Below are 288,358 nucleotides of genomic sequence, written 5' to 3' on the forward strand. Positions count from 1 at the left end.
GCACGCGGGGGGCAAGGATCTGGGGGTCCGTTCCATGCGCCTGCTCATACGAGATATCAAGTTTGATTTTCTCCGGCTGCGCACCTCCTTTCCCGACATGATTATCGTTTGGTCGGACATTGTGGGTCGGACCTCGTGGCGTTTTGCCAGGTCTGCTGCGAGTCTGAACAAGGCGCGTATTAAGGTGAACAAGGCTGTTGGCCGCTTTGTTTGCCACAATGGGGGTGTGGTGGTCAGGCATGGGGAGTTGGAGGTGGACACATGGCGTTACTTGCGGGGTGACGGTGTGCATCTGAATGTTGTGGGTACCGACTTGTGGACTCTTGGGATTCAGGATGGAGTTCAACGGGCTCTGCGAGTGTGGAGGGGCTCACAGGTGTAAGGTGTCACACCTGTGTGCTGTGGCGGTTGGGGGTCTTTGGAGGCGGTAACAGGTTTTTTGGTCAGTGCATAGGGTGACCCATCTACGGTATGGAGCCCTCTAGTGGATCCCGGTTAATAGGGGATTAACCGTGAAGTGTTAACAAAGGGTATCAGTGGTAAAGTGTGGTTGTTCCCGAGCTGGTGTTTAGCGGCTGGGGACCATTGGGTTTTTGGATACTGATACCATTTTGAATTGGATTTTTTGGTGCCTCCCAAGACCAAGAACCCCTTATTCTCTTAAGTGTACTGGAGTATTTATGGTTTACTGTTTACAATGTTTAAATTGGTTGTTAATAAAATGGCCTAACAGGCCACAATTTTCTCCAAAGTCGTTGTCAGTATCATTTGTTTAGAATGATTAGAATGAGGGTGGTTTAATTCTAAGATCAGGAGTGGGCATCGGTCATACCCTAATCAAGTATTTACCATATTTACTAGACTGAGCCAGGGCGGTACTGCCAAGCAGTTCTAGCAGAAGGACACATTAGTTCTAACAGTTGCCACAGGACATTGCAGCATTGAATAGTGCGTGGTGGATCAGAAGGCCTGGCCCCTCCTTTTCAGTTCTAGATTGGCTACCAGCTGTGGAGTGCAGGAACCTGTCTTCTCCCTTTCTGTTTGGACTACAGTTAATTACTCACCTTTACCGTGGACTACAAATACTTTCCCTGGATTGGTTAAGGATACCTTTGCTGGCAAAGACTAGCAAGGCCTTGCTCATTCAGGAGACTCTTGCAATCTAATATAAAGGGAGCCCCCTATAGGATACAGAGTGCACTCTGATAGATAGCCTAGTTTCAGGATATTAGAGTCACTGAGACAAGTTAGTAATAGTTGGAGTTATACTTTATTACTGTGGGGCATTCATTGGTGGTCACTCTCGCATTACATTTAAGGAGTAGTGTATTTGCAGATTATCCATGTATTAATCCTCCCTTATATATCAATATATATATATGTGTTGGGATTGTCCTTTTGATCCTGAGTGCTGAATCTTATTCAGTTCTAGGTTGAGGATTCAGGATCTTTTCTTTTATCATTGATATTCTTGTATTGAATGTTTTATTGAAACTGTTTGTGCATTTTACTAAACGCAAGTTAAAGATAAGTAAATCTGATTCTTTATTGCAAATTTGACAGTGTCTTATCATTTACTATGAGGGAGCCTATAGTGTCAAGTGGGTTGGACAACACCCAGGGCAACAGAAGTGAGGAGTAGGGATGATCGAACGGTTCGGGTCGACCATCGGTTCGACCCGAACATTGGGTTACGAAATTCGGCCGAATTCCAAACTTTTTGCGGTAAAAGTTTGGAATTCGGTCACCCAAACCAGCCAAAATGCAATGGGACAGGAAGTGGGCTTTAAAAGCCCGTTATTGGCCCAGAAACGTCAGTAAAAGTCAATGAGGGGGCAGGAGTCTGCTAGGAACGTGATTGGAGTGACTACAGAGGCCAATCAGGAGTGAATACGCCCCCCAGTATATAACATAGCCCCGCCTAACCTCTAGCACTGTAATACAGAGGCTGAGGAAGAAAGTGGAAGCATTTGAGTTTCTCCTGCTGTGTTAAACAACGTTTGCTGCATAGCCGATTGCTTGTAAAGCTCCATTTCAGCAGAAGAGCAGTCAGCTTACAGAAAGATTGTCAGTGTAGTTAGAAATACAGCGATTGTCCTGTTTGATTTAGAAAAAAATAAATAAATAATTTAAAGGGACAGTGTCAGTTAGAAATTATCTTCTGATGTATGGAGCTGTTCTTTTAGTGTGAGGAAAGGGATATGCAGTGTAGTTAGGGTACTATATACCACTATAGTTAGATTCAATAATCTAGTTTTTGTAGGGATAGTTTTAAGTGTCAGGGTCCCGTCTAGTGAGCATGTTGCACTGCTGATATATCTACAGCAGGTATACGTGTTTGCTAGTCAGCTATTGTGCAAAATAGATTTCAGCGATACACACATCTGCTGTATTTAGCGACAACTTTGGGTCGCATAGCGGTGTGCGTCTTGCAGGTGATTTTCACCGCGCAGAGTTGCCAAAGCCTCAGTGACAACTATACATAAATTAAAATTCATCACAAAAAAAACTGATTATTTTTCTTAGAATTTCAGTAGCGCAGGGATGGTGTCGCCCTCCTTTCATAAAGTGCAAATAAATAAATTGCATAAATAATCCACAACATCCAACTAAGCAAGAACAGAGTCCTTCAAAAGTCTTTGTTTATGTAGTGCCAGAGCAATACACAGTGCCTTTAATGCAGGGTCATTGGTGTCAGTTATAGGAACCACCGTACAATGTCACCACCACCAGCTCTGGCACTACATAAACAAAGACTTTTGATGGACTCTGTTCTTGCTTAGTTGGATGTTTTGGATTATTTATGTAATTTATGCACTTTATTTATTTGCACTTTATGAAAGGAGGGTAACACCATCCCTGCGCTACTGAAATTCTAAGAAAAATAATCATTTTTTTTTGTGATTAATTTTAATTTATGTATAGTTGTCACTGAGGCTTTATCAACTGTGCGATGTGAAAATCACCTGCAAAACGCACACTGCTATGCCACCCAAAGTTGTCGATAAATAAAGCAGATGTGTGTGACGCAGAGTAGCAAAGCCTTTTGCAGTGGACTTAAAGCCTCAGTGACAACTTAACGGCTGTTCTTGTTCTAAGCGTTAAGTCCACTGCAAAAGGCGTCAAACACATCTGCTTTATTAGGAGCAAAAGAAAGGCACGGTTAAGCAAAAAAGTCATTTTTGAAGGTTTGGAATGCTATAATTCTGGTTTCAGACATGCTACAGAGCTGAAACTTCACATGTACAGTTTTTAGACCGCCCCCCCCCCCCCCCCCGACACTAAATCCAAAGAAATCTCTTTTTTTTTTTTTTTTTTTTCAATAATTGGCTCTCTATCAAAAACGACAATTTTTAAGAGCTTTTTTTTGCCTGATTCATAGTCCCTGGGGCATGACCCAGAACCCTAGGCACTTTTTAGGGGCATTTATTTGGTTTTAGGGCTTCAAAATGGTGTTTTTTGATTCCTGAAGTTCGGGTCCCATTGATTTCAATGGGGTTCGGCAATCTGAACCGAACTTTCGGGAAATTCTGGTGTTCTGGTCGAACCAAACTTTTCAAAAGTTCGATCATCCCTAGTATGTATACTTAGCCACTCCCCAGGGGGCAGGGCTACATATGCTTTATAGCAGAAAGTAAAAAATATTGTTTTTTTTTCAAAATGTTGTAGTCTTTTTTTATTTATATAATAATAAGCAATGAAAACGCAGTGTTGTGCAACAACCATTAAAAAAATATATATTTGTGTGGAAAAAAATGTATATAAATTGAATTTGTGTACAGCATTGCATGGCCGCGCATTTATCAGTAAGGCTCCATGTACACGGGACGTTGGAAATGGCCGTTTAGGAGCAGTTGGGCGTTTTTTTCAGAAGCCCCTGAATGCAGCTCCATGTTATCTTATCTGTCCATGTACACAGGGTCGTTTACAGTCATTTGCAGGCAGTTGCGTTCAGGAATGTTTTTTAGAACGCAATTATTTGCGTTCGAACGTGTGTTTCCCGGTGTTTCAAACGCAAAAACGCGACCGAACTCGGCCGAACGCGACCAAACGTGATGACCCGCGTTTAGCGTTCGCATTTTTCCATTTTAAAGGGGAATAATCTTTTTGACCTCTAGGAATGGTTCTAAACGCAAACGCCCGCAAACGCCCGCTAAATGCCCGCTAAACGCGGGTACAAACGCGAACTAACGGACATTTCAAAAGTCCTAAAAATTCCAGCATTCAAAGGGACTTTTAACAACATCCCGTGTACATGGAGCCTTATAGTAGAGCAGTTCTAAAATGGACTGGTCATGAAGGGGGTAAAATCTTCCAGAGCTCAAGTAGTTATTCAACCCCCCCAAACAGTTAACCACTCCAGCCAGTTTACATGGGGATCACAGACACTGCCCTCAATGCTGGGGGTTATTACATAAGATAGCACTATTGCTGGGGATTATTGTTGCAGAAACTGACACGAATGCTGTGGGTTATTATTGCATAAATTGACTGCTGTTTCCTAAACTGGCACCAATGCCGGGGATCGAATAATAGAAACTGGCACTGATGCTGGGGGTTATTATTGCTGCTGCTGACACTAATGCTGTGGATAGTTATTTTGTAAATTGGCATTGATGGGTTATTATTATGGAGACTGCCATTTCTGCTGAGATTAGTTATTTTCTAAACTTTCATCGATGCTGGGGGATATAATTACAGAAACTGGGACTGATGCTGGTGGTCATTATTATCCGCTTGCTGACCATATCACATGTACGGCGGCTCTGCTGCACTGGATCCCGTACTAGGTACGTAATCCAGCACTCCCAGCCATGGATGACCCGGCTGATCAGTGTGTGCCGGCCAATGGATGACAACCAGCACCCACCGATCATTGGGAAGACACACAGGACAGTCCTCTGTCTAGGTAAACAAGGCAGAGCTCTGTCCTGCCAGTGGGGAAGCAAAGCTGCATTTTTATTTCAAAGTACTTCAAGTACCTCTAATAAAATACATATAGTTAAAATGTGTGAGCGAACTCTGTTTCTATTACCCTAATTTATTTGAATTGTTTTAAGTATTTTCTTGTTTTGAAATGACACTGACTCCTTCATACCCAGGGGGTGGGGGGTGCAGTTTGTCATCTTCGCCCTGGGCACAAGATGACCTTGTCCCGGCACTGTCAGTTCTTACAAATTGCTATCCAGATCATATAAGAGTATTGAAACCAAAATCTTTTTTAGTGTACCTACTTGATACTACCACTAGATGGAGCCATAGAAATACCTTTCAAATGAATGTCTATGAAACTGATTTCTCTCAATATCAGAGGCCTAAATAGCCATTTTAAGCAAAGGATACTGTGGAAATCAGCCTTAGACTAGAAATGTGATGCATTATGCATACAAGAGATGCACTTTTCCAGCCTAAAACCCCTGAAGTGCTCACATCATAAATTCTCACATATTTTCACAGCAAACGACTCCACTAAACGTAATGTTGTTGTGATAGCTAAGGACTCTATTACTTTTATACTTCTTCTATACTGATGGACATTGTTGGTTTTAAATATTGGCAGCTGAATTCAATAACATCCTTTATACTTTGGTGAATTTATATACTCTCAAAAGGAAGCCCTTAAACTTCATCCGCAAAACTTTGAAAACTGAAAAACAAATGCAGTAGTGTAATTTAATTGTCATGGTTCACACTATAGCGATTACAGACATTGCATGTGATTCGGAGCGCACTGCTCTGCAAATCACATGCAATGTCTGTGCGATGCAAATTCAGCCATACAGATTGTATGGATAGTGTAGGACCCACTGACAATGGGGTACTTTGACGTAGTGGTGGGCTTGAGCACGATATGGCCATATGGTGGGACCAAATCCCCATTTTTATTTGTTGATTGCCTTTATATTTGATAGTCATTTTTTTTGCATGTGTGCGCTATTCTCTGTAAATATGCATGTTGCTTGGTTTTATAGCTGCACCAGCTTTAGAAATACATGTTCAGGGTGTCCCCCCCCCCCTCCCAGCTCTTTGTTTGTTTGTAATGTATTTGGTCCTGACCAGACTTCTGGGGTTGAGCACCCAACCCCCCCCCCCACACACACACACACACCTGTACTCTATCAGTGTCCACTAGTAAGCAGATATAGGCAGAGATGTATAGTAACTAAGTAGAACTACTTCACTACTGTACTTAAGTACGGAAAGGCGGTATCTGTACTTTCCTAGAGTAGAATTTTTTTCTCCTACTTCCACTTTTACTTCACTACATTTTTTCGATGATTTCAATACTTCTACTCCAATATTTTTTTTTTGAGCTGCATAGTTACTCGTTACTATTATAAAAATTACCACTGCCAGAACAGTAGATGGCAGGTTTCATGAAGCTCAAAACATGTGTATTATCAGCGCATACGAAAATAAATGTTACTGTATGTATAAATAAAAGCTGCATTTGAAATAATAAAAAACAATATGATGTTCAAACTTTTGACTTCTTTCTTTAATAACTACATAGCACAGTACTTGTACTTTTACTTTCAGTACTTGAGTAGCAAAATGTTTAAAAAAACTACTTGCAATACTTAAGTACAAAAAATGTTGAATACTTTAGTACTTCTACTTAAGTCACTTTTTAATCGAGCACTTCCACTTCTACTCAAGTCCCTTATAGTGCAGTTGCACATCTCTCCCAGTAAGGAGTAAGTATCTCCAATGGTCTAGAGAGGCTGGATCCACAGATTTCCTTGCAAAACAATGTACTGCTTTTGGCACAGAAATCCGGACATAATCAGACCGCCAGGGAGGTTAAAGTCTATGAGACTTGAAAAATCAAAAAGTACCCATTTTGAAGGCTTATATGTAAGTTATTGGCCATAAAAAGTGTATGGGAGCCGAGTATTGCCCTGTGGAACACGTAAGAATGCACTTTTTTTTTCTTTAATTATCGTTTTCAACTACATAACGACTGCCTGCCGCAGTTTTACTGCAGCAGGCAGCCGCTCCTGGGCAAAGAGACGTAATACTATGTCACTCGCTCAGGAGGCTGTAGGGGGAGAGTGCTCCCACCCCCGCTCGTTAGCTGAGCCAGTAGGTGTGACCGGCAGCTCCAATGGCTGCCAGCCACCCGCGATCTCCTGCAGCTGAGGGAGAAAGACAGACTGCAGATGTAAACACAGCCGCCTGTCATTCTCCCTGAAGTAATCACAGAGGCTATGTAATCCTGCTATGTAGGATCGCATGTCTCTGTGATTACTTCCCAAGCCACGCCCCCTGACAGTTAGAATCACGCCCCTAGAGACACACTTAACCCCTTGATCACCAGTAACGTTAACCCCTTCCTTGCCAGTGTAATTTTTACAGTAACAGTGAATATGTATAGCACTGATTACTGTAGTAATGTCACTGGTACCCCCAAAAGTGTCAAAAATGTCAGCATGGGTGTGATCCGATTTCTGTCTGAATTCACAGTTCACATTATAATCTGCAAACTGATCTGGGGGTGTCATTGACTTTGTATTGACACCCGCAGCGGTTCGCAGAGGGCAGTGTGAACTGCTGGCGATTCAGGTGCGATGCGGGAACTTGAATCGCATGGTTTCCAGCAACACACCAGTGTGAACCAGCCCTAATATAGGGCGATTGGCTCTAGAGCCAGTGCCAGATGGGAACATTTATTCGTGTTCAGGTAAATAAAGATGAGTGAATGTACAAATAAGCAAACAAGTGCATGTTGCCAGAAGCCTGCTTACTGGTCATGGGTAAAATATGCAAAGTGTACAGACCTTTGCGCACAGATGTTTCAATGTTCCTGAAGCCATCTTTCCTATAAGCTCAGCTCACCTCAGCTCTTACTGTCACTAGTCTCCTAATAGTTGATAAGCAGCTCATTCAGTTTCCTCTATCCCCTATCCAAAATCAGATCCTACTCACTCTCTGCTCTCTTATGTCCAAAATCCAGGGTTAGGGCTCAGATCTACTTCTTCTACCAATGTTCCATAGTCAGTTGCCACTCCCCTATATGCCTCCTCTATGCCCCCTTTTTTCCTGCTGTTTTACCTTCTATATTTCCCCCAAACCATTTACCAACGTCACGATTCCTTTGCTCCCCCCCCCCCATGCTCATTTTCTGTTCTGCCCTTTGGCTAGCTACTGATCCCCTTCCTGGGCTCCCTCCTCTACTCTCCCTATTCCCAGTGTGAAACAATCAGCTCTCACTGTCTTTATACCCAGTATCCAATCAGCTGAAATGCTACAATTGATCAGATTATTCACGTGTAGTAAAGTCTCTTTTTACCCCATTTAGTGGTAAGTGCATGCTCCTTTAATTCCTTTTCCCTCGTTCCTGAAATCCCGAAATCCCTTGGGTTCCCATAAGCCCCTCGGCTTCTGGACATGCCCAGGGAATATAAGCTTCCCTGATTTCTGCCCTAGTCAGTCCCAAGAGGTCCAGCATTATGAGACAGAGGTGACTGGGCATAAGATCTGTTGCCAGGAGTTTTGTCCATTTATTCTGGCATGCAGGCAGCCAGTTGGGGACACAATAGCACACAGATTCAGGAGAAGACCTGGCCATTGCTGAAGGCACTGCTTCATCTGTCCCCAGGATGTTGAGCTTCCAGTTTGGCCGTCCTTTGCCTACAGCCACTCACTCAGTTGTCCAGACCAGAGAATTGTCATGCTGTTTGCCTGTGGAACAGGTCTGGGAACCCTCCAGTCAGTTGTCTGAACTATCTGAGACAGTATATCTCCCTATGGGAAAAGGGAGTCCCAAGGAAAATACATGTAGCGATTTGAACTTTACTGTTACTATGTAGTTTCAGCCTAAAGGCCCGTGCACATGATCAGAAAATTATACAAAAATACTGCTTTCAAAGCAATTGTACAATAATCTGATCGTTAGTACACAGCTTTCGAGAACCTATTAAAACAGGTCATGCAAAATTATCCGATGGGACAAGCACCAGAATTTTTCTTGTATGATACCAGATGTATGTTTTTTTTTATTTTTAATCAGTAGAGTTGTTGTCCAAAAATACAATACAAATACAATACATCACTTCCAAATTTGTATTCTGAATTTTACGAGAATTTTCGTAACTTTAGTAACCTCTTCATTTTCAATATGAGATTAGCATGCAAAAAAAATGGATGATCATCTGCCCGATAATCTCATTGTGTGTACCAGGCTTTAGGCAGGCCATAGATAATGTGATTTTCTTTCCTACAACTCCAGGTTGCAGGAAAGAAAATGCCTGATTCCCTCATCAACACTGACTGTGTTGACTGACTAGAGCAGGAATCAGGGAAGCTTACATTCCTTGGGTGAGTCCAGAAGCCTAGGGACTTGCTGTATAGTAAGAGGGTCATTGGAATCTGGTGAGTGCAAATAATGTCCCATGAGCACGAAGTAGAATAGCATTAGGAGGGTGGTTTCAGCACAAGTACTTTTCTTCATATTATTTCTAAAGACTTTGTTTTTTCTTCACAATTTCAAAGACTTTTTTTTACTTTATTTTTATTTTTTTGTTATATGTGGATTTTGTTTATTGCACAAGTGATTAAAGCGGAGTTCCGATCCCCAAATTCAATTTTTTTTAAGACTCCACTCTAACTTGGTCTACTTTATATGCAATCTTTAGATCAGGGTTTCTCAACCAGGGTTCCATAAAAATTAAATAAAAATAAATTCAGTGAAAAAAAAATTAAATAAAAATAGTCACCAATTAAAAGGAAATGGAGGATAGGGATTGTATTAGGAGCAATTGGGAAAAAAAATGAGTGGAACTCCGCTTTAATATTTGGGATTATATCATGTCCAATTTTTATATGATATTTTATAAGGCACTCAAGCACATGTATGATACTGTTTGATATGTGTGGAGGATTATAGCAAGCGCTGTTTTATTATTTTATCGTTCTTATGACCTTTGTGCCGAGGGTATAGACAACAGCTGCAAGTTTGTTAATTTCATCTAATTTTAGTTCCCACGAGACCTAGGGGAGTGCGTGTTTATTTTGTATATATAGCAGCTATAACTGCTGACAATAATCACATGCTTAAAAAAATGTCATGCTTAAAAAAAAATGTGCTGGCTGTACCCAAGTCGATTGATGAATCAACTTGGGTACAATCAGCCTGCCCATAGATGGATCAAATCTCATACGCTCCCTGCTGAACCAGTTGAGATTGGAACCATTTATGGCCAGCTTTACTGTATTTGGAAACTGCTCCTAACCAGCTCCTGTTATTGCAATAGTCGAATAGCCTGTTAATTCTTTGTTCGGCGCTTATTGCATACCCCTTGACCTTCCGGTTTGCATAGTTAATTGATCCTGCATTCATGCAGTAAACTTCAAGTGGCAATTTGCTATTTGTCTAATCATTTGGTGCATACTTCTTCATTACAGAGGTTGAGCTGAAATATTGCAGTTTTTGGCAGTAATCCATAGCCACTGAGAAGCCAACAAAAAACATTCAGCCTAAACGGACCTGTTTATGAAAGCGCACACATGTGATAAGTATTATTTATGTTATCTGCTGACAGGGCTGCTGTTGGAAATCACTGGGCCCAGTACAGCCTACTTGGCAGGTGATTCCCCGTGCTGTTGGGGCCCCCCTGTGTGCCTGGGCCCCCTACAGGAGGACTGGTGGTCTCCCCCTCCCCCTATAAGCAGTCCTGTCTGCTGACAACATTGTGCACAGTTTTTCGTACCTCACAGGTTCTGTGATCTCCCCTCTGATCTCCTCACCTTTTGATCTGCAGTCCTAGGTCCTCTACCATATCATATTCTGTAGAGTTTGCTTCATTGTCATCTCTTGCAGGTCCTGCTTTGTTGTTCCTTGTCTCCTCTGGATTCATTTTGCTGTTACTGTGGACCCTTCAGAGAAGATTTCAGAGAATTCAGCTGTTGTTGGTGAATTTTCAGCAGACGATCTCGCTGTGTTTCTCTTTGTATAAATTCTTCGCCCTCTTTCAGTTTCCTAGCAGCCTTCTCTGTTCTTTTTCTGTTTCTCGCCATCTGCCATACCCATCTGAAATACTTTCACTTTCACCCTGAAAGAAAGAGCAGTTTCAAAACCAAAAACCTTGCTCTATGTAAAATAACACAAGTTTAAGGCTGGGTTCACGCTGAATTCAGAGTAGCTTGAAGCAGGGGGTCCGGTGCTTCCTCGTGCACCATTTCAGGTTCGAATTTTTGATGGAATTCGGACATGAAACGGACCAGAGGATGCACAGGACTTTTCTACAAGCCACTCTGCAGCCAAAATGGAGCTGTGTGAACCAGCTTTATTGAGAGCTGGTCAGTCTCCTGTCATGCGAAATGGATGCAGGGAAACCCACATCCAATTCACAATAGTGTGAACCCAGCCTTAACCATTAAATGTTGCTTTGTTACGTGAGGATTTAGGATGGCCTCACATTATACAATTGTCTTGTACAATTTTAATTTGTATGTAATCAGGCAGGCCCTTGTACTACAAAGCTGAAGGTAAATCTCAAGGAAATTGAATAAGAAAATTGTTTAATGTATGGCCAACTTTACTGCATGATCACCTTCAAGCTATTTGGGAGAGAAATGATGAACCGCCTTTAGCCCAAAATAGTTAGAAAACACTAGGGCATGCAAGTCACTAGGCATGCTCGAGTCTGTTGGGTTGGACTACATAACTTTAAACCCCAACCCCAAGCTCACCCTCACTCCCCCCCCCCCCCCGAGTCTCTTCACAGTATATCATGATTTTTATTTTTTAACAGAAAGTTTCTTTTATTAACCGCTTTTCGACCACCCCACCTGCATGTACTGCAGGGCGGCAGTTCCTACAGGCAGAATCACGTACCTGAATGTCATTCTGCATTTCTGGGTCTGGGGCATGTGCGTGCCGCCTGTGACCCGCTCCCACTGGGATTGGACACAGCAGGAGACAAACCGTGGGTCTGGCAGACTCGATGTCCACCAGCACCCCGCAATCATTTGTGACACAGGCATATCGGCGATCTGCCTATGTAAACAAGGCAGATTTCCGTTCTGTCAGTAGGAAAGGCAGTGATCTTGTGTTTCTGCAAAGCACCTCCCACACAGTTAGAAAGCACTCTCAGGGCACATGTTTAACCCTTTGATCCCCCCTGATGTTAACCCCTTCCCTGCCAGTGTCATTAGTACAGTTATAGTGATTTTTTTAGCACTGATCACTGTATTGGTGTCCCTGGTCCCCCAAAAAGTGTTACTTAGGGCCTAATTCACTATATCGCCATTGCGGGCCTATACATGATCGACAATGATTTAACGCGATGGTGAACGTAAGAAGGTGAGATTGAAATTCACTATAACACCAGAGGAAACGTTATTGCAATTCCGAATTCACTAAGGTCAAATAAGTTCAATGCAAAAGTGAAAAAACAGTTGAGCTAAAAGCATTGACTGTTTTGTTCTAAATCACATTTTGAGCATTAAAAAAAAAAAGCACACATGGTTCTGAAAGTTGTGGGGTATCATTTAGAGAAGAACTGCTTTTAAACTCTGGTAAAAAAGTGAAATATAAAAAGAGATTTCTTAAAAAGTGTGACAGCTAAAAATATTTCCCGCAGTCTACGGCTGGGAGGCAGCACATGTGCGCATGCTCAACGCCAGAATAGACCTGAAAAGCTGGCCATATAGTGAATTTGGTTGCTGGCGATCGCTAAATTAGTGCACTCGGACATTCAAAACAGGCGATAAGAGGCGAGCAGTACAGAAATGAATGTTTTAAATGCAGACATTTCATATTCCTATCATTTGCTGAATTCTTAAACACCATTATTCTTCCTATATTTTAGGGGTTCCCTGCTCAAGCATTTTTACTGCAAACAATGTTAGAAATTGCTGAAAAGTTTTACAAATGTATTATTTTGGAGGTTAACAAATATTGTTCTTACTTGCTATATAGCAAGCAAGAATAATAGCCCCCCCCCCCCCCAAAAAAAAAAAAAAAAAAAAAGATTTTTTTTTTCTTTGCTTTTGTTTGGGAAAAAAAATATATATATATAATTTTTTTTTTTTTTTATAATTTTTTCTTAAAGAGTTCTTGGGTTCAATTGAGCATGCTGAAGCACGTTGCCATTTCTCACAGTTTTCAGTTCAAAATGTACTACGTCTACCACAACGTCTACCAACATCAGTAATCCAATTGAAAATGTCATGACCAACAAGTGATTAAGTGGTTAGAACTTCTGCCCTGCAGCAATGGCGTTGTGGGTTTGAAACCCTTACCTACAACTTTCTCTGTGGTTCTACTTGCACAAATACTGATATTGCTGATGTCTGTTTTCCTTTTTTTACAAACACTTTCATTCATTAGTCAACTGAAGCGAGCACTTTAGTCATGAACACACAATTAATTACACTGCCGGGCATTTCCATTACTGGGTGGGTGTAGGATAATCTATCTATATTAATAAAACCCAAGTGACCCTGTGTCCGTGGGGAGCTGTCACGGGCGAACCAAAGGTGCTGGAGACCCCCAAATTGTAGGTAGCTATGACGCTCCCCTACAGCTGATAAAAATTTGGGGTCTCGTGGATGAAAGAGCGCGGAGCAGTGACCCCGAGAACCGGGCCCTGACCTAACCGCGAGGTGATCAGGTTTAACATTGGAGTCTAAGGCGGGGGGTGGCCCTGTTATCGGGGTCACTGCTCCGCACCCTTTCATCTCCGAAACCCCAAATTTGTATCAGCTGTAGGGGAGCGTCTTGGCCACTTGCGGTACATTTTGGGGGTCTCCAGCTCCTTTGGTTCGCCCGTGACAGCAATTTTCCCAGGAGGTGAGGTGGTGGTGGATTTGGGGGGTCTTTTTCCTATTGGATGATCCACTGTTCCACTGTTCTGTGTGTGTGAGGAGCTCCCCTCCCCCTCCTCTCTGATTTCCCGCCCTCACATCTCCCCCACACCAATCTCCAACCATTTATCGTTCAATCCCCCCCATACACTACAATCCCCTCCCCCCATACACTATAATTCCCTCCCTCCCCCATACACTACAATCCCTTCCCTCCCTCATACACTAAAATCCCCTCCCCCCATACACTACAATCCCTTCCCTCCCCCTTACACTACAATCCCCTCTCCCCCCCCACACTACAAGCCCCTCCCTCCCCCATACACTACAATCCCCTCCCTCCCCCATACACTATAATCCCCCTCCCCCATACACTATAACCCCCCATACACTATAATCCCCCCCATACACTACAATATCCTCCCCCCATACACTACAATCCCCTCCCCCCACACTACAATCCCCTCCCTCCCCCCACACTACAATCCCCTACCTTCCCCATACACTACAATCCCCTCCACATACACTACAATCCCCTCCCTTCCCCAACACACTACAATCCCCTCCCCCCAACACACTATAATCCCCTCCCTCCCACCACTACAATCCCCTCCCCCCCATGCTACAATCCCCTCCCTCCCCCCATGTTCCAATCCCCTCCCTCCCTCATACACGGTTGAACTTCTCCCCCATACACTATAATCCCCCCCCCATACACTACAATCCCCTCCGTCCCCCCATACACTACAATCCCCTCCCTCCCCCATACACTACAATCCCCTCCCTCCCCCCATACACTACAATCCCCTCCCCCCCACACTACAATCCCCTCCCCCCACTACAATCCCCTCCCTCCCCCATACACTACAATCCCCTCACTTACCCATGCACTACAATCCCCTCCCCCCAACACACTACAATCCCCTCCCCCCAACACACTACAATCCCCTCCTTCCCCCCATGCTACAATCCCCTCTCCCTCCCCCCCACGCTTCAATCCCCTCCTTCCCCCATACACTGTACAACCCCTCCCCCATACACTACAATCCCCTCCCTCATACACTACAATCCCCTCCCTCCCCCTTACACTACAATCCCCTCCCCCCAATACACTACAATCCCCCCCATACACTACATTCCCCCTATACACTACAATCCCCCCCATACACTACAATCCCCTCCCTCCCCCCACACAACAATCCTCTCCCTCCCCCACACTACAATCCCCTCCCTTCCCCATACACTACAATCCCCTCCCTTCCCCATACACTACAATCTCCTCCCCATACACTACAATCCCCTTCCTTCCCCAACACACTACAATCCCCTCCCTCCCACTCACTACAATCCCCTCCCTCCCACCCACTAGAATCCCCCCTCTCCCCCCCACGCTTAAATCCCCTCCCTCCCCCATACACTGTAGAACCCCTCCCCCATACACTACAATCCCCTCCGTCCCCCATACACTACAATCCCCTACCTTCCCCATACACTACAATCCCCTCCCCATACACTACAATCCCCTCCCTTCCCCAACACACTACAATCCCCTCCCCCCAACACACTACAATCCCCTCCCTCCCCCCACTACAATCCCCTCCCCTCCACGTTACAATCCCCTCCCCCCCCCACGTTTCAATCCCCTCCCTCCCTCATACATGGTTGAACCCCTCCCCCATACACTATAATCTCCCCCCATACACTACAATCCCCTCCGTCCTCCCATGCACTACAATCCCCTCCCTCTCCCATACACTACAATCCCCTCCCCCCACACTACAATCCCCTCCCCCCACTACAATCCCATCCCTCCCCCATACACTAAATTCCCCTCCCTTCCCCATGCACTACAATCCCCTCCCTTCCCCAACACACTACAATCCCCTCCCCCCAACACACTACAATCCCATCCCTCCCCCCCCCACTACAATCCCCTCCCTCCCCCCCCACGCCTCAATCCCCTCCCTCCCCTTATACACTGTACAACCCTCCCTCCCTCATACACTACAATCCCCTCCCTCCCCCTTACACTACAATCCCCTCCCCAATACACTACAATCCCCCCATACACTACAATCCCCCCATACACTACAATCCCCTCCCTCCCCCCACACAACAATCCCCTCCCTCCCCCACACTACAATCCCCTCCCTTCCCCATACACTACAATCCCCTCCCTTCCCCATACACTACAATCCCCTCCCCATACACTACAATCCCCTTCCTTCCCCAACACACTACAATCCCCTCCCACCCACTAGAATCCCCCCTCTCCCCCCCACGCTTCAATCCCCTCCCTCCCCCATACACTGTAGAACCCCTCCCCCATACACTACAATCCCCTCCGTCCCCCATACACTATAATCCCCTACCTTCCCCATACACTACAATCCCCTCCCCATACACTACAATCCCCTCCCTTCCCAAACACACTACAATCCCCTCCCCCAACACACTACAATCCCCTCCCTCCCCCCACTACAATCCCCTCCCCTCCACATTACAATCCCCTCCCTCCCCCCCCCACGTTTCAATCCCCTCCCTCCCTCATACATTGTTGAACCCCTCCCCCATACACTATAATCTCCCCCCATACACTACAATCCCCTCCGTCCCCCCATGCACTACAATCCCCTCCCTCTCCCATACACTACAATCCCCTCCCCCCATACACTACAATCCCCTCCCTCCCCCCATACACTACAAACCCCTCCCCCCACACTACAATCCCCTCCCTCCCCCCCATACACTACAATCCCCTCCCTCCCCCATACACTACAATCCCCTCCCTTCCCCATACACTACAATCCCCTCCCTTCCCTGTACACTACAATCCCCTCCCCATACACTACAACCCCCTCCCTCCCCCCCAATACAATCCCCTCCCTCCCCCATACACTACAATCCCCTCCCTTCCCCATACACTACAATCCCCTCCCTTCCTCATACACTACAATCCCCTCCCCATACACTACAATCCCCTCCCTTCCCCAACACACTACAATCCCCTCCGTCCCCCCATACACTAGAATCCCCTCCCCCCCATACACTACAATCCCCTCCCTCCCCCCCACACTACAATCCCCTCCCTCCCCCCCACACTACAATCCCCTCCCTTCCCCATACACTACAATCCTCTCCCCATACACTACAATCCTCTCCCTTCCCCCAACACACTACAATCCCCTCCCCCAATACACTACAATCCCATCCCTCCCCCCACTACAATCCCCTCCCCCCCACGCTACAATCTCCTCCCTCCCACCCACGCTACAATCCCCTCCCTCCCCCCACGCTTCAATCCCCTCCCTCCCCCATACACTGTAGAACCCCTCCCCCATACACTATAATCTCCCCCAATACACTACAATCCCCTATGTCCCCTCATACACTACAATCCCCTCTGTCCCCTCATACACTACAATCCCCTCCCCCATACACTACAATCCCCTCCCTCCCCCTCCACACTACAATCCCCTCCCTCCCCCATACACTGCAATCCCCTCCCTTCCCCATACACTACAATCCCCTCCCCCCACACTACAATCCCCTCCCCCTCCACACTACAATCCCCTCCCTCCCCCATACACTGCAATCCCCTCCCTTCCCCATACACTACAATCCCCTCCCCATACACTACAATCCCCTCCCTTCCCCAACACACTACAATCCCCTCCCTTCCCCAACACACTACAATCCCCTCCATCCCCCCATACACTAGAATCCCCTCTCCCCCATACACTACAATCCCCTCCCTCCCCCCCATACACTACAATCCCCTCCCTCCCCCATACACTACAATCCCCTCCCTTCCCCATACACTACAATCCCCTCCCTTCCCTGTACACTACAATCCCCTCCCCATACACTACAACCCCCTCCCTCCCCCCCAATACAATCCCCTCCCTCCCCCATACACTACAATCCCCTCCCTTCCCCATACACTACAATCCCCTCCCTTCCTCATACACTACAATCCCCTCCCCATACACTACAATCCCCTCCCTTCCCCAACACACTACAATCCCCTCCGTCCCCCCATACACTAGAATCCCCTCCCCCCCATACACTACAATCCCCTCCCTCCCCCCCACACTACAATCCCCTCCCTTCCCCATACACTACAATCCTCTCCCCATACACTACAATCCTCTCCCTTCCCCCAACACACTACAATCCCCTCCCCCAACACACTACAATCCCATCCCTCCCCCCACTACAATCCCCTCCCCCCCCACGCTACAATCTCCTCCCTCCCACCCACGCTACAATCCCCTCCCTCCCCCCACGCTTCAATCCCCTCCCTCCCCCATACACTGTAGAACCCCTCCCCCATACACTATAATCTCCCCCAATACACTACAATCCCCTATGTCCCCTCATACACTACAATTCCCTCTGTCCCCTCATACACTACAATCCCCTCCCCCATACACTACAATCCCCTCCCTCCCCCTCCACACTACAATCCCCTCCCTCCCCCATACACTGCAATCCCCTCCCTTCCCCATACACTACAATCCCCTCCCCCCACACTACAATCCCCTCCCCCTCCACACTACAATCCCCTCCCTCCCCCATACACTGCAATCCCCTCCCTTCCCCATACACTACAATCCCCTCCCCATACACTACAATCCCCTCCCTTCCCCAACACACTACAATCCCCTCCCCCCAACACACTACAATCCCCTCCCTCCCCCCACTACAATCCCCTTCCTCCCCCCCACGCTACAACCCCCTCCCTCCTCCCACGCTTCAATCCCCTCCCTCCCCCATACACTGTAGAAGCCCTCCCCATACACTGTAGAACCCTTCCCTCATACACTATAATCTCCCTCCCCCATACACTACAATACCCTCCCTCCCTCATACACTACAATCCCCTCCCTCCCCCTTACACTACAATCCCCTCTTTCCCCCCACACTACAATACCCTCCCTCCCCCATACACTATAATCCCCCCTCCCCCATACACTATAATCCCCTCCCCCATACACTATAATCCCCTCCCCCCATACACTACAATCCCCCCCATTCACTACAATCCCCTCCCCCATACACTACAATCCCCCCATACACTACAATCCCCTCCCTTCCCCATACACTACAATCTCCTCCCTTCCCCATACACTACAATCCCCTCCCTTCCCCAACACACTACAATCCCCTCCGTCCCCCCATACACTGGAATCCCCTCTCCCCCATACACTACAATCCCCTCCCTTACCCATACACTACAATCCCCTCCCTTCCCCATACACTACAATCCCCTCCCCATACACTACAATCCCCTCCCTTCCCCAACACACTACAATCCCCTCCCCCAACACACTACAATCCCCTCCCCCCACGCTACAATCCCCCCCTCCCCCCCCCCACGTTTCAATCCCCTCCCTCCCCCATACACTGTAGAACCCCTCCCCCATACACTGTAGAACCCCTCCCCCATACACTATAATCTCCCCCCATACACTACAATCCCCTCCGTCCCCCCATACACTACAATCCCCTCCCTCCCCCATACACTACAATCCCCTCCCTCCCCCATACACTACAATTCCCTCCCTCTCCCCCTCTTATACAAAATATAACAAAATACTAAAGATACATATAAAAAACCAAATATGAAATATTAGTATTAAAATATATATATATATCATTTTTTTTTATTTATTTTTTTATATATATAAATGGAAGAATTAAAAAAAAAAAATATATATATATATATATATATATACTGTGTATATATATAGCTCCTTCTGTTTTAAGTATACTAAATAATCTATACATATAAAGTTCAAGTGTCTCTGCGTCCAGTAGCGCAATCCCACGGACAGCCGTTGGGACTTGGAGCGCAGAGACTTTGGGCGGCCGGGCAAAACTGTTGAAGTGACGGGACTTACTGCTAAGTCTGTTGTTACTACAATCCCCTCTCTCTCCCCCCCCCCCCACACTACAATACCCTCCCTCCCCCATACACTATAATCCCCCCTCCCCCATACACTATAATCCCCTCCCCCCATACACTATAATCCCCTCCCCCATACACTATAATCCCCTCCCCCCATACACTACAATCCCCTCCCCCCCATTCACTACAATCCCCTCCCAACCATACACTACAATCCCCCCCATACACTACAATCCCCTCCCTCCCCTCCATACACTACAATCCCCTCCCTCCCCTCCATACACTACAATCCCCTCCCTTCCCCACACACTACAATCCCCTCCCTTCCCCATACACTACAATCCCCTCCCTTCCCCAACACACTAAAATCCCCTCCGTCCCCCCATACACTGGAATGCCCTCTCCCCCATACACTACAATCCCCTCCCTCCCCCATACACTACAATCCCCTCCCTCCCCCCACACTACAATCCCCTCCCTCCCCCCATACACTACAATCCCCTCCCTCCCCCCACACTACAATCCCCTGCCTCCCCCATACACTACAATCCCCTCCCTTACCCATACACTACAATTCCCTCCCTTCCCCGTACACTACAATCCCCTCCCCATACACTACAATCCCCTCCCTTCCCCAACACACTACAATCCCCTCCCCCCACTACAATCCCCTCCCTCACCCCCACGCTACAATCCCCTCCCTCCCCCATACACTGTAGAACCCCTCCCCCATACACTATAATCCCCCCATACACTACAATCCCCTCCGTCCCCCCATACACTACAATCCCCTCCCTCCCCCATACACTACAATCCCCTCCCTCCCCCATACACTACAATTCCCTCCCTCTCCCCCTCTTATACAAAATATAACAAAATACTAAAGATACATATTAAAAACCAAATATGAAATATTAGTATTAAAAATATATATATATATATATATATATTTTTTTATATATATATATATATATATATATATATATATATATATATATATATATATATATATATATATATATATAAATGGAAGAATTAAAAAATATATATATATATATATATACTGTATATATATAGCTCCTTCTGTTCTAAGTATACTAAATAATCTATACATATAAAGTACAAGTGTCTCTGCGTCCAGTAGCGCAATCCCACGGACAGCCGTTGGGACTTGGAGCGCAGAGACATCGGGCGGCCGGGCAAAACTGTTGAAGTGGCGGGACTTACTGCTAAGTCTGTTTTTACAAATGTTTGACCACATATGTTCTAGCGCCCATTAATTTAACGGGCTTAATGTCTACTGTTATATAAAGGCATGGTCTAGAGTGGATTTTTTTTTCTGTGAAAAGGTCACCTTGTCTCTCTGAATTGTCTTTTTATTTTTTTGGGTGGTGTTTGACTTTTTTTATTTTGTTTTGTTTCTTGTGACGAGAGTCACTTTGGGCATGGGGGTTGTGGACCCCAAATTCCTTTAGGGACGTCGGGGGGCACCATGCCCAGCCTTATGGGGCTCTCTTATGTTTAAGTCACCCTGCATCTGTTATGGATGCAGGGTGACCAGGAGGGTGGTGAACACTGAAAATATGGTTTGGACTACTACAAATGGGACAGTCATATTCAGGAATAATGTCTCCCTTGTAAAATGACGATTTTATTCCCTGTACAGTATAACGTCTCTGACCAGGAAGTACAACTCCTAATATGGTCATTCCAGGAAGTTCAATGACTGTCTAACAATGTTGCTTTTGTCTGAGGTGGCTTTCCATTCACCTATTATCAAATGTGCTAATGAACTCACCTGCTGTCTGCTAAGGGATGTATTGACACTCAAGCCCCGTACACACGTACCGATGGTCGGCTTACAAATGTTCCTCTTTTCTCCCCGGGATGTCGGTGTCTGCTGAAAAGTGCAAAGACAGCACAAGGACAGCACAAGAATTTTGTCCGCCGACTGCAGAAGTGATGTCATGTAATGGTTAACTTTCCCTGTGTTTTCTATTTTCTGAGCATGCCCAGTCTTGCAAATCTGCGGTCTGTCGGCCGAATTGTGTACTGACAGGCGAACAATCGTCCGTTCTGGTGTCGGCATACAAATATTTTCATGTTTGCACGAAAGACTTTTGTCCGCGGATTGTGCGCAGACATCTGTCGGAGGCACCATACTAACACGCGTACAATCGGCAGATCCTTCGTCCACCGACGTTTGTATGCCGACGATCGGTACGTGTGTACGGGCCTTCAGAGTAATGTGTATTGAGGGCTCGTTAGGGAACCATTGTTCTGTGTCTGGCTATTGTGTACATTGATTGCCCCCTGGGGGCTTCTGTCTCCTTGCACATGGCAGTCCTTCTGGTCAAGATATCTGACCAATCACTGCTGACTCATTTTCAATTCCTCATTTGCATGGCTAAGGAGGACCAGAAGGGAAACTGCAGGTACTTTACAATTGACCAATAGGAAAGCGGTTGTTGGGGGCAGGATGTTCCAAATTCTGTATAAAAGTGTGCTGTGTTCTTCCAATAAATTGTCTTCCTGTTTGAACTTACATACAGCTTGCTTGGTGTTTGTTCTAATGGATTCCGGACAGCACATGGCTGTAGTTCGGATCTCGGATCCTTGGTTGACCGAACCATCAGGCGTTGCGATCTGCAAGCTGACTCACTAGAAACAGAGGAGTGTCGGGAGAGCGGAAGCGAGCGAGCAAGGGTCTCGTCACATTTTTTTTTTTTGGTGGGGGTGTTTGCTGGCATGCCTAAGGACCTATACCCCAGTAAGGCTGTTTTTGGATGAATACTTTTGCCTTTCCAAAGGTTTTGTATTGTTTTTGCAAAGTGAGTGTTTTTCTCAAATCTGAGCATGTGTTTTTTAGTTTCATGCCTCTGTGTAGCTGTATCTTCTAGTGATTTGATAGTGGTTTAAATGGAAAGGCAGGTTCATATAAACACTAACCATAAATGTATGTTAGGTATGTATTATGTTTAATGCTAAGGCGTGTACAACTTCTTGGGCCAAACCCTTGTAGTTTGTAAGCTCTATATATATGTACCCAATATCCATGTAGCAAACGTTTATCTTTGCACTGTAATTTGAATAAAGAATCCTTGATGGGGGGGGGGGGGGGTAATTTCACATAACTGCTGCAGTGATTCATGATGTCTATACATGTTCAATAAATCTTATTTGTTTCTACACAGCTCATGTTTTTGTTATTTGGCTATGAGAGAGCGAGAGAGAGAGAGAGAGAGCGCTATCCTGAGGTGGTCACCTCATCCTTTAAAAACATAGCAATTACACCGGCTCGGAGGCAAATGTATTGCAGATCCGGCATCGAGGGAGTATCATTAACAAAGGAATTTGCCACAGAACCCGTGTCATTAAAATGTGGATGTTTTTAAACCATACCATACCATAGCAAACCCCTTAAAGTGACATTGGTAGCCTATGTGTCTGGGTGTTCGCCTTAGTCTGCTTAGAAAATGCTACTATATCTTTATCATGCGTCACCCAAAATCGCAAAGGTAAAGATTCATCAAATTTGAAAGAGTGGCTTTTCCATGACAGTAGAAAAAAACAAAAACATTTCTCAAACCCCCTACCACCACCAATGAAGATGGTGGCCTTTGGTGCTTGTATAGCTTTTAAGGGAAACCCCATGCCAAAAGGTAGCATAAAACAATGTCATGCCCCCCCCCCCAAATCCAGAGCAGACTTGCCATCACTGCCCCAAAGCACCTTGTCCATAGGTTGATGGGGACATGGGCCTCTTCCCTAGAACCAAGGCCAGGGGTTATGTCAGCTCTGCACCCAGAAGAGTTTGGAATGTCTGAATGGCTCATTTTACAAGTGTGCTCCCAGATCATAGCCCCTCCCTCGTGTGAATGAGTATGGATTGTGTTAAGCAACAGCTAACTAAAAGAGTTATTACACATAGGGTTTGGGTGGGTGGGTAGGTGGGGGGCAGGATATGGGTGACACCTTGAAAAGGGGGGTTGACGATCCATGAAAACCCACAGCCCCCCCCCCCCCCCCCAAACACTGCCCAGGGTGATGTGGAAAAGCCTCCACATAGGGACAAGATACTTTGAGGTGGGTGTTTAGGGCTCCCTTTCCCCAATGCAGCCCCCATGTTGAAGTCATCACCACTGTGTGGTAACATAGGGCATGGAGATAGATGTGTAAATAGATGTATGTGTATCACCAGAAACGGTAATTATTGGTCACAAATCTCTAAGGCTCCGTTCACATCTAGGCGTTTTGGGGCGTTTTTGGGGCGTTTTTCTGCTCTAGGATCAGCTCTCAAAACGCCCAACAAGACAAATCCTATTCATTTCAATGGCCCCTGTTCACATCTGAGCGTTTTGACGCTGTATACAAAACGCCCAACGCTCAAAAAAGTACATGAGCTTCTTTTTGGGCAGATTACAGGCGTTTTCCATAGATCTCTATTCAATCTAAAAACGCCTGCACAAAAATCGCGGTAAAAATCGCGGTAAAATCGCGGTAAAAAACGCCGCAAAAATCGCGGTAAAATCGCGGTAAAAAACGCGCGAAAAACGCTACGCTCAGGTGTGAATGTAGCCTAAACGTTTCTTATGTATGTTTTGAGCTTTGTTAACATGAGGAGCTGTACAACTTCCGGAAACGTGTGCACATTCTAATAATGTCAAATCCGGTAGCCTTTGGCGATCATGAGTTCGCAAATAAGCCGCGAAATGGCTAAAACTCAAAATACACAATACATGTGCAAGAAAGACAATTACATTACACCAAACACTACAACAAACACATCCAACAGACACAATTATAGAGCACATTCCAAAAAAAGAAACATGAGTTGTGTAGAAATAAATAAGCTTTATTGAACACATAATGAATCACTTTAGCAGGCATGTGAAAAATGCCCCCCCCCCATCAAGGTTTATTAAAATTACAGTGCAAAGATAAAACAATTTACATATATTTAGTACTTACAAGCTACAAGTCTCAAGCCAAAATTGTTTTACACACCTTAGCATTAAGCACAAAACATACGTAACATACATTTATGGTTAGTGTTTGCATGAACCTGCCTCTACAAAACCCACTATCAAATCACTATAACATACAGCTACAGAGAGGCAGGAAAAATAATATACATGTACAGACTTGCCGAACAAACACACTTTGCAAAAACATTAACATACCTTTAGAGAGTGTCAGGTATTCATCCCCAAAAAAGCTGGACTGGGACTGGGGTATGGGTCATTAGACATGCCAGCAACCCCCCCCCCCAAAAAAAAAAGGAAAACAGATGTAGCGCTGATATTCTCCTATGTTGATGTGTGTCTGTATACTTTAACCACTTGCCACCCGACCGCCGTCATATTACGGCGGAGCTGTGCGACTATTGTTCTGGGCCGCCGTCATATGACGGCGGCACATTCAGGCAGGGCAGGCGCGTGATTGTGTGGGCGCCGCCCTGCACTGCCGGTGTCGCCGTGTCCCCGGGACACAGCCCGTCACCGGTAGGGGGGAAACAGCCAATGGGCATGGCTGTTTCCCACGTGATTGGCTGTGTTCCAATGACACAGCTGATCACAATAGAGGAGCCCAGAAGATGACCGCGCATGCGCGATCGGGAGCGCGCAGCGCGGTCATGTCGGTGGCACTGTGTTCCCTAGGAACACAGCTAGTCACCGGCAGTAGTAAACAGTCACTGACAGTGACTGTTTACTATGTGATCGGCTGTGAATCCACTCACAGCCGATCACAAAATGTAAACAAAGAGCAGTAACTCACTGTTACTAGCTCTTCTCCCCTCATACAGTTTCCAGTGTGAGGAGAGCAGAGCCAGAAACAGTGAGTTACTGCTCTGTACACCTTGTCAATGTAAAAGCACACAAATAAACTTGTCCCCACACAGTCCTCAGCCCCCCCAATTGCACCTGTCACCCAACAGTCACCTCATCAGTGCCCAGAAATAGACACCCATAAGGCTACGTTCACATGTGAACATAGCGATGGCGGGCAGAATCACCGCGATTCTGCCCGCGATCCGGAAATCATTGCAAATCGCGGGACGCCTGTGCGTTGCCCCTGATTTGCAATAGCACCCCAAACGCTGTGCGATGTTGCCGCGATTTCCGCCTGCCGAATCGCGGTAACATCGCGCAAACAACGCAAGACGCCCAAAAAAGGTACAAGAGTTTCTTTGGGGCGTCTTGCGTTGTTTGCGCGATGTTACCCCGATTCAGCAGGCAGAAATTGTGGCAACATCGCCCAGCGTTTGGGGTGCTATTGCAAATCACGGGCAACGCACAGGCGTCCCGCGATTTGCAATGATTTCCGGATCGCGGGCAGAATCGCAGTGATTCTGCCCTGATCCGCTACGCCCACATGTGAACGTAGCCTTAAGTTCACCTGTCACCAGAGACTGCCATCAGTACCGCCGTGCACCATCGCCCGTCACCTGTCACCCATCAGTGACCATCGCCCGTCACCTGTCACCCCATCAATCACCGTCACCTGTCACCCCATCAGTCATCGTCACCTGTCACCCCATCAATCATCGTCACTTGTAACCCCATCAGTGATCATCATCTGTCACCCCATCAATCATCGTCACTTGTCACCCCATCAGTGATCGTCATCTCTCACCCCATCAATCATCGTCACCTGTCACCCCATCAGTGATCGTCATCTGTCAACCCATCAATCATCGTTGCCTGTCACCCCATCAGTCATCGTCACCTGTCACTCCATCAGTCATCGTCACCTGTCACCCTATCAGTCATTGTCACCTGTCACCCCATCAGTCATCGTCACCTGTCACCCCATCAGTCATTGTCACCTGTTTGCCATATACATGCAATCACTTACTGACCGCCTAATGGCTATATACGTCTGCCATTAAAAGCTAAATACTGGGGTTATGGCAGCAGATAGCCCCATAACCCCAGTATTTTTTGAAACGGCGGGCGGTCGGCTCTCAGATAAGGGTGGTCCCAGTGGCGGATTCGCCGCAGAATAAGCCTTACGGTGCAGGGGAAGAGGTGCCCCCCCGCCGCGTCCCAGACGTTTTCCCAGCTTACTGGACCCGCCGGCAGCGGGGAAAACTTTCCGGTTCCGGATCCTCAGAGACAGGAAGTATGGTCTTGGAGGGCCAGAGCTACGTCAAAAGTTGTTGCCTAGCAACCGGTTTAAAGGGCTGCTTTTTTTTTTTTTTTCTTTTTCAACTATTTTTTTTTTTTCTTTTTTAGTGTAGTTGTGAGGTGTGAGGTCTTTTTGACCCCAGATCTCACAATAAAGAGGATCTGTCATGCCTATTTCTATTACAAGGGATGTTTACATTCCTTGTAATAGGAATAAAAATGATCAAAACATTTTTTTTTTTAAAACTGTGTAAAATAAAAAAATAATAAATAAAATAAATAGGAAAAAAAAAAAGCGCCCTGTCCCCGTTAGCTCGCGCGCAGAAGCGAATGCATACGCAAGTCCCGCCCACATATGTAAACGGTGTTCAAACCACACATGTGAGGTATCGCCACAATCGTTAGAGTGAGAGCAATAATTTGAGCCCTAGACCTCCTCTGTTACTCTAAGCTAGTAACCTGTAGACATTTTTAAAATGTTGCTTATGGGGATTTTTAAGTACCAATGTTTGGCGCCATTCCGTGAGCGTGCGCAATTTTGAAGCATGACATGTTGGGTATCTAATTACTCGGCGTAACATTATCTTTCACAATATGGAAAAAAGTGGGCTAAATTTACTGTTTTCTTATATTTTAATTAAAAAAAGTGAATATTTTTCAAAAAAATTGCATTTGGAAGACTGCTGCGCAAATATGGTGTGATAAAAAATATTGCAACGATCTCCATTTTATTCTCTAGGGTCTCTGCTAAAAAAATATATAATGTTTGGGGGTTCCAAGTAGTTTTCTAGCAAAAAAAAAATGATTTTAGCTTGTAAACACCAAGTGTCAAAAATAGGCCCAGTCTTAAAAGTGGATAAATGGACAACTTTGTGTAAAGTGCTACTTGGATGTTAGGCCTCTATATGTGGTTAGGCTGTGTAAAAGTGTTACACATGTGGTATCGCCATACTCAGGAGGAATAGCAGAATGTATTTTGGGGTGCAATTTTTGATATGTACATGCGATGTGTTGGAAATATTTCATAAATGGACAACTTTGTGTAAAAAAAAATGCATTTTCATTTTCTTTCCACAGTTTCCAAAAACTTGTGGAAAAAAATGACACGTTCAATAGACTCATTATGCCTCAAAAATTATACGTTGGGGTGTTTGCTTTCCAAAATGGGGTCATTTTATGGGGGTTTCCATTGTCCTGGTGCTCCAGGGCCTTCAAAAGTGCGATAGGTTGTCAGGAAATTTTATGTGTAATTTATGCTCCTAGAATGCCGGACGGTGCTACTTGGATGTTAGGCCTCTGTATGTGGATAGGCTGTGAAAAAATCTCACGCATGTGGTATCGCCATACTCAGGAGGAGTAGTAGAATGTGTTTTGGGGTGTAGTTGCAAGTATACATATGCTGTGTGAGAGAAATAACCTGTTAATATGTCAATTTGTAAAGAAAAAAAAATCTTAATTTTGCAAAGAATTGTGGGAAAAAATTACAACTTCAAAAAACTCATCATGCCCCTTATTAAATACCTTGGAATGTCTACTTTCCAAAAAGGGGTCATTTGGGGGGTACTTGTACTTTCCTGACTTTTTAGTGTCTCAAGAAATGAGATAGGCCTTCAGTACATCAGGTGTGATCAAGTGTGATCAATTTTCAATGAATAGCACCATAGCTTGTGGACTCTATAACTTTCACAAAGACCAAATAATATACACTTAGTTGGGTTATTTTTACCAAAGATAAGTAGCAGTATAAATTTTGGCCAAAATTTGTGAGGAAAAATTACTAATTTGCAAAATTTTATGACAGAAACAAAGAAAAATGTGTTTTTTTCACAATATTTTCAGTCTTTTTTTATTTATAGCACAAAAAATAAAAAACCCAGTAGTGATTAAATACCATCAAAAGAAAGCTCTATTTGTGTGAAGAAAAGGACACAAATTTTTTATGAGTACAGTGTTGCATGACTGAGTAATTGTCATTCAAAGTGTGAGAGCGCTGAAAGCTGAAAATCGGTCTGGGCAGGGAGGGGGTGAAAGTGCACTGTAGGCAAGTGGTTAATGAAACGTCCATGGACATTGCTATGTTTGAGTAGTTGGAGCCATCTAGTGACCAAATACTGGTAATGCAGCTATGTTTTTTTTTTTCTCTGAAAGATACAGGAAGTGATTGTTGGTTTTGGGAGGTTTGGTGACCTACCCATGAACACCTTCTTGTGCAGGACATGCTGGGTAGGGGATAAAAGGGGCCGGAGCAGCCATTTTAGGTCTCTTGGAATCGTGTGGCCTGCCTGAGAGGACCTGTGGGGAGACGGTGGCCAGATTGCAGAGACCCAGAGACACTCATCCAAGCATCGGAGGACAGGATCCACCCAGTGGGGCTGAACGGAGCGATTGGCACAGCTGATGGAGAAGCAAGTTTCAGTCACCGGACAAAAGTCACCACACAGAGCCTCTATCCAGTGGGTGAGCGGGTCACAGCCCACAGTTTGTTAAATCTCACATGCAGTTAGACTCATATACAGGCCTCACTGGAAATTATAGTTCCACGAAGGAGCAGAGCAACTGATACTGAGAAGGTTTGAGGCCTATCTACCTTGATGTCTAAATAAATGTTTAAATAGTTGTTACAGCCACACCAGAAGCATTTTCACTTCAATTTAATTCACCAAAACTGTGGATTACAAATCACAAGGAGCCACTTTAGCTATCGAAGAAAAGAAGATCCAGGACTAAGTACTCCAAAAAGTGAGATCTCACACATAGCTTATAAAGTAGGGGGAGCTCCCAGGTATAGACATATATATATATATATATATATATATGTATACTGTTTCTTTCTAATTGTTTATATTGAAATCCATTGTGCTGTTGTATTATCCTGGAGTGACAATACAGGTGTTTTGTACTATCTTACATTGTATTGTATTGCATTGCATCACAGCTGTGCCAAGGGGATTGAGCCTAGTTAGTGGGGTTTATTGGTAGAGTGCACGCCCAAAATCAAACCAGCAGCCCTTTCGGGGGTCAGTGCTACACAGACAACAACAATATCTGTCTTTGTGCAAGTAGAAACATCAAGAAAGATTTCAGTGGCTAGGTAGGGGATTCGAACACCCAAAGCCAGGGCTGGAAGGCAAGATTTCTAACCACTTAGCCACTTGTAGCTCCGGATATTCCTGATTGTATTAGTTATGTGGGTCGACTTTTTGGATTAGATTGGGATGTGAAGACAGGGATCAATTGCAATGGTTTGTAGCATGTGTGGTTGAGCTTCAAAATGTTGAAAATGGCAAAGTGAAGGAGCATGCGCTGTTGAGATGAAATTGGCAGAGAATTGGCAAACTGTTTAGCCATATGCAGCTGAATCCCAGAACTCTAAATTTGAAATAAAACAATATATATATATATATATATATATATATATATATATATATATATATATATATATATATATATATATATATATATATATTATATATATATATATTTTTTTTTTTTGGTGGAGTTTAGGTTTACTAAAGAGTTCTGGGGTTCAACTGCATATGGCCAAACCTGTGCACTTGTTCTGATTTAGCAGTGCAGCTGAACCCCTGAACTTTATTGTTTTTCCCAAAAATTAGCATATATGTGTGTGTGTGTGTGTGTGTGTATATGTGTGTATGTATAGATATAGAGAGAAAAAAAAAAAAAAAAATATATATATATATATATATATATATATATATATATATATATACATATACATATAATGTATATCTATATCTTTTTTCTGTTTGGGGTTTAAATGAAGAGTTTTGGCATTTAACTGCATATGGGCAAACACAAAATCATACACATCAATAGTTCAGCAAGCCCAGGTATGATCGCAGCTGCTGGACGTTGGTCGGGGCTGGAGCTTTTACTAAAGCATCAACTTTGGCTTCCGTGGTGTGTATACCCTCTGCATCCACAAGGTGGCCACAAAACTCCAATTTAGGTACCATGAATTGGCATTTCGCTAAGTTCACTTTTAGACCCTGCTCTTGGAGTCTGGCCAACACAAGCTCCACGTTACGCTTGTGTTCCTGGTCCGTCAGGCCCGTGATGAGCATGTCATCTAACAGGCACTGTGTGAAAGGAATGTCCGCCAAAATCTCATCCATTTTGCGTTGCCAAATGGCTGGGGCGGAGGCTACCCCAAACACCATCCGATTGTATTCATACAGTCCCTTGTGAGTGTTGATTGTTAGAAACTTGCGGGACGAAGGGTGGACCTCAAACTGTAAATAAGCTTGCCTGAGATCAAGCTTGGTGAACTTTTGACCTCCTGCAAGAGAGGCAAAAATGTCATCTACTCTGGGTAGGGGATACTGGTCTATCTCCAGTTGAGAATTTAGTGCCATGCGGAAATCGCCACAAATGCGTAAGTCCCCATTCGCTTTCTTTACTGGTACAACTGGTGATGCCCACTCGCTGTGCTCTACCTTTGAGATGACACCTTGTTCCTCCAGCCGGCTTAGTTCAGCTTCCACACCTGCTCGGAGTGCGAAAGGTACCGTCCGAGCTTTGAAGAACCTAGGCTGGGCATTGGGTTTCAGCCTGAGTCTCACACAGTCATGCTTTATTTTTCCCAAATGGTTATCAAAGACTTGCGGGAATCGCTGTTTCAGGGACTTCACCCATCCCTCTTCATCCCCTGATGGGATGGTCACGGTGTTGCAGGGGTTAATGGCGATGTCTGGCATGCCAAAGTGAGCAATCCAGTCTCTCCCAAAAAGAGGGGGTCCCCCATGTTCTAGGATATATAATGGCATTCTCTTTGTCTGACCCTTGTAGGATACCTGTACTTTCACGTACCCCAGTGGGTGGAGTATCTGCTTTGAATATGTCTGCAGTTTGATTGGTGTTGGACGGACAGTTGTTCGGATCAGAAGTTTTCTCCATTGTTTCTGGGTGATAACTGAAACTGCTGCTCCTGTGTCTACATCCATCTTGAGTTTCTTTCCTTCCACGGTTACCTCTACAGTCATTGCTGAGGGTGCTGAATGCATATGATGTATGTCCAATCTGTGGAGCACTTCCTCATCCTCTGATTCAGATGACGATGTATATCTTCCCACCATATATGCCTTTGTCCTGGGGTTCAGAGGTTGTTTATTTCGCACCTTCTTACTACGGCAGACTCGTTTCAGATGGCCTGCCTTTCCACAATTATGACAGAGCTGATCCTTAAACCGGCAGACTTTGTGATCATGGTCTGTATTCCCACAACGGTAGCAAGCTGACGTCCTGGTTGGTGAGGTTCTATATTTACAGTTAGCTGCAGTTTGCTTGACTGCTGTTCTGAAAACTTCCTCTTTAACCTCTCCCCTTCTGCTCTGGGGGTTCAAAGCTTCTGTATCTTTCACAGCCATTTCCATCACTGAAGCTATCTCAATTGCCTTTGTAAGGGTAAGGTCTTTCTCTGTTAACAGTCTCTTTTGGCTAGACTCACTATTCAGTCCCATGACAAACTTATCCCTCAGTGCAGTTGGTAAATACTCCCCAAAAGAACAAGTTGAGGCTAGTCTGCGAAGGGCGAGCACATAAGCCTTAATATCTTCACCTGGCTGCTGCTGCCGCTGATAGAACCTGAATCTTTCTGCAATCTCTAGTGGTTTAGGCTGGAAGTGATTTCCTAACAGTGTCAGGAGCTCTGCCAAAGTCTTAGTTGCTGGTTTTTCAGGGAAAAGGAGATCCCTAAGAGTGTCATATGTCCTAGCACCAACCACTGTCAGAAACACTGCTACTTGCCTGTCGCCTGGGATGGCATTTGCACAGAAATATTGTTCTAATCTTTCAATCCAAGAAATCCACGTTGTCTGTTCGCCATCAAATTCACTTAATGTCCCGATCAATGACATTTTCCTGCTGGGCTCTGTGGGTGTTTGTATTCCTGACAATCCAGAGTTTTTTTTTTTCTTCCTTTCCTTTCTCACACGGATAGTAACCTTGTAAATCCCATCCTCGTCGCCACTGTTATATTCTCCGTGTTGTGAGAGACACAGGACTCTGGTCTGGAACAACGGTTGTTTATTCAGGACTCACTGTACAGCATTACAGGACAGCTCTGCATATCAATACATCTCTACATGTGTCTCCAAGATGGCCACTCTGCCCCTTGACCCTTGTCATCACTCCTGGGTGGAGCCAGCCTTAAAGTGACAGTACATGTGAAACCCTTCAGGTATAACAAATACAGTCAAAAATGTCCTGAGTAGCAAACAGCTAAGTTGTTAGAGATTCTGCCTTACAGCACTGTCGTTGTGTGTTTGCATCCCTGACCGACCTACAACTCTCTCTGTGGGCAACAACCACATCTCTTTTCCCCCTTCCAAAAATCACTAAAGTTTGAGCACACAGTTTTTTTTTTTTTTTTGGGGGGGGGGGGGGGGGGAGATCTAATTGTTGCCCACAGAGAGAGTTGTGGGTAGGTCAGGGATTGGAACACCCAGAACAAGCCAAAACTTCAAACCACTTAGCGATTTGTTGCTCATGACATTTCAGATTGTATTAGTGATGTGTATGAGTTTGTTTCTGCCCATATGCAGTTGCATCGTAGAACTCTTTATTTAAACCCCCCAAAGAATCAAATAGATATAGAGTAGATATATACAGTAAAACCTTGGTTTGAGAGTAACTTGGTTTGAGAGCGCTTTGCAAGAAAAGCACATTTTTAAAATAAATTTTGACTTGATATACAAGCGATGTCTTGATATACAAGTAGCGTCATGTATAGAAAAGAAGAGAGGAGCCTCTAAAGTGTAGCAATATGGTTACATTTAATGAAGGTTCAATATTTAGCAACTCGCATGGTTGATGATTAAAACAGGCACATCTAAGTTTGCAGGTATCCAGGGTAACTGTCTACATAGACCGTCCTCTGCACCGCCATCTTCATCATCCCTTCCCTGCTGCACTCCACGAGTGATTTAAAGCCTCACTTTCAGATTACTCTACTGCAGGCTATTCTTCCCGGTCACGATTGCAGACTGACAGTGGTGAGAGCCGGTGGTTCAGAAGATGGTCTATGTGGACAGCTTTACCCCGGATGCCTCCATACTTAGATGTGCCTATTTTTATCATCAACCATGTGAGTTGCTAAATGTTAAACCTTCATTAAATGTAACCATATTGCTACATTTAGAGGCTCCTCTCATCTCTCTTATATTTTGTAGCTCTGCTAGATTTTGCTTCTAATCCCCTTGGGAAGGCTGTATATTGTGGATGGACATTTTATGGTTACACAACCAATCACATTGCTATAATCTTTGTATATAGACTATAAACTGAAGGACTTGTGGAACAAATCATCTGAGTTTCCATTAATTCTTATGGGGAAATTTGCTTTGATATACGAGTGCTTTGGATTACAAGCATGTTTCCAGAACGAATTATGCTCGCAATCCAAGGTTTTACTGTATATCAATATTTATATATATATATATATATATATATATATATATATATATATATATATATATATATATATATATATATATTTGTAAAAAATGTTCCAACCAACAAAATTCCTGGGTTCAGCTGCCCTGCAAAATGTGAGAAAGTGCAAAGGGTTGGGCATATGCAGTTGAACCCCAGAATTCTGTAGTTAAAAATGTAAAAAAAAAAAAAAAAAATATATATATATATATATATATATATATATATATATATATATATATATATATATACAGTCGTGTTCAAAATTATTCAACCACCAATGCTGTAAAGGGTTTTAGGGAATTTAGTATACATTTGTAATTGTATTCAGAATGAAATCCTACAAGGACTTATTAAAGAACCATATGCAACTAAAATGACATCAATTGGTTTTGTAATACAGTAGTAAATGTTTCTTTTGTGAATTCTTCATTGACACAATTATTCAACCCCTTAAAGACTACCACTCTGAAGAACAGAGGTTCATTGAAGTGTTTTCAATCAGGTATTGAAAACACCTGTGGATGTCAGGGAGCAGCAATAAAGCCTAATAAGCACCAATTAGGCAGCTTTAAAATGACTGTGATACTCAGCTCCTTCTAGACATTTACTGGGGTGGTTACAAACATGGTGAAGTCAAGAGAATTGTCCAGGAAGACAAGAGAAGAGGTGATTACTCTTCACAGGAAGGGCAATGGCTATAAGAAGATTGCAAAGATGTTAAACATACCAAGAGACACCATAGGAAGCATCATTCCCAAATTCAAGGCAAAGGGCACTGTTGAAACGCTACCTGGTCGTGGCAGAAAGAAGATGCTGACTTCGACTGCTGTGCGCTACCTGAAGCGTAGAGTGGAAAAAAGTCCCCGTGTGACTGCTGAGGAACTGAGAAAAGATTTGTCAGATGTGGGTACTGAAGTTTCTGCTCAGACAATACGGCGCACATTGCGTAATGAAGGCCTCCATGCCAGAACTCCCAGGGGCACCCCCTTGCTGTCTCCAAAGAATAAGAAGAGTCGACTGCAGTATGCCAAAAGTCATGTGGACAAACCACAGAAGTTTTGGGATAGTGTTCTATGGACTGATGAAACAAAATTAGAACTGTTTGGGCCCATGGATCAACGCTATGTTTGGAGGAGGATGAAGAACAAGGCCTATGAAGAAAAGAACACCTTGCCTACTGTGAAGCATGGCGGGGGTCAATCATGCTTTGGGGCTGTTTTGCTTCTGCAGGTACAGGGAAGCTTCAGCGTGTGCAAGGTACCATGAATTCTCTTCAGTACCAGGAGATATTGGATGACAATGTGATGCAGTCCGTCACAAACCTGAGGCTTGGGAGACGTTGGACCTTTCAACAGGACAATGATCCCAAGCAAACCTCCAAGTCCACTAGAGCATGGTTACAGATTAAAGGCTGGAACATTTTGGAGTGGCCATCACAGTCATCAGACTTAAATCCGATTGAGAACCTCTGGTGGGACTTAAAGAAAGCAGTTGCAGTGCACAAGCCTAAGAATGTGACTGAACTGGAGGCTTTTGCCCATGACGAATGGGTGAAGATACCCGTAGATCGCTGCAAGACACATCAAGCTATGCTTCACGTTTAAAAGCTGTTATAACTGTAAAGGGATGTTGTACTAAGTACTAAGATTGAATGTCACTTGGGGGTTGAATAAAACTGATAATGATGTGAGCACAGAAAAGACATTTGTGGTTATTTCATTATAAATGTTATATTTGTCTGACCTACACCGGCCTCTTTGATTTAATTGTAAGCAGGATGACTGAATGATCAAAATCAATGTCAAACTGGCCAAAACAATCAATTTCAGTGGGGGTTGAATAATTTTGAACACAACTGTATATATGTATAGATATAGATATAGATAGAGGGATACATATAGATTTATATAGATAGATATATGTATGCTTTTGTTTCAAAGCTATTGATCTCCAAATGATATACCACATCTTTCCAAACCATTTGTCCTTTTTTTTTCAGGCTGAAAACATGATTTTAGCTGGACTGTTTTTAACTCTTACTCTGACGTTATTTGATCTTAGTGAATTCCAATTTGCAATATTGTTTCCTCTGGCATGATAGTGAATTCCGATTTTACCTTCTCACGTTCGCCAAGGGGCTAAACTGTGGTCAAATGCGCAACGGCGGTAAAGTGAATTAGGCCAATAGTTTCCGATGCAACACACAGAACCCTAATAATTTGTACAGTCCTTAGTATGGATAAAATTCTTTGATGTTTTGACACATGAGTAGGTTTTTCTTCCCATTTCTTCTTTTTCTTTTTTTCTCCTTTTCTGAGGAACCCTTATGAAAGGAAGCCTTTAGGAATAAGGAGATAATTAAATTTAATCAAATTCACATTTAACCAGTTACCGACCACCTACTGCAGATTTACTGCAGCAGGCAGCCGCTCCTGGGCAAAGCGGCGTAGGTCTACGTTGCTCGCTCTCAGGAGGCTAGGGGGCGAGTGTGCGCCACTATATAGGATCACATGTCTCTATGGTAATCTCAGATGCCACGCCCCCCACAGTTAGAATCACTCCTCTAGGCTTGCATTTAACCCCTTGTTCACCTACAGGGTTAACCCCTTCCCTGCCAGTGTCATTATTACAGTAACAGTACATATTTTTAGCACTGATTACTGTAGTAATGTCACTGGTCCCCCCAAAAGTGTCAAAAATGTCAGGAGTCCGATTTGTCCGCCGCAATGTTGCAGTCCCGCAAAAAACGCAGATCGCCACCATTACTAGTAAAAAAAAAAACAATAAAAATGACAAACCTTTCCGGTAGTTAGTAGACGCGATAACTTTTGCGCAAAACAATCACAATACGCTTATTGCTATTTTTTTTAACCAAAAAATATGAAGCAGAAATTGGCCTAAAATGTTAAAAATTTTAATTTTTAATTATTTTTTTTTTTTTTGGGAATGTCATATAGAAGAATGTGAAAAATATTGTTTTGTTTCAAAATCGTCGCTCTTTTTTTGTTTATAGCACAAAAAATAAAAATTGCACAGGGGATCAAATACCACCAAAAGAAATCTCTAATTGTGGGGAAAAAAAGTCGTAAATTTTGTTTGGGTACAGTGTCGTACGACCGTGCAATTGTCCGTTAAATTAACGCAGTGCCGAATCGCAAAATAGGGCCAGGTCAGGAGGGGGGCAAATCCTTCCGGTCTTAGGCTCGGTTCACTTATATGCGATGCGGGAAGGCTGCGAATTCGCAGCCTGTTCCCGCATCGCACACGCACCCCCGGCAGTTCACACTGCCATATGCGATACGCTGGGGGTGTCAATGTAATGTTAACGACACCCCCAGTTTGATCGCATATCGCAGTGCGATCGTGCAGTTCGCACAGGATCGGATCGCACAAGTGTGAACCGCTGTGCGATCCGATCCTGATGCGGCAGCAAAAATGCCTCCTGTGCGTGTTTGCTGCAGGTGCGATGCGAATTTAGCCATACAAACTGTATGGCTAAACTCGCACCGCACAGCTGATCGCATGTCATGTCGGAGCAGTGCGCTCCGACATTACATGCGAACCCCGCACACGCACAAGTGTGAACCGGGGCTTAAAGTGGTTAAAACATGATCCATTCACTTTCATATTGGTTCTTATATTTTTGTTCATATTTATGTTTTGTTTTTATATATATATATATATATATATATATATATATATAACATTTTAATTTTCATTAATTATTAGGATAGATTATTTTTATCACTTTTTAGGTCCTATGTATTGGGAACATATGTTATGATAATATATTTTTGAACTCTAAATATTGTTATGTATTTTGCACACACATAGACGGATGTGTCTACATTATCATATTTGTCATAATAATTTTTCTTTATTATTAATTAATAATGTTTAGAAGTGCTATTTATCACTAGAGATGGCCTTGCGGTTCGCCCGGCGGTCGGTTCGCGGCAAATTTTGCTTGTTCGCTACCCGCCAAATTTTCAGGCACATGGCGTCGTTCGCAGCGGCCATATTTGTTTACACTGGGGAGAACTTTAAACCGTGACACAGCCGTCAGGTAGAACGGGACAGCCAATTGAAACATTCCAGCACATGGACAGTCCCCCTACCCTATAAATAGACCTGACCTGGCAGCCATTTCACATTCCGCTTTCTGCCAGTGTAGGGAGAGGTCTGCTGTGCTCATTAGGGAGAGTTTGCTAGACACATATAGCGCTGTGAAGATCCACAAAAGCCCTTTTCAGGGCTGGTATAGGCCTTCTACAGTCTCTTTTCAGGTTAGGGAGAGTTATCCAGTGGTTGCTTTAGGGGCAGTTAGAGATCGGCTGCAGTCACAAATCGCTCTGTCAATGTCCACAAAAGTCCTTTTGAGGGCTGGTATTTCGGTATAGGTTTAGTATCTTTTGAGCTTAGGGAGAGGTATCCTGTGGTTGCTTTAAGGGCAGTTAGAGATCGGCTGCAGTCACACAGAAATTGCTCTGTCAATGTCCACAAAAGTAATTTAAAGGGCTGCAAATTTTTTGGTATTGCTGTGCAGTGCACTAAAAAGAGGGGGGGGGGAGGGGGTAATCCACAGTATAATATACTTTGTAGACAGCATATTATAGTGGATTAGTACTATTATTGTGCACTGTGCAGCATTGTGACAGGTGTGGTGGTGAGACTGAGCATTTCTGCAGCAACACTACACACAGTGACAAAAGCACTTAAAATGTATTATAACTGGTGTGATAGACCAATGCCCCTCCACCCCCCAATGCCACATATTGAAGTGGGGTGTTCTCTGAGTAAGCTTTTTCAAGTGTATTTGTGTCATGCAACAATATTGCCTAGTGTTATTTAACAGTATCATTTTCTAAGAGTGTATTTTAGTCCTGCAAAAATTTGGCCTCTCGCTGTGTAAATAGTAGGGATGATCGAACGGTTCGGTTCGGGTCGACCATCGGTTCCACCCGAACATTGGCTGTTCGAGGTTCGGCCGAATTCCAAACTTTTTGCTGAAAAAGTTCGGAATTCGGCAACCAGAACCGACCAAAATGCAATGGTACAGGAAATGGGCTTTAAAAGCCCGTGATTGGACCAGAACCATCAGTAAAAGCCAATTGAGGCATATTCCTAGCATTGTAATACAGGGACATGGAAGAGGGTGGAAGCAGTTCTGTGACTTCTGCTACAAAGTGTCATTTAGCAATTTTTAGTGTGAGGAAAGGGATATCTAGTGTAGTTAGGGTGCTATTTTCCACTAGTTAGTTTTAATAATCTAGTTTCTGTAGGGAAAGTGTTAAGTGTAAGGGGACCTTAGTGTAGTGTAGGGTTAACTGACTCTGACTGCTATGGCAGGGTGACAAAACCCTTCCATGTCAGGGTGACCGCTATAGAGAAAAGATCGCTTTTTGCTGCAGGCGTTTATAGGGCTTTTTTAAAGGGCATGTTTGGAGTCAGGCATGACATCTGAAATTCTGTGTAGGGGTATATATACACACACCCGTGTCTGTATATATACACATACACATATATAGGTGTGAAAGTAGCAGAACACTATGCTTGCGCTAATGAAATAATTAACAGGCATATGTCTCCGCTCCTATCACACCTATATGTGTATAAATACATATAAGTGTGTGTGTATATATACCCCTATACAGAAGTTCAGATGTTTTGCCTGCCTCCACAGACCCCAAAAAAATGCCCAAAAAATAACGCCAGCTGCAAAAACACACCTGGCCGTTTTTGTAGCTGGCGTTTTTTTGGGCATCTTTGGAGGCAGGCATAACATTTGAACTTCTGTGTAAGGGTATATATAAATACACCCATGTATGTATATATACACATACACATATATAGGTGTGAAAGTAGCAGAAGCCTATGCTTGCGCTAATGAAATAATTAACAGGCATAGGTCTCCGCTCCTATCACATCTATATATTTGTATGTGTATAAATACATATACATAACAAAAACAAACCTGGGCGTTTTTGTAGCAGGCGTTTTTTTTGGGCATTTTTTGGGCGTCTTTGGAGGCAGGCATAACATCTGAACTTCTATGTAGGGGTATATATACATACACACTTATATGTATTTATACACATACAGTATATAGGTGTATGATAAACCCCCACTTCAATATGTGGTATTATGGGGGGCCCAGGTGTGTTGTTGCAGGTGTTTTTTTTTTGCGCATTTTTTGTGGGTCTTTGGAGGCAGGCAAAACATCTGAACTTCTGTATAGGGGTATATATACACACACACGTATATGTATTTATACACATACACACATATAGGTGTGATAGGAGCGAAGACCTATTGGTGTTAATTATTTCATTAGCGCAAGCATAGGTTTCTGCTATTTTCACACCTATATATGTGTATGTGTATATATACATACATGGGTGTATGTATATATACCCCTACACAGAAGTTCTGATGTTATGCCTGCCTCCAAAGTACCCCAAAAAATGCCCAAAAAAACGCTTGCTACAAAACCGGCAAGGTGTGAAAATAGCGGAGCCATATCCCTGTTCTATATTAATTCTAATACAAACAAACTTTTTTTTCTGGTTCTGGACATTCTACAGAGCTGAAACTTCACAGGTACACTTTTTAGACCCCCCAGACACTAAATCCAAAGAAATCTAATTTTTTTTTTCAATATTTTTTCAATAATTGGCTCTCTATCAAAAATTACAATTTTTAAGAACTTTTGTTTGTGTGATTAATAGTCTTTGGGACATGACCCAGAACCCTAGGCAATTTTTAGGGGCATTTATTGGGTTTTAGGGCTTCAAAATGGTGTTTTTTATTACCGAAGTTCGGGTCCCATTGATTTCAATGGGGTTCTGAAATCCGGGCAGTTCGGGTGTTCTGGTCGAACCGAACTTTTGAAAAGTTTGATCATCCCTAGTAAAACAGTGCTACACACAGTGCCAACAGTTACTGGCCAATTATTTGTAGAACTGGTGTAATAAACCTGTTGGCACCCCAATACCACATATTGAAGTGGGGTGTTATTTAACAGTATCATTTTCTAAGAGTGTATTTTAGTCCTGCAAAAATTTGGCCTCTTGCTGTGTAAACAGTGCTACACACAGTGACAACAGTTACTGGCCAATTATTTGTAGAACTGGTGTAGTAAACCTGTCCTCCCCCCCCCAATGCCACATATTGAATTGAGGTGTTATGTAACAGTATACTTTTCTAAGATTGTATTTTAGTCCTGCAAACATTTGGCCTCTTTTGCTGTGTTAACTCTGCTACACACAGTGACAACAGTTACTGGCCAATTATTTGTAGAACTGGCGGACTGACGGACTGGAAGATAGGGAGGAGAGGCAGGCAGAACTTGCATTGCAGAAGAGGTAGAAAGCAGACTGCAAATGTATCAGGAGCGAGCCATCAACCATGTACAGTCACATCTGGCGCTCCCAGGACGCCGGCACATGGCTCCGCAGTGTGGGCTTTTATTAATGTGTCTGTTGCTGACACCATTGTTGCCATCTGCAGCCTTTGCAGTCAACGCATAAGTCGCGGTAAGTCCAACACTCACCAAGGGACAACCGCCTTAAGAAGGCATCTGAAATCCCATCACCAAGCCCAGTGGGAACAAAACTGTCAGAACCCACAAAGCCACATTCCATGCTCTCACCGTCCAGCCTCTTCTCCTTCTCCTCCCCCTTCTCCTGTCTCCTCACAGTTGTCCAACACTCCACCTTCCATGATGCCTTCGTCACGTTGTTCTAGACAAGGCAGGCTTCTGTGGCTCAAATGTTGGAGCGTAAAAAAAGGTGTCAGTTCAACCCTTGTGAGCTCAGGTTTGCGGCACCAACTTGTGTATACTATGAACGCCTACTGTACCTCTAGCCATCATATACTACGTTCTTTGCTGTCAGTTCAACCCATGTGAGCTCATGTTTGCGACCTAAAAAGCCCGCCACCAACTTGTGTATACTGTGAACGCCTACTGTACCACTAGCAATCATATACTGCATTCTTTGCTGTCAGTTCAAACCATGTGAGCTAATTTTTGGAGCCTATCTGAGTACACTTTTACAAGTGTATTTGTGTCCTGCAACAATATTGCCTCTTCTGCTGAGTTAAGTCTGGTACACACAGTGCCAAACTCACTGGCCAATTTTTTGAACAACTGGTGTGATAAACCAGTGGCCCCTCAATACCACATATTGACGTGGGGTGTTATCTGAGTATACTTTCATAAGTGTATTTGTGTCCTGCAACAATATTGCCTCCTCTGCTGAGTTAAGTCTGGTACACACAGTGCCAAACTCTCTGACCAATTTTTTGAACAACTGGTGTGATAAACCATTGGCCCCCCAATACCACATATTGAAGTGGGGGTTTATCTGAGTATACTTTCATAAGTGTATTTGTGTCCTGCAACAATATTGCCTCTTTTGCTGTGTTAACCCTGATACAAACAGTGCCAAACTCACTGGCCAATTTTTTGAACAACTGGTGTGATAGACCAGTGGCCCCCCCAATAGCACATATTGAAGCGGGGTGTTATTTAACAGTATACTTTTATAAGATTGTATTTTGGTCCTGCAAAAATTTGGCCTCCTTTTGCTGTGTTAACTGTGCTACACACATTGACAACAGATACTGGCCAATTATTTGTAGAACTGGTGTGATAAACCTGTGGACCCCCAATACCACAGATTGAAGTGGGGTGTTATCTACACAGACACATGGTCTAGCAAACAGGGAAGGTATATCACTTTTACTGCCCACTGGGTGAACCTTCTGACGGCCGTTAAGCATGCAACCCGTGGCACCCATGTAGATTTAGTTGTACCACCATGGATTGCAAGCAGGCCTGCCTTTTCTTCTCCTCCTCCTCCATCCTCCCTCTCCTACTCGGCTGACACCTCCTCTTCCGCTGCTACCGTCTCTTCTCCTGCGCCGCCCAAGATCCCCAGAACCTATTCCACATGCCAGGTGAGACGTTGCCATGCTGTGCTGTGTCTGTTGTGCCTGGAAGCCAAGAGCCACACTGGTCCTGCACTCCTTTCAGCTTTGCGTTCACAGGCAGATCAGTGGCTGACACCACTGAATTTGTCAGTTGGTAAAGTGGTGTGCGACAATGGTGCCAATCTGCTGAGCACGCTGAAACAGGGCAAAATAACACACGTTCCATGCATGGCACACGTCCTGAACTTGGTGGTGCAGCGATTCGTTGGCAAATACCCTGGGGTCCAGGACATCTTGCGGCAGGCCAGGAAAATCTCAGGCCATTTCCGAAGATCTTACACAGCCATGGCTCGCCTTGCTGAGATTCAGCGGCGACACAACCTGTCTCTCAGGCGTCTTATTTGTGACTGCCCGACGTGATAGAACTCAACGTTGCATATGCTTGATAGGCTGCTCCAGCAGAAACGTGCAGTTAATGACTACTTATTCGAACTCTGTGGCAGGACAGGTTCTGGGGAGCTTGGGTTTTTTTCACCTCGCCAGAGGCTGCTCATGCGGGACTGCGGCCATTCGATGAGATCACCAAACTGGTCAGTCACGGCCAGGGCGCCATAAGTGACATCATACCTTACGCCTTCTTTCTGGAGCGTGCATTGCGTTGTGTCATTGATCAAGCCGTCGAGGAGCAGGAGCAGGAAGATCAGGAAGTCGCAATGTTGAATGAATTCCCAGGGGGTGCTACTCCATCTGAGACAAGTCAACAGCAGGAATCTGAAGAGGAGTCAGAGGAGGAGGATGGTGCTGGGGGGATGAGGAGGAGCAAAAAGAGCATGCTTTAAACCTTTCTGGGATCCCTGGTGTTATCCGTGGATGGGGGAGGAGAACAAGGACGACATTATCCTGGATGATGAGCTGGAAGCAGGCCACTATACCGCTTCCAGTTTAGTGGGAATGGGGGCCTATATGCTGCAGTGTTTTAAGGGGGACCCCCGTATAAAACGCATAAAGGCCAAGGACCAGTACTGGGTGGCAACGTACTTAGACCCCCGGTACAAACACTAAATGGCGGAAATGTTACCACAATCACAGAGGGCGGTCAGAATGCAGTACTTCCAGGCCTTGCTGCGGGAAATGCTGCATTCTGCTTTTCCGTGTGCTGGCAGAGGAATTTCCAGTCACAGAGAGACAGTTGCGGGTAGCAATCCAACAGCGCCTGCAGGAAGAGGGTGATTGGAAGATGTCTTGGTCACTTCAGATATGAGATCCTTCTTTCAGCAGAGCCATCGACAGCTGTACCCCCGATCCAGCATGAGGGAACACCTAGACCGACAGGTGTCCGACTACATCGGGTTAACGGCTGATGTGGACGCTCTGAGGGGTGATGAACCCCTGGACTACTGGGTGGGCAGGCTTGAGCTCTGGCCAGAGCTTGCACAATTTGCTCATGACAGTGTAGACTACCTCACATTTATAAAAATGAATTAGGCATGGATCTCTGAGGAATTAAACACATGTGACCAGTAGACCAGGTTTCATGGAAATTCCTCCACCCACAACAATTCCTGGCCCTTGGCTTCGCTACATACATCGGCATAAAAGGCATTTCCTGTCCATTGAATGGCAAATTTTTGGGGCCTTTCAGGGCCGACAATTATTTTTTCTGTGAATGCCTAATGTACCTCCAGCCACCAAAAACTAAGTTCTTTGCTGTCAGTTCAAACCATGTGAGCTAATTTTTGGAGCCTTTACATGCCGACACTTACTGTTCTGTGTACTGTGAACGCCTACCATACCTCTAGCCATCAAAAACTAATTTTTTTGCTGTCAGTTCAAACCATGTGAGCTAATTTTTGCAGCCTATACAGACTGGCACTTACTTCTGTATACTGTGTGAAGGCCTAATACCTTCAGCCACAGAATACTACGTTCTTAGCTGTCAGGTAAACGCATGTGGGCTAATGTTTGGGGCCTGGAATGGCCGACACTTACTTCTTTATCCTGTGAATGCCTATTTTTTTCAGACTGGAAATGAAAAACAATGGGTGTGTAAAGGTTCTGTCAAATTGTGGAATGGATGCGGACCCATTTTACAGATGTGTGAATGGACCCTATATGTATTAGACAATGTATTTACCGGCTGCTGTCAGTTCTGGCTGATTTATGAAAAAAATATATATATATTTTTTGTTGTAAAAAAAAAAAAAAATTTAGGGAAACTTTTTAATTGCAATACTTCTGTTATGACATTGTCCATGTGCTGGGACTATTTGTGCGCAGCTAGTACGTCTTTTGTGGCTGCAAATATGACCTAAATGTTTTTAACCACTTGCCGACCGCCGCACGACTATCTACGTCGGCGGTCAGCCCCTCACAGGCAAACTGATGTAGGTCTACGTCGCTTGCTTGTGAGGGTCTAGGGAGCTAGCGCGTGCCCCCAGAGGCGCGCTCCCGCGTGGTCACGGACCCCCCCCCACGCGTGTGACCGGCGGACCCGATGTCCGCCGGTCACTCTGCGATCGGCGGGGGAGAGGGAGAAAGTCAGGCGGCTTGTGTAAACAAGCTGCCTGTCATTCTTACCTGTGTATGAGAGATGATCATACGGTTCTACTATGTAGAACCGTTGATCACCGTTCATACAGCTGAAGCCACAGCCAATCACAGTAGAAAGCACGCCCCTAGGGACACACACAGCCCCTCCCTCTCAAATAAAGTTAACCCCTTCACTACCAGTGTATTTTTACAGTAACAGTGCATATATATAGCACTGATTACTGTAGTAATGTCACTGGTAACCCCAAAAGTGTCAAAAATGTCAGTCAAGGGTCTGATCTGTCCGCCGCAATGTCGCAGTACCGCAAAAAAAATTGCAGATCGCCGCCATTACGCGTTAAAAAATAAACAACAAAAATGACAAAAATCTTTCCCTTTGTTAGTAAACGCGATAACTTTTGCGCAAACCAATCAAAATACGCTTTTTGCGATTTTTTTTTTTTACCAAACATTGGTAGCATAAAACAAATTGGCCGAAAATGTTAAAAAATTTTGATTTTTACATTTTTTTTGGGGGGAATTTCATATAAAAAAATGTGAAAAATATTGCTATTTTAGCAAAATTTACGCTATTTTCTTGTTTATAGCGCATGATCAAAAAATCGCACAGGTGATCAAATACCACCAAAAGAAAGCTCTGTTTGTGGGAAAAAAAGGACGCCAAATTCGTTTAGGTACAGCGTTGCATGACCGCGCAATTGTCCGTTAAAGTCACGCAGTGCCGAATAGCAAAATACCCCCTGGTCGTTTAGCAGCCAAATCCTCCGGGGCTTAAGTGGTTAAAATTCACCTCCATTTAAAGTCAATGGGGCCCGCCGCGAACTCGTGGTCTGGGACTTTTGAGAAAATTTGCGTCTGGCGTTCGTGAACTGCCCCGGCCGATGTTCATCCATCACTATTTATCACATACACTTATTCTTTGAAGTATTATTCACCTCTGTGAGGTCCCATCACAGTAAAGGTTTTTATTCTAAATGACACAAAGTATTACGTGCTAGTACGTAGATGTCAGGCACTAGTGATTCCTGGCTATGATCCACATCTCGTATTGCAATCATGAAAAGCGGAAACAGTGTTTTTTGCGCCCAGGGGGTCCTTTGTATCTTAGCCTGAAACTCTCCTCCCATAGCATATAAGTGTAATTAGTGATGGCGCCTGCTACACTCTATTCCCAGTTGATGCCTGCCAGAGGGTGAAACGTGTCGGACAGAGTAGCCAGTGTCTGTCACTGCGGACCGTGTTACCTTTATATTCACTGCATTTTTATCTTTGATCTGATGTAAGTGTACTTCGTTTTTAATAAACTTCTGTATGAAATGGTAATGCACTTTGAGTCTCTCTCCTTCCCCTGCATGCCAATTGTCCATTTGAGACAGTCAGCTGATTTGCCGATTATCCCAGCTGCAAGCAGTGTGTGAAGGAAGATTGAGACTGAACTCAGAGAAGCCGATCAGTCTGTGTTTGTGTCAGCTGTTTCAACTAACAAGTCAGCGGCCAGAGAACATTAAGGAAGAGGGATCGCATTTCATCTACTGAGAGGTCTGGTGATTTAATGCTCCTTCCCCTTAGCCAGCTGGTACGCGGCTATTACCTTAGTCATTCATTACAATGGAATTTCACCTGATATTTCTCTGCTCACCATTGGGAGTTGTTTAGGACAAGTTATACATCTGTTTTTTCATATTCAGAAGAACTGATTTGGGTCACAGAAAATAGAGTGTATATGACTTGAACTCTCCAAGGACAGTTCCCCTATTGGTGGGACTTTCAAGGCACTTCAAAGAAAAATGTATATAACATCAAAAAATAGTATAAAAGATAATTTTATTGAATATACATATATAATATTAAAATAAGGCAAGTCATAAACAATGCATAACAAAAAATAAGCAGAGAGGAACCACAGAGAGGAACCCAATCCTTACAAAAAAGCAGACTATGTAAGAGCATTTGTGCTTTAACATCTATATGTATATTCTTAGTACTGATGTATTGTAATGAATTTACAAATTGTTGATACCTATACTTGATTACCAACAGACAACCACCCAAGGCTACCCCTGAAGAAGAAGTTACAATTGACTTTGAAACGCGTTGGGTATTTACCCTTGTGTTCTGTGGTTCCTCTCTGCTTATTTTTTGTTATGCATTGTTTATGACTTGCCCTATTTTAATATTATATATGTATATTCAATAAAATTATCTTTTATACTATTTTTTGATGTTATATAAATTTTGTCTTGAAAGTCCCACCAATAGGGGAACTGTCCTTGATTTGTTCCAATTACCCAGGGATGTGGCACTCATTAAGGAAGCATGTCAAGAGCACAACCTTTGTATGACTTGAACTCTCTGTATAAACTGTCTTCCACGGTCATTGGCATTGGATGTTTACCTGATATTTCTGTGCTCACCATTGGGAGTTGTTTAGGATGGTATATTCATTTGATATTTAGAAGGACTTCTTTGGGTCACAGCAAACAGAGTGTATATGATTTGAACTCTTTGTACAAGCTTTCTTTCAGACATTATATATATTTTTTGTCTAAGATTGCAAATTATGCATGGTGGATCATATTCACAGCACCATTGGGTCATCATGAATTTTTTACATATTTAGGGATTTTTGATCACATATCCATATAAGATAGCTCACTTTATTTTTGCCATAATTGTTTTACATTTTGGCCCTTAAAAGTGGATTTTTGTGTGTCTTCATCCAGTGTGACCATGCATTTCGTGTTTGTGAGCATAAGCTGACCCTTCTGATTTGATTGTTACTTACAAATCTCATGTGTTAGACAACTCCTGTTGTTGATCCTAAGATGTTTTTATAAAAATGAAGCTTCCTGCTAACCCTAACCAGAAATGTATGTGTGTATGAATTTGGAGGGGTGTAGTTATTGTGCTGCCTTTTTATTTTGTCAAATTTTATATCTTGTCTGTTTTTGTTTAATCTTGCACTTAAACTTTTGATGGGGGTGGGGTGGGGAGCTTTGTTATACCCTGCAATGTTTGACATGGTTAGTAGGGATGATCGAACGGTTCGGGTCGACCATCGGTTCGACCCGAACATTGGATGTTCGATATTCGGCCGAATACCGAACTTTTTGCGGCAAAAGTTCGGTATTCGGCCACCAGAACCGCCCAAAATGCACTGGGACAGGAACTGGGCTTTAAAAGCCCGTGATTGGCCCAGAAACGTCTGCAAAAGCCAATGAGGGGGCAGGAGTCTCCTAGGAACGTGATTGGAGTGACTACGGGGACCAGAGGCCAATCAGGAGTGAATACGCCCCACACTATATAAGATGGCCCCGCCTAACCCCTAGCACAGTTATCCAGAGCCTGTTGAAGAGAGTTGAAGCAGTTCTGTCTGACTCCTGCTTGCTACACTACATTTCCTATATATCGAGTGGTTCTAAAGCTCCATATAGCAGAATTGTATTTAGCTTACAGCCAGTGTAGTTAGATACAGCGATTGTGCTGGTTCTTAGAGTTAAAAAAAAAAAAAAAAAAAACTTAAGGGACAGTGTCAGTCTTCTGCTGTATGGAGCTTTCTATTTAGTGGAAAGGGATATCTAGTGTAGTTAGGGAACTTTGTACTACATTAGTTAGATTTGAAAATTTAGTTTCTGTAGGGAAAGTGTGAGGGTTCTGTTTAGTGAGCACGTGGCACAGTGCTGCTCTATCACAGCAGGTATACGTGCTTGCTAGGCAGCAAAATACAGTGACAACTTAACGCCTGTTGTTCAAAGCGTTAGGTGCACTGTACAAAAGCCTTTGCAACTGTGCGTGACACGCAACTGCTGTGCTGTATCCAGCGACAACTGTGGGTCGCATAGCAGTGTGCGTTTTTCACCGCACACAGTTGCCAACGCATCAGTGACAACCTAACGCCTGTTGTTCAAAGCGTTAGGTCCACTGTGCAAAAGGCTTTGCTACTGTGCGTGAACCGCAACTGCTGTGCTGTATCCAGCGACAACTGTGGGTCGCATAGCAGTGTGCGTTTTTCACCGCACACAGTTGCCAACGCATCATTGAGAAATATGCCTGGTAGACCAAGAAAAGGCATACGTGGCCCTGCTGCGGAAAGGGGCACAGCTTCTAGGGTGTCTAGAGGCAGGGGTGGACATGGTGGTCAGTCCTCAGCCAGGCCACCATTTGGATTGTTCTCCGGCAGTGGCCAAGCTATACGTCCACAGTATGTACAGGAGGTGGTGGACTATATGAACAAACCCTCATCATCGGCATCATCTGCAACTACAGTGACCCAGGCAGAGAAAAGTGGTCAGTCTTCTGCAGTTGTCAGAACAAATACAGATGAGTCCATGTCCACCTCATGTCCTCCCTTAGACCCAATTTCAGACATGGCAGAGGAGTCAGCTGAGCTGTTTGACCACAGTGTCGGCCATCTACTCCAGCCTGATGCTCAGTCCTTTATGGAGTCTGATGTTGGGTCTGAGTTTGAGGAGGAGGCAGAGCAAACAAGAGGGGAGAGCAGACGGCCCGCTCCATCTAAGGCCGCACCTGTTGTCTCCCAGGCCAGGCCTGATGCTCAGTCTTTGATAGAATCAGATGTTGGGTCTGAGGTTGAGGAGGAGGCAGAGCAAACAAGAGGGGAGAGCAGACGGCCCGCTCCATCTAAGGCCGCACCTGTTGTCTCCCAGGCCAGGCCTGATGCTCAGTCTTTGATGGAGTCAGATGTTGGGTCTGAGGTTGAGGAGGAGGCAGAGCAAGCAAGAGGGGAGAGCAGACGGCCTACTCCATCTAAGGCCGCACCTGTTGTCTCCCGGGCCACTATACACACCTCATCTTGCTGGGCCTTTTTTGAGACATCCCATGCAGATAAAACAGTTGCGATCTGCAAGATTTGTAAGAAGGGTATAAAACGTGGCAAAAATGTCAACCACCTGGGTACAAGCTGCCTAAACAGGCATTTGACAACCCACCACTCGGCCCGTTGGCAGGAGCATTTAAAGAACCCACAAAAGGGCCAAAGATTGGTCAGTCGGCCTCCTAGTTCTCCTCGCGCTCCTCCTCATGCTCCATCTGCTCCACCTGCTCCACCTGCACATCAGTCTGTTCCTGGCCCTGCTATAGTCACTCGTCACCTGTTGGCAGCCTCCACTGGCAGGGATGATGATATAGCAGGCAGTGTCGCATCTACCTCCAGCACACCACCAGCTGTATCATCTAGACGCCAAATTTCGATTCCACACATGCTGGAACGAAAAAAAATGTATACTCCCCGCCACCCACATGCCCAGCGTCTAAACAGTAGTTTGGCTAAACTACTGGCTCTGCAACTATTACCATTTAACCTGGTAGAGTCTGCTCCCTTCCGTGACTTCGCAAAATGTGCAGTTCCACAGTGGCAGGTGCCAAGTCGGCATTACTTTTCCCGTAAGGCCCTGCCATCCCTATACCAACATGTGGAAGGCAATGTAGTGTCATCCCTGGCCAAGTCAGTCAGCCGTAAGATACACTTGACGGCTGACACTTGGTCAAGCAAACATGGGCAGGGACGGTACATTTCTGTCACTGCTCACTGGGTGACACTGCTTGCCAGTGGAAGGGATTGTAGCCAGGGCTCGGTGCTGCAGCCAGTGTTGCCCCCACGTCTGCAAACAGCTGGTGGTGTCGCTGATCCGGGTAGATCGATCACTTCTACCCCCTCCTGCTCCTCCTCCTCTACCTCCTCCATGCCCTCCTCTGCAGAATGGTCCTTTGAATATGATGAGATACCACGTAAACGTTCAAAGGGCTATTCTATGTCTCAGGCCAAAAGGTGTCACGCAGTGCTGCAGCTTGTGTGTCTAGGGGACAGGCAGCACACTGCCCCTCAGATTCTTGGGGCTCTGCAGGCACAGGCCCAGAGGTGGTTGACACCACGCCAGCTGCAGCCAGGGATGGTGGTTACTGATTATGGGTCAAACCTCCTGGCCGCCCTTCGTCAGGGAAAGTTAACCCATGTGCCATGCCTGGCGCATGTCCTGAATCTCGTGGTACAGCGGTTTTTGAACTCTTACCCGGGAATGCAGGATGTGCTAAGGATGGCAAGAAGGGTGTGCAGTCACTTCAGGCGGTCGTACAGTGCCACTGCACGTTTGGCCGAAGTGCAGCGCGAGTTTCACCTGCCGGTACACCGCCTCATCTGTGACATGCCCACCCGCTGGAACTCCACCTTGGCTATGCTGCAGCGCCTGTACACGCAGCAGAGGGCCCTCAATGAATACCTATGCGAGTACGGCACCAGCACTGGCTCTGCGCGCCTGGGCTTCTTTTCACCACGGCAGTGGCTTTTGATTAAGGATGCATGCGCTGTCCTCTCGCCATTTGAGGAGGCCACAAGGATGGTCAGCCGGGACAGCGCATGCATCAGTGACACCCTACCGGTACTGTTTTTGTTGGAGCACACTCTGCGTGGCATTATGGACAGGGCACTGGAGGCAGAGCAGCAGGAGGAAGAGGAGGACTTCCTTGCCTCTCAAGGCCCCCTTTATCCTGAGAATCCTGACCCCATTATGCCTAGCTCCCAGAGGCCCGAGCAGGATCCAGGGGTGGAAGAGGAGGAGGAGGACGATTCTGCGGGAACTTTTGCAGGGTTTGAGGAGGAGGAGGAGGAAGACATGCGGCAATCTGCAAGGCCTAGTTTGACTCCCTCGGGACACTTTGGAGTAGTACGTGGCTGGGAGGAGGAGGAGCCCGTTGAAGATAATGTCGTTATGAGTGACCCCGAGGAGTCAGCTTCTCAGGCCTTCGCTAATTTGCGACGCATGGGAAACATCATGCTCCAGAGCCTGCGAAAGGACTCCAGAATCAAGGCCATTAAAGAGACTAACCACTATTGGTTGGCCACCCTACTTGACCCCCGGTACAAGTGTAAAGTCTCGGAGCTTTTCCCATCCACCCATAGAGTCCACAGGATCAAATCCCTTGAGGACAGTCTCAAGAGGAATCTGGTGAACATGTTCCCCGACTCCCGTAGGGTGCAGGGGCGGGGACAACCTACCATGGATTCTACTGGTGGTCACGAGAGGAGCGTTGGAGAAGGCGTGCGGTTGACGGATGCCTTTCGGTCTTTTTTTAGTCCTCACCGCCCAGGCCTCTCAGCTGCCACATCGCATCGACACCGTCTGCATCACATGGTGGACGATTACGTGAGGGCACAAAGTGACACAGAGGGCTTTTCATGTGACGAATCCGATCCACTGGCATACTGGGTCTTAAGATTAGACCACTGGCCAGAACTGGCCCAGTATGCCATGGAGTTGTTGGCCTGCCCTGCTTCCAGTGTCCTATCGGAACGGGCATTCAGCGCAGCAGGAGGATTCGTCACAGACCATCGAACTAGACTCTCCACCGACTCAGTCGACCGTTTGACATTCATTAAGATGAATCAGTCGTGGATATCAAGCTTTGATGCACCTGATACAGACCTTGTAGACTAGGCTATCGTTGTGATGTGGCAGTTGAGCCTCAGTTTAAGCCTGGACCATGGTGCCACCCTCAAACCCTCCTCTCATTCTCTTTACGTTCACAGAACCTCATTTTGGTTATGACAAAAACGACAATGTTTGCGCACCTGTTCCACAGGTGCACACCTTTACAATTTTTGGGCCTCCTTCAACACCAGCTCTTTGGGGTTAAGGTGGGGAGGCTATACTAAAACAAAAACGACAATGTTTGCGCACCTGTTCCACAGGTGCACACCTTTACAATTTTTGGGCCTCCTTCAACACCAGCTCTTTGGGGTTAAGGTGGGGAGGCTATGCTAAAACAAAAACGACAATGTTTGCGCACCTGTTCCACAGGTGCACACCTTTACAATTTTTGGGCCTCCTTCAACACCAGCTCTTTGGGGTTAAGGTGGGGAGGCTATGCTAAAACAAAAACGACAATGTTTGCGCACCTGTTCCACAGGTGCACACCTTTACAATTTTTGGGCCTCCTTCAACACCAGCTCTTTGGGGTTAAGGTGGGGAGGCTATGCTAAAACAAAAACGACAATGTTTGCGCACCTGTTCCACAGGTGCACACCTTTACAATTTTTGGGCCTCCTTCAACACCAGCTCTTTGGGGTTAAGGTGGGGAGGCTATGCTAAAACAAAAACGACAATGTTTGCGCACCTGTTCCACAGGTGCACACCTTTACAATTTTTGGGCCTCCTTCAACACCAGCTCTTTGGGGTTAAGGTGGGGAGGCTATGCTAAAACAAAAACGACAATGTTTGCGCACCTGTTCCACAGGTGCACACCTTTACAATTTTTGGGCCTCCTTCAACACCAGCTCTTTGGGGTTAAGGTGGGGAGGCTATGCTAAAACAAAAACTACAATGTTTGCGCACCTGTTCCACAGGTGCACACCTTTACAATTTTTGGGCCTCCTTCAACGCCAGCTCTTTGGGGTTAAGGTGGGGAGGCTATGCTAAAACAAAAACGACAATGTTTGCGCACCTGTTCCACAGGTGCACACCTTTACAATTTTTGGGCCTCCTTCAACACCAGCTCTTTGGGGTTAAGGTGGGGAGGCTATGCTAAACAAAAACTACCATGTTTGCGAACCTGTTCCACAGGTGCACACCTTTACAATTTTTGGGCCTCCTTCAACACCAGCTCTTTGGGGTTAAGGTGGGGAGGCTATGCTAAAACAAAAACGACAATGTTTGCGCACCTGTTCCACAGGTGCACACCTTTACAATTTTTGGGCCTCCTTCAACACCAGCTCTTTGGGGTTAAGGTGGGGAGGCTATGCTAAAACAAAAACGACAATGTTTGCGCACCTGTTCCACAGGTGCACACCTTTACAATTTTTGGGCCTCCTTCAACACCAGCTCTTTGGGGTTAAGGTGGGGAGGCTATGCTAAAACAAAAACGACAATGTTTGCGCACCTGTTCCACAGGTGCACACCTTTACAATTTTTGGGCCTCCTTCAACACCAGCTCTTTGGGGTTAAGGTGGGGAGGCTATGCTAAAACAAAAACTACAATGTTTGCGCACCTGTTCCACAGGTGCACACCTTTACAATTTTTGGGCCTCCTTCAACGCCAGCTCTTTGGGGTTAAGGTGGGGAGGCTATGCTAAAACAAAAACGACAATGTTTGCGCACCTGTTCCACAGGTGCACACCTTTACAATTTTTGGGCCTCCTTCAACACCAGCTCTTTGGGGTTAAGGTGGGGAGGCTATGCTAAACAAAAACTACCATGTTTGCGAACCTGTTCCACAGGTGCACACCTTTACAATTTTTGGGCCTCCTTCAAAGCCAGCTCTTTGGGGTTATGGTGGGGAGGCTATGCTAAACAAAAACTACCATGTTTGCGAACCTGTTCCACAGGTGCACACCTTTACAATTTTTGGGTCTCCTTCAACACCAGCTCTTTGGGGTTAAGGTGGGGAGGCTATGCTAAACAAAAACGACAATGTTTGCGCACCTGTTCCACAGGTGCACACCTTTACAATTTTTGGGCCTCCTTCAACACCAGCTCTTTGGGGTTAAGGTGGGGAGGCTATGCTAAACAAAAACTACCATGTTTGCGAACCTGTTCCACAGGTGCACACCTTTACAATTTTTGGGCCTCCTTCAACACCAGCTCTTTGGGGTTAAGGTGGGGAGGCTATGCTAAAACAAAAACTACCATGTTTGCGAACCTGTTCCACAGGTGCACACCTTTACAATTTTTGGGCCTCCTTCAACACCAGCTCTTTGGGGTTAAGGTGGGGAGGCTATGCTAAACAAAAACTACCATGTTTGCGAACCTGTTCCACAGGTGCACACCTTTACAATTTTTGGGCCTCCTTCAACACCAGCTCTTTGGGGTTAAGGTGGGGAGGCTATGCTAAACAAAAACTACCATGTTTGCGAACCTGTTCCACAGGTGCACACCTTTACAATTTTTGGGCCTCCTTCAACACCAGCTCTTTGGGGTTAAGGTGGGGAGGCTATGCTAAACAAAAACTACCATGTTTGCGAACCTGTTCCACAGGTGCACACCTTTACAATTTTTGGGCCTCCTTCAACACCAGCTCTTTGGGGTTAAGGTGGGGAGGCTATGCTAAACAAAAACTACCATGTTTGCGAACCTGTTCCACAGGTGCACACCTTTACAATTTTTGGGCCTCCTTCAAAGCCAGCTCTTTGGGGTTATGGTGGGGAGGCTCCGCCAACACCAAAACTACCATGTTTGCGCACCTGTTCCACAGGTGCACACCTTCATAATTTTTACGCCTTCTTCAACACCAGCTCTTTGGGGTTAAGGTGGGGAGGCTATGCTAAACAAAAACTACCATGTTTGCGAACCTGTTCCACAGGTGCACACCTTTACAATTTTTGGGCCTCCTTCAACACCAGCTCTTTGGGGTTAAGGTGGGGAGGCTATGCTAAACAAAAACTACCATGTTTGCGAACCTGTTCCACAGGTGCACACCTTTACAATTTTTGGGCCTCCTTCAACACCAGCTCTTTGGGGTTAAGGTGGGGAGGCTATGCTAAACAAAAACTACCATGTTTGCGAACCTGTTCCACAGGTGCACACCTTTACAATTTTTGGGCCTCCTTCAACACCAGCTCTTTGGGGTTAAGGTGGGGAGGCTATGCTAAACAAAAACTACCATGTTTGCGAACCTGTTCCACAGGTGCACACCTTTACAATTTTTGGGCCTCCTTCAAAGCCAGCTCTTTGGGGTTATGGTGGGGAGGCTCCGCCAACACCAAAACTACCATGTTTGCGCACCTGTTCCACAGGTGCACACCTTCATAATTTTTACGCCTTCTTCAACACCAGCTCTTTGGGCTTACAGTGGTATGGCTCCGCCAACACCCAAACAACAATTTTTGCGCACCTGTCACACAGATGCATATCATTGTAATTTTTTTCCTTACAAAGGCAATTATTGCTTTCATTACCAGCACTTTCATAGGGATATGGTGTTAAGGCATCGTCCGCACCACCAAATGCCCAATTTTTAAGCATCCTTTACTTCTATTCAAAGTCAAGAGACAACAGTATTCATCCAAAACATCTCTAATCTTGTTCACTCTGCACTACATTGTGGCCCCTACCCCTAACCCTCAATGTATCCGTGCATATATGTCTGTTTCTTGTGAGATTTCAAGTTAAAGTGCACCAAACACCATTTTACATGAAATAAAGTGCAATTACATACATCTTTGGACTTCTTGAAACATTTGGTAATAAAAGCCCCATTGTGGAAATACACCCGTTAATTATATGCACATTTAAAGAGACAGCACCTTTTTCCAAAAAAACCTCTAATCTTGTTCCCAGTGCACTGCATTATGTCCCCATCATACACATTGGCTGAGCCGTTGATTAGGAGCAAAAGAAAGGTGCGGTTAAGCAAAAAAGTCATTTTTGAAGGTTTGGTATGCTGTAATTCTGGTTCTGGACATGCTACAGAGCTGAAACTTCACAGGTACAACTTTTAGACCCCCCAGACACTAAATCCAAAGAAATCTCTTTTTTTTTTTTTTTTTTTAATTTTTTCAATAATTGGCTATCTATCAAAAACGACAATTTTTAAGAACTTTTTTTTTGTGTGATTAATAGTCCCTGGGGCATGACCCAGAACCCTAGGCACTTTTTAGGGGCATTTATTGGGTTTTAGGGCTTAAAAATGGTGTTTTTTGATTACAGAAGTTCGGGTCCCATTGATTTCAATGGGGTTCTGAAATCCGAACCGAACTTTCGTGAAGTTCGGGTGTTCTGGTCGAACCGAACTTTTCAAAAGTTCGATCATCCCTAATGGTTAGTGCTCACCTTATTTTTTTTTCCCTGCAGTTCACTATGAAATTTAAGTTGTGTCCAATTTAAGTTTTCTTTTAGATTGTAAGCTCTTTAGCACAGGGCCCTGCTAACCATATTGTCAAGTGCTGTGAAAAATGTTGCAACATTAAATGCCAGTTAATTTTTTGGTCAAAGTAACTGAATGAACGAGTGTTCTATTGTCCAAATAAAATGTAGAATCTGTTTTAAATGTATTTATTTATTTTTTGTTTTAGGTTTAATAAAATATGTTGGAAGTGGGATGTCTTGTTAACACACCTTCCAATCTCTATTAAATTTACTTTGCTACAAAATAATTTTATTCTGCACACATGCAAGTCATTAAATGGAGAAAAAAGTGTAAATCCAAACCTAAAAGAGCAAGCTTTTAACAGTTCCAATGTTGATTTTCAGGTTCCAATGATTTTTGCTATGGCCTAGGTAAACTATTGAACATGTCACATTGAGTCTTCATTTTCTCTAATCACCTGTTGCCCTCCCCATACACACCATTTTTTAAAATAATTATTTAGCAAAATAAGCATATTGAACACATGTGAACAAGATGTTAGCAAACATGAATTCATTGCGAACTTGCATATCTTTTCGCAATGGCACACAACTGGTTGCCCAGCCCGGCTCCTGGCCTGGAAATGCATCCTCAGATGTGTGGAAGGACGTTCAGATGCCCTTGGAAGTGTTGGTGTTGCTCAGAGTTGTCAACACGGTAAGGTCCCTTTTTTATCAAGAGGAGGTGTTGCTGATTTGCAGGGTAAGTGTGGGAGATGTCTTGGTGTTCTCTGGGATTAAGGGGATGTAGTGTTGGAATTTTGTGTTTAGTGATCCTCAGTACACACATCACTTCATGATTCTGTGCACCGTATACTTCCAGAATTTGTACATGTTCCTGTAAATGCTGTGTGGAATAAGTGTAACTGTGTATGCATTTTAGCAAGTGCTCCACAAACTGTTGGCTAAAATCAAATCCTGTATAGTCATATTGAACTCTACACACATGTAACATGTAGCAATTTTCACCTCCTAATACATACATGTTTTGTTTTTGGTTGCTTCATCCTGGAGATGTTCAAATGTCACCCAGTCAAAAGTTCACCATTCCCAGAAAATGATACAGATGAGTCATCTCTGGTCACCTCTGGTCATATTTTACCAGTTTTCCCTGACAGCTGAGTGCGTCTGCATATGTTAAGTTAGGGCTAAGTTCACTTTTCATTTTGCTAAATTCCAGCTCTTCTATGTAACAATATATCATTAGTGTACCTCTGTTGCAAAACAATACACCCTTTCTTTAATTGAGAGAAGGCCTTACCAACACTTTTGATATATTTCCCTAGAACGTTTTATCTCTTGCTGGTATGTAGATATTAGACATAGAAGCCAGTAACGCTGGCCATACACTATACGAAAAATCATTCAAACTCATTTTCGAAAAATGAACACTCGGCCGTTAGAGCAGATGATTGTGCCATCATGTCATGACCGATAAATCGTTCAATAGACATAAATGAATTTTTTTTTTGGGTTATTTTCTCATATACACCTAGTGCAAACAGTTTGGACGAGAAGCACATTCTGGGTTCAACTTTAATGTCATTTCAATTGTTGTTTTCATTTTTGTTTTTTTGTTTTTTAATTTACAGCTTTAATAAAATGATCTACATTGATCCTGCCACAAAGGTCCTTATTCCTGTTAAAGGGTGACAACTTTTCCTAGTTTTGTTCCAGCTTTGTCACCCTGTGACCCATACCCCTGGTGGTGACTTCAAGCGGCCATGCAAGGAGCAATGATGTGCAGCCGACAGGGAGAGAGTCAATGTAGACAGAAAGTGGCTGAAAAAGGACAGAGGAGATCATCATCAGTACAGAGGTAAGAAGGAAGGGTTAAAACAGGATTGTATAGAAAAAAGGCAATTGTTTATATTATAACACAGCAAAAAGCAAAATAAATGCCATCCAGTCCAGGCTTACATCTAGTTTTAAAGCGTGTGTACTGAAACTCAGTCAGAATTTTAATATTTTTTTCATCTCTATGGGCAAAAAAATAAGTTTACAGATAAGCTTACATTTCATTTAAAATTGAACATTTGCCTGTAAATTGCAAAATGATTTGTAGGCCTTTGGGCATTATCAAGATCTCTCTTTATAGCCTCCTCCTCTCTGACTCTCTCTACCTCTCTCTGTATTATAAATGTATGAAGAATTTTCTTTCTTGCAATTTTCTCCTCTCTGGGGTCTCTCCTCTCTTCCATGCGGAACTCCACATCCTTGACAATCTCACATAAACATTTCAATATTGTTTCGTGTTTCTTGCGGGTCTTTAGTGTATCCTGTTCAGTGTAATTCTCTACCGCAAAAATGTTGTATGTTTCCATCCTTCTAAACTTCTCCTGAATCTCTGGGAGAAGTTCACTGGTCTCATGAGTGAGGACCACTGTGGGGGTGATGCCTGAGATAAAGAAGAGACAAGACACTTGTGATAATGTTGTAATGATGGACAATAGGCCTAGAAATACCATGATTGCCTCTAGAACAGTGGTCTCCAAACTGCGACTCAGGGGCTAGACTTTGCCCTTTGCTTGCCTTTACCTGGCCCTTGGGGCACTGTTCCACCAACTAACACCAATGATGGGGCACCATTCCCCCTACAGACACCATCAATGGGGCGCTATTCTTCTCTTGATACCAATAATGCACTATTCCTCCCATTAAAACCAATGATGGGTCACTGATTTTAGGGCATTTTCTATGTCCATTGGCCACACTCTGGTCCCCCTAAAGCCTGAAGGACAGTAAACAGGTCCTTTGCTTAGAAAGATTGGAGACCCCTGCTCTATATCATCAGCAATGTATTATAACAAAAACAACATGTGGCTTTGTATTCATTTGTTTCATTCAGATGACATAATGCGATAGTTTGAAGTTTGAAGCATCCAAAATAACGTAGTAACATAACGAATGCTCCAAATAGATTCAGATCTATTTTATTTTATTCTAGTGAACGTTTGTGATTCTTTTTGTATTGGGGTTGAACTTGAGAGACCATTCGTTTAATTTGTATGTGCACCACCAAACAAGCAACTTCAGTTGGGAATAAGGAAATGAATTCAACTTAATAAGATACTGTGTGAATATTTATGTTTCGGATGAGAGCGGAGTGGTTGTCTTTGACTCTTGGATAATCAGCTGATTCTTTTTGCATTAACATTTTTCATTATTATAAGAAAAATGCACTACATATTTAAATAAATAAATTAAGGTATAAAATTGAAACAAGATGATTCCTACTTATTTGGGTTGAATGGAGTTAGATCCAGCAGAACCTCCGAATCATAACATAACAAATCAATTCGAAATACATTTTTTTCCATTTACTTCCCAGATTTGTGACTCCAGTCAATATCGTTTGTGGGTTGGACTAGCAGGGATGACTCAGAGTACATAAGTAATCTCCCGAAAAAATGAATTAACACATTAACAGGGAGGATTACATGTACATTTAATGCATTGTATACATGTTACTTACCTGTAAAAAGTCTCCCTTGTGTAGGCATCCAAAAGCCCCAAGAATGCTGCTCAGTGCCGCCATCTTGGATATGATGTCAGCAGCCCCAGAAAACTAATGCTGGCCATACATTAGCCAAAACATCGGGCAAACTCATTTTAGAAAATCGAAAAATCGGCCATGAGAGCAGACTATCATGCCATCATGTAATGACCACATTTCGAATGATAAATCGTTCAATGGACATAAATGAATACGTTTTTCGTTCAGTTTTGTCACATATGTCTAGGGCAAACCGGTCGGCCGAGAAACATATTAACCTTTCATTTTATCGTTCGTTTATTGTTCAGCCGGCAGATTTTAAAACAGTATCTTCGATTTTTTGGCTCTGAAAAGTTAAAAATGATTTTCTATTTGGGCCCATTAACTGGACAAAAAACAAACGATCTGACCAAATGACAGATTTTCGAACGATCTTTCGACTAGTGTATGGCCAGCATAAGAGCTGTCACTGAAGAAGAGACACCCTATAGCAACCCTCAAAAATTCTACTCGCCTGCTCGCATTTGGCAAGTGGAAAAAGCTTGAGGGCGAGTGTGGGGGCTGCCTCAGGAGGAGGGGAAGGGGACGAGCACCGCCGGCAGACGGGGTTGAATGGGAGCCGTTCTCCCAGCGATCATCCAAGGTAAGAGAGGAGAGCCGGCCAGATCATCACACAGAGCAGGGATTGCCCACTGTCACAGCTTTGATTTGAATTGCTGGGCCCTTGCAGTCACACACAGTCCTGCCTCCTGGACCAGCTCCTTTGATAGACAGAATACTAGTTTAATGCCGGGACGTTTGATGTCTATCATAGAAGCCGATCCAGGAGAGGGGACTGTAAGACTGCTAGCGCCCAGCAATTCAAATCAAAGCTGTCACAGCAGGTGATCCCCGCTCTGTGTGATGATCCGGCCAGCTCTCTTCTTCCTCTCCTCTCTCTGTTCTCCTGCACTGGTCAGGCTGCGCTGATGGGCACTAGTGAGGCTGCATTGATGGGCAGACGTGAGTCTGCATTGATGGTCACTGGTGAGGCTGCTTTGATGGGTACTGGAGAGGCTGCATTGTTGGGCACTGATGAGGTTGCATTGATGGGCACAAGTGAGGCTGTATCAATGAGCATGAATGATGCTGCAATAATAGGCACAGGTGAGGCTGCATTGATGGGCGCAGGTGAGGCTGCATTAAAGGGCATTGATGAGGCTTCATTGATGGGCATTGATGGGCACAGGTGAGGCTGCATTGATGGGCACAGGTGAGGCTGCATTGATGGGCACTGGTGAGGCTGTGCTGATGGGCACTTGTGAGGCTGTGCTGATGGGCACTGGTGAGGCTGTGCTGATGGGCACAGGTGGGGCTGCGCTGATGGACACTGGTGAGGCTGCATTGGTGGGCACTGGTAAGGCTGCGTTTATGGGCACTGGTGAGACAACACTGATGGGCACTGATGAGGCTGCACTGATGGGCACTGATAAGCTGCACTGATTATGCTGCACTGATGGGCACTTACTGTATAAGCTGCTCTAATGGGCACTGATGAGGATGCACCGATGGGCACTGATAGTTGTTAATATTTACTTTTGTAACTTAATTCTGTATAAAACATTTAACAGTATAATTTCATGAGATAATTTATGAGGGCGTGTTTAGGGGCGGAATTAGGGGCAGGGTAGGAGTTGGGGCAACAGGTGGCGAGTAACCCTTAAGGCCTGACTAGTAGCTCATGACTTGAAATTTTGAGCACTGCCCTATAGTATTCCCCTTACCCACATTATTAAAAAAAAAAAAAAAGAGATTGTTTATAGAATGGAAAAGTGCTGCACAAACTTGATTTCTTTCTGTGATTTTACTTGCAATTTTTTTTAATTTTGAAAGAGCCTTTTTCAAGAAAGAGACTAAAAGACAGAAGGACCCCCCATAAAGAGGACCCAAATCATGGAAGCTGTACCCAGAAAAGGCAAGCAGTATGGAGTGTAGACCCATGGTTTTCACTGCTCAGCCAAGTAGTTTATGAACTGAGGAAACTGCTTTTGGTGTAGTAAAATGTATTTACCAAGTCCAGAATGAGACCAATTACCAATTGCTGTACCATGACCTGGATAAACAGGAACTTTAAAATAATCTCTTCACTCTTTCTATGGGACATTTATCAGTCTTGACTGAATGGGGCTTTCCAGTGGCATATCATGAAATGAGTGGGCCTGTTTGCAAGATAAAAAGTGGGCCACAGCCACTGATAAAAAAAAAAAAAAAGTGACGCGCCCAGTGCCCCGGTGGATTGTGGGTGTGGCTTAAATTGTGCTAAATATTGGGCGTGGCTTAAAGAGTGTGTGGTTTAAGAGTCTGAGATGACTTACATAATGCAGTAATGTTAAATAGGGAATGTACAGTGCTGAGTGTATGGCGGAGGGTAGTATGTGCAGGAGAAGAGTGAGGAGTGTATGGCGGAGGGTAGTATGAGAGGAGTGAGGAGTGTATGGTGGTGGATTGTATGTACAGTGGGAGGGGTGCGGAGTGTATGGTGGGGGATTGTATGCACAGTGGGAGGGGTGCGGAGTGTATGGCGGTGGGTAGTATGTACAGGAGAGGAGTATCGAGCGTATGGCGATAGGTGGTATGTGCAGGGAGAGGGGAGTGAAGTGTATGGCCGTGTGTAGTATGTGTATGGTGGTGAATTGTATGTGCAGTGGGAGGGGTGCAGAGTGTATGAAGGAGGGTAGTATGTGCAGGAGAGGAGTATGGAGTGTATGGCAATGGGTAGTATGTGCAGGAGAGGAGTATGGAGTGTATGGAGCAGGGTAGTATGTGCAGGAAAGAAGTGTGCGGAGTGTACAGTACAGTGATGGGTAGTATGTGCAAGATGGTTTCAGTAGGGCAGTGGAAGATGTCAGTAGTTCTTTATTTTTATTTATTTTTTATTCTTTTATTACAATTACATTTTTAACTTTAAATAGTTTTTATTGAATTTTCAGAAAACAAGAAATACAAAAACAAAAAGGCAGCAAAAATATTGCAAATGTACAGTCTGATATAACAGGAACAGTAAATCACCAAACCATATAAACTGTTGTGGGAAACACAGGTGAAAAACAACAAAATCCGACCTTGAGAATCCCAACAAACGATGAAGTAGGAGCAAAAGGGAGGACTGATTCTAGAAGCAATAACACGCTGCAAACCAGGCACATTCAGTCCAAGTGGAGGGGAAGGGGGTGATGACCCTACTGGACAAGGCCCCCCCCAGCCAGCCTCCCGAACCAGAGGACGTGCCCCTAAAAGATGGCGACACATCCGCCCCCTGAGCGGGAGGACAGAGGCGGAGATCCTGCCCAGAGTACCGGGTGGATACCATAACACATCAGAAAGAAGGAGAGAAGGAAGGGCCAGAAGAAAGGAAGGATCAAAAGGGAAAGGAGAGGATCCTAGGTCAAACCTGAAGGAGTTAACATCACAGATCAACATGAATATATGTAGCCCACGGCTCCCAAGTCGCCTCAAACTGGGCCACCCGGTCAGAGAGAACACCTGAGAGCTTCTCCTGGGTCATGAACCAGGAGATCTTCATTTTTGCTACCCTAACCGAAACTCGTGGTTTCTTCCATGCCCTGGCTATGGTAAGTTTGGCCCCCAACAGGATAAAGTGTAGCAGTTTCTGGGAAAATTTAGGCAGGCCCGAGATTCTACCGTTAAGTAGGGCTATTAGGGGAGACTGGGCTATTGGACGATTCAACACCTTCCGGGCCATACAAAAGATGGATGACCAAAAGGCCCGGAGCCTCGGACAGGACCACCAGGTATGAAGGAAATCCCCTGACATATCACATCCTCGAAAACATAGAGCAGAGGAATTAGGGTACATGCAAGCTAAACGTGAAGGAACCAAATACCAGCGAGTAAGCAATTTCACATTGGCCTCAATCAAGGAAACATTAACAATACCTTTAAAGGCGCGTCTGAATCGTGTACTCCAGTCATCCAGCTCCCACTCCACTCCAAGGTCCCTTTCCCAATCCAACATGTATTTCGGGTTTTCAGTAGTGTCAGAGAGTGCACTGTAAATCATTGATATACCCCCTTTAGGGTCTCCGTCCCCCGAGCACCACCGCTCGTAGGGAGTAACCTGTGGAGGGTCAGGCTTAGTACGCCAAATTGAATGTAAAAAATGGGAAATCTGTGTGTGGCGGAACCTTTCAGTCAGAGGCATTTTGAGTGAACTGACACAATGTGGGAAAGATAGCGGGCCCATAGAATTAAAGAAATGACCTATCCGAAAGAGTCCCTTATTGAGCCACCAGCCAAAAGTTCTGATATTTAGACCAGGGGGAAAATCGGGATTATGAAAAATATGCGTAAGTGGTTTCATGGGAGAAATCAGGTTGGGGTGCTTAGACAGGGCATCATGAATGGAGAAGGAGTGCGACAGTGTAGGGGACAGAATTGGGGGCCTAGATTTAGGGGGTCTCCAGGCTAGAAAGTCCAACGTGTAAGTCGGGGTTGCTTGTCTTTCAATATGTACCCAGTCCGGTTTGGCAGAGAGCCTATAAATAGCCGAGAATTGGGCAAGCTGGGCCGCTTGGTAGTACCAACGTAGATTAGGAAGGGCAAGCCCTCCTTTGTCCCTTGAACGATAAAGTACTGATTTGGCGAACCTATGACCTCTAGAGCCCCAAACAAATTTGATAACTGCCTTTTGAAGCTCCGCTAGGTGTCCGGAATTAACCGGGATTGGAAGTGCACGGAAAAGATACAAGACCCTGGGGAGCAAAGTCATTTTCACTGCATGAATCCTCCCCAACCAAGACAGTGAGTGCGTGGACCAGGTAGTGAGATCAGCATGAAGCTTTTTGAACAAAGGGGGATAATTGACCGAATATAGTGAGGTAATGGAGGGGGTCAGTTGAGTACCCAGGTACGGGATAGAGTCCATTTTCCAGGAGAAAAGAAAGGCGGCTTTCGCAGGCCAACTGCGATGGGTCTAACGAGACATTCATTGCCCAGGATTTTGACAGGTTGACTTGCAGACCCGACGCAGCACCGAATACTTTAAGTCGTTCAAGAATTACAGGAACGGAGACCACGGGATTAGTGACAAAGAGAAGCATGTCGTCCGCAAACAACGCGCATTTATGTTCCCTGTCCCCACAACGAACCCCCGAGACGTCGCTATCGTGCCGAAGGGCAATAGCCAATGATTCGATCGCAATCGCGAACAACAACGGTGAAAGGGGACAGCCCTGGTGGGTTCCTCTGGTTATAGGGAAAGGGTCAGAGTAGCATCCATGAAGACGCACTCTGGCCGATGGCGAGGAGTACAGGGACCGTAGGATGTTCGTGAAACGGGGTCCAAAACCCCATCTCCCGAGCACCCCAAAGATGTAAGGCCACGTTACCGTATCGAAGGCTTTCAAGGGAAAGGAGAAATCCCTTCTGCGGAGTCCCACCATCCCAAGCGGAGCCCAGTACCGTGATCAAGTCCACTGCTCGTCGAATTTGATCTGTACCCTGTCTACCTGGGATAAACCCAGCCTGATCCTTATGCACATATTGGGAAATAAAGGCATTCAGTCTGTTCGTGAGTAGCTTAGTGAGGATTTTGACATCATTATTGATGAGGGAAATAGGTCTATAGTTAGAAACATCACTAGGATCCTTAGAGGGTTTGGGGATAACCGAAATAAGAGCAGCATTGAGATCTGGGGACAGCTGGGCACCGGTGGACAATGAGTTGAAAAATTTCGTTAGGTGTGGGGCCAGAGTGTCTACGAACGTTTTGTAATATATCGGCGAAAAAACGTCAGGGCCAGGGGCTGAAGAGGTTTTCAAATTCTTGATGACATCTTGGACCTCGGCTTCAGAAATTGGGTCTTCTAGGCTCTTCCTATAAGAAGAGGAGAGCGTAGGGAGGGGGATCGAGTCCAGGAAACGTTCAGACGCCCCTGGGGCATGTGATCCGTTGTCGTACAGTTCGGAAAAGAATTTCTGGAAAGCCGCCATAATTGGGGCTGGATTTTGGGATAAAGCGCCAGTAGGCAGTCTGATCTTAGGGAAGGCCCGGACTCGGGCCCTAGGGGTCAGCCTAGAGGCCAAGCGGGAGCCTATCTTGTCACGTTCCGAGTAGAAGCGTGCACCAGTCCAACGAAGATGCTTTTCCGCAGCCGTGGTAAGCGCCATGTTCAGGGCCACCTTGGCTTCGTCAAGGAGACGCAAAGAGTCCGCCGTGGGATGCCGCTTGTGACTTTTACGTAAAGAGTGGAAGGAGTGTTCGAGGTTAATTAGATCAAGTCGCCGCTCACACTTGAGCTTGGAGGCCAGTTGAATGATATGCCCCCGGGTGACGGCTTTATGGTCCGCCCAAAGGGAAACCGGGGAGATATCATTCACGTCATTCAGTCGAAAATATTCCTTTATCCCATTCTCGATCATAGTGCAGTGGGCCGGGTTGGTTAGAATCGATTCATTAAGTCGACAGTACGACGGAGTCGCAGAGTGAGTCGGTATGGAAAAGGAGATGGAGACTATAGAGTGGTCAGATAGAGGTGTATCGCGAATGTCAGATTTAAAAACATTGGGGACTAAGGGAGCGGGGACGAAAACATGATCAATCCGAGCATAAGTGCGATGGGGGGCCGAGTAATGGGTGTAGTCCTTAGAGGTAGGATGTTGCTCCCTCCATATGTCGTCTAGACCCATGGAGGAGATCGTCTTGGCTACCCTGAGGCTCTGTCGAGGGGGTTGTTTGTATGGAGAAGACAACGGCCTGGATTTGTCCAGGCTGCGGTCAAATGCTAAATTAGAGTCACCCCCGAGGATCAAGGAACCAACCGCATGTTTAGAGATTAGGTCGGCCAGAGTAGAAAAAAATTTAGTCTGACCCTTGTTAGGAGTATAATACGACACAAATGTGAAAGTCTGCCCTGCTATGTCACCTACCAGGAGAAGAAAACGCCCAGCGGGGTCCCGGACTGTCTTGGTGGGGGAGAACTTCACCCTGCCCGAAAAGAAGATGGCCACCCCCCTAGTCTTAGAGTCAGAGTTCTCCAAATAGAACAGCGGGTACTTAGCATGGACAAAGGAGGGATTGTATGAGGGGGGAAAATGAATCTCTTGTAGAAATAAAATGTCGTAATGTGTGGTGTGGTAATATTGAAAAAACTTACGCCTCTTGAGGGGGGAGTTGAGACCCTGGACATTATGGGAGGCCAATCTCAGTGGTGGAGCTCGCAAGTCAGAGGAGGCCATAGCACCAATGAATGAGCAGCGCAGACTTGGAGCTTGCGGACGGAGTGGCCCGATGAGGGCCCGTGGAGTGGAGCCAGAGCTGGAAGACCACAGCAGCACGTAGACCCAGGACAAGAGTAGAGAAAGAGATAAAAGGGAGGGGGAAAAAGGGAGGGAAGAAAATGAGAGGGGGGAGGAAGCAGAGAAGCACATGGATAGAAATAGTCATTAGTGAAGACCATAAACAAAACCATACAAATGCATTAACAGTAGCAGCATTATACAACGGTGACAAAAAGTCACATCCAGGGTGGCGCCCGGTCAAACAACGCCCGGACGCGAACCCGGATAAGTCCACCGGGAACCTGGGAACAGGACCCGGGGTAGCCCCAGGGGGGCACAAGAAAGTCATCTCGTGCAACCGCCGGGGCAGGTGGAGTGGCATGACAGCCGCTACGGCAAAGGCTCAAAAATGGGGAAAGAGAGCCAAAAGGGACTCCCCCCCCCCCCCCCCCCCGGAGGAAGCATCGTGGGGAGAAAAGCTCCCCACAATGCTCCTTCTGCAAAGTAACAGCACCATATCTAAACGAAGCTCAAGTAAAGGCACCAGGAGAGTAACTATAAGACTCATAATACATTCTCATATACAGAAGATGGTAGAAAAAGAAAAATGTAGGGTACGATACCCATTAATGTCCCCGACAAGGACCAAAAACAGCAAAAATAAAAATGTCAGTCAGTCGTACCAGCCAGCCGAGAACCGGGTCGGCGTGGCAAAAAGAAAAAATGGTAGACCTTCCCAGTGTGGGAAGCAGATCAGTAAAAAGGTAAAAAGGATACCCAAATGAAGGAGCAATTTCTCTCCGTCGGCCATAGAAGAGAAGCCATGGGTTTTCTGACGGAAAGAGAAACTGAGGCGAAAGGGGAAAGACCACCAATACTTAACGTTCTTCTGGGTAAGGACCGTGAGCAAGGGTTTGAGGGAACGTCTCCTTTGGATGGTGAACGGTGAAATGTCCGCAAATATTTGGATAGGATGACCCATGGCGGTCAGTTGGGGAGAGGACCTGGACAGCTTCATAATTTCCTCTTTCACTGAATAGAAATGGGGCTTCACGATAATGTCCCTGGGGAGGCCATCCTTACGGGGGGGGGCTGCAGGGACCTGTGAGCATGGTCCAATTCAAGGCGGCTTGCAGAGATGCCAGGTATCAGATCAGTGATAAAGGATTGCACCGCAGCCGTGACATCCGATATGGATTCCGGGATCCCCCGGATCCTAAAATTGTAACGACGGGATCTATTCTCCAAATCGTCTAATCGGGTGAGCAGTACTGTCCCTGGGTGACAATTAAATTTTTAGTATTTTTTTTAATGCTATTTGGGGGCCAGTGGATGATGACAGTAGGGCAGTAGAGCAATGGACAGTGTCAGCCTTTTTTCTATTTATTTTTTTTTTTTACAATTTATTTTTTAAATTTTTTACAATTTTATTTTTGTATTTGTTTTTTTTTTTTCACAATGATTGGAGTGTGGGGGGGGGGGGTTTAGAGGGGGCATTGGACAGTGTCAGTAGGGTGTCATTAGTTTTTTGCTTTTATTATTTTATTTATTATTTTTTTTACAGTGCTTCTGGGGATGTGTGTGTGTGTGTGTGGGGGGGGGGGGGGTGAAGAGGATATGGGGCAGTGGATGGTGTCAGATGTTTATTTTATTTTTTTATGTATTCATCTTTTTACAATTTATTGGTTTTTAATGTTTTTCACAATACTTTTTGGGGTGTGAGGGGGTTGTGGCAGTGGACAGTGTTGGTAGGGCAAAGGGGAGTGGTGTCAGTAGTTTTTATTTTATTTTTACAATTTCATTTTTTATAACAAAATGTATAATTCAATTTTTTTATTTATATTGCAATTTTTAATCAGCCTCAGCCCTGTTGGTGGGCTTTGGTGAGATATCAGGGGTCTTAACAGACCCCTGACATCTCCCCTTTGAGACAGAGAAAAGGACTGAGGACACAGATTCCCCAGTCACTTTCTCTGCAGCTTCAGCACTGAAAATGAATGAACGGGTGACAGTCTGTCTTCCGTTCATTCATTAACTGAAGCAGAGTTTACTCTGCTCTTTTATCAGAGGACACAGGACATATTTGCCAGTATCTTACTCTGCTCTCCATCCTGACATCCCCCCCCCCAGCAGCTGGCCAGAGAGGAGAGGGGAGAAGCTGGCTTCGGGGGACAAGAGGGGGGGGCGGAGTAGGAGGACAGGGGCCAGAGGAGGAAACGGAGGGGATGAAGGAGCGCCTGGAGGAAGAAAAGGAGGGAGCGGAGGAGGAGGACAGGGGGCCAGAGGAGCACACAAGGGGCGGAGGAGTAAGACACAGGAAATAGCCTGGGATAGGTGCGGTGGGAGCACCGATCTCCCTGCATGGCTTTTCAGCTGACAGCTGTGGGAGGGAGAGGAGTAGAAACGGTTTCCGGGAGCCATGCCAGAAGATCGTGTTCACAGCTTGCACCCGCTGTGAACCAGGGAACCCTCCATGTGTGCAGGGTGGGTCACAGTGGACCCCCCTCCTCCTGTACACATGGATGATACGCCATTGGGGCTGTCCATGTGTAAGGGGGACTAGGATTGGGCAGGTGTTTGGCACATTTCTGGACCGGACAGTCGCCCATCTTTTGGAAGATCCCTCCACCATATTGTGTCATAAACCTAGCTTGAGACCCGCTCACGACATCCCTGCCTTTTTTTTTTATGCAGTAAGGTAAAAAAAATATCTGCATGCTGTTTCCTCCGGAGCCCCCCCCCCCCCCAAATGCTTACCTGAGCCTGATCTCAATCCAGTGGTGTGCTCGAGTGCCTTATCTCTCTTTACTTTTTTGCTCCTCATTGGCTCAGATACAGCAGCAGAAGCCATTGGCTCCCATTGCTCTCAATTAGCACCAGTGAGGAGGGAGCCAAGCCACACTCTGTGTGCCTTATGGACAGATATGGGCGGCTCAGGAGTGCATGGATGAGTGCCCCATAGTAAGCAGTATGCTATGGTGGGCACTTGGTGGGGGGGAGCCAGGAGTGCCAGTGGGGACCCGAGACAAGAAGGATCAGGGCTGCTCTGTGTAAAACAACTGCACAGAGCAGGTGTGTATGACATGTTTAGTATTTTAACAACAACAAAAAAGAAAAGCTTTACAATCACTTCAACATGTATTTTGAGCATTATTAAAACGTATTAAACCAGATTTTAAATTAATTCTATACCTGTTATATTTTTGGCCTTCAAAAAGATCTCCTTCAGCTCAGAGAAGTCTTTGGGAGACATCCGGGTTTCAGAGCTAAACAGAATGCATATTGTATGAATCAGAAATGTACATTGCAACGTAAAGCTACATTCTTATTATACAGGATTTACTGTATATAGCGCTAATAGTTTGTGTAGTGCTTTACAATATAAAAGAGGACAGTACAGTTACAATACAATTCAATACAATACAAGAGGATTAAGCTTTGTACACATGATGAGAATATCAGATGAATGATTGTCTGTTTTTTTTTTTTTTTTTTTTTTTTGCATACTGGTCTCTCATATTCAAAATGAAGAAGGTTTAAAAGGTTACTAAAGTTATGAAAATTCTCACATGACAGCATACAACTTTGGAAGCAATGTAATGTATTGTAATGTACTCTTTTGTTTCCAAACGTGCGTGATCTTGGTCTTCTGATTTTTTCAGAGGAATACTTTACCGATTAAACAAAAATGGTTTGTTTTGGTATCGTACCAGAAACATTTTCATGTTTGTCCCTTCGGATAATTTCGGATGAACTGTCATGATCAGCTTTTGAAAGCTATGTACAAACAATCAGATTACCATAAGATCGCTTTGAAAGCAGTACTTACAAGTTAAAATCAGTATTTTTTGCTAGAAAATTACTTAGAACCTCCAAACATTATATACTGTATATGGATTTTCCTACAGCTTACCTGTAAAATCCATTTCTTGGAGTACATCATGGGAAACAGAGCAGCCATATTCATTACTGAGTAAGAAAACCCCCCGGCTAAAAGGGATAATATAGCGCTTGCTGGTAAATGCAAATAAGAATAAAATACCAATCTAAAAGCATAAAAGCTAAAATATATGCCCTTAATCACATAGCACACTATTGCACTAATTAGTTTATTAATTTATTTTTGTATGATTATTGAAATATTAGCACTTTATATTCACTAATGAAGTAAGATTAGTGCTCACAACCTTTCCTCCAATGGTTAACATATCTCCATGGAATCCTGTATATAGTGGTGTTTCCCCGACTTAACTTGTCCATAGAAGGGATATCAGTATTGACTGCAGCATTACAATGTTTATAGGTACTTACTATATTGTAATCCCTTAAACTATTGGATTGTACCTTGCTGAATATACTTTCTATGTATGGATTGTATGCAATTATTGTTATGTATGTATTATTTAGAAGCCGGTATACAGAGAGCCGCTTCCTTCCACTTCCGCCACGGAGGTTCAGATGTGTCTTCACGGCCCCATGTTGCTGGGCGATGGGGGACGCTATAGTTGCGAGCTTCCGTGTAGTGATAGGAAGAGGGCGGTGTCTGACCGCATAAAAGTCCTCACACGAGCGTACGTCTCCACCTCTGAAGACGTCATACGCTCTGACGAAACGCACGTCAGGTGGAAAGCACGCCGTCAACCCGGAAGTCGAGCCTGGAACGCAAACCACTTTCCACGCTACAGGCAGATACCGGTGGACAGCTAGCAGCTTTTTATGCAATTTTTATCCATGTTTTGCTACTTACCTTAATAAATAATACTTTTTAACGGTACTGCACCATCCGGAGCCTCTTTTTTCTTCTCCCATATCCAAATTGGAGGACCTCGGGAACTCGATCCATATACTCTGGAGAATCCCGGTCTAGGGGGACCTGAGCCCAGCAGTCACCTTTTCCCTGACCTGGATGGTCATAAAGCACTACTGGTCTCTTTGTCATATGACATTTGAGACCCACCACATCTGGTGAGTTTACATCCTATTTCTCCTTTGAAAGTCACCTTTGTGATTGGATCTCCTGGATCATTGGAGGATTCAGCACCAAGCACTGGCACTTTTTCCTGGCACTTTCTTTGGACTTTTTTTTATCACACAGTCACTTTTGAACTACTTTGGACTTCATCTGGCACTATTAATACACTTTTTTTTTTTTTTTTCCTTCCAAAATATTTTTATTGAATATCAAAGAAATAACATACAGCTTTTACAATGCTGAATTCAAACATTTGGTAACATTCAGTAACTGAAACATGGAAAATATAGCACATGCGTTTTAACTGATACAGAAAATAACTGTCAATCGTGTTACAACAAGAGAGAGCGTTAATGTTATCAACTCAGTAGTGGTATTGTAATACCGTATGCGATTAATTCCTTTCTGCTTGTGTTGTCTTCGTTATTAATTGGATGGTATGATAATTGAGGCCACAAGATTTTGCGTATGGTAAAATAGGAGAGGAACAATCCGTATAATTAACGAAAAAAGAAAAACTGTATGTAGAGAAATACAAATCATTAAGGCGGAGTTGTGCTCCCTTGTCTCCACCCCTTGTGTGGGGAGGGTCAGCCCATTCAGCGATTGTGACAGAAGATAAGAGTGCAATCATGTCGTTATTGTGTGATATTGTAGATGATTAGGAAACGTTGCTTCGCTGTATGGTAGGAGTAAGTTGGAGGAAGACCTGCCTCTTCCACCTCATGGGTAGAAGGTTCAGGTTTCTGTGAGTGGATTATAGTGGGCAGAGTATGAGAGCGAGATAGAAAAGAAAATGTGAAAGTATGAAAGGAGGAGGAGGGGAGGGGATAGGACAAAGTGGAGGGGGGAGACCAGGTGATGGAGGGGGGGGTGGGCTACTGACCCAGTCTCTGTCCCCGCGAGGGCATAAAGAAATTTTTTTTTTTTGTTTTTTGTTTTTTTTTTATATAAGGTGGTTTTCTGGACATGTCGATCAACTTTTCATGAGCCTGCATGTTATCAGTGCAAGAGAAGGGGGCTATAATCTTCCCACTTTCATCCCTTGGTTAGGAGTGGGAGAGATTTTATTTGCTGCTCTGAGTAAAAATTGGGGTCAGTAGACCCTAAGCCTTCTCTTTCAGAAGTGAATGGTTGCATATTGTCATCACTGTAGGGTAACGGTTTATTTCGAGTTATAAATAGAATGTATGGAATGGTTAGTTATTAAGTCTCAGAAAGGTGTCTGAATTACAGAAAGCTGTCCATGGTTCCCATGTATGAGCGTATTTATCGGTGGTATCTTTTGAAATTGATATCAGTTCTTCCATTTTTGGAATTTTGTTGACTTTACGTAGCCAGTCTGATATTGTCGGAGGAGTTTGTGATTTCCATCGGACGGGGATGCAGGATTTAGCTGCATTAATCAAGTGGGGGACTAGGGACTTTCTATACCTATGGGGTGGCACGTCTGTGAGGTGAAGTAGGTATGCAACTGGAGAGTATTCTATATGTGTATTGGAAATTTTCTGGGTAATATCATGGACTTGTTGCCAGAATGGTTGGATTTTGGGGCAAGACCATAGTATATGAAGGAGGGTGCCTGGATTATTGTTGCATCTCCAACAGACTGGCGGGATGTCAGGATAGATTTTGTGTAGGAGGGTTGGTGTTTTATACCATCTGGTCAGCACTTTGTAACAATTTTCCTGTATGGAGACATTGAGTGAGCTTTTGTGGGCGATGGTACAGATGTTCTCCCATTGTGTATCTGAAACGGATAAATTAAGGTCTGATTCACATGTAGAAGTAATTTTGTTAGTCAGTACTGACAAGTTAGAGAAGATCATATTATATATGGTAGATATCAAGTGTCTCTGCGGAGACGTTTCTATGCATAGCTTCTCGAAGGGTGTGGGCAATCTCGCGAGGGCTCCTTTTTTGTTTAGTGAAAGCAAAAAGTGGCGTACTTGGAAATATTGCCACAAAGGGATAGGAGATCCATCAAGGTTTGATTTGATAGATAGTCTGTCAGGTAGGGTTTCATTTGCATAGAAGAGAAGGGCTTTCACCTGGGTATTGGGCCAGATATTTGTAAGAAAATCAGAGGACATACCTAGGGAGAATTCGGGATTGAGCACAATCGGAGTTAGGGGGCCTGGATTTAAGGATATGTCAGATTGTCGACACATGTCTCTAAAGCATAGTAGGGTAGTGCCAATTAATGGGTGATTTTTCAGGGTTTGTGGTATGTATGACCTGGTTATCCAAGGCGTGTTTTGGATGGGTGTAGCAGAGAATGAGTTTTCAATTGTTATCCAGTCCTTGGTGGATTTGTGTAATGACCAGTCCACAATTCTGGTTTTGGGTCTAGTTAGGAGGTCATAGGGTAGTCTAGGGCATTTCTTTTCCCAAAGAAATTGTATGCAAAGGGTTTTGAACGTTTGGAAGAATGTACGTGGAAGCTTGATGGGAACGTTTTGGAGCAAATATAAACGTGGGAGTACGTTCATTTTAATTATGGCCGCACGGCCGAATCATGAAAAATGTGGTTTGCACCATCTTTTAACATCATCTTTAATACGTTTAAGGGCAGGAAGTAAATTCATGTTGTAAAGGTCTGATAGTTTGACTGGTAAAAAGATGCCAAGGTATTTAATGGCATCAGGTTTCCATTGGAATGGGACATTTTTTTTGCATTGAGTGACTGTGTCGGGGTCCAAGGATATATTTAGGGCATTGGATTTTGAGAAGTTAATTTTAAAGTTAGATAAAGTTTGGAAAAGTTGGAATTCACGAAGCAGTGTCGGGAGGGATCTTAGAAATGGTTCCAGGGTAAGAATAAAAAGTATAGGGGAGAGCGGACATCCCTGTCTTGTACCATTGCCAATGGAGAAGGCGTTTGACAGGTGGCCATTGACACGGACACTGGCCGAAGGAGAGGAATACAATGACATTATGTAATTATACATCTTATTCTGAACTCCTATGTGTCGTAAAACTTGGGACATATACAGCCAGTCCAGCCTGTCAAACGCCTTCTCTGCATCTAAAGACAACATAAATCCTTTGGCTTTGGAGGAGGTCAGCCAATGATGGATGTTGAGTGCTTTTGTGGTGTTGTCCCGGGCTTCCCTTCCCGGGACAAACCCCACTTGGTCTTTTTGGATTATGTGTGGAAGTAGGGGGAGAAGCCTATTTGCTAGGGTTTTTTGCAAATAGTTTTATGTCCACATTGAGCAGGGATATTGGCCTATAGTTCGTGACGGATGTGGGGTCTTTATCTTCTTTGGGTATCGCTGTAATTTGCGCTTCAAGAAGTCTATTTGGAGGGATGGATGGTAGGGATCTGGAATTAAACATTTTCAACAAAGGTGTGGAGAGAGAATCTACGAAGGATTTGTAATATGGGGATGTAAAACCGTCTGGACCGGGGCTTTTGCCAGGTTTAAGTTGTTTAACAGCTAACTTAAGCTCTTCTTGTGTTATGGGGTTTTCCAAAGAGTGGGATGTTGATGCAGTTAGAGGAGTTGGGCAGTGTTTTTGTAGGAAGTTGTTTATAAGATCTAATTTATTAAGACTCGTGTTTGAAGCAGGTAAGTTATATAAGGAAGAGTAGTAATGTTCGAATTGTGAGGCAATCACAGGCGTTGAGGTGTGAGATTTACCCTGTTGATCATTAATTGTGTGAACAGCTAAATTTTGCTCTTTTAGCTTGAATGGCTCTTGCAAGGTAACTACTGCTCTTATTATGAAGAATGAATTTGCGTCTTGTTTTGATGTTGAGTTCTTCAAGTAAAAGTTTTCTAGTGAGTATGAGATCTTGTAGGGTCTGCTCTGCTTGTGATCGTTTGTGAGCCGCCTCGAGTGATTTTATTTTGTCGACAAGCTCCTTAACTTTGTTTTGTTGGGCTTTCTTTTTGTTCGCTTTGAGGGAGATCAATTTCCCTCTCAGAACACATTTATGTGCTTCCCAAAGTGTAGTGGGAGAGATGTCTGGGGTATCATTATCGAGGAAGAAGTCATTGATTTCCTTGTTTATGAGTAGGATGTCCGGTTCTGCAGCTAAAATGGAAGAGTCTAGTCTCCAAGATTTTGAATGTGTGTTAGCGGTTGGTAAGGATAATGTTAGTGAGATTGGGTGATGGTCTGAGAGCAGCATGGGTTCTATCGTGGCTGCCTTTAGTAGAGGAAGGTCTTTTTGGGATAGAAACAGGTAATCGATCCTCGAATATCTATTATGGGGGGAGGAAAAGAATGTGTAATCTTTAGTGGAGGGGTATAATGTGCGCCACGCGTCGTGTAAGAGTAGATCTTTAATCTCGAGATTGATATGTTTCAGTGCTTTAAATGGGAGTGATGTGGAACCAGTAGAAGTATCGAGAATTGGGTAAAGAGCTACGTTAAAGTCTCCTCCTAGGATAGTAATGCCTCCTTGAAATTGTGTCAGTGTATGGGTTATTTTTCTAAAAAAGGGGACTTGGGCGGAATTGGGGCTGTATATATTTGCTAACGTGACTGGTTTGTTCGACACCAATCCTTTTAGAAAAATGAATCTCTCTTCCGGGTTGATGATAGAATCTTGTAATGTCCAATTGACTCGTTTTGATATGAGGATGGAGGTTCCTTTCGTTTTTGCTAGTGGATTGGTAGCATGGTATGCTGAGGTGTAAAAACGATTTGAGAATTTAGGTATTTTTTGTGTTTGAAAATGTGTCTCCTGCAGGAAAATTATATTGGCTCTAAGTTTGTGCATTAAGTCTAATACTTGGCTGCGTTTCTCCGGGACATTCAGTCCTTTAACATTTAATGAGACTAACTTAAGGGAGGTGGAATCGTTTTGGAGGGTAGACCGTGGCATTTTGAGTTTGGATCTGATGTAGAGATTCTGATGAGTCCGGGTTGATCTAAATAGTCAGTTAGATTATTCTTGGGCGTGGCCTGATATATGGGGGGGACAGAGACTGGGATGTACGGGAGAGTAAGAGTATGGGGAGGGGAGAAAAAGAGAGGAGTTCCTCAAGGGAGGAGAGAAGGGGAGTTTAAGCGGAGTGGGGGGGAGGGGAGGGGGGGGAAGGAATAGGCGGGTAAGTGGGATATGGAAAGTGGTTTAAACCAAGACTAGGGAAGAGAAAGGTGTCTTCCCTAGGAGAATGTACAAGGTAAGGTAAAGATCGACAATGGAACAACTAAAGGTGTTCCTGTCTTGTGGAGGATAGGGTGGTGACTGGATGAGACAGCAAAAAGAGAGAGAGAGAAAAAAAATAGTCAGTCACGGAGTGGAGGAACAATATAATAATTGGCGGAAATCGATAGCCACTTAATGTGGTTAGGTTGGGTACAGTTTTTGTATATAAATATGAATAGCAATACCAGATGGGTTAGAGCAATGTGCATGAGTTCAGGTATCCTCGAGGTGTCTCTTGTTATAATTTAGGGAGGGTGATATCGTAGTTGGGAGTATGTAAGTTATTTTTTGAGTCAGGAAAAGGGAAGCTCTGTTCTTTTCATTTTATGAATATTGAGCTGATGTAGAGCTTATGTCAAGGTGTTATGGGGATGTGGAATAGGGCCAGATTTGTCTAGGTGTTGTGTTTGGGTATAATACTATAGACGGTGGTAATTGGATTGTATGGTGTAAAGCCTAATCCGAAGGGAGGGATATATGCATGTGATAATTAAGTTTAACACGGGCATCCAGTTAGTACTTTTGGTGGGTACACAAAATTAATTTAGACAAGAAGAGAGAAAATACAGTTCCCCCCCTTCCCTCCTCCACCTCCCCCCCCCCCTGGGGGAGAGCCGGCCCCACAAGACCCCTCAGTTCCCTCTTAACATTCATGAGGGAATGAGGGCAGTCTTCATAATGTTGAGTTTTATTTCCTTCGCTTTCGGGGTCGGTAAGAGCCGAGGGTATTTCATATGAACATATATAGATATTTATGTTGGAATCTGTAAGTTGTAGGTTGTATGCAGAATAATGCATAAAGGAAAAAGGGAGAAGGTGCGAAAATAGAGGCCTATGTGTGTAAGTGGGGTCTCGGGAGGCCGGTGTCTCTTTATCGCTATAAATGAACCAATCATAAACATATCCCGAAAGTGCGTGGAAGTCTCAATAATGAATGTAGACTGAGTTGTTTATATGGGTGAGAGCTGGTTGCTGACTGTGAAGATAAACTGAGTGCACCTCGTAGAAATGGGGAGTTATGTTATATTTGTCAGAGGGAGAGGTGACTGTAGATTATCTCAGGAGCATAGGCTGAAAAGATATTCTTCTTCAGGACCGCAGTGGTCCAGGTCATCCTGGTGTTTGCATGGCAACCGATAAGACATAGGTGGTAGACATAGGTGTTAACAGAAGGTGAAAAAACCTTAGTTTTAGTTGTGAAAGAAAACCTGGGGTAGTAATGGGGATTGCATAATAGGCATTTACAATGCCGACCAGGCAAGCCATAGTGTGTGGTGAAAGAAGAAACAAAAATGTGTATACGTTACCACCCGCAGGGTCAGAAAAAAAAAAGAAGGGTTTGGAGCAAGATAACGTCATTGAGTTCGATGAATGGATCAATACACTTATCCATATACTTTGTTATTTATTTATTTATACATATTGTCTTACTGTGCATTTTAAGGGCATATATTTTAGCTTTTATGCTTTTAGATTGGTATTTTATTCTTATTTGCATTTACCAGCAAGCGCTATATTATCCCTTTTAGCCGGGGGGTTTTCTTACTCAATCAACTATATCTATAGCAGCTAGTCCGTTGTATAAATTATTTAACATATACCTTGATAATAAATAGTACACATCATATTAGGCACTCCTAGGCGCGAGGCATATTCTCTGAATATACATCTATCATATTCATTACTATCTGGGTTATACGCCACCTATAGTTAAATGGACACTGGCAACCAATCAAGACAGGAAGTCCCCCTATATACTCCTCCTATACAGGAAGTACCTCCTTTTTGTTGCAAGCAATAAACATCCCAGACAAGGGGGACTGGACTTCTGTGTCTTGTGAGATACTCCAAGAATTGGATTTTACAGGTAAGCTGTTGGAAAAATCCATATTTTTTTATTGTACATCACGGGACACAGAGCAGCCATATTAATTTCTATCTTGGACGTCCCAAAGCGATGCACTTGAGGGGAGGGGGACGCCATAAAATACCACCATCAGACTGAAAAGATCTACATAGCTGCTAGCAGAACACTGTGGCCAAATGCAGATTCCTCCTGGGTCCTAACATACACTTGATAGAATCTAGTGAACGTATGCACCAAAGACCGGCTTTGCAAATCTGAGCCATAAATGCTTGATGGTGAACTGCCCAAGAGGCACCTACTCTTCTGGCAGAGTTTGCCTTTAACTGAAAAGGTGAAACTTTCCCTTTTAAACCATATGCCTGGATAATAAGATGGTGAATCCATTGAGAAATTGTAGATTTAGATGCTGCCTGCCCTTTCCTGGGCCCTTCTGGCAGCATGAACAAAAGGTCGGTTACAAATCTGTGCTGACCTTTTCAAATAAATCTTGAATGAACGTACTACATAAAGAGAATGTAATAACTTTTCCTCTGCTGTTTGAGGATTCAGAAAGAAGGAAGGCAGTATAATTTCCTGATTCAAATGAAAACAGACACCAAAGAATGGCTCTTTACAAGAAAGAGCTGCTAATTCTGATACTCTTCGGGCTAAAGTTACTGCAACCAAAAAGAACAATTTTCTGGTCAAAAGAACCAAAGGAATATGCCACATGGGCTCAAAAGGCTGTTTCTGTAAAACTGCCAGCACCAAATTTAGATCCCAAGGACACAATGGTGGCTATACTGGAAGCATATGTAGCACCCCTTGAACAAAAGTTTGAGTTAAGGAATGCGAAGCAATCGGTCTCTTGGAAAAAAAATAAGGCTTAAATTTGACCCTTAATAGTGCCTAAGGCTAATTTCATATCTACCCCTTCTTTCAAGAAGGCTAGAATTCTCACGATAATATACTTGCAGGGATGCCATTTCCTGGCCTCACACCAGGAAATGTAAGATTTCCAGACTCTGTAATAAATGCCTCTAGAGACTGGTTTCTAGCGTTTATCAGGGTAGAGACTGTAGGGCTAGATATACCTTGCTCCTTCAAGATCCAGGCTTCAATAGCCAAGCCGTCAAATTTAGAGACTGTAAAGCAGGGTGGAATATTGGACCTTGAGAGAACAGGTCTGAAAGCAGTGGAAGAACGCAAGGCCTCCCCGCTGCCAATTTTAGAATTTTTGCATATCAAAACCTCCTGGGCCATGCTGGAGTCACCAGAATTACTGATTTCCCCTCTGACTGGATTCTGCATAGAGGACGCGGCAGCAGCTGAACAACAGGAAAGGGGTAGATAATGGAAAACTCCTCCCAAGGAGTCATCAAGGCATCCACTTTGACTGCAAGTGGATCCCTGGTCCTGGACAGTCACAAATCTCTTCAACTTGTTGTTGAACCTGGATGCCAACAGATCTACATCTAGGACCCCCCTAGCATTGGCAGATCAATGCAAAAATCTCGGGGTGTAAGGACCATTCCCCTGGAAACATCTGTTGATCTGTTGATGATGTCTGCCTGCCAGTTTTCTATTCCCGGAATGAAAACTGCCGACAGGCATGAACAAATATTTCCGCCCAGGATAGGATGAGATCCACCTCCTTCTGGGCTGACTGTGGCATTGTCGGATTGTACCTGACAGGGTAACCTCGAAGTCTGGGTATCCAGTAGTTTAATGCCCGACAAACTGCTTGGATTTCCAGCATATTGATAGGAAGGCTCCTTTCTACCCACAACCACTTTCCTTGGATAGTGGTTTCCTCCAGAACCGCTCCCCAGCCAGAAAGACTGGCATCTGTTGTCATTACTTTCCAGACTACTGGAAGAAGGTATTTCCCATTTTTCCAAATTCCTGGTTACCAACCACCAACATAGACTCTGATGTACCCTGGGAACCAGAGACATGCACCAGTCTAAGGCCTCTATCTTTCTGCTCCAGGGTGACAGAATGTTGTTCTGTAAAGGTCTGGCATGGAATTGAGTATAGGGAACTGCTCCAAATGAGGACACCATCTTCCCTAATAACCTCATGCAAAGACATACAGAAGCATACCTTTCCCTTCTTACAGACTGAACCAGATCCTTCAGATCTGTGACCTTTCTTGACAGCAAGAATACCTTTGCCTGTATTGTGTCCACAAGGAAATCCAGATACTCTACAGACTGGACCGCCTGTAATGCTGACTTTGCCAAGTTCTAAATCCAACCCAGACATACTAAGAACTGAACTGTCTTACACATTCCAGCTTAAAGCCAAAGCTGATCGGTCTATTAGTAATAGATCATCTAGATATCCTACCACTGATATCCCTTGAGACCTTAGAGCAGCCAATACTGGAGCTAGGATCTTTGTGAACACTCTTGGAGTCGTGGCCAACCCAAAGGGCAGAGCCACAAACTGAAAATGACGGTTTTCTACTGCAAAGCATAAAAACCTTTGATGGGCCTGAAAGATAGGCACATGAAGGTATGCATCCTTGAAGTCTACGGATGCTTGAAATTCCTCTCCCTGCAGGGAGGCCATGACTGAGCGAATTGACTCCATTCGGAAAGTGCGAATGTTTAGAAACGGGTTCAGAGCTTTAAGTTCCAAAATAGGTCTCACGTCTCCGTTTGGCTTGGGGACTACAAAAAGAGACCTTGAATGGCCCAGAGCTAGAGAGAGAGATCTTCTCTTTAGAGGATCTGCAGGTATGTTTGACTTTACAAACTGAGGAGGATGTGGGAACACCTGAAATTCGAGTTTGTACCCCTGCGAGATAGTGGAAATAACCCAGTTGTCCTGAATTATTTCTACCCAGACCTCCGAGAACCGAAGTAGCCTTCACCCCCACCCGATTGAGTGTGGGCGCCCCTTCACAAGGCAGATTTAGAGCTAGACTTGGTAGATCTCTGGGTCCAGGGTTCCTTATGTCCATGACCTGAAGGCATGGTTCTAGATCCAGACGGCTAGGGCTTTCACTACTGCCTGGGATTAGAAGTACTCTCTGAGTGTTGTAAACCTTAAAAGAAGGACGTTTGCTTTTCCTTTTAACTGGTAGCCATGCACCCCCCCCCCACACCCTGAAATATTTTGTATATATTTATCCAGATAATCTCCAAATAGGCGGAAAGCCTGCCAGCAACCTTTTACACTGTAATTCTGCAGACCAGCTTTTTTAGCCACAGGATCCTGCGCATATGAACTGATAAAGGAGCAAGTCATGACATTTACTGTATTTAGTCCTTAAGAGCATCTACTGTAAAACATAAAGTTGGAGGTAGATCTGCCAAGTCTTCCACAGACTCTCCCTGAGAAGGAACCATCCTTGAAACTCGGTTAATACGGTCTTTTGAAGACTGACAAACTGCTATAGCTGCCACTGCTGGTTGTATTGCAGACCCTGGAACAGCAAAGGAGGCTTTTAGCAAAGGTTCCAACTTCTTATCAGTTGGATCTTTAAAAACCTTGGCATTATTCACAGGACAAGTTAAACTTTTATTAACAGAAGAAATGGCAGCACCCACAGAAGGTATACTACATTTTCTTGTGAACTTTTCCTCCATAGGATACAATAAAGAAAACCTTTTGGGAGGAACAAAAATTCTATCAGGATGATTCCAATCAGAATACATTACCTGCTCCAACAGTGGATGTAAGAAAAAAGCCTGAGGACTTTGAGGAGGGCGCATTGAGCCTAGAGAGGAAAAAGAGACTTCAGACCTCTCTAAGGGAGGTAACTTATGTCCAGCCCGGACTATTTCAGTGGGAAACTGAATTAACAATCACTGGGATTGAGAGGCCAATAATGACTCCTCAAATCCTGACTGCCCAGAAGTGGAAACCTCAGCTTGACCTTCTACAGGGTCATTTACATGGCAGCAATCTTACCCTCAAGGCTGGCTTACGCCGATGCCAAATAGTCCTTAGTGAGCTTGAGCGCTGAGAACACCTCTTTGAACAGTCCGGCCGTTTGCGCTTGTTATTGTGCATGTGTGGCATGTTGCATGCACAACTGCATCCATGTGCACACCAATCGTGTTATGACACGCCCCCTCTCTGCTCTACATGCACACTTGTGCCTGTAAATGCTGAATATTCTCCACAGAGACGCTACAGAGGCTGCTCACTGATCTGGAGCCTACAGAGGGGATGAATGCGTGAGTGCTTTTGCGCCAAGGCAAAAACCTTCACGCCAAACAACATGGGAATGAGAGCAGATTAAGCAAACAAGGTGTGCTTTATCACAGCTGATACACCTACTGTCTCAGGTAGAGACCACATATGGCACTCAATGTCTGTTATATTAAAAGGAACAATGCATACAACTTTTTTTTTACAAATATTTTTAATGGGGACTTACCAGTCCCGCTGCAGGATTCTGTCTTGTAACAAGAACCCTATCTTCCCCGATCATGGTGGGTTTGTCACTTGCCAACCTTCAAGGACTGTGTCCCATTGTTTTTGAGGGGCCACTCCCTTGGACCTGTAAAGCACCCTGCTGGAGCGCCTTTGGGGTTGGTTTTACCAAGGGTCTGGATCCCAGGGTCCAGTGCCTAAAAAGGACAACATTACAGGCAAAATCTTGTATCTCCTTCCCCGTGGCTCAGATACCATCCCTTTAGTCTGACTTTTTTGGTTGGATCTGATTGTTAATCCCCTTAGATTCAGATATCTTGATTGGGGTTTGTAGCATAATCTTCTTTCTTTTTCTTTGAAAAAAAACATGGAGAGCTTCTCCAATCCCTGAACATCACCTTTAACATACTGGTGAAAAAACTGAGGTACTTCCTGTATGGAAGGGGTTATATAAGGGGACTTCCTGTCTTGATTGGTTGCCAGTGTCCATTCACCTAAAGGTGGCATGTAACACAGATAGTAATGAATATGGCTGCTCTGTGTCCCGTGATGTACGATAAAGAAATAAATTTTTTAGCAGAGACCCTAGAGAATAAAATGGCAATCATTGCAATAGTTTATGTCACATGGAATTTATCTCAGGGTAAACTCTTATGACGCATCTGGCCATAGTGGCAGGAAGATTGCGCCACACCTGGGTGGAAATCGAAGAAGGATTCAGTATATAATATATCTTTTGGACTGTGTTTATTGGACTGTTATCTTCATTCCTGAGTGCACTGGTTCTACTTTCTAATAATAAAAAAAAAAAAAAAAAAAAAAAAAAAAATGTTTTTAAATGTATTAAAATATCGGCCGATACCGATATGCATTGGCAAAAATATCGGTATCGGCAACGAAAAAACGATATCAGTCGATCACTACTTTCTATTATGCTTTATCCGCATGATCAGAAATACTGCTGCTATTTTCCTTTGCAGATATAGCCAAATTTACTGGAATAGTAGCATAATCACTATCAAATATGGTTTTTATGAACTATAATATATAGGATTCACTCTTACAGATTATGACTGGAGTGCTTGTGTATGTACTGGCATGGCTGCGTTCATGAGAATCCATGCTAGTTCCATTGTCACAGAACAGCTGGAGACTCCTGCACACAGCTTAGGTGGTTCATTTACATGCACTCCCATTTCTATTGTACATTTGAGACTTCCTGTCTCTGTTCTTTTGATGCCCTATAAATAAACAAAGCCCATTGTTCATCACAGGACAACTTGGGAACATCCAAACTGAAACATCCTGTGTATCTGTCTCTCTGGGGATGGTGAGTGTGCTGGGGGTCCATTGTAATTTTCCAGTACAAGAGATTAATGGTGCTTGGCGTGTATTAATATCCACAAGTGCGCTTTCAGCGCAGCAAAGTTTTTAGTGCACCGAGCAAATTTTTATGCTCCAAACCCCATTCATTTCCACCACATTAATGGCCAGTCAGGAAGTTCTAATAGAAGGTTTCTAACGTCACAGAGGAAAAAAAGAGGGGAGTGAGTCTAGTCTAGTGCAACAAAGGCCGGCCGTTTGTGGTAAGACACATTTCATTTCAGTTTTTGAACATTTGTTGCTTTAGACGAAAGCTTACTGCACTGTGGAAGTTAGAAACACAGCTTCGCAAAACGACCTTGTATTTTGCAGCTTTTGCTCTTTTGTATAAGAAAGGGGTATTTTTTATTAATATTTGTGACTGGGGATAAGTATTAATTGGGGGAGAAACCTATAATGCAGTCTTCTACAAGGTTCCCAATTAATACAACCTAAAGGGGTTTTATATGGGGTTGTGATATATGTGTTAACTTTTCCTTTTCAGCATCTCTGTTGCAATATCAGCTTTGTTCGATAGGATAACAATAGACTATCAGTCAGTGTTGGTTTTAGTATACCAACCGGTTTGTGTATGTGCTGGAATAGTTTTTTGGCGGCAACTCGTTTATTAGTGAAACTGGTGGTTGTTTTAGATGCTGAAGTTTGAGTTAAAGCATAAACATCCCAGTTTTATACGGAATTTTTAGTGGCAGATTGTGTCGCGCAGCTGAAAACTAGCATTCCGTGAGGATAGTTATTGTCTGAATTTCCAATACAGTTGATCATAAATCCTGTTTTTCCTGTTTTTAGTTTCATCTTTTTTTTTTTTTTTTATACCAAGAAACCCGCTTTTGCTCTACCTTTTTGATTTTACCTATTTCTATTGTGGCTGGTGGTTGTCAGTGCCACCATTTTGTGTCAACCACGTGTTTGGCCGCCATCTTGTTTTAGCATTGAGACCCATGTGGTTGTAACACAATTTCCTTTGTGTGGCAGCCATTTTGGGTTCTACATCCCCATTTTGGTTGATGGTGTAGAAACCCACATGGCTGAGCCGCCATTTTGAGTTTTACCAAACCATTCTGTTTCCTTTTTTTTTTGCATTTCTAAAAATTTTTTCCATTTTGTTTAAAGGGGCAAATTTGTTATAGAGCTATTACATGATTTTTGTACTGTATTTCAGTTTTAAGTGTGGTTTCTTCATTTTCTTTGAATTTTAGCATTTAGGGAGGTTTTTACAAGATCATTGAAGTTGTTTTCTTGCTAACCTTGTTTGTCTTTTTGTTCAAATTTAGCATATATATATATAGCCAACCCTTCTGTTTTTTTTTTTTTTTTGTGTTTTATTTCTGTTTTCATGGGTAACTATTTTTGTTTTATAACTGTTCTCAGTCTTTCTGTAAGCATTTGGGTTTAAACTGTTTTTGTACTGTATTTTGTCCCATTTTTGTTGTGTAACTGTAAATTTTTCAATGATAGACTACAGTGCGGAGTGTGACTGATCCATTCTTATATTGGATTCAGTTTTTGGTTATTATCGGGTTTGTTTTGTGCTGAGTTATTTCTCACAGAGGTAGTGTTTTCAGAACTGCAGGTTGGGTTTTAGGTAGACAGGTTATACCTTCCAGTGTGCAATCAGTAACCGCCATCTTAATTTAATTATTTAATGTAACATCAAGGAATAGACTGAAGCCAAGGTTTGTATAGTGAGGACTTTCATTTTGCTTTCGGGGTTTTACGGCTGCATGGATTAGATCGAAACGAATGTGTGTACTTTGGGCCGTTTACGTGAAATGGGTGATAGTGACATGCTTGTTTCAGCCTTCAATGTGTGAGGAGTAGATACTGAAACCCACCTCACTCTTGGCCGTGTAAAATAATCGGAGTTTGGAAGCAAGCAAACACTGTCAAAGCAGGCACCTGGCAGTGTTGCTTCTAAACCAGGCGCGAAGGAGCAATTTGAATTGTCATGGGCAATGGGCCGTCCATGCAAGGGGGGGGGGGGAAACAAAGGCCCCCCAGGAAGCCAAACAGCTTTGTGGCACAAGAGGTCTGGTTTGGGGCTCGAGCCATGAGTGGCATAAGTTGTCCAGGGGAACAAGTTGGAAGTTGGAAGGTACCCTTGATGTCTGGAGATGGAGAAGTACATTATTGAATTTAGGACTAGACTCCAGGCAACAAAGATGCTAGGCGTAGCACAATTGTGGCTTTAGAGATCTATTATGGTCAATCAGCAAGGCGTATATGAGGCAGTTTCAGTCCGGAAGAACTGCATTATGTGCATTTGGCCTGATGAGATAGCCGAGTCCAGCGATCCAGTGAGGGAAGTGGAGGAAGATCTTCCTGGGCTAACTTTATTGAGATGAGCCAGATCCACTGACACTGAACCTGTCACTGTCTCTCCTGATTCACGACCTGTTGTTGACTCTACTGTCTCTGCACTTTCATCATGTTTTCTTCAGCTCACATCGTTACTGTTAACACCCCCTGTAAGAGAATGTTTGCTGTGCAAAGACATGTTCCCGTCAGAAACCTGACAATCGCCAATGCGCATGCGCGAACTCGCACAACCGCGCACGCACGTTCGCGAATACACAACGTGCGTTAGACATTGGCGCCAAAGGGACTATTTAAACCCAGCCCTTACACTGCTCCAGTGATGCTTTGTCTTCAGCCTTGGATACCTGTTACCTGTTTACCTGCATCTGTTCCTAGTTCCAGACCCGGCTTGTCCTGACGATTCTCTGCTCTCCACCTGCACCGACCTTGGCTTGTCCTGTGACCTCTCTTCCTGCCTGCTCCTACTGGCTTCTCCGTTACCGATTGGCTCCTGACCCGGCTTGTCTTACCACGCTTCTGTCATTCCCAGATCCGTCCATCCTGCCCAGGAGGCTCTTCAGGCTCCTCCTGTTACCCAGGAACTCCTGCCTCCAGCACCTGCTGCCTGCTCATCACCCTGCTCACCGGACTTCCCTGGAGGCCTTCACCAGTAGCCATCGTCCGCTTCAAGCAAACCTCCAGGCGCTCGTGCTACTCTATACTCCGGTGCCCCCTGTCTGCACTATCAGGGGTCCCGAGTCGGAGACGCAAGAGAGGCCTTCCTCACAGTGCCAGGCTCATCTCCAGGTACGTGATAGTACAAAGCAGACAGATGTCTGAGCCTGACCAAGGAGCCTCTCCTATGGATGAGTTATGTTATCACCTGGCGACACTGACTCTGTCTGCCAAAGACTTACAAGAAGACTATAACCGTCTTGAAGAACGAGTCCAGTCACTAACCCCGTCAGCCTCCTCTTCAAACGCCCATGGGGGATCTCCTGCTGTGCCTGCAGTAATGTTTCTGCCTCCAGAACCTCGTGTACCTACCCCAGAAAAGTTCTCTGGCGATCGCAGCAAGTTCAGGTCCTTCCATAATGCCTGTGAACTTTATTTTGCGCTACAACCCCGGACTTTTTCACTCGAAGCTACTAAAGTGGGCTTCGTCATTTCCCTTCTACAAGGCGAACCCCAGTCCTGGGCCCACGGTTTGCTTGAACAGAAGGACCCCTGCTTATCCAGTCTAACCTTGTTCTTTGGAGCTCTGGCCCAGTTGTATGAGGACCCCCAGAAAACCACTACTGCTGAGGCAGCCCTCTACACCCTTCAGCAAGGCCGCAGAGCGGCAGAGGACTATGTAGCAGACTTTAGAAGGTGGAGTGCAGACACTAACTGGAATGATGCTGCCCTCCACTACCAATTTCGGATGGGACTATCTGATTCTCTGAAGGATGAGTTAGCCCATGTAGGGGTGCCAGATACCCTGGAAGCCTAAATACACCTGGCGATCCAGATCGATACTCCTAAGAGAACGTCGTTCAGAGAGATCATCCGGTCAGTCCCAACCCATATGGATGATGCCGCGAGTCTTCAGACCTCCTGGTCCGCCACCCTCAGCCTCTGTTCCTTTCGCTACTGATTCTTCTGAACCAATGCAGCTTGGCATACTCTGTCTTTCTCTCACCCAAGAAGAACGTCAACGCCGGCGACTGAATAACCTGCGCCTGTACTGTTGAGAATATGGACACTATGTGAGGTCTTGTCCAGCTAAAAGCTGTAAGTGCCTAACCCTTTCCTCTACCAACCAAGGGTTGTGCCCCCACAATTCATCTCACCTGACTGTTCTTATCTCATTACAGCTTCCAGAAGGGGCTATCCAGGCACCCGCCATTGATTCAGGAGCCTGTAGTTGTTTTATTGACCTGAAATTTGCAACCCAGCTTAAAGTTCCTCTAAGGCCCAGATCACAGGGACTGACTATCCATTTGGCTGATGGGTCTCGTATCAGATCTGGACCTGTCACACAAGAGACTCTTCCCTTGCATGCTACCATAGCTGGTAACCACAAGGAGCTACTACGCCTAGATGTCATCACCTCACCTCTATTTCCCATCATTCTGGGCATTCCATGGCTGCAGGCACACAATCCCTGCCTTAATTGGAAAATGGGAGAGATTGAGTTCCGGTCATCTTACTGTCAACAACTCTGCTTCTTCCAACCACAAAACCCCCTGTCTTCATTACTGTGTATAGACTCTGATACCAAATCGTGCTCTTCTGTGCCTGCAACCTATCACGATTTCTTAGATGTCTTCAGCAAGAAGGGAGCAGAGACTCTTCCCCCTCACAGACCATACGACTGCCCTATTAAGCTTCTTTCCGGAGCCGAAATACCCTTCGGACGGATTTTTCCTCTCACCGAACTTGAACTTGCAGCACTAAAGGAATACCTTGATGATAGCCTGAAAAAGGGGTTTATCCGCCCGTCCACATCCCCGGCAGGAGCTGGGATTTTCTTTGTAGAAAAAAAAGGATCACCCGCTCCGCCCCTGTGTGGACTATCGTGACCTAAATAAAATTACGATCAAGAATCGTTACCCTTTACCATTAGTGCCAGAACTGTTTCAGAGACTCCGCTGTGCCACCATTTTTACTAAGTTGGATTTACGGGAGCATATAATCTAGTGCGAATCCGGGAAGGTGACGAGTGGAAAACAGCATTTCGCACCCGTTTCAGGCACTATGAGTACCTGGTGATGCTCTTTGGGCTTTGCAACGCCCCGGCCACCTTCCAGCACTTTAATGACATTTTCCGAGATTTTCTGGACTTGTTTGTTATTGTCTGTCTTGATGATATTTTGATATTTTCCTCCACCATAGAAAACCATCATGAACACGTAAGAAGTGTCCTGGCTCGTCTCAGACAGCATGGCTTATACGCAAAACCTGAGAAGTGTGAGTTCAATCGTCAGAGCATCCAATTCCTGGGTCCAATCCTCTCCACAGAAGGTATTAAAATGGATCCTCAAAAAGTTTCTGCCATTCTACACTGGCCGGTCCCCTCTGATAAGAAAGGGGTGCAAAGGTTTGTAGGATTCTCAAATTTTTATCGGAAAGTTATCAAAAATTTCTCTGCAATTATCTCCCCCATCACTCAGTTAACCAGACAAGGTAGCTGGTTCCAGTGGACTCCTGAGGCGCAGACTGCATTTGAAACTCTAAAAGCTTTCTTCACCTCTGCACCGGTCCTTCGACACCCAGATCCCAGCCTGCCTTACGTCCTGGAAGTGGACGCATCTGAGTCGGCTGTAGGAGCAGTATTGTCGCAGCGGCAAGGAGCCAAAGCTCTGTTACACCCCGTTGCCTTCTTTTCACGCAAGTTATCTCCGGCAGAGAGGAATTATGACGTCGGTGATCGAGAGCTTTTGTCAATTAAGGCAGCCCTAGAAGAATGGAGATACCTCTTAGAAGGGGCAGCCCATCCAATCCTAGTGTACACAGATCACAAGAATCTGGAATACTTGCGAGCTGCTAAACACTTAAAACCCTGCCAGGCCAGGTGGGCTCTCTTTTTCTCCAGATTTTCCTTTCTTGTCACTTACAGGCCGGGATCAAAGAACACAAAACCTGATGCATTGTCCCGTATGTTTTATGATGCTGAGAGATCTGCAGTCCCAGATACAATTCTGTCGTCGGGAAACTTCCTGTTACTGCAAGAAGACTTGCTGATACAGCTCAAACTGGCTTCTGAGGGTATTTCCCCACTTCCCGGAGTGTCCTTACAAGTTAAGGACGGACTTTTGTGGCATAATGACAAAATATTCATACCTGAAAGATTGCGGGTCCCTGTCCTGGGTCTCTGCCATGACCATTTCCTTGCAGGTCATTCTGGAATCCATAAGACCTCTGAGTTGCTTCAACGTACCTTTTGGTGGCCTGATATGCAGAAGGACTGTAACTGTAAAAAAATATATTGAAATTTGTGTTACGTGTATCCGGAACAAGACCCCCAGGTCCAAGTTGTGGGGCTTGCTCAAACCTTTACCAGTCCCTGACAGAGAATGGAAAATGATTTTGATGGACTTCATCGTTGAACTCCCGCCATCTGAAGGCTACACTACCATCTTCGTGGTGGTAGACCGGCTATCCAAGATGGCGCATTTTTTACCCATGAAAGGCACTCCCTCGACCATGGATACAGCTAAGTTATTCATCAAAGAGATTGTAAGACTGCATGGGGTTCCTGCCAATATAGTATCCGACCGTGGAGTTCAGTTCAACTCCAGATTTTGGAAATCCCTTTGTGAGAAGTTGGAAATTTAATTGTCCTTTTTCCTCAGCGTACCACCCACAGACCAATGGCCAATCAGACACTGGAACAGCATCTACGCTGTTTTTCGTCCTTTTCCCAGGATGATTAGGTAACGCTATTGACACTAGCCCAGTTCGCATATAACAACTCTGAACATTCTGCTACCAAGCAGACTCCATTTTTTGCCAATTATGGTTACCACCCTTCCTTCCTGATCACCACAGTACCTGAATGCCCTGTCCCTGCTGTCCAGGATACAGTAAACCTTTTTGCATCCAATAATGAGTTACTTCAAGAAACTATGGCTAAAGCTCAGGAAAATAATAAAAGATTCTTTGACAGGAAAAGGAGGGGAGAGCTAATATTGGAGCCCAGCGATCAGGTATGGTTGGACACAACCAATTTGAAGCTTGCCTGTCCCTCAAGAAAACTTGGACCTAAATTTGTGGGTCCCTTTTCCATTAAAAGGAGAATCAATGACGTCTCCTATGAACTTGTATTACCCGATTCTTTCAAAATCCACACTGTTTTTCACGTGTCTCTATTAAGACCTGCATTGCCAAATCCCTTTCCTGAAAGGGACAATGGTCCCCCTGAACCTATGGTAATCGACGGTGAAGAGGAGTTTGAGGTTGAAACCATTGTTGATTGCAGAAGAAGGGGTGATCAAATTCAATATTTGATTAAATGGAATGGTTATGGACCTGAGGAGAACTCTTGGGAGCCAGTGGACAATATCCATGCAAAAGACTTAATCCAAGCTTTCAAGCACAATCACCCAGAGAGGTTGGCCCAGTTGAGCATCCGGAGGCTGCCCATTGGGAGGGGGCAATGTAAGAGAACGTTTTCTGTGCAAAGACGCGTTCCCGCCAGAAAACTGACAATCGCCAATGCGCATGCGTGAACTCGCGCAACCGCGCACGCACGTTCGCGAATACGCAACGTGCGTTAGACATTGGCACCAAAGGGACTATTTAAACCCAGCCCTTACACTGCTCCAGTGCTGCTTTGTCTTCAGCCTTGGATACCGGTTACCTGTTTACCTGCATCTGTTCCTAGTTCCAGACCTGGCTTGTCCTGACGATTCTCTGCTCTCCACCTGCACTGACCTTGGCTTGTCCTGTGACCTCTCTTCCTGTCTGCTCCTACTGGCTTCTCCGTTACCGATTGGCTTCTGACCCGGCTTGTCTTACCACGCTTCTGTCATTCCCAGATCCGTCCATCCTGCCCAGGAGGCTCATTGGGCTCCTCCTGTTACCCAGGAACTCCTGCTTCCAGTACCTGCTGCCTGTTCATCACCCTGCTCACCGGACTTCCCTGGCGGCCTTCACCAGTAGCCATCGTCCGCTTCAAGCAAACCTCCAGGCGCTCCTGCTACTCTATACTCCGGTGCCCCCTGTCTGCACTATCAGGGGTCCCGAGTCGGAGACGCAAGAGAGGCCTTCCTCAGTGTCAGGCTCATCTCCAGGTACGTGATACCCCCGAACCTCACACTGTCTCTATCTCTCAACAGCCTGTCATAACACCTGAACCCTCTCCTAACTCTGTGGCAAACTATGAGTTATTTTAACAGGTCTGCTATGGATGTGGAAAGTCAGGGCACATCAGGCATAATTGTCCGACCAACCCGGCTGGTCCAAGGGGTAAGTGGCAATTAATTCTGGAGGATCCTGGAAACTTCAAAGATATATATGGTTATAAACCACTATGACTCATCATAGGGCGTTAGTAAACTGGTTTCAGCCCACAACAATCTATTAGTCGAGGAATTAAAATATCCCCTCCCTTGCCTCATTGATACCAATGCAGCCAAAACTGTTCTAAGATCTCAAGACCATAGAAGCAAGGTTCTTCTTCCAGTGGAGACAACTCCCACCATAGGTCTCACGGGCCAGACAGTGTATTTGCGAATGACTGAACCTCCCCATTGCTGGCTAGGCCAGTTCTGCAAGGAGAACGTTTTTTTTTTTTGGTCATTGCATTTCTCAGGGTACCCGACATCTAACCACTCAGAGAATACAGACACTAAAAGACCTCCAGAGACCTCGTAACACCTGACAACTGAGAGCCATTCTCGGACCGGTCAATTACTGCAGAGATTGGATCCACAACATCTCATCCAAACTGGGTCCTCTTTATGAGTTACCTCACAAACACAATTGACTGACGACTGGGCAATCCTATAGGATCTGACCCAGGAACTCTCCAAAGCACCTGCTTTAGGTCTGCCCAACTATGACCTCCCCTTTTTCCTTTTTTTTGTCATAAAAGCAAGGGCCATGCAATCGGAGTATTGACCCAACTACACAGCCCCAGACTTTATCTCAGAGCTTGTGAAAAATGCACACAAATACTCAGACTAAATATTAATTAAAGTTAACATCCAGAATAGCAGACTTTAAACATGATTGCGTTTAAAGATGAAGTAGCCACTTCCGGTTCCGGCGCCCATGTAGAAGGCAGCGCGGGACATCGGCTCCAGGGCATATCGGCTTAATAATTGGCAAACTTGCCCCTCTGAGCCCGCATACGCTGCCTTACTCCAGCCTGTGACCCGTGGACCCGGCGGCGATGGACCGCTATTTGCAGCACGGCGGCGCTCCGCCAGCAGCACAACTCAAGACCGCGGCTTCTACTGCGGCCTACGCCGAGGCAGACATGGCGGACGCCGCCCCTCCTCCAGCAACAACAGCGCCACAAGGTCAGACGATTACATCCATTCCTGAGGCCCAGATATCCTCCTTGGCTCAGGCTGTGGCCACCCTGCTGTCACCCACGATCAAGGATGCAGTGGACAAAGCAATTTCTGAGGGGATCGCTCAGATCCGGAAGGACATAGGAGATCATGCTCAATGGCTGACTGAGATAGAGCACAGAATGTCCGACCTGGAGGATGAGCTACAGGGATCCTTTGCGATGGACCAGCAGGCCAGGCAGACTCAGAGGTATCTCTTAGACAAAGTGGACGATCTGGAGAACAGATCTAGGAGGAATAACCTCCAGATCATTGGGCTGCCGGAATCCTATGGAGTGGACTCTCCTATGGAGTGTGAAATCGCCTCGGCGCGCCTTCCTGCGGCTCTGGGGATCCAGTCGCCATGCTCTGTGGAACGCGCCCATCGCCTGGGAGCCCCCTCCAATGACAGACGCACCCCGCGACCGATCATAGTGCGATACCTTAATTATATGGACCGGCAAAATATACTAAAGTCATTCCGCAACTCTAAAGCCCTACAAGTCGACGGCCATAAGCTGCTGATATTCGCAGATTACTCCCAGGAGGTTTCCCGATGCAGGAAGGCCTTCCAACCGATTTGCCAGGCCCTAGTCCACAAATCCATAAAGTTCACATTGGCATACCCAGCCATATTGCGCCTAGCGGATCTATCCGGAGAACAGAAATCCTTCTCTGTACCCGAAGAGGCCTATCATTTTCTGCAGCGCCACTTCAACCTCACTCTGGACCCCCCATCTACGCCTTCTCCCCAGCGCCCCCAGGGGGCAACAGAGTCCCAGGAAAGATCCTGCAAAGAAACAGCGGGTGAATGGCCCCTCTTACCGCCACAGACCACGCTGATATTCTACCTGCCGCCAGTTTGTCGGTCACACTTTCTACCCTAACGGACCCGTTCTGTGCATATCCTGTGTTTCCCAGCGGTCATACCTCTGCCTGGTACATGGTAACTAATTGTATGCAAATATGTTTCTCACTGATTTCGGTTTTATTGCCATGCACCGTATCACATGTTATGCACTCTGACTGTTGTGGGTATATAGCCCCTTAAGGGCTTCTTTGTTAATTGCATTTAATGTTGCTATTGTATTATTTGCCCGGGTCCGGTCTGCTTGTATGGTGCGCTCCATGCACGCCGGTCGCCGTACCTACACAGCCTTGCCTCTCCAGTGGTATGCGACCTCATGACACTGACGGGGACCCCCACTTTAGTCTCACGCAGCATCGCTCGGATGTTACACACTAAGCACCAGCTGCGAGGGCATACTTTACTGGACCTGGTAACGCTGTCCAATGCGTGACCGAACTCACATGAGGAAAAAAGTGAAGTTCCACACCTCCATTTCATGTTCTTCCCCAGGTACCTCCCCGGCCTCAGTTGGGCCTATCTCTCTATCCTTCCCTGCACCCTCGGCACCTACTTCCTGCTATTTACAGCTGGACATAACAGAATGCCCTACACGTACGCTATCACGGGGCACGGCCTCAAGGGCGCCCCCACTTACAGTCCCTAATCCTCACATGTCATCATTCCCGTGGGACCCTACATGAGTATCATATTGTGGAATGTTAAGGGCCTTAGATCACCTAACAAGCGGATGGCAGTTCTCAGGCACCTGAAACGTCTGAAAGCTGACATTGCGATTTTACAGGAAACACACCTGCACAAAATTGTGGGTGGGACAGGTTTATGGTTCTCCAGCAGTGAAGGGCAAGGCGGGCGTTCTCATACTTATACACAAAAATCTACAGGTTACCCTAAAACAGTCAGTGACAGACGTGGCGGGTCGCATCGCGGTGCTTCATATAGACACGGCGCAGCGAGAATGGGTATTAGCGGGTATCTACGCTCCAAACACACCCTTGACGCCATTATTTCAATCGCTGGCCCAGACATTGGCACCATATCTCCATCTCCCGCTCCTAGTAGCGGGAGATTTCAACCAACTTATGCACCCGGCTGAGGACAGATCCTTGGCTTCAAGGGCGCTCCAGAACCCAACTTCACGCCATTCCTCACTTTTGTGGGACTTTGTGGACAGCATACAACTTTCTGATGTGTGGCGTCTGCACAACCCTGATGGCAAGGAATACTCCTTTTATTCTCACCCTCACCAAACGCTCACCAGAATAGACTACATCTTTGCGAATCCTAGCCTACTCTCCTATGTGGTATCTCCCCTCATACACGACATTGCAATATCTGACCACGCTCCGGTATCAGTTACCATTACTCTTTACAACTCCACTCCTGCTGCGAAATGCTGGCGCTTTCCCTCATACCTCACCAGGGACCCAGGGGTCTCCTCTCTCATCAAGAAAACCTGGTCAGAGTTTGTCTCACAAAACAAGTCACCCTCGGTATCTCCCACCCTCCTTTGGGAGACTGGGAAAGCCGTGCTGAGAGGTCGCCTCATTTCTTATGCCGCGGCGTATAAGAAGACACTCTCTAAGACATTTGAGATGGCCAGCTCCTCCTTAAGAGCGACGCAAGCTGCGCTACATAGTCATAACTCCCCTGAGAATAGGGACCGTTGGCGGTCTGCAAAGGCTACCTTTGATGAGTGGGCTGAGAAAAGGGAATAGCTATATAGATCTCACCAGGAATGGAAGTTCCATTGTTATGGAAACAAACCGGGAAAGCTACTGGCCTCTTTGTGCCGAGGACCCTTCACCCCAACACAGGTGTCCGCTCTCAGGGACGCCGACGGCCAACTAGTGAACGATCCAAAAGACATTAATAGGGTATTTGCGCAGTTCTACCAAAACGTATACAGTCATGACCCAATGGATGAGAGGATGGCTTCGGAGTGGCTCACCAAGGTCTGCCTAACTACGCTTACCTCGGACCAGCTATCGCAGCTAAATGCCCCACTGACACTGGATGAATTAACCACGGCCATCAAATCGCTGACACCGGGGAAGTCTCCTGGTCCCAACGGGTATACACCGGAATTTTAGAAACTAGCGGTAGACTCGGTGGCACCGACACTACTGTCTGTCTTTAATCACATATTAGATGGCCATCCCTATCTCCCTACGGGTTACCAAGCACACATCAAATTGATTTATAAAAAAGGGAAGGACCCAATAGACCCAGGTTCCTATAGGCCAATCTCGCTGCTTAATGTGGATTCCAAGTTGCTATCCAAGTTAATGGCAGACAGATTGGCATCCATCATGCCCTCACTTATTCATCCCACACAAGTGGGGTTCACGAAGGGAAGATCGGCGACCTCCAACATTAGGAAGGTATTAGAAATGTCCAAATCAGACCCAAGCACAGACGCAGCGATCATAACCCTCGACGCCGAAAAAGCTTTCGATAACGTGAATATCCAATGGTTGGATCGCGTTCTTACCCAGGTAGGCTTTTCCGGTAAATTTCTGCATTTGATCCGCATGATGTACGCTTCCCCGGAGGCGCAAGTGATGATGGCGGGACATACGTCTTCATCTTTTCGCCTTTTTCAAAGGGACAAGACAGGGATGCCCGCTTTCCACCCTGCTGTTTAATTTGGCTCTGGAACCGCTGTCCAGGGCCCTATTGACGCACCCAGATCTGCAGGGCATTAGGGTGGGCACCGAAGAACTTCGCACCGCCATGTTCGCGGATGACGTCCTTATATTCACATCGAACCCGGGCCGGGATATACCCCTGATACAATCTATTTTTGCGGACTACCGCCTGTGCTCGGGTCTGCGCATCAACTTTAACAAAAGTGAAATCTTGCCCCTTAACACCACTTGCACCCCCTTCGTGGGCGGCCTCCTTGACTCTACGCGTAGCTACATCATACATTACATACCTTGGGGTCAAAATAGGCCTATCCCCTTCCTCAATTTATCATCTTAACTACACGCCGGTCCTCGACAAAATGATAGCCAAAATGAAATCATGGGCCAAGCCGCTGTCCTTTTGCGGATGGTGTCACCTTTACAAAATGACTACTTTCCCGAAATTGCTATACCCGTTACAAACCATTCCCTTGCTTTTGAAACACACCGACGTCACCAGGCTACATAAGGCGTTCTCCTGCTTCCTTTGGAAGGAGAAGAGGCCACGCATCTCACTCAGCAAACTACATTTGCCCAAAAAGGAGGGGGGAGTGGATCTTCCAAACACTAGAATGTACAATGTTGTTTGTCTTCTGAGGGGTTGTCTAGACTGGCTCAGCCAGGAATCACAATATACCAATTGGTCGATAGAATCACAGATGGCTGCCCCTTATGATCTGATTGCGTTGCTGCACTGTGGGATAGGGGATCTCCCTGGCTCTCTTCGCAACAACATCTTGATTAGGGATACGGTGGCGGCATGGCGAGAAGTGCGGAAGAAGCTAGCGTCCCCTCAGCGGCTGTCTAGGTATCTACCCATTCATCGCCACAACGGGTTCCCACAGGCGCAGCAGCACTCGGTTTATGAGATGTGGTCATCAAAGGGAATCCAGCGGATATCTCAACTGTTTGACATGAGCACGGCCAGACCGCTGGCTTTCTCGTGCTTTGCAGAAACCTACGGTCTCCCCCGCGGTCATTACCTTTACTTTAGGCAATGTGTAAGCTATGTATCAGAACTGTCATACCCCCTCTCAACGTTTCTACCCAACCCTATTGGACTCATGGATACAGCAGGGTAAACACAGGATATCACAGCTGTACAAGCCTCTCAATCAGGAACTCCCCGGGATATATACCCCCTACTCTTCACCTGCCTAGACAAAGATTCTACTTCACTGTCACAGTCCTCTTGGAAGCTTATGTCCCTTCATAAACCATGGATAGTGACCTGTCTTATGTCGGCCCGCAGGCTGATACTAAGCCATTGGCTCTCAGACACTGCCCCCACAGTCTCTGAACTGTCTACTGCTCTTCTGGCATTGAGAGCCACAGAATCAGTGGGCCTCTCCGTAGAGCCACGCCAATCCCACACAAAAGTTGACCGCAAATGGAACTGTCTATCCCCCGTACACCCTCCGGAAGCTGACGGCCAACCAGCTTCCGCCTATTAAAAACAAACAGGTGTAGCGCTAGCACTGAGTAAAATAGGAGAACTGCAAAGTCCTTAAAAACAGACAGTCCAAATCTGTATAATAGAAATTCCAGGTAGGAAAAGACAGGGTGCTCCTAAGGACACTCCAAACTCCGATCACCATGTGTAGGGAGAACCGCCACCAAGATATATGTTGGCCTCTTACCACAATGATTTGACCCCCGTGACAGAGATCAAATTCAGCCTGTATAGTATCCACTGGTTAACCGGTGTCCACACATTCACTGACCGCTTCACTCCTCTCCCTTCATCTATCCTGTGTCTTCTAACGACCGCCCTCTGCCTCTTGTCCTCCTAGGAGACCGCGTGGCTGCGTTGTCGGCATCGCCAGGCGGTCTCCGCAATATAGATTATATAATTTATTATTGTCCATGCACAAGAAATTGCCCCATTAGTAACATTAGCCAGTGACACCGCCGTACGAGTGCCTGGTTCGGAGGTTCCGGTGTCCTGCATAGAGCTATGAGCAAGGGGAGTGACAGAGACCCGCTGGCCAATCCACCGTAGAGTCTATCTACTTATAGCAAGGCTTGACACGCACAAGCCACCCCTACCGAGGAAGTCAGAGGAGCATCACGCTCGACGTTACGCGTATAGGGGGGGCGGAGCGTGCATGGCCGACGCAGACCTTCTCTCCGGTGCACTGTCTACGAACTTGCCAGCATAGCAGGCACGGCTGAGTGCCCTGCAAATGTGAGTGGAATATATTTTCTCTAATAAAGCCTATTGTAATTACCAAGCAGAGAGCACTATATTTTGCCATATTTTTATCCCCATTCATGTCCCGGAATCCCCAGAGGTGAACAGCAGGGAGGCCCTTTCCTGGAGTCTTATATCCTTGATATATGCGATTGCTGGCCCGTTTGGGTCTGGCAGGAAGGTGAGAGGCTAATCCATCTGGTGGAGGGATTCACGTATTGGTGTTCACAATTTAGGTTATCAGTCATCACTGGATTACATCTTTAGTTGAACACTGGGACACTTTCAATATTATCATTTGATCTGAGCACGAGCACTATTGTGTGCCTTATGAACTGGATGTGTTTATAATTATTTATTAATTTTATCACTCTTATTAATTGTGTATTTCTGGCGCATCACGTTTTTGTATGATGATTAAGTGTATAAGAACCCCAAAAAGAGGGGCAGGGGCGGGGGCGGAGACTGTCGGAGGACTCAGAAAGGGATTTTACAAAAATTCAGTTTTCTCTTACGTCCTCCGACAGTCGCCGCCCACTCATACAGTCTTCACCAATGGGGATGTCCCAAAGCAGTGTAGACATGAGGGGTGGGAAACGCAACCGCCAGAAAAGGCAACGCAGCACCCACATCAGAGAAAGGAACGCTACGGGAATTGCAAGGGAACCTCCTGGGCAACAGAAAAGCTCAACAGGAGCAACAACCCAGGAAAGCAAATAACCAAGGGTGAAACAACCCCAGCAGTCAGGGACCCACACAAAACCTGGGTCCCCTACGGTACTGCTGCACAAAGAACTTTGCGGCCAAAGGAGGCATCAGCTGATGCCAGAATATCAATTTTGTAGAATTTGGAAAAAGTGTGCACTGACGACCAAGTCGCAGCCTTGCACACCTGGGCCACCGTGGCCTGATGCCGGAGGGCCCAGGACATACTCACCGACCTGGTAGAGTGCGCCTTGACAGGGAAGGGTGGTACCCGTTCCTTCAACGAATAGGCCTGAACAATTGTCTGTCTGATCCATTTTGCAATGGTCACCGCAGACGCAGCCATACCCTTCTGAGGTCCCTCAAGAAGGACAAAGAGAGAATCCGATTTTCGAAAGGATTCAGTCGATGACAGGTAAACCCTGATCGCCCTGACAACATCCAAAGAATGCAAGGCTATCTCCTTAGGATGCTTAGGATTCGCACAGAGCGAAGGTAAAACAATGTCCTCATTGAGGTGAAAATCCGAAACCACCTTTGGAAGAAAGGACGGGTTAGGTCGTAAGACCACCTTATCCCTATGAACCACCAGGTAAGAGCGGCAAGACAACGCCGCCAACTTCGACACTCTGCGAGCAGAAGTGATTGCTACCAAAAAAGCAACCTTTTTAGACAGCAGAGGTAACGAGATTTCCCTGATGTTTTCAAACGGGGAACGTTGTAACACGGACAGAACCAAGTTCAAGTCCCATGGAGGTAGAGGCTCCCTTCTAGGAGGGGCCAAGTGACGCACACCTTGAATAAAGGTGCGAATCAAAGAATTAGACACAGGGCACTGGAAAAGAACAGCCAGTGCAGATACCTGGCCCTTAATCATGGCCAACGCTAGGCGCTGGTCCACACCAGACTGGAGGAAAGCCAACACTCTCGCCACCGAGTAAGAACGAGGAGAGAAACCCCTGGACTCACACCAGGCAAAATAAGCTTTCCATATACGGTAATAAATCTTACCAGACGAGGCTTTTCTAGCCTTGAGTAAAGTAGGAATAACCTCTGAGGAGAGACCCCTGTCTCTTAGGACCTGGCTTTCAACAGCCATGCCGTTAAAGCCAGCGACTGTAAAGCAGGATGGAAGATCGGTATTTGAGACAGCAGATCTTCCCGCATTGGCAGCCGCCATGCAGGCTCGACAGCCAGGTGAACAATGTCCGCGTACCAGGACCAGCATGGCCAGTCCGGCGTCACCAGAATCACCAGTGTTTGTTCCGAGGTCAACCTGTGAAGGAACCTGGACAACAACTGAATCGGAGGAAAGGCATATATCAGACGATACTGACGCCAAGGCACCACCAGCGCATCCGAGGCGTCTGCCAGAGGATCGCGCGTTCTTGCCACGAACCTTTCCACCTTGTGGTTTAGCCGAGATGCGAACATATCCCCATCCGGGGATCCCCACTTTGCACACAACATTTGAAACACCTCCGGGTGCAGGGACCATTCCCCCTGGTCCAGGGTCTGGCAGCTCAGATAATCGGCCTGCCAATTCTCCACACCCAGAATGTGAACTGCCGATATCACCGGGACATGAGTCTCGGCCCAAGACAGAATACTGGTCACTTCCTGGGCCGCCCAGGCACTCCTGGTGCCCCCTTGGTGGTTGATGTACGCCACCACAGTGGCATTGTCTGTCTGCACCCGTACAGGATAGCCCTGAAGCCGAGCCGACCAGTGGAGCAGGCACAGCCTGATCACTCTCAATTCCAATATGTTTATCGGAAGGGAGGATTCCTCCTTCGACCAGGTGCCCTGGGCAGATAGGTTGCTCAGGACGCCACCCCAGCCTGACAGGCTGGAATCCGTGGAAATCACCGTCCATAGTAACGGCCGGAAGGATTTTCCTTCCGAAACAGCCGGGGACTGAAGCCACCACAAGAGATCGATTCTGGTTTGGTGACTCAGAGACACTCTCAGGTCTAAGGACTGAGGTAGTCTGTCCCACCTGGCCAGGATCTCCGCTTGGAGAGACCGCGTGTGAAACTGTGCAAATGGTATTGCCTCAAATGCCGATACCATCAACCCCAGGGACCGCATACAGGTCCTGAGTGATGAGGATTCGTTGTCCCTGAGGGACCTGACCTCGGCCTGCAGGGTCCGGAGCTTGTCCTCTGGTAAGAACACCTTTGCTTGAGCAGAGTCCAGAACCATTCCCAAATACGGGAGACGAACCGAAGGAGACAAGGTCGACTTCTGAACGTTGATGGTCCAACCGAACTCCTGAAGCGTCTGAACCATAGTGGACAGATCGCGCAGCAGGTTCTGACTCGAACTTAACAGGAGATCGTCCAGATATCCCAAGACCGCAATGCCCTGTGCCCGCAACAGGCCCAGAACAGGTGCCAACACTTTGGTAAAGACCCTTGGTGCCGAAGCGAGACTAAAGGGTAATGCCACAAACTGATAATGATCCTCCGCGATAGCAAACCAGAGGTACCTCTGATGACCCTCGAAAATGGGGATGTGTAGATACGCATCCTTCAGGTCGATAGAGGCCAGGAATTCTCCCGGACTCAGGGAGGCCACCACCGAGCGGAGCGATTCCATGCGGAACTTTCGAACGCGCACAAAGCGGTTCACAGCTTTCAAGTCCAGAATCGGACGCACTTTGCCCTCCTTTCTGGGCACAGTGAACAGATTCGAGTAAAACCCCCCAAAACCTGTCCCGAAGAGGCACCGGGACGATTACCCCCTGAGCAAGGAGCTCCTGTACCGCTTGATGCAGGTCCTGTAACCGCCCTGGGGTCAAATGAAGATTTGAGGGAAAGAATCTGTCTTCCAGCCGTGAAAGAAATTCGATCTTGTACCCTGATCAAATGATTTCCTGAACCCACCTGTCCGGAACTCGGAGCAGCCAGGGTTGGAGGAAACCGAGCAAACGTCCCCCCACCCCTTAAATGGGTGAGGGCGCCCCCTTCAGGCAGAGGCAGACTGAGCCGCCGCACCTGCCTGGCCGGATTTAGGTTTGCCGGCCCAGGGTTTTCTCTGGCCACCCTGGCCCTTGAAGGGTTTCCCCTTGTACTGTGCCTTGAAGGCACGAAAGGACCCCTGATTAGGTTTAAAGGTGGGACCCCGCTTGCCGTGGAAAAACTTGCCCTTAGGATTCTCTTAGTGCTCTTGCCCCCAGTGACTCCCTTAACCAATTCATCCAGGGATTCACCAAAAAGACGAGACCCCGCATAGGGAATATCAGCCACCGCCTTTCTGGATTTCTGGTCAGCCGACCAGCTCTTCAACCATATCAGTCGACGGCTAAGCACCGTGACACTGGACAGGCACGCAGCCAATGGGGCCTCATTTAAGGCCGCATCGCACAAATACATGACCCCCTGATAAATCTGGTCCACCATCTCCACGGTAGTGGGGGGGGGCAGAATCAGCCACGAGAGTGCGTCTGAGCACCAAGGTCCAATCCGCCACAGCCTGAGCCATCATGACAGAGGCGAAAATAGGCTTTAGCATGGAACCCGCCACCACATAGGTGTGGCGGGCAAGAGACTTCCGCCTCCTATCTGTAGGATCCCTAAATACCGGAGAATCTTCGGTGGGAACCAGAGTAGCCTTGTTCAATCTGGCCAGTGTGATCCACTTGAGGAGCCACACACCAGCGTGCAACCATAGTAGATGCAAAAGGGTACAGAATTTGAAACCTTTTAGGCACCGTGAAGGTGTGTTTCAAATTGCGCCATTGCTCATTCACAGTGTGATGAAACTCAGCAGGGCAAGGAAAAACCTGCGCCGTCTTGCGGGTCCTGTGTGTACCAAAAGATGACACAATGCCCGGAGGATTGGGCTCATCCTCTAAATGTAGTGTTTATTTGATGGCAGAAATCAGCGCATCCATAGCTGCGCGTTCCTCTGGCGTCCCAATGGGGGATTTGTCCACCCCTGTAACCTCCGCCTCCCCCTCAGATTCTTGCGGGTCCTGAGAGGAGCGAGACCCTGAAGAGGGCACGCTACCTGCAGCAACCATGTCACATTCTGAATCAGAAGAAAAAGAAATCCTAGGCCTTTTTCTAGCAGCATGTTCAGTCATCAGCACATCCATTTTGGACACCAAAGTCGCCACTACAGCAGCCAAATTAGTCAGGGTAGAGGATTCAGAGGAACTTGAATCCCCTACCAAAGCTGGAGGGAATTTGCTGTCCTGGGATTCCATTACCAAAAAAGTTATTTATTTATTTTATTTTTTTAAGGTACTGGCCCTTAAGCGCGCCGCGGACCCCGCTACAAAGACTGTGGAACACAGACCCCCCGCAGGGACAAACTGAAGCCAGGAAGATTGCACAAGGGAGGAAAAGAAAGGACAGAAAAACAGAGCCCCACAAGTGTTACCACCGCAGTCGGTCGCTCCTGTGTGAAGGAAGGAAGTGATGTCACTGCCAGAGACTGAACTGAGGCTGCAGGCTAAGGAAACATGGATGCCTATGTAAAGTAATGGGAGGCTTCGGCAAAATGGCCGCCGACATTTGCTCGGAACGATCGTTTGCCACACACAGAATGGCACCGCAAGGCGCCAAAATACACTACATACAATGCTGTGTAAGCGCCCACAGTGAAGCCAGACATGCTGTCCACACCTAAAATGGCGGACCAGTGGTTTTTAACCCCGCAGCGGTCGCCACACGTGTCTGTACCTCCAAGCACCCTAAAGTGACACAGGAGAGGGATCCCCCAAAACCCCACACAGAGCTGGCTGTGAGAGAAAAAACCCCCGCAGGGACCGGGATTAGGGAGCCCAAAACGCACAGACATAGGGGACACCACAGACACACAGGACTGCCGACCCCAGACAGAGGCCCCACACAGAGTGTACTTACCTGTACCCGATGGCGTGGGGTGCCTCATATCAAACGGAAAACCGCCCACCCTCAGATGGCAGGGGAGTGCCGCCAGCCAAAAACGCAGGACACCAGTAATTAACGGACGAACTGGGGATGTGTACGGTGAGGTAGCCACCTCACAGGCTGCATCCCTGAGGACAGGGATGGGTCTTTTGCAAGGCCAGGGCAAACACATAGCCTGCTAAATGCTCAATGGTGGGCTGGGATTCCATCTGACCCTCTGTCCTGGAGAACCAGGACGGCCAGTCCGATTCCCAGCTTCGCAAACGCCGTCTTCATCCGAAGATCCGACTAACTAACGCTGACAAAATAAACAGCTAGTAAAGCAAAGAAAAATTTGCAGAAAATAAATTCATAAAATAGAAGAAGGCTGAGACTGTAGCCCCAGCACAGGGAAGCCTATCTACTCCTGAACTAGGAAGAAGACAATCTGAGTTGGGATGGCTATTGCAGGGGGTAAAATAGAGAAAAACAGCTGCGCTAGTCCAAAAAATTAATAAGCAGCAACTTCAAGTGTGACCAACACCCCAAAGACAGATAATAATAACAAGTCGCACTAAAAAATGATCAAACAATAATAAAATTGTGGCAAATAATAAGATAGTCCATATAGTCCATAGAGGCCAAATATTGTAAAGATAACTGTAGAGTGTCCGTGTAGGTGGAAGGCTTACCAGAAATCGATAAAATTCATGCCAATGAAAACACCAATTCCAAAGATTCAGCAAGGACTATACACGATCGAACTCACAGTCCAGAATGAACCCCCTCGATGGTATGGTTATATGTGAAATAAAAAAAAAAAACGCCATAGCGTAAAACCCAAAAAACAAGTATGGAACTAAATATAAGAAAAATAGCACTTTATGGAGATGTGAATCGCCAAAGAATCCAATGAAAGCAAAAGTGCTCATGAAAATAAATAATGTGAAAAGAGTGAGAATCCACCACCAACAAAACCGATGAGGTACTGCTTACCAGAAACAGAAAAAAACAGGCTGAATAATAATGTGAAATGGTGTGAACAGATACTTCCACCGATAGGGCTGCAGCTTACCAGAAAGCTCTATCAAAAACGCTCATAAAGAAATCCAAGGATCCCAAGCATGCTAGAGCTGTAACAACATAAATCCTAAATGACCTTATCAGATGATGGTAAAAAGTAGGCAAATATTGATGGCTGGCGTGTACAGAGATGGAAAACCAGATCCCATGTCGCGGCAACTGGAGGCTCAGGATGCAGTGAGACACTTTCCTCGTTGCAGGAGAACACTACCGATCACAGGGGGAGGGGAGGGGGGTATTGGACCAGTGGGACAGCCCCCATGGGTGTGTCTATGTAAATGCTTTTGTTTTAACAAGTCTTTTGCCTAGCTACTCCTAAGGAGAGGAAGTCAATACCCCATTGGTGAAGACTGTATGATTGGGCGACGACTGTCGGAGGACGTAAGAGAAATTACAATTTTCAAAATTTTACTAATCTCTCTCTCTCTCTCTCTCTCTCTCTCTCTTTGTCTCTGATCAATTTCCAACTTTAGTAGGACATGAGGAACAACACGATTGCCTTTCTTTGATGGAGTAGGAATCAGAGGCTGTCAGTCAGTGAAGGAGACCCTTTCCAGATGCTAAGATCCATTTTGTCGATGGTTCCAGGTACTACATCCCAGATGGTAAGCCACACATAGGTTAAGCGGTGACTACAACCGGTGAAATTGTGGAAGAGGGTTCTTTAGGATCCCATATGTCCACACAGGAAGCTGATTTGTGGGCACTCACTAGCAAGAGCCTGTGAGATTGAGAAAGATCAGAGGATCAATATCTATGCAGAATTTGAGATATTCTTTTGGGTGGCACATGATTTTGGTCCTATCTGGAAGGCGAGAGGGTCCTTGACTAGTTCGGGGAAGCCGGTGAAACATTCAAAGTTAATAGACAGACTGTTCATTGCCTTCTGCTTGCCACACGAGAGAGCCATTCTGAAGGTAAAGGCTCATACTACTGAGACGACTATGGAAGTCAATAAAAATGCATTGGCAGATGGAGCTGCTAAGGAAGGTGCTCTGAGCCCTGTGGCAGAGACCCTGATGCTAGCCACCCCCTCTGATGTGTCGCTAGAGGAATTTAAAAAACTGCAGTCCAAAGCGTAAATGCAGGAAAAGAGAAGATGGATAGCTTTGGGGGCTATCTAGGGTCCAGACAACATCTGGGGTCTTGATGGTAAATGAGGTTTACCCAGGTCACTCTTTCCAATGATGACTCTACTCATTACCCTGGGCATCAGTTAAAGATGGGTATGTGTGGGGGGGGCGTGGCTACTGGCGAGGAAAATGGCTGCTCTTTAGGCTAGCTCCGCGCGGCCACACTGGCTTTCACCGTACTTTTGGACCCCCGCTCTGCTTTGCGGACTCACCGAGAAGCCGCCGACATGACCCGCAAGAAAAAAGACGTCGGCCAATCGGGCAAACTGACAGGCTTCTTCATTTTGCAGACTCCCGGGCTCCGCCAACATGGCGGCGGAGACCAGAGCAGCGGACAGCGCGGGAAGCAGGGATCCGCTCCGCTACCTAAACTAACTTACCTGCCATCCACTCCACCACCACACCGCATCATAGGTAATCTGGATAGCGGGCAGTCCTCCGGATCACCGTCTCCTCCATCGCCATCATCCCACAGTCCTGCCAAGAACAGACATCGGAGGAACTCTCCCCCTCCCGCACGAGGTGATCCAGGTATGGCTGTTACGTACCCGCAGCCTGCTACTGGAGGGAACCCCATATCGGAATCTTCCATGAAGGACATGCTGTTCTCCCTGAGAGCGTCCATGCAAGCCGATATGCAGCTCCACACAAAGCAGATTACTGCAGAAATCTCCTCCCTGGGCTCCAGAATCGATCAGGTTGAACAGTCTGTGACCTCTCATGCGGGCTCAATTAACCAAATAATTGATATAATTAATTCCCAAATGGAGGAAATATCTCGGCTGCAAAACAAAGTGGCGGATCTGAAGGATTGCTTCAGACGTAATAACATTAAACTGAGGGGCATTCCAGAATCGGTGACCCCTGCACAGCTGCAGCAGCATGTCCTCTCCCTGTTTCAACTACTGGTTCCCTCTGTGCCTGCTTCGGAACTTCTTCTTGATCGGATCCATAGACTGCCCAAACCCATGTTCCTAGCGGGCAATGTACCTAGGGACGTTTTATTGAGAGTGCATTTCTTTCATATTAAGGATCATATCATGATTGCTTCCAGACAAGCCAATACTCTCCCAGAACCGTACAGCACTGTACAATTGCTACCGGACCTGTCTAAACACACGCTGCAGGCCAGACGTAACCTGTCTTCTATCACCAAAGCCCTGCGCAATCATCGGGTGCAGATATCCTGCGACTCTATTAATTACTCATGAAGGATCCACGGTGGCGGTCAAATCACTGGAGGATGGCCTCTCGGCACTCCGCAGGCGGCACATCATTCCAGCGGACCAAGCTCCCCTACGTTCAATGGATTCTATAAGTTTAAGGTGTGTAAGACATAAATTAATTATAGGTATGTTTAGAATATCCGGTACCAACATTCCTGTACTTAGATATAAGTAACACTCTGAAGTTACAGAGCTCTCGTGTATACGAGGAAAAGGAGGGCTTGGCTATACCAATTTGTTTGGGACTTTTAAACGGTACCAATAAGAGAAATTTGATAAAGACAACAAAAATATAAAAAATTATAAATTTTATTCACAACTTTAAAAAATTCATCTTGTTTAAAGATTTTTTAGGATGAATGTTGGCAAACAAAGAGACATACAAAAGACATAAAAAAGAGACCACATATATCTATGAACAATGAAATATATCACATGAGTGAATATTGTTACATATATAAGATCAGATGGCTGATAATTGCTCAGAGTGAATAAGCAGAAGGTTCATCCACTATGGCAAAATTCAGCGCCCGCCCGACATGTTTCACCACAAGGGCTTCTTCAGGGGCATAGCATACAATGTATTGAAGGTTATATTGCTATATGGAACATGGAACAAAAACAAAAAGAGAATATGTTAGCAACTAGAGATGTATAGAACTGTTCGCCGGCGAACAGTTCCCGGTGAACTTAGCATGTTCGCGTTCGCCGCTGCCGGCGAACATATGCGATGTTCGGTCCGCCCCCCATAAGACATCATTGAGGCAAACTTTGACCCTGAACTTTACAGTCAGCAGACACATTTCCAGCCAATCAGCATACCTCCCTCCCACACCCTCCCACCTCCTATAAATAAGCAAGGGCAGCATCCATCTTAGATCATTCTGAAGCAGTGTGTGTAGTGAGAGTAGGGAGAGAGCTGCTGCTGCTGCTGCTGCTGCTGTTAAGCTAGGGACAGTTAGTCAGTGTTCCTGGTCTTGCAGTGTTCTTGGTCCACTACTGCTGTAATATCAGCACCCCAGGTATTTGTGTTTTTTTTTTTTTTTATATATATATGTATATATATATATATATATATATACCTAGCGTCCCCAAAAGCCCTTTTAAGGGCTGGTAATTGAGGATTTTTTTTATTTATATATATACATATATATATATATATATATATATATATATATAGTGTCCCCAAAAGCCCTTTTAAGGGCTGGTAAGGTAATAGAGTTTTTTCTTTATATATATATATCTATATATATCTATTGTACACTGCAGTTGCCTGCCCGCTGTGTGTGAGAGGCCACAGACCTACCACAGACTGTACTGTGTGCACACCACACTCATTTCGGGTGGCACAGGCACAGTATCTTGCATTTTAAAAAATATTTTTTTTTCCTCTGTCATAATTGCAGTGAGTGCTGTGTCAGGTCCACAGAGTGCACTGTACCCACTGCAGTGCACTGCCCACCACTGATATATATACGGTGGCACAGCATCTTGTTGCAATAAATTGAAAAAAAAAAATATTTTTTATTATTGCAGTTGCCTGGGCTGCCAGTTACTGTCAGGTCCACAGAGTGTACTGTGCCCACTGCAGTGCCACTGTGTGCCCACCCACCACTGATATATAAGGTGGCACAGCAGCTTGCAAAGTAAAAAAAAATATATATATTTTTTAATTGCAGTTGCCTGGGTGCCAGTGACTGCTGTCAGGTCCACAGAGAGTGTACTGTGCCACTGCCCACCCACCACTGATATATAAGGTGGCACAGCAGCTTGCAAAGTAAAATAAAATATATATTTTTTAAAATTGCAGTTGCCTGGGTGCCAGTGACTGCTGTCAGGTCCACAGAGAGTGTACTGTGCCACTGCCCACCCACCACTGATATATATGCCTGCAAGAGAAAAAGCCAGCCGCAGAGAAGCCGTATTCCTGAAAATATAAGAAAAATGCTGTTTTTTAGGGGTTCTGGACATGCTACAGAGCTGAAACTAGACAGGTACACTTTTTAGACCCCCCAGACACTGAATACAAAAAATGACATGCCTGCCTAAAAAAATGCCCGCTAAATGCCTGCAAGAAAAAAAGCCAGCCGCAGAGAAGCCGTATTCCTGAAAATATAAGAAAAATGCTGTTTTTTAGGGGTTCTGGACATGCTACAGAGCTGAAACTTGACAGGTACACTTTTTAGACCCCCCAGACACTGAATACAAAAAATGACATGCCTGCCTAAAAAAATGCCCGATAAATGCCTGCAAGAGAAAAAGCCAGCCGCAGAGAAGCCGTATTACTGAAAATATAATAAAAATGTTGTTTTTTAGGGGTTCTGGACATGCTACAGAGCTGAAACTTGACAGGTACACTTTTTAGACCCCCCAGACACTAAATACAAAAAATGACATGCCTGCCTAAAAAAATGCCCGCTAAATGCCTGCAAGAGAAAAAGCCAGCCGCAGAGAAGCCGTATTCCTGAAAATATAAGAAAAATGCTGTTTTTTAGGGGTTCTGGACATGCTACAGAGCTGAAACTTGACAGGTACACTTTTTAGACCCCCCAGACACTAAATACAAAAAATGACATGCCTGCCTAAAAAAATGCCCGATAAATGCCTGCAAGAGAAAAAGCCAGCCGCAGAGAAGCCGTATTACTGAAAATATAATAAAAATGCTGTTTTTTAGGGGTTCTGGACATGCTACAGAGCTGAAACTTGACAGGTACACTTTTTAGACCCCCCAGACACTGAATACAAAAAATGACATGCCTGCCTAAAAAAATGCCCGCTAAATGCCTGCAAGAAAAAAAGCCAGCCGCAGAGAAGCCATATTCCTGAAAATATAAGAAAAATGCTGTTTTTTAGGGGTTCTGGACATGCTACAGAGCTGAAACTTGACAGGTACACTTTTTAGACCCCCCAGACACTAAATACAAAAAATGACATGCCTGCCTAAAAAAATGCCAGCTAAATGCCTGCAAGAGAAAAAGCCAGCCGCAGAGAAGCCATATTCCTGAAAATATAAGACAAATGCTGTTTTTTAGGGGTTCTGGACATGCTACAGAGCTGAAACTTCACAGGTACTTTTTTTAGACCCCCCAGATGCTAAATCCAAAGAAATTTTTTATTTTTATTTTTTTTTAATTTTTCCAATAATTGGCTCTCTATCAAAAAATTATAATTTTTAAGAACTTTTTTTTGCGTGATCCCTCTTTGGCATGCCACAGTCCAGGTGTTAGTCCCCTTGAAACAACTTTTTCATCACTATTGTGGCCAGAAAGAGTCCCTGTGTGTTTTAAAATTCGCCTGCCTATTGAAGTCTATGGCGGTTCGCCCGGTTCGCCGGTTCGCGAACATTTGCCGATGTTCGCGTTCGCCGTTCGCGAACGGCGAATTTTAGGTTCGCGACATCACTATTAGCAACAAACCAACATATGTTCATAGATATATGTGGTCTCTTTTTTATGTCTTTTGTATGTCTCTTTGTTTGCCAACATTCATCCTAAAAAATCTTTAAACAAGATGAATTTTTTAAAGTTGTGAATAAAATTTATAATTTTTTATATTTTTGTTGTCTTTATCAAATTTCTCTTATTGGTACCGTTTAAAAGTCCCAAACAAATTGGTATAGCCAAGCCCTCCTTTTCCTCGTATACACGAGAGCTCTGTAACTTCAGAGTGTTACTTATATCTAAGTACAGGGATGTTGGTACCGGATATTCTAAACATACCTATAATTAATTTATGTCTGACACACCTTAAACTTATAGAATTGATTTAGGGTGGATAACACACCCGAGGGTGACTCCAACATTTCCCCTGTTTTCTTATATCAGGGGGGTGTGTCTTTTCTCTCTATAGCCCCTTAGAGGCATCCAACTCAGTTGTACCAAACAATTGCTATATTAAGGGGTCTATATATCTGGACCCAATATTCAACATAAAATTATCTTATAGTTACTTTTCCCTTCTTTCCCTCCCTCCATATGTGGATATGCCCTATGGACACATAGTATTGGTATGATTCCCCCTCCTTTTGTGTGTCTTTCTCCCATCTAGGCCAATCCTAGGCTCAGTGGTCCTTTTTCATCCTTTTTTCCCCCTTTCCGGTTTTGTCTTTTTTGTCCTTCCCTTTCCCCAACTTTTTCTCCCCCCCCCCCCCCCTCTTTTTGTCTCCTTCCTTTCTGTGGTTTGTTTTCTTTTTCTGTTTGTTTGCGTTTATCGTTTCCTATTCTTGGCACTCAGGGCCTGCTAGCATTTATCTAATCCCTGTCACAGTTGGATGGTAGTTTCCACTCACCTCTACCAACATTTATAGCTATATTGATTGTCATTTTGTGGTACGGCTCTTTATTGTCTTTATCAAATTTCTCTTATTGGTACCGTTTAAAAGTCCCAAACAAATTGGTATAGCCAAGCCCTCCTTTTCCTCGTATACACGAGAGCTCTGTAACTTCAGAGTGTTACTTATACGTTCAATGGATACCGAATGGCAGGTGGTATCCCGCAAACGGCCCTAAAGGCCGAACTCCAGTCCAATCTAGCCCTAACCTCTTCTGGCTCTACAAAATACTTGTCCTAGGCCTTAGATAGAGGATCCGCTGGTTTCTTTTGCGATTTGTTTCGCTCTCGGACTTTTTACATTTTTTCTCCTTTATTTCCCTAAATTTTTTTGCTATTTCTCAACACTGATGGCTACCAAGCATGACACCTGCTTTATGACATCAACCCTAAAAGCCTTCCGGCGCATACCAAGTTCTGCATCGCTCTCACTTTCAACGCTAACGGTTTGAATCACCCTGCGAAACGCCGCTCCTTATGGAATGAAGCTGTAGTGCATAAAGCAGACATACTAGCCGTCCAGGAGACCCACTTCCAGGACGGCCACAAACCCCACTGTACCCATGGGAACTTTCCCCAGACTATATTTGCATCTTGCAACGAGAAGAAAAGGGGTGTCATGCTGGCATTCAGAGACACACTGGCAGTTACCATTCACAAGCAGATCCTAGACCCTGATGGACGGTTCATAATTGCTCTTTGTGATATCAATGGACTACCGCTTACATTGGGCATTGTCTATGCCCCAAACTTACACCAACTTCGCTTTCTGACGTGACTCATCAAGCAAGTATACAGAGTTAGATATGGTCACCTGTTGTTGTGTGGGAATTTCAACCCTGTTGACAATCCCGGATTGGACTCTTCGGCGTCCCCCCGGGGCCGAAAACAGTCACTGGGGAATGTTTTGCACTCTGAATGCTTGCATGATGTATGGAGGTGTCAGCACACTACGGAGCGGGATTATTCCTTTTTCTCCTCTAGACATCACTTTATGTATCTGTTAACCACTTGCCGACCGCCGCACGACTATCTACGTCGGCGGTCAGCCCCTCACAGGCAAACTAACGTAGGGCTACGTTGCTTGCTTGTGAGGGTCTAGGGAGCGCTCCCGCGCGGTCACGGACCCCCCCGCGCGTGTGACCAGCGGACCCGATGTCCGCCGGCCACTCGGCGATCGGCGGGGGAGAGGGAGAATGTCAGGCAGCTTGTGTAAACAAGCTGCCTGTCATTCTCCTCGCTGTAAAGACACTGATCAAACGGATCTAGTATGTAGATCCGTTGATCAGTGTCCTTACAGCTCAAGCCACAGCCAATCACAGTAGAAAGCACGCCCCTAGGGACACACACAGCCCCTCCCTCCCAAATAAAGTTAACCCCTTCACTACCAGTGTATTTTTACAGTAACAGTGCATATATATAGCACTGATTACTGTAGAAATGTCACTGGTAACCCCAAAAGTGTCAAAAATGTCAGTCAAGGGTCCGATCTGTCCGCCGCAATGTTGCAGTACCGCAAAAAAAAAATCGCAGATCGCCGCCATTACGCGTTAAAAAAAAAACAACAAAAATGACAAAAATCTTTCCCTTTGTTAGTAAACGCGATAACTTTTGCGCAAACCAATCAAAATACGCTTTTTGCGATTTTTTTTTTTACCAAACATAGGTAGCATAAAACAAGTTGGCCGAAAATTTTAAAAAATTTTGATTTTTACATTTTTTTTGGGGGGAATTTCATATAAAAAAATGTGAAAAATATTGCTATTTTTGCAAAATTGACGCTCTTTTTTTGTTTATAGCGCGTTATTAAAAAAATCGCACAGGTGATCAAATACCGCCAAAAGAAAGCTCTGTTTGTGGGAAAAAAAGGACGCCAAATTCGTTTAGGTACAGCGTCGCACGACCACGCAATTGTCTGTTAAAGTCACGCAGTGCCAAATCGCAAAATACCCCCTGGTCGGAATGGGGGTAAAATCTTCCGGGGCTTAAGTGGTTAAATAGAGCGTCTTCCTCTGCGATCAAGGACATCACTTTGTCCGACCATGCTGCGGTGGAATTGGTCATAGAGGAAGGTGCTCGGTGCAATATGGCCTATATTTGGCGCTGTGACTTACTCATGCTACAGGATAGGGATTTCCAATCTCGCATTAACAAGGAAATTCAGGACTTTCTCCAGGTTAACGCACCGTCGACCTCCGACCCGTGGGTGCTGTGGGGTGCACTTAAGGCCTTCGTGAGAGGGGTGTGCATCCAACAGCAGGCACGGCTTCGGAGGTGGAGGTCTGATAGGATAGTCTCATTGACGAATGACATACACAAGCTGGAAACTACTAACAAGCTGACTCCCAATGACTCTGACTCGCTTGCCCTAATCAAATTGAGACAGGAACTTCGTCTCTTACTCTTAGAAAAATCTGACAAGCACCTCCAATATCTTAAACAGCACTACTTCCAAGCCAATAAGGCAGGTAAATTCCTAGCGAACCAGGTGAAACGCAAACAGGCTAAATCCAGAATTTCCCACCTAATCCATTCCTCCACTAAGGCTAAAATCACACACCCACAGGAAATAGCAGATGAGTTTGCTAACTTCTATAGCGCCTTGTATAATCTTCAGCACAACCCGGCTGAGTGTCAACCCACGATGGCCGATATTGACAGCTTTCTTGGTGCAATCTCCCTCCCATCTCTGACAGAAGCGCAATTGCAAACCTTAAACTCCCCAATCACAACGGCGGAGGTCCAAACCAGTATCTCTTCGCTACCCAAGGGCAAATCGCCAGGACCAGATGGCTTTTCTAACTAATTTTACCAATTCTCCTACCTGATCAAAAGCCCAATCCTAACTGACGTCTATAACAAAGCCATGGAGGTTTCCTCGTTGCCCCCGGACATTTTGGGGGCTCACATTGTCACGCTGCCCAAACCCGGCAAAGAAACCAACACACCAGCGAATTTTCGGCCCATCTCACTCCTAAATTCGGATGCTAAAATATACGCCCGTATTTTAGCCAAATGTATCCAAACAATATTACCTCTACTCATACACAGGGACCAAATAGGGTTCACAGGGACCAAATGGGGTTCACCTCAGGCAGGCAGACTTCAGACGCCACTAGAAGGCTGTTGGGTATTATGAATTTGGCTCAAACCTCCAAGACCCCTTCTGTGTTGCTCACCCTGGATGCCAAAAAGGTATTTGATAGGGTCCACTGGGGATACATGCGAGCTACCCTACAAAAATGTGGGTTTCAGGGTCCTATTCTTTCCGCAATCACGGCACTCTATTCCTCCCCATCAGCGCAAGTATACACCTCGGGCACTCTATCCAAAAGCTTCCACATAACTAATGGTACTCGGCAGGGGTGCCCTCTATCACCGACAATCTTCAACCTGGCTATAGAACCCCTGGCGGAGACTATCCGGTCTAATCAATATGTCATGGGATTTTCTCTTCCATCCTATCACCACAAAATGAATTTGTTCGCCGATGATATCATATTGATGCTTACACATCCCACCACTTCCCTTTCCGCGGTGTATTCGATTCTCCAAACCTTTAGTAAGGTGTCCTATTACAAACTGAACGCGTCTAAGTCCACAGTTCTCAACATGGGAGTATCTTTCCAAGAGGTTTGAAATGTAAGACCGCACTCTGGTTAGTATTTTGTTGAAATCAAAATGTTTCCTTTATTCCTCAAAGTAAAGGCAGACAGACACACACCTGAGCGGCTTCACCTCTCTGTTTCTCAGTATCTTTCCAAGCCCAAGCATCCCTCCAGACATCAGTCCCAATCCCCTGGTCTATGGAGAGTATCCATTATCTGGGTATTGACCTCCCTGCCAATCCAGCCCGACTGCTATCGACTAACTTAAACAGAATCCTCACGAAAATGGCAGCTGACATCTCACAAATGCGTAACAAGTGGTTCTCGTGGAGTGGTAGGGTGGCAGCATATAAGATTTTCATCCTTCCTCAGTTGCTATATTTATTCAGGGCACTCCCTATACACTTCCCAACGACACATCTCAGTAAACTATCTAAATTAATGACGTTGTACATTTGGGAAGGCAAGCGCCCCCGTTGTGCCTTCCAGACTCTGGTTCGGAAGAAACAATATGGTGGTGCCTCTATTCCCGATATTCCACCGTATTATAGGGCCACTATCTTAGCACAGGTACGCTATTGGATCAATGCATCTGAAATTCTGATTTGGGTGGACCTGAAGAGGGACGTTGCACCCACTAGGAATCTTAGGGTCTTGCTTCTGAGCGACAAAAGGAAGGCCTGGAACCTTACCGCATTACCCCCCACTATGCAGGCGTCCCTACAGATGTGGCGTCGCTCCCCGGCTCCTCCTTCTTCCGAGAAGGATATCTTGCCTGAGACGACCTTACCAACCTCTCTCCTACAACATTACTTACCAGACATTTCCTTACAACTCCTGCACAGCTGGGGTCTCACGTCCCTTAACTCATTTTACAGTGATGGCACGCTTATTCCAATTTCCGACCTCATTTGTAAATATGACCTCCCGTCTCAGTCTTTTTATCATCTCCTCAGAATCAGTCACTTCTTCTTGTCTAACCCCTTAAGGCACATTTTGGTTGATGGTAAAATATGGGACTTAATTACATCAGTCCTACTGAAACCCCCCAAATTATCACAATACTACAACACGGAATTTTATAAATCTACTTCTATGTTTAAATGGGAAAGAGACCTGAAGTCTACTTTCTCCATCTCTACCTGGAGGAGTGCTCTCAGAACGATACATAAACATGCCCATTGTGCAAATCACTGGGAAATGACTCTTAAGATTACGAACAGGTGGTACTATACGCCGTTCCGCCTGGCTGGTTTTTCCCAGAGTTACTCCCAGCTGTGTTAGAGGAACTGCTCCCAAGTGAGCACGATACTCCATATGCTGTGGGATTGTCCATCCCTGCGCAGTTTTTGGAACCAAGTGTTCTCATATATTGCAAACCATACTGGATGTATTATAGCTCCCTCCCCGGCCTTGGCCCTACTCCATTTGGGAATTGACTACGTACCCAACATTTTTAGACCTTGGATCACACATGTCTTGCTTGCGGCTAGAACAGTTATCCTATGTAGGTGGAAGAACCCTGTTGCCCCGAATCTCTCAGATGTTGTATCTTTATTGAAATTGAATTGTCAATTTGAGAAAGCTATTGCTATAAACCGTATGCAATTGAAAAACTTTGATGCTCACTGGAACTTTTGGGTCCCATAGTTTCTACTGTTGATTGACTGTTTGTTGTAGTTTGTTAATCACTCAACTGCTTTGCTCCTTTGGGAATGTATCATGCCCTTATACCATGCCCTTATGTCTTTACACCTTAGGGCTCGTGACTATGATTATGCCTTATGCCTTTACATGTATGCCTTCTATCTGTACGCCTTATAACCATTTCTAGAAGGGTTCTCTTCAGGTGGTTGGGAACAATAACAAGTTATCTTTATAGAATTAATTTACTTATACCTAACAAGGCCTTGATAGACAGGGATGGTCTGCCTCTAATTCAATCAGAGCAACAGATACCAATTGTCGTTGTAATTATCATCTACGTTGTCTTATGCCCTTGCCCGCGTATGTGCATGGATGCGCACATGTGGATATATGTGCACGTGGATGCACATGTAGACACACATAGCGAGAGGCGGACACATACATATACGGCTATATAGCGGCTAATGTTAGTGGGTGAAGTTGATAGTACTAATTAATTCAATATGGTATTCATTGTCGTTGTATAATGAATGTAAAGATATTATCTGCTTGCATTTAGGTTTGAGATATACATGGATCCCTGTGTTGCTCTTATTCTTAATTAATGGTCAACACAGAGACAGTAATTGACTAATTATTAACACATTCTGATATAGGTGATCCCCCACATTATGATGCATGTCGGGATTGCTTTTTTGCCTTTTTCTTTTTCTTCTCCTTTAATTGTAAACTTAAGATTCTTGGGACATTGTTGGAATACTCCCCTGAATTAGGTGGACAAAGAAGACATCCTTAAATTTTCCTATGGCCCCCTGAACGCTAGATAATCCCCTGAGTTTCTCCTGTTCCATTCTTTTCTTTATTCTTTGTTTCATTCAAATTTCTATATTCTCTTTCCTTACTACGGCTGACATTGGCTGGGTCGGTGGGTTTACCCCGGTGCAGGTAGGGGGCACTCCTTTCTAGGACGTCCCCTGTTTCTGGGCGACTCATCCCCTCGGAAATCTTTCTGAGAGCGATGACGTACTTCCCATCCTGCGTCGGTTGCCGTGGTAGCGCGGCATCTTCCTCCCCTTCCGGTTGGGGGCCGGTGCCACGCTCTGACGGAAGATGCTCCAATTAGCCCATCCCCAGGAGAGGTCGGAGGGCGCTGCTCTACTGCGCAGCCGCCAGCGTCCTTATGGACGATTTATAGCGGGCTGCTCTGCAGTTACCTTTGCAGAGGATGTCTGACTTCATATGAACAGGACGGAGGTAAGTACATCTGTTGTGGAAATTTTGATAGACATATTCTTTAGTTTAAATAGTCATAATGTCTCCCAGTGTCGGTTTTACCGATAATCGATATTCACAGTGATTGTTGCTTTAACTGTCATTGAAAGAATTGTTAGTGATAATATGGCAGCCATTTCTGCTCATCTCTGCACATGGCTGTGTTTGTACATAAGCCCTGCCCATTGTACTTTGTGATTGGTGGTTGTGAAGCCACTCCCTGTAACTTCCTCTTGTTCACTTGATGTAAATAAACCTGCTCTGCCCTGCCCTCACACAGAACACATCAGAACACAGAGGACACACACACACACACACACACACATAGACACACACACACACACACACACACACACACACACACATAGACACACAGACACACAGACACAAGCTCACATAACAGCAGCTAACACATCATTCATCCATGAAGAGACACATAAACTCTCACACACAAACACTAGCTCTTATACACATGCACACACATACATATCCAATGGAGAGATACCTGGCAGATCTCATCGAAATGACCCAGCGCGTTTGTTCCTTTCTTTATCGCCGAGTGCTTGGTAAATCGTTATGCAAAAGAGCGGGCCATTTGTACTTTTCAGTACAAGCCTATTTATTTTCCACGACATTAATGGCGAGCTTGGTAGCCCTAACAGTTCCTAGCGTTCTCAGCGGACAAACAGGAGGGAAGTGAGTCCAGTTTGTTACAACAAAAAAGCCGGCTTTTGTGGTAAGACATTTCATTTCAGTTTTTGAAAATTTGTTGTTTTAAACCAAGGCTTACTTTCTTTGTCCGCTGTGGAAGCTAGAAACAAAAGCTTAGCAAAATAACCTTTTCATTTGCAGCGTTCGCTCTTTTATATAACGGTGGGGTTATTTCTATTAATATTTGTGGCTAGGGATCAGGTCTGTTACGTTCTCAGTTAATACATCCTGGGGTTGTGAGATATATGTGTTAAATATTGCCTTGTAACATCTGTTGTAATATCAGCTTTGTTCGATGAGATAACAATATATTCCGCAGATTGGTGTGTGTGCTGGTTTATTAGTGAAACTGAGTTTTTGCTTTGGACTCTGATGTTTGAATTGAGCATATAGCAGACAGTTTTGGACTGAGTTTCTGTTTTTAAGTAGCAGATTGTATTGTGCAGCCCCAAAACCAGCATTTCCACCAGGATAGCTATTGTCTCTGAATACAGCTGACCCTGTAAAACCTGTTTTTCCTGTCTTTTGTTGTTGTGTACAAAGAAGCACATGGTTGCTCAAACTCTTTGTTTTGTGCAACTCTTGTGTGGGCCATGTGCTCAGATGGCAGCCATTTTGTCCATGTGGTTATGATGTAATTTCCTTTGTGTGGACCATGTGCTCGGATGGCAGCCATTTTGTGATGTCATTTCCTTTGTGTGGGCCATGTGCTCGGATGGCAGCCATTTTGTGATGTCATTTCTTTTGTGTGGGCCATGTGCTCGGATGGCAGCCATTTTGTGATGTCATTTCCTTTGTGTGGGCCATGTGCTCGGATGGCAGCCATTTTGTGATGTCATTTCCTTTGTGTGGACCATGTGCTCGGATGGCAGCCATTTTGTGATGTCATTTCCTTTGTGTAGACCATGTGCTCGGATGGCAGCCATTTTGTGATGTCATTTCCTTTGTGTGGGCCATGTGCTCGGATGGCAGCCATTTTGTGATGTCATTTCCTTTGTGTGGACCATGTGCTTGGCAGCTATTTTGTTAAATGGAGTTGAGACTCATGTGGCTGAAATGCTATTTTGAGCTTTAAAACATTTTTTCTCTTTTTTGGTAGTTTTAAATGGCAACTTTGTGATGTTATTTTTGCGCTGTATTTCAGTTTAAAGGTAATGTTTTTTTCATTTTGATTGAAATCTGGCATCTAGGCAGTTGTTTTTCTAGCTAGCTTTGTTCATCTTTTTGTTCATATTTAGCACAGATATATACATATCCAACCCATCAGTTTTTGTTTTTTGTTTTTGTCTGTTTTTCAGGGGTAACTATTTATTTTTTTTGTTTTGTAAGTTTTTGGTTAAGCTGTTTTTGTGGTGTATTTTGTCTCATTTTTGTTGTAACTAAGTTTTTTTCCAATGATAAGAGTACATTGTGGAGTGACTGATATTGGATTCAGTTTTCAGGGTTGTTTTGTACTGAGCGGTGGTTTCTCAAAGAGGTAGTTTTCGGTACTGCAGGTTGGATTTTAGGTAGAGAAGTTATACTTTCCAGTGTGCAATCAGTAACCGGCATCTTAATTTAAATTTTTAATGCAACATCAAGGAATAGACTGAAGCCAAGGTTTGTATAGGGAGGACTTTCATTGTACTTTCGGGGTTGTTTGGCTGCACGGGTTAGGTCGAAACGAACGTGTGTACTTTGAGCCGTCTACGTGAAACGGGTGATTGCGACACGATTGTTTCAGCCTTCAACGTGTGAGGAGTAGATACCGAAACCCGCCCCACATTTGGCCGTGTATAATAATCGGAGCTGGGGAGCGAGTGGGGGTTGATGAGCTGTATAGCCGTACAAAGCCACCGGGTTGAGGTCTTCTAGCTGACCGGCGTAGGGCCGTGTAAATTAACCGGAGTCCGGAAGCAGGCCAACACTGTCAAAGTTGGCACCTAGCAGTGTTGCTCCTAAACCAGGTGCAAGGAAGCGATTCGAATCGGCATGGTTAATGGTTTATCCATGCAATGGGGGGTAACGCAGGTCCCCCAGGCTAGCCAAACAACTTTCGCGGTACATGAAGTCTGAGTTTGGGGCTCAGGCCATGAGACCCCTCAGGAAGGGGAATAACCAAGGGAAACAGTTGGTACATCCCTTTGGAAGGTGTTTTTGATGTCTGGAGATGCGAGGAGTTCATTATTGAATTCAGAACTAGGCTCCAGGCAACAGAGATGCTAAGTGTAGCGCAATTGTGGCTTCAGAGATCTATTATGGTCAATCAGCAAGGCGTACATGAGGCGGGTTCAGTCCGGAAGAACCGCATTATGTACACTTGGCCTGCTGAGATAGCTGAGTCCAGCGATCTGGTGAGAGAAGTGGAGGAAGCTCTTCCTGGGCTAACTTTACAGAGACGAGCCAGATCTGCTGACACTGAACCTGTCTCTGCACTTTAATCCCCGTTTTCTTCAGTTCACGGTGCAGACTTTGGTACTGGTAATGCCCTCCCACCTCACAGTGTCTCTATCTCTCAACAGCCTGTCGTAACAGCTGAACCCTCTCCTTCTAACACTGTGGCAAACTAGAAGTTCTTTTAACAGGTCTGCTATGGATGTGGAAAGTCAGGGTACATCAGGCATAATTGTCCTACCAACGCGGCTGGTCCGTGGGGTAAGTGGCAATTTATTCCGGAGGATCCGGAAAATTCAAAGGTAGGTATGGTCAGAAACGACTATGACTTATCATAGGGCATTGGTAAACCGGTGTCAGCTCACATCCTAGAGGAACTAAAATAGCCCCTCCCTTGCCTCGCTGACACCGATGCAGCCCAAACGGTTTTAAGATCTCAAAAACCTAGAGGCAAGGTTCCCCTTCCAGGGAAGACAACTCCCACTGTAGGTCTGACGGGCCAGACAGTGTCAGTGACTGAACCTCTCTATTGCAGGCTAGGCCAGCTTTGCAAGGAGAAGCTTGTTTTTTTTTAGGTCATTGCATTTCTCTAGGTACCCAACATCTAACCACTCAGAGAATACAGACATTGAAGGACCCCCAAAGTCCTCGTAACCTTAAACGATGCACTATTTTGGAACCCTGCGTCTCTTCTTCCTGTTAAGGATGAAGAGAAGGGGGGAGAAGGCTGTTCAGAAAATGGTAATTTTCAAAACTTTATCTCGCTCTCTTTCTCTCTCTCTGTCTCTCTCTTCTCTCTCTCTTTCTCTCTCTCTCTCTCATCAATTTCCAACTTTAGTAGAGACAACATGATTGTCTTTCTTTGATGCAGTGGCAATCAGCGGCTGTCAGTCCAGTGAATGAGACCCCCATTCCAGTTGCTAACCTTTTTGTCGATGGTTCCAGGTACTACACCCCAGATGGTAAGACATAGAGATCAGGGGATCAATTTCTATACAGATTCGAGATACGCTTTTTGGACTAGCACATGATTGTGGTCCTGTCTGGAAGGCAAGAGGGTTCTTGACTAGTTTGGGGAGGTCGGTGAAACGTGCGGGGTTAATAGAGCTGTTCATTGCCTTTTGCTTGCCACACGTGATAACCATTCTGAAGGGAAAGGCTCATACTACTGAGACCTTGGGCACCAGTCAAAGATGGTTATGTGTGCATAGGTGGAGGAGCATTGGATTGGCCCTGGCTTTACTACCGCAGCCGAGAAGGCACCCACCCAAACCGGAATATTCCTTTTAGCGCATTCAGATAGACTATATCACTTTGCCGGGGAACGAGCGTGTCTTGGTCTGTCCGGATATGTTTTCTGGGTGTCCAGAGGCTTGGTCCGTGCACAATGCCATTGCCACTGCCACCACGAAAAAGATCCTGTCTGAGATAGTTTGTCGCAAGGGGGCTGCCTGGAACGATCGAGTCAGATCGCGGATCACACTTCACTGGTCAGATGTTTTTAGAGGTATGTATGGCGCTTCAGGGATTAGCGGTAAGGTTGAACGGCTGAATAGAAAGAGCCACGGCTCGAATGTTTTCTCATTGCTCTTTACCCCAACAGGAATGCCCCATGGGTTATCACCCTACAAAGTTTTGTTTGGGAGTCAACCAGAGCCTGGATTGTGCTTTCCTCAGCAGCTGTCATTTTTACATTCTCAGCTGACGGGGTGGGTGCAGTCCTGGCAAAGGGAGCTCCAAAAGGTCCATCATAGGGGTCGGGAGTCTCTCCCAGACCCTGACACGATAACCGGTGTACATTCTGTCCAAGCAGGTGACTGAGTAAACGTCAAGGGACGGGATTGGAGCGGAGGAATTACCAGGTTCAGCTGACAACGCCGACTTCCTTGAGGTTCTGGATCCATGCCAACCACTGCAAAAAGCTGCTCAACTCCATCCAAGAATGATAATGAGGAGTATCATTTTTATTTACATATTTAGCAAGTGTGTTTTAGCAAGGGTAATGCATTTTCAGCTGGCCAAGACGGCAAACAGGTCTAATGGCTGGGTGTGCTCCAAACCCCCACCTAGCTATTACACCCAAGCAATGGCAGACGTTCGTATCATCATGAAGACAAGAGACACGTGTGCACAGAATTTAATGACACATTCCTAGAGGGTAACATCAGTTATAGTTTTAATGTTAGCTCTGGCTCCTGTTCTTTTCTGGTCAATACAATTTGGGTATCGGGACAATCAGGTAGTCCACGGCTGGGCTTTAATTTTAGTTTTGGCACTGGAACTAGATTTGTAGGATCTACAACCTGTGGGACAAGTATAGCAGTCATCTCACCAATGAAACTCTGGGTGTTTTTAGTGTAGGAGAAAATGGTACTAGATTTTCTGTTAGCTTCCAAGGGGGGTTTCTGTAGGGGAAGACTGCTGTTCCGGTATAGCAAACACCAGTGATAAGGTCCAAGCCCATATGGATAAGGTAACTTCATTGCAAGGCAGAGCCAGAGCTATAGCTAGCGAGGGTTGGAATCCTTTTAATGCTTTGGGAGGTTCTGGGGATTTTTTTTGGTTGAAGGAAATAGAAGTATATATACTTATGTTGTTCTTATTTCTATTCCTCCTATATGGTCCTGTTTTCTGGTCAACCGAGTCACCAAAGATCGAGCAGATGACCTCGTCCTGATTGCTGAGACGAGACGCCCCAAGATTCCGCCCCTGCATCCGACGCCAAGGACTCCAGCCTGACCGCTGGTCAACGCATCCCATCATCTCATGCCCTCCCTCTGAAGTAATCTCCTGAAGAACGGAACCCAAGTGTCGTTTCCTTTCGATGGATTGTTTTTACCCGTTATCTTTTTCTTTTTATAAACTTTTTGAAATGGATTGTTTTTATCGTGAGAAGAACTGTCCTGTTTTTTTGGAAGAAGAAGAAGATTCATCAAGGGACACATGGGAGCATATGACAAAGAGGAGGAGCTGTTGTGGAAATTTTGATAGACATATTCTTTAGTTTAAATAGTCATAATGTCTCCCAGTGTCGGTTTTACCGATAATCGATATTCACAGTGATTGTTGCTTTAACTGTCATTGAAAGAATTGTTAGTGATAATATGGCAGCCATTTCTGCTCATCTCTGCACATGGCTGTGTTTGTACATAAGCCCTGCCCATTGTACTTTGTGATTGGTGGTTGTGAAGCCACTCCCTGTAACTTCCTCTTGTTCACTTGATGTAAATAAACCTGCTCTGCCCTGCCCTCACACAGAACACATCAGAACACAGAGGAAACTCACACACACACACACACACACATAGACACACACACACACACACACACACACACACACATAGACACACACACACAGACACAAGCTCACATAACAGCAGCTAACACATCATTCATCCATGAAGAGACACATAAACTCTCACACACAAACACTAGCTCTTATACACATGCACACACATACATATCCAATGGAGAGATACCTGGCAGATCTCATCGAAATGACCCAGCGCGTTTGTTCCTTTCTTTATCGCCGAGTGCTTGGTAAATCGTTATGCAAAAGAGCGGGCCATTTGTACTTTTCAGTACAAGCCTATTTATTTTCCACGACACATCGCTGTAGCTTTCCCTTGCAACACTTGTATTTCACTGTGGGCACTACTATGTCACACCGGAGAAGCATGCTGCACACCATTCACAGCATTAATTCTTGGATTCTATTCTAATAGGCACTATTGTATCTGCATGTTTCAGCAGTTTGTGCCGTCCTATACTCTAGCACTACACTATTCCTATGGCTATTTGACTTTGTTCATCCAGACAGGGCTTGATTTCCAGTGAGGGTACCCCAATAATCATTTTTGATATGTAGTTCTCTGAATATTTTTGTTGTATATAAACTACTATCCACATTATTTGTGGGTCACATTTGTGGACCGTTAAGCCTTAACAAGCTGATAATATTGCTTGCTAATTAATTGCACACAACAAGATGAAATTAGTAATTGGAGAGTTTCCCATATTATGCTTTTATATGTGGGACATTCTGGAGACAATACTCAAGCCCCATCTAGCATGACTTCACGTAAACAAATCATGATCTTCCTCTTTCATGCCCTTTGGGATCCTAAGTGATTTTATCAACTCTTTTTTTTTTTTACTTGCATGACACAATTTCCCTTTTCTCATTATAATACTTTCACATACTTTTGTTACCAACCCAAGAGGTTCATGAGATCTAACCAAATTCCTTTTGTCTCCATCTTTGGAAATTTTTCTCCGTCCCGGTTCCTCCCACTTTTCCATATACAACTATTTTTCCCTAGGATATTATCCACGACCTGAAACCGCTATACTTATGTACTCCGTTTACCTCTAGCCACGAACAATATACATTCACAAGAGGTATGATAAGGATATTTTTGTCCTCCTTTTTTTCATCTGCACTCTTCTTATTATTCACTTAAGATGGTTATGACATATACTTATATATACATATATCTCCTTATTTTACCATTGTTTCAGTGACTACTGAGATATTACAGTGGCCTAAACCATTCATGGGGACTATTTAGGACCAATAATGGATCATTGTGGTGCCCACGATGCGGTCAACTTTCAGCTATCTCTATAAATCATCTCTTTTACCTCTCAATGAATCATGTTCTTTATGACACCAGACATCTTCCTTTCGGTTGACACCGATTTTAATTGACAGCCCAGTTGCCCCTACAAAGAAAACTGCTTTGGGTAGGTATCTACATTTGAAGACTATGACAATTGATATATCCCATATTACATGGATTGTTTTTGTATCTTGAATACTGTTTCATTCTCGGAATGTTGAAATACACTTTATACCCATATATAGGTAAACATTGTGTACCGAACTTTGGTTGACACCTGAAGAAGGGTTTCAAAACCCGAAACGCGTAGGGTCCTGTCCGGTTCTTTCTACCAATGATACACAAAAGTCTTCTGTATGGATAATGGTCTGTCTTTACTTGCAAGTTTTTAAAGTTCTTTATGTCTAGCTTGTTCTAGCCATACATGTTTGTGTAACTAATATTTAATTTTTTGTTATGTAATAAATTTGATTTTACACGTATAATTTTGCATCTTTGCTCAGTGTTTGAGTGGCATGTAAAATCCCATACCATTGGGGGTACTTTCTTTGTATCTAATTACCGGGATGATGGCCACCCACACTGGGTACTAAGTGATAGGTCCTACCAGTAAAATATACCTGTATTTTGTCATTGCTATTACTGCTAATGTTGACATGTACAAATGTTGAGATTTACCTTTCTCTCTTGATACTCTTTTCTGTTTGTTTTACCTTTGTATTGTTTAAAACCCAATAAAAATAATTTACACAAAAAGATGGGTATGTGTGTACAGGTTGGGGAGCATTTGATTGCCCCTGGCTTCACTACCACAGCTGATAACTTTACCGCTAACTGTTTAGTTTGCGCACGGTACAATGTAGGTAAAATGGTAACGGTACTAAGAAGGCACACACCCAAACCGGAAAATCCCTTTCAAGGCATTCAGATAGACTATATCTATTTATTTGATTCATTGAGGGACACACGGGAGCATATAACAAAGAGGAGGGGCTGTTGTGGAAATTTTATTAATATTTGTGTGCACAATTTTTAGGAAGTGTTTTATTTAAATTGCCATTATGTCTCCCAGTGTCAGTTTGCCGGTATTTGCTATGCACAGCGAATATGGCTTTAACTGGCATTGAGGAAAGACTGTTAGTTGTGGAAACCTTCCAATAAATTTAAACTGCATACCACTCACCTGATCTCCAGAACGGTGGGCGCTCTGAGCGGCTACTGCTAGAGCGAACGCCGGTCTGGATCTATGGCAGTGCGATGCGGACTCTGCCGCGCAAATGCATATCAGCCAGCCGGGGCCCCGGTATTCACTGGTGGAGATATGTTTGTGATGTGGAATTATTATAGTTTTGATAAATATCTGCCCTTTTGCTAGAATAATGGCTGGTAGCTTTCTATCATGCTTGATCCACATGATCAGAAATACTGCTGCTATTTTCCTTTGCAGATATAGTCTCGTAGCGTAATCACTATCAAATATGGTTTTTATGAACTACTGTATATTATATAGGATTAGCACAGATTAAGACGGGAGTGCTTGCATATGTACTGGCATGGCCACGTTCATGAGAATCCATGCTAGTTCCATTGTCACAGAACAGCTGGAGACTCTTCCACACAGCTTAATTGGTTAATTTACATACACTCCCATTTCTATTGTACATTTGAATGTATACAATTGTGTCATTGAAAGATGTGGTGAAGCCATCACTTCCTGTCTCTGTTCTTTTGATGCCTTATGTTTATCACAGGACAACTTGGGAGCATCCAAACTGAAAAAGCCTGTGTGCCTGTATCTCTGGGGATGGTGAGCGCTAGAGATGGCCTTGTGGTTCGCCCAACGGTCGGTTCGCGGCAAACTTTGCTCGTTCGCAGATTTTGCGAACATTGGCATTGTTCGCGGTGGCCATATTAGTTTACATCGGGGAGAACTTTGACCCATGACACAGCCATGGTGGAACGGGACAGCCAATTGAAACATTGCAGCACATGGACAGTCCCCCTACCTTATAAATATACCTGAGCTGGCAGCCATTACACATTCTGCTTTTTGTCAGTGTAGGGAAAGGTTGCTTAAGGGAGCAGGAACAGACTGCCAGTGACACAAATCGCTCTGTTAAGGTCCACAAAAATCATTTTAATGACTGGTATTTGGTATAGGTGTGCAGTGCACTATATATGGGTGTAATCCACTTATAATATACTTTCTAACATATAAAGCATATTATAGTGGATTTGTGTTGTGCAGTGTGCAGCAATGTGACTTGTGTGTTGAGCGTTTCTGCAGCAATACTACAAACAGTGACAAAAGCACTTTTAAAGTATTATAACTGGTGTCATAGACCAGTGGCCCCCCAATACCACTTATTGAAGTGGGGTGTTCTTTAACAGTATACTTTTATAAGAGTGTATTTTGGTCCTGCAAAAATTTGGCCTCTTTTGCTGCGTTAACTGTGCTACACACAGTGACAACAGTTACTGGCCAATTATTTGTAGAACTGGTGTGATAAACCTGTGGCCCCCCAATACCATAGATTGAAGTGGGGTGTTATCTGAGTATACTTTTATAAGTTTATTTGTGTCCTGTAACAATATTGCCTCTTGTGTTGCATTTACTCTGCTACACACAGGCCAAAACTCACTGGCCAATTTTTTGTACAACTGGTGTGATAGACCAGTGCCCCCCCCAATACCACATATTGAAGTGGGGTGTTATCGGAGTATACTTTTGGCCTCTTTTTCTGTGTTAACTGTGCTACACACAGTGACAACTGTTACTGGCCAATTATTTGTAAAACTGGTGTGATAAACCTGTGGCCCACCCCAATACCACAGATTGCAGCAGGGTGTTATATACCGTCTTCCACATATACTGCGCTTCTCTAGAGACTTTTGTCACAGAGTAATTTTAAAAATGACAGGCAGAGGAAAAGGCAGGCCCTTCCGCAGGGGTGGTAGGGGTAGGGCAGGAGTAGTAGGCCGGAGCCAAAGTGTGAAGTTTCAGAAGGTGGGTTCAATTATGTCAAAGGACGCAACAGACTTGGTTGAGTGGCTCACTCAGCCTTCCTCTTCTGCACCCTCCTCATCTTCTCTATCTGCACCCTCTTCACTCTCTGCTGTGTGCACCCCATAGACACCACCACCATATACCCTCCGCTTGAGTCACTGGAATTATTTTCCGATCCTTCAGATGACATTTGCGATGTGCAGCCATTGTTGGCATCGGATCAGGAAGAGGAGGTAGCAACAGCCGCCACTCAGCAGTCTGAGAACAGTACCCAGATCAGCCCAAGGAGGTTGGTCCCCTCTGTTGCTGCCTACTCTGAGATCTCGAATGTTAGTGGTGGGGAAGGTGACGTGGATGATGATGTGTCTATGGATGTCACATGGGTGGCAACAAGAGAGGAAGAGGAGGGGAGTTCAGAGGGAGAGACGGACCAGCAGATAGGGAGGAGAAGCAGGCGGAACTTGCATTGTACAAGAGGGTCAAAGCAGACTGCAAATGTATCAGGAGTGAGCCATCAACCATGTACAGTCACATCTGGCACTCCCAGGCTGCCAGCACATGGCTCCGCAGTGTGGGCTTTATTTAATGTGTCCTCTGCTGACAACAGTGTTGCATTCTGCAGCCTCTGCAGTCAACGCATAAGTTGCGGTAAGCCCAACAATCACCTAGGGATGACCGCCTTAAGAAGGCACCTGAACTCCCATCACCGAGTCCAGTGAGAGCAACGCCGTCAGGACCCACAAAGACACACTCCAGGCTCTCACCGTCCAGCCTCTTCTCCTTCTCCTCTCTCCTCACAATTGTCCTCCACTCCACCTTCCATCATGCCATCCTCACGTTGTTCTGGAAAAAGGCAGGCTACCGTTGCCCAAATGTTGGAGCGTAAAAAAAAAGGTTGACGCCGGATAACCCTCTTGCCCAACGTTTGACTGCTGGCTTGTTGGAACTGATAGCCCGCCAACTATTGCCATATCAACTGGTGAACTCGGAGGCCTTTTGGAAATTTGTGGACATTGGAACACCACAATGGACGGTCCCAGGCAGGTAATATTCCTCGCAGAAGGGCATTCCAGAGCTGTATGGCCATGTTCAGCGGCAAGTGAATATATCTCTGGCACACAGCATCGGTGCCAAGATACATCTGACCAGACACATGATCTCGCAAACATGGGCAGGGAAGGTATATCACTTTTACTGCCCACTGGGTAAACCTTCTGATGGCCGTCAAGCATGTAACCCGTGGCACCCGTATAGATTTGGTTGTACCACCACGGATTGCATGCAGGCCTGCCTCTTCTTCTCCTCCTCCATCCACCCTCTCCTCCTCGGCTGACTCCTCCTTTTCCGCTGCTACCGTCTCTTCCACTGCGCCGCCCAAGATCCCCAGAACCTATTCCACATGCCAGGTGAGACGTTGCCATGCTATGCTGCGTCTGTTGTGCCTGGAAGCCAAGAGCCACACTGACCCTGCACTTCTTTCAGCTTTGCGTTCACAGGCAGATCAGTGGTTGACACCGCTCAATTTAACAGTTGGTAAAGTGGTGTGCGACAACGGTGCCAATCTGCTGAGCACGCTGAAACAGGACAAAATAACACATGTGCCATGCATGGCACACGACCTGAACTTGGTCATGCAGCGATTCGCTGCCAAATACCCTGGGGTCCAGGACGTCTTGCGGCAGGCCAGGAAAATGTCGGGCCATTTCAGAAGATCTTAAACAGCCATGGCTCGCCTTGCTGACATTCAGCGGCGACACAACCTGCCCGTCAGGCGTCTTATTTGTGACTACCCGACGCGATGGAACTCAACGTTGCATATGCATGATAGGCTGCTTCAGCAGAAACGTGCAGTTAATGACTACCTGTACGAAATCTGAGGCAGGACAGGTTCTGGGGAGCTTGGGTTTTTTTCAGCTCGCCAGTGGCTGCTCATGCATGACACATGCAGACTTCTGCGGCCATTAAATGAGATCACTAAACTGGTCAGTCACGGCCAGGGCGCCATCAGTGACATCGTACCTTACACCTTCTTTCTGAAGTGTGCATTGTGTCGTGTCATTGATCAAGCCATCGAGGAGCAGGAGCAGAAAGATGAGGAAGTCGCAATGTTAGATGAATTCCCAGGGGGTGCTACTCCACCTGAGACAAGTCAACAACAGGAGTCTGAATAGAAGTCAGAGGAGGATGGTGCCGGGGCGGATGAGGAAGAGCAAGAAGAGCATGCTTTAAACCTGTCTGGGATTCCTGATGTTGTCCGTGGATGGGGGGAGGAGAACAAGGACGACATTATCCTGGATGATGAGCAGGAGCCAGACCACTACATCGCTTCCGATTTAGTGCAAATGGGGGCCTTCATTCTCCAGTGTTTTAAGGGGGACCCCCGTATAAAAATCATAAAGGCCAAGGACCAGTACTGGGTGGCAACTTAGATCTCCGGTAACAAACAAAAAATGGTGGAAATGTTACCACCATCACAGAGGGCGGTCAGAATGCAGCACTTCCAGGCCTTGCTGCGAGAAATGCTGCATTCTGCTTTTGCGTGCGTTGGCAGAGGAATTTCCAGTCACAGAGGGCGGTTTAAAGATGTGTTGGTCACTTCAGATATGAGATCCTTCTTTCAGCCGACCCATTGACAGCTGTACTCCAGATCCAGCATCAGGGAACGCCTAGATCGGCAGGTGTCCAACTACATCGGGTTAACGGCCGATGTGGACGCTCTGAGGAGTGATGAACCCCTGGACTACTGGGTAGTGATGGAAGAACATCGGCCGGTGTGGTTCGTGAACGCCAGCCGCAAATTTTCTTAAAAGTCCGCGAACTGCAAGTTCGCGGCGGGCCCCATTGACTTTAATGGGAAGCGAACTTTAAAAACATTTAGGTCATATTTGCAGCCTCAAAATACTTACTAGCTGTGCACAAATAGTCCCAGCCCATGGACAATGTCTTAACAGAAGTATTGCAATTTTTTTTTTTTTTTTACAGCAAAAAAGCAAAAAAATAATTTTTTTTTTTTTTCAAAAATCAGCCAGAACTGACAGCAGCCGGTAAATACATGTCAAATACATTTAAGGTCCATTCACAAATCTGTAAAATGTCCATTCCACAATTTGGGGGAACATTTAGAGACCCATTGATTTTTAATTCCAGTCTGAAAAATGAGGCATTCACTGGATACAGAAGCAAGTGTCGGCCATAAAAGGCCCCAAAAATAAGCCCACGGGTTTACCTGACAGCTAAGCATGTAATATTCTGAGGCTGAAGGTTCATTAGGCATTCACTGGATACACAAGTAAGTGTCATCCATAAAAGGCCCCAAAAATTTGCCCACATGGGTTTACCTGACAGCTAAGAACGTAGTATTCTGTGGCTGAAGATTCATTAGGCATTCAAAGGATACATAAGTAAGTGTCGGCCATAAAAGGCCCCAAAAATTAGCTTACATGAGTTTACCTGACAGCTAGGAACGTTGTATTCTGTGGCTGAAGGTACATTAGGCATTCACAGGATAAAGTAGTAAGTGTCGGCCATAAAAGGCCCCAATAATGTGCCCACATGGGTTTACCTGACAGCTAAGAACTTAGTATTAAGTGGTTGGAGGTACATTAGGCATTCACAGGATACAGAAGTAAGTGTCGGCCAGTATAGGCCCCAAAAATTAGCCCACATGGGTTTACCTGACAGCTAAGAACGTAGTATTTAATGGCTGGAGGTACATTAGGCATTCACTGGATACAGAAGTAATTGTCGGCCACTATAGGCCCCAAAATTTAGCCCACATGGGTTTACCTGACAGCTAAGAACTTAGTATTCGGTGGCTGAAGGTTCATTAGGCATTCACAGAAAAAATAATTGTCGGCCATGAAAGGCCCCCAAAATTTGGCATTCCATGGACAAGAAATGCCTTTTATGCCGCTGTATTTAGCGAAGACAAGGACCAGGAATTGTTGTGGGTGGATGGCGGGCTGGCGGATATTTGTGCCCTGTCATGAGGAATTTCAGTGAAACATGGTCTACTGGTCACATGTGTTGAATTCCTCAGAGATCCATGCCTCATTCATTTTTATAAATGTGAGGTAGTCTACACTATCATGAGCTAGGCGAGTGCGCTTATCGGTCACGATCCCCCCTGCTGCGCTGAACGTCCTTTCTTACAGGATACTGGACGGGGGATGCACCAACAGTTCCATTGCAAATCGTGCAAGCTCTGGCCAGAGGTCAAGCCTGTCTACCCAGTAGTCCAGGAGTTCATCGCTCTTTAGAGCATCCACATCGGCCGTTAACCCGATGTAGTCGGATACCTGTCGGTCTAGGCGTTCCCTGATGCTGGATCCGGAGTACAGCTGTCGATGGTTTGGCTGAAAGAAGGATCTCATATCTGAACTGACCAAGACATCTTCAAACCGCCCTCTTCTTGCAGGCGCTGTTGGATTGCTACCTGCAACTGTCTCTCTGTGACAGGAAATTCCTCTGCCAGCGCACGCAAAAGCAGAATGCAGCATTTCTCGCAGCAAGGCCTCTGTGATGGTGGTAACAATTCTGCCATTTTTTGTTTGTACCAGGGGTCTAAGTACGTTGCCACCCAGTACTGGTCCTTGGCCTTTATGCTTTTTATATACGGGGCTCCCCCTTAAAACACTGGAGCATGAATGTCCCCATTCTCACTAAACTGGACGCGGTGTAGTGGCCTGCTTCCAGCTCATCATCCAGGATAATGTTGTCCTCTTTCTCCTCTCCCCATCCACGGATAACACCAGGGATCCCAGAAAGGTTTAAAGCATGCTCTTCTTGCTCCTCCTCATCCCCCCCGGCACCATCCTCCTCTGACTCCTCTTCAGACTACTGATATTGACTTGTCTTAGATAGAGTAGCACCTACTGGGAATTCATCCAACATTGCAACTTCCTCATCTTCCTGCTCCTGCTCCTCGACGGCTTGATCAATGACATGATGCAATGAAAGCTCCAGAAAGAAGGCGTAAGGTACGATGTCACTGATGGCACCCTGGCCATGACTGACCAGTTTGGTGATCTAATCGAATGGCCGCAGAAGTCTGCATGCGTCCCGCATGAGCAGCCACTGGCGAGTTGAAAAAAACCCAAGCTCCCCAGAACCTGTCCAGCTGCACAGTTTGTACAGGTAGTCATTAACTGCATGTTTCTGCTGGAGCAGCCTATCAAGCATATGCATCATTGAGTTCCATCGCGTCGGGCAGTCACAAATAAGACGCCTGACGGGCATGTTGTGTTGCCGCTGAATGTCAGCAAGGCGAGCCATGGCTGTGTAAGATCTTCTGAAATGGCCTGAGATTTTCCTGGCCTGCCGCAAGACTTCCTGGACCCCAGGGTATTTGCCAATGAATCGCTGCATGACCAAGTTCAGGACGTGTGCCATGCATGGCACGTGTGTTATTTTGCCCTGTTTCAGCGCGCTCAGCAGATTGGCACCGTTGTCGCACACCACTTTACCAACTGTCAAATTGAGCGGTGTCAGCCACTGATCTGCCTGTGAACGCAAAGCTGAAAGGGGTGCAGGACCAGTGTGGCTCTTGGCTTCCAGGCACAACAGACGCAGCACAGAATAGCAACGTCTCACCTGGCATGTGGAATAGGTTCTAGGGATCTTGGGCTGCGCAGTGGAAGAGACGGTAGCAGCAGAAAAGGAGGAGTCAGCCGAGTAGGAGAGGATGGAGGAGGAGAAGAAGAGGCAGGCCTACATGCAATCCGTGGCGGTACAACCAAATCTACACGGGTGCCACGGGTTACATGATTGACGGCCATCATAAGGTTCACCCAGTGGGCAGTAAAAGTGATATACCTTCCCTGCCCATGTTTGCTAGACCATGTGTCTGTGGTCAGATGTATCTTGGCACCAACACTGTGTGCCAGAGATATATTCACTTGCCGCTGAACATGGCCATACAGCTCTGAAATGCCCTTCTGCGAGAAATATTTCCTGCCTGGGACCTTCCATTGTAGTGTTCCAATGGCCACAAATTTACGAAAGGCCTCCGAGTCCACCAGTTGACATGGCAGTAGTTGGCGGGCTATCAGCTCCGACAAGCCAGCAGTCAAACGTTGGGCAAGAGGGTTATCCGGCCTCATCATTTTTTCCGCTCCAACATTTGGGAAACAGAAGCCTGCCTTTCTCCAGAACAAGCTGACGACGGCATCATGGAAGGTGGAGTGGAGGACAATTTGGAGGAGAGAGGAGAAGGAAAAGAGGCTGGACGGTGAGAGCCTGGAGTGTGGCTTTGTGGGTTCTGACCGTGTTGCTCTCACTGGGCTCGGTGATGGGAGTTCAGGTGCCTTCTTAAAGCGGTCGTCCCTAAGTGAGTGTTGGGCTTACCGCGACTTGTGCGTTGACTGCAAAGGCTGCAGATGGCAACACTGTTGTCAGCAACGGACACATTGAAAAAAGCCCACACTGCGGAGCCATGTGCCGGAGTCTTGGGAGTGCCAGATGTGACAGTACATGGTTGATGGCTCACTCTTGATACATCTGCAGTCTGCTTTGTACCTCTTGTGCAATGCAAGTTCTGCCTGCCTCTCCTCCCTATCTGCTGGTCCGTCTCTCCCTCTGAACTCCCCTCCTCTTCCTCTCTTGTTGGCACCTACGTGACGTCCATAGACACGTCATCATCCACGTCACCTTCCCCGCCACCTACATTCGAGATCTCGGAGTAGGCAGCAACAGCGAGGGCCAACCTCCTAGGGCTGATCTGGGTACTGTCTTCAGACTGCTGAGTGGCGGCTGTTGCTACCTCCTCTTCCTGATCCAATGCCAACAATGGCTGCGCATCACAAATGTCTTGTGATGGATCGGAAAATAATTCCAGTGACTCAAGCAGAGGGTGTGTGGTGGTGGCAGTGGTGGTTGTGGTGTTTGTGGTAGTGTCTTTGGGGGTGCACACAGCAGAGAGTGAAGAGGGTGCAGATAGAGAGGATCAGGAGGGTGCAGAAGAGGAAGGCTGAGTGAGCCACTCAACCAAGTCTGGTGCGTCTTTTGACGTAATCGCACACGCCTTCTGAAGCTTCACACTTTGGCTCCGACCTACTGCTCCTGCCCTACCCCTACCACCCCTGCGTAAGTGTCTGCCTCTTCCTCTGCCTGTCATGTTTTTAAATTACCCTGTGACAAAAGTCTCTAGAGAATCGCAGTATATCTGAAAAAAAGGTATATAACACTCCGCCTTAATCTGTGGTATTGGGGGGGCCACAGGTTTATTACAACAGTTCTACAAATAATTGGCCAGTAACTGTTGTCACTGTGTGTAGCACAGTTAAGACAGCAAGAGAGGCCAAATTTTTGCAGGACTAAAATACAATCTTAGAAAAGTATACTGTTAAATAACACCCCACTTCAATATGTGGTATTTGGGGGCCACTGGTCTATCACACCAGTTATAATACATTAAAAGTTCTTTTGTCATTGTTTGTAGTATTGCTGCAGCAACACTCAGTCACCACACCTGTCACAATGCTGCACAGTGCACAATAATACTACTAATCCATACTACTAATATACCGTGGATTACCCCCCTCCCCCCATCCCTTATATAATGCACTGCACACTGATATCAAAAAAATTGCAGCCCTTTAAATGACTTTTGTGGACGTTGACAGAGTGATTTGTATGACTGCTGCCAATCTCTAACTGCCCCTAAAGCATAGACTGGATACCTGTCCCTAACCTAAAAAGAGACTGGACCTATACCGAAATACCAGCCCTGAAAAGGACTTTTGTGGATATTAATTGAGCGATTTGTGTGACTGCTGCCGATCTCTAACTGCCCCTAAAGCACCAACTGGATACCTGCCCCTAACCTGAAAAGATACTAGTAGACCTATACCGAAATACCAGCCCTGAAAAGGACTTTTGTGGATCTTAACAGAGCTATTTGTGTCTGGCAATCTCTCCCTGATGCATACAGCAGACCTATTCCTAAGCTGGAAAAAAGCAGAATGTGAAATGGCTGCCTGCTCTGGTCTATTTACAGGGTAGGGGGCATGTCCATGTGCTGAAATGTTTTAATTGGCTGTCCCGTTCCACCTGACGGCTGTGTCATGGGTCAAAGTTCTTCTGAATGAAAAAGAAAATGGTGGCGCGGACATCTTTGCGAACATCGGCAAAAGTCCGACTTTTTGCGAATTTGCGAACAAGCAAAGTTTGCCGCAAACTGACCGCCAGGCGAACCGCAAGGCCATCTCTACTACTGGGTGGGCAGGCTTGACCTCTGGCCAGAGCTTTCACAATTTGCAATAGAACTCTTGGCTTGCCCTCCGTCCAGTGTCCTGTCCGAAAGGACGTTCAGCGCAGCAGGGGGGATCGTGACCGATAAGCGCACTCGCCTAGGTCATGACAGTGTAGACTACCTCACATTTATAAAAATGAATGAGGCATGGATCTCTGAGGAATTAAACACATGTGACCAGTAGACCATGTTTCATTTAAATTCCTCATGATAGGCCACAAATATCCGCCAGACCGCCATCCACCCACAACAGTTCATGGTCCTTGTCTTCGCCAAATACAGCAGCATAAAAGGCATTTCATGTCCATTGAATGCCTAATTTTGGGGGCCTTTCATGGTCGACAATTATTTTTTCTGTCAATGCCTAATGTACCTCCAGCCACAGAATACTACATTCTTAGCTGTCAGGTAAACCCATGTGGGCTAATTTTTGAGGCCTTTTATGGCCGACACTTACTTATGTATCCTGTGAATGCCTAATGAACCTTCAGCCACAGAATACTAAGTTCCTAGCTGTCAGGTAAACCCATGTGGGCAAATTTTTGGGGCCTTTTATGGCCGACACTTCTGTATCCTGTGAATGCCTAATGTACCTTCAGCCACAGAATACTAAGTTCCTAGCTGTCAGGTAAACCCATGTGGGCTAATTTTTGGGGCCTTTTATGGCCGACACTTACTTGTGTATCCTGTGAATGCCTAATGAACCTTCAGCCGCAGAATACTAAGTTCCTAGCTGTCAGGTAAACCCATGTGGGCTAATTTTTGGGGCCTTTTATGGCCGACACTTACTTGTGTATCCTGTGATTGCCTAATGAACCTTCAGCCACAGAATACTACATTCTTAGTGGTCAGGTAAACCCATGTGGGCTAATTTTTGGGGTCTTTTATGGCCGATACTGACTTCTTTATCCTGTGAATGCCTAATTTTTCAGACTGGAATTGAAAATCAATGGGTCTGTAAACGTTCCGCCAAATTGTAGAATGGATGCGGACTCATTTTACAGGTGTGTGAATGGACCCTATATGTATTTGACATGTATTTACTGGCTGCTGTCAGTTCTGCTGATTTATGAAAAAAAAAAAAAAAAAATTGTGCTGAAAAAAAAAATAATAATTTAGGTTAACTTTTCCAATTGCAATACTTCTGTTATGACATTGTCCATGTGGTGGGACTATTTGTGCACAGCTAGTGAGTGTTTTGTGGCTGCAAATATGACCTAAAGGTTTTTAAAGTTCACCTCCCATTAAAGTCAATGGGGCCTGCCGCAAACTTGTGGTTCGCGGACATTTGAGAAAATTTGCGGCTGACGTTCGCGAACCGCCCCTGCTGATGTTCGTCCAACTCTAATTATTACCGCACATCCAGCGGCTTGAGAGATTAGAAATTTTCATTTTGGGCCAGATTGGCCAAACTAACTATGTAAAGTAGTCCTCACATTTTATACTCCGCGTATAAGATGACCCCCAGATTTCTGGGGGATGTTTTAAGGTTAAAAAGTCGTCTTGTACACTGGCATATACAGTAATTGTTTTTGTACAAATATTGACCCGAATGGGGGTTTGTAACTAATAAAGAGCATCCAAACTTTTGTACGCTGGGAGGAGCCGTCTGCTGTTTTTGTCTCCTTTACTTGGAATCGCATTGGCAGCTTCTCATAATTGGAAAGAAATTGACCGGACGGATTCGTTGGAAGCCTGCATCTTGGTCACAGAGACCACCAAAGCTTTGTTTGACCCCCCTTGCCATATGGTAAGAGGGATCAACAACGTTTGGTTAGTGGGAATTTTCTCTATATCCTTTACGGAGGGTGTCATCACTACTACTCTCAGGATACACTCTTATGGCGCATCTGGCCACAGTGGCAGGAAGATTGCACCACTCCTGGGTGGAAATCCAAGAAGGATTCAGTACATACAGTGTTTGTTTAACTGATTAGCTGCATTCATACAGTATTTGTTTAACTGATTAGCTGCATAAATATGTATAAATGCTTATAGATATGTCCTGCTTTGTTTGGGATTTATTGGTATAATTTCTTTGATCTAATTTCCAATAGAAATCATATTTTAGCGCTGCATTTCTTATATCATAATTAAAAATGTCAGACTGCTACCAGATCATTTAAAACACAATGAAAAGTCACTAACTGAAAGGATGCTTTTATTGCAACTCAAATACAGATATGTCCAGAAGCCTGGCCATTGGCAATACTGGATTTGTAGCGTATTGCACCCTAGTACCTTGAGGATTCCCCTAGTAGCAATACCAGTAAATATCACATCCTTCTTGATTGGTACCCCATATGTCAGACAGTGCTGTGAACCCAAGCCTATTTATGAGCTAATTGAACAACACAGGTATTTGGTCTTCAAGTCAGGTTAGAAGTATTGCCAGGACTTTTTTTTTTCTCAGAGTATAGGTGGCGGTACACCCACCTTCCAAATCAATCCTTTTTCCACCCCCTGCCAACCTTCTATCACTGTCCCTTGGTTTCACCCCCTACCCACCTCCCAGTACCGCCCTTTTAGAGAATACATAACCAAGTATTATTCTGTGGTGCTAACTAATATCTATAGAATTTGTTAATGATAACGAGAAAAGCAGTAAAATAGATTTCCAGCAACAAATAGATTCCCCCAGCAAAAGATCTCTACAGTAACAATAGAAACCCTGCCAGCCACAATAGATCTCCCAGCAGTCAGCATAAATGGACTCCTCCCTCAATACCTCCCTCAATAGTAGATCTTTCCCAGGAATGTATGACCCCCCCAACAACATAAGATCCCCCTAGCAACAATAGACCGCCCCAACAAAAATGAGACCCCCCCACACAACAATAGATCCCCAAGCATCAATAGACCCTACAGCACTCCTTGCCTTTAAAGACCTTTGGCCCTGGAGGTGCTGGAACTGCTTTAACTTTGAAAAAAGCCCTTAGTATGGCTAATGAAGGGTGGAGTCCTTTTAAAGTTGTAGGAGGATTTGGAGATTTCTTTGGTAGTATATTTTCATGGCTTAAACAAGTAGGGATGCTGATTTTGGAGGACTCTTTTGCTTATAGATTTTATTTACCTTGCAGTGAAATCCCTTATGTGTCTGAGCTTAAGACCTTGTAAAGCTACAGTTCCTGCCTAAATGAGCCAATTTTGCAGATGAAACATCCTCCCATGGAATATAGACTGTTTTAATAGTGTTTCCTAAAGTTTCAAGAAAATTGAGCTTCTGCCTCAAGATCTGGGGCTCCTTGGACAAGTGGGTGCTTCATGAATAGTCTGTTCACCAGAAAGTACCTTGGTGAACTGATGATGGACTAGTTGTTGTACAGGAATGGAAAAAAAGGGGGGTCATCAAGCAAGTGGGCCTCACTTTAGAGACTCAATTTCTGTATTTGTTATACACGTAGATTTCTTCCTTAAAGTTGCCTTGCTTTTCATGGGTAGCTTCCAGCTTTCCAGGCATACAGCTAGTTATCACCTTGTTAGGCATAACAATTTATTCTGTCTCAGCCAGTTGAAATCTGATCTAACCAGATCTCTTAACAGTATGAAATCTTTTGTCAAGCTATGCAGTAAATGAGAACAGTTTCTGCAACCAACTGGTGTGCACGTGTACTCCTGTGTATACCCATTAAAAATACATGCTCAGGTTTGGATGTGCATTAAAGGGCACTTTTTTATACAACAGACAGACTTTAACAGTTATACACCAAAAGTATAGTCCCTTCAAAATGTTTAAAACATTGAGTGAAGAGAGTGAAATCTCCCCAGGTATGGAGGACCTAGAAGAAAAGTAGACACGTGGAAGAAGAAAGTAGTGATGGATGAACATCGGCCGGGGCGGTTCGCGAACGCCAGCCGCAAATTTTCTCAAAAGTCTGCGAACCGCGAGTTCGCGGCGGGCCCCATTGACTTTAATGGGAGGCGAACTTGAAAAACCTTTATGTCAGATTTGCAGCCACAAAAGACGTACTAGCTGTGCACAAATAGTCCCAGCACATGGGCAATGTCATAACAGAAGTATTGCAATTGAAAAAGTTACCCTAAATTTTTTTTTTACAGTAAAAAATATATATATTTTTTTCATAAATCAGCCAGAACTGACAGCAGACGGTAAATACATGTCTAATACATATAGGGTCCATTCACACATCTGTAAAATGGGTCCGCATCCATTCCACAATTTGGCGGAACCTTTACAGACCCATTGTTTTTCATTTCCAGTCTGAAAAATTAGGCATTCACAGGATAAAGAAGTAAGTGTCAGCCATTCCAGGCCCCAAAAAATAGCCCACATGCGTTTACCTGACAGCTAGGAACGTAGTTTTCTGTAGCTGAAGGTACATTAGGCATTCACATGATACACAAGTAAGTGTCAGCCATAAAAGGCCCCAAAAAATTAGCCCACATGGGTTTAACTGACAGCAAAGAACTTTGTTTTTGATGGCTAGAGGTACGGTAGGCATTCACAGTAAACAGAACTGTAAGTGTCGGCCTGTATAGGCTCCAAAAATTAGCTCACATGGTTTGAACTGACAGCAAAGAACGTAGTATTTGGTGGCTGGAGGTACATTAGGCATTCACAGAAAAAATAATTGTCGGCCCTGAAAGGCCGAAAAATTTGCCATTCAATGGACATGAAATGCCTTTTATGCCGCTGTATGTAGCGAAGCCAAGGACCAGGAATTGTTGTGGGTTGAGGAATTTCGATGAAACCTGGTCTACTGGTCACATGTGTTGAATTCCTCAGAGATCCATGCCTCATTCATTTTTATAAATGTGAGGTAGTCTACACTGTCATGAGCTAGGCGAGTGCGCTTATCGGTCACGATCCGTGCGCTTATCGGTCACGATCCCCCCTGCTGTGCTGAACGTCCTTTCGGACAGGACACTGGATGGGGGGCAAGCCAACATTTCCATTGCAAATTGTGCAAGCTCTGGCCAGAGGTCAAGCCTGCCCACCCAGTAGTCCAGGGGTTCATCACTCCTCAGAGCGTCCACATCGGCCGTTAACCCGATGTAGTCGGACACCTGTCGGTCTAGGCGTTCCCTCATGCTGGATCCAGAGTAAAGCTGTCGATGGTTCGGCTGAAAGAAGGATCTCATATCTGAAGTGCCCAAGACATCTTCCAACCGCCCTCTTCTTGCAGGTGCTGTTGGATTGCTACCCGCAACTATCTCTCTGTGACTGGAAATTCCTCTGCCAGCACACGGAAAAGCAGAATGCAGCATTTCACGCAGCAAGGCCTGGAAGTGCTGCATTCTGACCGCCCTCTGTGATTGTGGTAACATTTCCGCCATTTTGTGTTTGTACCGGGGGTCTAAGTACGTTGCCACCCAGTACTGGTCCTTGGCCTTTATGCGTTTTATATGGGGGTTCCCCTTAAAACACTGCAGCATGTAGGCCCCCATTCCCACTAAACTGGAAGCTGTATAGTGGCCTGCTTCCAGCTCATCATCCAGGATAATGTCGTCCTCGTTCTCCTCCCCCCATCTACGGATAACACCAGGGATCCCAGAAAGGTTTGAAGCATGCTCTTCTTGCTCCTCCTCATTCCCCCCAACACCATCCTCCTCCTTTGACTCTTCTTCAGACTCCTGCTGTTGATTTGTCTCAGATGGAGTAGCACTCCCTGGGAATTCATCCAACATTGCGACTTCCTGATCTTCCTGCTCCTGCTCCTCGACGGCTTGATCAATGACACGACGCAATGCACGCTCCAGAAAGAAGGCGTAAGGAGTGATGTCACTTATGGCGCCCTGGCCGTGACTGACCAGTTTGGTGATCTCATTGAATGATAGGAACACTGGCAGGTCACCCAGGCAGATGACGCAGGCTCACCTGAGGTGCGGAGTACTAACTGGTCTTCACTAGAGTTGAGCGGACACCTGGATGTCTGTGTTCGGCTGGTTCGGCCGAACTTGAAAAAAAAGTGCGGGTCCGTGTCCCGGACTTTTTCCGAACTTTACCCGGACACCGAACCCCATTGAAGTCAATGGGGACCCGAACTTTCAGGCACTAAAATGGCTCTAAAAAAACAATGGAAAGGGCTAGAGTGCTGCAAATGGCAGCAAAATGTAGTTAAGAGCATGGCAAGTGTGGATAATGAAATAACTTAAAACAACAAAAAAAACAGAAAAATAAAACAATTTTCTTCATCTGTGAAGGACAAGGCCCATATGGAGTAGGAGGGAGGTTGAGGTGGCGGTGGATGTGGCGGTGTAGGTGGAAGCGGCGGTGGAGGGGGACGAGGTAGCCAAAACTGCTTTTTTTTAGTCATTTTAAATTAGGGTACACCCCAAAAGAGTGAGAAAGATCAAAAATATAACAATGGCTGGGTAAGGTCGGTATCCATCTCTATTCTGCACAAGGTACGGAAAAGTCCTGTGGGATCCATGCCTGGTTCATTTTAATGAACGTGAGCTTGTCCACATTGTCTCTGGACAGGCGGCTGCGCTTGTCTGTGATAACGCCCCCAGCCGTGCTAAATACACGTTCAGATAATACACTGGCTGCAGGGCACGCTAGCACCTTCAGGCCATGAGCCCAATTTGGAGACCCAGAAGTTGAAGGGGGCAGACCCGTCATTCACTAAATGTAGGCATGTGCACACATACTGCTCCACCATGTTGGTAAAATGCTGCCTCCTGCTAAGACGTTCCATATGAGCTGCTGGTGCTGCTGTTTGTTGTGGCGTGCTGACAAAGCTTTTCCCCATTTCGGCCATGCTAACCCTGCCTTCTGAGGTGCTGGCGGTGCCCTGGTTGCGTTGGCGACCTCTTCCTTCTCCTCCTCTGTATTGGCCTTGTGCTTCCAATGTGGCCCCGCTGTCAGGTGGGAATGCCAGCAGCATCGCGTCTACCAGCGTGAGCTTGTACTCCCGCATCTTGCGATCACGCTCCAGTGAGTGAATTAAGGACGATATGTTGTCCTTGTAACGGGGATCCAGCAGCGTGGCCACCCAGTAATCAGCACAAGTTAGAATGTGGGCAACTCGGCGGTCGTTGTGGAGACACTGCAGCATGTAATCGCTCATGTGTGCCAGGCTGCCCAGAGGCAACGAAAGGCTGTCCTCTGTGGGAGGTGTATCGTGTGTGTCCTCTGTATCCCCCCAGCCACGCACCAGTGATGGCCATGAGCTGGCCTGGGTGCCACCCTGCTGTGAACATGGTTCCATCTCCTCCTCCATTTCCTCCTCCTCATCCTCCTCATCCTCCAGAACTGTGCCCCTGTTGGACAATTGTGTACCTGGCGTTTGTGGGTGCAGGAACCCACCCTCGGAGCCACTTGTGAATGACTGCCCTGAAAGCCTTGGAAATGATCCCTCTTCCTCCTCCTCCTCCTACTGTGCCACATCCTCTTCCATCATCGCCCAAATTGTTTTTTGAAGGAGGCATAGAAGTGGGATAGTTAAGCTGACAACGGCGTCATCGGCACTGGCCATGTTGGTGGAGTACTCAAAACAGCTCAACAAGGCACACAGGTCTTGCATGGAGGCCCAGTTATTGGTGGTGAAGTGGTGCTGTTCCGCAGAGCGACTCACGCGTGCGTGCTGCAGCTGAAACTCCACTATGGCCTGCTGCTGCTCGCACAGTCTTTCCAGCATGTGCAAGGTGGAGTTCCACCTTGTGGGCCCATCACATATGAGGCGGTGAGAGGGAAGGCCGAAGTTACGCTGCAGCGCTGACAGGCGAGCAGCAGCAGGGTGAGAACGCCGAAAGTGCGCACAGATGGCCCGCACTTTGTGCAGCAGCTCTGACATATCGGGGTAATTTTTAAGCAACCTCTGCACCACCAAATTCAGCACATGCGCCAGGCAAGGGATGTGCGTCAAACCGGCTAGGCCCAGAGCTGCTATGAGATTTTGCCCGTTATCGCACACCACCAGGCCGGGCTTGAGGCTCGCTGGCAGCAACCACTCATCTGTCTGCTTTTCCATGCTCCTCCACAACTCCTGCGCGGTGTGTGGTTTTTCCCCCAAACAGGCAAGTTTTAAAACTGCCTGCTGTCGTTTACCCCTGGCTGTGCTGAAGTTGGTGGTGAAGGTGTTACGCTGACCGGATGAGGAGGCGGTAGAGGATGAGGAAGCAGAGTAGGAAGAGTTAGGAACAGGAGGCAAACTGAAGCGCCCTGCAATCCTCGGTGGTGGAAGGACATGCGCCAAATTGCTATCCGCCTCAGGCCCAGCCGCCACTGCATTTATTACCCAGTGTGCCGTTAGGGCACTCTGCAATCTACTATCGCCTGTACTTGTTCTTGCCTTAACACTTGTAGAGGCGCATGATGCCCTACCAAATACTGCTGCAGGTTCTGTCGCCTACTCACACTTGAGGAAGGTGTTTCACTTGTGCGTGTAGCTGGCACAGATCGACCACGTCCTCTCCTTGCAACAGGAGCTCTACCAGCAGCACCACGACCCAGGCCACGGCCCCTATTTGAGGTTCTCCTCATATTTCTGTAATTTATGATCTTGCCCTAGAAAGGTGTTTATTGAATAGCGGAACAAAACAACAACAGTATCGCACGGGTTTATCTCACAGTCAAATATGCAAACTATGCCGCAATTTAATTTTTTTTACCCCAAAAGGGTGTTTATTAAATAGCGGAATAGAAAAACAGTATACAAATACAACGGGTGTATCTCACAGTCAAATATGCAAAGTATGCCGCAATTTAATTGTTTTCACCCCAAAAGGGTGTATATTGAATAGCGGAATAGAAGAAATTTTATAAAACGGTGTATCTCACACGTACAAACACAGACAAGGCCCCGATTACAATTTTTTTACCCTAAAGGGAGGATGAGGAAGAGGAGTAGGAGGAGTTCGGAACAGGAGGCAAACTGAAGCACCCTGCAATCCTCGGCGGTAGAAGGAGATGCGCCAAACAAATTTAAAAGGTGTATCTCACACGTACCGATACAGACTATGCCGCAATTTAATTTTTTTCACCCCAAAAGGGTGTATATTGAATAGCGGAGTAGAAAAAAATTTATAAAACGGTGTATCTCACACGTACAAACACAGACAAGGCCCCGATTAAATGTTTTTGTACCCTAAATGGAGGATGAGGAAGAGGAGTAGGAGGAGTTCGGAACAGGAGGCAAACTGAAGCGCCCTGCAATCCTCGGCGGTGGAAGGAGATGCGCCAAACAAATTTAAAAGGTGTATCTCACACGTACCGACACAGACTATGCCGCAATTTAATTTTTTTCACCCCAAAAGGGTGTATATTGAATAGCGGAATAGAAAAAAATATATAAAAAGGTGTATCTCACACGTACAAACAGAGACTAGGCCCCGATTACAATTTTTTGTACCCTAAAGGCAGGATGAGGATGAGGAGTAGGAGTTCGGAACAGGAGGCAAACTGAAAAACCCTGCAATCCTCGGCGGTAATTTAATTTATTTTACCCCAAAAGGGTGTATATTGAATAGCGGAATAGAAAAAAGTATATAAAAAGGTTTATCTCAGATGAACAAACACAGACTATGCTGCAATTCAAATTTTTTCTCCCCAAAAAGGTGTATATTGAATAGCAGAATAGAAAAAAGTATATAAAAAGGTGTATCTCACACGTACAAACAGAGACTAGGCCCCGATTACAATTTTTTGTACCCTAAAGGTAGGATGAGGAGTAGGAGGAGTTCGGAACAGGAGGCAAACTGAAGCACCCTGCAAACCTCGGCGGTGTAAGATGCGCCCAAAAATTTGAAAGGTGTATCTCACACGTACCGATACAGACTATGCCGCAATTCAATTATTTTTACCCCAAAAGGGTGTATATTGAATAGCGGAATAGAAAATATGATATAAAAAAGTGTATCTCACATGTACAAACCCAGACTAGGCCCCGATTACAATTTTTTGTACCCTAAAGGCAGGATGAGGATGAGAAGTAAGAGTTCGGAACAGGAGGCAAACTGAAGCACCCTGCAATCCTCGGCGGTGGAAGATGCGCCCCAAAAATTTGGAAGGTGTAGCTCACACGTACCGATACAGACCATGCCGCAATTAAATTTTTTTTACCCCAAAAGGGTGTATATTTAATAGCGGAATAGAAAATATGATATAAAAAGGTGTATCTCACACGTACAGACCCAGACTAGGCCCCGATTACAATTTTTTTTACCCTAAAGGCAGGATGAGGAGTAGGAGGAGTTTGGAACAGGAGGCAAATTGAAGCACCCTGCAATCCTCGGCGGTGTAAGATGTGCCCAAAAAATTGGAAAGGTGTATCTCACACGTACCGATACAGACTATGCCGCAGTTTAATTTTTTTTACCCAAAAGGGTGTAGATTGAATAGCGGAATAGAAAATATGATATAAAAAGGTGTATCTCACACGTACAGACCCAGACTAGGCCCCGATTACAATTTTTTTTACCGTAAAGGCAGGATGAGGATGAGGAGTAGGAGGAGTTAGGAACAGGAGGCAAACTGAAGCGCCCTGCAATCCTCGGTGGTGGAAGGACATGCGCCAAATTGCTATCCGCCTCAGGCCCAGCCGCCACTGCATTTATTACCCAGTGTGCCATTAGGGCACTCTACAATCTACTATCGCCTGTACTTGTTCTTGCCTCAACACTTGTAGAGGCGCATGATGCCCTACCAAATACTGCTGCAGGTTCTGTCGCCTACTCACACTTGAGGAAGGTGTTTCACTTGTGCGTGTAGCTGGCACAGATCGACCACGTCCTCTCCTTGCAACAGGAGCTCTACCAGCAGCACCACGACCCAGGCCACGGCCCCTATTTGAGGTTCTCCTCATATTTCTGTAATTTATGATCTTGCCCTAGAAAGGTGTTTATTGAATAGCGGAACAAAACAACAACAGTATCGCACGGGTTTATCTCACAGTCAAATATGCAAACTATGCCGCAATTTAATTTTTTTTTACCCCAAAAGGGTGTTTATTAAATAGCGGAATAGAAAAACAGTATACAAATACAACGGGTGTATCTCACAGTCAAATATGCAAAGTATGCCGCAATTTAATTGTTTTCACCCCAAAAGGGTGTATATTAAATAGCGGAATAGAAGAAATTTTATAAAACGGTGTATCTCACACGTACAAACACAGACAAGGCCCCGATTACAATTTTTGTACCCTAAAGGGAGGATGAGGAAGAGGAGTAGGAGGAGTTCGGAACAGGAGGCAAACTGAAGCGCCCTGCAATCCTCGGCGGTAGAAGGAGATGCGCCAAACAAATTTAAAAGGTGTATCTCACACGTACCGATACAGACTATGCCGCAATTTAATTTTTTTCACCCCAAAAGGGTGTATATTGAATAGCGGAATAGAAAAAAATTTATAAAACGGTGTATCTCACACGTACAAACACAGACAAGGCCCCGATTAAATGTTTTTGTACCCTAAATGGAGGATGAGGAAGAGGAGTAGGAGGAGTTCGGAACAGGAGGCAAACTGAAGTGCCCTGCAATCCTCGGCGGTTGAAGGAGATGCGCCAAACAAATTTAAAAGGTGTATCTCACACATACCGATACAGACTATGCCGCAATTTAATTTTTTTCACCCCAAAAGGGTGTATATTGAATAGCGGAATAGAAAAAAATATATAACAAGGTGTATCTCACACGTACCGATACAGACTATGCCACAATTTAATTTTTTTCACCCCAAGAGGGTGTATATTGAATAGCGGAATAGAAAAAAATTGTATAAAACGGTGTATCTCACACGTACAAACAGAGACTAGGCCCCGATTACAATTTTTTGTACCCTAAAGGCAGGATGAGGATGAGGAGCAGGAGGAGTTCGGAACAGGAGGCAAACTGAAGCACCCTGCAATCCTCGGCGGTAATTTAATTTATTTTACCCCAAAAGGGTGTATATTGAATAGCGGAATAGAAAAAAGTATATAAAAAGGTGTATCTCACACGTACAAACAGAGACTAGGCCCCGATTACAATTTTTTTGTACCCTAAAGGCAGGATGAGGAGTAGGAGGAGTTCGGAACAGGAGGCAAACTGAAGCACCCTGAAATCCTCGGCGGTGTAAGATGCGCCCAAAAATTTGAAAGGTGTATCTCACACGTACCGATACAGACTATGCCGCAATTTAATTATTTTTACCCCAAAAGGGTGTATATTGAATAGCGGAATAGAAAATATGATATAAAAAAGTGTATCTCACACGTACAAACCCAGACTAGGCCCCGATTACAATTTTTTGTACCCTAAAGGCAGGATGAGGATGAGAAGTAAGAGGAGTTCGGAACAGGAGGCAAACTGAAGCACCCTGCAATCCTCTGCGGTGGAAGATGCGCCCCAAAAATTTGGAAGGTGTAGCTCACACGTACCGATACAGACCATGCCGCAATTAAATTTTTTTTACCCCAAAAGGGTGTAGATTGAATAGCGGAATAGAAAATATGATATAAAAAAGTGTATCTCACACGTACAAACCCAGACTAGGCCCCGATTACAATTTTTTGTACCCTAAAGGCAGGATGAGGATGAGGAGTAGGAGGAGTTTGGAACAGGAGGCAAACTGAAGCACCCTGCAATCCTCGGCGGTGTAAGATGTGCCCAAAAAATTGGAAAGGTGTATCTCACACGTACCGATACAGACTATGCCGCAATTTAATTTTTTTTACCCAAAAGGGTGTAGATTGAATAGCGGAATAGAAACTATGATATAAAAAAGTGTATCTCACAAGTACAAACCCAGACTAGGCCCCGATTACAATTTTTTGTACCCTAAAGGCAGGATGAGGAGTAGGAGGAGTTCGGAACAGGAGGCAAACTGAAGCACCCTGCAATCCTCGGCGGTGTAAGATGCGCCCAAAAAATTGCAAAGGTGTATCTCACATGTACCGATACAGACTATGCCGCAATTTAATTTTTTTTACCCAAAAGGGTGTAGATTGAACAGCGGAATAGAAACTATGATATAAAAAAGTGTATCTCACACGTACAAACCCAGACTAGGCCCCGATTACAATTTTTTGTACCCTAAAGGCAGGATGAGGAGTAGGAGGAGTTCGGAACAGGAGGCAAACTGAAGCACCCTGCAATCCTCGGCGGTGTAAGATGCGCCCAAAAAATTGGAAAGGTGTATCTCACACGTACCGATACAGACTATGCCGCAATTAAATTTTTTTTACCCCAAAAGGGTGTATATTCAATAGCGTAATAGAAAAAAGTATATAAAATTGGTGATTTTTCAATAGCACATGTGAACACAGCAGTGTCTTATGTTTTATGTCACGGTGAGCAGCAGGCTATGAAGGGGAAAAAAAAATTCCCCTTTAACTTTGTAATTTTTAAATGGCAGATTAGAACAGCAATCTGTAGTAAAATATTGCTGAACGCTGCACACAACAGACTGATAAAAATATATTTTTTCTCCCTCCTCCTCCTCCTCAGTGGGCTCAAGTGAGGGCAAAAAGATTGTTCACTGCACTACCCCCCACACAGCAAAATCAATGTAGATCGCTAACGGGCGATTTTTCTGTCCTGTGTCTCCTATCTGTCCCTGCCTAATCTCTCCAGTCTGTCCCTAAAATGCTCAAATATCTTTCCCTGCCTACACTCCGACCTGTCCCTGCATTCTTTTCGGGCACAATGTTGTTTTTCCCTGTCTGTCTCTAATCAGCAGCAGCCAGCACATATGATGTGTGCTCTCTCCCTACACTACAGCAGACTGACGCACCGCGCTGTGTCTCTCGAGCTTATAAAGACATGGGTCACATGCTTCAGATGGCCAATCACAGCTACTAATACATTAGTAGGCATGGCTGGGATGGCGTAAGGCACACCAGTTAAACACTTGTTGATTGGCTGTTGAAAGCCCGCCATTAAAAGCGCGCCATTACATACAAAACAGGAAATAAAATTACCAAACACGGATTTTAAACCCGAACATACAGTAAAGTTTTCGGGTCCGTGTCCGGGTAGCAAAAATCCAATCATCCGGTACGGACCCGAATAATACAGTCCGTTTTCGCTCAACACTAGTTTTCACACGCGCTCCTGAAGGTGGAGATGGATTTTGCTGCGTGTTAGCACCAGGTCACGGTCCTCAAGATCGCCCCACCAGGAGGTGAGCAAGTCAGAGTCCAGTAGCAGATAGGGATTAAGCTGAAGCGTAGTCAAGGAGTAGCCAAAGGTCGGTAACCAGTAGTTGCAGGTTGGGATCAAGCAGAAGAGTAGTCGAGGAACAAGCCAAGTGTCGATAACAGATGGTAGAAAAGATACGGACGGCAGCAGAAGAGACAAGCGAGATATCGGCTGTTGAAGGCACAATATTCTGGCAACCAGGAAGTGCAAAGACATGGCTTATAACAGGAAGTTCATGGGAGGAGCAAAGGGTTCAAGATTCAAGGCAATAAGGATTCACAGCAGGATCATTCAAGGATTTGTCCAGGGAGCTGTCCAGCATTCAAGGTAGCTCAGCGAGTAGAGTCATTGCCAGACACCATGGAGGTCCCAGGTTCAAGTCCGGGTCCTGACAGTACTCCCCTCCTCCCAGGACATCCGCTGGACCTCTTAGGACCAGGTTTAAGAGGAAACCTCTGGTGGAACTCCCTTGTTAATCTAGGGGCATGAACAAAATTCTGGCTCCCAGGAATTTTCTTCTGGTCCATATCCTTACCATTGAACCAGATATTGTAATTTATTCCTTAAGATCCTGGAATCAAGAATTCTCTCCACTACAAATTCTTTTTCACCCTGTACTTCAACAGGTGGAGGAGGCGGAAGAATTCTTCCAGGAAAGGGATTTTCCATAAATGGCTTGAGCAAGTGATATGTGAAAAACCGGGTGAATTCTCATACTGTCGGGAAGTTTTAAACGGAAAGGGACGGGGTTGACCTGAGCAGAAATCTGGAAAGGTCCCACAAACTTCTGTCCCAACTTTGCAGATGGAACATGGACCTTCAAATTTTTGGTTGATAACCAAACCTTGTCACCCACTTGAAAGGTAGGAAGTGATCGGCGATGTCTATCAGCAGCCTTCTTGTAACTTTCCTGAGCCTCCTTCAAAGTCTCTATTAATTTCTCCTGAATCTCTTGCAAAATAGTTCATCTGTTGGCTACAGCAGGAATTGGAGTTGAGATAGGGAAATCAGGAATAAAAACTGGATGATAACCATTGTTTAAGAAAAACGGGCTTTAAGAGGTTGAGCTATGTCTAGAATTGTTGTAAGAAAACTCTGCTGTGGGAAGATAGTCCACCCAGTCATCCTGAAGATAACTAACAAAACATCGAAGGTACTGTTCTAAAGTTTGATTGGTCCTCTCAGTCTGAACATTAGACTTAGGATGAAAAGCAGAAGACAGGTTGATTGCTACTCCTAAAGCTGAGCAAAAGCTTTTCCAAAACTTTGAAGTAAACTGTACTCCTCGATCTGACACAATGTCTTCAGGAATTCCATGTAGTCTGAAGACTTCTCTAACCATCAACTCTGCAGTTTGTTCAAAAGAGGGTACCCCCCTTAACTGGTATAAAGTGAGCCATCTTGGTGAGGCGGTCAACGACCACCAAGATAGTGGTCATTCCTTTTGAGGGGGGTAAATCAACCACGAAGTCCATAGAAATTGACCCCCATGGTCTTGATGGGATAGGGAGTGGTTGGAGCAACCCCAAAGGAGAAGCTCGGGGTGACTTATTGCGTGCACAGGTCAGGCAGAAGGCTACATACCTTTTAACATCTTTCTTGTACCCAGGCCACCAAAAGGAACGTGATAAAAGTTCCTCTGTTTTAGAAACTCCAAAATGTCCAGCAAGTTTTGAGTCATGACTCAACCGGAGGACTTCATCCCGAGCAGACTCAGATAAATAGAGGCGATGCTTTTTAATCCAAAAGCCATTCTTGAACTCAAGATTGATGTCCATAGGAGGATTATTGAGGAGTGAGTCATTCTCGTACCCTTCTTTGAGGAGACTCAAGAATGCCTTTGAACTTGTTGTGACACCTAGGAAGTTCTTTTGAGGCAGGATTGTGCATTCAGCATTGTTCTCCTGGGAAGGCCCCCACAACATCCGTGATAAGGCATCAGCCTTACAATTTTTGACCCAGGTCTATACGAGATAATAAAATTAAATCTAGAAAAGAACAGCGACCAACGTGCTTGTCTAGAAGACAATCCTTTGGCCGAACAAATTAATTCTAGATTTCTGTGATCAGTGAGAACGGTCACAGGATGCTTAGTACCTTCCAGCAAATGCCTCCATTCAGAAAAGGCTTCCTTAATTGCCAGTAACTCCTTATTCCCTATGTCGTAATTCCTCTCGGCTGAAGACATTAAACGAGAAAAGTAAGCACAAGGATGAAGCTGCATCTTTTCACCGCTTCGTTGAGAAAGGATAGCACCCACAGCAGAGTCAGCAGCATCCACTTCCACTACAAAAGGTAGCTCAGGATTGGGATGTACCAATACTGGTGCAGAAGTGAACAGAGTCTTTAACTTAGCAAAAGCAGCCTGGGCATTAGATGACCACACAAAGGGCACCCCTTTCTTTGTCAGCTGTGTAATCGGAGTTATCACCTTTTACGGTTTTTAATAGTAACTTTATTCATGTGCCTGTAATCAATGCATGGACGTAAGGTAGAGTCTTTCTTTTCAACAAAGAACAAGGCTGCTCCAGCAGGGGATGTTGAGTGTCTAATAAACCCCTTCTCTAAATTCTCATCAAGCCACTCCCTGAGCACCTTTAATTCAGGTTCAGATAAATTGAATAGGCGGCCAAAAGGTATTTCTGCACCTGGGAGTAGCTCAACGGGGCAATCATATGGGCGATGAGGAGGTAACTGGTCGACGTTCTTATCACAGACATCCTGAAACTCATGGTATTGTGGAGGCAGTTTGGGATATGACTGTGCTGTAACCACATCCAACTGCGTTTCCTTAATCTGTGGAGAACTAGTTGAACAAGGCTCTCTACAGTATTCCTCACAATGGGGGATGTAAAATGTATAACTCGTGCTTCCCAATTGATTGAGGGATTATGGGTGGAAAACCAAGGGATGCCCAAGGTCACAGGAAATTTAGGTGACGTAATCAGCTGAAAACTGATGATCTCACGATGGTTAGCCTCAAATTGGAGAACCAAAGGGACTGTTTCGTGAGTAACAGGTCCTGAAGTTAAGGGTGAACCATCCACTGTCTCCATATCGACTGGGGCTAATTTATTTCTTGTCTGAATCTTATTGTTTTTGGCAAAGTCTATGTCCATAAAGTTACCCCCTGCACCAGAGTCCAGCATAGCAGAGCAAGGAATCTCAATGCCCTCAGAGATAAGTTTAATAGGGAGGACAAAATGAGGTAGTGAAGAATTTACTTTATTTTCTTCCTGGACCAATGGGGAGATGGACTGGCTAATGAAGTTTATTTGTTCAGGCGTGATCACATCAACCAATGCAATTGTTCTTCTAACCTTGTTAGGGCAGTTAATTGCGTAATGACCAGAATCCCCACAGTAAAGACATAGGTTCTCAGAACGTCTTCTTTCTTTCTCCTGAATGGAAATGGATCTCTTAATTGCATCTACCTGCATTGGCTCAGGAGTGTTAAAATTAGGAGCAACTTTGAAATCCTGCTGAACAAATGGAGTAGCAGAGAAACGCATGCCACTCTTACTTGCAAACATTCCCAGCCTCTCCTTCCTCCTTTCTGTAAGTCTCTGATCAATTCTGATACATAATTGGATGAAGGCATCAAGATCATCAGGAGTCTCAACCCTAGCGAGCTCATCCTTTACCTGTTCAGAAAGCCCTCGGCGAAACTGACTCTTTTGCGCAGCAGGGTTCCAAGTAGTATCTGCAACCCAACATCTGAATTCTGCTGTGTACTTAGGGACAGAGCGTTTTCCCTGCCTCAGACTATGCAACTTTGCTTCAGCAGTAGCACAGCGGTTGGGATCATCAAAAACCTTATTCATTGCGGTCAAAAGGTCTGCAGATTATTTAAAATGGCACTGTCCTGTTCAATATATGGGGAGGCCCAAGCTAGAGCTTCTCCAGTCAGAAGTTCGGGAATCAAGGTTACCTTCCTCTTCTCAGAAGGAAATGCAGCAGGGTGTGTTTGGAAATATAAATGACACTGATTTAGGAAACCTCTGTAATGATGGCAGTCTCCATTAAACTTGGATGGTAAAGGCTGAGGCATATGTGTGATAGTATCACCTCTGTCCAGTAGTAGTCTCTGCAGAGCATGAATCTCCTCCTGTTGTCTTTCCAATAGACTTTATAGTTTAGTAACTTTTTCTTGGCAGGTAACACCTAATTCTTGCAGCTCAGCGATTTGTTGCCTAAGAGGAGTCACGATGCTTGCTATAGCGGCCTCCATGTTTTGGGCCAGAATATTCTGTCACGATCCGGGGTCAGGCTCGAAGACCAGTAGCTATAGCAGTCGCAGGTCACACAGGAACCAGCAGGATAGGAACACTGGCAGGTCACCCAGGCAGAAGACGCAGGCTCACCTGAGGTGCGGAGTCTAAGTACTAACCGGTCTTCACCAGCTCTCCTGAAGGTGGAGATGGATTTTGCTGCTTGTTAGCACCAGGTCGCGGTCCTCAAGATCGCCCCACCATGAGGTGAGCAAGTCAGAGTCCAGTAGCAGATAGGGATTAAGCTGAAGCGTAGTCAAGGAGTAGCCAAGGGTCGGTAACCAGTAGTTGCAGGTTGGGATCAAGCAGAAGAGTAGTCGAGGAACAAGCCAAGTGTCGATAACGGATGGTAGCAAAGATACGGACAGCAGCAGGAGAGACAAGCGAGATATCGGCTGTTGAAGGCACAATATTCTGGCAACCAGGAAGGGCACAGGTTTATTACACCAGTTCTACAAATAATTGGCCAGTAACTGTTGTCACTGTGTGTAGCACTGTTTACGCAGCAAGAGGCCAAATGTTTGCAGGACTAAAATACACTCTTAGAAAATTATACTGTTAAATAACACCCCACTTCAATATGTGGCATTGGGGGGGGGGGGCACAGGTTTATTACACCAGTTCTACAAATAATTGGCCAGTAACTGTTGTCACTGTGTGTAGCACTGTTTACACAGCGAGAGGCCAAATTTTTGCAGGACTAAAATACACTCTTAGAAAATTATACTGTTAAATAACACCCCACTTCAATATGTGGCATGGGGGGGGGGGGGCAATTTGTCTATCAGACCAGTTATAATACATTATAAGTGCTTTTGTCACTGTGTTTTGTGTTACTGCAGAAACGCTCAGTCTCACCACCACACCTGTCACAATGCTGCACAGTGCATAATAATAGTACTAATCCACTATAATATGCTTTCTACAAAGTATATTATACTGTGGATTACACCCCTCCCCCCCCCCCTTTTTAGTGCACTGCACAGCAATACCAGAAAATTTGCATCCCTTTACATGACTTTTGTGGACATTAGCAGAGCAATTTCTGTGTGACTGCAGCCAATCTCTAACTGCCCCTACAGAAACCACAGGATACCTGGCCCTATAGTAAAGAGACTATAATAGACCCTAAAACGACATTAGAGCATTTTAAATTACTTTTGTGGACATTGACAAAGCGATTTCTGTGTGACTGCAGCTGATCTCTAACTGCCCCTACAGCAACCACAGGATACCTGCCCCTAAGCTCTAAAGATACTAGACCTATACCGAAATACCAGCCCTCAAAAGGACTTTTGTGGATATTGACAGAGCGATTTGTGACTGCAGCCGATCTCTAACTGCCCCTAAAGAAACCACTGGATACCTGTCCCTAACCTGAAAAGAGACTGTAGAAGGCCTATACCGAAATACCAGCCCTGAAAAGGACTTTTGTGGATCTTCACAGCGCTATATGTGTCTAGCAAACTCTCCCTAATGAGCACAGCAGACCTCTCCCTACACTGGCAGAAAGCGGAATGTGAAATGGCTGCCTGCTCTGGTCTATTTATAGGGTAGGGGGACTGTCCATGTGCTGGAATGTTTCAATTGTCTGTCCCGTTCCACCTGACGGCTGTGTCACGAGTCAAAGTTCTGCCCAATGTAAACAAATATGTCCGCCGCGAACTACGCCATGTGTCCGAAAATTTGGCGGGTAGCGAACAAGCAACATTTGCCGCGAACCGACCGCCGGGCGAACTGCAAGGCCATCTCTAGAAGAAAGTCTTCAACTGTCTACAATATTAAAATAATTTCAATAGATTCACAGTATGTATGTGATATTCAGTTTGGGATTTCTGCTTACTTGTAGATAAATAACGGGACAATGAAATCAGCAGAGTAATCTTCTCGGTCTGAATCCAAAATGTTTGTCAGTGTGTTCTCAAAGCCTGTGTCCCATTTTACCTCAGTGTCCAGCGGTAGAAAATTTCCTAGAATGAGAAGAGAAAAGTAGAGGAGAGAATATTAAAAATTCTGGTATTGCAATTAACTAAGGCTGATCATAGATGGCCAGATGAGTCACCAAGATGAAAGATAGTGAATTTGTGGTTCAGTATGATCTGCTCCAAACAGATGCATAAAGGTTTTTACACAAATTTAAAAAACAGGGATGAGTCCACTCAACTAGGGATGATCGGACGGTGCGGGTCGACCATCGGTTTGACCCGAACATTGGGTGTTTGAAATTCGGCCAAATTCCGAACTTTTTGCGGTAAAAGTTCGAAATTCGGCCACCAGAACCGCCCAAAATGCAACGGGACAGGAACTAGGCTTTAAAAGCCCATGATTGGCCCAGAAACATCAGTAAAAGCCAATTGAGGGGGAATACGCCCCCCAGTATATAACATAGCCCCGCCAAACCTCTAGCACTGTAATACAGAGGCTGAGGAAGAGAGTGGAAGCATTTGTGTTTCTCCTGCTGCTTTTAGTGTGAGGAAAGGGATATGCAGTGTAGTTAGGATACTATATACCACTATATTTAGATTCAACAATCTAGTTTTTGTAGGGATAGTTAAAGGTGTCAGGGTGACCGTAGTGTAGTTTAGTATGAACTGACTCTGCCATGCCAGGGTGACCGAACTCTGCCATGTCAGGGTGACCCCACTACGCAGATTCTGGGTTAGGGGTATACAGTGGGTACGGAAAGTATTCAGACCCCCTTAAATTTTTCACTCTTTGTTATATTGCAGCCATTTGCTAAAATCATTTAGGTTCATTCTTCTTCCTCATTATTGTACACATAGCACCCCATACTGACAGAAAAACACAGAATTGTTGACATTGTTGCAGATTTATTAAAAAAGAAAAACTGAAATATCACATGGTCCTAAGTATTCAGACCCTTTGCTCAGTATTTAGTAGAAGCCCCCTTTTGATCTAATACAGCCAGGAGTCTTTTTGGGAAAGATGCAACAAGTCTTCCACACCTGGATTTGGGGATCCTCTGCCATTCCTCCTTGCAGATCCTCTCCAGTTCTGTCAGGTTGGATGGTAAACGTTGGTGGACAGCCATTTTTAGGTCTCTCTAGAGATGCTCAATTGGGTTTAAGTCAGGGCTCTGGCTGGGCCATTCAAGAACAGTCACGGAGTTGTTGTGAAGCCACTCCTTCGTTATTTTAGCTGTGTGCTTAGGGTCATTGTCTTGTTGGAAGGTAAACCTTCGGCCCAGTCTGAGGTCCAGAGCACTCTGGAGAATGTTTTTGTCCAGGATATCCCTGTACTTGGCCGCATTCATCTTTCCCTCGATTGCAACCAGTCATCCTGTCCCTGCAGCTGAAAAACACCCCCACAGCATGATGCTGCCACCACCATGCTTCACTGTTGGGACTGTATTGGACAGGTGATGAGCAGTGCCTGGTTTTCTCCACACATACCGCTTAGAATTAAGGCCAAAAAGTTCTATTTTGGTTTCATCAGACCAGAGAATCTTATTTCTCACCATCTTGGAGTCCTTCAGGTGTTTTTTAGCAAACTCCATGCGGGCTTTCATGTGTCTTACACTGAGGAGAGGCTTCCGTCGGGCCACTCTGCCATAAAGCCCCGACTGGTGGAGGGCTGCAGTGATGGTTGACTTTCTACAACTTTCTCCCATCTCCTGACTGCATCTCTGGAGCTCAGCCACAGTGATCTTTGGGTTCTTCTTTACCTCTCTCACCAAGGCTCTTCTCCCCCGATAGCTCAGTTTGGCCGGATGGCCAGCTCTAGGAAGGGTTCTGGTTGTCCCAAACGTCTTCCATTTGAGGATTATGGAGGCCACTGTCCTCTTAGGAACCTTAAGTGCAGCAGAAATCTTTTTGTAACCTTGGCCAGATCTGTGCCTTGCCACAATTCTGTCTCTGAGCTCTTCAGGCAGTTCCTTTGACCTCATGATTCTCATTTGCTCTGACATGCATTGTGATCTGGAAGGTCTTATATAGACAGGTGTGTGGCTTTCCTAATCAAGTCCAATCAGTATAATCAAACACAGCTGGACTCAAATGAAGGTGTAGAACCATCTCAAGGATGATCAGAAGAAATGGAAAGCACCTGAGTTAAATATATGAGTGTCACAGCAAAGGGTCTGAATACTTAGGACCATGTGATATTTCAGTTTTTCTTTTTTAATAAATCTGCAACAATGTCAACAATTCTGTGTTTTTCTGTCAATATGGGGTGCTATGTGTACATTCATGAGGAAGAAGAATGAACCTAAATGATTTTAGCAAATGGCTGCAATATAACAAAGAGTGAAAAATTTAAGGGGGTCTGAATACTTTCCGTACCCACTGTACATATACATATATATATATACATACATATGTGTGTGTGTATATATATATATATATATATATATATATATATATATGTGTATATATATATATATATACCCCTATACAGAAGTTCAGATGTCATGCCTGCCTCCAAACGCCTTAAAAAAACACAGAAAAAACGCCTGAAACAAAAATGCCCAGGTGTGAAAGAAGGGTAACACCATCCTTGCGCTACTGAAATTCTAATATATACAGTAATAATCTATTATAATCTAATAAATAATCAGTTTTTTTTTTTTCTGGTTCTGGACATACTACAGAGCTGAAACTTCACAGGTACACTTTTTAGACCCCCCAGACACTAAATCCAAAGAAATATCATTTTTTTTTTTTCAATAATTTTTTCAATAATTGGCTCTCTATCAAAAACGAAAATTTTTAAGAACCTTTTTTTGCCTGATTCATAGTCCCTGGGGCATGACCCAGAACCCTAGGCACTTTAAGGGGCATTTATTGGGTTTTAGGGCTTCAAAATGTTGTTTTTTTATTCCAGAAGTTCGGGTCCCATTAATTTCAATAGGGTTCTGGAAACCGAACCAAACTTTATGGAAATTTGGTGGTTCTGGTCGAACCAAACCTTTCAAAAGTTCCATCATCCCTACATTTAACAAAAACCATGTCGAATAGCAGAGGCCATTCAAAGATAAGGTAATACCCACGTGGTGTGAAAGGCAAAAAAGGGAAACTTTATTTTTTTTTTGTCTAAAAACGTTTATTGAAAATGTTTCGGTACAAAACATACAATGCATAATAAAACATCCATACATCATATATATAGTTTTGTAATATACATATAAAAATATAAATCTAAAAAATAAAAAAAATAAATGTTCTCTTCTTCCATTTAGAAGAACCAACTGTAATATCCTCAGTAATAGCAAGATATTTAAGTATATCAATATCAATAGGATTCAGAAATGTACAAATGGTATATTGAGGTAAAGGTTAATGCAAACATATTGTATTAGGGATTGACTGGAGGTGCATCAATTTGTGAAGCTTTGTACGTGAGCCAAGGGTTCCACTTTAGGTCATATATGTGTTTGGTGTTAGTAATGGAGTGTTGTAAATACTCCATATGTCTTATTTCCTCAACTCTACTAAGAACCTGTGGTCAGGGGACAAAATCTTTTTTCCATTGTAGAGCGATTGTCCAGTGAGCCGCTACACAGATCGTGTGAACAAGTTGTTGGAATTTGGAGGGTGTATCGTGTATGCTCTGGAAAAATATGCAGTGGAAGTGTGTCAGTTCAAGACTCTTACCGGCCATCTTGTCCACAATCTTGAACAGTTCGGACCATATTTGTTTGACCCTGTTACACTCCCAGAATATATGTAAGAGTGTTCCAAGGTTTGAACAACCACGAAAACATAGAGGGGAGGTGTCTGGAAAGAATATATTTAATTGGCGTGTAGTACCACCTGGTGAATAGCTTAACTGCTGTCTCTCTAATAGAAAGGGATCTGGTGCATTTGCGCAGGTTTGACCACATTTGATTCCATTCACCAACCGAGTACACTGTATCAAAGTCTGTCTCCCACTTCATCATATATGATAATTTAATATCTAAGTGTTGAGAGTTAAGATCATTGTATATGATAGAGATGAGACCTCTGCCCCCAGGTGTTGTAGAGCAGATATGTTCAAAGAGTGTTACCGGAGAGCCGGAGGGCTTAGGTAGAGATGATTCAAAGAATTGTCTAATTCGTAGATAGTTTGATTTCTCAGAGTCTGGCATGTTGTATGAGTTAGAAAAATTGGTAAAAGGAAGAAATACTCCTCCATGATAGAAATTTGAAAGTTTAACAATATTTCTATCTATCCATTGTGAAAAATCCGAAGGGGAGACAAAAGCTTCCACAAATCTGGGGTCTCCTGAGAATGAGGCTCCCGGAGGAGGGTTGGAGATCAGAGATCCCTCCTTTTTAAACTTATTCCAAAGTTCTAATGAGTCTGAAACTATAGTATTTCGCGGAGCAATCCGACTCACCCAATTACCCGTGGACCACAGTATACTCGGGAGATGAAAGGGGGTTACTGACTGCTCCTCAAATCTAATCCAAGGGGCAGTAGGAGAATGGATATTCCATTGGGTTAGCTGGGATAATCTGCATGCGACATAATAGTACCACAGCTGCGGGAGGCCCAGGCCTCCCAACCTGTGAGATCGATAAAGTATGGCTTTATTATATCTAGGCCTCCTGCTGTTCCAGACAAACTTATTTATGATTGATTGGATCTTAGAGACGTAACCCTTTGAAAGGGCAATTGGAAGAGATCTAAACAGGTAAAGGATTTTAGGGAGTATGGTCATTTTAATGGCAGTGATTTTTCCAAGGAAGGAAAGGGAGTATGAGGACCACGTTTGTAGGGTGCTTCGGATTTTGATTATTAATGGGGGAAAGTTGCGTTGAAAAAGAGAATCGTAAGATCTAGTTAGTTGAATTCCTAGATAAAGAATTGAGTCAGAGGGCCACGTAAATGGGAACTGATTTCTCAGAGATTCCACCTCCAACTGTGTAAAATTGATCGGAAGGGCCGTTGATTTAGATATGTTAATGTGAAGACCTGAGAGAGCGTCAAATGAGTTAAGTACTTGTAGCAAGTTCGGAATCGATGTGCAGGGGTTCGAAAGAAATAGAAGGGTGTCATCTGCATACAGATTAAGTTTGAATGTTTCATTTCCTTTGTCGTATCCCATAATGTTCGGGTTTTGTAAAATAGCGATCGAGAGGGGTTCTAATGCGAGGGCAAATAAAAGGGAGGAGAGGGGGCAACTCTGTCTGGTTCCCCTGCCTAGTGGGAAGACCAGGGATTCTAACTCTAGTCTTGGGGTTGTGATACAGTGCCGAGAATCCATTAACAAACTCACCGTCAAAACCGAATTTGGACAATACCAATTGCAAATATTGCCATGAGACACTATCAAATGCCTTGTGAATATCCAAGCCCAAAAGAAGTCGTTTTTTGTTGAATAATTTTGCATCCTGGATAATGTTACACACTAACCTAATGTTATCAGTGATCTGTCTATCTGGTATAAAGCCTGTTTGATAGGGTGAAATTAGGGTGGTGATGATGGATGATTGTCTATTAGACAATATTTTGCTGTATAATTTGAGGTCATTATTTATGACTGATATTGGTCTGTAATTTTGTGAGTTGGAGAGATCTTTGTTGGGTTTTGGTATTAATGACATATTGGCCAGAAGCATTTCATCAGGGAATTTGCCTCCTTGTAATACAAAATTAAATAAACTAGTGAGTTTAGGGGCAAGAATTGTGGCAAATTTTTAACAGTATATGGCGGTGTAACCGTCTGGGCCTGGTGCTGAGGAGTTTTTAAGACTTTTAATGACCTGTAAAATTTCCTCAGTCGTAATGGGAGTGTTTAATTTAGTAATCTGTGCAGGAGTTAAATGTGGTATTGGCAAGGAGTCCAACCAGTTTTGAGTAATGTGTGATGAAGCTTCTGTAGGAGGAGAGAGTAGGTTTGAGTAAAAATCCTCAAATATCTTCACCACTTCTCTAGGATGTGTTGTAGTTCGACCAGAGGGGGTGTTCAGTTTGTATATATGAGGTGGTTTGATTGCCTGATTCAGCTTCCTGGCAAACATGGTGGAGGCTGTGTTACCGTGGAGGAGAAATCTGGCTCTGGAATACCTCAATGATTTTTCAGCGTTATAGGATAGTATATTGTTAAGTTCTTTCCGTTTCTCATCAATTTTTAATCTGATTTCATTATCGAGAAGGGCATTTGGGTTCTTATGTAGTTTATCGAGTTCTATAGAGAGAGCATGAATAGTTTGGGTGCAAATTTTGTTTTGGGAAACTGCTTTAGTGATCAAATTGCCTCGCATATAGGCTTTGTGTGTGATCCATGTGTTAGCAATAGAGGTGTACTGATCTTGGTTAAGGAGAAAGAATTCGCTCAGTGCTGCCGTCAAGTCCTGTTCCACCACCACATCTGAAATCAGAGATTCGTTTAATCTCCACGAATATGGAGTAGGGGATAGGCCTATAAATTTTGTTACGAAGGAGACAATGTGGTGGTCCGACCATACACAATGACATATTTCAGCAGAGAGCGAATTCACTAAGATAATCAGCGAGCAAAAAATATAATCAATTCTGGCTGATGTGTTGTGAGGGTTAGAAAAGAATGTGAATTCCTTAGCTCCTACGTTAAGAGTGCGCCAGGTATCTATCAATTGGGGCTCCTGAATTTTCCTAGTAATTGATTTCGGGAAAGTTTTGGCTGAGGAAGTTGGATTACTTCTGTCCAGAGCAGGGTGTGCCCCCATGTTGAAATCTTCACCCAAAATTGTGTGTGAGGAGTGATATTTCTCTAGTGTTGTAAAAAACTTGCGGAAAAATTGTGTGGAAGAACCGTTTGGTGCATACACATTTGCAATTATTAGTTCTTTACCCATGATTCTTCCTTTCAGAATAATATACCTACTATCTGGATCCTTATATAAATCCTGTACTTCAAAGGGGAATGATTTGTGGATAAAGATAGCTACTCCCCTGCTTTTGGAGGAATATAATGTGTAATAGGCTTGATTGTAGGCCTTGTGAAAGTATTTTGGGTGACTAGACTCTGCAAAGTGAGTCTCTTGGATCAATATAATTTTAGCGCCCAACCTTTTATAGTTGTGAAAGGCTTTACTTCTCTTAATGGGTGTGTTAAATCCCTGCACATTATGGGAAATACATTTAATGTTCATTTGTACTACAAGAACAGTTAGTCTGGAACGGATTGTCAGGGATTAAAATTAGATCGCTCTTGGTGAACCGTGAGGGGTCAGGAGGTCTATGCATTAACCAAGAGTTCTGAAATAGGTACAAAAAGGAGGATAAAATAATGTTGGTAAAGTAGAGAATTTTGCCGTATGGATGACGGCTGTGAAGCAAAAATGAAGAAAAAACTTGTCAATTCCAAAAAAATGTTATAACATAGATAATTGAACATTCTTTTAACCTTGGATCAGATTACCTATAGGTAACTGAAGATAAAGGAAAAATAACCGGAGAGGGGTCCTCTCCTAAAACAGCTCCCGTGAAGCCACCAGCCAAATTTAAGCCAGCAGAACTCACGTGAGCTGAGTGGGGGAAACATGACCGTAAATTTGTTTTAACTCTGAAACGTTGTAATACGCACAATGAAAACATTGCATTAACAACCTCACAAATGCAACTTCAAAATACATCAAGTTTTGTGATTATAAATGTAGCCTCTCACAAAATCCACACACCGAGAGGAAAAGAAAAAGAAAAAAAAAAAAAAAAAATATTGGTAAGGGGAAGATTACCGCAGTTCCAACTTCAGACATAAGATGTCAGTATAGTAGCAATATCATAGTTTCCCTTACCACCCGCGCCCAACATCAACGTCCAACATAGGCAATCTTGGCAGGGATCCATGTGCTTATTCCCGGATTGACAGTCACATCTTGTTTCTTGATATCTGTATGGGAAGACAAAAAAAAAAAAAAAAAAAAGGAAAAAATATACCAAGGGTGGTCGTAGTAAAATCGCATCTGGGAGAGAAAAAAAAAAAAAAATTTAAGGCCTCGGCATGTGAAGAAAGTAAGTGTTAATATATTTTGAGATGCTCAACCAATTTCGTTCCTGAATCTGCGACGATCTCTTCTGGAGGCTGGAGTTTGCCACAAGGGAGAGAGCCTCGGTGAGGCGGGAGGATGAGGGATCGTAGAGGGGTCCAACAAACCCAACTTGACTAAAATTTCTTGGCCTTCTGGTACGTTTGTGGCGATGTACGTGGAGCCCTTATGAGGGATGATGAGTTTAAGGGGGGAACCCCCAGCGGTATCTCAGGCGTGCGGATTGCAGGACAGATGTGACATCCTTCATCTCACGTCTTCTCTCCAGGGTAGCTTGTGATATATCCGGATAAATCTGGAGACGATGCCCGTCGATCATAATATTCTGCGAATTCCTGGCAGCTCTCAAGATTTCTTCTTTAACCCGAAAATCTTTCATGCAGAGAATTATGTCTCTGGGTGGTTTGTCTGCAGGCGGTTTAGGGCGAAGAGCACGATGAATGCGGTCGCAGATGAAGTGATTATCGTCGTGTTCGGGTAACAAAGACTTGAAAAGTCTGTTGACTGTAGGGACCAGCTCTGCATAGGACTCAGGGATACCTCTTAACCTCAAGTTATTTCTTCTATTTCTGTTATCGAGGTCTTCCACCTGAGACTGGAGATGGGTAAAAGCGGAGTTTAACGCTTCATGATCCCTGCTGAGCTCTTTTTTTCACGAGACACAGTTCATCATGTTTCGTTTCTAGCCTGTCGGTTCTGCCACCTAAGGCTGCTATCTCCTGAGAAAGTGTCGTGGCGGTTTTGTCCAGTTCTGTTTTGAACTTAGAGGCCAGTTTATTGTACATAGCTTCCAAACTACTGTCCAAGTCCATTTTAGTGAGAGATACAGTTCAATTATTGGAAGATGCATTTTGTTGCGAGGGATTTTGCTGTGAAGACATGACGGTATTGTCCTTCATTATGGAGGGACTGTCAGAAATGACCTGGGGCCTACCACAGCTCTCCCTTGTTCTCAGCAGATAATGTGTTAGGGATGTCTTGGGTGATTTGCGATTTTTTTTACGATTGGAAGACATGCAAGATGTCTGTGATTTGCAGGGGGTGATATTTATGGGTATCAAATAGTATTCTTATGGCCCCTGAGGTTGATAGTTATAATTCACCGCATAGATCTGTGCGTTTAAGTAAACATATTTTTCCCCGCCACTCTTGCGCCCTTTAAGTTAGTGTCACATATCAGCTGGATCCAGTAGCTTTGTGGGTGTATAGTGTGTATGTGTATAGGGTGTATGTGTATAGAGAAGTTAACTGATGCTTTATTGTATTATATATGCAGAGCCACTAGAGTCCAAGACATCAAGTCACAAACTGGTACACAGAATCAGACTTGGGAGAAATCTATGGTGCAATGTTCTGCAGGTGGTGAGAGCAAGATGGGACCAGATATATGACAGTCTCTAGAATCTTCAAAGCTTCCAGGTGTCAAAATATATGTGATAGTGAACACTAGTGTCAATGGGACAGAAATATGACCATAGAGCTTGGTGGGGTTCTGTATGAGAGATACAGGTCTTTGGAGCTATGATAGCAGGGAGGCTGCAGAAGATTTCTCCTCCTTATTCACCTCTTATCTCATTCCCTCCCCCCCTTCTTCCTGAGGGGATAGGTATCAAGGGCTCAGATTGTGATAGGATACTTCCGTGCCCTGATGTATCTGCGATTGTGCGGCAGCGGCGGGCAGGAGGGGTCTCAAATTTAGGCCGCGGCTTCAGCCTGTGGAGGGCCTCGGGTAGGCCGCACGTCCCCGGGGCTCCCAAACCTGCTCTATAGTCCCAGGTAACCTGTCCTGATGAGGTCTGGTGGAGGGATCAGTGTCCGCCTCGCCCCAAAAGAGGTCTGGTGAGTGGACTTTGTAGGCAAGATGGCTGGCGGCCGCGGGTGGAGTGAGAGGTACGGGCCGCCTGCGGGCCCCCGAGTGTCCCACTTTTTGTTGCGGTATATGGAGATGCCAGGGAGGACGTTCCGGTGGGGGATCAGCGGTGCCTACCTGGCTCCTGATGGCCGATGCGGTATTTAGGAAAGTCCGGTGGCCGCGGAGGTCCGAGTAGGCCCGAGTAGGCCGCGAACAGCGTCCGTCACAGATGACTAAAATACCACTAGAGTCAGCGGGAGTCCCTCCTGTCCCCAGGTGTGTTTTCGGGGTAAGGATGCCCGAGAATTCCGCGGATGGTTAGGGATTAGAATTGCAGGCCCTGAAGCTCCTGTATCCTGCGTCCGGCTCGGCTGACGGTCGGCCACTTTATTTAACCACTTGCCGACTGCCTAACGACGATTTACGTCGGCAGTCAGCCCCTCACAGGCAAAGTGACGTAGGTCTACGTCGCTAGTCTGTGAGGCTCTAGGGCTGAAGGCGCACTCCCGCTCCTGCTCGCTCCCGGACCACCACCACGCGTGTGAGCGGCGGACCCGATGTCCGCCACTCACTCGCGATCATCGGTTACACCGAGAGAAAGGCAGGCGGTTAATGTAAACAAAGCCACCTGTCATTCCCACCTGTGTAACAGCACAGATCATACGGTATGTAGGACCGTTGATCTCTGCTGTTACACACACAGCCACATCCAATCACAGTTAGAAGCACGCCCCTAGCGACACACTTAACCCCTCCTTCTCAAATAAAGTTAACTCCTTCCCTGCCAGTGTCATTTTTACAGTAACAGTGCATATGTATAGCCCCCAAAAGTGTCAAAAATGTCAGTCAAGGGTCCGATCTGTCCGTAGCAATGTCGCAGTCCCGCAAAAAAAATTGCAGATCGCCGCCATTACTTGTTAAAAAAAAAAAAAAACAATAAAAATTACAAAAATCTTTCCCTTAGATAGTAAACGCAATAACTTTTGCGCAAACCAATCAAAATACGCTTTTTGCGATTTTTTTTACCAAACATATGTAGCAGAAAACAAATTGGCCTAAAATGTTAAAAAATTTTGATTTTTAAATTTTTTTTTTGGGGGGGGGGGGGATTTCATATAAAAAAATGTGAAAAAAATGAATTTTTGTAAAATCTTACCGTAAAATTCCTTTCTCTGAGTCCTCTGAGAGTCGCCACCCACTCATACAGTCTTCACCAATGGGTATTGACCTATTATCCAAAGGAGCAAGCTAGGCATAAGACTTGTTAAAAAACAAAGTAATTTACATAGACACACCTATGGGGGCTGTACTACTGGTCCAATACCCCCCCCCCCCCCGCTATCAGCCATCCCAACTCAGTTTGGTAGCAAGCAGTTAAAGTCCAAAGAACCCCAAAAAAGAGGGGCCGGGGAGGCGACTATCAGAGGACTCAGAGAAAGGAATTTTACGGTAAGATTTTACAAAAATTCAGTTTTCTCTTACGTCCTCTGACAGTTGCCGCCCACTCATACAGTTTTCACCAATGGGATGTCTCAAAGCAGTGTAGACATGAGGGGTGGGAAGCGCAACCATCACAAAGGCAACGCAGCACCCAAGGCAGAGAAAGGAACCTTACGTGAACAGAAAGGTATCCTCTGGGTAACAGAAAAGCTCAACTGGAGCAACAACCCAGGAAAGCAAATAAACAGGGGGGAAAAACATCCCCAACAGCCAGGGCCCTGCAAAAACTAGGGTCCCCTTAAGGTACTGCCGCACACAAAACTTTGCGGCCAAAGGAGGCATCTGCTGATGCTAGAACATCAAGTTTGTAAAATTTTGAAAAGATGTGCACAGACGACCAAGTCGCAGCCTTGCACACCTGGGCCACCGAAGCCTGATGCCGGAAGGCCCAGGACGCACTCACCGCTCTGGTAGAGTGCGCCTTGACAGGGAAGGGAGGTACCCGACCCTTAAGCGAATAGGCCTGTACAATCGTCTGTCTGATCCATTTTGAAATGGTCGCCGCAGATGCAGCCATATCCTTCCGAGGTCCCTCAGGAAGGACAAAAAGAGAATCCGACTTCCGAAAGGATTAGGTGGTTGACAGGTAAACCCTGATTGCCCTGACAACATCCAAGGAATGTAAGGCAAACTCCTTAGGATGCTTTGGATTCGCACAAAGCGAAGGCAAAACAATATCCTTATTAAGGTGGAAATCAGAAACCACCTTCGGAAGAAAAGACTGGTTAGGTCGCAAGACCACCTTATCCTTATGAACCACCAAGGGGAGCGGCAGGACAAGGCCGCCAACGCCAACTCTGACACTCTGCGGGCAGAAGTGATCGCCACTAGAGTTGAGCGGACACCTGGATGTCCGTGTTCGGCGGGTTCAGCCGAACTTGAAAAAAAAGTCCGGGTCCGTGTCCCGGACTTTTTCCGAACTTTACCCGGACACCGAACCCCATTGAAGTCAATGGGGACCTGAACTTCCAGGCACTAAAATGGCTCTAAAAAACCAATGGAAAGGGCTAGAGTGCTGCAAATGGCAGCAAAACATAGTTAAGAGCATGGCAAGTGCTCTGCAAACAAATGTGGATAGGGAAATAACTTAAAACAAAAAAAAAAAACAAAAATAAAACAATTTTCTTCATCTGTGAAGGACGAGGCCCATATGGAGTAGAAGTGAGGTTGAGGTGGCGGTGGATGTGGCGGTGTAGGTGGAAGCGGCGGTGGAGGGGGACGAAGTAGCCAACACTGCTTTTTTTCAGTCATTTTAAATTAGGGTACACCCCAAAAGAGTGAGAAAGATCAAAAATATAACAATGGCTGGGTAAGGTCGGTATCCATCTCTATTCTGCACAAGGTACGGAAAAGTCCTGTGGGATCCATGCCTGGTTCATTTTAATGAATGTGAGCTTGTCCACATTGTCTCTGGACAGGCGGCTGCTCTTGTCTGTGATAACGCCCCCAGCCGTGCTAAATACACGTTCAGATAATACACTGGCTGCAGGGCATGCCAGCACCTCCAAGGCGTAAAGGGCAAACTCAGGCCATGTGCCCAATTTGGAGACCTAGAAGTTTAAGGGTTCTTCTGAGGTGCTGGCGGTGCCCTGGCTGCGTTGGCGACCTCTTCCTCCTCCTCCTTGGCCTTGTGCTTCCACTGTGGCCCCGCTGTCAGGTGGGAATGCCAGCAGAATCGCGTCTACCAGCGTGCGCTTGTACTCGCGCATCTTGCGATCACGCTCCAGTGAGTGAATTAAGGATGGTACGTTGTCCTTGTAACGGGGATTCAGCAGCGTGGCCACCCAGTAATCAGCACAAGTTAGAATGTGGGCAACTCGGCGGTTGTTGGGGAGACACTGCTGCATGTAATCGCTCATGTGTACCAGGCTGCCCAGAGGCAACGAAAGGCAGTCCTCTGTGGGAGGTGTATCGTCTGTGTCTTCTGTATCCCCCCCAGCCACGCACCAGTAATGGCCATAAGCTGGCCTGGGTGCCACGCTCATGTGAACATGGTTCCATCTCCTCCTCCATCTCCTCCTCCTCATCCTCCAGAACTGTGCCCCTGCTGGACAATTGTGTACCTGGTGTTTGTGGGTGCAGGAACCCACCCTCGGAGCCACTTGTGAATGACTGCCCTGAAAGCCTTAGGAAATGATCCCTCTTCCTCCTCCTCCTCCTCCTGTGCCACATCCTCTTCCATCATCGCCCGAATCGTTTTTTAAAGGAGGCTTAGAAGTAGGATAGTTAAGCTGACAACGGCGTCATCGGCACTGGCCATGTTGGTGGAGTACTCAAAACAGCGCAACAAGGCACACAGTTCTCGCATGGAAGCCCAGTTATTGGTGGTGAAGTGGTGCTGTTCCGCAGAGCGACTCACGCGTGCGTGCTGCAGCTAAAACTCCACTATGGCCTGCTGCTGCTCGCACAGTCTTTCCAGCATGTGCAAGGTGGAGTTCCACCTTGTGGGCACGTCACATATGAGGCGGTGAGCGGGAAGGCCGAAGTTACGCTGAAGCGCTGACAGGCGAGTAGCAGCAGGGTGAGAGCGCCGAAAGTGCGCACAGACGGCCTGCACTTTCTGCAGCAGCTCTGACATATCGGGGTAATTTTGAAGGAACCTCTGCACCACCAAATTCAGCACATGCGCCAGGCAAAGGGATGTGCGTCAAATCGGCTAGGCCCAGAGCTGCTATGAGATTTTGCCCGTTATCGCACACCACCATGCCGGGCTTGAGGCTCGCTGGCACCAACAACTCATCGGTCTGCTGTTCCATGCTCCTCCACAACTCATGCGCGCTGTGGGATTTTTGCCCCAAACATGCAAGTTTTAAAACTACCTGCTGTCGTTTACCCCTGGCTTTGCTGAATTTGGTGGTGAAGGTGTTACGCTGACCGGATGAGGAGGCGGTAGAGGATGAGGAAGCGGAGTAGGAGGAGTTAAGAACAGGATGTAAACTGAAGCGCCCTGCAATCCTTGGTGGTGGAAGGAGATGCGCCAAACAAATTTAAAAGGTGTATCTCACTCGTACCGATACAGACTATGCCGCAATTTAATTTTTTTTACCCCAAAAGGGTGTAGATTGAATAGCGGAATAGAAATTTTTTTATAAAACGGTGTATCGCACACGTACAAACACAGACTAGGCCCTGATTACAATTTTTTCTACCCTAAAGGCAGGATGAGGATGAGGAGTAGGAGGAGTTCGGAACAGGAGGCAAACTGAAGCACCCTGCAATCCTCGGCGGTGGAAGATGCGCCCCAAAAATTTGGAAGGTGTATCTCACACGTACCGATACAGACTTTGCCGCAATTTAATTCTTTTTACCCCAAAGGGTGTAGATTGAATAGCGGAATAGAAAATATGATATAAAAAGGTGTATCTCACACGTACAAACCCAGACTAGGCCCCAATTACAATTTTTTGTACCCTAAAGGCAGGATGAGGATGAGGAGTAGGAGGAGTTCGGAACAGGAGGCAAACTGAAGCACCCTGCAATCCTTGGCGGTGGAAGATGCGCCCCAAAAATTTGGAAGGTGTATCTCACACATACTGATACAGACTATGCCGCAATTTAATTCTTTTTACCCCAAAGGGTATAGATTGAATAGCGGAATAGAAAATATGATATAAAAAGGTGTATCTCACACGTACAAACCCAGACTAGGCCCAGATTACAATTTTTTGTACCCTAAAGGCAGGATGAGGATGAGGAGTAGGAGGAGTTCGGAACAGGAGGCAAACTGAAGCACCCTGCAATCCTCGGCGGTGTAAGATGCGCCCAAAAAACTGGAAAGGTGTATCTCACACGTACCGATACAGACTATGCCGCAATTTAATTTTTTTTAACCCAAAAGGGTGTAGATTGAATAGCGGAATAGAAAAAAGTATATAAAATTGGTGATTTTTCAATAGCACATATGAACACAGCAGTGTCTTTTGTTTTATGTCACGGTCAGCTCAGCAGCAGGCTATGAAGGGAAAAAGAAAAAAATTCCCCTTTAACTTTGTAATTGTTAAATAGCAGATTAGTACAGACTATGCCACAATTTAATTTTTTTTAACCCAAAAGGGTGTAGATTGAAAATATGATATAAAAAGGTACACGTACAAACCCAGACTAGGCCCCTATTACAATTTTTTGTACCCTAAAGGCAGGATGAGGAGTAGGAGGAGTTCGGAACAGGAGGCAAACTGAAGCACCCTGCAATCCTCGGCGGTGTAAGATGCGCCCAAAAAATTGGAAAGGTGTATCTCACACGTACCGATACAGACTATGCCGCAATTTAATTCTTTTTACCCCAAAAGGGTGTAGATTGAATAGCGGAATAGAAAATATGATATAAAAAGGTGTATCTCACACGTACAAACCCAGACTAGGCCCCTATTACAATTTTTTGTACCCTAAAGGCAGGATGAGGAGTAGGAGGAGTTCGGAACAGGAGGCAAACTGAAGCACCCTGCAATCCTCGGCGGTGTAAGATGCGCCCAAAAAATTGGAAAGGTGTATCTCACACGTACCGATACAGACTATGCCGCAATTTAATTCTTTTTACCCCAAAAGGGTGTAGATTGAATAGCGGAATAGAAAATATGATATAAAAAGGTGTATCTCACACGTACAAACCCAGACTAGGCCCCGATTACAATTTTTTGTACCCTAAAGGCAGGATGAGGATGAGGAGGAGTTCGGAACAGGAGGCAAACTGAAGCACCCTGCAATTCTCGGCGGTGTAAGATGCGCCCAAAAAATTGGAAAGGTGTATCTCACACGTACCGAGACAGACTATGTTGCAATTTAATTCTTTTTACCCCAAAAGGGTGTAGATTGAATAGCGGAATAGAAAATATGATATAAAAAGGTGTATCTCACACGTACAAACCCACACTAGGCCCAGATTACAATTTTTTGTACCCTAAAGGCAGGATGAGGATGAGGAGTAGGAGGAGTTCGGAACAGGAGGCAAACTGAAGCACCCTGCAATCCTCCGCGGTGTAAGATGCGCCCAAAAAATTGGAAAGGTGTATCTCACACGTACCGATACAGACTATGCTGCAATTTAATTCTATTTACCCCAAAAGGGTGTAGATTGAATAGCGAAAAAGAAAATATGATATAAAAAGGTGTATTTCACACTTACAAACCCAGACTAGACCCCGATTACAATTTTTTGTACCCCAAAGGCAGGATGAGGATGAGGAGTAGGAGGAGTTCGGAACAGGAGGCAAACTGAAGCACCCTGCAATCCTCGGCGGTATAAGATGCGCCCAAAAAATTGGAAAGGTGTATCTCACACGTACCGATACAAACTATGCCGGAATTTAATTATTTTTGACCCAAAAGGGTGTAGATTGAATAGCGGAATATAAAACATGATATAAAAAGGTGTATCTCACACGTACAAACCCAGACTAGGCCCCGATTACAATTTTTTGTACCCTAAAGGCAGGATGAGGATGAAGAGTAGGAGGAGTTCAGAACAGGAGGCAAACTGAAGCACCCTGCAATCCTCGGCGGTGTAAGATGCGCCCAAAAAATTGGAAAGGTGTATCTCACACGCACCAATACAGACTTTGCCGCAATTTAATTATTTTTAACCCAAAAGGGTGTAGATTGAATAGCGGAATATAAAACATGATATAAAAAGGTGTATCTCACACGTACAAACCCAGACTAGGCTCCGATTACAATTTTTTGTATCCTAAAGGCAGGATGAGGATGAGGAGTAGGAGGAGTTCGGAACAGGAGGCAAACTGAAGCACCCTGCAATCCTCGGCGGTGTAAGATGCGCCCAAAAAACTGGAAAGGTGTATCTCACACGTACCGATACAGACTATGCCGCAATTTAATTTTTTTTAACCCAAAAGGGTGTAGATTGAATAGCGGAATAGAAAAAAGTATATAAAATTGGTGATTTTTCAATAGCACATGTGAACACAGCAGTGTCTTTTGTTTTATGTCACGGTCAGCTCAGCAGCAGGCTATGAAGGGAAAAAGAAAAAAATTCCCCTTTAACTTTGTAATTGTTAAATAGCAGATTAGTACAGAGTATGCCACAATTTAATTTTTTTTAACCCAAAAGGGTGTAGATTGAATAGCGGAATAGAAAATATGATATAAAAAGGTGTATCTCACACGTACAAACCCAGACTAGGCCCCTATTACAATTTTTTGTACCCTAAAGGCAGGATGAGGAGTAGGAGGAGTTCGGAACAGGAGGCAAACTGAAGCACCCTGCAATCCTCGGCGGTGTAAGATGCGCCCAAAAAATTGGAAAGGTGTATCTCACACGTACCGATACAGACTATGCCGCAATTTAATTCTTTTTACCCCAAAAGGGTGTAGATTGAATAGCGGAATAGAAAATATGATATAAAAAGGTGTATCTCACACGTACAAACCCAGACTAGGCCCAGATTACAATTTTTTTTACCCTAAAGGCAGGATGAGGATGAGGAGTAGGAGGAGTTTGGAACAGGAGGCAAACTGAAGCACCCTGCAATCCTCGGCGGTGTAAGATGTGCCCAAAAAATTGGAAAGGTGTATCTCACACGTACCGATACAGACTATGCCGCAATTTAATTCTTTTTACCCCAAAAGGGTGTAGATTGAATAGCGGAATAGAAAATATGATATAAAAAGGTGTATTTCACACTTACAAACCCAGACTAGACCCCGATTACAATTTTTTGTACCCCAAAGGCAGGATGAGGATGAGGAGTAGGAGGAGTTCGGAACAGGAGGCAAACTGAAGCACCCTGCAATCCTCGGCGGTATAAGATGCGCCCAAAAAATTGGAAAGGTGTATCTCACACGTACCGATACAGACTATGCCGGAATTTAATTATTTTTGACCCAAAAGGGTGTAGATTGAATAGCGGAATATAAAACATGATATAAAAAGGTGTATCTCACACGTACAAACCCAGACTAGGCCCCGATTACAATTTTTTGTACCCTAAAGGCAGGATGAGGATGAAGAGTAGGAGGAGTTCAGAACAGGAGGCAAACTGAAGCACCCTGCAATCCTCGGCGGTGTAAGATGCGCCCAAAAAATTGGAAAGGTGTATCTCACACGCACCAATACAGACTTTGCCGCAATTTAATTATTTTTAACCCAAAAGGGTGTAGATTGAATAGCGGAATATAAAACATGATATAAAAAGGTGTATCTCACACGTACAAACCCAGACTAGGCTCCGATTACAATTTTTTGTATCCTAAAGGCAGGATGAGGATGAGGAGTAGGAGGAGTTCGGAACAGGAGGCAAACTGAAGCACCCTGCAATCCTCGGCGGTGTAAGATGCGCCCAAAAAACTGGAAAGGTGTATCTCACACGTACCGATACAGACTATGCCGCAATTTAATTTTTTTTAACCCAAAAGGGTGTAGATTGAATAGCGGAATAGAAAAAAGTATATAAAATTGGTGATTTTTCAATAGCACATGTGAACACAGCAGTGTCTTTTGTTTTATGTCACGGTCAGCTCAGCAGCAGGCTATGAAGGGAAAAAGAAAAAAATTCCCCTTTAACTTTGTAATTGTTAAATAGCAGATTAGTACAGAGTATGCCACAATTTAATTTTTTTTAACCCAAAAGGGTGTAGATTGAATAGCGGAATAGAAAATATGATATAAAAAGGTGTATCTCACACGTACAAACCCAGACTAGGCCCCTATTACAATTTTTTGTACCCTAAAGGCAGGATGAGGAGTAGGAGGAGTTCGGAACAGGAGGCAAACTGAAGCACCCTGCAATCCTCGGCGGTGTAAGATGCGCCCAAAAAATTGGAAAGGTGTATCTCACACGTACCGATACAGACTATGCCGCAATTTAATTCTTTTTACCCCAAAAGGGTGTAGATTGAATAGCGGAATAGAAAATATGATATAAAAAGGTGTATCTCACACGTACAAACCCAGACTAGGCCCCGATTACAATTTTTTGTACCCTAAAGGCAGGATGAGGATGAGGAGGAGTTCGGAACAGGAGGCAAACTGAAGCACCCTGCAATCCTCGGCGGTGTAAGATGCGCCCAAAAAATTGGAAAGGTGTATCTCACACGTACCGAGACAGACTATGTTGCAATTTAATTCTTTTTACCCCAAAAGGGTGTAGATTGAATAGCGGAATAGAAAATATGATATAAAAAGGTGTATCTCACACGTACAAACCCACACTAGGCCCAGATTACAATTTTTTGTACCCTAAAGGCAGGATGAGGATGAGGAGTAGGAGGAGTTCAGAACAGGAGGCAAACTGAAGCACCCTGCAATCCTCGGCGGTGTAAGATGAGCCCAAAAAATTGGAAAGGTGTAGCTCACACGTACCGATACAGACTATACCGCAATTTAATTCTTTTTACCCCAAAAGGGTGCAGATTGAATAGCGGAATAGAAAATATGATATAAAAAGGTGTATTTCACACTTACAAACCCAGACTAGACCCCGATTACAATTTTTTGTACCCCAAAGGCAGGATGAGGATGAGGAGTAGGAGGAGTTCGGAACAGGAGGCAAACTGAAGCACCCTGCAATCCTCGGCGGTATAAGATGCGCCCAAAAAATTGGAAAGGTGTATCTCACACGCACCAATACAGACTTTGCCGCAATTTAATTATTTTTAACCCAAAAGGGTGTAGATTGAATAGCGGAATATAAAACATGATATAAAAAGGTGTATCTCACACGTACAAACCCAGACTAGGCCCCGATTACAATTTTTTGTACCCTAAAGGCAGGATGAGGATGAAGAGTAGGAGGAGTTCGGAACAGGAGGCAAACTGAAGCACCCTGCAATCCTCGGCGGTGTAAGATGCGCCCAAAAAATTGGGAAGGTGTATCTCACACGTACCGATACAGACTATGCCGCAATTTAATTCTTTTTACTCCAAAAGGGTGTAGATTGAATAGCGGAATAGAAAATATGATATAAAAAGGTGTATCTGACACGTACAAACCCAGACTAGGCTCCGATTACAATTTTTTGTATCCTAAAGGCAGGATGAGGATGAGGAGTAGGAGGAGTTCGGAACAGGAGGCAAACTGAAGCACCCTGCAATCCTCGGCGGTGTAAGATGCGCCCAAAAAACAGGAAAGGTGTATCTCACACGTACCGATGCAGACTATGCCGCAATTTAATTTTTTTTAACCCAAAAGGGTGTTTATTGAATAGTGGAATTGAAAAAAGTATATAAAATTGGTGATTTTTCAATAGCACATGTGAACACAGCAGTGTCTTATGTTTTATGTCACGGTCAGCTCAGCAGCAGGCTATGAAGGGAAAAAAAAAAATTCCCCTTTAAGTTTGTAATTTTTAAATAGCAGATTAGAACAGCAATCTGTAGTAAAATATAGCTGATGAACGCTGCACACAACAGACTGATAAAAATATATTTTTTTCTCCCTCCTCCTCCTCCTCAGTGGGCTCAAGTGAGGGCAAAAAGATCGTTCACTGCACCACCCCCCACACAGCAAAATTGATGTAGATCGCTAACGGACGATTGTTCTGTCTCTGCCTAATCTCTCCAGCCTGTCCCTAAAATGCTCAAATATCTTTCCCTGCCTACACTCCGACCTGTCCCTGCATTCTTTTCGGGCACAATTTTTCATTGTCTGTCCCTAATCAGCAGCAGCCAGCACGTATGATGTGTGCTCTCTCCCTACACTACAGCAGAATGACGCACCGCGCTGTGGCTCTCGAACGTATAAAGACATGGGTCACATGCTTCAGATGGCCAATCACAGCTACTAATACATTTTTAGGCGTGGCTGGGATGGCTTAAGGCACACCAGTTGAACGCTTGTTGATTGGCTGTTGAAAGTGTAAGAATATTTAATAATAAATATCTTGCGCTCGTACTTATGTCAGAATATTTATACTGCTCTGAATATAGCAGTGTATTTATTCATGGTTAATAAGCAAAGATCTGTGAAAAAGGAGAGTCTTCACCTATTGCCATAAATCAATGTCGTGAATTCTTTTTAATTGATTAATTTCTTTTTAAAAGCATATACCAATCTTAGTGAGTACAGTCTACAGTGTGGAATATATATAAAAATATTTATTCTCAAGACATGCAAACACAATATATGATCAAACAAGAAGCGACACAAAAATAACTCTACATAAAATACTAACTTCAAATAATCAATGCAATGTGATGTTTAGTTCAATAATGAAAGTGAAACTGAAACAAAATGAAATAAAACAAAGTGAAAGCAAAACTAAAGCAAGATTACCATTTCTTCCCAGGTATAGTACAAGCCATAAATTAATGTTCTATATAAACAGACTACAATGGTCTGCGTAATCACATAGCCAAAGTCATTCCACTGCAGATGAAATGAGAATAAGCCATGCAAAACGGAAGACTTAAAATTGCAAATAATGCATTTAATCTGATATTAATAAAATGTATAAAAACAAAAATCAGCTTTTTAGAGAAAAATCTACCATGGTTTATACGGCTGGGATTGTAATCTCATTACCCTTAAATATGCAATATAACATATATAAGGAAAGAATAAACAATTGTTGAATAAAATCAAATAACATAGCAAGGCATAATTACCACACTTAAGATAGTGTTACCAGAGTCCTAAGATGGATGCCTTTCTTAAGATGGTGGATTCCCTTCAAGTTTCAGATGAATGATGGACCAGGGAGTATGTCTGGATGAGTCTTTCGAAAAATGTAATAGCGTGTGTGGTGTAAGTGTGAGGTGTGTTGTCAGTAGTGTAAAGTGTCGTGTCTATCTCATATCTGGGTTGGTATTTTATATGGTAAGAACAAAGAGCTATAAAAATTACCATAAGTTAAACCCAGAGGGATGAAACATTATCCCTATTGGATGGGATATTCTATACCTAAACTGATGAGGTCAGAGACACACCTCTTTTGATAATTAACCCAAAACTTCGTTAATATAGTTAAATGATTTCTCTATATGTGAGATTAATCATATAACACAACATAAAACTTTGTCTAGACTCCCAGTACATACATAAATGTCCACCTGTATCTCCATAATTCACCTGTGCAAGTAATGCCATTCCAATAATTATATTATTTAACACAATATAATATTTTTATATTGGAATATCTAAAATTATCTCAAGACTGCACCTGGTATTTCGCCTCCAGAGGGCAGTATCGTACCGTTCATTAGATTTTGTATTTAACATACTTATTAGAACAATTACCACTCTTCTTATCTGATGACCTCTTGACCTCTGGCTAGTAAGAAGCCATTACTTATTTGACCATGCCAAAGGCTGTCAGAAATCTAGTCTAGGTTGGAAGATCTATTACTTAGTCTATTCTAAAACAACGCTTATATAAACACTCCTACCACATACCTTAAAATGAAGTAATTGGTTTTTAAGACGCACAAGTCCTTACACATCATAGAAAAGTATACTTATATATATATATATTATATATCTAATATTATATAAGTATCAAGTTCACACTTCTATATTAATAAGAATACAATGTATTATCGTTAATATACATCTTACATATGATGATGTTTTCTATAAAAACTTATATGGTTCATCTTTAAATGTCTGCTAGAATATACTGGGGTATTGTCCATTGTTATATACTTATAGACAGACTGAGATATCCCCCCTTAACATAGCGTCAGACTGACTAAGTTTTATCTGATCGAGATGTCAAAAGAAATCTTATTTACGATTACATAGAAATACAAAGATCTCTGTTGAAACCATAGACCCTTTGTAAGCCTGTGAGAGACATTTTGTTTAACAAGTATATATATGAACTTTGTTTCACCTTAAAAACAAGATGGACGCCATCCTGTTCAGAATCTCTTATATGCATAATATGAAATATACATGGCTTTTAAAATCATTTTTCTTTTTACCTATTATTATTTTAATCAACCCCCAATAACCCCGACAAAAGCCCGCCATTAACCACTTAAGCCCCGGAAGATTTTACCCCCTTCCTGACCAGGGGGTATTTTGCGATTCGGCACTGCGTGACTTTAACGGACAATTGCGCGGTCGTGCGACGCTATACCTAAACGAATTTGGCGTCCTTTTTTTCCCACAAACAGAGCTTTCTTTTGGTGGTATTTGATCACCTGTGCGATTTTTTGATCACGCGCTATAAACAAAAAAAGAGCGTCAATTTTGCAAAAATAGCAATATTTTTCCCTTTTTTTTATATGAAATTCCCCCAAAAATAAATGTAAAAATCAAAATTTTTTAATATTTTCGGCCAATTTGTTTTCTGCTACCTATGTTTGGTAAAAAAAATCGCAAAAAGCGTATTTTGATTGGTTTGCGCAAAAGTTATTGCGTTTACTAACAAAGGGAAAGATTTTTGTCATTTTTGTTGTTTTTTTTTTTAACGCGTAATGGCGGCGATCTGCGATTTTTTTTGCGGGACTGCGACAATGCGGCGGACAGATCGGACCCTTGACTGACATTTTTGACACTTTTGGGGTTACCAGTGACATTTCTACAGTAATCAGTGCTATATATATGCACTGTTACTGTAAAAATACACTGGTAGTGAAGGGGTTAACTTTATTTGAGAGGGAGGGGCTGTGTGTGTCCCTAGGGGCGTGATTCTAACTGTGATTGGCTGGGGCTTCAACTGTATGCAGAGTGATCAATGGATCTACATAGTAGATCCATGTGATCATCTCTCATACAGAGAGGAGAATGACAGGCAGCTTGTTTACACAAGCTGCCTGACTTTCTCCCTCTCCCCCGCCGATCGCAGAGTGGCCGGCGGCGATCGGGTCCGCCGGTCACACGCGCGGGGGGGTCCGTGACCACGCGGGAGCGCGCCTCCGGCGGCGCGCGCTCGCTCCCTAAACCCTCACAGGCGAGCGACGTAGCCCTACGTCACTTTGCCTGTGAGGAGCTGACCGCCCACGTAGATAGTCGTGCGGCGGTCGGCAAGTGGTTAAAAGCGCGCCATTACATACAAAACAGGAAATAAAATTACCGAACACGGACTTTTAACCCGAACATACAGTCAAGTTTTCGGGTCCGTGTTCGGGTAAAAAAAATCCAATTATTCGGTACGAACCCGAATAATACAGTCCGTGTTCGCTCAACACTAATCGCCACTAGAAAGGCAACCTTTTTTGACAGCAGAGTCAAAGAAATTTCCCTGATGTTTAGGGAGGACGTTGCAAAACGATGTTTAGGGAGGAAGTTGCAAAACGGACAGAACCAAGTTCAAATCCCAAGGAGGTAGAGGCGCCCTCCGAGGAGGGGCCAAATGATGCACACCTTGAATAAATGTGCGAATCAAAGAGTTAGACGCCAAGGGGCACTGGAAAAGGACAGACAGTGCAGACAACTGGCCCTTAATCGTTGTCAAAGCAAGGCGATGGCCCACACCAGTTTGTAGGAAAGCTAACACCCTCACTACCGAGTAGGGAGATGAACCGAAGGAGACAAAGTCGACTTCTGAACGTTGATGGTCCATCCGAACTCCTGGAGCATCTGAACCGTAGTGGACAGATCGCGCAGCAGGCTCTGACTGGCACTCAACCTTAACAGGAGATTGTCCAGATATCCTAAGACCGCAGTGCCCTGCGCCCGTAACAGGCCCAGAACAGGCGCCAGCATTTTGGTAAACACCCTTGGAGCCGAAGCGAGACGGAAAGGTAACGCCACAAACTGATAGTGTTCCTCCGCGATAGCGAATCGGAGGTACCTCTGATGACCCTCGAATATGGGGATGTGTAAATACGCATCCTTTAGGGTCGATAGAAGCCAGGAAATCTCCCTGGCTCAAGGAGGCCACCACCGAGCGGAGTGATTCCATGCAGAATTTCTGAACGTGCACGAAGCGGTTGAGAGCTTTTATGTCCAGAATCGGACGCACCTTGCCCTCCTTTCTGGGCACAGTGAACAGATTTGAGTAAAACCCCCCAAATCTGGGCGAGGAGATCCTGCACCGCCTGATGAAGATCTTGCAACTGATCTGGGGTCAAATGAAGATTTGAGAGAAAGAATCTGTCCGCTGGTCGCGAAAGGAATTCGATCTTGTAACCCGATCGAATGATTTCCTGAACCCACCTGCCCGGAATCCGGAGCAGCCAAGGTTGGAGGAAACCCTGCAGACGTCCCCCCCACCCCTGAAACGGGTGAGGGCGCCCCTTCAGGCAGTGGCGGACTGGGCCGCCGCTCCATCCTGGGCAGCTTTTGGCTTGCCCGCCCAGGGCTTTCTCTGGCCACCCTGGCCCTTAAAGGGTTTCCCCTTGTCCTGCGCCTTGAAGGCACGAAAGGAACCCTGATTTGGTTTAAAGGAAGGGCCCCCGCTTACCGCTGAAGAACTTACCCCTAGGATTCAGGGGTAGCAGAGTGCTCTTGCCCCCAGTGACACCTTTAACCAATTCATCCAGGGATTCCCCAAAAAGACGAATCGCCCCATAAGGGATGTCAGACACCATCTTCCTGGTAGTCTGGTCAGCCGACCAGCTTTTTAACCAAATCAAGCTGTGGTTAAGTACCGCGACACTCGACAGGCGAGCCGCCAATGGGGCCTCATCCAAGGCCGCATCACACAGATACATAACCGCTTGATGAATCTGGTCCACCATCTCCAAGGAAGTAGGGGGGGGGCAGAATCAGCCACGAGGGTGCGCTTAAGCACCTTGGTCCAATCAGCCACCATGACGGAGGCAAAAATAGGTTTCAGCATGGAACCCGCCACCACATAGGCATGGCGGGCAAGAGATTCCAGCCTCCTATCCGTAGTGTCCGTAAACACCGGAGAATCCTCGGTGGGTACCAGAGTGGCCTTGTTCAATCTGGACGCAGTGTGATCCACTTTAGGAGCCTCAGACCAGCGCAAATCCGTAGGAGACGCAAAGGGGTACCGGACTTGAAACTGTTTTGGCACCACAAAATTGTGCTTCAAATTGCGCCATTGTTCGTTCACAGTTTCGTGAAACTCAGCGGGGCAAGGAAACACCTGCGCTGCCTTTCGGGATCTGCGGGTACCAAAAGAGGACCGCTTGCCCGGAGGATTGGGCTTATCCTCTAAATGTAGTGTATCCTTAAGAGCAGTAATTAGCGCAGCCATAGCTGAGTGTTTTTCGGCCGTCCCAGGGGGGGAATCATCCCCCTCCTCATCCTCCGACTCCCCTTCAGACTGGGAAGAATGAGACCCTTCAAGGGGCACACTATCTACGGCAACCATATCAGAATCGGAATCCGAAGAATGAGAGATCCTAGGCCTTTTTCTAGTATCCCGTTCAGCCATCAAAAGATCCACTTTGGACGCTAAAGTCGCAAGTGCAGTAGTCAGAGCAGGCAGAGCAGAAGATCCAGGGGAACCGGAATCATCCACCAAAGCTTGGGGGAATTTGCTGTCCTGGGACTCCATAAGAATTTTTTTTTTTTAAGGTACTGGCCCTTTAAGCGCACAGCGATCCCACCGCAGTACACTGCTATGAAGGATTATGCAAACAGACCCCGCAAGTAGGAATAAGCTGACAGCCAGAGGTATTCCCCACAAAGAACAGCAAAGACAGACCCCACAAGTGTTACCACACTCCTGCTGATCTCCTCTGTAGAGAAAAAAAGGAAGTGATGTCACCGCATGAGGCTGAACTAGGAAGCAGGCTAAGGGAAAATGGTTGCCCATAGAAAGTAATGGGAGGCTCCGGAAACATGGCCGCCGACATGTGCACAGAAGAACACATTGCCACACACAAGATGGCACCGTAAGGCGCCAAAACACACTACATTCATTGCTGCAGAAGTGCCCACAGTGAAGCCAGCAGCTGCCCACACCTAAAATGGCGGACCGGCGGTTTTTAAGCCAGCAGCGGTCGCCACACATGTCTGCACTCCCAAACACACAATATAGTGGCACTCAGGAGAGGGACCCCCACAAAACCCCCACATAGCGTTCAAGCCGCGGTAGAGCCCCCCGCAGGGACGGGGAGTAAGGGAGCCCCAAAACGCACAGATATGAGGGGATACCACAGACATATCAGACTGTCAGCCCCAGACAGAGGCCCCACACAGAATGTACTTACCGTACCCAATGGCGTGGGTGCCTCTCATCGACGGGAAGCCTCCTACCCCAGGCGGTGGGGGTGCCGTCAGCCAAAAAACGCAGGACGCTAGCAACGCACGGAACCGTGGGTGAGACGTCCAAGCGAGGTGGCCACCTCACAGGCTTTCATCCCTGAGGACAGGGACAGGTCGTTTGTGAGGCCAGGGCATACGCATAGCCTGCTAAATGCTCGATGGCGGGCTAGGATCCCATAAGGCCCTCTGTCCTGGAACACCAGGACGACCAGTGCGACTCCCAGCTCTGCAACGCCGTCGTCATCCGAAGAATCTACTAAATAAATGCTGAGAAATAAATAGCTAGTAGTGTAAAGAAAACACACTTGCAGAAAATAAAATCATAAAACAGAAGAAAGGCTGAGACTGTAGCCTCAGCACAGGGAGAGCCTATCTTACTCCTAACTAGGCAGAAGACATACTGAGTTGGGATGGCTGATAGCAGGGGGGTATTGGACCAGTAGGACAGCCCCCATAGGTGTGTCTATGTAAATTACTTTGTTTTTTGCCTAGCTTGCGCCTATGGATAAGAGGTCAATACCCATTGGTGAAGACTGTATGAGTGGGCGGCGACTGTCAGAGGACTCAGAGAAAGGAATTTTACAGTAAGATTTTACAAAAATTCATTTTTTTCACATTTTTTATATGAAATTCCCCCCCAAAAAATGTAAAAATCAAATTTTTTTAACATTTTAGGCCAATTTGTTTTCTGCTACATATTTTTGGGAAAAAATCACAATAAGCGTATTTTGATTGGCTTACGCAAAAGTTATCACAGCTACTAAGTACGGGAAATTTATGTCATTTTTATTGTTTATTGTTTTTTTTTTTAACTAGTAATGGCGGCGATCTGCGATTTTTTTTGTGGGACTGCGACATTGCGGCGGACAGATCGGACCCTTGACTGACATTTTTGACACTTTTGGGGGTACCAGTGACATTACTACAGTAATCAGTGCTATAAATATGCACTGTTACTGTAAAAATGACACTGGCAGGGAAGGGGTTAACTTTTATTGGTGATCAAGGAGTTAATGTATGCCTGAATCCTGCAATATGTCACTGTTTGTCACTTAGGAGATCCGCCAGCTTTGTTTACACAAGTGGGCGGATCTCCTAACTCAATCCCCGACGCTCGACTCCCGCTGTGACTGAATACAGCGGGAGCGAGCCTCCGGCGGCGCGCTCACGCCGCCTACAAGGGGAGGAGTCCAGCGACGTAGGTCTACGTCGCTGGACGATAACGAGCCGCTTTGCTGCAGTACCAGCTCAGTGAGTGGTCGGCAAGTGGTTAAGGACTCACAACAACACTTTTTTTCTTCTATGCACTATTAAAGCTTGCCAAGGAAAGAAACGTTAAATGTAGTTAACTCTAACCCTCCCAGGTTGGTCAACATTTAACTCTACCTGCCCACACATTGGGGATTGTTCCATGCAATAACAGATAACAAAGTGGTTGTTTTTTTTTTGTTTTGTGATCCAGAAGCAGCCAATGGAACAGTTAACAGAGAGCTCTCTGGCTTACCCTTCTTAAGACAGTGGGTCACGATTTGAGGCTATCACAGGCACACTATTTATTTAGGGCATTTGAGTGGATTCGTTTTATTTTGCTTATTGTCTTTTAACCACTTTAAAGCGGAGTTCCACCCAAAAGTGGAACTTCCGCTTTAGGGAGTCCTGACCCCCCGACATGCCACATTTGGCATGTCATTTTTTGGGGGGGGGGAGCGGGTACCTAGTTTTGACAGGTACCCGCTCCCACTTCCGCTCGGAGCGCCGCGGCGCCCTGAGCGGAAGTTCTCCTCTCCCCCTCCCTCCCTGCAATCTTCTGGGACACGTCAGAGGTCCCAGAAGATTGCCGGCCAATCACGGCGCGCAGCGCGACTCGCGCATGCGCAGTGGGTACCCGGCTGTGAAGCCGCAAACTGTAACAGCCGGGTGCCCACAGCAGTGATGCCGGCGCCGAGGGAGAGGATTGAGGCTTCCGGCGGCCGCATCGCTGGACCGTTGGACAGGTGAGTAAATGGCTGGAACTCCGCTTTAACTACTTGCCTTCTGTGCACTTAAACCCCCTTCCCATCCAGACCAATTTTTAGCTTTCAGCGCTCTCACACTTTGAATGACAATTGCGCGGTCATGCTACACTGTACCCATATAAAATTTTTATCATTTTTTTCACACAAATAGAGCTTTCTTTTGGTGGCATTTAATCATCTCTGGGTTTTTTATTATTTACAAAAAAAAAGAAAAAAGACAGAAAATTTTGAAAAAAAAAAAGTTTCTTATTTTTTGCGAGTAAATTTTGAAAATAAATAAATTTTTCTCCTTCACTGATGTGCGCTGATGAGGCGGCACTGATGGGCACTGATAGGCTGCACTGATGGGCACTAATGAGGTGGCACTTATGGGCACTGCTGAGGTGGCACTTATGGGCACTGATGAGGTGGCACTGATGAGGAGGTACTAATATGCCGCACTGATGAGCACTGATAGGCGGCACTGATGAGCACTGATAGGCGGCACTGCTGGGCACTGAGAGGTGGCACTGCTGGGCACTGAGAGGTGGCACTGATGGGCGGCACTGATGGGCACTGGCGGGCGGCACTGATGGGCACTGGCGGGCGGCACTGGTGGGCACTGGCGGGCGGCACTGATGGGAACTGGCGGGTGGCACTGATGGGCACTGGCGGGTGGCACTGATGAGCACTGATGGGCGGCACTGATGAGCACTGATGGGCAGCACCATCAGTGCCCACACTCAGTGCCCATAGTGCTGCCAGTCAGTGCTCATCAGTGCCTAGATGAGCAGGCACTGATGGGCACTGACTGGCAGCACTATGGGCACTGATTGTGTGCACTGATGGGGGGCACTGATGGTGGGCACTGTGGGCATTGAAGGTGTGTTTGGTGTACCTCTAGTAATCAGGGCACTGGTGATCGGTGCCCTGATTACTTTTGTGTCACCTATCAGTGCTGCCTCATTAGTGCCCATCAGTGCCACCTCACCAGTGCCCATCAGTGCTACCTCACCATTGCCCATCAGTGCTACCTCATCAGTGCACATTCGTGAATTCAAAATTACTTTTTATAACAGAATTTAAGAATTTTTTTTTTTTTTCCTTTAAAATTTTTGGTCTTTTTGTTTGTTTAGCAAAAAAATTAAAATCCCAGTGGTTATTTGTGACAGAGCAAACTGGGACAAAGGCTTTTGGGGGCACTAGGGACAAGCCTCTTAACCACTGAAAATGGGCATTAGTTTTTAAGGGAACACTATTCTTTGGGAGGTGTGTGCCTGGGGGACCCTTGGAATTTTCTTGCTTCGGATTCAAGTCCATGTCTCCCCAAAACACACAGACTCTAGTAACTGGAGGACCCATATACATATTTGGGGTCTCTATGCCAAAACCAGCAATGACTGCTTTAGACTGTGAGACTAATGCCCCATACACACGTGCAGATTGCCCTTTTCTATGTAGTGCAAGGACCTGCCAGATTGCATACAAATTGAAAGTGTTTAGGTTTGACCTCATATTATATGGTTTTGGTAAGTCTGCAGACAAAAGTCTTCAGATAATCTGCACGTGTGTATGGGGCATAAGAGCAGATGTTAATCTGATCAGCTCAAAGCAACCTGATTCTGAGGTCTCCGGATATCTTCTGTTTAACCACTTCTGGACCGGAAGATTTTCCACCGTAATGACCAGACCATTATTTTACGGACAATTGTGCGGTCGTACAAAGATGTACCCAAATAAAATTGATGCCCTTTTTTTTCCACAAATAGAGCTTTCTTTTGGTGGTATTTGATCACCTCTGCAATTTTTACTTTTTGCGATATAAACAAAAAAAGAGACAATTCTGAAAAAAATATATATATATTTTTTCCCTTTCTGCTATAGAACATTCCCCCCCAAAAAAAAAAATAAAATAAAAATGTTTTCATCATTTTAGGCCAATTTGTATTCTGCTACACATTTTTGGTAAAAAAAAAAAAAAAAAAAATACCAACAAGCGTATTCTGATTGGTTTGTGCAAAAGTTATCACGTCTACAAACTAGGGGAAAGAATTATGTAATTTTTATTTATTTTTTACTAGTAATGGCGGCGATCAGTGATTTTTAGCAGAGCTGCGACATTGCAACGGACAGATCGGACCCCTAACTGACATTTTTGACACTTTTGAGGGTACCAGTGACATTACTACAGTAATCAGTGCTTAAAATATGCACTGTAATAATGACACTGGCAGGAAAGGGGTTAACCCAGGGGCGATCAAAGGGTTAAATGTGAGCCTAGTGGGTGTATTCTTTTTTTTTTTTTCAAAAATAATTTTTATTGGAGTTTCAAAAATACAAGGCTTGTAACAAAGATCAACCATAATACGCCATGTACATGTAAACAAAAACAGCAGGTAATTCTGGATGGGAAAAACCACCAATATACACACTTACTTCTACGTGCAAATAAACCAAGTCATATCAGTTTATCAAACTTCTATAGGCAAACAGTGTTGGGGGTAACTAGTTACAAAGTAACTGATTACAGTAACTACATTACTTTTTTTGGTAACGAAGTAATGTACCTAGTTACAATACTAATATTGGTAACTACACGACTTTACTAGGCTATAGGAAGTAACTACACTACTTTACTAGGCTATAGGAGGTAACTACACTACTTTACTAGGCTATAGGAGGTAACTACACTACTTTACTAGGCTATAGGAGGTAACTACACTACTTTACTAGGCTATAGGAGGTAACTACACTACTTTACTAGGCTATAGGAGGTAACTACACTACTTTACTAGGCTATAGGAGGTAACTACACTACTTTACTAGGCTATAGGAGGTAACTACACTACTTTACTAGGCTATAGGAGGTAACTACACTACTATACTAGGCTATAGGAGGTAACTACACTACTTTACTAGGCTATAGGAACGCGCTTTCCTGCGTTACCCAAGCCGTGCGATACAATCGTTATTTGGAAGACTAGAGAGGGATGAAGTTTATGACTTTTTGTTGCACTTTATGTTTTATTCTGTTTTTTCAGGTTTTGTTCTCATGTTTCCCAAAGCCTGTGTTTATACAATAAACTCTATGCAGAAAGAGTGTCATGTATCTTCTTCTACACAGTCAATTAACCACTTACCGCCCGCCCGCCGTCATATGACAGCGGGACGGTGCGGCTATTATCCTGGGCGGACGTCATATGACGTCCGCAGGAAATGCAGGGCAGGCGCGCGATCGCGGGCACGCCGCCGTGCACTGCCGGTGTCGGCGTGTCCCCGGGACACAGCCGGTCACCGCCAGGGGGGAAACAGCCAATAGGCATGGCTGTTTCCCACGTGATCAGCTATGTTACAATGACATAGCCGATCACAACAGTAGATGCCGGCAGAAGACCGTGCATGCGCGATCGGGAGCGCGCAGCGCGGTCATGTCGGTGGCACTGTGTTCCGCAGGAACACAGCTGTCACCGGCGGTAGTAAACAGTCACTGACAGTGACTGTTTACTATGTGATCGGCTGTGAATCCATTCACAGCCGATCACAAAATGTAAACAAAGAGCAGTAACTCACTGTTACTAGCTCTTCTCCCCTCATACAGTTTCCAGTGTAAGGAGAGCAGAGCTAGAAATAGTGAGTTACTGCTCTGTACACCTGTAAAAGCGAAAATCACACAAATAAAGGTCCCCACACAGTCCTCAGCCCCCCCCCAATGTCACCTGTCACCCAACAGTCACCTCATCAGTGCCCAGAAATTGACACCCATAACGTTCACATGTGAGCGCAGCGATTGCGGGCAGAATCACCGCGATTCTGCCCGCGATCCGGAAATCATTGCAAATTGCGGGGTGCCTGTGCATTGCCCGTTTTTGCAATAGCACCCCAAACGCTGTGCGATGTTGCCGCCATTTCCACCTGCCGAATCGAGGTAACATCGCGCAAACATCGCATGACGCCCAAAAAAGGTACAAGAGCTTCTTTGGGGCGTCATGCGTTGTTTGTGTGATGTTACTGCGATTCGGCAGGCGGAAATCGCAGCAACATCGCACAGCATTTGGGGTGCTATTGCAAATCACGGGCAACACACAGGCGTCCCGCCATTTGCAATGATTTCTGGATCGCGGGCAGAATCGCAGTGATTCTGCCTGCGATCGCTACGCTCACATGTGAATGTAGCCTAAAGTGCATCTGTCACCAGAGACTGCCATCAGTACCGCCGTGCACCATCGCCCGTCACCTGTCACCCATCAGTGACCATCGCCCGTCACCTGTCAGCCCATCAATCACTGTCACCTGTCACCCCATCAGTCATCCTCACCTGTCACCCCACCAGTCATCGTCATCTGTCACCCTATCAATCATCGTCACTTGACACCCCCATGAGCGATCGTCACTTGTCACCCCATCAATCATCGTCACATGTCACCCCGTCAGTGATTGTCATCTGTCACCCCATCAATCATCGTCACTTGTCACCTCATCAATCATCGTCACCTGTCACCTCATCAATCATCATCACCTGTCACCCCATCAGTCATCGTCACCTGTCACCCCATCAGTTATCGTCACCTGTCACCCCATCAGTCATTGTCATCTGTCACCCCATCAGTCATCGTCACCTGTCACCCCATCAGTCATCGTCACCTGTTTGCCATATACATGCAATCACTTACTGACCGCCTAACGACTATATGCGTCGGCCATTAAAAGCTAAATACTGGGGTTATGGCAGCAGATAGCCCCCATAACCCCGGTATTTTTTGAAACGGCGAGCGGTCGGCTTTCAGATAAGGGTGGTTCCAGTGGCGGATTTGCCGCGGAATTACCCTTACGGTGCAGAGGAAGAGGTGCCCCCCCTCCTGCCGCGTCCCAGACGTTTTCCCAGCTTACCGGACCCGCCGGCAGCGGGGAAAACTATCCGGTCCCGGATCCTCAGAGACAGGAAGTCGAGTGAGGGCAAGATGGCCCTCACTCGACTCTATGGTCTTGGAGGACCGGAGCTACGTCAAAAGACGTTGCCTAGCAACCGGTTTAAAGGGCCGCTTTTTTTTTTCTTTTTTTTTTTCCTCTTTCAACAATTTTTTTTTTGTGTAGTTGTGAGTTGTGAGGTCTTTTTGACCCCAGATCTCACAATAAAGAGGACCTGTCATGCCTATTTCTATTACAAGGGATGTTTACATTCCTTGTAATAGGAATAAAAATGATCAAAACATTTTTTTTTTAAACTGTGTAAAATAAAAAAATAATAAATAAAATAAATAGGAAAAAAAAAAAAATTAAAGCGCCCTGTCCCCGTTAGCTCGCGCAGAAGCAAACGCATACGCAAGTCCCGCCCACATATGTAAACGGTGTTCAAACCATACATGTGAGGTATCGCCGCGATCGTTAGAGCGAGAGCAATAATTTGAGCCCTAGACCTCCTCTGTAACTCTAAGCTAGTAACCTGCAGAAATTTTTAAAATGTTGCCTATGGGGATTTTTAAGTACCAATGTTTGGCGCCATTCTGTGAGCATGCGCAATTTTGAAGCATGACATGTTGGGTATCTAATTACTCGGCGTAACATTATCTTTCACATTATGGAAAAAAAATTGTGCTAAATTTACTGTTTTCTTATTTTTTAGTTCAAAAAAGTGAATTTTTTTCAAAAAAATCGCATTTGGAAGACTGCTGCGCAAATATGGTGTGATAAAAAATATTGCAACGATCTCCATTTTATTCTCTTGGGTCTCTGCTAAAAAAAAATATATAATGTTTGGGGGTTCTAAGTAGTTTTCTAGCAAAAAAAATGATTTTAGCTTGTAAACACCAAGTGTCAAAAATAGGCCCAGTCTTAAAGTGGATAAATGGACAACTTTGTGTAAAGCGTTACTTGGATGTTAGGCCTATGTATGTGGCCAGGCTGTGAAAAAGTGTTACACATGTGGTATCGCCATACTCAGGAGGAATAGCAGAATGTATTTTGGGGTGAAATTTTTGCTATGTACATGCTATGTGTTAGAAATATTGCATAAATGGACAGCTTTGTGTAAAAAAAATGTGTTTTCATTTTCTTTCCACATTTTCCAAAAACTTGTGGAAAAAAATGACATATTCAAAAGACTCATTATGCCTCAAAAATTATACGTTGGGCTGTTTGCTTTCCAAAAATGGGGTCATTTTATGGGGGTTTCCATTGTCCTGATGCTCCAGGGCCTTCAAAAGTGCGATAGGTTGTCAGGAAATTATATGTGTAATTTGTGCTCCTAGAATGCCGGACGGGGCTACTTGGATGTTAGGCCTCTGTATGTGGCCAGGCTGTGAAAAAGTCTCACACATGTGGTATCGCCATACTCAGGAGGAGTAATAGAATGTGTTTTGGGGTGTAGTTGCAAGTATACATGTGCTGTGTGAGAGAAATAACCTGTTAATACGGCAATTTGTAAAAAAAAAAAATAAATCTTCATTTTGCAAAGCATTGTGGGAAAAAATTACAACTTTAAAAAACTCACCATGCCCCTTATTAAATACCTTGGAATGTCTACTTTCCAAAAAGGGGTCATTTGGAGGGTATTTGTACTTTCCTGACTTTTTAGTGTCTCAAGAAATGAGATAGGCCTTCAGTACATCAGGTGTGGTCAAGTGTGATCAATTTTCAATGATTCGCACCATAACTTGTGGACTCTATAACTTTCACAAAGACCAAATAATATACACTTACTTGGGTTATTTTTACCAAAGATAAGTAGCAGTATAAATTTTGGCCAAAATTTGTGAAGACAAATGACTAATTTGCAAAATTTTATGACAGAAACAAAGAAAAATTTGTTTTTTTCACAATATTTTCAGTTTTTTTTATTTATAGCACAAAAAATAAAAAACCCAGTATTGATCAAATACCATCAAAAGAAAGCTCTATTTGTGTGAAAAAAAGGACACAATTTTTGTATGGGTACAGTGTTGCATGACTGAGTAATTCTCAGTCAAAGTGTGAGAGCGCTGAAAGCTGAAAATCGGTCTGGGCAGGAAGGGGGTGAAAGTGCACTGTAGGCAAGTGGTTAAGAAATAGGAAAGTAAAGTAATAGGTAGTGAAGTTACTTTTCAAATGCAGTATCTAGTAAAGTAATCTCGTTACAATTTACAGAAGTAACTAGTAACTAGTTACATTTTTTGAGTAACTACCCCAACACTGTAGGCAAATATATACGCTTCTACACTTGCTCACGCAAGCTAAGTGGTGTCAGTTCTCCGGCATGTTCGGCTCCCACTTGGCCCCCAATTGGGAACATATATAGCCACGCAGGGCCGCCCACGCCCAAGCCCTGTGCAAAGGAAGGCAATAAACAAGGAAGGGAAAGGAGTAGGGGAGAAACAAATAGAGAATGAAGAAAGCAATAGAGTAGAAAATGGACCTCTTAAGAAGCCCTACAGGCCTTCCACAATTTCCATCTATCTTTGAAACGTTGAAAAGTTAAGGTTGAACACAACAGGATACTTTCATATTCATGAGATTCATCCACAATTTGAACAACCTCACGAAGTGAGGGTGATACATTGCTTTTCCAATTACGAGCAATCACCAATCTAGCCGCATATAAAATATGCTGCACAACCACTCTGCATATTGGTGGGTACCAATCTAGTTCAATGCCCAAAAGTGCCTGCTCAGGGTTCAATTTGTTTAAGATACCAGTAACCTCTGCTATCAGTCTGTACACCAAGACCAGTAACTCCTCAGTGACAGGCATGACCACAGCATATGAATCTGGGTCCCAACCTGCCGGCATCCCCTCCAGCACAGATTGGAACAAGAGCGCTGGAATTTCGCCACAATATACGGAGTCCTATACCACTGTAAGTGAATTTTCATCGCTCCTTCCCTGAAGTTTGCACACCCAGTTATTGAGTAATTCAATCTAAAAGCTTTCTGCCACTGAGCCTGAGAAAGTTCTGTGCAGATCACTTTCCCACTTAAATTGGTGAGGTGTCTTAACGAAAGTCGATCGATCTTGCATGGAATTGTAAAATACACTAATTCCATGTTTGTTAGAGGAGTCAGTGAAGCAGAATGAATAGATATGTCGAGGGAAAGGGATAGATGACTGTACGATATGTGAGATACGTTTGTAAGTCAAATATTCCGTCTTAAAGTCTGGGAATTTAATGCATGTCTGAGAATGAAATGAGATTAGATTGAGAATAGAAGTCTGAGATTGAAAATAGGCCATATTTACCCCAAAGTGTCACACAAAGGTCCGGTGAGAGTGCTCTCAATGTGGATAATGGAATAGACATATGGTGGAGATCACTTGAGTGGGAGCCCTTCTCCCAAAAGTATTTCCAGGCCTGTAGTGTGGCAGAGATGGTGGGGTGTGTGACCAGTGGTTTTCTGCTAGTTAAATTCAGGGCTAACACCAAGTCAGTTAAAGTCAGCTGCGGTACACTGGATTATTCCAGGGGACACCACAAAGGTAAATTGGCAGTGGAGAACCAGGATTTAGATTGTGCTAGAATAGCTGCCATGTGGTAGTCTCTCATGTCAGGGACCCCCAGTCCACCCACCCTGACCTGTTTAGTCAGCGTCTTGTGAGATGTCCTGGGCTGAACAAATCCTACTTGGTCTGGTTTGAAGAGATCTGGGAGGCACTGAGAGATACGGTTGGCTAGGACCCTGGCATACACCTTCAGATCCACATTTAACAGCGAAATGGGCCGGCAATTTTGCACCTTAGTAGGTTCTTTGCCGGGCTTTGGCAGTGTGACCACCGTGGCCTCCAAAATCTCAGCTGGAAATGCAGCTGTAGTCAAAGCCTGTCGGTACACCTTACCAAGATAAGGGACCAAGATCTCCAAGAAGGAGTCATAGTACTCGGAGGAGAATCCGTCCGGTCCCGGGGGCCTTCCCCTTCGGTAGAGATTTAATAACCTTCAGAATCTCCTGATTGGTGATAGGAGCGTTCAGTTGAGCTAATTGAGAGGGTTTCAGACTCGGGAGGGAGATCGAAGACAGAAATGTTTGGATGTCCGACGGAGTCGGTTGAGGTGTCTATCCGTGCATACATAAATTGTACAGAGAACTATAATAATGACTGAAGGCATCCGCTATGTCCTTCGGATTAGTCAGCCTCTCCCCAGTGGCATGGTGGATCAAGTATGGAATTTTTTGTTTTGATATCTTATCTTTCAGTTGAGCCGACCCGCTTTATTGCCATGGGAGTAATGAGAAGCCTTGAGCCTACGAAGTGCTCTGGAATGCTGACCAATCAGAAGGACCCTTAGCTCCGCCTGAAATTTAAACAGTTTTTACGCACAAGCCGCGGAAGGGTTTCGCTTATTTTGTTGTCCTAGACGCTTAATAATGTTAAGAATATCATCCAATTTCTGTCTTCTATGCCTGCGGACCTTCGCCCCCTCCGAGAGCAATAAACCTCGCATAAACGCTTTGTGGGCGTTCACCAATACAAAAGGACATACTTCAGAGTTGTCATTAATTGCAAAAAATTCAGTGAGTTTGGAACACATATTCGTCCGAGTCTCTGGATTATGAAGCAAATTGCCACCTGTTGGCCCTGGTGGTGAAGGGCACGTCCCCGATTTGAATAATAACAGGGGCATGGTCCGACCACGTTATGGAACCCACAGACGAACGAGTGATCCGTTGCAGCAAAAATTTACTAGTTAGAAAGAGGTCTATCCTTGAATAAGAATGATGGGTCTTGGAGTAAAAGGAGTTGTCTCTTTCCAACGAGTTGTGGCAGCACCACACATCATAAAGTTCGGCTGCAGAGAGGAACTTCACTAGGTCAGCACGGTGGAAGCGTCTTGGGTAGTTCAAAGAAACATCCAGTTGGAAGTTAGGGACCGCATTAAAGTCACCGCACAAAAGAATGTGACCCTTGAGAAGTGGTTGGATTTGTTTCCAGAGGCGTTTCACAAAAGTGAGCTGTCCCACATTTGGTTCATTAACTGCCACTATGGTATAAGGGGCATGGTTGATGAAGCACGACAGCACCAAGAATCGACCCTCTGGATCTGCAGACTGAGACAGCATAGTAAAAGCCAGAGACTCTCTGACTAGTATTGCCACCCCACATTTCTTCTTAGGGCCGTTAGCATAGAAGACTTGGGGGTAATCCTTGGAGGAGATTTGTGGGTGGTTGCCAGTCATGAAATGCGTCTCCTGTGTAGCTCCAATATCACATTTCAAGCTTTTAAGTTCTCGCCAGAGCATGTGTCGTTTATGAGGACTATTCAGGCCATTCACATTAAGGGTAAGTACTTGAAACGACATGGTAAATGTCAGGTTGGAGAAAAGTCCGTGTAGAGGAAAGAAAGGCACTTACTGGTAGGTTGTAGATGGCAGAGTCCCGACTTAGTTTGCAGGTGGTGGATTTGTTTGAGTAGGGAAAGAGGCCGAGTTCACTGACAGGCTGGTTCTCGACGGATATGCGTATCCGGTGCAAAAATGGGACAAAAGCAAAAAAAGAAAAAGGAAGAAATAAAGAAAATTTAGCGAACTGATGCACCGCAACAGGCGGACACCTGAAAAGTAAAAAAAGCGACTCTTCCAAGGAGTCCGTTGGGTATGGGAACCGTTTGGGTAGGGGGAATATAGAGACAGTCATTAGCCAAGCATGTCTTCCGGAGCTTGGTAGCTGAAAACTGAAGATAATGAGGGTCACCACGAACACTGATAGTGAGAGAGGGCATATGGAACCCGTTGTCATTTCGCTGGGGATAGGCGATTCTCCTCTTCTGGGTCCAGGATACCCCTACATTTTAGCATAGCCAGGCCTTCTTACAAGGAAGAGATTCTGTGGTCTCTATCTCCTTTGGTCACCACCAAAGTGGCCGGGTAGTTCCATCTATATGGAATGCGTTGGTTCCTGAGAGGTTTGGTAATAGTGAACAAATTGCGACGTCTATTCATTGTGTGCGCAGATAAATCGGCATAAAAAGAAAGATTGTTCAAGGCAGGCGGAAGGTCTGAGCCTTTCCTCACCAGGGACATGAACTTCTCCTTCACCGTGTAGAAATGAATATGAGCTATGGTGTCCCTGGGAAGGGATGCTGCAATATGTTTTGGCTTGGGCAGCCTGTATATTCGATCAATCGCCATATCACATAATGAGACATCTGGGAGAGCCTCTTGCATTATGGATGTGAGAAAGTCCACCAACTCATGGGGTTTAACCATCTCAGAAATTCCTCTAATTTTAATATTGTTGCGTCTAGACCTGTCTTCAAGGTCCGCAACTTTCGCTTTAAGCCAGGTGATGTCATCCTCATGTTCATTATGGGCATCCACCATATTGTTAAAAGTGTCAGCAAACTCCCCCATTTTAGTCTCTATACGGTCCACCCTGTTGCCGACTGCTGTGACCACAGTGTTACAGCGAGACATAAGTTGAAGCATGTCTGCATGGATTGAGCTCCTTAAAGACATCATCATATCTTCCAATAAAGAGTCCATGACAGGTTTGCCTGTGGTAGGGAATGAGGATATGGTGTCATGGAATTCCAGGGTGTCATCAACATTTTCTCCCTGGGCCCCTTCACTCCCTGGAAGCTGCAGCCTGATTTTAGATTTGGCCGGGCTAGCGCACTCTGAGCGAGGGGTAGATGCTGCCTGCGCCCCTTCTAGCATGGCAGAGGAGTCCCCAGGTGCCATCAGTGTCCCTTGAGGCTGGACAGAGGAAGGGGATGTGAGAGGAGGCAGCGTGGCACTGCTCGTAGAAGCACCGGTGCCATCTTGGCTGTGCGGCCCGCCCGTCGGGTGAAAGAAGTTAAGGAGCTTACCGGGCTTAGTTTTCCCTTTTCGCTTCCCCGAGACCTGCGGGCAACTTCCAGGCATCCTGAGCTATAATTTGTGCGGAGATGTGGTGACCCTCTGCGTTTGATACGGCTCCGATCTGACTGCTTGGAGAGGAGCTGTGCAGTTAAGCGTCCATCTCTCTCACCGGCTCCGCCCCCCCTAGTGGGTGTTTTCTAACTGTGAGGGGTATGGGCTTGTAATATCAACACAGAGACCTGTGTTCCTAAATAGCAGGAACAGGGGCTCTGTGTTAATAGCAGAGAGAACAACGGTCTGATGTGTTTGCAACAGCAGACCACCGTTGTCTCTTCACAGGGAGTGATCGCGGGTGCCTGGTGAGTGGCTGTGGGCGCGGACCTCCAACAGCAAGTGCCCCCAAGATTGCTCCCACAAACCACCGTACAGGTACAGCGATTCGCGGGAACCTGCCGCTGTATAACTGCGGCGAATGGTCGGAAAGGGGTTAAGGTGTTATGTGTTTATTAAGTGTGTCTCTCCCATTGTGTGTCTCCTAGGTGTGCATTCCCATTGTTAATTGAATCACCTATTGTTCCTATCTGTTGGCTAATTTGACTACATTTTAGAGGTTCCTATGATAGGATGAGCCTTGTGTCAACTCTACCTCATTAGCTAAACCGTACAGTGCTGCATGGCCGTGCAATTATCAAAATTCACAGTGCAACAGCGCTGAAAGTTGAAAATTGGCCTGGGCAGGAAGGGGGTGAATGTGCCTGGTGTTGAAGTGGTTAATAAAGAGATTAATTGTGCTCAGTGCTCTTTTTTTTTTCTTTTTTTAGAGGTCATCGGCATCTCTTTGTGCATGATCTGAGGGTAGCTGCAAAGGACTAACATTGAAGGAGGGCATTACTTTTACTGTGGGGATTTATTGATTGGGGTACCCAAGCCCAAATAGTGTGAAAAAATTGTTTGCATCTGTATCTGTCAAAATGTCAATATATTCTTGAGCACTGGTACTCACATGAGTGTCCTTGTAAGCTCTGATGATAATGGATGCTGGTGGTCTTAAACTTTCCATATGCACTGTTTTTGCAATTACCAGCTAGCTATGAAATGTTAACTCCGGCAGCTCCCGCTCCCATCTTCCACCCAGCAGTATGCTGTCTCCTGATCTCCACTCTGCTGTACACACTGGCCTACACCTACAAAGTGCTGGGGGGGGGGTGTGAAGGGGACAGAGGAGGCACTGTTGGAAGGGGGACAGAGAATACTACAATGAGGGGGGAGGGATTGTGATAGTCAGAGTGCCCCTTTATTATAGTGGTCAGCGTTCCCCTTTATTGTTGCAGTCAGAGTGCCCCTTTATTATAGTGGTCAGAGTTCCCCTTTATTATTGCAGTCAGAGTGCCCCTTTATTGTTGCAGTCAGAGTCCCTCTTTATTGTTGCAGTCAGAGTGCCCCTTTATTATAGTGGTCAGAGTTCCCCTTTTATATTCATTTTTATTGACATTTTCAAAGTTTACAAACATACAAAACAGTAGTACAAGAAACATAGGCAGTCTCCATAGGACAAGCAAAATACAAATAACAGAATACCAAAGCGTAACAGACCGGTAACAGTTTCAATTGGGTATCAAAAGGTAAATGATTACCAGCACAAAAACAGCGTATATAGCATATACGTGGGGAATGCACTGGAGTGCACTGAACATTCTAAACACGGGTAGAATGCCTACGAGGAAGAAGTAAGGATAGTAAACAGTAAGAAAGAAGAAACAAAGGAAGGGCGGGGGTTAGATAGAGGGGAGAGGGGAAAAGGAGAAGATGAACACATGAATAACAGGGGTATGCAGGGATATGTGTCCAACGCATGAACAAGATTATCAAGCACAGGATTAGATTACCATTGTATAATGCTACACTTTCCAAGCCTGTCACTGAGATTCAAATTTTTGTCTACGGCCTCCGCTTGTGGCCAACATGGATTCATATAGGTGATGGGTGCGGACAATGCCCAATTCTAGTGGACCTCCAACCCCTTGCAACCAGGGATCTAGCAGCCAAAAGAACATGGGTGATTATTACTCGGTAGCCAGGAGGGAAGTTGTGAATACCTATGTTTAGAATGGCCAAACTCGGGTTAGGTGGAGTCAACATCCCTGTTAGACTAGAAATAAAACTAAATATACTACGCCAAAAACTGGTTAGACTTTTACATGTCCAGAAGACATGTAGTATATTTCCTAATGCTCCACACTCCCTCCAGCATAGAGGGGAGTGCTGTGGGAAAAACAGCGATAGTTTATAAGGAGTATGGTACCAGCGTAGTGTTATTTTTTGGGACAGCTCCCAAAGTGCAGCTGATTTGGAGGATGTATAGATGGACTTTAATGCTGCTTTCTATTCCTGTGGCCGAGAACGATCGGTTTAGATCCGATTCCCTTTCAGAAAGGGGGGAGATTTATCAAACGATAATTTGTCCTGTAACAGGTTATAGAAGAGGGAAATACCCTTAAGCTTGCAGTTAGGGTTGGTAAAGAAATCCCCCACGGGTCTGGGGAGATAAATTCGATGAGATTTTAGGGATTTAAGGAAATGGGAGATTTGCAGGAACTTGTAATAATCCTCGGAGGGGATGGGGAACCTGTTCATCAGGATCTGGAATCAATGAGATGTTCCCCATGGTATAAGTCCGATACCTGAGTTACACCCAACACTGTCCAAGTGGAGAGCGATAGAGAGTTCCCCTTTATTGCTGCAGTCAGAGTGCCCCTTTATTATAGTGGTCAGAGTTCTCCTTTATTGTTGCAGTCAGAGTGCCCCTTTATTATAGTGGTCAGAGTTCCCCTATATTGTTGCAGTCAGAGTGCCCATTTATTGTTGCAGCCAGAGTGCCCCTTTATTGTTGCAGTCAGAGTGCCCCTTTATTATTGCAGTCAGAGTACCCCTTTATTATAGTGGTCAGAGTTCCCCTTTATTGTTGCAGTCAGAGTGCCCCTTTATTATAGTGGTCAGAGTGCCCCTTTATTCTTGCATTCAGAGTGCCCCTTTTTTATAGTGGTCAGAGTTACCCTTTATTATTGCAGTCAGAGAGCCCCTTTATTATAGTGGTCAGAGTTCCCCTTTATTGTTGCAGGCAGAGTGCCCCTTTATTGTTGCAGTCAGAGTGCCCTTTAATATAGTGGTCAGAGTTCCCCTTTATTGTTGCAGTCAGAGTGCCCTTTTATTGTTGCAGTCAGAGTTCCCCTTTATTATTGCAGTCAGAGTGCCCCTTTATTGTTGCAGTCAGAGTGCCCCTTTATTGTTGCAGTCAGAGTGCCCCTTTATTATAGTGGTTAGAGTTCCCCTTTATTGTTGCAGTCAGAGTGCCCTTTTATTATAGTGGTCAGAGTTCCCCTTTATTGTTGCAGTCAGAGTGCCCTTTTATTGTTGCAGTCAGAGTTCCCCTTTATTATTGCAGTCAGAGTGCCCCTTTATTGTTGCAGTCAGAGTGCCCCTTTATTGTTGCAGTCAGAGTGCCCCTTTATTATAGTGGTTAGAGTTCCCCTTTATTGTTGCAGTCAGAGTGCCCTTTTATTATAGTGGTCAGAGTTCCCCTTTATTGTTGCAGTCAGAGTGCCCTTTTATTGTTGCAGTCAGAGTTCCCCTTTATTATTGCAGTCAGAGTGCCCCTTTATTGTTGCAGTCAGAGTGCTACTTTATTATTGCAGTCAGAGTGCCCCTTTATTATAGTGGTCAGAGTTCCTCTTTATTGTTTCAGTCAGAGTGCCCCTTTATTATAGTGGTCAGAGTTCCTGTCAGGGAATCCCTGTGAGACGTCTGGGGCGTGGCCATGCACAGGCTATTCCCAGAAGATTGACTAATGGGCGTGGCGCCAGACAGGCTATTTAAAGGAAGTTCAATCCTGTTTCCTTTGCTGACTGATCTTCAGCTGTTTCCTGTGACCTGATGATACCTCTATGCGTCCCTGTTGCTGACCTGGCTTGTTCTGAACTTGGATTCTGCTTCTGCTTCTCTGCTAAACCTGACCCGGCTCCGTCCCTGACTTTGGCTCTGCTTACGATTTGGTACCCTGCTGCACTGCCTGTTGATGACCCTGGCTTTCCTACTACTCTGAGTCTGTCTCAAGCCTTGTCTCTCAGAGCTTCCTGAGTGCTTGCCTGGCTATCTGCTGCACCTGTTCCATACATCATTGCTTGTTCCAGTTTCCGGGATCCAGACCAGCAGCCTATCCTGATCCATCAACAACCACAGGCACTCGTGTCCCTCCTGGCCCTTGACACCCTCTGTCTCACCTTCAGTGGGGTCTGGGCAGGAGATATAAGAGAGGCCGACCTTGTCAACTCTGACTCCTCCCAGGTACGTGACAGTTCCCGTTTATTGTTGCGGTCAGAGTGCCCCCTTTATTGTTGCGGTCAGAGTGCCCCCTTTATTGTTGCGGTCAGAGTTCCCCTTTATTGTTGCGGTCAGAGTTCCCCCTTTATTGTTGCGGTCAGAGTTCCCCCTTTATTGTTGCGGTCAGAGTTCCCCCTTTATTGTTGCGGTCAGAGTTCCCCCTTTATTGTTGCGGTCAGAGTTCCCCCTTTATTATGCAGTCAGAGTTCCCCTTTAATGTGTCCCGATAAGATCTGTGTGTTCTGTAATTATACAATATTCTGCCATTTGCCGATATGAATAATCGGTTCCGTCCTGCGTGTGCGCAGATAGTACACAGATCGAGGCAGAATCTGACATTACATTCTGTCCCCTCCACTCTCTGTCTCTCGTCGGATAATGCATCCGACAGACTGTGCATGCCAGTGTCGTCACCGCCAGCTGATCGGAGAAATCAGCTGGAGTGACGTCACTTACGGAGCATGCGCAGTAAGATGGATGCATTTTTCGATGGGAGCCCCCCCCCCCCCCTGAAGTCTCTGCGCTCCAAGTCCCAACGGCTGTCCGTGGGGCACATGCGCAGTAGCGCAATCCCATGGACACAGGGACTGGACGCAGAGACACTTGGATTTTATTATATAGGATAGGATGTCTCCACTCTATATACTAGATTTCTTTATGCTTTTGGATGAGGCCAAAAAAGTCTTGTTTGAGTTTATTCTATCCAAAATGAAAACAAAATACTGCCTATAGTTACACTTTAAGATTGTGTTTTTGTTGCACTTTGTCCAAATAATTAATTCATGTTAGTCGGAGGATGTGCAGTAATACAAATCCTAAGCTGGATACACACTGTACAATTTTCTTTAGATTTTTTTTTCCTTTAGATTTACGAAAACCATATAATATGAGGTCAAACCCAATCACTTTCAATAAGTATGCAATCAGGCCTGCCCTTTTACTACATAGTTGAAGGTAAATGTAAAGAAAATCAAACAACAAAAATTGTAATAGTGTGTATTCAGCTTAAAGGCCGTACACACGATAAGAAAATCTGAAGTTAAATTTCGTCCAACAAACAATCTGCCTATTCTCGGATTGTTACTATGGTGCTTTCAACAGCCAATTACAAATTTTTGGATGACAAACTGTGTGTGTGTGTGTATGTATATATATATATATATATATATATATATATATATATATATATATATATATATATATATATATATATATATATGGCTATAAATAATATAACGGATATATAAGGCTATACAATTTTTATCGTACATGAACACAACTTCCGATTTTCAATTAATTTGTACAGTTTTCATCCGAAAAAAAATCTTAAGAGCAAGACTAGGCATGCTCAGAAATAAAAGAATGCATACAAAACAATTCAACACATGACATCACTTCGAAGTTGAATTCTGTTGTACAACAATTTTTGTATGAAAGTAACCTCTTCACTTTCGGTATGAGACCAGCAAGCAACAAACGAAAAAATTTGTCCGATAACCTGATCGTGTGTACGAGGCTTAAGAGTGCACTAGGCACACCCAATATAGTTACTGACAGTTCATAATCATCCAGTCTACTGGTCTAAAACACACCTAATAGCTTAAGGCTACATTCACACCGGTGATTTAGGTTGGTGTGCATTGTGTCGGCAGGAATCTTCTGATTCCTGCTGCGGCTGTGAGCATCTAGGTACGTCGGCCATCCCCGTTCACTCTAATGACAGGTTGCTGGTGGCCGCAGATATTAGTAACTATATGCAAAGCCAGCAATTAGTTTCAGTGATCACTGCTGCATGCACTTTGTGTGCGTCGAGCAGCAATCACCATAGGTAGTTGCTGGCTGTGCAGAGAGCAGCAAATAGCTACAGCCCCCTGCAACCATTATAGTGAACGAGGATGACGGATACACCTAGACGCTCACAGCCACAGCAGGAATCAGAAGATTCCTGCCGACACAATTTGTACCAACCTAAATCACCGGTGTCAGTGCAAAGCTCACATTTATACACATACAGGTATACAATATATATATTATACTGATTGGATATGAGCAAATACTCTTTTTTTTTTTCAGTTCTGTAAGTAAAGATATTATATTCTGTACTCACCAAGCTGAGCGTATATCTCTCCGGTCTCATCCTTACTCAGTTTGACACATCCCCGGTTATCAACCAATGTGATGATTCCAGTCAACTCATAAGAGCTCCTTATCATTGTCTCTGGCTTATCCTCTGCTGGAGCAACCGCTGCATAGACCTTGTAAGGAACGTTATCTACGACATACTTACAGGAGTTGATGAAGGAGGATTTGCCATGACCACTTAAACCAAACAGCTGTAGGAGGACCCGTGTATAGCCCTGATTACCAAGCTTACAATTATCAAGGCTGAAATTTTGGATATATCCTCTCATATCATTATTATTCATAGCTGAGACTTCAGTGAGACACTATTGGTCTTGACTCTACCCTGCACTAACAGAAACTGAAGGAGAATGAAGGTTCTCTCTATACTGTATGGTGGGAAAACGAAAGTAAAAGTGCTCCTGATTTTGGTGTTCATAAACCATGAAAGTCACTCGTCTTCTCAATTGCCTTCACTTTACATATTGAGGAGAGACATCTAGTCATTAGTGTTGAGCGAACACGGACTGTATTATTCGGGTCCGTACCGGATAATTGGATTTTTGTTACACGGACCCGAAAACTTTACTGCATGTTCGGGTTTAAAATCCGTGTTCAGTAATTTATTTCCTGTTTTGTATGTAATGGCAGGCTTTCAACAGCCAATCAACAAGCGTTTAACTGGTGTGCCATAGAAGCCATCACAGCCATGGCTACTAATGGCATGGCTGTGATTGGCCAGCTGAAGCATGTGACCCAGGTCTTTATAAGCTAGAGACACAGCGCGCTGTGCGTCAGTCTGTTCTAGTGTAGGGAGAGAGCACACACGACGGTGCTGGCTGCTGCTGATTAGGGACAGACAGGGAAAAACGACATTGTGCCCAAAAAGAATGCAGGGACAGGTCGGAGTGTAGGCAGGGAAAGATATTTGAGCATTTTAGGGACAGGCTGGAGAGAGTAGACCAGGGCAGGATTAAGAGAATTATGGGCCTGGTGCTGAGGATTTTAGTGGGCTTTAAGGGCTGTGCATCAGCGTGCGCTCTGAGGTGAAAGGGTGCAGCTGAACAGGCCCAATGCTATGGAAGTCCCAGGCTTCCATAAGAGCCCTACATGGGCGTGAGTGGCACGCCCTGAGGTGAGGTTGAAGGGCGCAGCTGTGCAGACCGAACACAACATTACAGAAGCTAAATACCTGGCTTCCCTTAGGATGGCCCGCAGTGCCCGTTATTACTCCCACTACAGGCCCAGGTGGTGCATTTGAAATGCAGGACTAGTCATGCCAGGGGAGATCACTTCCTGTCGGCCCGTTGCTTTCTGGTACATGTAGGAGAGGGGTGCAGGGTGTACGTGGTGAGTGGTACATGTAGGAGAGGTGTATGGCGGTGGGTGGTACATGTAGAAGAGAGGTGTGGAGTGTATGGCTGTGGTTGGTACATGTAGGAGAGGGGTGTGGAGTGTATGGTGGTGGGTGGTACATGTAGGAGAGGGGTGTGGAGTGTATGGCGGTGGGTGGTACATGTAGGAGAGGGGTGTGGAGTGTATGGTGGTGGGTGGTACATGTAGGAGAGGGGTGTGGAATGTATGGCGGTGGGTGGTACGTGTAGATGAGGGGTGTGGAGTGAATGGCTGTGGGTGGTACGTGTAGAAGAGGGGTGTGGAGTGGGTGGTACGTGTAGAAGAGGGGTGTGGAGTGAATGGATGTGGGTGGTACGTGTAGCAGAGGGGTGTGGAATGTATGGTGGTGGGTGGTACATGTATGAGAGGGGTGTGGAGTGTATGGCTGTGGTTGGTACAAGTAGGAGAGGGGTGTGGATAGCGGTTGGTGGTATGTGTAGGAGAGGGGTGTGGAGTGTATTACTGTGGGTGGTATGTTTGGAAGAGGGTTGTGGAGTATATGACTGTGGGTGGTACATTTTGGAGAGGGGCTAGGAGTGTATGGCGGTGGGACGTATGTGCAGAAGAAGGGTGCAGATGGTATAAAAGTATATGGTGTGAATGAGTCCTAATTTATTGGTCCAGCACTGCAGAGGCCATTTGGCAGTGCCAAGCATAGAACAATTGAAGTTAGCTGTACAGCACTAGTACTGGGCTCCTACGCTGCTGTCACTGACCCTCCCCCCTACCTCCCCCCTATCTCAAACCCCTTCCTCAAGCCCCTGCACACAAGTCTCAACATCTTGCATAACCCATCAACTCACCTCCCTCAACATATCCTGCAGAACGAACTTCTGCAGGCATCCTCCCAGCGGGATCATTAGCAGCCAGAAGCTCCACCTCCACCTCTATAGTCTTTTTGCAAGCAGCACTGGAGGACACTAATTGGGGGAGCTGGGGAGGGCTGAGAGAGGTCCACCAGTGCCCATCAATGCAGCCTCATGTAATGTTCTGGTACCTTTGGTACCCTAATTCCACTTAAGTGTATGCGCCCCACCATTCTCTTTTGGTAAGGTGCGCATACACCTTTAAGACCGATGCTGTCATCATTGAGCGCCGCAGAAGCGGCTATTTCAACCGTCGGCGGTCTCACTAGCATTGTTCGTTCAACGCCGCATAACCTGCCTTGAAGCTCGCATGCTTGCAAGTATACCTCGCTGTCGGAACCTCGCTGCTGATCCCTGTATCCCGCTACCGGATCACCCGCTCTTACCGAACCGAACCTCTGCTACTTGCTACTAGTGATAAGTACCCCACAGGGGAATCCTCCATAACCTTCATACTAAAGCTTACACTATCTAGCTCTGCATACTAAGGACTGTTACTACATCTGCACTATCTAGATTGCTAGCTCTTGAGCCTACTATCATCTGCTCTTGCACTGGGTTAGTCTCTCCTGTATGTCATCTGCTATCCTATCATCTACTACCATACATGATTGCTAACCTATCTGCATCCCACCTGCTACTATCTCATTCTCAAGAACATTCCTCTCAAGTGTCTGTCACCTATCATCTCTACTCAAACCTGTCTCTTCAGCCTATCACCACTATACTACTATATACATGGATCACTCCAGGAACATCTTATTGAGTGTGTATATTTGTATGCTGAATTAGAGACTATCCACATATGATGAGTCTTGGGAGTTGGGATTGGTATCTCAGCGTTTCTCTACATGACTACTGAGTGGAATATTTCTGCAGCTGCATATCCACATTATACAGAAAACGCAGGAGCGTTACACCTCACCAGTGCCCACTAATGCAGCCTCATTAGTGCCCATCAATGCAGGCTCACCAGTGCCCATCAATGCAGCCTGATCAGTGCATGGAGATTTGAGAGAGGAGAGCTGCCGGATTACACAGAGCGGGGATCTCTTGCTTACCCGGCGTTGCTGCTGTCATATGAAGTCCTGCATCCTGGACCAGCTCCTATAATAGACTTCAGCAGTGCGCTGTCTATTGGAGGAGCAGGTCCAGGATGCAGGACTTCATATGACAGCAGCAACGCCAGGTAAGCAGGAGATCCCCGCTCTGTGTAATCCAAAGGTACTCGCCCCCCCCCCCTCTCCCTCTGAAGCAGCCCAATAGGTAGGTATAATATGGCTTACTTGTAGGGAAAATAAGTATCTCTTAAATGTGCACTGTTTTGGAAGAATTTACCCTGGATGCAGCCAGTTGCGTCACTGGCACATGTGCTCTGAAGGTACGGCATACCTTGCTGGACCTTCGGAGCATTGTGCTGGAACTAAGGGCTTCTAGGACTGGATACAAATTGACCCCCACTAATCAGCCAGTCTATACACAGCTATAGTATAGTGTTGTGTGCAGAGGTACTGTTTAGCTTCTTCTGAATGCAGCAGACTATCTGCCCTGTGTGCTCCTGTGACTGCAGTGTGAGCTGTAGTAGATAATTGGAGACTAGAGAGGATCCAGCAGCAGCACTCATTAGTTATCAGCACCTGAGTCCATGAGGATCAAATACAGTTATGTGATGGATTTGGTACTGTGTTGTTTTCCTAAACTCCCACAGACAAAGTTCTCTCTCTCCCCTCTCATAAAGTTACAATTGGTAACTTCTTCCCTGCCTGAATGCACGTTTTGATATAAAACAGCCTGTTGCTGTGAAACTCACCCCTGTTCTTCCTGTCACAAAGACAAAGTCATGAGATAGCCCCAGCCCCACACAGTAGCTGCCATGATTTACTTACTGCATGTGGAGGAGAGACGTTCCACTGAAGCTGTCTGCCGGGAGGAGGGGGGAGGACTCAGAGGGAGGGGAAAGAGCAGCAGAGTGACAGACTGCCCTCAGCTCAGCCAATCATAGATCAGCTATACCAAAACTCAGTCAAGACTCAGAGACAGTCAGCAGGGACAGATTCAGTCTGGGCTGGGACAGTGTCCTCAATCCGGGAACTGTCCCCAAAAACGGGGACGTCTGGTCACCTTATCTCTGATGTCCATAACACATCTGTACCCCGGCAGCTGTCTCTGTGTCCACCCTGAGTGCTGTGCAGCCGGGCTGCTCTGTTTACAAGTGACAGAAAATAGCGGTGACAGAATCTGGCCAGCCAGGGCCTATATTATGGTAGGGGCCTGGTGCTGCAGCTCCAATAGCCCCTATGTTAATCCTGCCCTGGAGTAGACAGGGAGAGATTAGGAGACACAGGACAGAACAATCGCCCGTTAGCGATCTACATCGATTTTGCTGTGTGGGGGGTGGTGTAGTGAACAATCTTTTTGCCCTCACTTGAGCCCACTGAGGAGGAGGAGGGAGAAAAAAAAAAATATTTTTATCAGTCTGTTGTGTGCAGCGTTCAGCTATATTTTACTACAGAGTGCTGTTCTAATCTGCTATTTAAAAATTAAAATTTAATTTCTTTTCCTTTCATAGCCTGCTGACCGTGACATGAAACATAAGACACTGCTGTGTTCACATGTGCTATTAAAAAATCACCAATTTTATATACTTTTTTCTATTCCGCTATTCAATATACACCCTTTTGGGGTAAAAAAATTAAATTGCGGCATGGTCTGTATCAGTACGTGTGAGATACACCTTTCAAATTTTTTTTGGCGCATCTTCCACCGCCGAGGATTGCAGGGCGCTTCAGTTTGCCTCCTGTTCCGAACTCATCCTACTCCTCTTCCTCATCCTCTACCGCCTCCTCATCCTGTCAGCATAACACCTTCACCACAAACTTCAGCACAGCCAGGGGTAAACGACAGCAGGCAGTATTAAAACTTGCCTGTTTGGGTGAAAAATCCCACACCGCGCAGGATTTGTGGATAGTGTTGAGCGAACACGGACTGTATTATTTGTGTTCGTACCGAATTATTGGATTTTTGTTACCCGAACACGGACACTTTACTGTATATTCGGGTAAAAATCCGTGTTCGGTCGTTTTATTTCCGGGTTTTGCATGCTTTGGCGCGCTTTTCATGGCGGGCTTTCAACAGCCAATCAACAAGCGTTTAACTTGTGTGCCTAAGCCATCCCAGCCATGCCTGCAAATGTATCAGTAGCTGTGATTGGCCGTCTGAAGCATGTGACCAAGTGTTTAAGTTCAAGGCAGCGCCACTACGGCGTCATTCTGTTGCTTAGATCAGGGAGAGAGCACACATCAACGTGCTGGCGGCTGATTAGGGATAGACAGGCAGGAAAAAAAACATTTGTGTCCGGATAGAATTGAGGGACAGGTCGGAGTGTGTTAGGCAGGGCGAGTTGTAGGCATTTTAGGGAGAGGCTGCTGCTGAATTTTAGGGTCAGAGTGTTCTACAAACTACAATCGATATTGCTGTGTGGGGTGGGGTCTGTGCACTTAGTCCTCCGTCCTGATCTACGATCTCTTCTCAATCCTGTTAGGGAGAGAGTCTGCTGAATTTTAGGGTCATTGTGTTCTACAAACTACAATCGATATTGCTGTGTGGTGTGGGATAGGAGATAGACAGGTGTCAGTGATCCACATCCATTTTGCTGTGTGTGGGCTGCAGTGAACACAATCTTTTTGGGGTACAGTGAACACAATCTCATATTTCTGAAGATTTGAGGGTGCTGCCTGTTCCATACTCCTCATCCATCCTTTTAGGGGTACAAACAATAGTAATTGGGGCCTAGTGTGCTTCTGTACGTGTGAGATACATACACTTTTTTTGATCATATTTCCTATTCCGCTATTCAATAAAAACCTTTGGGGAACAATTAAATTGCGGAATAGTCTGTGTCGGTATACCCTCATTTAAAATTTGTGAAAAGAAGCAGTGTTGGCTACCTCGTCCTCCTCCTCAGGGCCAGATTAACGTAGGGGCTATTGGAGCTGCAGCTCCAGGCCCCTACCTTTTTTATATAGGCCCCGGGTTGGCCATATTCACTGTTACCGCTCTTCTGTCACTTGTAAGTCTGGCTTCTATGCTCGCTTCCCCAGGCAGCACCCTCAGAACCTCCCCACACAGCGCGAAGGCCGGACAAGGAGGGACAGTTGCCGATGAATTGATGTGTTTATGGGCTTCAGAGACAGCATCCCATGTTGAATTAGGCATGCATGGCTGCACCCTTCCTCCTCTGGGTGCATGCCAAGGCACGGCCCTTAAGGCCCTTCAAAATCCTCAGCACCAAGCCCATGATGCTCTTAATCCGGCCCTGGTCCTCCTCCATCGCCGCTTCCACCTACACCGCCCATAGGTGTACGCAGCCTATTGCATTAGGGTGTGCACCCCAAAGTTGAAATACACATGCATGTGTTTGCCTACATGTACATGACCCCGATACATTACTCTCCCTGCTGGCAAAGAGAAATAGAGCAGAGCAGGTCCGAGGGAGATCTTTCCCATCTCCTCACTGGCAATAAGAGTGATAATGCTATGTGCCCTAGGTGATTAGGGTGTGCCCAGGCACACCCGGAACACCCTGTGCGCACGCCTATGAAACCGCCACATCCACCACCACCTCAACATCCCTCCTACTCCATATGGGCCTCGTCCTTCAGAGATGAAGAAGAACATTGTTTTATTTTTCAGTTTTTTTTTTGTTGTTTTGTTATTTCCCTATCCACATTTGTTTGCAGAGCATTTGCCATGCTCTTAATTACGTTTTGCTGCCATTTGCAGCACTCTAGCTCTTTCCTTTGGTGTTTTACAGCCATTTTAGTGCCTGAAAGTTCGGGTCCCCATTGACTTCAATGGGGTTCGGTGTCCGGGAAAAGTTCGGCAAAAGTCCGGGACACGGACCCGGACTTTTTTTTAAAGTTCGGTCGAACACGGATATCTAGGTGTCCGCTCAACCCTAGTTGTGGAGGAGCATGGAACAGCAGACCGATGAGTTGTTGGTGCCAGCGAGCCTCAAGCCCGGCATGGTGGTGTGCGATAACGGGCGAAATCTCATAGCAGCTCTGGGCCTAGCCGGTTTGACGCACATCCCTTGCCTGGCGCATGTGCTGAATTTGGTGGTGCAGAGGTTCCTTCAAAATTCCCCGATATGTCAGAGCTGCTGCAGAAAGTGCGGGCCATCTGTGCGCACTTTCGGCGTTCTCACCCTGCTGCTGCTCGCCTGTCAGCGCTGCAGCGTAACTTCGGCCTTCCCGCTCACCGCCTCATATGTGACGTGCCCACAAGGTGGAACTCCACCTTGCACATGCTGGAAAGACTGTGCGAGCAGCAGCAGGCCATAGTGGAGTTTTAGCTGCAGCACGCACGCGTGAGTCACTCTGCGGAACAGCACCACTTCACCACCAATAACTGGGCCTCCATGCGAGACCTGTGTGCCTTGTTGCGCTGTTTTGAGTACTCCAGCAACATGGCCAGTGCCGATGATGCCGTTGTCAGCTTAACTATCCCACTTCTATGCCTCCTTGAAAAAACGCATCGGGCAATGATGGAAGAGGATGTGGCACAGGAGGAGGAGGAGGCAGAGTGATCATTTCCATGGCTTTTAGGGCAGTCATTCACAAGTGGCTCCGAGGGTGGGTTCCTGCACCCACAAACGCCAGGTACACAATTGTCCAGCAGGGGCACAGTTCTGGAGGATGAGGAGGAGGAGATGGAGGAGGAGATGGAACCATGTTCACAGCAGGGTGGCACCCAGGCCAGCTCATGGCCATCACTGGTGCGTGGCTGGGGGAGGGATACAGAAGACACAGACGATACACCTCCCACAGAGGACAGCCTTTCGTTGCCTCTGGGCAGCCTGGCACACATGAGCGATTACATGCTGCAGTGTCTCCACAACGACCGCCGAGTTGCCCACATTCTAACTTGTGCTGATTACTGGGTGGCCACGCTGCTGGATCCCCATTACAAGGACAACGTACCGTCCTTAATTCACTCACTGGAGCGTGATCGCAAGATGCGCGAGTACAAGCGCACGCTGGTAGACGCGATGCTGCTGGCATTCCCACCTGACAGCGGGGCCACAGTGGAAGCACAAGGCAGAGGAGGAGGAGGAGGAAGAGGTTGCCAACGCAACCAGGGCACCGCCAGCACCTCAGAAGGCAGGGTTAGCATGGCCGAAATGTGGAAAAGCTTTGTCAGCACGCCACAACAAACAGCAGCACCAGCAGCTCAGATGGAACGTCTTAGCAGGAGACAGCATTTCACCAACATGGTGGAGCAGTATGTGTGCACACGCCTACATGTAGTGAATGACGGGTCTGCCCCCTTCAACTTCTGGGTCTCCAAATTGGGCACATGGCCTGAGCTTGCCCTTTACGCCTTGGAGGTGCTGGCATGCCCTGCAGCCAGTGTATTATCTGAATGTGTATTTAGCACGGCAGGGGGCGTTATCACAGACAAGCGCAGCCGTCTGTCCAGAGACAATGTGGACAAGCTCACATTCATTAAAATGAACCAGGCATGGATCCCACGGGACTTTTCCATACCTTGTGCAGAATAGAGATGGATACCGACCTTACCCAGCCATTGTTATATTTTTGATCTTTCTCACTCTTTTGGGGTGTACCCTAATTTAAAATGACTAAAAAAAAAAGCAGTGTTGGCTACCTCGTCCTCCTCCACCGCCGCTTCCACCTACACTGCCACATCCACCGCCACCTCAACCTCCCTCCTACTCCATATGGGCCTCGTCCTTCACAGATGAAGAAAATTGTTTTATTTTTCAGTTTTTCTTTTTTGTTTGTTTTTAAGTTATTTCCCTATCCATATTTGTTTGCAGAGCACTTGCCATGCTCTTAACTACATTTTGCTGCCATTTGCAGCACTCTAGCACTTTCCATTGGTTTTTTAGAGCCATTTAGTGCCTGAAAGTTCGGGTCCCCATTGACTTCAATGGGGTTCGGTGTCAAGGTAAAAGTTCGGAAAAAGCCCGGGTCACATCCAGGTGTCCGCTCAACTCTACTAGTCATATCACGATTATTAACCACTTTCAGACTGGAGGATTTGGCTGCTCAAATACCAGACCCTATTCTGCGATTCAGGACTGCGTGTGTTTAACGGACAATTGCGCGGTCGTGCGACGCTGTACCCAAACAAAATTTATGTCCTTTTTTCCCCACGATATTTTTGGGGAAAAAAAATCGCAATAAGCGTATTTTAATTGGTTTGCGCAAAAGTTATTGTGTTTACTAACTACGGGAAAGACTTATGTCATTTTTATTGTGTGTGTTTTTTTTTTTTTTTTTTTTTTTTTAACTAGTAATGGCGGCGATCTGCAATTTTTTTTTTTTTTTTTTTGCAGGACTGCCACATTGCAGCGGACAGATCGGATCCCTAACTGACATTTTTGACACTTTTGGGGGGACCAGTGACATTACTACAGTAATCAGTGCTAAAAATATGCACCGTTACTGTAAAAATGACACTGGCAGGGAAGGGGTTAAATTTATTGGTGATCAAGGGGTTAAGTGTTCCCTAAGGGTGTGATTCTTACTGTGGGGGGTGTGGCTCTTAAAGTAATCACCGAGACATGCGGTCCTATATAGCAGGATCACATAGCCTCTGTGATCACTTCAGGGAGAAGGACAGACGGCTGTGTTTACATCAGCCGCCCGCCCTTCTCCCTCACCTGTGGGAGATCGCGAGTGACTGGCGGACATCGGAGACGCCCGCCACACGCGCTGACTCCCCAGGGAACGAGCAGGGGCGCGCCCCCAAGCTCCTCCCAGATGCGCATCGTACATGTACAGCGCTTTGCCTGACTGCCGCCATACAATGACGGCGGGCGGTCGGCAAGTGGTTAAAATCAGCAGAAATTCACACGCACTTTGAATTGGACCACACTCCACAACGCAATTTATAATGCTTTTTTTTTTCCAATGCAGTGCAGCACAAGGTGCAATTGGTTCTCATGTGGATGTTTTGGTGAACTAAAATGCTTGTATGCTTGGCTCTACTGTCTAGGTTAGGGGTAGGCAAACTGCAGGCTCCCAGCTGTTGCAGAACTACAAGTTCCATCATGCCTCCACCTCTGGGAGTCATGCTTGTGGCTGTCAGTCCTGCAATGCCTTAATGGGATATGTAGTTCTACAACAGATGAAGGCCCGTACTTTGCCCACACTGGGTCTATGCGCATTGAGTGATATTCAAAATATTCAAAATGGTTCAGAATAGAACTGCAACTCGACACAAAAAATGCCATGCACTTTTTGTGCAATGGGGAAATGCATGGAAAAACTCACATTTTACCCCATGCTACCAAAATAAACAGTCTCAATAAAGTACATGAAACCCAATCACTAACTTTCCATATAAGTTTTAATATGTTAAATCATTTTCAATCTTATTAAAGTATAAGTAAACAATCACCTTGTAAAAACAACCCATTTATTTTAACCGCTGGAAGATTTACCCCCCCTTCATAACCAAGCTATTTTTTGCGATACGGCACTGCGTTACTTTAGCTGACAATTGTGCAGTCATGCAACGCTCTCCCCTACTAACTAAAATTTCTGTAATTTTTTTCCCACAAATAGAGCTTTCTTTTGGAGGTATTTGATCACCTCCTGTGGTTTTTATTTTTTGTGCTATAACAAAATAAAAAATCACATTTTTTCATAAATTCAGTTATTCAGGCCCCAGCAGCCAGAGGAGAGAGGTCCCATAGCAGAAAATCAGCCTTGATGTCACGCACCAAGCAGCAGGCGATTAACTGAATTGTAGGCCCCTCACACCCAGACAGAGGAGAGGTCATTGGACAGCAGAAAGAGGTTAATGTGAAATTTAGGCCAATATGTATTCTGGTACAAAATATCCCAATAAGCGTATGTTGATTGGTTTGCGCAAAAGTTATAGTGTCTATAAATTATGGGATATATATATACTGTAATTTTTATTTATTTTTATACTAGTAATGGCGGTAATCCTACCACTTTATAAAACATTGGTCTGACCGCATCTGGAGTATTCTGTCCAGTTCTGGTCGCCAATCCTCAGAAATGATGTGCTGGGACTGGAAAGAGTCCAAAGAAGGGCAACTAAGGTAATTAGGGGACTGGAGGACCTTCATTACGAGGAGCGATTACAAGCGCTTAATTCTCCCTAGAGAAGAGACGCCTGAGAGGGGACATGATAGTGATTTACAAATACCTTAACCACTTCCCGCCCGCACTATAACAGAATGACGGCGGGAATGTGGTTGTGTTATCCTGACCGGACGTCATGACGGCGGCAGGATAACACAGCTCTGGGCGCCCTCCGGGGGCACGCAGAGCGGCGATCGGTGATGCGAGGTGTCAGTCTGACACCCTGCATCTCCGATCTCAGTAAAGAGCCTCTGACGGAGGCTCTTTACCATGTGATCAGCCGTGTCCAATCACGGCTGGTCACATAGTAAATAGGAACAGCCGTTGATCGGCTTTCCTTAGTTTGTGCCTGACAGGCACGAGTAAAGGAGCGCAGATCGACAGGGGGGGTCTGCACTGGTAATCAGATCATTGATTACCAGTGCAGACCCTCGGGGGGGGGGGGGGATGCCACTAGATCCACCAGGGATGCCCACTATGACCCCAGGGATGCCCACTATGACCCCAGGAATGCCCACTATGGCCACCAGGGATGGCAATCAGGGCTCAGGGAGCCCCCCAATGCCCTCCCCATCAGTGCTGCCCACAAGTGCCCATCATTGCCATCCTTTAGTGTCGCCCACCAGTGCCGCCTATCAGTGCCCATCAGTGCCGCCCGTCAGTGCCACCCATCAGTGCCCACCAGTGCCGCCTATCAGTGCCCGTCAGTGCCACCTATCAGTGTCCATCAATGCCGCCTATCAGTGCCCAGCAGTGCCGCCTATCAGTGCCCACCAATGCTGCATACCTGTGCTACCTATCAGTGCTACCCCATCAGTGCCTCCTCGTCAGTGCAGTCTCATCAGTGCTCATCAGTGCAGGAAAAAACTTATTTATTTACAAAATTGTATAACCTAAACAAAAACTTTTTTTTTTTTTTTTCAAACTTTTCGGTCTTTTTTTATTTGTTTAGCAAAAAGTAAAAATCGCACAGGTGATCAAATACCACCAAAAGAAAGCTCTATTTGTGGGGGGGAAATGACATAAATTTGGTGTAAGTACAGTGTTGCATGATCGCGCAATTGTCATTCAAATTGCAACAGTGCTAAAAGGGGAAAATTGGCCTGGGCAGGAATGGAGGGACGTGCTCTGTATTAAAGTGGTTAATAATGATCTCAGCATAGAAGAAAAACTATTCAGTCGCAAGGAATGCAAGAGGACACGAGGCCATTCAATGGGATTAGAGGAGAAGTGATTTAACCTCAGGCTACGCATTTTAACAGTAAGGGCAATAAGATTGTACAAGAGTCCACAACTGGTGGTAACTGAGGGAAGTATGGCTACTTTTAAAAGACTCTTGGACATACATCTCAAGGATCAAAACATTCACGGGTATGAGAGATGATTACGGCCACACACACCTACACAGGTTGAACTGGATGGATTATTGTCTTTATTCAACCTCAACTACTATGTAACTATGGGCCTAATTTATTGTACCGCCGTTGCACGTTCGCCAGCATTTTGGCGCCTTGGCGAACTTGAGTGGTTGAAATCGGAATTCACTATACCTCCGTAGGAAACTTTATTTCAATGTGGAATTCACTAAGATGAAATAACGTCAGGGCGGGAGTTAAAAACAGTCCAGCTAAAAGCACGACTGTTTGGTTACAATTTTTACAAATCATGATTTTAGCCTGAAAAAAATAGCACAATTGGTTTTAAAAGATGTGGCATATCATTTGGAGTGTCAAAAGGTGAAATATAAAAAGATTTCTTCAAAAGTGTAAATGACAAAAATAGCTCCTGATGTCTAAGGCTGGGAGGCAGCACATGTGCGCACGCTCAGCGCCAAATTTCACCTAAAAGTTAACGTTTTGCAAAGCGCTAGCCCGCGATATAGTGAAATATAAATTCAGTTCACCCCCCCTGATGACGCAGTTGCCTGCGAAACATGTAGGCGGAGCTTCAGCACGGTTCGACGTCACAAGCTGGAAGTGCTTTACTGCTACAGTGGTTTTATTGATTCAAGGCTGTTTTATTGATTCAAGGCTGTTTTATGATGATGTATCTGGTGAGTGCATTTTACTTTCAATAAATATACACCTGTAAAAACGTACTTCACCATGGTCTTCCCCCTGTTTTCTAACTTTTGGGAGTGACTGTGCCTGGCTACTTCTACTTTGGGATCCGACATTTGAATTGGGAGCACCTATTGGAAGGCTTTCAGGGTCGATTATCAATCTTTATAACAACAAGCGTTGTGTGACCATTGTGAGAGCGGTGGTCATACCAATCTGGTAAGAGGCCAGCAGGCTACTTTGTGTGTGGTGGAGGTCTTCACTGTCCCTGTGATTTCATAGACGGATTGTCACACATTAAGGGTGTTGTCGGTGGACTATACAACTCATTTCAACAGCTTGAAGTGGACTTTCATATATTCATTTACACCATATGTTATTCTATGAGCGCTGCATTTTTTGTCTATAGTTTTTCATCACATTGTGGTTAATGCTTGCTGCTAATCTTTGAGAGCGCGGATATTCAACAATTTTATAAATTCAGTTGCACCAATAAATAATAAGTGCAAAGGGTTAGCCATATGCTGTTGAACAACAGAACTCTTTAGTAAACATAAACTTAACCAACCCCCCCCCAAAAAGATTATATATAGATATATCAATCTAGATATATTGTTTGCATTCAATTAAAGAGTTCTGGGCTTCAGATGCAAATGTCTGAACAGTTTGCAAAGTCTCTGCCATTTCATCTCAACAGCGCATGCTCCCACATTTTGCCTTTTTAAGCTCAACCACACATGCTACAAACCCTTGCAATTGATCCCTGTTTTCACATCCCAATCTAATACAAAAAGACCTAACTAACAAAATCAGAAACCTCCTGAGCTACAAGTGACACAGTGGTTAGGGGATCTGCCTTCTAGCCCTGCCTTTGTGTGTTCAGCTCTCCAACCTAGCCAGTGAAAAATGTCTAGGTCTTTCTACTTGCACAATGCCAGATATAGTTGTTGTCTGCTTTCCTTTTTTGAAAAATACTTTCAGTAATTTATGCAACACTTGGATATTACCCCAGCCCATTTTTTGGGGGGATGAATTCTTGACACTCTTTAAAGGTTTGTTATTTTTTTGGAAAAGTGTGTTTTTGTTTGCCAATCTGTACATGTATATTACTGTTGCTGCCTGTTTGTTGCTGTATGTTTTAGTTATTTTCTAGTGGTTTATATGTAGAGGCAGGTTCATGCAAACAGTAACTGTAAAATTGTAGGTATGTTTTGTGTTAAATGCTAAACTGTCTAAACCTATTTTGGCTTGAGGCTTGCATATTGTAATTAGAGTTGAGCGGACACCTGGATGTTCGAGAAGTTCAGCCGAACTTCGCGAAAATGTTCCGTTCAGGATACGAACTTGACCCCGAACCCCGATCCCCCATTGAAGTCAATGGGGACCCTGACTTTTGGGCACAAAAAAGGCTGTAAAATAGCCCTGGAAAGGGCTAGAGGGCTTCAAAATGCATCAAAATGTAGGTAAACCCTGTGCAAACAAATGTGGATAGGGGAATGACTTAAAATGAAAATTAACCAATATCAATTGGCAACTTGGAGGAGGAGGTGGAATAGGAGGTCGGGGCGGCGTCAGGTGGGAATGCTATGGGAGTTAAAGTTCTCATCACAGCCAAAAAGAATTCATGTCTGCCTGCAGTGTCACAAGCTTCATTCACAGACTCAGGGCCATGGCAACCATACATGGGAGTTGAAGTTGTCATCACAGCCAAGAAGGAATCATGTCTGCCTGCAGGGCCACAGGCCTCATTCAAACCTTCAGGCCCATGGGACCCACAAAGAGGAAAGTTAAAATCACGCCAAGACAGTATTGATTTAACCCAGCAATGCCACAGGCCTTATTCACAGATTCAGACCCATGGCACCCACAAAGAGGAGAGTTACAATCATGCCAAAGCACTATTGACTTCACCCAGTAGTGCCACAGGCCTCATTCACTAATTCAGGGCCATTGCACCCACAAAGAGGAGAGCGGACCCATAGCAGATAATCAGGCTTCATGTCAACCAGCAATGGAAAAGGCCACTTTCAGTTATTCTGGCCCCAGCAGCCAGACAGAGAAGAGAGGTCCCATAGCAGAAAATCAGCCATGATGTCACGCATCAAAGCAGCAGGCGATTAACTGAATTGTAGGCCCCTCACAACCAGACAGAGGAGAGGTCATTTCACAGCAAAAAGAGGTTAATGTCACGCACCAAAGCAACGGGCGATTAACTGAATTGTAGGCCCATCACACCCAGACAGAGGAGAGGTCATTGGACAGCAGAAAGAGGTTAATGTGATGCACCAAAGCAACAGGTAATTATCTGAATTGTAGGCCCCTCACACCCAGACCGAGGAGAGGTCATTGGACAGCAGAAAGAGGTTAATGTCACGAACCAAAGCAACAGGCGTTTAATGGAATTGTAGGCCCCTCATAACCAGACAGAGGAGAGGTCATTGGACAGCAGAAAGAGGTGAATGTGATGCACCAAAGCAACAGGCGATTAACTGAATTGTAGGCCCCTGACATCCAGACAGAGCAGAGGTAATTTCCCAGCAGAAAGAGGTTAATGAGACGCACCAAAGCAGCAGCCGATTAACTGAATTGTAGGCTTCTCACACCCAGACAGAGGAGAGGTCATTTCACAGCAGAAAGAGGTTAATGTCACGCACCAAAGCAGCAGCCGATTAACTGAATTGTAGGCCCATCACACCCAGACAGAGGAGAGGTCATTGGGACAGCAGAAAGAGGTTAATGTGACGCACCAAAGCAACAGGCGATTAACTGAATTGTAGGCTCCTGACACCCAGACAGAGGAGAGGTCATTTCACAGCAGAAAGAGATTAATGTGACGCACCAAAGCAACAGGCAATTAACTGAATTGTAGGTCCATCACACCCAGTCAGAGAAGAGGTCATTGGACAGCAAAAAGAGGTTAATGTCACGCACCAATGCAGCAGGAGATTAACTGAATTGTAGGCCCCTGACAGACAGAGGAGAGGTCATTTCCCAGCAGAAAGAGGTTAATGTGATGCACGAAAGCAGCAGCTGATTAACTGCATTGTAGGCCCTTCACACCCAGACAGAGGAGAGGTCATTTCACAGCAGAAAGAGGTTAATGTCCCGCACCAAAGCAGCAGGAGATTAACTGAATTGTAGGCCCCTGACACCCAGACAGAGGAGAGGTAATTTCAAAGCAAAAAGAGGTTAATGTCACTCACCAAAACAGCAGGAGATTAACTGAATTGTAGGCCCATCACACCCAGACAGAGGAGAGGTCATTGGACAGCAGAAAGAGGTTAATGTCTGTAATGTTCTGGTACCCTTTATTCCACTTTCCATAGTGTATGCGTCCCACCATTCTCTTTTGGTAAGGTGCGCATACACCTTTAAGACCGATGCTGTCATCACAGAGCGGCTATTTCAACCGCCGGCGTTCTCACTCACATGTTCGTTCAACCTGCCTTGAAGCTCATATGCTTACCAGTGTGTCTCACTGTGGAACCTCGCTACGATCCCTGTATCTCGCTACCAGGATCACTTCCTCAGAACCGAACCCCGCTACTGATCCCTGTATCTCGCTACTGGATCACTTCCTCATCACCGGACCTTCTACTGCTATACTATAGTGATAAGTACCCCACAGGGGAACCCTCCATAACTTACACTACTACTACTTGCATTAAGGACTGTTACTACCTAGTGCAGATGATAGGATAGCATGAATAACATATAGATTGCTAGCTCTTGAGACTATTACCATCTATCATCTGCACTGCTGCATAGATTGCTAGCTCTCCTGTCTACTACTATCTATCCTTGCACTGGATTAGTCTATCCTGTAATGTCATCTGCTGTCCTCACCACCTATTAATATACTCGATACTAACCTATCTGCATTCCTAAATACCATCCTGAACTCTCCTGTACAAACCTATCAAGTGCTTACCATCCTTGTCACTGTTCACACCTGTCCCTTCAGCACATCACCTTCATACTACCATATACATCCTATCACTCTAGGAACATCTCATTGAGTGTGTATATATCTGTATGTTGAAGCTGACAGGCCCACAGTGATGAGTCCTGGAGAGTTGGATCTGGTATTCAACATATCTCTGCATGACTACTGAGTGGAGATTTTGCAGCTGAAAAAACAAGCCTATACACAAAAACGCAGAAGCGTTACAATGTCACGCACCAAAGCACAAGGCGATTAACTGAATTGTAGGCCCCTGACACCCAGACAGAGGAGATGTCATTGGAAAGCAGAAAGAGGTTAACGTGACGCACCAAAGCAACAGGCAATTAACTGAATTGTAGGCCCATCCCACCTAGACAGAGGAGAGGTCATTTCACAGCAGAAAGAGGTTAATGTGATGCACCAAAGCAGCAGGCGATTTACTGAATTGTAGGCCCCTGACACCCAGACAGAGGAGAGGTTCCAGGTGGAGTTGGGGGTGTGGCTAGCCAGCAAGATGGCTGGCTGCATGTGATCGAAGCTCTGCAGGCCTCTACTCGAGCTCCATGTGGTGCACCTTGATACCCACCTTGATCTGGACCTCCATGCAAGTATTGTGGCAGCTTGCGATACATACCGGGCAATATGAGTAAGGAGACAAGTAAGGAACATCCCGCTATGGCAACAGAACATTTGAAGTAGTTTGTGCAGACCGAGAAGCAGGAAGCAGGTCGGAGCCCACCAAACACACGGAGTGGAGGAAGCAGCAGCAACACACAGAGCAACATGCCGGTGGAGAAACCAGCAAAACTCTAACTTGTACAGGTACATTCTCAACTTATGGCTGCTATAACTGCAAGTAATACTATGTTGACTGGTAAAATGGAGGAAATTAGAATGGATATTGGTTTAATACACCATGATCTGCAGGCTGTGAGAGAGCGGATGGCAGAGGCTGAAAAAAGGATATCCTCATTAGAGGATAATTACACTCCAGTGCCAAATCGTATATTAGCAGCTGAAAAGCAAGTAACATACCTTAATCAAAAAGTTGATGACTTAGAACTTAGACTTAATACGCAATAATATCAGATTTGTGGGCTTACCGGAGAGGGCTGAGGGGAAGAATCCTGGAGATTTTGTGGAGACATGGATTAAAACCCTATTTCCTGATACTACTTTCTCCACAATGGCTTTGTTTGAAAGGAACTATAAAGTGAACGGAAAGAAGAATCTTGCTATTTTCCTTTGTTTTTCCTTGTAATGAAAACTTTTTTCTTTTTTCCTGGTGAAGGATACAAGAAAAAAGAAGCATGTGGATGATGGAATGACGAGGCAGGGGGAGTGGAGGGACAGGGAGTAAAGGAACTATGGTTTTTTTTTTTTTTTTTTTTTTTTCGGGGTTCCTCTTCCCCCCCCTCCCTCCTCCCACCACTGGTAATTCTTTGAGCCATTTTTTTTTTTTTTTTTTTGATGGCTTAGCAAAATTCCTTTTTTATTTCTTAGAGGAAAACATGAAATTTTTCTGAGAGTAAGGTGGGAGCTTGAGTGGAGGCCGCAGCTATATTGTCCTTGCAAAATTTTGCTATATGTGCATGATGATTTTTCTTTTTAAAAAAAAATATTTTTTTTTTTTTTTGGTAATTTTGTTTGATTTTTTTTTTTTCTTTTTTCATATTTTTTCTTGTTACTTTTGAAGATCGCTGTGTCCTGGTGTGCCCAACTGACCTCAATAATTATATTGGTATAAAATATAAGGAGTACATTGCTATGGGGTATTATCATGATAAATGTCATAGATAGACGGTTAGATATATGGGATCCCTTTTGGGAAGTGAACCTACAGCTATATATAGAAAAAACCACTAAGATGACTACAAAATGTGGGTTCCTATCATGGAATGTTAGGGGTCTAGGGACCCCCCAGAAGAGATCCCAGGTAATTACAAATATATTACAAACTAAAGCACAAATTATATGCCTGCAAGAGACACATATGATCCCAGATACAACAAACCAATTGTGTAAACCCTGGATCCAATGGTCAATACACTCGAGCTATTCAACATATGCAAGGGGGGTTTCATGGCTAGTCCATAGGTCGGTACCATGGAAGTGCTTTCAAAAAAAGGTAGACTCTGAAGGGCAATATGTATTTGTACGAGCTCAAGTGTATGATATACCATTTGTTATTTTAGGTACCGTATTTATCGGCGTATAACACGCACTTTTTTCCCCTGAAAATATAGTGCAAAGAGTGGGTGCATGTTATACGCCGATATTTCTTTTTCTAACAGGTCGGGGCGGAGATCGGGCGGTCCGCCCCGGGTGCCACACATTGGAGGAGTGTCAGGCCGGCCGCCCAGCCCTGCCAGCGTACTCTGCATTTAAGAAAAAAAATCACTGCCAGCTCTTTTTTATAGATCCTACCTACGTTACAGTATATCACTGTCATTAAAAATGGTGATTCTAAATACCTTGTAAGCTTTGTTCGTGCTGCTGGCTGCTATCCTCTCCCCGCTCCTCCTCCTCTGAGTGTAACTTTGGATTGGTGGAGGAGAGCGATCACATGACTGCCCATTAAACGTCAGAGGAGAGCAGTCACATGACCAGCCATGGAAGAACGGAGCTACGGAGGTAATTAGAGGCATCGTTTTACAATAACAGTGACACACTGTAGGAAGAATCTATGGAAGGGGGCTAGCAGTGATTTTGTTTTTACTTTAGAGTACGCTGTCAGGGCTGTCCCAGGAGACGGGGAGTCTCCTGGGAGTGCAGGGGGGCTGTAAAAGGGGCTTTGTAATAAAAGGGGGTATGAACTGTGCATGGGGGGGGACTGTGAAATGTATAGGGGGCTGTTTAATGAAAGGGCAGTGTACTGTTATTTTTAAATATTTAAAACATTTTTTCCTGAAACTATCCTCTTAAAGTGAAGGTGCGTGTTATACGCATGTGCGTGTTATACGCCGATAAATACGGTATTTATAATCCACCACCTGCTACATTAAGTGTAATTAAAGAGGCTATGCTATTTGCAAGTTTATACCCAGAGGCATTAGTGTTATGCCTGGGAGACTTTAATCTTCTGTGGGACCCGCTGGTGGACAGGCATGGACCCCCCCTAAAAAGAACTCGAAGACCACTTATGTTTCGTGAGTTAGGGGAAGAATTTGGATGGAGAGATTTGTGGTGAATGCTTTATCCCCAGACCAGGGCTTATTCCTGGGCCATCCCAGGAAGGGGATGTCTGTCAAGAACAGATCTGGCGCTGGGAAATTATAAAATTATTTCTAGAGTTGTCTCTGTTGAATATTTGCTTAGAGGAGTGTCTGATCACTCACCACTCCTGGTAAATATAGCAATAGGAATTGAGGGAATGAAGCAACTGGAAATTTCAGCCATATTGGTTATCACAGATTGGAACGCACGATCGTATACCTGAACAATTGCAGATATTTTTAGAAATACATGGATCCCAAAGAGATTTGATTTTTTTGGGATACCTTGAAAGCATATCTACGGGGGGCACTTAGATCAACAATATCATACATTAAAAGAGCCACCAGGCAGGAAACGCAAGATCTAGAAGAGCAATGTAGAGATACAGAAGCTGCGTTTTTGAAAACACCAACTGAAATAAATGGGGAAAAATGGGAAATGACAGTAAGAAAATATACTACACATATAGCAGCAAACAATTTGAATATCAACAGAAGTACTTTGAACAAGGGAATACTTCAAGTCGTCTTTTAGCACACATGGCTAAGCAACAAAGTACAAGTTTAGTTATAACTAATATACAGCGCCCTGACGGGGAATACGTAAGGGATGTGGCTGGTATTATGTCATGCTTTCACACGTTTTATACTGATATGTATGCCACCTCTCTTACGTATAATGCAGATTAAATTTCAACTTATCTGAGTGAAATACACTTTCCAGCCTTAACGACCGAGCAGGTTAAATCATTAGAGGAAAATCCAAGCAAAGAAGTAAGAAGAGCAATAACAAGTCTAGCAATAGGAAAGGCTTCAGGACCAGACAGACTTCCGTTAGAAGTATATAGTAAATACGTGGATATTCTTGCCCCAGTGCTAGTTCAAGTATTTGATGCAGCTTTCAGGGTAAAAAGACTTCCTGAATCCATGTATTTAGCTACAGTAGTACTAATTCCGAAACCAGATAAAAACTTAACAGATTGTGCTTCATACCGACCCATATCATTATTAAATACAGACTACAAAATTCTTGCAAAAATTTTGGCCCATAGATTAAACAATGTAATACTTAATATTATACATCCAGATCAAACTGGATTTATGCCAGGAAAATCCACATCTATAAATCTTCGAAGAATACAACTTATAGCTCAGCTTAGAGATCAACTACCAGACTCAAGTGTCTTGGCCTCTCTTGATACAGCAAAGGCTTTTGATTCTATTGAATGGCCCTTTTTGCAGGCAGTGCTTAGGGCATTTGGATTTGGGGAGAAATTCTGTACTTGGGTGGAAATAATGTATCTAAATCCAACTTCTCAGCTGTTGGTAAATGGCTTTTTAACCAAGGCCATACAATTATATAGAGGCACCCGGCAGGGATGCCCTCTATCACCAATCTTATTTTCAGTAGCTATTGAATCTTTGGCACTTCGACTTTTGCAAACCCCTTCTGTACGGGGCATTACATTGGCAGAAAGGATAGATATAGTGGGATTATATGCTGATGATCTTGTTTTATATTTAAATGATGCACATGGATCATTGGAAGCAGCTAAGCATATAATAGAACTATTTGGTTCTTATTCAGGCCTTAAAATTAATTGGCAAAAATCCTCCCTTATGCCATTGCAACCACAACTACTCACACTAAGCAAGGATTCAAGTTTATTAAAAGGTAGTGTCCTCTTTCAAATATCTGGATTAAATATTACAAGATTACCACAAGCAGCTTTACAGGCTAACCCTAATCCACTAATGACAACAATTAAAACTAAATTAGCTACTTGGGCTAAATTACCACTTTCAGTTGCAGGGAGAATAAATTTAATCAAGATGGTCCTATTACCGAAATGTTTATACATTTTTTCACATATGTCGGTTATAGTCACTAAAACTATTTTTAAAAAAATAGATGCCCTATTTACCACATTTATTTGGGGAAAGGGTAGAAATAGAATAAAGTTAACCACCCTTCAGAGAGCTAAAACAGAAGCAGGTATGGCACTTCCTAATATATACAGATACTTAAACATCTCACAGGATGGATAGTACCAGTAACACTACAGATGGTAGAATCACACCTGGCTCATGTTTTACAAATCGATAATTTACTTATAGCCCTAGAAGCACCTTGGAATAAATTAAAATATAAGCAAATACCAATGTTAACATTAGCTCGTACAATATGGAGAGGCAAAACGTATAGAGGGAAACACACAAATAAACATGGATCTCCCACTATGGCGAAACCCAATGTTTAATCAACTGAAACAATTGGTAGAGTATCAGTTCTGGGAGCAAAGAGTCCCGTATATGACGTATATGACACAACACATATGTACTCTTTTTCAGATATACAAATGAAATATGATATACCACATACCTCATTATATAGATACCTACAGTTGCGACATGCGTTACAAGCGCAATTTGGAGTTTTGGGACCTGGGATCTCTAGATATCCAATGATTGGTATCCTTAGGTCCAAGGGCCCTAAAGGATTAATCTCTAAAATATATGCACATTTAACCAGAGTTAATTCAGGAATGAATCCCTTGGCAATAAGAACAAAATGGCAGGAAATAATTCCCAATTTAACTGATGAAAATTGGAAGGAAGCCTGTTCATCCCATTTATATGTATCGCCAGCAGCAAACAATAGGTTAATACAATTATATATGCTACATCAATCAGATCTCTCTCCAAGTAGACTTTATGCATGCAAAGCATTGCATCTCCTAAATGTTTGAGATGCAGTGCTAAGGGGGCAGACTTTATACATATTATGTGGTTTTGTCCAGTGATATCAAGATTCTGGCAGGAAATAATTCAAATCCTGAATATGCCTGTACCTTTGACCCCAGAAACTTGCTTGCTGGGTATATTAGATGAAATAACATGGTCTAGATATCACAAGATAATGCTTAGAGAAACGCTGTTTATGGCAAGGAAAACAATCACAGTTAAGTGGATTCAAGTGAAGCCCCCTGTTGTTAAGAACTGGATAAGAGCGGTAAATCAGATTTTACCATTTGAAAAAGTATTGTATATGCATAGAGGATGCTCAACGAAATATAACAAAATTTGGGATAATTGGAGTCAATCAACATTAACCAATGGTTGAATATAAGGAGATAACTAAGAGGATATAGAGGGATGCACATAGTACAGTTGCTAGGTGGGAAAAAGACCAGGGGCTTCAGCCCGAAGATACATTTCATAACCCCCTCCCACATTTTAAAGTAAGCCCCACCCAAGCTCCTCCCATATTTAAAAGTAAGTACCGCCCAAGCTCCACCCAATGGCCCCCTCAGTCAAGGGGTGGTATGGAGAGGAGTACAGGGGGTGAGAAATTGGGTGGTATGGAGAAGAGAGCAGTAAAGGGGGTCAGTCGTGTGGTGGTATGGAGAGGAGTACAGGAGGTCAGACATGGGGTGGTATGGAGAGGAGTACAGGGGGTCAGACATGGGGTGGTATGGAGAGGAGTACAGGGGGTCAGACATGGGGTGGTATGGAGAGGAGTACAGGGGGTCAGACATGGGGTGGTATGGAGAGGAGTACAGGGGGTCAGACATGGGGTGGTATGGAGAGGAGAGAAGTACAGGGGTTCAGTCATGGGGTGGTATGGAGAGGAGTACAGGGGGTCAGTCATGGGGTGGTATGGAGAGGATAGAAGTACAGGGGGTCAGACATGGGGTGGTATGAAGAGGAATACAGGGGGTCAGACATGGGGTGGTATGGAGAGGAGTACAGGGGGTCAGACATGGGGTGGTATGGAGAGGAGTACTGCCGGCATCAGATGGAACATAAATTAATGCAGCCTAAACTCAATCCTATTAAACTCCTTTGGCGTAAATGTAAACAGCCAGGTCTTCTTGTCCAACATCAGTACCTGACCTCAAAAATGCACAAGTTCTCACAAGCTCAATACAAAATCTTGTGGAAAGCCTTCCCGGAAAAGTGGAAGCTGTTTACAGATGCAAAGGTGAGACCAACGCAACTGAGACCAACTCAATATTAAAGAGGAACTTTTTTCCCTCCTCTTACATGTTATACGTGGGAACACTCACCTGCCCAATCCAACAGATCCAGCAAGTATTGTCCTGCTGTGATTTGCAGCACCTCTTCCACAGGCCTGTGAATGGAAAGCGAAGCATCCCGGTATATGTGGTGAACACATTTCAAAGTCTTAGAGACGTCATTCTCACCTAGACAAGAATGGCAGCCGCAAGACAGGGTGTACAAAAAAAATGAAAAAAGGAGAACAAACCAGAGAAAAAAAATAACGATGCCAAGTGCATTCAGAGGGTGAAAGTCTACTTTCTTGCCCATAGTTTTTAAAAGGGATGTCCAACAATCTCATATACCATAAGTATGATCGTCAGGTGTCAGACTTTGGGCCACTAGTGATTAGTAAAGGCAAACTGCCAGAGATTTTAATGTTCAATCTCCCTTCATGTTCACTTACTCAACATCCAGTACTTGCACATACATGTTTGCATGGGAAACGTGGCTGTGCTCAATGAGCTTTGGAGTGTAGTTTAAAGTTTCCCAGAGCCCTAATATGCACTAAATCTATTTTAAATTCCCTCTGATGCTGTCTAACCCAGATTGATGAAGACAACTGTAATACTTTCTTTGGGCAGCTCAACAATCTGGTGCAGGAGGGTGGGATCTGTGTGCAGCTGCAGCCAATAATTGGATATCTTTTCGCAGCCAATCAATAGCTCTGCCTACAAACTGACACCACCCCTGCTCTACCAGCTCTAGAGCCCAAAGAAACCTGCAGATGCCCAATAAGAGATTTTAATGCTTTCAGAAGCAATAATAATGTTTAAAAGACATTCAGAGTATATCTTAGTGTTTTAGGACTGCTTTAAAGTAAATGTATTAAAAAAGTATAGGGTGATATATGCGCTGTCACGTGTGTATCCGAGTAGGAGGATTCCTCTAATGTGTTTTTTTGCAGCTGGTGACAAATATATAACTCTGAGATTCGGATTCAATCCGATTCTACATGCAGCCAACTCTAGTATTTCTCACTAGAGAACAATAGAAGAGATCTCAGAAGAAACTTAGACCGAGTCAACCAATCGCAGTGAGACCTCCCAAACTAAAATAAGAAAGGGGTCTCACCATAAATCTGTACCAATGTTTAAGAATGACCAAATAAATAATCGATAAGCAGCTAAAAGTCAACTGATTGAAGCAAACAACATATAAAATCCAACTCTTGTAGGCTGATCCGATTCCTTAAAAAAATTCTTAAAAAATCCTTAAAATTCCTATATCCGCCTAGGATATATGAAGATAGGAAAATATATCCAACTTGTAGACCACTCCCAATCTATATTAAAAGACGTGTATGATGCGAATCCTAAAATTGATACAATTCCTTAACACTAATCATAAATAAGTAATCTAAATATCTGTTCCCAGTGGAATTATGGCTTCTTTTCCTAAAACAATATGAGATGAAAACAGGCTAAATAGTTGCAACAGCTTTGCGATCTTTGGGTACACATGCATCATCACTGATTCATTTGTGAGAATATTGGCTATATTTGTGAATTACGAACTAGTATTGCGATCCAGTCGGCTGTTGCGACTTTTTAGCCTGTTTTCATCTCATATTGTTTTAGGAAAAGAAGCCATAATTCCACTGGGAACAGATATTTAGATTACTTATTTATGATTAGTGTTAAGGAATTGGAACAATTTTAGGATTCGCATCATACACGTCTTTTAATATAGATTGGGAGTTGTCTACAAGTTGGATATATTTTCCTATCCTTATATATCCTAGGCAGATATAGGAATTTTTTTAAGGAATCGGATCAGCCTACAAGAGTTGGATTATATGTTTGCTTCAATCAGTCAACTTTTTAGCTGCTTATAGATTATTTATTTGGTCATTCTTAAACATTGGTACATATTTATGGTGAGACCCCTTTCTTATTTTAGTTTGGGAGGTCTCGCTGCGATTGGTTGACTCGGTCTGAGTTTCTTCTGAGATCTCTTCTATTGTGCTCCGACTCACTGGGGTTTTTTAGAAAGAAAATGTATTACAGCACATCCAGTCAGTGGCGTACCTAGAGCATTTGGCACCCGGGGCGGATCCTATATCTGGCACCCCCCCCCCCCCAACTTTAAAATGTAAAAACACCCACAAAAATTTGTAATGTTTTCAAGAATATTTATTGCACACATTTCACAGCCCCCCATCACAGTGCCCCTTGCAGTCTGCCCTCCGTCGCTCTAATCACAGTTCCCCCTTTTGCACTCTCTGCCTCCCTCCCCTGCACAGTCCTACCTTCAGCATAAATAGATAGCTAATACTATTAGCAATGTGTTTAAGTTTGAGTATGAGATTGGAGACTTGCTAAAGAAGATGGCCAGAGACTGCAGACATGGTACAGGAGGTGGTCAGAGACTACAGACATGGTACAAGAGATGGTCAGAGACTGAGGTAACGATACAAGAGATGGTCAGAGACTGCAGACATGATACAATCGATGACCAGAGACTGCAGACATTAAACAGGAGAGGGTCAGTGTCAGAGAAACAGCCATGCTGCAACTGGCGACTCTGCCAGTACTTCCAATGGCCGCAATGGACTCAGGCCATAGACTGATTCACTGGCCTATAAAAGGGCTCTGCTCAGCCCATCAGATTGCTGGATTGTCTTCAGCTCTTCCTGTTTCCTGTGCATTGCTACTTCCTGGATTCCAGTTTGACCCGGCCTGTAACGTGAGAATTGCCTACCCCGTGAGAAAAACCTACCCTCGTCATTTCCGGCCAGGAACAGCTGAGCAGCGCAGCAGTGCGCATGCTCACAGACCCGGATACCTATAGGAACAGATGAGGAGCTGTGTAGTGCGCATGCGCACTAGCACGAATTGCAGAGGGTGTCCGTGAAAAAAAACCTACCCACGTGGCGGGTACATTAAAACAGCTGGGCTACAATACGAGTAATCTCCGCTCCTGACCCTGTGAGTTCCCTCATCTTGGCTAGTAAATATAAAAGCGGCTGGCGGGACCGTGAATTATGTTTTCATACACCCGCCGCCGCTTTTATATTTACTTGTCCGAGATGAGGGAAGTCACAGGGACAGGAGCGGAGATGACTCATATTGTAGCCCAGCTGTTTTAATGTACCCGCCGCGTTACACACACTGAGGGTGAACCGGAAGTGACGAGGGTAGGTTTTTCTCACGGGTAGGTAATTCTCACGGAACACCGGCTTGTTTCTGACCTGTCTGCTCTCTCTCCTGGCTTTGACCCTCGGCTTCGTCTGACCATCCCTGCTCCAGTTTGGCTCTCCCGTTGTCTGATCTCGGCTTGGCTCACGGACTTGCTTCCTGTCTACCTGCCCTCCAGTACCTGATCTTGGCTTCCCCACGGACTCGTCTGCTTCTGGCTTTTATACTATACCTTTGGCTTGCAGCTTCCTGTGTTTGACCCCCGGCCGGTCTTACACCTACTGCCTGGTTGTTCCTGGTTCCTCCTTGGACTGTCCAGTGTATTCCTGCCCAGCACTCTGCTAGAGACCACCTGTCTACCCTGCCGGCAACCAATGCTACTGTGGGCGTTACACCCTCTGTCTCAACCCCAGGGGTGTGCCGCACTCAGCCGCAAGGGGAGCCCTCTCTGCATCTTGGCCTCGGATCAGGTACGTGACAGTCAGAGACTGAGGACATGATACAGGAGATGGTCACAGACTGCAGACATTAAACAGAAGATGGCCAGAGACTGAGGACGTTACAGAAGATGGTCAGAGACTGCAGACATAGTACAGGAGATGCTCAGAGACTGCAGACATAGTACAGGAGACGGTCAGAGACTGAGGACATGATACAGTAGATGGTCAGAGACTGCAGACCTGATACAGGAGATGCTCAGAGACTGAGGACATGATAGAAGATAGAAGAGCACTAGGGGGGCCGGAGAGCACAGGCGAAGCAGAGAGCACTGGAGATGCTTAAGGGCACGGTGGGGTGGGGGACTGGAGATTATTAAGAGGGGGTTTGGAAAGCATTGCAGGGGGGTTGGAAGGCACATGGGGTGGAGAGCACTGGGGGGGGACAGGGAGCACTTGGGGGGCGAGCAGGGAAAACCAGGGGGGCGGAGAGCACTGGGGGGGGACAGGGAGCATAGGGGGGAGGGAGATGAAAAGCACAGTGGGGAGCTGAAGAGCACCGGGGGAGGGCTAAAGAACAGGGGGCAGTCCAGTGCACTGGGTGGGGGGGTTAAGAGCACTGAGGGGGGGGGATAAGAGCACTGAGGCGGGGATAAGTGCACTGAGGGTGGGGGGGGAATAAGAGCACTGAGGGGGGGGGGATAAGAGCACTGAGGGGGGGGGATAAGAGCACTGAGGGTGGTGGGGGGGATAAGAGCACTGAGGGGGGGGGATAAGAGCACTGAGGGGGGGATAAGAGCACTGAGGGGGGGGATAAGAGCACTGGAGGGGGGGGTTAAGAGCACTGGTGAGCCAGCAAAAGAAGTTGTATAGGAAGGGGATGGGGCAGCTGCATATAGATGAATTGATCTTTCCCTATTCTTCCTGCAGGAGGGAGAGGAGGCGAATCAGTTATTCAGCAGCTGCAGAAAGAATAGGGAAAGATGAATTCCTCTATATGCAGCTTCCCCATCCCCCTCCTATCCAGCACACACACTTGGGCAATGGGCACTCACCTTCTTCCCGTCGAGGCTCCGCCCCATTCCCGCCGAGGCCCCGCCCCCTTCCCACCACGGCTCCGCCCCCGCTAGTCCCCGGACTGAAGGAGCTGCCACTGCCTGCCCTTTACACTGTGCCCTTTACGCCACTGCATCCAGTGATTGGTGGGCGATCTGGGGCAGCCGCAAGGAAGGAGAATGATTGCCGCTGTCAAGTAGCATTGATTTCAGGTGTGGGCGGGACCGGTATGTGGGGCTCCGCCCCATTCTTCCGTGCATAGAGAAACAGAAGCTGTCTGGGGAGGAAGGTGGGCGTGGCATACCGGCCCCGCCCACACCCGACATCAATGCTGAAACTTGACAGCTGCATTCACTCTCCTTGCGGCTGCCCCGGATTGCCCACCAATCATTGGATGTGCTTTATAAATCTTACACTGCTGAGGTATGTAGCCCGAGTTCTCGGCCAAACCCAGGCTTTGGGACTCGGGGCTAATCATTTTAAAAAAGCAACAGGAGACCCGGGGCTTTTGGGGAGCACACTCGGGGCTATAGCCCAGGTCAGCCCCCCCCCCCTGCCAACGCCACTGACATAGTATGATGAGGAAATAAATCTATGAATGCAATGGAGCAAGGGGTTGGGGCACACTGGGACAACGGCGATCAATTAAGCTAAATGGATATACCTTGGCATAAAGAGATTATGAATACTAAGTAAACAGATAATTGGATATTGTATAATTTTTTTTATTTTATATTGCTTTGTTGAAAGGACGTTTGGAATGTTCATTTTTATGCACATATTGAAATAAAAAGAATTAAAAAAAAAAAGAATGTAGTATTCTGTGGCTGAAGGTTCATTAGGCATTCACAGGATAAAGTAGTAAGTGGCGGCCATAAAAGGCCCCAAAAATTAGCCCACATGGGTTTACCTGACAGCTAAGAATGTAGAATTCTGTGGCTGAAGGTTCATTAGGCATTTACAAGATACACAAGTAAGTGTCGGCCATAAAAGGCCCCAAAAATTTGCCCACATGGGTTTTCCTGACAGCTAAGAATGTAGTATTCTGTGGCTAAAGGTTCATTAGGCATTCACAGGATACACAAGTGTCGTACATAAAGGGCCCCAAAAATTAGCCCACATGGGTTTACCTGATAGCTAAGAATGTAGTATTCTGTGGCTGAAGGTTCATTAGGCATTCACAGGATACACAAGTAAGTGTCAGCCATAAAAGGCCCCAAAAATTAGCCCACATGGGTTTACCTGACTGCTAAGAACGTAGTATTCTGTGGCTGAAGGTTCATTAGGCATTCACAGGATAAAGTAGTAAGTGTCGGCCATAAAAGGCCCCAAAAATTAGCCCACATGGGTTTACCTGACAGCTAAGACTGTAGAATTCTGTGGCTAAGAATGTAGAATTCTGTGGCTGAAGGTTCATTAGGCATTCACAGGATAAAGTAGTAAGTGGCGGCCATAAAAGGCCCCAAAAATTAGCCCACATGGGTTTACCTGACATCTAAGAACGTAGTATTCTGTGGCTGAAGGTTCATTAGGCATTCACAGGATAAAGTAGTAAGTGTCGGCCATAAAAGGCCCCAAAAGTTAGCCCACATGGGTTTACCTGACAGCTAAGAATTTAGTATTCTGTGGCTGAAGGTTCATTAGCCATTTACAGGATACACAAGTAAGTGTCGGCCATAAAAGGCCCCAAAAACTTGCCCACATGGGTTTACCTGACAGTTATGAATGTATTATTTTGTGGCTGAAGGTTCATTAGGCATTCACGGGGTACACAAGTAAGTGTCGGCCATAAAAGGCCCCAAAAATTAGCCCACATGGGTTTACCTGACAGATAAGAACTTAGTATTGTATGGCTGGAGGTACATTAGGCATTCACAGTATATAGAAGTAAGTGTCGGCCTGTATAGGCCCCAAAAATTTGCCCACATGGGTTTAACTGATAGCAAAGAACGTAGTATTTGATGGCTGGAGGTACATTAGGCATTCATACAGGATACAGAAGTGTCGGCCTGTATAGGCACCAAAATTTGCCATTCAATGTACATGAAATGCTTTTTCTGCCGCTGTATGTAGCGAAGACAAGGACCAGGAATTGTTGTGGGTGGATGGCGGTCTGGCGGATATTTGTGGCCTGTCATGAGGAATTTCAATGAAACATGGTCTACTGGTCACATGTGTTGAATTCCTCAGAGATCCATGCCTCATTCATTTTTATAAATGTGAGGTAGTCTACACTGTCATGAACTAGGCGAGTGCGCTTATCAGTCACAGCCCCTGTTGCGTTGAACGTCCTTTCAGTCAGGACACTGGACTGGGGGGGGGGGGTCAAGCCAACAGTTCCACTGAAAATTGTGCTCTGGCCAGAGGTCAAGCCGGCCCACCCAATAGTCCAGGGGTTCATCACTCCTCAGAGCGTCCACATCGGCCGTTAACCCGATGTAGTCAGACACCTTTTTTTTTACGCTCCAAAATTTGGGCCACAGAAGCCTGCCTTTTTCCAGAACCACGTGATGACGGCATCATGGAAGGTGGAGTGGAGGACAAATGTGAGGAGAAGGAGAAGAGGCTGGACGGTGAGAGCCTGGATTGTGACTTTGTGGGTTCTGACGATGTTGCTCCCACTGGGCTCGGTGATGGGATTTCAGGTGCCTTATTAAGGCGGTTGTCCCTAGGTGGGTGTTGGGCTTACCGCGACTTATGCGTTGACTGCAAAGGCTGCAGATGGCAACACTGTTGTCATCAACGGACACATTAAAAAAAGCCCACACTGCGGAGCCATGTGCCGGCGTCCTGGGAGCGGCAGATGTGACAGTACATGGTTGATGGCTCGTTCCTGATACATTTGCAGTCTGCTTTGTACCTCTTGTGCAATGCAAGTTCTGCCTGCCTCTCCTCCCTATCTGCCAGTCCGTCAGTCCAGTTCTACAAATACTGTAATTGGCCAGTAACTGTTGTCACTGTGTGTAGCACAGTTAACACAGCAAAAGAGGCCAAATGTTTGCAGGACTAAAATACAATATTAGAAAAGTATACTGTTAAATAACACCTCACTTCAATCTGTGGTATTAGGGGGGGCCACAGGTTTATCACACCAGTTCAACAATAATTGGCCAGTAACTGTTGTCACTGTGTGTAGCACAGTTAACATAGCAAAAGAGGCCAAATGTTTGCAGGACTAAAATACAATATTAGAAAAGTATACTGTTAAATAACACCTCACTTCAATCTGTGGTATTAGGGGGGCCACTGGTCTATCACACCAGTTGGTCCAAAAATTGGCCAGTGAGTTTGGCACTGTGTGTACCAGAGTTAACACAGCAAAAGAGGCAATATTGCAGGACACAAATACACTTGTAAAAGTATACTCAGATAACACCCCACTTCAATCTGTGGTATTGGGGGGGGGGGGGGGCACTGGTCTATCACACCAGTTGTTCCAAAAATTGCCCAGGGAGTTTGGCACTGTGTGTACCAGAGTTAACACAGAAAAAGAGGCAATATTGTTGAGGGACACAAATACACTTGTAAATGTATACTCAGATAACACCCCACTTCAATCTGTGGTATTGGGGGGCCACAGGTTTATTACAACAGTTCTACAAATAATTGGTCAGTAACTATTGTCACTGTGTGTAGCACAGTTAACACAGCAAGAGGCCAAATTTTTGCAAGACTAAAATACACTCTTAGAAAATGATACTGTTAAATAACAGCCCACTTCAATATTTGGTATTGGGGGGGGCCTCTGGTCTATCACACCAGTTGTTAAAAAAATTGGCCAGGGAGTTTGGCACTGTGTGTATCAGAGTTAACACAGAAAAAGAGGCAATATTGTTGCAGGACACAAATACACTTGTAAAAGTATCCTCAGATAACAACCCACTTCAATCTGTGGTATTGGGGGACGACTGGTCTATCACACCAGTTATAATTAGGGTTGAGCGGACACCTAGATGTCCGTGTTCGACCGAACTTTAAAAAAAGTCCGGGTCCCGGACTTTTACCGAACTTTTCCCGGACACCAAACCCCATTGAAGTCAATGGGGACCCGAACTTTCAGGCACTAAAATGGCTCTAAAACACCAAAGGAAAGGGCTAGAGTGCTGCAAATGGCAGCAAAACGTAATTAAGAGCATGGCAAGTGCTCTGCAAACAAATGTGGATAGAGAAATAACTTAAAACAACAAAAAAAAAACAGAAAAATAAAACAATGTTCTTCTTCATCTCTGAAGGATGAGGCCCATATGGAGTAGGAGGGAGGTTGAGGTGGTGGTGGATGTGGCGGTGTCATAGGCGTGCGCACAGGGTGTGCCGGGTGTGCCTGGGCATACCCTAATCACCTAGGTCACATTAGCATTATCGCTCTGTTTGCCAGTGAGGAGATGGGAAAGATCTCCCTCTGACCTGCTCTGCTCTATTTCTCTTTGCCAGCAGGGAGAGTAATGTATCGGGGCCATGTACATGTAGGCAAACACATGCATGGGTATTTCAACTTTGGGGTGCACACCCTAATGCAATAGGCTGCGCATACCTATGGGCGGTGTAGGTGGAAGCGGCGGTGGAGGAGGAGGAGGACGAGGTAGCCAACACTGCTTTTCACAAATTTTAAATGAGGGTACACCCCAAAAGAGTGAGAGAGCAACAATGGGTGGGTAAGGTCGGTATCCATTGCTATTCTGCACAAGGTACGGAGAAGTCGCGTGGGATCCATGCCTGGTTCATTTTAATGAACATGAGCTTGTCCACATTGTCTCTGGACAGGCGGCTGCGCTTGTCTGTTATAACGCCCCCAGCCATGCTAAATACCCGTTCAGATAATACACTGGCTGCAGGGCACGCCAGCACCTCCAAGCGTAAAGGGCAAGCTCAGGCCATGTGCCCAATTTGGAGACCCAGAAGTTGAAGGGAGCAGACCCGTCATTCACTACATGTAGGCGTGTGCACACATACTGCTCCACCATGTTGGTAAAATGCTGCCTCCTGCTAAGACGTTCCATCTGAGCTGCTGGTGCTGCTGTTGTGGCGTGCTGACAAAGCTTTTCCACATTTCGGCCATGCTAACCCTGCCTTCTGAGGTGCTGGCGGTGCCCTGGTTGCGTTGGCGACCTCCTCCTCCTCTGCCTTGTGCTTCCACTGTGGCCCCGCTGTCAGATGGGAATGCCAGCAGCATCACGTCTACCAGCGTGCGCTTGTACTCGCGCATCGTGCGATCGCGCTCCAGTGAGTGAATTAAGGACGGTACGTTGTCCTTGTAACGAGGATCCAGCAGCGTGGCCACCCAGTAATCAGCACAAGTTAGAATGTGGGCAACTCGGCGGTCGTTGTGGAGACACTGCAGCATGTAATCGCTCATGTGTGCCAGGCTGCCCAGAGGCAACGAAAGGCTGTCCTCTGTGGGAGGTGTATCGTCCGTGTCCTCTGTATCCCCCCAGCCACGCACCAGTGATGACCATGAGCTGGCCTGGGTGCCACCCTGCTGTGAACATGGTTCCATCTCCTCCTCCAGCTCCTCCTCCTCATCCTCCAGAACTGTGCCCCTGCTGGACAATTGTGTCCCTGGCGTTTGTGTGTGCAGGAACCTACCCTCGAAGCCCCTTGCGAATGACTGCCCTGGAAGCCTTGGAAATGTTACCTCTTCATCCTCCTCCTCCTCCTCATCCTGTGCCACATCCTCTTCCATCATCGCCCAAATTGTTTTTTGAAGGAGGCATAGAAGTGGGATAGTTAAGCTGAGAACGGCGTCATCGCCACTGGCCATGTTGGTGGAGTACTCAAAACAGCGCAACAAGGCACACAGGTCTCGCATGGAGGCCCAGTTATTGGTGGTGAAGTGGTGCTGTTCCGCAGAGCGACTCAGGCGTGCGTGCTGCAGCTGAAACTCCACTATGGCCTGCTGCTGCTCGCACAGTCTTTGCAGCATGTGCAAGGTGGAGTTCCACCTTGTGGGCACGTCACATATGAGGCGGTGAGCGGGAAGGCCGAAGTTACGCTGCAGCGCTGCCAGGCGAGCAGCAGCAGGGTGAGAATGCCGAAAGTGCGCACAGACGGCCCGCACTTTCTGCAGCAGCTCTGACATATCGGGGTAGTTTTTAAGGAACCTCTGCACCACCAAATTCAGCACATGCGCCAGGCAAGGGATGTGCGTCAAACCGGCTAGGCCCAGAGCTGCTATGAGATTTCTCCCGTTATCGCACACCACCAGGCCGGGCTTGAGGCTCGCTGGCAGCAACCACTCATTTGTCTGCTGTTCCATGCTCCCCCACAACTCCTGCACGGTGTGTGGTTTGTCCCCCAAACAGGCAAGTTGTAAAACTGCCTGCTGTCGTTTACTCCTGGCCGTGCTGAAGTTGGTGGTGAAGGTGTTACGCTGTCCGGATGAGGAGGCGGTAGAGGATGAGGAAGCAGAGTAGGATGAGTTAGGAACAGGAGGCAAACTGAAGCGCCCTGCAATCCTCGGTGGTGGAAGGACGTGCGCTCAATTGCTATCCACCTCAGGCCCATCCGCCACTGCATTTACCCAGTGTGCCGTTAGGGAGATCTCTAACGCCCCTGACCGTGCTTACTGGTCCACGTATCGGTAGTTAGGTGGACCTTGGCACAGATGGCGTTGCGCAGTGCACACCTGATTTTTTTCCCCCACTTGGTTGTGCAGGGAAGGGATGGCTTGCCTGGAAAAGTAGTGGCGGCTGGGCACGACGTACTGTGGGACAGCCACCGACATAAGCTTTTTAAAACTGTGCGTCTCCACCAGACGGAATGACAGCATTTCAAAGGCCAATAATTGTGAAATGCTGGCATTCAGGGCCAGGGATTGCGGGTGGGTAGGGGGGTACTTCCTCTTCCTCTCAAGTGTTTGGGAGATGGAAAGCTGAACGCTTCCACGGGACATTGTGGAGATGGTTGTTGGTGACCCAGGTGGTGGTGTTGCTGACAGATCGTCTGTTTGCGGGGTGGCAGGTGCCGGTATCACTACAGATGTGGCTGGAGCGGCCGAGACTGCAGCAGAAGAGGAAGCAGGATGAGCCAGAGACGTTTCTTGGTTTTGAAGGTGTGTACTCCACTGCAGCTCGTGCTTTGCACTTAGATGCCTGATCATGCAGGTTGTGCTCAGGTTGAGAAGGTTTATGCCTCGCTTCAGGCTCTGATTGCACAGGGTGCAAACCACTCGTGTCCTGTCATCAGCACATTTTCTAAAGAACTTCCACGCTAGAGAACTCCTTTGAGCTGACTTTGGTGCGCTCGTTCCCTTGCTGCGTTGGGCAGTAGCAGGCGTAGTGTCTAGGGCACGGCCGCTCCGCTTCTGCACCCTGCTCCCTCGTCTGCTGTGCTGGTGGCTCTGTGCGACCACCGCCTCTTCCTCCAAACTACTCAGGTCACCTGCATGACGTTCATTCCATGTGGGGTCGAGGACCTCATCATCCTCCACATCATCTTCCACCCAGTCTTCACCCCTGCCCTCCTTGTCGGTCTCCACAATGCTGAACACCGCAGCAGTTGGCACCTGCGTTTCGTCATCATCGGAGACGTGCTGTGATGGTCCTTCCATGTACTCATCTTGAGAAATAAGTGGTTGGGCATCGCTGCACTCAATCTCTTCCACTTCTGGGGCAAGGCTAGGTGGATGGCCTTGGGAAACCCTGCTGACAGAGTCCTCAAAAAGAATAAGAGACTGCTGTATGGCTTGGGGCTCAGACTGCTTGCCTGATTTGCAAGGGGGTGAGGTGAAAGACGGTTGGACATTGGCTGCAGGTGCCAACTCTGACCTTTCTGCAGTAGACTGGATGGGAGACAATGTGAAGGAACTGGAGCCACTGTCAGCAGCAAACCAATCTACTATCGCCTCTGTGTTCTGGCCTCATCACTTCTAGAGGCGTATGATGCCCTACCAAATACTGATGCAGGTTCTGTCGCCTACTCACACTTGAGGAAGGTGTTTCACTTGTGCGTGTAGCTGGCACAGATCGACCACGTCCTCTCCTTGCAACAGGAGCTCTACCAGCAGCACCACGACCCAGGCCACGGCCCTTATTTGACGGTCTCCTCATATTTCTGTAATTTAAGATCTTGCCCTAGAAAGGTGTTTATTGAATAGCGGAACAAAACAACAACAGTATCGCACGGGTGTATCTCACAGTCAAATATGCAAACTATGCCGCAATTTAATGTTTTTTTACACCAAAAGGGTGTATGTTGAATAGCGGAATAGGATAAAAAACTGTATCTCACACGTTCAAACACAGACTAGGCCCCGAATTAAATTTTTTGTACCCTAAAGGCAGGATGAGGAAGAGGAGTAGGAGGAGTTGGGAATAGGAGGCAAACTGAAGCGCCCTGCAATCCTTGGCGGGGGAAGGAGATGCGCCAAACTAATTTAAAAGGTGTATCTCACACGTACCGATACAGACTATGCCGTAATTTAATTTTTTACGCTCCAAAAGGGTGTCTATTGAATAGCGGAATAGGAAAAATTTTATAATACGGTGTATCTCACACGTACAAGCAGACTAGGCCCCGCCGATTACAATTTTTTGTACCCTAAAGGCAGGATGAGGAAGAGGAGTAGGAGGAGCAGGCAGGAGGCAGACTGCAGCACCCTCAAAACCTCGGCAGTATGAGATGCGCCCCAAAAATTGGAAAGGTGTATCTCACACGTACCGACACAGACTATCACGCAATTTAATTGTTTATACCCAAAGGTTTTAATTAAATAGCGGAATAGAAAATATGATCAAAAAAAGTGTATGTATCTCACACGTACACAACCACACTAGGCCCCAATTACTATTGTTTGTACCCCTAAAAGGATGGATGAGGAGTAGGAGGAGTATGGAACAGGCAGCACCCTCAAATCTTCAGAAGTATGAGATTGTTCTCACTGCACCCCACAAAGATTGTGTTCACTGCACCCCACAAAGATTGTGTTCACTGCACCCTAAAATGATTTTGTTCACTGCACCCTAAAATGATTTTGTTCACTGCACCCTAAAATGATTTTGTTCACTGCACCCCAAAAGGATTTTGTTCACTGCACCCCACAAAGATTGTGTTTACTGCACCCCAAAAAGATTGTGTTTACTGCACCCCAAAAGGATTGTGTTCACTGTACCCCACAAAGATTTTGTTCACTGCACCCCAAAAAGATTGTGTTCACTGCACCCCAAAAAGATTGTGTTCACTGCCCCCCACAAAGATTGTGTTCACTGCACCCCACAAAGATTGTGTTCACTGCACCCCACAAAGATTGTGTTCACTGCACCCTAAAATGATTGTGTTCACTGCACCCCACAAAGATTGTGTTCACTGCACCCCACAAAGATTGTGTTCACTGCACCCCAAAAGGATTGTGTTCACTGCACCCCAAAAGGATTGTGTTCACTGCACCCCAAAAAAAGGTTGTGTTTACTGCACCAAGATTGTGTTCACTGCACCCCAAAAAGATTGTGTACACTGCAGCCCACACACAGCAAAATGGATGTGGATCACTGACATCTGCCTATCTCCTATCCCACACCACACAGCAATATCGATTGTAGTTTGTAGAACACACTTTCCCTAAAATTCAGCAGACTCTATCCCTAACAGGATTGAGAAGAGATCGTAGATCAGGACTAAGTGCAGACCCCACACAGCAATATCGATTGTAGTTTGTAGAACACACTTTCCCTAAAATTCAGCAGACTCTATCCCTAACAGGATTGAGAAGAGATCGTAGATCAGGACTAAGTGTAGACCCCACCCCACACAGCAATATCGATTGTAGTTTGTAGCACACACTTTCCCTAAAATTCAGCAGACTCTATCCCTAAAATGCCTACAACTCGCCCTGCCTAAAACATTTCGACCTGTCCCTCAATTCTATCCAGACACAAATGGTTTTTTCCTGCCTGTTTTTTCCTAATCAGCAGCCAGCACGTTGATGTGTCCTCTGTCCCTGATCTAAGCAGCAGAATGACGCCGCTGCGGCGCTGCCTCGAACTTATAAAGACTTGGTCACATGCTTCACACGGCCAATCACAGCTACTGATACATTTGCAGGCATGGCTGGGATGGCTTAGGCACACCAGTTAAACGCTTGTTGATTGGCTGTTGAAAGCCCCCCCATGAAAAGCGTGCCAAACCCGGAAATAAAACGACCGAACACGGATTTTTACCCGAATATACAGTAAAGTGTCCGTGTCCGTGTTCGGGTAAAAAAAATCCAATTATTCAGTACGAACACGAATAATACAGTCCGTGTTCGCTCAACACTAGTTATAATACATTTAAAAGTGCTTTTGTCACTGTTTGTAGTATTGCTGCAGCAACGCTCAGTCACCACACCAGTCACAATGCTGTACAGTGCACAATAATACTACTAATCCACTATAATATGCTTTCTACAAAGTATATTATACTGTGGATTACCCCCCCCCCCCCCGCTCTCATATAGTGCACTGCACACCAATATCAAAAAAATTGTAGCCCTTTGAATGACTTTTGTGGACATTGGCAGCAGTGACACAAATCGCTCTGTCAATCTCTAAATGCTCCTAAAGCAGCGACTGGATACCTGCCCCTAAACTGAAAAGAGACTGTAGTAGACCTATACCGAAATACCAGCCCTGAAAAAGACTTTTGTGGACATTAACAGAGCGATTTGTGTCACTACTGCCGATCTCTAACTGCCCCTAAAGCACCGACTGGATATCTGCCCCTAACCTGAAAAGAGACTGTAGTAGACCTATACCAAAATATCAGCCCTGAAAAGGACTTTTGTGGATCTTAACAGAGCTATTTGTGTCTGGCAATCTCTCCCTGATGCATACAGCAGACCTCTCCCTATACTGGCAAAAAGCAGAATGTGAAATGGCCGCCTGCTCTGGTCTATTTATAAGGTAGGGGGACTGTCAATTTGCTGAAATTTTTAATTTCAATTTTTAATTGGCTGTCCCGTTCCACCTGACGGCTGTGTCATGGGTAAAAGTTCTCCCCAATGTAAACTAATATGGCCGCCGTGAACAACGCCATGTGTCCGCAAAATTGGCGGGTAGCGAACAAGCAAAATTTGTGCCGCCGGGCGAACCGCAAGGCCATCTCTAGTTGTGAGGGAAATGTTCAGCTTAGCATCTTGATATATCAGTTTACTATATTGAAAGTTAGAGTTACTCTTTTATATAATATATCTAAATATGTCTTAAAGAATATATTCTGTGCTTATAGTTAACCACTTGCCGACCGCCGCACGACTAATTACGGCGGCGGTAAGCCCCTCACAGGCAAAGTGACGTAGGGCTACGTCGCTTGCTTGTGAGGGTCTAGGGAGCGAGCGCGCGCCCCCCCGCGTGGTCACGGACCCCCCCCCCCGCGTGTGACCAGCGGACCCGATGTCCGCCGGCAACTCTGCGATCAGCGGGGGAGAGGGAGAAAGTCAGGCAGCTTGTGTAAACAAGCTGCCTGTCATTCTCCTCGGTGTAAAGACAGTGATCACACGGATCTACTATGTAGATCCGTTGATCAGTGTCCTTACAGCTCAAGCCAAAGCCAATCACAGTAGAAAGCACGCCCCTAGGGACACACACAGCCCCTCCCTCTCAAATAAATTTAACCCCTTCACTACCAGTGTATTTTTGCAGTAACAGTGCATATATATAGCACTGATTACTGCAGTAATGTCACTGGTAACCCCAAAAGTGTCAAAAATGTCAGTCAAGGGTCCGATCTGTCCGCCGCAATGTCGCAGTACCGCAAAAAAAATCGCAGATCGCCGCCATTACGCATTAAAAAAAAAAAACAACAAAAATGACAAAAATCTTTCCCTTTGGTAGTAAACGCAGTAACTTTTTTTTTTTTTTTTTTTTATAAACGTTTTATTGAGAATAAAAAAGTACATGTACAAGTGATGGCAATATAGTACAATCAGCAGACACAAGTACAAATAACAGTAAACATCCAAAATAACCATAGACTGTATCCAGGAGCAGGGAGAAGCCATCTGCGGGAGATACTGAGGCATAAACAAAACAAAAGTGACCCGGCCTCGTTACATACGTGGCCAAGAACTCAGTATAGAGTTTCAAGTGCAGAGGGCCGCTGCGGCTAAGTAACATATCCCAGCTGCATGGGCCGCAACCAATGTGCTATGGAGTTCAGAGTAATCACAAGGGGTATTGGGAATTACGGGGTAGAGGAGTAATGAGGAAAGGGGAGAATTCTGACCCCCCAAATTGGGGAGGTGAGGATGGGGACGGCCAGGAGGCAGAAAAGTGAATGCCCTGGATGGGGCACCCCCGAAGCGGACACCCCCAAGGGGAGCAAGCTGTGTCCAGGGCCGGGAGTGCACCATCCATACACACATCCGGACCGCCCATCGCTGTGTAAGGGTACGGTAGGCAACAGGAGGTAGAGGAGAAGGGAGTCTCGGGGAATGCAGGTGTGGGAGGAGGACGTTGAGAGCGTTAGGAGACAGTGTGGAAAGAGAGGGAGAGCATAAAAAGATGGGATAGAGGGATAGAGAGAGCATGCTAGGTAGGGAGAGTAGAAGAGAGATCAGAAATGGGGAGGGGAGGAGAAGAGGAGTGCGGGCGCACTCCCCCGGAAGACGTCCAAGGGGCAGGTGGTGAGTGGCAGGCTTAAGTCGGAATAAGTAGTCATCAGGCGACGGTGTTCATCCGAAGCAGCAAAATCGATCCACGGGGCCCAAATGTCATAAAATTTGGAGGGAGTGTCAAGAGCCTGAAAAGTGAGGTCTTCCATACGGGCGATCCTTCCAACTCTCCGCAGCCAATCAGCTACAGTGGGTGGGGAGGGAGACAGCCATAGGCATGGAACGCACATGTTGGCGGCGGAGATCAAATGAAAGACCAGAGACTTCCTGTACGTCCGCTCGGGGAGGGAAGAATGATGGAGGAGAAATTGCGCCGGGCTGAAATCCGGTGTATAGGTAGTGATACGGGTAATGAGGGCATGTATCGTCCTCCAGAAGGGTTGGATCCGCGGGCAATCCCACCAGATATGTAGGAGAGATCCTGTAAGGAGACGGCAACGCCAGCAAAGGGAGGGGAGGTCCGCCAACATTTTATGTAAAAGTTCAGGTGTCCTGTACCAGTGTGCGAAAATTTTAAAGCCAGTCTCCTGTGTAAGGACGTTCCTGGAACCCTTGTGAATGTGGAAGAAGATTCGCTCCCAATCATCATCCGACAAGGGTTTGGCCACGATCTCCCCCCACTGAGCCCGTAAACGGACGAGGCGAGGTGGTAGTTGCACAGAGAGGAGAGAGTATAGTAGGGAAATAAGATGCCGTTGCGGGTCCGAAGATCTGCAGAGGGTCTCAAAAGGGGTGGGGTCCCTAGACCAACAGGAGACATCAGGGGTGCGTAGGAGAAAGTCTCGGAGCTGCAAGTGATTGAAGAAGCGAAGCTGAAAGTCCGGGTATTTCTGCGCCCAATCATGGAGAGAGAGCAGTGTGCCCGCTTGAAAGCAGTGTTCTGCCCTGCATGGAGCGCCAGGAGCAGATCCCTGTGGGGGGACGTAGGAGAGGCCCGGAGGGAAGTCCGGATTTTGAATAAGGGGTACCATAGGGCCAGGCGAGGAGGCCAGGTGCAAGGTCTTGCACAACTTGTGAAAGATCACGATCGTGGGGTTGATGGTCGGGTGCTTGTAGCACGACGTCGGAAAGGAACGCATTGAGATCCAGGGCAGGTGTTGTACGGGGATGGGGGAGAAGGAGTCCTCCAACGCGACCCAGGCCTTGACATGACGATGTTTGTGCCAGTCCACCACCCTCGCCAGGTGGCAGGACCAGTAGTATCTCTGAAGGTGCGGCAAGCCTAGGCCACCCACCTCCTTCGGAGCAGTCAAAACGTCCCAAGACAGCCTGGGGCGCTTCGAACGCCAGATGAAAGATGTGCATGCGGAGCGATATGAACGGAAAAACGCTGGAGGGAGCTTTAAGGGAACGGCTTGCAAAGTGTAAAGAAGTCTGGGAAGGATATTCATTTTAATCACCGCAATCCTGCAGAACCAGGAGAAGGAGCCAGATTCCCATTTAGAGAGGTCTGCTTTTATAGACTGCAAAAGTGGCAGGTAGTTGCGTGAGTAAAGGTCGGCAAGAATTGCAGGGATTTGGATGCCTAGGTATGTGATTGCAGAGGGTTCCCAGCGAAAAGGGAAGTTGTCCTTGCAGAATTGCACCCTGCAAGGCGGGAGGGATATATTCAGGGCCTCTGATTTTGCATAATTAATTTTAAGATTGGATAAAAGACGAAAGGCGTCAAGATCCCGAAGAAGGTTGGGTAAAGAGATTGCAGGGTTCGTCAAGAACAACAACACGTCATCGGCAAAGGCCGCCAGCTTATATGTATGATGGGCTATGGTTACTCCGTTTATATCGGGATTAGAGTTAATGCGGCGGAGGAGGGGTTCAAGGGTAATGATGTATATCAAGGGGGAAAGGGGGCAACCCTGTCGGGTCCCATTCGACACGGAGAAGACGTCCGACAGGCCCCCGTTGACCCGTACCCTAGCCGAGGGCGACGAGTAAAGGGCTCGTATAAAATTCAACATGCGACCAGTGATGCCCAGAGACTCCAATGCCGCGGTCATGTAGTCCCAGGCAACCCTGTCGAACGCCTTCTCCGCGTCGAGCGAGAGGAAGAACCCAGGCGTGCCGGAGGAAGTCAGCCAGTGGTGGATGTTGAGTGCCTTGAGGGTGTTATCCCGGGCCTCGCGGCCGGGGACAAAACCCACCTGGTCAAGCGAGATGACATCAGGAATGTGGGGTAGCAGACGGTTCGCCAGGACCTTAGCATACAGTTTGATGTCAACATTAAGGAGGGAAATTGGCCTGTAGTTGGAGACCAGGGAAGGGTCCTTACCGGGTTTAGGAATGACGGTAATGTGGGCTTCCAAATAATCTGGGTGCAAAGTCGGGGAATCGGAGAAGGAGTTGAAAGCCGCAAGCATTGGGGAGGACAGGATATCCCCGAAGGTCCTGTAGTACCCCACCGTCAAACCATCCGGGCCCGGACACTTCCCCGGTTTAAGTTGTTTGAGTGCACAACGCAATTCATGGGAGGAGATGGGCGCATCGAAATCCACCAAGGCTTCCGGTGAAAGGGGAGGGGGGGAATATTTCTGCAGGAATGCCCGAATATGCGCGTCCCTGTCTGCGGGGGAGACTCCAGGGTCCGGGGTACCTAGATTGTACAACTCACGGTAATATGAAAGGAATTGTTGAGCGATATCACTGGTGGAGGTGACCTTCCCGCCACGCGGATCCGTGATTGAGTGGATCGTCCCCGCCGCCCGACGTGCTTGAAGCACTCTAGCCAAGAATTTGCCCGATTTGTTGCCAAAGTCGTAAAACAGTCGCTGCTGTAGAGCGAATTAACGTTGCGTTATAAAGCCCAGTTCCGCGAGGAGGTCCTGTCGGGTCTGAGTCAGTTCAGTCAGAGTGTGTGCGGCCAGAGTAAGCTTGTGCGCGCGTTCCAGGGAGTGGACGCGTTTCGTGAGGGTATCAATACGAGCCCGTCGCTCCTTATTGCGTTTCGCGGCCATGGCATTAAAGACGCCCCTAATGGAGCACTTATGGGCCGCCCACAGCGTAGCAGGGGTCACATCAGGTGTAGTGTTACACGCAAAATACTCTTGCAGAGCAGAGTTCAATTCCGCAACATATACCGGGTCGGACAGTAGGGAGTTGTCCAGGCGCCAGGAGCGGGAGCGACCAGGGTCGGGTTTCAGAGAAAGGGAAATGGCGATCGGGTGGTGGTCGGACAGAAACATAGGATCAATGGACGCAGAGCGTAAAGAAGAGAGGGCAGTTTGTGAAACAAAGAGATAATCAATCCTGGAGTATTTATTATGTGGGTGCGAGAAATATGTGAAGTCTTTGGCTTCCGGGTGCAGCGTCCTCCAAGCGTCATGGAGCAGAAGGTCTCTAAGGAGAGTCTTAATCGCTCGCAGGGCAGAGTATGGAAGGGAGGAGGAGCCCGAGGAGACATCTAGGAGGGGGGAGAGGGCTACGTTGAAATCCCCACCCACCACCAAGGTGCCCGCCTGAAATTCGGTCAGGCGAAGAAGCGTTGTCCTAAAAAAGGGTACGGGGCGTTTGTTCGGGGCGTAAATGTTCGCGAACGTAAAGACTTGACCACGTATGGTGCCCTTAATGAAGAGAAAGCGTCCCTCCTGGTCTGAGACGGAGTCTTGTAGAGTCCACGGACAGTTTTTAGAGACAAGGATAGAAACTCCCTTAGACTTAGAAATGCTGGACGTTGAGTGATAAACCGTCGGGAAGAAACGATCGCAAAGGCGGGGAGTTTTATCCGAGCGGAAATGGGTTTCTTGCAGAAACACCACATCCGCCTTAGCCTGACGGGCAGAGAGCAAAAGTTTAGATCTACGCTCGGGAACATTCAGGCCCCTGACGTTAAGGGAAAGGATTTTCAGGAGTGGTTCTGGAACGTTCATTCCGGGGGAGTGCGCCACACGCCGCCTAGAGCAGGTAGGCATGGCGTTCAGCACAAAGAAGAGAGAAAGAAGAGGGGGAGAGGGTAAAGAGGAGGGAAAGAAGAGGGAGAGGAAAGAAAAGAAAGAAGGGAGAGGGGGCGGGTAAGGAGAAGGAGGGCTAAGATGGGGACGAGGGGGGCAAGAGGGAGAGAAGGGTGTGGGAACAATCCGGTGGCAGGAGGTCCCGCCTACCTGTCAAGTACGGAAACAACAAAGGGGAGGGTAGTGTAGATGTGCTAATGAGAGCTGTTAAACTGACAAACGCAGTCTACCGTAACACACTAGGGGGGTTGGATGAAACCCAACCTGGAGGGCACACGTGGGATCCTGTTTCCACACTCGGGTGGGAAAAAGGAAAAAAGGAGAAAAAAGGGTAGAAACAGGTACCAACCGACCGTGTGCCCCGCCGACGGACAATAAAAAGGGGATGCAAAAAGGGGAGAGACAATAAAGACGGACAAGATGCAAGTGCCCATAGGGATATGGGAGGGAGTCCCGTGAGGACGGTGTATCAGTAGAAACATGGCATGGGGTATATTAGAGAACCATTGTGGAGTGTAACACATACTTTGGAAAGCAGCTGGTCGCTCGCGTGCCTCCGGGGTTACCGGTGTCACCCGCCACAAGGCCAGGAGCGAGCTAGCAAAACATAACCAAAACATGGAAACCCCGGTTGGGGTAGGGTAGGACCATCACCCCCGGTGGACGTTCGCCACCAGGGAGGGAGTGCCCCCCTCAACTTACAGCTATAGCAGTACAGGAGCAATAAAACATATACACGTATTATGAAGTCCACTCTCCAGGCATATATCACACAAGAGGGGTCCGGCCGGCTCCCCGGGGGCGGAAGGGGCCCGTCCAGAACAGGCGACCCCCCCCCCCCCCCTGCACGACCCCGGCAAGCCCACCCGACCCCCCAAGTCAGCACTATCCCAGGTAACAGCAACACAGTATGATAAACATTAAGTTACATTGAAATACGCAACCTTGCTGTTGCCAGCAGCGCTACCTTAACCTGCGGACCTCCCATGTAGGGTACACCTGGCATGCCCAATGAGAACCAAAAACCAAAAGAACAAAACCCAAAAACCCAAAACCCACCCCTCCCCAACCCCACCCAGTGCAAAAGTAATCTGTGCCACACATAGTACCGCAACAATCAGGACGCCTGTAAGGTCCATATCCACTAGGCCATGGTAACCGGGGGGGCATAACAGTATATGGAAGTCCAACAGAGGGCAAGGCGACCTTTGAGCAGCACATGGCACGAACAGGTAAGGCACATAGGGGACCATATTGCTGCGTATGCCGTGAGGCGAGATCCATGCGGCAACGTGGCTGAGCCGGGGGGAGGGGGGAAATAGGGAGGGGGGGGCTGACCGCCCGACCCCCGTCAAGCATGGGTGGGCAGACAGCTGCGTTCAGTGGGCAAAAGGGCGGGATAGTTAGAACATAGGGGTGCCGGGCAATGCAGAAGCGTTGAGCCAGGGAGCAGTCCGAGGGGGATCACAAGGCACTTTGGCTAGGCATGTGGAGTGGAAGCAGGACAAGTCAAAGTCAGCCAAAACATGGGATAAATAATACAACAACAAACACACGTGTGCTCCACGTTTAAGGGGGGGGAAAGTGGCCAGTCCAGTAAACAGCGGGATATTAAGGAAAAGGCAAGGGAGCATACATTGTGGACAACAGTGATACTTGCCAGACGATCACGGGAGTCCCGACCATCAGTCTCCTTGGCGGGGTTTCCTTTGCTTGGGAGGTTTCGTGGGACTCACCGCCACAGGCGGTATCTGCAGAGCCACGAGGGGCCAGAGCGGTGAGGGCGAACGAGGGCGCCTGAAGCGGGAATCATGAGCCTCCATAGGTTCCTCTCTGGGCGGTGATGCAGCTGGCGGACCCCCACGGAATGCAGCGTACCAGTTAGGGACGTCAATTAGCGGGAGCACCATGGCGGCACAGAAGTGCGGGAGTTCTTCCGGGACCCTCAAGAGAGCCGTGCGGCCTTGCACGGTGGCTGACAGACAGAAAGGAAACTTCCATTTATAAGGTATCCCCTTCAGCCTCAGGGCCTCCAGCAGGGGACGCAAATCTCTTCGGTGCTACAGGGTTATGCTGGAGAGGTCCTGATATATGTGAATGGCAGCACCTTCATGTTCCAGGTTAGCCCTGTTCCTGGCCTTTCGCAGTATCTCTTCTTTCCGCTTGTAGTCCACCAGGCAACAGACCACGTCCCTGGGAGGATCGCCATCCCTTCCCCTCGGGCGGAGAGCACGATGTATCCGCTCCATATCTATGGGGGATTGCATGGGGCGATCAAGAAGGGTGTTAAAGATACCCGTGACAGCAGAGGCGACCATGTCGGGTTCCACAGATTCGGGGAGACCACGTACCCGTAGATTGTGACGTCTACCCCGATTATCCAGGTCCTCCATGTGCCGCTGAAGGTCCCTAAGCTGCAGGGAGTGAGAATCCACCGCACGTGTGACAGACCGCAGCACTCTGTCATGCTGTGCTGTGACTATTTCCATACCCTGCACTCGGCCGGTCAGGCTCCTCATCTCCTCCCTCAGGTCTTGGATCGCCGAGCCCAGGGTGTCCTTGATGTCGGCTGCGATCATCCTGAGGTCTGCCATCGTTACCGAGGGAGGAAGGGGGGTCGGCATGGCGGGTGGATCGTTGCCCGAGGCTGCAGCGGCGGCATAGGAGCGAGCAGGCTGCGGAGTTTGAGAGGAGGAGGGCGCCACGCTGCCTGTGAGCGCCATGTTTGTCCCCTGAGTCCGGAACAGTTTGGGGATGCTTTGGCTCAGCCGAGCCCCTGTGTCCCTCGGCGAGCGCGAGCGGGTGGCGGAGGAAGCCCGGGAGGTGGATCCCATCGTTGTCGGGCTGTAGAACGGCAAAGTCTCTCTTGCTGATTGAGGATTGTGTCCGTAGCGGCGGGAGCGCAGGGATCAGGCAGCCATCTCCATGCGAGGTCAGACCACGCCCCCAAACGCAATAACTTTTACGCAAACCAATCAAAATACGCTTTTTGCGATTTTTTTTTTTTTTTTTTTTTTTTTTTTTTTTTTTTTTTTTTTTTTTAACCAAACATAGGTAGCATAAAACAAATTGGCCGAAAATGTTAAAAAATTTTGATTTTTAAATTTTTTTTGGGGGGAATTTCATATAAAAAAAAAAGTAAAAAATATTGCTATTTTTGCAAAATTTACGCTCTTTTTTTGTTTATAGCGCATGATCAAAAAATCGCACAGGTGATCAAATACCACCAAAAGAAAGCTCTGTTTGTGGGAAAAAAAGGACGCCAAATTCGTTTAGGTACAGCGTGGCACGACCGCGCAATTGTCCGTTAAACTCCTGCTGTGCCGAATCGCAAAATACCCCCTGGTCAGGAAGGGGATAAAATCTTCCGGGGCTTAAGTGGTTAAATGTGCAAGGCTGGTAACAAATGCTTTAGCTTGCAGTTTGTGGTTAAAATGTGGCTTAACATCTACAGTATAACGGATATTCAGCCTATGTCTAGTTTGCTATGATACCGTTTGTTCTGGTAAAATGCTGATTGTGGCTAGATGTGTTATTTTCTTGACGTATGTGTAGAGATGTTCCAGAGATAAGATGTTTTTTTTTATCATGCCATATGAGTCTTATTATGATTGGCTTATGAAGAGTATATAATGTCTGTTAAGAGTAGGGATGATCGAACTTTTGACACACACAAATTTCCCAAAAGTTCGGTTTGGATTCCAGAACCCCATTGAAATCAACGGGACTCAAACTTCTTGAATCAAAAAACACCATTTTGAAGCCCTAAAACCCAATAAATGCCCCTAAAAAGTGCCTAGGGTTCTGGGTCATGCGCCAGGGACTATGAATCAGGCAAAAAAAAGTTCTTAAATTGTCGTTTTTTGATAGAGCCAATTATTGAAAACATTATTGAAAAAGAAAAAAAGAGATTTCTTTGGATTTAGTGTCTGGGGGGGTCTAAAAAGTGTACCTGTGAAGTTTCAGCTCTGTAGCATGTCCAGAACCAGAAAAAAAACAGATTATTTTTCTTAGAATTTCAGTAGCGCAGGGATGGTGTCACCCTCCTTTCACACCTGGGCGTTTTTGTTTCATGCGCTGTTTTTTGAAGGCGTTTGGAGGCAGGCATGACATCTGAACTTCTGTATAGGGGTATATAAATATATAATATATGTGTAACCCTAACCCAGAATCTGCATAGTGGGGTCACCCTGGCATGGCAGAGTTTGGTCACCCTGGCATGGCAGAGTCAGGTCACCCTAAACTACAATACGGTCACCCTGACATGGCAGAATCAGGTCACCTAAACTACACTACGGTCACCCTGACATGGCAGAGTCAGGTCACCTAAACTACACTACGGTCACCCTGACATGGCAGAGTTTGGTCACCCTGGCATGGCAGAGTCCAGTCACCCTAAACTACACTACGGTCACCCTGTCATGGCAGAGTCAGGTCACCCTAAACTACAATACGGTCACCCTGACATGGCAGAGTTTGGTCATCCTGGCATGGCAGAGTCAGGTCACCCTAAACTACACTATGGTCACCCTGACATGGCAGAGTCAGGTCACCTAAACTACACTACGGTCACCCTGACATGGCAGAGTCAGGTCACCCTAAACTACACTCCGTTCACCCTGACACTTAAAAGTATCCCTACAAAAACCATATTATTGAATCTAACTATAGTGGTATATAGTACCCTAACTACACTGCATATCCCTTTCCTCACACTAAAAGCAGCAGGAGAAACACAAATGCTTCCACTCTCTTCCTTAGCCTCTGTATTACACTGCTAGAGGTTTGGCGGGGCTATGTTGTATACTGGGGGTTGTATTCACTCCTAATTGGCCTCTGGACCTCGTAGTCACTCAATCACATTCCTAGCAGACTCCTGCCCCCTCAATTGGCTTTTACTGACATTTCTGGGCCAATCACGGGCTTTTAAAGCCCAGTTCCTGTCCCATTGCATTTTGGGAGGTTCTGTTGACTGAATTCCGAACTTTTACCGCAAAAAGTTCGGAATTCGGCCAAATTTCGAACACCCCTAGTTAAGTCTTAATAAATTTTTTTCTTGTCTATACCATAACCAACTGTTGTTTTGGTTTCTTGATTACCCGATCGACCGAAGAAGGTCCACACACACCCAGGACCAGTACCAAAGCCTTACAATTGTCAGCAGCGGACACGTTTAAAAAAGCCTACACGGCGGAGCCATGTGCTGGCATCCTGGGAGCGCCAGATGTGACCGTACATGGTTGATGGCTCGCTCCTGATACATTAGCAGTCTGCTTTGTCCCTCTGTGCAATGTAAGTTCTGCCTGCTTCTCCTCCCTATCTGCTGGTCCATCTCTCCCTCAGAACTCCCCTGCTCTTCCTCCCTCTCTTGTGGGCAACCACGTGACGTCCATAGACACGTCATCATCGACGTCACCTTCCCCACCACTAACATTTAAGATCTCGGAGTAGGCAGCAACAGCGGGGACCAACCTCCTTGAGCTGTTCTGGGTAATGTCGTCAGACTGCTGAGTGGCGGTTGTTGCTTCCTCCTCTTCCTGATACGATGCCAAGAATGGGTGCGTATCGCAAAGCGGAGTGACTCAAGCGGAGGGTATATGGTTGTGGTGGTTTTGGTGGTGGTGTCTTTGGGGGTGCACACAATAAGAGATTGAAGAGGGTACAGAAGAGGAAGGCTGAGTGAGCCACTCAACCAAGTCTGGTGCGTCCTTTGACGTAATCAAAACGCACCTTCTGAAACTTTCCACTTTGGCTCTGGCCTAGTGCTCCTGCCCTACCCCTACCACCCCTGTGGAAGGGCCTGTCATTTTTTAAATGACCCTGTGACAAAAGTCTTTAGAGCAGCACAGTATATAAGGAAGAAAGTATATAACACCTCATTTCAATCTGTCGTTTTTGGGGGCCACTGGTCTATCACACCAGGGATAAAATAAAAAAATGTCCAGTAACTTGTGTCACTGTGTGTAGCAGAGTTAATGTAGCAAAAGAGGCAAAAATTTTGCTGTACCCAAATACACTATCATGAAAGTATATTCGTATATGATACCCTGCTTCAGACTGTGGTTTTAGGAGGCTACTGGTCTATCACACCAGTGATGAATCAAAAATTGTCCAGCAACTTGTGTCCCTGTGTGTAGCTGAGTCAACGTAGCAAAAGAGGCAAAAATTCTGCTGTACCCAAATACACTATCATGAAAGTATATTCTTATATGACACCCCGCTTTAATCTGTGGTTTTGTGGGGCCACTGGTCTATCACACCAATGACAATAAAAATTGGCCAGTAACGTGTGTCACTGTGTGTAGCAGAGGGAACGCAGCAAAAGAGAAAAAAAAAACCAAAAAACTGCAGTACCCAAATACACTATTATGAAAGTATATATAACACCCCACTTCAGTCTGTAGTTTTTGGGGGGAAACTGGTATATCACACTAGTTATAATACTCTTTTAAAATTGAGTTTCACTCTTTGTAGTTGTATTGCTGCAGAACCGCTCAGCACACCAGTCACAATGCTGCTCACTACAAATCCACTATAATATACTTTCTATATTAGAAAGTATATTATAAGTGTATTACACCCCTATATAGAGCACACCAAAGAATAGTACACCTATACCAGTCTTTAAAAGGACTTTTGTGGACCTATTACCTCACAATTTTTGTCACTAAAGTCTGTCCCTGCTCCTCTCAGCAACCTCTCCCTACACTGACAAAATACAGAGTGTAAAATGGCAGCCAGCTCAGGTCTATTTATGAGGTAGGGGGTATGTCCATGTGCTGAAATTTCTCAATTGGCTGTCCTGTACCACCTGTTGGATGTGTCATGGGTCAAAGTTATCCCCAATGTAAACTAATATGCCGCCGCGAACAACGCCATATGTTCGCTTGATCGGCGAACTGCAAAACAAGAAAAGTTTGCCGCGAACCGACTGCCGGGCGAACCGCAAGGCCATATCTACCTGTGGAATTTATCGGGGCATGGCTGACTGATACATTTGTTTGGGAGGTACTCTCACCCAAGTTTGCTGTGAAAAGAGCTCACAGGGTCCCAGCAAGACCACCCCCACAAGGAGCTCCACTGTGTCCCTATTTGTTTCGTCTTCTTAACTATAGAGATAGGGATGCTATCCTGTTCAAAGCCAGGATGGCTGAAAATCTTAGAGTGGAAAATGCCAATAGTCCCTGTTTCTGGACAATTCAGCAGAGCCCGAAATTCCTGGATATTGAGAAAAGGCTGCGGGCCCTTGATGTTCAATAATTTATGCTATACCTTACGAAGCTAAAGGTCATTGCTAATGGCAACTCATAGTTTTTTTATAATCCCATGATGGCGAGATGTCCATTCTCCTTCAATGGTGCTTTAATGATCTTCTACTATCTGGTGGGGATGGTTAAGATGGTTTTATTTACCCATCCATTACGTGAACACTTTTAATTTTTCTTGTTTTACTCTGCTGGTGTTACTCTGGTCTACTGGCTAGAGATGGTCTTGCGGATCGCCAGGCGGTTGGTTCCCGGTGAATTTTGCTCGTTTGCAGCCCAATGATTTTGCGAACACATGGCATTGTTCGCGGGGGCCATATTAGTTTACATTGGGGAGAACTTTGACCCATGACACAGCCATCAGGTGGAATGGGACAGCCAATTGAAACATTGCAGCACATGGACAGTCCCCCTACCATATAAATAGACCTGAGCTGGCGGCCATTTCACATTCTGCTTTTTGTCAGTGTTGGGAAAGGTTGCTGAGAGGAGCAGGGACAGAGACTGCCAGTGACACATATCGCTCTGTTAATCCACAAAAATCCTTTTAAGGGCTGGTATTTGGTAAAGGTCTACAGTGTATTTTATCAGTGTAGGGAGAGTTTTGCTGTGTGCTACAGGGACAGATCTGCAGTGACACAAATCGCTCTGTTAAGGTTCACAAAAGTAATTTTAATGACTGGTATTGGGTATAGGTGTGCAGTGCACTATATAGGGGGGTAATCCACTTTTATAATATACTTCTAATATAGAAAGCATATTATAGTGCACTGTGCAGCATTGTGACTTGTGTGTTGAGCGTTTCTGCAGCAATACTACAAACAGTGACAAAAGCACTTTTAAAGTATTTAAACTGGTGTCATAGACCAGTGCCCCCCCAATACCACAGATTGAAGTGAGGTGTTATCTGAGTATACTTTTATAAGTGTATTTGTGTCCTGTAACAATATTGCCTCTTGTGCTGCATTTACTCTGCTACACACAGCACCAAATTTACTGGCCAATTTTTTGTACAACTGGTGTGATAGACCAGTGGCCCCCCAATACCACATATTGAAGTGGAGTGTTATTTAACAGTATACATTTATAAGAGTGTATTTTAATCCCGGAAAAATTTGGCCTCTTTTGCTGCGTTAACTGTGCTACACACAGTGACAACAGTTACTGGCCAATTATTTGTAGAACTGGTGTGATAAACCTGTGGCCCCCTCAATACCACAAATTGAAGCGGGGTGTTATATACCTTCTTCCATATATACTGCGCTTCTCTAGAGACTTTCGTCACAGGGTAATTGAAAAAATGACAGGCAGAGGAAGAGGCAGACCCTTCCGCAGGGGTGGTAGGGGTAGGGCAGGAGCAGTAGGCCGGAGCCAAAGTGTGAAGTTTCAGAAGGTGCGTTCTATTACGTCAAAGGATGCACCAGACTTGGTTGAGTGGTACACTCAGCCTTCCTCTTCTGCACCCTCTTCATCCTCTCTATCCGAACGCTCTTAACTCTCTGCTGTTTGCACCGTCAAAGACACCACCACCAAAACCACCACCATCATATACCCTCCGCTTGAGTCACTGGAATTATATTCCAATCCATCACAAGACATTTGCAATGCGCAGCCATCGTTTGCATCAGATCAGGAAGAGGAGGTAGCAACAGCAACCACTCAGCAGTCTGATGACAGTACCCAGATCAGCCCAAGGAGGTTGGTCCCTGCTGTTGCTGCCTACTCCGAGATCTCGTATGTTAGTAGTGGGGAAGGTGACATGGATGATGAGGTGTCTATGGATGTCACATGGGTGCCCACAAGAGAGGAAGAGGAAGGGAGTTTAGAGGGAGAGACGGACCAGCAGATAGGGAGGAGAAGCAGGCGGAACTTGCATTGCACAAGAGGAACAAAGCAGACTGCAAATGTATCAAGAGTGAGCCATCAACCATGTACTGTCACATCTGGCGCTACCAGGACGCCGGCACATGGCTCCGCAGTGTGGGCTTTTTTTTAATGTGTCCGCTGCTGACAACAGTGTAGCCATCTGCAGCCTTTGAAGTCAACGCATAATTCGCGGTAAGCCCAAAGCTCGCCTAGGAACGACCGCCTTAAGAAGGCACCTGAACTCCCATCACTGAGCCCAGTGGGAGCAATGCCATCAGAACCCACAAAGCCACACTCCAGGCTCTCAGCATCCAGCCTCTTCTCCTTCTCCTCTCTCCTCACAATTGTTCTCCACTCCACCTTCCATCATGCCGTCCTCACGTTGTTCTGGAAAAAGGCCGGCTTCCGTGGTCCAAATGTTGGAGCGTAAAAAAAATGATGACGCCAGATAACCCTCTTGCCCAACATTTGACTGCTGGCTTGTCGGAAATGATAGCCCGCTAACTATTGCCATATAGACTGGTGGACTCGGAGGCCTTTCGGAAATTTGTGGCCATTGGAACACCACATGGAAGGTCCCAGGCAGGAAATATTTCTCGCAGAAGGGCATTCCAGAGCTGTATGGCCATGTTCATCGGCAAGTGAATGTATCTCTGGCACACAGTGTCAGTGCCAAGATACATCTGACCCCAGACACATGGTCTAGCAAACATGGGCAGGGAAGGAATATCACTTTTACTGCCCACTGGGTAAACTTTCTGACGGCCGTCAAGCATTTAACCCGTGGCACCTGTGTAGATTTGGTTGTACCACCACGGATTGCATGCAGGCCTTTCTCTTCTTCTCCTCCTTCTCCTCCATCCTCCCTCTCCTCCTCTGCTGACTCCTCCTTTTCCGCTGCTACCGTCTCTTCCGCTGCGCCGCCCAAGATCCCCAGAACCTATTCCACATGCCAGGTGAGATGTTGCCATGCTGTGCTGCGTCTGTTGTGCCTGGAAGCCAAGAGCCACACTGGTCCTTCACTCCTTTCAGCTTTGCATTCACAGGCAGATTAGTGGCTGACACCACTATATTTCACAGTTGGTAAAGTGGTGTGCGACAACGGTGCCAATCTGCTGATTGCGTTGAAACAGGGCAAAATAACACACGTGCCATGCATGGCACACGTCCTGAACTTGGTTGTGCAGCGATTCGTTGCCAAATACCCTGGGGTCCAGGACGTCTTGCAGCAGGCCACGAAAATTTCGGGCCATTTCAGAAGATCTTACACAGCCATGGCTCGCCTTTCTGACATTCAGCGGTGACACAACCTGCCCGTCAGGCGTCTTATTTGCGACTGCCCAACGCGATGGAACTCAACGTTGCATATGCTTTATAGGCTGCTCCAGCAGAAACGTGCAGTTAACGACTAACTGTACGAACTCTGCGGCAGGAAAGGTTCTGGGGAGCTTGGTTTTTTTTTTACCTTGCCAGTGGCTGCTCATGCGTGACGCATGCAGACTTCTGCGGCCACTCGATGAAATCACTAAACTGGTCAGTCACGGCCAGGGCACCATCAGTGACATTGTACCTTATGCCTTCTTTCTGGAGCATGCATTGCATCATGTCATTGATCAAGCCGTCGAGAAGCAGGAGCAGGAAGATGAGGAAGTCGCAATGTTGAATGAATTCCCAGGGTGTGCTACTCCATTAGAGACAAGTCAACAACAGGAGTCTGAAGAGGAGTCAGAGGAGGATGGTGCCGGGGCGGATGAGGAGGAGCAAGAAGAGCATGCTTTAAACCTGTCTGGGATCCCTGGTGTTGTCCGTGGATGGGGGGAGGAGAACGAGGACGACATTATCCTGGATGATGAGCTGGAGCCAGGCCACGTCCAGTTTAGTGCGAATGGGGGCTTTCATGCTCCAGTGTTTTAAGTGGAATCCCTGTATAAAAAGCATAAAGGGCAAGGACCAGTACTGGGTGGCATTGTACTTAGACCCACGGTACAAACAAAAAATGGCGGAAATGTTACCACCATCACAGAGGGCGGTCAGAATGCAGCACTTCCAGGCCTTGCTGTGAGAAATGCTGCATTCTGCTTTTGCGTGCGCTGGCAGAGGATCTTCCAGTCACAGAGAGACAGTTGCAGGTAGCAATCCAACAGCGCCTGCAAGAAGAGGGTGGTTTGAAGATGTGTTGGTCACTTCAGATATGAGATCCTTCTTTCAGCCGACCCATCGACAGTTGTACTCCGGATCCAGCATCAGGGAATGCCTAGACCGACAGGTGTCCGACTACATCGAGTTAACGGCCGATGTGGACGCTCTGAGAAGTGATGAACCCCTGGACTACTGGATGGGCAGGCTTGACCTCTTGCCAGAGCTTGCACAATTTGCAATGGAACTGTTGGCTTGCCCTCCGTCCAGTGTCCTGTCCGAAAGAACGTTCTGCGCAGCAGGGGGGATCATGACCGATAAGCACACTCGCCTAGCTCATGACAGTGTAGACTACCTCACATTTATAAAAATGTATGAGGCATGGATCTCTGAGGGATTCAACACATGTGACCAGTGGACCATGTTTCATTTAAATTCCTCGTGACAGGCCACAAATATCCGCCAGACCGCCATCCACCCACAACAATTCATGGTCCTTGTCTTCGCTAAATACAGCGGCATATAAGGCATTTCATTTCCATTGAATGCCTAATTTTTGGGGCCTTTCATGGCCGACAATTATTTTTTCTGTCAATGCCTAATGTACCTCCAGCTACATAATACAACATTCTAAGCTGTCAGGTAAACCCATGTAGGCAAATTTTTGGGGCCTTTTATGGCCGACACTTGCTTCTGTATCCTGTGAATGCCTAATGTTCCTTCAGCCACAGAATACTACATTCTTAGCTGTCAGGTAAACCCATGTGGGCTAATTTTTGGGGCCTTTTATGGCCGACACTTGCTTCTGTATCCTGTGAATGCCTAATATACCTTCAGCCACAGAATACTACATTCTTAGCTGTCAGGTAAACCCATGTGGGCTAATTTTTGGGGCCTGTACTGGCCGACACTCACTACTTTTTCCTGTGAATGCCTCATTTTTCAGACTGGAATTGAAAATCAATGGGTCTGTAAATGTTCCACCAAATTGTGGAATGGATGCGGACCCATTTTACAGTTGTGTGAATGGACCCTACATGTATTTGATATGTATTTACCTGCTGCTGTCAGTTCTGACTCATTTATGAAAAAAAAAAATGTTTTTGCTGTAAAAAAAAAAAAAAAAAAAATAGGGCAACTTTTCCAATTGCAATAGTTCTGTTATGACATTGTCATTGTGGTGGGGCTATTTGTGCACAGCTAGTGAGTGTTTTGTGGCTGCAAAAATGACCTAAAGGTTTTTAAAGTTCGCCTCCCATTAAAGTCAATAGGGCCCGCCGCGGACATTTGAGAAAAATTGTGGCTGACGTTCGCAAACCGCCCCAGCTGATGTTCCTCCATCTCTACTACTGGCCAGCTGGGATGCTGAACTTGTTCACATTGTATGTTTAGTATGCCCTCGGGGCTACATCTGTGCTTCCACTTTTTGGTCCTCCATGGACCCTTCCCTGCAAATAAAAAACACAAAGAAAGGGGAGCACCAGCCTAGCGCATGATCCTCGGTGGGCTTTTAATAACATACGTTTTAAAATCAGCTACTCACAAACATGCGTAATAATCCAGCATTTCAATTCCATAGAGCAGCATCTTTGTAAAAGTCTAATGTCTCGTGAAGATGGAGGGCTGACGCGTTTCGAGGCCGTACCTCTTCCTCAGAGCTTTAGGGAGTCACTGTGCATTGAATGGGGGCATTCTGGTCACTGTGCATTGAATTGGGGCACGCTGGTCACGGTTTATTGAATGTTGGCACACCGGGCACTCTGCATTGAAGGGGGCATGCTGGTCACTGTGCATTGAAGGGGGCATGCTGTGGTCTCTCTGCATTGAATGGGGGCACGCTGGTCACTCTGCATTGAATGGGGGCACGCTGGTCACTCTGCATTGAATGGGGGCATGATGGTCACTCTGCATTGAAGGGGGGCACGATGGTCTCTCTGCATTGAAGGGGGGCACGATGGTCTCTCTGCATTGAAGGGGGCACGGTGGTCTCACTGCATTGAAGGGGGGAACAATGGTCTCTCTGCATTGAAGGGGGGCACGATGGTCTCTCTGCATTGAATGGGGGCATGCTGGTCACTCTGCATTGATGGGGGCACACTGGTCACTCTGCATTAAATGGGGGCACACTGGTCCCTCTGCATTGAATGGGGGCACGCTGGTCTCTATGCATTGAATGGGGCGCGCTGGTCACTCTGTATTGAATGGGGGCACGATGATCTCTCTGCATTGAATGGGGGCATGCTTGTCACTCTGCATTGAATGGGGGCACAATGGTCTCTCTGCATTGAATGGGGGCACGATGGTCTCTCTGCATTGAATGGGGCACACTGGTCACTCTGCATTGAATGGGGGCACACTGGTCACTGTGCACTGAAGGGGGCACGTTGTGGTCTCTCTGCATTGAAGGGGGCACGCTGGTCACTGTGCATTGAAGGGGGCACGTTGTGGTCTCTCTGCATTGAAGGGGGCACACTGGTCACTCTGCATTGAAGGGGGCACGCTGGTCATTCTGCATTGAAGGGGGCATGCTGGGGTCTCTCTGCATTGAAGGGGACAGACGCTGTGGTCTCTCTGCATTGAAGGGGGCACACTGGTCACTCTGCATTGAAGGGGGCACGCTGTGGTCTCTGTGCATTGAAGGGGGCACGCTGGTCTCTGTGCATTGAAGGGGGCATGCTGGTCTCTGTGCATTGAAGGGGGCACACTGGTCTCTGTGCATTGAAGGGGGCACACTGGTTACTGTGCATTGAATGGGGGCACGCTGGTCACTGTGCATTGAAGGGGGTACGCTGGTCACTGTGCATTGAAGGGGGTACGCTGGTCACTGTGCATTGAAGGGGGTACGCTGGTCACTGTGCATTGAAGGGGGCACGCTGGTCACTGTGCATTGAAGGGGGCACGCTGGTCTCTCTGCATTGAAGGGGTCACACTATACCTTGATTACTGAAGGCCCCTTTCACACTTTTGTGACCTCAAAGTCACGCAATTTTTCGCCACAAAGCAATGCCTATTACATTTTTCTGTTTGCGTCCCCCCCCCCCCCCCCCAAAAAAAAAAAAAATTGAGCACCAGCCGCCACTGCATTGCAGCACATATGTGTGAATAAATGGTTGTCAAAGTGCAAAGGAAAATGGATGTGTTGGTCCCGCACACATATGTAAACCCCAAGTGAGAGCAATAATTCTAACACCAGACCTCCTGTGTAAACCCAAACTGGTAACCTGTAAAGGCTTTCAAAGTGTTGCCTGCGGATATTTTTAATACCGTAGTTTAGCACCATTCCATTATATAATGTTTGAGGATTCTAAGTCATTTTCTAACACAAAAAATACTGCTTTTACATGTAGGAGAGAAGTGTCAGAATAGGTCTGGACTTCAAGTAGTTAAAAATATGAGAAAACATTCATGTGGAAAATCACATCAACAGGAAATTGTGATGGAACCTCGCCCCAATTCTCTTCTATTTAGTCAACTTTGTGTATAGAAAGTGAAATTAAAACATTAGCTCTCTCTCTCTCTCTCTCTCCCCCCCCCCTTTCCTTCTTGTTCTCTCTTTCCTCTCCTCTCCTCCTAATTCTCTTTCATTATTCTCTGCCTCACTTTTTCATTATTCTTCCCCATTTTCCCCTTCCACATCTCTTTCTCCCCTCTCAATTTCTCCCACTTTATAATGCCGATATTTTCATGACGTCATTCCGTATGTTGCACGCACACGTTCTGCCTTCTAACACCTCCTCCCATGCCTGCGCGGCCCGTGCATGCTGCCATTTCACCACGCGCACTGCACTTAAGACCGCCTCCCACAACCTCGTGTTACAGCCAGCTGCAGTCTGGTCTGGTCACGCTGCCAGCCATCCATCCATCCACAGGCCTGGCCTCAGCCACCCACAACAACAGGGGGCCAGCTAAAGCAAGCAAGCAACCAGCCACCTAGATAACACCAAGCCAGCCACCCGCTTCTGTGACCAGTGTTCCAGAAAGCCAGCAGCTACCCGCCATAACAGGCCAGGGTGAGTGACACCAAGCCAGCCATACACACAACAGGGTGACCCCAAGCCAGCCTCCCACCACAGTGTTCCAGCAAGCCAGCCACCCACCACAGTGTTCCAGCAAGCCAGCCACCCACCACAGTGTTCCAGCAAGCCAGCCACCCACCACAGTGTTCCAGCAAGCCAGCCACCCACCACAGTGTTCCAGCAAGCCAGCCACCCACCACAGTGTTCCAGCAAGCCAGCCACCCACCACAGTGTTCCTGCAAGCCAGCTACCCACCACAGTGTTCCTGCAAGCCAGCCACCCATAACAGGGTGACACCAAGCAAGCCAACCAGGCACCACAGAGACTGTTCCTGCAAGCCAGCCACCCATAACAGGGTGACACCAAGCAAGCCAACCAGGCACCACAGAGACTGTTCCTGCAAGTCAGCCACCCATAACAGGGTGACACCAAGCAAGCCAGCCACCCACCACAGTGTTCCTGCAAACCAGCCACCCATAACAGGGTGACACCAATCCAGCCACTCACCACAGTGTTCCTGCAAGCCAGCCACCCATAACAGGGTGACACCAATCCAGCCACCCACCACAGTGTTCCTGCAAGCCAGCCACCCATAACAGGGTGACACCAAGCAAGCCAACCAGACACCACAGAGAATGTTCCTGAAAGCCAGCCATCCATAACAGGGTGACACCAAGCCAACCACCCACCACAGTGTTCCTGCAAGCCAGCCACCCATAACAGGGTGACACCAAGCCAGCCACCCACCACAGTGTTCCTGCAAGCCAGCCACCCATAACAGGGTGACAGAAAGCCAGCCAGCCAGCCACCCACCACAGTGTTCATGCAAGTCAGCCACCCATAACAGGGTAACACCAAACAAGGCAACCAGGCACCACAGAGACTGTTCCTGCAAGCTAGTCACCCATAACAGGGTGACACCAAGCCAGCCACTCACCACAGTGTTTCTGCAAGCCAGCCACCCATAACAGAGTGACACCAAGCAAGCCAACCAGGCACCACAGAGACTGTTCCTGCAAGCCAGCCACCCATAACAGGGTGACACCAAGACAGCCACCCACCACAGTGTTCTTGCAAGCCAGCCACCCGTAACAGGGTGACACCAATCCAGCCACCCACCACAGTGTTCCTGCAAGCCAGCCACCCATAACAGGGTGACACCAAGCAAGCCAATCAGCCACCACAGACTGTTCCTGAAAGCCAGCCACCAATAACAGGGTGACACCAGTCACCAAGCCAGCAACCCATGACAGGGTGACACCAAGCCAGCCAGTGCCACTACAGTGTTCCTGTAAGCCAGCCACCCAGAACAGGGTGATGCCAGCCACCACAGTGTTCCAGCAAGCAAGCCACCCACAACAGGGTCACACAAAGCCAGCCACACTGTCAGGCGTCAGCCACCAACCCACAACAGTGTGCCAGTGACAGAATCAGCAGCAACTTCAGCTTCAGCAAGCCATTTCTTTAATCTTTTTTGTGTCTTTCAAGTTGAAATGGAGATGGATGAGGAGAGAGAGAGTAAAAGTGTGGTCTGGGACTATTTCTCGTCTGAACCATCTCCAGGAAAAGCAGCAGTGTGCAACACATGTACAAGCAACATAAGCATGGGATTAGTAACTGCAAAAAACAAAAATACCTCAAATCTTTGGGCCCATCTAAGAGTTCATCATATTGAATTGTATCATGCAGCACAGAAAAAACAAAATGAATATCAATGTGATTTTGATTCAATACCTCCTCCACTATCCCAGGCAACAATAACAGATATGTTTGTGAAAAAAACTGATGTCAATGTCTAGATTCAGATGGAAGATCCCAGATGCTGGACAGAGTAATCACAGAGATGATTGTCACTGATAACCAGCCATTTACAATTTTCAAATGATGGTCTGTCAAGCCAAAGAGCTTTGATTGATATATGTTTTGAGAAGCATGAAGAGATTAAACATGTTGTGCTTGCAAGTCTTTTGAATCCTCGATACAAGAACCATGCTTTCTCTTCTGATGATGTATTGGCTAAGGCGAAACAATGGCTGACAGAAGATATGGAAGTGCAGGAGGTTCCTGCCAAAAAGAAAAGTCCAGAACACTACTTTTATGAAGAGTAGCATGCTGAAAAAACAGACACATATTACAAAAATATGTAATCAAACAGAAGAGAATCTTCTTCATCGTCGTCAAATTGATCAGGACATTTTCTGTGTTTTATTGGGGCCTCATGCGGAGGATTCAATTTCTTCTGAATGTGCAACGATGAGCCTGGATGATGAACTTCATCTCTATTTGAAAGAAGCCATAATTGACAGAAGTCATCCTCTTCAGTGGTAGAGCGAAAATGAGGCATGCTACAAAAGACTTGCTTCTCATGCTAGAAGATACCTTTCTCTCTCTGCTCCTCTGTCCTCCACTCCTGAGCATGTTTACAAAGTTGCAGCATTGTTTGAAAAAACAGAAGACCTTTAACAGGCGACCATGGACATTCTGAAATGTTCTGCTTTCTGCATTAAAATATTGTTCTTAACTGGGAGTATTGAAAAGAGTAGTGTCCACTCCACTCCGATCCAATCCACTGTCTAGCTCAGTGTTTCTTATCTCCGGTTCTCAGGGCACACTAACAGGCCAGATTTTAGGTATTACCTTGGGGAGATGCAGACTAGAATACTGCAATCACTGAGCAGCAAATGATATCACCTGGGATGTATTTCAGTTTTCTTGCAAACCTGGCCTGTTAGTGTGTCCTGAGGACCGGAGTTGAGAAACAATGGTCTAGCTGTTGCCTACCTTTTTTTTTTTTTTTTTTTTTTTTAGCAGTTTTGTACTGACTGCTGTAGTTGCAGTGAGTGCCCTACTGCAGAGATAGTCCGCTGACTCCAATCCAATCCACTGTCTAGCTGTTGCCTAGCTTTTTTCTAGCAGTTTTGCACTGACTGCACTGCATTAGTTGCAGTCAGTGTCTTACTGCAGAGGTAGTCCTCCTCCACTGACTCCAGTCCATCCAATGCACATCCAATGCACTGTGTATGTGTATTTTGTGTAGCTGTTGTTGTTGTCTAGCTTTTTTTCTAGCTGTTTTGCACTGACTGCACTGCAGTAACATATTGCAGTGTGTGAGTCCACTACTGCAGCACTTTTATCATAAAAGTGCTTCAGTAGTGGACTCACACACTGCAATATGTTACTGCAGTGCAGTCAGTTTTATGCATTAATGCACAATCAGGATGTGAAATGCAAAGAAAATGTCCCTGGAATTGAATTTTTCATATCAGTTTTTATGCAGTTAAGGTGCGAAGAATGAGCACTGAATGTTGAAAATGTTAATAAATAAAGATTAACATGTTTATTAACCGATTTCTGTAAATTTTTGTGTTTTTTTTTTTTTTGGGTAATTTTTACATGCATGAAAATATCGGCCGATACCGATATGCGATCGGCAAAATATTGGTATCGGCAACGAAAAAACGATATCGGTCGATCACTAGCAGTTTAGTATCATTCCACGAGTGTGTGGTGCAACTTTAAAGTGTGAAATAATAGGGGTCTATTTACTCGGTGTAACATCACCATTTATATTTCACCAAATAATTGGGTATTGCATTGTATTTTTGTGCATTAAAATTTCTTTAAAGTGTATTTTTCCCCCAAAAAATAGTGTTATAAAAACCACTGCACAAATACCATTTCAAATAAAAAATTGAAACACCCACCATTTTATCTTCTAGGCCCCTTTCATAAAACTAACATAATGTTTGAGGATTCTAAATAATTTTCTAGCAAAATAATACTGTAGGAGAGAAGTGTCAGAATAGGTCTGGACTTCAAGTGGTTAAAAATATGAGAAACCGTTCATGTGAAAAAGCACATCAGGAGAGAATTGGGGCGAGGTTCCACCACAATTTCCTGTTATTTAACCAACTTTGTCATAATGAAAGTGAAAATAAAACATTAGCTCAGGAAGCTGAAATACAAATAAATGGTCACAGTGTGGCCAAATCGAAGTCTGCTGAATTTAAAAGAATTACTAAATGTCCTGATCATATAGGGAAGGTCAGATTTGCAAATCCATATATTAAAAACTAAAATCATAATTAAAGGGAGAACAACATAGGATCAAGGAGAACATACAACATGGGATCAGAGAGGAGAACATACAACACTTCTCCCATTTCTTTCTCTCTCTCTCCTCTCTTCCCTCTTCTCTCTCTCCCCACCTCCATTATTCTATCTGTCCTCCACTTACACATCTTTTTCTCTCCCCTCTCCTCTTCTCCCACTTCTCTCCCTCTCCCCCTCTCCTCCAACTTCTCTCTCTCTCTCTCTCTCTCTCCCCCCCTCTCCTCCCACTTCTTTCTCTTTCACCTTCTCCTATTATCCAACCTCTCTCTCCCCTCTTCTCTCACTTCTCTCTCTATCCCTTTTCCTCACACTTCTCTTTCTCTCTTCTTCTTCTCTTACCTCTCCTCTCCTCCTAATTATCTCTCCTCCTCACCTCTCCCTCTCCTCCCACTTCTCTTTTGCATTATTCTCTGCCTCTCTTTTTCATTATTCTTCCCCATTTTCTCTTTTTCGTCTCTTGCCCCCCCCCCCCTTCCCCTCTCTCTCTCTCTCTCTTCTTCTCTTCTCAACCCTTTCTATTGTCTCTCTCTCCCTCTCTTTCATTATTCTCACTCCCCTCTCTCTTTCTCTGCCCTTCATTATTCTCTCTCTCTTCTCTCCCCCCACTTTCCCTCTCTCCTTTACTATTAATCATTATTCTCTCACCTCCCTCTTCTCTCTCTCGCCCTCCCCTCCTCCATTATTCTATCTCACTCTCCCCTCTCCTCTTCTCCCACTTCTCTCCCTCTCCTCCAACATCTCTCTCTCTCTCCTCTCTTTAACTTCCCTTCTCCTATCATCCAACTTCTCTCTCCCCCCATCTCCTCTCCTCTCATTTATCTCTCTGCCACCCTCCTACATTATTCTCTCACTCAGCTCTCTCTTCCACTATTTTCACTCTCAACCTTTGTGATGGAACCAACCCACACTCCGCTTGATTTCTTCTGTCAGTACACCGCTTCCTGCAGTCTGAACATAGGTATCAGATATCATAGCCGCATAAAATAGAAGACTAGCCAACAAAAAGCTTGTATGAGAACTGGAACCCTTTATTTGAAAACTTACAGAGAATTTATACTACACATCCAGGTGAAGCTGATCACATTATCATATGCAGATGCAATTGTATACAGAAATATAATTAACACTGTGATGGAACCGACCCGCATTGTGCTTGAGTGTTTCCGTCAGTATACTGCTTCCTCCAGTCTGAACATTGATATTAGATATTATAGCCACATAACATACAAGACTAGCCGCCAATAGCTTGTATGAGATCTGGAACACTTTATTGAACAAACTCACACAGAATATATACCACACAGGAGGACATCCCCCTCCTGATCATACCACCCTAAGAATACAAATTGCACACAGGAATATAATTACCATAGCTAAACATTAGGCTAATTAAAACCACCTGGACAATGATATCATTTACATGCTAATTAACCCAGCACTTAAACCAGCCTAGGTGGAGGGCACACAATACTACCAGACAGACAAATAGGTGACACAATTAGCCATTGGAATCCACATCTAAGCTATGCTTTGATAATTCAGGAGTCACAGACTTCATGGCAACGGTCTACAACAGACTATAAGTCTCACAGGGAAAAGGGGGAATACATCTTCATATATTTATTGAGGGATATTGTTGATCAATAACACTGTCCCATCTGAAGAAATGCAAACCACATTCTCAGTGTCCATTAAGTAGCTGTCCTTCATTTTCTTGGTCGCCCTGTGCCCTGAATAGACACAGGGTGACTTAAAGTGGAGTTCCACCCATTTTTGGAACTTTAGATCTTTGTAATCCCCTTTAAAATGGCTTTTACCAATGGAAACTTTTTTTTTTTTTTTTTGCTAGTAAATACCTTAATTTTGGCTTTATTCCTTCTCTCCTCACTTCCTGGTCCGATCGGCGATGACGTTATTTGGCGATCCGCAGTGTCTGCTGGGATGTATTCTACTTGCAGTAGCTGTATCTGTACTGAGCCGTGCCTGCCCCGCCTCCGCCCCGCCTCCTCTCATTGAATTGCATTGTATGAATGTATTAAGGCTGTTCTCTGCCCAGCCTCCGCCCCGCCTCCTCTCATTGAGTTGTATTGAGAGGAGGCGGGGCGGAGGCTGGGCAGAGAACAGCCTTAATACATTCATACAATGCAATTCAATGAGAGGAGGCGGGGCGGAGGCGGGGCGGAGGCGGGGCAGGCACGGCTCAGTACAGATACAGCTACTGCAAGTAGAATACATCCCAGCAGACACTGCGGATCGCCGAATGACGTCATCGCCGATCGGACCAGGAAGTGAGGAGAGGAGGAATAAAGCCAAAATTAAGGTATTTACTAGCAAAAAAAAAAAAAAAAAGTTTCCATTGGTAAAAGCCGTTTTAAAGGGGATTACAAAGATCTATGTATTCCAACATATTAAAAATGGGTGGAACTCTGCTTTTAAGAGAGGCATAGGGAGCTGAAACAAGGGTTTCCCTAACTCTCCAAGGGAAGCTGGGTTCCACTGACCCCCCCCCCCCCCCAAAGTGACTCCTGTCATATCTTTCCCCTTTTGGCAGGAGACTAGCACAGGAGGAGACCCCAGATGGGTTGACTTCTAAGTTAGTCTGTAGTTCCAGTCACCCAAAGCCCGCAACCACACAATACCCCCAACAAATTGTCTCATACAGATCATTACTCACCTAGCCAACCTCTGCATCTCTCAGAGAACATACCCACAAACGGGTCCTTCTCCCTAGAGTCTTGTCAGCCACAGGAAAGAAGACAGGCTGGCTGGGCTCACTCTGTCATGCTGTTGGGGAGCTGGGCTGACTGTCCAGCATCCCTGGGATATGCAGGTGTGTACTGTAGTCCCATCCACTCCTTCAGGATTTCCAGTTGTTAGTAGAGGGCAGAGGCCAGCAGCACTCTGCTCTGTTGCCAGCTCTTCTGCTGGGTTGATGTCATCATTCTGGGGTGCCGTCTGCTGCTTTGAAAGGGAGTCGTAATAATAAAGAGGAAAGAAACCTCAAGAGATACATCACAGAGGAATACAATTGATTAAACCAGCTACTTTATTGAAAAACCGATACATGTCACAAAATTAAGAATATTTTATAAATTTCACCGACAACGTTGTCATGAAGGGCAGGCAGCTGCATCAAACACTCATACACCTGTATTGCTTGATTGTTTGTGTATACCTAGGAGCTTTAACCACTTGCCGACCACCCGCCACAGATATACTCTATATTATAGATAGATATAATATATATCGTGTGGGAGATTAGCTCACAGGGATCACCTTTCACAGGAACTTAAGGCCAGCACGCAGGTAGTTTCTTTAAAGTCTGGTGGATTGCCAGCTTTATTTCAGCAGAGGTTTGCAAAGATACAAAAACAACAAAACAATAAAATAAATCCTTGCCGTCCGGCACTAAACTAAACAACGGTTATCCTCACTATACAGTGTGGGGCTGGTCCCCATCACCCACAAAAACACATAGTAAAGCAAACCTGTTCTTTTGAAAGTCCACACACAGCTTCTCTCTCAGATTCCCTTCTGAGTCTCAGGCAGGCCAGAGCATTTCTGTGCTCTTTTCCTGTTAATTTAAAGTCCACCTGAGCATTGACTCAGGTAACTCACAATCTCTGGACCGGAACCTAGCCTGTCACAGAGGCTGGAAAAACCCGGGCCGGATTCCGGTTCATTCTCTCACCACAGAACGTATGCGAGGTGAAATATAGCGATTATCCACTATCTCACCTCGCATACCGTCACATATCCTCCCCCTCTGCTCAAGCGCCGGCGATTGAGCAATAGACCCAATCATACAGTGCATGCGGGAGAGGGCATCCGCATTGTTTTGGAGCTTGCCCGGCCTATGCTCTACTGTAAATTTGAACGGCTGTAGAGCCAGGAACCATCTTGTCACGTGGCCATTTTTCTCCCTGTTGTCACACATCCACTTTAGGGGAGCATGGTCAGTGACCAACTTAAACGACCTCCCCAACAAGTAATACTTCAGGGAGTCCAAAGCCCACTTAACAGCAAGACATTCCTTCTCAACAATAGCATAGTTTTTTTCATGCTTGTTTAGCTTTCGGCTCAGGTATACAACCGGGTGCTCCTCACCACCTCTGTTCTGGGATAGTACAGCACCTAGGCCCACCTCGGAGGCGTCAGTCTGTACCACAAACTCCTTTGTGAAGTCCGGAGTCACCAGCACCGGCAGTCCACAAAGGGCCTGCTTTAACATCTGAAGCGCCTCCTCCGCTTCAGGATTCCATTTGACCATGACCGACCCTCTACCCTTCGTTAGGTCAGTCAGAGGGGCGGCAATGGTGGCAAAGTTAGGTATAAACCGCCGGTAATGCCTAGGAAGGCCCGAACTTGTTTTTTGTTTACCGGTTGGGGCCACTTTTGAATTGCCTCAATCTTATTGGTCTGAGGCTTGACCAGTCCCCGACCAATAACATACCCAAGGTATTTGGCCTCCTCCAGGCCTATGGCACACTTTTTTGGGTTGGCCGTGAGACCTGCTTCCCTAAGGGAATCTACCACTGCTTGTACTCGGGGCAGATGCGAGTCCCAATCTAGGCTATGGATGACCACATCGTCCAAATAAGCAGCTGCGTATGAGCGATGTGGTCTCAAAGTTTTGTCCATCATTCTCTGGAAGGATGCAGGGGCCCCATGCAGACCGAAAGGCATCCGCTTGTATTGAAACGAGCCCTCAGGAGTGGAAAAGGCAGTCTTCTCTTTGGCTGATTCAGTTAGGGGTATTTGCCAATAGCCTTTCGTTAGATCTAGGGTTGTTATGTAGCGGGCCTGTCCCAACCTGTCCACGAGTTCGTCGACCCGAGGCATCGGGTATGCATCGAACTTGGATACACTGTTGAGTTTCCTAAAATCGTTACAAAACCTGATAGTGCCATCAGGTTTTGGGACCAATACTATGGGACTCGACCACTCACTGTGGGACTCTTCTATTACATCCAACTCTAACATATTTTTTATTTCCTTTGCGACTGCCTCTCGCCTGGCCTCTGGGATTCTATATGGCTTTAAATTTACGCGAACCCCTGGTTCTGTCACTATATCATGCTGGATCACATTGGTCAGTCCAGGTAAGGGGGAGAAAAAGTCTCTATTTTTGTACACAAACCCCCTAACATCATTTTGTTGTGCCACCGACAGGGAATCTGTTATGGGGACGTCAGGTGTCACCGTCACCCGGTCTGCTGGGGCCGGAGATGCAGCCAATAAAGTCTCTCTGTCCTTCCAAGGCTTTAAGAGATTCACATGATAAATTTGTTGTGGTTTCCTTTTCCCTGGTTGGTAGACTTTATAGTTGACCTCTCCTATCCTCTCGATAATTTCAAAGGGACCCTGCCACTTGGCTAGAAACTTACTTTCAACCGTGGGAACCAGTACCAACACTCTGTCCCCGGGGCTGAAAGTACGGACTCTGGCACCCCGATCATAGACCCTCCTCTGGGCCTCCTGCGCTCGCTCCATATGTTCTCGTACCAGTGGCAGGACAGCAGCGATTCTATCTTGCATCAGGGAGATATGCTCTATGACGCTTCTATATGGGGTGGCCTCACCTTCCCATGTTTCTTTGGCAACATCCAGCAGCCCCCTGGGATGTCTACCATACAAGAGCTCAAAGGGAGAATAGCCTGTGGATGCTTGCGGAACCTCTCGTATGGAAAACATAAGATATGGGAGCAAAAATCCCAATTTCTCCCATCTTTGTCAACCACCTTTTTTAGCATACTTTTCAAGGTTTTATTAAATCTTTCGACCAAACCATCCGTTTGGGGGTGGTAGACAGAGGTACGGAGATGGGAGATTTTATATAATCTACACAGTTCCTTGGTAACCCTGGACATAAATGGGGTGCCCTGATCGGTTAAGATCTCTTTTGGGATTCCCACTCGACTAAACACCTGGACTAACTCCTTGGCGATAGCCTTAGCGGAAGTATTACGCAAGGGTATGGCCTCAGGATAGCGTGTCGCATAGTCTAGGATCACCAGAATATGCTGGTGACCCCGGGCAGACTTCACTACCGGCCCCACCAGGTCCATGCCGATCCTCTCAAAAGGAACCTTGATGATTGGTAGAGGGACCAGGGGACTGCGAAAATGGGGCGATGGTGCCGACATTTGGCATTCAGGGCATGATTCACAGTACCCCCTGACATCTGCATGCAACCCGGGCCAGAAAAATCTTTGGGTGATTCTCTCCCTGGTCTTTTCGATACCGAGATGTCCCCCCATTACATGACCATGGGCCAGGTCTAGGACCAACCTGCGGAAGGGTTTGGGAACCAGCAGCTGTTCAACCTCATCCTCTCCCCGTTTTATCACCTGATACAGTAAATTGTTTTTAATGGCCATGTAGGGAAAAGACACCGCCCAGTGAGGATCTACTGGTTCCCCATCCACCATCTTAGCGTTTTCTCTGGCTCTAAGGAGGGTGACATCTCGTAATTGCTCGGTACAGAAATCCTCTCTCCTGACTTCTAAGTCGGGTACCACATTCTGGCTGCTCTCATTGTCAGGTCCAGAAATGTCCTCCTGTTCATTACCCTCTGGCTGGGAGCTAGCTTCCAGGTCCTCCGGCTCCCCAGCCATGACAGGGAAAGGAAGAGGATCTCCAGCTCCCTCGATTCCCCCAACAGGGTTTCCTTCCCTTTGGCAAAAAGGGTCTGGTGAGAGTTCCTGTGCTTCCGGAGCAGGGGGAGCTCTCTCCACCAGCCTCCCCTTGTTCTCCCACAACCTCCAAAAATGGGGGAAATCCCTCCCCACTAAAGCTTCATGAAGTAGCGAAGGCACCACCCCCACTGAATGGGTCATACTGCCCCAAGGGGTATCAACCTCAACCACTGCTGTCTGGTAGTCCCGAGTGTCCCCATGGATGCAAATGACCCCAATAGTGCTGGGGTGTAATTTTGTGGGATTTACACAATCAGTTCTGACTAGGGTCACTACACTTCCAGAGTCTAGCAGGGCTGTGAGCGGCTTTCCATCCACTGCAATAACACACATTTGCTTTTCAATGCGACTCTGACATGAAGCAGTATATGCGACCTGTGCAAACAAAGATATGCGTCTTTTCCTATAAGCAAAATCACATTGCATAGGTTCATCATTTATAGGACAGTTTGCAGCAATATGCCCAAATGCATGGCAGCGGAAACACTGTATGTGCTCTATCCCCAGTCCTCTTAGTGGTCCCAAAGACCTTCCTGGCTTCTTTGGCCAGTCTCCAGGCCTAGGACCAACAGTCTCATTAGCGGTAACAACAGTCTTATCTAGTTTCCCCATGCACTTTAACCCTGGAACAGTCTTACCAGAACCGCTGGGCGATCTTGCACCCCTAGACACACTGAAGTGGGGCGTAGACGGGTTCACCAAGTCCTCCGTAGCACTGTACCTCTCCACTAGGTCCACCAATTCGGTTGCAGTTTTGGGGTCCCCCTGTCCGACCCACTTCCTCAGAGCAGCAGGGAGCGCGCGCAGGTACTGCTCCATTACCACACGCTCCACGATCTGGGGGCCCGTCAAGGTCTCTGGTTGCAACCACTTTTTGGTGAGGTGGACCAGGTCAAACATTTGAGAACGGGGTGGCTTGCTGCTGGAATAGGTCCACTGATGCACGCGCTGGGCCCGGACTGCCATGGTGACACCCAAGCGCGCGAGTATCTCCACTTTCAGAGTCTCATAGTCCTGGGCCTTATCTGGGTCCAGGTCAAAATACGCTTTTTGCGATTCTCCTGTCAGAAATGGGGCTAACAGACCCGCCCACTGTTCGTTTGGCCAACCTTCACGGACAGCGACTCTCTCAAAAGTCGCCAGGTATGCTTCCACATCATCGGTCGGTGTCATCTTTTGCAGGTGGTACGAGGCACGTACCAATTTTGGTTCAGCTGGCACAGGAGATGCAACTTCTTTCTTTAACTCTAGCAGAGCCTCTGCAAACTGCCGGTTCATCTCCTGCTGGGCTGCATGTTGTGCTGCAGCAACCTCCTGCTGTGCTGCCAGCTTTGCTGCAGTAGCCTCCTGTTGTGCTCTAGTGGCCTCTGCGATTTGGCGGTTTGTTTCTCGCTGAGCTGCATTGGCCTGTAGCAGGGCCTTTAGCATTTCCTCCATCTTTAGAAAGTGCCCGCATCCTCCACCACGTGTGGGAGATTAGCTCACAGGGATCACCTTTCACAGGAACTTAAGGCCAGCACGCAGGTAGTTTCTTTAAAGTCTGGTGGATTGCCAGCTTTATTTCAGCAGAGGTTTGCAAAGATACAAAAACAACAAAACAATAAAATAAATCCTTGCTGTCCGGCACTAAACTAAACAACGGTTATCCTCACTATACAGTGTGGGGCTGGTCCCCATCACCCACAAAAACACATAGTAAAGCAAACCTGTTCTTTTGAAAGTCCACACACAGCTTCTCTCTCAGATTCCCCTCTGAGTTTCAGGCAGGCCAGAGCATTTCTGTGCTCTTTTCCTGTTAATTTAAAGTCCACCTGAGCATGGACTCAGGTAACTCACAATCTCTGGACCGGAACCTAGCCTGTCACAGAGGCTGGAAAAACCCGGGCCGGATTCCGGTTCATTCTCTCACCACAGAACGTATGCGAGGTGAAATATAGCGATTATCCACTATCTCACCTCGCATACCGTCACACTCTATAGATGCAGTATACTATAGCTAGTGTACAGTATCTCACAAAAGTGAGTACACCCTCACATTTAAATTGGGCTCAATTAGCCATTCCCCTCCCCGATGTCATGTGACTCGTTAATGTTACAAGGTCTCAGGTGTGAATGGGGTGAAGGTGTCTTAAATGTGTTGTTATCGCTCTCACTCTCTAATACTGATCACTGGAAGTTCAACATGGCACCTCATGGCAAAGAACTCTGTGAGGATCCGAAAAAGAAATTGTAGCTCTACTGAAAAATGGCCTAGGCTATAAGAAGTTTGCCAAGACCCTCACACTGAGCTGCAGCATGGTGGCAAGATCATACAGTGGCTTAACAGGACAGGTTCCACTCAGAACAGGCCTCGCCATGGTCAACCAAAGTAGTTGAGTGCACCTGCTCAGCATCATATCCAGAGGTTGTCCTTGGGAAATAGACGTAAGAGTGCTGCAAGCATCGCTGCATAGGTTGCAAGGGGTGGGGAGTCAGTGTTTCAGTGCTCAGATGGTACGCCACACACTGCATCAAATTGGTCTGCTGGCTATCATCCCAGAAGGAAGCCTCTTCTAAAGATGATGCACAAGAAAGCCCGCACACAGTTTGCAGAATGCAGACTAAGGACATGGATTACTGGAACCATGTCCTGTGGTCTGATGAGACCAAGATAAACTTATTTGGTTCAGATGGTGTCAAGCGTGTGTGGTGGCAACCAGGTGAGGAGTACAAAGACAAGTGTGTCTTGCCTACTGTTAAGCATGGTGGTGGGAGTGTCATGGTCTGGGGCTGCATGAGTGCTGCTGGCAATGGGAAGCTACAGTTCATTGAGGGAACCATGAATGCCAACATGTACTGTAACATACTGAAGCAGAGCATGATCCCCTCCCTTCGGAGACTGAGCCGCAGGGCAGTATTCCAACATGACAACAACCCTAAACACACCTCCAAGACGACCACTGCCTTGATAAAGATGCTGAGGGTAAAGGTGATGGACTGGCCAAGCCTGTCTTCAGACCTAAACCCTATTGAGCACCTGTGGGTCATCTTCAAATGGAAGGTGGAGGAGCGCAAAGTCTCTAACATCCACCAGTTTCATGATGTCATCATGGAAGAGTGGAAGAGGACTCCAGTGGCAACCTGTGAAGCTCTGGTGAACTCCATGCCCAAGAGGGTTAAGGCAGTGCTGGAAAATAATGGTGGCCCATCAAAATATTGACACTTTGGTCCCAATTTGGATATTTCTACTTAGGGGTGTACTCACTTTTGTTGCCAGCGGTTTAGACATTAATGGCTGTGTGTTGAGTTATTTTGAGGGGACAGCAAATTTACACTGTTATACAAGCTGTACACTCACTACTTTACATTGTAGCAAAGTGTCATTTCTTCAGTGTTGTCACATGAAAAGATAGAATAAAATATTTACAAAAATGTGAGGGGTGTACTCACTTTTGTGAGATATTCTATCTATGTGTGTATGTGTGTATGTGTGTATGTATATGTATATATGTATATGTATATGTGTATATATATATATATATATATATATATATATATATATATATATATATATATATATATATATATATATATAATGTATGTGTGTGTGTGTGTGTGTATATGTGTGTGTGTGTGTATATGTGTGTGTGTGTGTATATGTGTGTGTGTATGTATATATATATATATATATATATATATATATAATAACTTTGTTCTCAACAAACTAAAAAGCAAAAATCTCTCTCTCCCTGCTTAAGATTCGATCTCACAACCATTGCCATTGCAGGTATGGTATTCTACCAGACCAGTGTCATTTCTTCAGTGTTGTCACATGAAAAGATAGAATAACATATTTACAAAAATGTGAGGGGTGTACTCACTTTTGTGAGATACTGTATATCTATAGATATACTATAGATATAGTATATATTCGTGGGAGCGCTCCTGGGGGTGCAGCAGGGAAGCCGATCTACAGGGCCATCGGCCACAATTGCCGCCGGACACCCGTGATCGCTCCCCGTGGAGAGAGAACGACATTCTGCTGTTGTAAACACAGCAGACCGTTGTTCTCTCTGGAATGAAAACAGAGCGCTTGTGATCCTCCTATTTAGGAACACCCCCTAGGCTCACACTTAACCCTTTGATCTCCCCTGGGTTAACCCCTTCCCTACCAGTGTTATTAGTACAGTGACATGTGTGCATATTTTTAGCACTGATTACAGTACTAATGTCACTGGTCCCCCAAAAGTATCAAAAATGTCAGTCAGGTGTCCGCCACAATGTCGTAGTTCCGCTAAAAATCGCAGATCACCGCCATTACTAGCAAAAAAAAAAATGGAAATAAATAAAAATGACATTTCTACCCTAGTTTGTAGATGCGATAACTTATCTCAAAACAAATCAAAACACGCTAATTGGGATTTTTTTTTTACCAAAAATTTGTAGCAGAATACAGTTTGGCCTAAAATGATGAAAAAATTTGATTGTTTAATTTTTTTTTATTGGGAATGTTATATAGCAGAAAGTGAAAAATATGTTTTTTTTTTTTTTTTCAGACTTGTTGCTCTTTTTTTATTTATAGCGCAAAAAATAAAGATTGCACAGGGGATCAAATACCACCAAAAGAAAGCTCTGTTTGTGGAAAAAAAGGACATCCATTTTTTTTTTTTGGGCTACAGCATCGCATTACCGCGCAATTGTCTGTTAAAGTAACTCAATGCCAAATTGCAAAAAAAATGGCCTGGTCATTAACCTCTTCCCGTATGCCCTATAGCCGAACGACGACTACAGCATGGACCTTTATTGCCGGGAGGGCGTCCATGTTTTTCCTCCTGTGCATGAGCTGCCTGCACGCTCCCTGCAGAGCACGTGCGGCTCACTCTGTGATCAGCTAGTCCATGAGACTCGGCTAATCACAGATTGGAGTAAGTGGTCGGTCCCGGCTCCTTACTACATGATCAGCTGTCAGACAATGACAGCTGATCATGTGATGTAAACAGCAGCCGGAGATTAGCTGTTTTTTCTCCTCACGCTATCAGCGTGAAGAGAAAAAAATGCAGATCGCCACTGCTGTCAGAGGGACATCGGTCCCGAAGAGGAGAGGGGCATCTGTGCCCACCAGTGCCACCTACCAGTGCTTACCAGTGTCCACCAGCACCACATACCAGTGCCCACAGTGCCACCTATCAGTACCCACCAGTGCCAACTATCAGTACCACCTCTCAGTGCAAATCAGTGTCCCATCATGCGTGCTTCCCATAAATGTCACCTAACAGTGCCTATCATTGCCCTACAGTGCCACCTATCAGTGCCACCTATCGGTGCCCATCAGTGCCCCCTATAAGTTCCCATGAGTGCTGCCTAATATTGTCCTTCAGTGAAACTTACCAGTGCCCTCCAGTGCTGCCTTTCAGAGGGACTTGCTTGGCCTCTAGTGTGTGAGCACTTTTAGTAGTGGACCTGTCATAAGCAGCCCTGCTGTCCGAGTTCAGGGAGTCAGGTGTAAAACACAGGATCTGCTGCAGCCCTCAACTCAGCCTTTCAATTAAAACCGAATCAATCAAAGTAATGCACTATCAGTCTTCCATACTTTTTATGCACTTTGCCGAATCACCGTGTGAGCCATCCATCCTAAGTTAAGGAGACAGGAAGAGTGCCTGCAGTTTCCATCTGCTGATTGAAAGGCTGTTTTTTCCTTTTCCATTTGGTAAGAGGCTTAAGCTCCGTACACACGTACCGATTGTCGGACGAAAATTTTCGGCCGCCGAACGATCAGTCGATTTTCGGCTTGTTAGTATGATGCTTCCGACAGCCGACAGCGCACTTTCGGCCGAACAGAATCTGTCGTGCAAGCATTAAAATTTTTTTATGCCGACACCAGAACGGCCGATTGTTCGCCAGTCAGTACAGATTTCGGCCGACAGACAGCAGATTTGCAAGACTGGGCATGCTCAGAAAAGAAAAAAGACAAGGAAAGTTAACCATCACATGACATCACTTCTGCAGTCGGCTGTTGTTGGCCGACAAAATTCGTGTGCAGTCTTTAGCACTTTTCAACCGACAGGACAGCACCAGACAAAAGACGGCCGATCGTTCGGCCCGACGATCGGTACGTGTGTACGGGGCTTTACATTGCTTTTTGCACCTGGGGGATCATGCACGTTTTGAAGGTGTTTATATGGATATACACATGTCACCATCACAGGAATTTATTTAAGGCACTTACCTTATTTTCCGCCGGGTAAGGAGGCATTTCACCAGGTGGAGGGATCATTCAACTACTCATCACTTTATTGATTAGTTATTGGTCTTTTCACCATATTTTGTTTCTTCATCACATAATTTTGAAGGACAATATTTATAATTTTTTTATATGTGGATTTTTCACACATTTGCATTGTTGATTATTTTTGTTTAATTCAACTCCGAGAAATTTCATTTTTGATTTCACACATCATCCTAAGAGTTTATAACACCATACTATATTTTTATGACCATTGTGTCTAGAGAATGTAGTTTGTATGTTTTTACTTTTTATGTTTCACATTGAAAAGCGCAATAATCTCTACCTTAATTTACTTCAAGAAATATTACTCACCAAATATTCCCGGCCATTTCCATAACAAAACAATAAAACAAATTCCAATATTCTCTCACTTAATAAAATATGTCTCTAGGATTTAGACATTCACAAAATCACTGTTACCTAGATGTACTTGGGTCCTGAGACCCCTTATGGTTCAAACCCCTCCTGAAAAGCCACTGGTGTATGTAATTTAAACCTTATACTTTGGACTCGGGTGTCCCTTCTGGGAACAAAAAAATAAAATAAAACCCTTACTGAGTCTTGACTGATACCTCCCAGGTATAGTGGCTATCAAGAAGTTTTCCCACCACTTCCGGTTCTGGCGCCCATGTAGACAGCAGCACGGAACGGCGACTCCACAAGAGCCTAATCCACGCCCATCTGAGCCATCCGACCTGGCGGACCGCTTCTCTACATCCCGGGGACCCGGTAAATATGGAAAAGTTTGTCCTCCATGGTCATCCTCCGGCCGCATCATCCCCTAGGGCCGCGCCCTCTGACCAGGCCGCACATGAAACAGAAATGGCGGACGCAGCTCCCCTGCCCACTACCTCCGCTACACAGGGATATAACCCCTCATCCTTTTCAGACTCTCAGGTCGCCTCACTTGCCCAAGCAGTTGCCGCTCTGCTGTCCCCTACGATTACAGATGCTGTGGACAAAGCTATATCCCAGGGGATGGCACAGCTGAGGAAGGAGCTAGGGCAACATGGAGGTATGCTAACAGAGCTGAAACACAGGATGTCAGACCTGGAGGACGATCTCCAGAGCTCTTTCTCGATGGACCAGCAAGCTAGGCACACACAGAAGTATCTACTAGACAAACTTGATGACCTGGAGAATCATTCCAGGAGAAACAATCTCCGTATAATAGGGCTCCCGGAGATATATAGTGCTGACACTCTTCCTGACTATTGTATGTCTCGCCTCCCTATAGCCCTGGGTATCACCTCTCCCTGCACTGTGGAACGTGCACACCGCCTGGGGGCCCCTTCCAATGAACGGCCCTCCCCTCGCCCCATCATTGTCCGATACCTTACCTATATGGACAGACAAAATATACTCAAATCCTTCCGGAACTCCAAATCCTTGCAGATTGACAGTCACAAGCTTCTGATCTTTGCAGACTATTCACAGGAAGTGTCCAGACGCAGAAAAGCATTCCAACCAATCTGTCAGGCCATGTACCTCAAAGCCATTAAATTTACTGTAGCCTACCCGGCCATATTGCGCTTCACTGACCCCTCCAAAAGTCATTCTCACATCCGGAAGAGTCCAGCCAATACCTCCAGACCTATCTACACATCTCCCTGGAAACCTCTCCAGCTCCCTCACTCCAACGCTCCCAGGGCCCGAGGGAGCAGCGCAGCCCTAGAAAAGATCCAGCCAAAAAGCTCAGACTCTCCGGTCCTACCTCACGAGCCAGGCCGTGCTAAGGGATTTATGCCGGTCCCAACCTCCTTTTACACAACCACCGCTCTGCTCCATCTCTACTACCATTTGATCTGTTCTCCTCATTCTTTCCAGGCTCGTGTTCTTCATACCAGCCCTGTGAGCAAGCAACGTTTGCTAATTTCCTGGTTATGTGTCCCTACTGTTTGCAATCCCATGTGTTTACCTTATTGCTATCTGTTCTTCTTTGGTCGTTCATGTTAACTTTTTATTTTGCTAACTTAACATGTTATACTTATGGGTTTTTCAT

General features: G+C 45.6%; 2 protein-coding genes across 2 annotated transcripts; both read right to left on the reverse strand.

Annotated features, from left to right (window-relative positions):
- Positions 1 to 59,668: 59,668 nt before the first annotated feature.
- LOC309558458 (uncharacterized protein) lies at positions 59,669 to 208,493 on the reverse strand (the record flags this gene model as incomplete). Its single annotated transcript, XM_082261530.1, has 4 exons — positions 208,134 to 208,493; positions 160,322 to 160,448; positions 71,617 to 71,690; positions 59,669 to 60,048 (listed from the first exon to the last, which is right to left on the reverse strand). Exons 1-4 carry the CDS (start codon positions 208,450 to 208,452, stop codon positions 59,669 to 59,671), a joined length of 900 nt encoding a protein of 299 aa, XP_082117656.1. The 5' UTR covers positions 208,453 to 208,493.
- Positions 208,494 to 274,240: 65,747 nt separating this feature from the next.
- Positions 274,241 to 281,369, reverse strand: LOC309558459 (uncharacterized protein; the record flags this gene model as incomplete). The annotated part of the gene is made up of 2 exons (XM_082261531.1): positions 274,241 to 274,341; positions 280,730 to 281,369. 2 exons carry the CDS (start codon positions 281,367 to 281,369, stop codon positions 274,241 to 274,243), a joined length of 741 nt encoding a protein of 246 aa, XP_082117657.1.
- Between the last annotated feature and the right edge of the window lie 6,989 nt (positions 281,370 to 288,358).

Source organism: Pelophylax lessonae, assembly GCF_965119305.1.
Source record: "Pelophylax lessonae genome assembly, chromosome: 6".
NCBI classification, from domain to species: domain Eukaryota; kingdom Metazoa; phylum Chordata; class Amphibia; order Anura; family Ranidae; genus Pelophylax; species Pelophylax lessonae.